At 36.6% G+C, this 288,358-nt stretch overlaps 5 protein-coding genes and 3 long non-coding RNA genes across 9 annotated transcripts in view; 3 read left to right on the top strand and 5 right to left on the bottom strand.

The window, feature by feature from the left end:
- Positions 1-51,334: 51,334 nt before the first annotated feature.
- LOC127976735 (uncharacterized) lies at positions 51,335-54,352 on the bottom strand. The gene is made up of 4 exons (XR_008157919.1): positions 54,130-54,352; positions 53,260-53,688; positions 52,964-53,049; positions 51,335-52,467 (listed from the first exon to the last, which is right to left on the bottom strand). It is a non-coding gene; the product is annotated as an uncharacterized LOC127976735 (long non-coding RNA).
- Positions 54,353-108,465: 54,113 nt separating this feature from the next.
- Positions 108,466-111,067, top strand: LOC127976802 (uncharacterized). Its single transcript, XR_008157931.1, has 3 exons — positions 108,466-108,943; positions 109,152-109,433; positions 109,794-111,067. It is a non-coding gene; the product is annotated as an uncharacterized LOC127976802 (long non-coding RNA).
- Positions 111,068-166,087: 55,020 nt separating this feature from the next.
- vrk1 (VRK serine/threonine kinase 1) lies at positions 166,088-179,086 on the bottom strand. The gene is made up of 13 exons (XM_052581181.1): positions 178,965-179,086; positions 177,688-177,857; positions 177,533-177,588; positions 175,927-175,996; positions 175,287-175,374; positions 175,013-175,121; positions 174,437-174,529; positions 171,809-171,941; positions 170,964-171,084; positions 170,551-170,609; positions 168,777-168,949; positions 166,464-166,557; positions 166,088-166,364 (listed from the first exon to the last, which is right to left on the bottom strand). The coding sequence occupies exons 2-13, from the start codon at positions 177,851-177,853 to the stop codon at positions 166,246-166,248; spliced, it is 1,281 nt and encodes a 426-aa protein (XP_052437141.1). The 5' UTR covers positions 177,854-177,857; positions 178,965-179,086; the 3' UTR covers positions 166,088-166,245.
- Positions 179,087-184,731: 5,645 nt separating this feature from the next.
- Positions 184,732-215,995, top strand: si:dkey-288a3.2 (protein phosphatase 1 regulatory subunit 37). Its single transcript, XM_052580119.1, has 10 exons — positions 184,732-184,833; positions 185,108-185,153; positions 187,580-187,680; positions 188,500-188,598; positions 189,525-189,671; positions 192,170-192,293; positions 192,416-192,528; positions 197,866-198,007; positions 198,134-198,300; positions 215,581-215,995. The coding sequence occupies exons 1-10, from the start codon at positions 184,732-184,734 to the stop codon at positions 215,836-215,838; spliced, it is 1,299 nt and encodes a 432-aa protein (XP_052436079.1). The 3' UTR covers positions 215,839-215,995.
- A 5,142-nt stretch (positions 215,996-221,137) lies between these two features.
- ak7b (adenylate kinase 7b) lies at positions 221,138-228,429 on the bottom strand. The gene is made up of 18 exons (XM_052580727.1): positions 228,305-228,429; positions 227,952-228,131; positions 227,741-227,849; positions 227,529-227,623; positions 227,322-227,432; positions 227,078-227,161; positions 226,906-226,994; positions 226,739-226,829; positions 226,493-226,570; positions 226,244-226,393; positions 225,998-226,126; positions 225,384-225,477; positions 225,177-225,305; positions 225,015-225,068; positions 224,331-224,528; positions 221,591-221,811; positions 221,294-221,452; positions 221,138-221,209 (listed from the first exon to the last, which is right to left on the bottom strand). The coding sequence occupies exons 1-18, from the start codon at positions 228,392-228,394 to the stop codon at positions 221,174-221,176; spliced, it is 2,097 nt and encodes a 698-aa protein (XP_052436687.1). The 5' UTR covers positions 228,395-228,429; the 3' UTR covers positions 221,138-221,173.
- A 2,412-nt stretch (positions 228,430-230,841) lies between these two features.
- On the bottom strand, positions 230,842-236,838 carry galcb (galactosylceramidase b). The gene is made up of 17 exons (XM_052580728.1): positions 236,657-236,838; positions 236,469-236,537; positions 236,309-236,372; positions 236,115-236,228; positions 235,839-235,978; positions 235,696-235,734; positions 234,848-234,978; positions 234,554-234,709; positions 234,295-234,419; positions 234,063-234,190; positions 233,692-233,781; positions 233,481-233,570; positions 233,045-233,189; positions 232,759-232,942; positions 232,130-232,293; positions 231,959-232,035; positions 230,842-231,801 (listed from the first exon to the last, which is right to left on the bottom strand). Exons 1-17 carry the CDS (start codon positions 236,786-236,788, stop codon positions 231,655-231,657), a joined length of 1,995 nt encoding a protein of 664 aa, XP_052436688.1. The 5' UTR covers positions 236,789-236,838; the 3' UTR covers positions 230,842-231,654.
- A 596-nt stretch (positions 236,839-237,434) lies between these two features.
- Positions 237,435-282,830, top strand: LOC127976806 (uncharacterized). 2 transcript variants are annotated; one of them, XR_008157932.1, is made up of 4 exons: positions 237,470-237,501; positions 281,303-281,386; positions 282,301-282,434; positions 282,540-282,830. It is a non-coding gene; the product is annotated as an uncharacterized LOC127976806 (long non-coding RNA). The 2 variants fall into 2 exon arrangements; XR_008157933.1 differs by lacking the exon at positions 281,303-281,386 and having other exon boundaries at positions 237,435-237,501.
- A 3,117-nt stretch (positions 282,831-285,947) lies between these two features.
- The window catches only part of si:dkey-87k14.1 (leucine-rich repeat transmembrane protein FLRT2), a 5,666-nt gene continuing 3,255 nt past the window's right edge, over positions 285,948-288,358 (bottom strand). The window contains exon 2 of the mRNA XM_052581478.1: positions 285,948-288,358. This exon is cut by the window's right edge and continues 160 nt beyond it. Coding sequence (XP_052437438.1) covers positions 286,094-288,085 — 1,992 coding nt within the window. The 5' untranslated portion in view covers positions 288,086-288,358 and the 3' untranslated portion in view covers positions 285,948-286,093.

Genomic DNA, 288,358 nt, shown 5'->3' with positions numbered 1-288,358 from the left:
AAGCTGCTACTATTGCTGCCTCTTCCGTCAGTCGTTTATGTGACTTTTAAAGCTATAAGCTACTCTTTCTTTAATATACAGTAAACTAAAGTGAAGCTATATAAAGTGATATATCTCTTTAACTAAGATATATGATATATAAGGTAGGTATATATTAATACATAAACACAACCAAAAATACTTAAAACACACTATGTTTGAAAACTGTTGTTTTATAGGTATAAGATTAAGGGCTCAAAATGTATCTTTGCAAATATATTTATAATAAAAATGCAGATTGATACATATATGTTTCTAAAACAGTTGTAATCAGCAGAATTCCAACTAAATATTTCACTATGAAAAAATAAGCTGTGTGAAAGCATTCACATAAATAACTTTTAATAGCTTAATTTATATCAGTGCATATGAATCAGTGAATTGCTTTTAATTGAACAAACTGATTCAAATGAGAACTGGCATTAGTTTGGTGGATATCCCGCCTACTTCTTCTTCTTCTTTTTTTTTTTTTTTTCTGTTTAATGAATGTGGAATTGTTTGGTAAAAAAAAAAAAAAAAAAAAAAAAAAAAAAAACCGGCTCATAATGATTTATTCAGGATTCAGGATTTTTGCAATTTTTTGAGCTTGACATAAATGAACAGAATCTTGTGTCATGAGTCAGTGAATCTTTTATTTGCATTGGAATTAACTGATTTGGGTTATAGTTTGCATATTAGAGAGCCATAAAAGTATAATAATTAGTAGTCCTTATATGATTTTTGTGCTGCATCTGAAAAAGTGTGTTTAGAAGCAAGTCTTCCAAAGTTATCGTAAATTATTTTGAAGAGCTTTGTGAAGAACAGACAATGAACAATTTGTTAACAAATCATTATTTCGAGTCAAATTCAAAATTGTTGAGTCTCTATCAAATTACCTGACTCTTTAAAATGTCTCTTCAGGACTTCATGTGAATCAGTGAATAATTTATTTTTTTACTGAACAAACTGTTTGAATGTACATTTGCACGATGAAAAGCACAATTACATTTTGCAGAATTTCAGTAGGGAATGGGAATAAAGAATGACGTAGGTTGGATTTTAACCGACATCCCAATGGGACACAGCTGCTGTGCCATGAATCTGACTTGATGATCTGTTTAGATGTACGACTGTAAACATTATTTTTTTTGTGACATTTCTATCAAAATACTATTTTTGGTGTAAAGTTTTTTTTTTTTTTTTTTTTTTTTTTTTGATACCATCTTTACTAATGCTGATTATCGAAAATGGGGATATATGAAAATGACAAGGATTTGTATTCGTTTGAGTTGAATCCTTATTATTCAGTGGGGCCATGTCAGGTTAGGCTGTTTTGTATGTGCTTAACTTCAGAAAGAAGTGGCTTACTTGATGAGAGTTTGATTTGGTGGTTATGAGGACCAGCCAAGTGTAACTGTACAATGTCAGGTGAGGGGCTCATCCCAACTAACTGACAGCTCGGAAAGTATCGGCTCCCAACCATGATCTGAATAACGGCCGCAAAAGGCTTGTTAACGTGCTTTTCAAGACAGAGTGTTCTACATATGTGCACCAATGATTTTCTTGCGCCCTTAGGGGAGTAAGTTTTAGAGACCTCAGGAGTGGCAATGCGCAGAAATTTCCTGCAATCATGTCAGAAATTATGTTTGCTGCTGCATGATAAACTGGGAAGAGAAAAAACAGTTTGTGTAATTTGTGAAGACTCTCTAAACCTTGCACCCCCCCCCCCAATCCCCCCTTTTCCCTCTGTCCATTATTCCCACAGGTATGTTAATCAGGAATTTTGTAGGTACAAATGTTTTTGTGGTCCGCTCGCCCCCCGTTGGGCCAGGTTGACTGGCAGACGGAACCTGTAATAGCAGGTGTTGCCGTAGTGATGCAGAACAGCTTGCCATCTAACCCAAGTTTGGATTTGTCCCTCAGGGACTGCCATTTGAATAAGCTTGAGCCGAGGGTTCGACTGTAGCGCGGCAAACAGAAGCTGCACGGCTTTAATTAAGCGCTGGTTGGTCAAAATAAAGCAGGAATCATTATCTTTGGCTCTCCGTGTCAGGCTAGTGTCAGCTGCTCATTTCCGGCCCTCGTGACAATGATGTAATTTTGTATTGTTTGTTTTTATTTTAATGCATTTTTAAAGGTTGTCACAACTGTAGTAATTAATGAGGTTGTAATTATGTGTTCCTAAAGTTTTTATTTTATTTTAATTTATTCAATACTTACAGTATTCTTATATTATTTTTTATGTTTTATACATGACTACCTATATTTAAACATTTTATTGCACGACATGATCTCATTCGTAATCATACATTTTCATGTATAAAATATTTTCACATATATTGTTGTACGTCAGTTTACATTAAAAAAGTGTCTAAAAAGTAGGAATTTTGTAAATTTGTTTTAGAGACATGCAAATTAATTTATTGAATACATAAAGTCATGGAATTCATTTTAGGTTACTTTTATTGCATTTAGTTAAGACATCAAACATTCACTTAATTGGTGAATTACAAATATTTACATAGGGAAAAAAAATATTTGTAATAATTTTCACTCAAATTGCTGGTAAATTTTACAAAGAATTGACAAGTAACACATTTCAATTCAAAATTCTGAGGTAGAAAGACATATGATACAGACATAATATTTTATTGTAAAACATACTCTAATAATTGCTGATTTATTATTAATAATATTATTATTTTTTACTGTGTTTATGATATAGTTAATTTTAAGTAACATTTTTGTCACTGTATATTTATCTTCCTTATTATATATATATAAAATAGGTATAGGATTAAGGGCTCAAAATGTATCTTTACAAATATATTTATAATAAAAATGTGGATTTATACATAAATGTTTCTAAAGCTGGGCATTCATAATACTTTTACATTTTAAATGCTCTCTCAATAGATTCATACTGAATGTTTCAGTGTACATACAAACATACAAAAATTATTTGTATGAATGCTAATAAGAGAAGGCTATACGAAGATATATGGTGTAAGAATTAAAACGCAATTTGAAAAGCCTGACAAACCCATTCTAAAAACAGTGAACCGAGCTTTAATAGTGTAGTGCATAACAGTGTTGCATGACCAATCATGTCCAATGCTGAAATGGAAAATGGATGATAATTGCGATGACAAAGGCGATACAGTGTTCAGATTGAATTCATGCAATAGGATGACATGTAAAACATCCCACAGTCCACCTCCAGAACACTTCCCTGAAACACTTAGAGTATACAAGTGTGATGACAGGATATTAAGCTCCTTTAGAAACAGGAAAAAGTAGTACATAAAAGCCCCAGCTTGTACCTTTTGATTTTAAATTGAACAAATCTGTCTTTCAGCATCTGTTGCAATGAAACGACCGACGATGAGACAGACAAAACAAATCCAGTCTCATTTTTCTCTGAATAAATGTGTTGCAATTAAGGCCGCTCCGAAGCATAAAAAGCAAGTCAAGGAGATTTAGAACATGGTTTTCTTTTCTTTTTTTTTCTTTTTCTTTTTTTGTCCTTTCTTTTCCACTTGGCAATGGACTTTTTTTCTCATTAAGAAGTTTTTTTCAAGCAAGAATGGTGGACATATGTGCGTCGATACATTCCTCCAAGGCCAAAAGCTAAACCAGCACTTTTTATAATAAAAGAGAATCATGGGTAATAGCAAGCCTGGTCACTAGAGCTATGATGACTAATGTGGGTGACATTAGGGAATGCTTAATCACACGGCACTGACCATCAGCCAGCGTGCAACGTCAGAACTGTGCTTCTAAAAATCCCCACGAGGGTCCCACTGTGAGCGGGGGCACCTTCATGCGTCACGTTGACCGGGGTGATGGAGCACCGTAGTCAGGGACTCTGCGGCCCGACGCATGAGGGATCAGCCTCACTGCAGGACAGCAGGAACAGGAGGATTTTTCAGGACCTTCTCCCCTGTGATCTATTCCTCTGTTCCTAAACCGTGCTTCCTAACAAATGTGACCCTCTTACTAAAGTTTCTTCTTTAAAAAAAAAATATATATATATAAAAAAAAAAATATATATATATATATGTTTGTCAGCACTTATATTGTGATAATGAATTATTGTCATCCTCAAACTATTGTGCAATCTACAAGGCTTATTTTACAAGGTTTCATGGGGTTCTAGTGTTTAGAAGATAACGAGTAAGCGTAAAAAAATGTGATAGCACTTAGGCTGTAATACCATTAGGTTTATATGCATTGTGGGAACATAAGGAGTAAAGATGGGCCACTAATCGGGAGAAATTTGGGGTACAGAGCCTGACCCTTGAGTTAATTAAAAGAGTTTTATTGCCCTTTCTTGAATTAATTAAATGGATATTTGATCTCGCTAACCCCCATCCTCAGTTCTCTTTCCATCCTTCAATAAACTTTCCCTCTCATGGTCTGTCTACCAGAAAGGAACGTCAGCTGCTGCCTGAAAGCTGAAGGGAGTTTGGCACATTTTCTTCAAAAAAAAAAAAAAAAAAAAAAAAACATGGTAGTGTTAACCATATGCATATCTGTTAAACGCTTCCTGTCCATGATAAGTTGTTTTTTACTGAAGACGAGCAATGAGAGCGGTACGGAGGAGGGACCTTTGAAGATGTTAATGAGTAAAGTTAATAACATTTACCTTTAACTGCTATGCTTCACATGGCCTTTAGGCAATTAGCAGGTGCTTTTGAGAAGCTATGATGAAAAATGTGTACATATACACACTTACTTCTGTATGAGTGCTTTTTGATTACTTTTTGGATTACTTAATTAACAATTATTATGGTAGCTGAATATATTAATTGAACGCTGTAATTTCTTACTATTTTTATACATTTTGTTTAGAAGCAATACAATAGTTCTAATTTATTAATAATGATCTTTTATTCTTCCTTGTCTCCGTCAATGAGCACAAAATTAGATTTTATGCTTAATCTGTAAGCTTTCATTTAGCAGAATTTATGTTTGGACTAATAGTCTGTGCTTTAACGGGAAGTTAGATGTTGCTTGTTTATTCTTTCTCCAGATTTCCTCTCTGGGATACTGAAAGTGTGGTAGAAATCCAGGACAGTTTTAGTGCAGTGTTGACATTTTGTCATCTGTTAAATGCAGAGGGCCACTCGGGGGGCTAATGAGGTGCATTTTTAGTGATCAATAAATCATGTGTTATTGATTTTTTTTTTTTTCTAAGCCCTCTTCTGTTCTCTGAAAGTCAGCCGCCTCCCAGGAAGATGCTATTAAGGAGGCCTGAAACACTTGAATAATCAACACCAGAGCTGACCACTGGCTCAGACAGCTGTGATGATGTCATCCTCACCAGTCGAGATCCATCAGCTTATTTTGTGTAGTCCTCTTTACGTCCATGAAGAAGCTGTTAATAAAAGACTGACATTTTTAAGCATATCCAAGCTGATGCTGTTCAAACACATTTATTGCTTTCAAACTTGCATCAATGTGGACTTTTCTGCACATTACTATATAAAAGTCTGTGCATCACATTGTGGCCTTAAAGGAAGACAGCAAGGGCTTTGCGTTTTTGTGACATGGCCTTGGTTTCAAATAACTGAAAACACAAATCTGATCACAATGGTATAGGTGATAGATGTGTCTACTAGGTAGAAAAGTCGGTTATAGTGAGAACAGATACTTCATGGCCTGCCAGAGGAAATACCGAGAAACATATTGTGTGGAAAACACTTGAGGGATTTACAGATGCTGTGACCGTCATTACACATCCATTCACATGAAAGAAGTTATAGTGATAAAACTGTCACGGAGGATCACTGTCCAAGTTAAAGTGATAATATAAAGTAACATTGTTGAAACAACACTGTCAAAGCTTTTCACAACTTCAGATATTTTGACAATGCCTCTCATTGTTTTGAGAATAGATAGGTACTTATGTGTGAGCAAATCAAAGGAGATGGAGATTAGATGACTGTCAGTGGTGTTACTGAGCTCTCTCTCTGGTTCCAGCTTACCGAACAATGGGGAACATTTAGGGCAACAACATTGATGATGGCTTTGTTAATTAAACTTTGTGGGAGCTTCAGGTAAAACTGCTGTTATTGACCTCTTTAACAAACACCAGTGGGCATTGTAAAAAGTTATAATAAAGCTGAAAAGCTGTTCAAGGATTTATTTTATTGCAGGTTTCTTTGGTTCACTTACTGTTGCATTCTACACTCAGAAATAAAGGTACAAAAGCTGTCACTGGGGCAGTACCTTTTCAAAAGGTACACTTTTATACCTATTGGGTTCTAATATGTACACTTTAAGTACTAATACGTACCTCAAAGGAACCAATATGTTCCAAAACATATACAAATATGTACCTTTTGAAAAGGTACCGCCCCAGTGACAGCTTTTGTACCTTAATTTCTGAGAGTGTAACAACTTACAGTTTTTAGGAACAACTTTTCAGTGAAGAATTAACCAACAAGTATAGCATGTCAATTGGATTACTGTATATTTAGTTTTTGCGTTAAAAGGGTTTTGTAGTTTATTTCCATTCACCCTCTTTCCACTTAATGAATATGATTGCCTTGTTTGACTGTTTTACTTGACAGTGGCCTTCAGCTAATCTGCATTTTTTTGGTCTCTTGTTTCACATTTTCCTCTTGACAATAGCACATAGATTCTCAATGGGGTTCAGGTATGGTGAGTTTGCTGGCCAGTCAAGCGCACAAACACCATGGACATTTAAATGACTTTTGGTGCTTTTGGCAGTGTGGGCAGGTGCAAAATCCTGCTGGAAAACGAAATCAGAATCTTTAAAAAGCTGGTCAGCAGAAAGAAGCATGAAGTGCTCCAAAAGTTCTTGGTAAACGGGTACAGTGACTTTGGTTTTCAAAAAACATAATGGGCCAACACCAGTAGATTACACCCCAAAAAATCACAGACTGTGAAAACGTTGGAAAAACACTGGTCTTCAAGCAACTTGGGCTATGAGCTTCTCCACCCTTCCTCCAGACTCTAGGACCTTGGTTTCCAAATTAAATACAAAACTTGCTCTCATCTGAAAAGAGGACTTTGGACCACTGGGCAACAGTCCAGTTCTTCTTCTCCTTAGCCCAAGGTAAGACGCCTCTGACGTTGTCTGTGGTTCAGCAAATTTCTTGAAAAGTCTGTGTGTGGTGGCTTTTGATGCCTTGACCCCAGCATCAGTCCATTCCTTCTGAAATTCACTCAAATTCTTGAATCAATTTTGCTTGACAATCCTCTTAAGGCTGGGATTCTCTCAGTTGGTTGTGCATCTTTTTCTTCCACACTTTTTCCACACTACATTCTAATTTGTTGAGATCACAATTAAAAGAACCAAAGACTTAAACTACTTCAGTCTGTGTGCATTGAATTTATTTAATACACGAGTTTCACAATTTGAGTTAAAATACTGAAATAAATTAACTTTTCCATGACATTCCAATTTATTAAGATGCACCTGTGTGTGTGTGTGTCTATATATATATATATATATATATATATATATATATATATATATCCTGATTATTATACACATTTTTTAAGCAGAACAGTTTTTTTCAACATTAAGGATGAGGAAAAATTCATATTTCAAATCCCAGGAATAAATTACATTTAAAATATATTATAATAGAAAACAGGCATTTTAAACTGTTAATATTTCAAAATATTTTTATATTTTCTATCAAATAAATCCAGACTTTGTGAACATAAGAGACTATCAGAAACATTTAAAAATCTTACTGACCTCAAACTTTTAAACATTTATGTGTGATGCTTTCACTAGTTTAAGACAAGAGGCATATGTTACAGGTATGGCACATAATGCCATGCATACTCCTGTTACCTTCCTTTTAAGACCTAAGTTCCATATTCTTTACAGCCTGTCATATTCAAATGCTTTGATAATACATATTTTATGAAAGTTCATCTCTCATGTGTGTTTACATAGGTCAGCGAAGGGAATCATGGGTTAAAAGCATTCATCCTCATGAGAGAAGGGGTGACTGTGACTCCCTCAGTTGTGTCCTTTGGCCTTCCTGTTAGCAACAAAAGAGGGGACTTGTCGAGTCAAACAGCAGGCTCTAATCATATACTCAATTAACAGAACTGGGGAGAGAGATAAGATGCCCTTTCCTTTGGATGAAAAAAAAGGTTAAACATTTATGAACAGATATAAATCAGTTAGCACCTGCGAGGCTCCAGGGGTGGCAGAGGCTTTGCCAGCACCAGCCGGGCACTTGTGGGAAAGGGAGATCTCCTCTCTGGCCGCTGCCTGCCGTCCTCTTTCCTGTCCTGTGGAGTGCCCCCTCGCATGGGTCTAATTATCCTCTTAAATTTATATCTGCAGCCACAGGAGGCCCCCCAGGATTAGACTGTGTGTGTTTAGCAAATTGATAAAGAGACTTGCTGTTTGGAGGAGACTGATATCCACTTCTATATGTGATCTCTCCACCTCGGCGAACACAGCAAACAGTCTTTGACCGGCAGAGGCGAAGGTTTGCTGAATACAAAGTGGATTCCTGCGAGAGGACCATCATTTTATGAAGAACGGGAGCACTGTATGACGATCTTTATGAAGATTGCTCATTTTCTCCTGGGCCCCTGTTTTAAGACACCGTAACGTTTAGTTATATATGTCTCTTGAAACAGGACCTTCATTTAGAAGAATGATCGCCTGATGCGGTTGGAGACTGTTGGTTAGGTATTAATCTCAAACACGAAACCGTAAACAGACCTGGCAATGGGTTTGGAAGGGGACCAAGAAACATTTGAGCTTAAAACACACGGTTTCACTTCCTATTGGGAAATAAGCAAGGCTGAATGGATATCAGTTAATAACTTAAATTGTGGTCGTTTTGGTTGGATACAGACAAGTGAAACTTCCGTAATGGAGTTCTTTAACTTTTAATTGGATATGAAAATAATGATGGCTCGTTCATGGACACAAGTTAAGGTTGACAGGGAAACGATGATAAACGCATGGCACGATCCAATTATATGATGTCATGAGAAAATAAAGAAAACATGAACAACATTGTCACAGCTGACAATTTAAGGTCTTTTGATAGGTTTGCTCTTTGTAAGTCATAAATCTTTTGCATGTCATGACTCATGATTCAGGTCATGATAAGGCCTGAACACAGTGAACACCGGTCTGGTTTCATTTTGTTGAGCTAATTGTGTGTCGACCGCAGCATGTTGACCACTATTGGGGCCAGAACCTCAAACCCCAAAACTATTTAATGAGTGTTCCTGTGGTCACTAAAAATACCAATGACACAGAATTAACAACATTAGGGGAGATAAGGAGACCAAGTGGCCTTGTGCGGTTGTGATTGCATGCCTCTGCTCCAAAACATCAAATTATGATTTAACTTTAAATTATAGCTGATTAAATTACTGATTAAATATTAATGCTAATTCTATTTTTTTTGTTTATATTTAGCCAAAAAAGTATATTTCTTTATTCATATTAATATATTGATTTAATTGAATTAATATCTAATCAGGTGCTTTTTTTTACCATTATAATTTACAAAAAAATAAATAATAATAATTATAACATAATGTAGAAATGATCCATCACCTTGATAATTTGAGGCAGTTTCAATGAGCACTTAGTAATGTAAACCTACATGCATTGATTTGTTTAGCATTTGCATTAACGCATTGGCCTCTTTGAAGCTTGCACAATTCTCCTCAAATGATGGGAATAAATGGCGAACGGAGGGAAAGAGCCGGGAGAGAGAGGGAGATAGAGAGAAAGAGGTCTGTAAATAAGCATCCTACATCCTGCTTTAACTGACTTTAGGTCCCTTTGTGGTGATTAGCTGTCTCCCATGGGGCAAGTGAGTTAGCAGAAGCAAAAGCTTTCTAATGAGCTGAGCTCTCGCGCCCCTCATCCCCGTCCCCTATCCACACACTCGCACACACACAAACGCAGTCCCTGAAGAAGGGCCAGTGGCTGTCAGAGGGTCCCAGGAGTGAGCTCGCCCGCACCTGTTCTCCTCATAATCAGAACATTTCTCTACTTTATGTCCAAACCCAGCCAAATGTCCTAAGATGGGGCATTTTGCAGTTTTCTTTTCTTTTCAGAAACTTTAATACTGTTTCTTAAAAAAATAAAACATGCAGAAAGCCTATTTTAACATTTCTACCACTATTAGCCAGGAAATGTTTAGTATGCCCAGGAGCGGGGCATAAAACAGTAAAACAGTCATTAAATGCAAAACTATTGACCAAACCAAAACGTCATGTCAGAACTAGCAACAACTCAGTATGATTGTGTGATATTGGTTTAATAGAGCGGTTAAATGGATGATTCAGCGACTCGCAAATAGACAGTTTTTATGTTTGATAATGAATTGTTTTTGAAATAATCTATTGAATGCGTGTATCAGTGACTCTCTTATTTAAAAAAAAGTTTTTTTTTCTTTTTTTTTTTTTTTTTACATGAAATTATTGAATTCAGAACTCACTTTTAACAAAGTATTTTTTTCCCCATGACATAATTATATGTAACCTGTATAGATAGTCACTGAAACAATAAGTCTAATAAAAAATAAAAAAGTATTATTTGGATATTTAAGAGGATTTTGAATAAAAATAAATGAATACATTTAAAATGAAAACATATAAAAATCACTGTTAGAGAAAATACATATTTGTTCAGTGATAAAATGTGGAGTGATAAAATTACATATGAACACTGTCTCTTGTTACAGTCAATTTCACCCGTATATCAAGCTTTTAACTTTTAAGCAAAACTTTTTATCTTATAATTTTTTGAATAGCACACATTGTTTACAGCTCTTCCTGGGCTGAAGGCAACAACGGCCAAATATTTTGTGAGGCGGCACAAAGGGACGCAGAGATGCAAAGCGTTGGCAGATGGAGAGAGGCATGATGAGGACCTCTGTGTCAGGCAAACAACCTCCATGCTGCACAATTCCCTCAGCAGTGCTTGACAAAGGCTGTACCTGCCTCCTGATTGTGCACATGTTCCGTCTCCCAGGGAGATCCTCCTCAGGGGCGGTGCGTGGACGGGAGAGCGTTCCGAGCACAAGTGGGAACTGAGCATTTATACAGATGATTATCCAGACTGCAGTCAGAGAACAAATAAACAAAATACAGGTCGGTCTCAGGAGCCCCGAGTCACAGGATTGCCCAACACCCTCGTCTTTTCTGGTCCCTTGCACTGCGTAAGAAAGACGCCCATTGTGAGACCGTCGGGGGTGAGAGCGAGTGTCGAGCATGTGCAAAGACGGGCAGTCGCATCCTAAAACTTTCCCATTATCGCTTTCGAAACTTTGCAAACATGTTGTCATCGCCACATTTTAATCCACATGTTTCGAAATGCTCAAAACACATCTGTTATAGCTGTTTGCTACAGCATATTGCAAGATGCTTGCTGCCATATGTACATATTTGCATCTTGGGTGTATGCTGATATATTATTTTATGTCTGAAATGGGTCAAATTTAATTCCTAAAATGATAATCCACCCTAACCTTTCAATTCAGTCATTTAAATTCAACCAAAGGTTTGGTTCCCATTGACAACCACTGACTTTTTTGTCCATGTAGTGGAAGTCAGTTGCTACCAATATTACCAAGATTTACCAACATTCATCTTTTTTTTGTGTTCCACAAAAGAAGATAAGAAATAAAGAAAGTAAGTCATAATGATTAGAAATGACTTGAAGGTGAATAAACGATAACTGGATTTTCTTTTTTGGGTGGACTATCCCTTTAAAAGGCAAAGAAGTTCATGCAAGTGACTTGGATTGATGGAAGATAGCAGCCGTGCTTTGTTGTGCAAGTTCAAAAAAGCTTGTTATTGAAGCGGCAGGTCCATTACAGCTCTCCGCCGCTGCATTCTAGGGTACACGTTAAGTGGCGCTGGTCTGTGAGAGGTAAGTCTGATAAAAGGGCAACTGCTGCCTGCTATCTGTCCATCACGGCTCAGAGTAAACAGGCCAGCATGGTGCAATAATCTGGGGAAGTGGCCCTGTTGCTCTCTGCATCCCTCTCATTGTTGTTTTCTCCTCTATTGCCCACAGGGGTTGTTTAGACCGGGCCGCGTGACCCAGCAGCCTGGGGAGGGCCCTGGGAGGGGTTCCTGTGCCACAGGTGAGGCCTTGCTGCAATCTGCCCCTTTGCCCAGCAGGCCAATCAAGCCCATAGTGCACGTAGCAACCTGCAGGCAGGGAGGGGCCCGAGAGGACCTTCTGTCCCTCTGAAAGCTCAGAGGAGCCTGTCACCACCTCGTTTAATTACCTCTGTGTTCTTCATTAATTCATGGGCATCATAATGCCCTGCAGGCCGGAGAGAGAGAGAACGAGATAGGATGTGGGGGGGGGGGGGGGGGTTAGTGCGCTTCCAAAACAAAAACAATCCCATCAGGAGCCACACCGGTCGCTTAGGACGCTCCACTGGGACTTCCTGGGCTACTTCAGTTAAGACCTTCATAATCATCTCAATATTGTAAACAGGACTCAAGGGTCAGCGTTCAGGACCGGGGATATTTTGTCCCTGAGAGAAAAAAACAAAACAAATCCCTCAAGTCCAGCCTTATGGCCAAATTACACCTGTGGTTGCTTCTATTAGACATGTGGTAAGTGATTTGAGATGCTGAGAAATGGCAGGAGTTAAAATGACCATAATGACACCAGAGATTTTGCCCTCAGCTTGAGACCACAGATAAGTGATGGCGGAAATCTCAAAACAATTGTATGTATTGAACAAATAAATAAGTTTAACTGCTGATGCAATTTAAGTAAAATCAAAGCGCCAACCTGCAGTGCCAAGTTCATTTCACTTTTGAATTTAGTTGAAAATGTATTGTGATGAGTGGAGCAGCCACTTTTGTGTTTTAGGTGATTTTTATTTAATTTAATTTAGTAACACATTTTTATTATATAAAAGTGCTACATTAGAGTTAGTATTTCATAATGTTTCTTTATTTATTTATTTATTATTATTTATTAAGTCACACAAAACATCCTTAGGAATTTTGAACAAGTGACCATGACATTAATTTATTTTTGTTACTTTTCAAATGTATTTTATGCACATATAGTATTGGTATAGGGCCAGGTTTTCTATTTGGCTCATGTAAATATGAATTATCACACATGACAATCTATGATAATAATCTAAACCTAAAACATTCTCGAAATTAGACTTAGCAAAACAAAGCAATTGAGCATTTAATTCCAAAAATAATATAAATATTGAGTATTTTACCAAAGAAAAAAAATATAATTTGAGATGTGCTTAAAATGGGAATGGATGAATATACTTTATTTTACATTGGTGGTTGGCTGCTGAAAATACAGAGAGTGTGAAAAGCATGTTTTGTTATTATTATTATTATTATTATTATTATTATTATTATTGTAAGAAAATGGACATGACCAAAAGGGGTCCTAGTTGAAGAAATATCTTACAACAAAATTATTATTTATTTTTGTCCCTCCCTCTACTATTACTATGAATAAAAAGATAAAAAAATGAATCAAATAAACAAGGGGCCAAAGAAACCAAACACAGACATATGTTGTTGTATCATTATCTATTTGCAGTAATGGCTGGACGTCTGACTCTGTAGGTTCCGTATGAATCAGTATGAAAGCTCTTGACAGGTGTTCATCAGCCAACAATAGGCAGCTTTTGTATTCTATCTGATGTCATCAGAGTGTGTGTGCAGCACACAGGGGCCGCTCCTGACACCCAGGTCCCAGGGAGTGGAAAGTTAATCCTGTGACAGATGTGTCTTCTCTCTCCTGGCTCCCGGTCATGCTGCAGCGGTAACATCGGCGCCCTCCAGCCCGCCTCCCTCTCTTTTGCTCTCTCTCTTTGCCTATAAATATATAGGAGAGGTAAATGTTCACTCAATGCTTGGTAGAGTCCCAAGAGTCAGGCGGCCATGAGCGGCATAACAGCGAAACCCCCCCCCCCCCCCCCCAATCTTCCTCTCCCTTGCCTTCCGTGTCACATGATTTCTCGAGATTGACAGCCTCCCCAAAGAGTGAGAGCTGGAACAGATGGAATATGAATGGTTCAGTCGTGTATGAAAAAGGTGTCTGGGCAAAGGAGCGTCGATGGGGGAACTGCAATTGCAATTTAAGTGTGGCTAAATCTCTTTGTCTTCCTGTTCTCTGATCTCTCAGAAAACACACAGGAAGGTCTAAAATCAGTTCTGAGCAAAACAAAACATTCCAAACAACTTATTAGATATGATATGGTGTGATATTGCACATTTTAAGCGACTAGATAGATCATTTTTACCCTCTATTTTCCAGTCTAGTCTGAGGCATTCACATTTTTAAGAGCCGATTTTAAAAGTTGCATTGCTTTCTGTCCTCATTGTTTTCTATACATGATTCATACACAAAATTAAAAAGTATGTTTTTATTCCATCATCCAAAAACAACTTCTCGTTTAAAGTGTAATGGAATGTTTCTGCATCATAAAAGTCGAACTGTGAAATTTCATTTCCATCCTTCTACTTTGTTGGTGTAAGTTTTGCGGATTTGGTTTCTTCCAATTAGAAAAACAGCCACATTCTCATTAGAATTACGGAGAAATGCGATTTTATCTCCAACTATTTCCTCAACACAGTCAGCATATACTTTGCTCATTAGTGACTGTCTCAATCATGTCTTTAATAGGCATATGGTTATTATGAGATGCCATTTCAAACCATGTTAAGCACAGCAAGGGAACCCATTAAAACATAAGTAGGGGGATTTTTCCCAATATGAGGTCATAAAGGAAAATGATAAGACCGAGGGTCTTGGTGAAAGTCATAACTTTTTCTGGGAATGTCTTCCCAGAAAGGACAAATTCAAAGCCTAGATGCTTTCGCTGTGCCAACAAGGGTCCTGTCACAGTTTGTCAGTACACGCATATATAAACATTAAATATGATTGATAAGCGTTTCTTCTGCTCTCCCAGGCTTCGATTCATCTTCTGGAGTCAGAGTAGGGTAAGAGCGTCTGTCTTGCCGGTCCCTCGACATCTATTTGCTTTTAAGCGCTAAGTCATTATCAACTAATACATGTAGATTGTGTTAGGAGCGAATGGTGTGCAGTGGATTGAGGGAAAAATTAGTGAAGTGTTATGGAGGACAGCAGATGTTAGGCTGGAGTTATTACAAGCTGAGATGATTAGCTGAAAAACATTGCTTGACAAAGTGGTGGCATGCAGATGACAGCTGAAGCATTTTATGCTGGAAATTTGCAACATTTCTAGAGGCAAGACAAGCAGAGACCATCAATGCAGCACTGCCTTAAATATGACAAGCTGCAGTCGCCCTTTATCCTCATAGGGGGAAAAAATAATCTCTGTTATTTGACCTCGTATTATGTGAATGTTTTCTAGGGTCGCTGTTGCTTACGTGAACTCTATAAAATCATTTCTGCGCGATACGGCTCTGACATGACATGCCCAATTAGCTATGCGGAAAAAAACTTCCTGTATTTACGCTGAACCCGAGCGAGCAGGTTTCTCTGCTTATCGTGTGACAGAGTTTACATATTAGGCGTGATTATGTTATGGTTGCCCGAGCAAAAAGATTCCCTTTACTGTCAATTACGAAATAGACAGAATGGAACAAAAAGGGGGAAATTTAAGCGTCTTCAACAACTTCCTGTAATTTCAATTTATTGAGAATGAAACAGAGGATAAAGATTTTGAAATTATAAGCTATTATGCGCCAGCGAGAGAGCAGGGCTGAGGGTGACTTCATAAAATACAGCTGACAAGCCTAAGCAAATTACCCAAGACCATTACAAAAATCACTTAATTGCTAACCATTCTGTCAGGTCAATTGACGCTAAATGAAAAAATAACAGAAAAGCGTTTATGCCGTGAAAGGCGGGCTCTGGGAATGAGGTGAACACTTAGGAAGGGGGAATGGGTGGAAGTGCGCTGCGTAAAGTGCTGTCGTAGCTCCAGTCTTTTTCAGAACAGCCAATTTACCTCATAGATTCTTCTGCTTTGAAATATTCACATGTATGACCCATTTTTTTTTAATGTATCTCTTTTTGTTTTAAAAAATAATTATCTTAGATTATTGCTTTTGCATATTATTTTAAATCAAATGATATATATTTTAATTAAATTTAATTAGTTTTGTTGGTTTTCTGTTGTTTTGCTTTTTTGCCCATGTAAGAATGTCAGATCATTTTTGGGTGACCTGAGGGTGTGCAAATGATGACAGAATTTTCCCTTCTGTGTGTGTTACGCCAATTCAGTTCAGTTGGTTTTCATTTTCCTTCTGTCCTGGCTCGCCGTTCAGCACCTGCAATTCATCATGGCCTGAGTTCTCAGACGGATCTGAGAGGTATTATCGTACAATCGCAACATGCTACCTACCACAGGATCTAAGGGAAAGTGGTGTGATTGAAAACACAGCCCGGTTTAGAGCTTCTCCCCTGATCTGCAGCGCATAATGAATAAGGAGCTGCTGATTAGTAGATAAAAAGTGATTAATAGCTGCACTGATTATCGAATCAGGCCCCTCATCGGAATAATCAGTTAATTGATCATTATTCTATGGGAGCTGTCAGTATCCGCGATGGTGGTGGTCTTCGGAGAGCGCTGGAATTGAAGTTTACTTATCCTGTCAGCTGGAGAGGGAACATAGAAGATGCTAAATGTTATCCTTTCACTCAACAGTATGTGAGCTTTTATCTTCTTTTTTTTTTTTTTTTTTTTTTTTTTTGTAGAATCTCATATAATAACTATAATAAGCCACTATTATTGATTCTGATGTTGGAATATATATTAGATATTGGCATATATTATTAATTTTTTTTTAAAATGATTTAATAAACAATATGCAGTATATACAATTATTTATATAATGCAATATATATTTGTGTAATCACATCTATAACACAATATATAACATTAATGTTTAACATTGTTATTAAGATACATATCTGTCTAATACTATTTAATGCCTGTTCTTCAGCTTTAACATCATCTCTATCTATCTGGTTACTTCAGTGGCATATATTTTGACCTGTGTGGTGAAAACTAAACAGGTATTTTGAAGTGATTAAGATAATGAGATCAGTCTGAAACTCTGTAGACAGATTTGCTAAGGAAGATGCACATCTTATCAGTCTATCCAGAATCCCTCCTGTATCGATGTCAGATTACACACCCTGCATGCGCTCCTGTTGTGCTGTGCTGTTCTGCTCTGCTCTGCTCTGTTCTACAAGAGAAATCACTAACTCCCAAGCGTGCTCGCATGGACCTTTGGGAATCAGCCACTGAGAGTGGAAAAGAGTCTTGCAAAAATGTGTTAGGGATGCAAAATACAGGGACTCAAGAGATATTTACATTGTGGTCTAAAAGTCTAAAGGCACATATATATTGAATAAAAAAAAAATATTTAAAATGTAAAAAAAAAAAAAAAAAAAAAAAGTAAAATAACGTAGAAATATGTCATGTTTCTGCACTATTTATAGGTCACTGATCAAATAAACCTTTTCGTAATTACAAATTACAAAAAAGTTTTTTTCTTTTTTTTTTTTTTTTTTTTTTTTGTGACTGTGCTGTAAATATGCATAGTGAGAAATCTGTCTTAGATCCCACTGGTCTGGATAGGGCCTCTGTTGTGGAGTATAGAACATTTATTGATATCCATTACTTTGGCCAATCTACTGGATATTACAGTGTTGTTTATGTGTGCGAACGAGAGAATGACAGTGAGAGAGATTGTGTGCATGTGTGTGCTCTAGGGATCTATGCCATGCATAAATAGTTACAATGTCACCAAATTGCTGTTCAACTGTGTGTTCCCTGATACATGCGAGTGCTCAAAGTAGGCTATTAAGATTTCAAGAGGAAAAATACACTAATTGGTAAAACGTTGTTACCGTAAACCAGATACACTGTGAGAATCCTGGATACCAAGGGCCATTAATTAACCTTAGCGCAACGATTACTGCTTACATTAGAGAAGAACATGCAAGAGATGTTTTTTTGGCTCTTCAGAGACCCTGGCGGAAGGCTCTGCCCCCTTGAGCCGCGATACATTAACTGAGAAGCAACTAATTAGATGTCAAAAATTCATAAGGCCCCTCTTTAATATTGCATATCTATCCCAGTATGTCATTTGAAAACAAGGGACTGCACAAACAGAGCGACCGCAACACAAAACCCCAGCAGGGACACTGACAGGAGAAGAAGGCCGAGAAACACGAGCGAGATGAGGAGGAACAGAGAAAGCACGAGAGGGAGGACGGCTGCGAGAGGGAGGATGGCTCAGAGAGGGATGGAGATAAAAGAAGAGGAAACGGGAGGTACAGGAAAAAAACCCAGGAAACAATCAAAGAAAGTTCCTTGATAAGCCCCAGAGAACAGCACCTGTGGAAAATGTAATCGTACAAATTCTAGCAGAGGAGTCGGTGGGGAAGCTCATGATAATGTGATTGTGGGCAGAGGAGGGGTGCTCGGAGCAAGCAAAAGCAAGCGGTCCCGGGTCCGGCGGAGGGGGAGGGAACACGAGGGGTGGGGGGGCACGAGGGCCAGCCGAGAGGGGACTGACTTATCAAAGGCACTGGCAGGTAAATAGTCATTTACTATGCATGCACAATGAACGGTACACGGTGGCTTGACACAGGCGGTGGGGCGATAATGAAAGGCACTGCTATTGTGGCATCCGTCAAGGGACTCTTTTTAATATTGCTTCCCTCTCTCAAGTGACGGAGCGCTGATGCTTCTTGGCGCCAGCCTCCTCTTGTAAGTCACTTTGCATAAGATGAGACGGAGTTGAAGTGTGATGCATTATCAGAGCAGAGGGGTTGTGCAGAATGAGCTTTTTCCCTTTTCCTTTTTTTCCTCCTTTTTTACCTTTACCTCCATATTAGTGGGTATGGTTATCATGTGCCGCCCTAAGCTGTGCCACTTCCTCGCAAAAAGACACTAAAACTAAAAAACTAAAAAATATTTATAATATAGTACAAATCATTTTTTCCCCAAGTCTATTATTATAAAACGTTTTGTGTTTTTTGCAGTATATATATATATATATATATATATATATATATATATATATATATATATATATATATATATATACCAACTAAAATGTTGTCTTTACCGTATTTTCTGTGAAAATACCCTGCAGTTAGTTCTGTAGAAATAAATTAAACTACATTTATACACCTATATCATGTGATTATGTATGTAATTACTTTTTATTAAGTATTAGATCGTTTTAATTTCTTTAGTAATTAAAAATAAATAAATAAGCAAGAAATTAAAATCAGTTGTTCAGTTGAAATATGTATAATTGTGTGTTTGTGTTGGAACTGTGGTTACCATAGTAAATGTTTGCAAGGATAGACTTAGCAGATTTTTTAAAGGTGAGATGATGCTATTTGCATAGATAAGAGCATATGAATTAGACGCGAGGATGACATTCTGATCAAAGATATTCCTAAATGAAAGGAAATCTGAGACTGAAACAAAGAGAAATAGAAGAGCAAAATAGTTCAGACAGTGACAGTTAGTAGGAGGGGGTGTTAATGAGGAACAGTCCTGCAGATTTTTACTCGATGTGTGTCAGAAGATTGAAATAGGTATTAAAGGGAAGAATTCGCTGAACTCATTGAGGTGTACTTATACATATTTTAATAACTTTTGCTTCTTTATTTGACAATGATTACATCTGCATGCCTCTAAAGTATATATTCAGATAACAATCTCGCAATTAAAATGCAGACATACAATGCATATGTAAGTATTAGGCCATAAGCTTTTGTATCTCTCTCCTTACACGTCCGTTAACACAAAAGCACACTGGTTGTGTCATGCATACCTGTATTCATTCCAATTTGAATTAAGTGACATGTTCTGATTCTTGGCCATCGAAGCAAAAAATTAGCTTGCTCTCCCTGTTAAAGGTCAAATTACTTAAGAAGGTCTGGAAATAAAGAGAGAGGAAGAGAATGAAAGGGAAATCATGTATGCAGCCATGCACAAATATTTGAAGCTGCTACAAAAAGGTTCCAGCACTGATAAGGAGAATATGAAGACTGAGGCGAACTACTGATGAATCAAAGACATCTCAGATTCCAGGGGGAAAATGTATCATGTTTACATTATTATTATTATTATCATTATTATTATTATTATTATTATTATTATTATTATTATTATTATTTTTTTTATTTATTTATTTATTTATTTATTTATTTATTTATTTATTTATTTATTTTATTTGGACATTTAAATGGACTACTAATAACAACACTATAAATAAATTTTAGTTCATGTGTATGTATTGATAATAAATATGATAATATAATACTTAATTATATTCATAAAAGGTCATTTAAATGATATGGTTATTACATTTTTGTATATAAAAATAAACCATAAATAAGAAAATGGTTTGTATTTGCTTCCAACCTTTCATTTCTTTTCTTTTCTTTTCTTTTCTTTTTCAAAGTTAGCAAATAAAAGTGACAAACTCAGTCATGGTTAAACAAACATGGCTTCCATATTTGTTTATTTAGCAGATAATCAATCCTTCTGAGCATAAACTCTTATCTCTCGTTCTCTCTCTCTCTCTCACCCCCCCTCTCTCTCTGGAAAAGCCACAAGATAAGGGAGATGTGAAACTTTGAATTTGTGCGCGATTAGCAGATTAAATCTCTCTGTCACTCTGTTTACCGCCCCCATCACATGCCCTGTTTATCTTCGCAGGTCACAAGACTAAAAGCGGATTGTATTCTGCAAATTTAGTTTGTTGCCAAACTGGCACAGGAGAGTGATTTGTTCAAACAATCTTCTTTTCTACCTTACAGAGAAGTGATAGCCAGCAATTTTATTTATTCATTTATTTTGAGGGAGCATAATTGTCCAGTTAAGTGCTTTAAGATTCTGATTTCTTAAAATTGATGAATGTCTTTCTTTATCTCTTATTACCAATATTATTTACATTTAGCAGACGCTTTTATCCAAAGCAACTTACAGTGCATTCAGATTAAAATTTTTTACCTAACATTTGTTCCCTGGGAATCGAACCCACAACCTTTTGCGCTGCTAATGCAATGCTCTACCACTTATTTATATTTAAATTAACTTATTGGAACTTAATAGTCAGTGATCACCATGCATTAGTATTATTATTATTATTATTATATATTTTTTTTATTAAACTCTTTTGTGTTCCACAGGGTGAAAAAAGTCATAGGGGTTTTATTGTACATAAGGGTGGGTAGATTATGACAGCAGCCAATGATTTGATGAAGGTGCAAATGGACTCACCAATTTTAGATACATAAATCTGTGATTCCTGTCACGGAAATCATCTTTTGTCCCGTCCCTCTCCCACACCTAGGCGCTTCGCTTACACCCATCTAATCGGACGCATTTCTGTTTCCTGTGCAGGAACTCAGCCCCATATAATTGACCTCATTAAAAGACAGCGAGAGCATAATGAACAGCAATGCAAACAGTGGATCGGGCCTAGCTAAATAATTCAACAAACTGTCAGTCCCATGCGCCAAAATGCTGTATGGCTTCACTTGAAGAGGTGTCGTAAGCGGCGCTGTGGAAACACGCTCTGTCTGCCGGTGATACCGACGCAAGATGCTTTGGATTCCAGAAGTCCGTTACCCCCCTGCTCCATTCGCCGCCGCCAGCCATCCCCCCCAATCAAACATCACGAGCCATCTTCCCACCTGTCACGGCTTAAGAGAGGGCCACTGCTTGCACTTCATTACCACTCTCTCACTTGGAGATTTCAAACAGATTTAAACTAATGAGGGAGCATTTAGAAACTCAGGGATGCCAATGTTGGAAGACGAAAGGGACCAGAGGGAGGGAGAGTTGCGTACACACACACACTCACACGGGGACTCTATACTCATGTATTTACTGACACACACACACACACACACAATCTCTCTGCGACTCTCTCTCTCTCACACACACAGCCCGGGATTGTCAGCGCAGGTGAACAAAGTGAATGGGAGATGTGGCTGACAATAAAGATTTCTTTTAACATCAGTGAGAGCAGGCTCTGGAGACAGGCAGCCAGGACAGATGCAGAAGACGGTGTTACTCTGAGGGCCACGGATGTTTCCCTGAGACCTGGAGATGCCAGCTCTAATGATGAGCCCAGGAAGTTGCAGGCAGGCAAGATGCCAGCCGCAAATCTATTATTTCATTCTGCCTTTTTTAAAGAGGATCTTTAATAGACACCCTAAATTTCAGCGAGTGTCAAGGGCTGCTTAAAGTTTAATTCCCCCCCACACACACTTCTTTCCCTATTAATAGGCCACACAGTAAGAAAACAACACATTATTTTTTAATATTGTGAAAAAAGAGAGCTGAAAAAAGTCTGCTTTTGAATAACAATCACAATGCGTTTCAATGCAAGCGCCATCTGCCACTTTCCGCTGATCTGCAAATAGTCCCCTGGAATTGTGACACTAATTTACCGCAGGTTTCCACCTCACTGTATATCCAGGCTTTTTTTTTTTTTTCTCACAGAAGGTGAGGAAGAGTTCTGAACCCAACTGAAGATGAGCTACAGCATCTAATGAGACCGAATGAGGTGATTAAATGTGTAAGTTCAGGGTCTTTCAAACGGCATCTTGGGATGGGGTCATGATTCCAGAGAATGTGCTTTTTCTCTCGTTCATGGGATGGATACTGTTTTTCATTGCAATTAGGACACACTTTCTTAACTGTTTGAATGATTGCGGCATTTGATTTCTGTTTTACATAAGTGGACCTAACGCTGCAGTTGGGAGCAGACATTTCCATTCGCCTTCCAGCACTCATTTGCTTGGTCTGTGCCTTTCTCTGTATAATTAGTAATTAACACATTCTTTTGTGTAGGCCTCTCTTTATTTATGGCCGAGAGCTTGCCAAATCCCACATTCCTCCACCAGGATCAGATTAATGCCGGAGTAGGAGGAACTCGGAGAACAGGCCAACCTCCAGTCAGTAGCACTTACACTCCAGAACCGCACAGGACACCTGATAAAAAGAAAAAAAGAAAACGTGTATGTGACTTTTATTGAAATTATACCTGTGAATGAATTAGTGCATGAACTTGATTAGACACGTCATTAGTGCATTTGTGTGCATTGAAAATGTTCTCACTGCTTTGATGACAATTTTTTTTGTCTGTAGGGCTGTTAATTTATGTACAATTATCAGACATCAAGATATCTGATAATTTTTCATTAATAACCAGAGTTGCTAATTTGAACTATTTTTAAAGTGTTGATTTTTTTTTCTTCAAAGTTTGGGAGTTTGAAAAAGTGGATATACGAGTATATGTATATGTATATAACTAGTTTTGGCAAATTTTATTCATACTTGCTGATGACCAACAGAAAATGTCACATAGCACTAATGCATAAAAATGCATTTTTATGCATTATGATTTGCAAGTCAAATATGTCAGCAGAATGCATTATTGTTGGGGAAAGTAAAATATGTATATTATGCTTTTGGAGTGGCGTATAAAATTTTTGGTAGTTTTGATTGGATTTTTCAAAAATCTAAAACCTGATTCGGAGCCGTGGCACAGTGGTTAATATACATGCTGAATAATGGTGCTTTTCCTCGGTTGAAGAGCGAGATCTGGCCCAAATCATTCTATTAATACTTTTACTATTTTTTTACTCTGCAAAAATCCATAAGTTAAGCTGTATATACAGTATATACATACACACATACATGTATATGCTTATAATTATTTATATACATATGTATGAATAGTATGCATATTTAAAGAAATAAGAATTTATACAAAAGAGGATTGTAGTTAGATTGTGAAAACATTCCTTCTTTTCTCACTGCAGCCACAAGAGGATGATGACACGTTCATAGAATTTACCATCATGTTATTGTAAGCGTTGCTGCACCGTGGCTGTCATTAAATCTCACTAACGTAGCTCATCTTCCAAACGTGCACCTTTTATGGCAGTTCGAGTCAGTCACAGACTCCAAATGCATCACAAAACCACGCAGAGCAGGTGCGGCAGTGGCAAGCGCTTCACAGACGGACTAATTCACTCATCACATAACATGAGCTAATCCTCTACCTTCCTTCTCTGCCTCATCTTTCCTTCCACAAAAAAAGTGGGAACTAGTGCCACAGTAAACAAACAAACAAAAACGCATATTTGTGTTGTACCGCAAATTACAGCCAAATCCAATCTGGGTACGCCCACACCTGGAAAGTAGCAGTTAAAGCATTTGTTTTTTCTTGCACTTTCAGACTTTTAGTTTGTCTAACAGATGTGATCTGGCCTTCAGATATTCAGGATATTTTCACCACCTCCTTGTTTAATACACTTAGTTGTCATTTTGTGCTGCACTTCCATTGTTCCCGCTGACCCTTTATTTCGTTTATTTAATTGACTGCTTTTAAAAAGTGTCCATGGAGAGACAGGATAAATCTGATAATTTTCTCACTCCCAAGAACCGTGTCATTGTGTGCGCAGTGCAGTGGGGGTGCGTTCACACGGCTCTAAACGCCAGGCGGCTGCAGAACAGCTGAAGTCGAGAACGTTGGCCTGGAAAACAGGATGCTAGCCTGCAGAGAGACGGGCGGATAGCGGCCGAGCCGTGATTATCGCAGTCGTTAATGCTGTCACATTTGAAAAACACCTCTCTTCGGCGGTGGGTAACATATACAGGTGTTTAATTTTGAAATTAAGCCAGTGTGAAAGTTCATAAGTGTGCTAATGGGGCCTGCTTAAAGGAGAAAATGAGACTTGGGCATTTTAGAGAGTTCTGAGAAACATAGTCTTGTTAAAACCTAGCGCTAAAAGGACACTAATAACATACATACACAATTTGCCTTTAGTTATGCAGCGTGGTCACACATTTTATGATATTCGTCATAAGATCTGGGCGCACTGTGTTGGCCTAAGACCATCTGTATCATAAAGGGCATCCTTAAATTAACTTATAGATGCATAGACAAACATGCATGTATGCACATGCACTCTTTCTGGCATGATTAGTATTTGTTGTATGGAAGATTGCACCTGAGTGGTGTGTTTTGTGTGAGAGTTGGGTCTGGAGGGGATGGTGCTCAAACTCTGGGAGGTCCGTGGACCCGGCGTGTTTGTAGGGTGTGGAAAACAGAGCTGTCATTGCTCCAGATTTATGTTGTTCAATAAGGATCCTGAAACTTTGAGCCAAGTTAAGTCACTACATAATTAAAACCTCGCTGTGGAATCTCTCTGAAGTCGAGCAGGAGCTGTTCGCCGCAGTGTCAGAAGGAGTTGTGTACAATTGTGTGCCGCACACACACTCACACACATTCTAAAAGAAAAAAAAAAAGGTAGTGAGAAGGCACTTTGCATTCATAGGTTACAAAATATGGCCTGAAAAGTGAAAGTTTTTTTTCCCAATATAATAATAATAATAATAATAATAATAATAATAATAATAATAATAACAATAATAGTAATAATAATAATAATATATTTTAAAGACAAAAAAGTTAATTTTTTAAGTATATAATTTATAATTCTTATTAATTAGGGTTTTTATTATTATTACTTATTATTATTATTTATTATTTTATTATCCACCATACTAATGAATCAATATAATATTTAATTATGAATTATATCATTCATATATATATATATATATATATATATATATATATATATATATATATATATATATATATATATATATATATTCATGCGTTGTACCAGATAATTGAAACATTTATTTGAAATAAAATGAATTAAAATGCCAGTGGGCCAAAACAAAAAGAGAAAAAAAAAAAGGAAAATTGCTATATTGATATATAGTGTTGTATGATGTTAAATGTTATCCAGTGATAAGATCATTTTAAGGGGAGGGGAAAAATATTGGATGTACTTTTGATGCTAGAACATTTTTAAAAAGTAGACATCTAGTTAAACTTTTCTAATACTTTTCACAATGGAAAACAAGGAATTTGTAATGCTTAAAAAGTCCATGTATTCTAAACTATAGACAACTGCTTTTGTGATACGAGTAAAAGAGAAAAAAAGAAAAGAAAGAGGAAACATCAAGTTCAAGGTCCACGTCTTTATCGGTTCATACTGGCATGAAAATGGACCCTTTTGATTCTTTTTATATCTCACACTTTTTCAGTATTCAATTAGCACACTTCTTTGAAAAATCCACATCTTTGACCTGTTATAAGTGGTCATAAAGACTCATTTTCCAAGTCCCAAGATGCAATATTTACCCTATGAAGCTCAGACTAATCTGCTGCTCATGGAGTGTCATAAGAAACATCTGGATGACAGCAGTGAAACTCCATACAGAGGTTCCACTCTCATTCTAGCGGCCCCACAAACACACAGCCACAAGAAGCCACTGGCAGGCTTTATCACAACAGCCATGCACTGGGCCTCAGCACGAGAACAATCCCGCTTCCTCTGTCTGAAAAAAAAAAAAAAAAAAAAAAAACGAGTCACTGATTCCCTCAAAGCGCTCAGCTTTGATGCTGCTTTTCAGACCACGGCGGTTTGAGGATTAATCATAATAAAGATTTGTTTTTTCTCTGGTGTTCTGGTCGATGATTTTCAAATTGCTGTCAAAGTTTGCAATGAGCAGTTTTTTTGGGGGCTGTGGACAAGTCAAATTTTTTTTTTGGTTTGCGACGTCACTGGCCTAGGTTCTGACTCGGTGAGAAGTGTCATGTCTATCAGCCTCTCTCTCTCTCTCTTTCCCATTTAACATCTCTGGATTGTGAGCTTAAGATCTGTTCTGAGGCCAAGTATTTTAGCCAACAGGCACATGCTAAAAGATTTATGGAATAGGACTCTGTGCCAAGGGTGAGTTTCTCAATTTTCCCCAAACAGCATCTTTTTCGCCTCTCAGACACTGTTTACATGCACCAGTCAGCAAGATAATAACTCGGTCTGCACTAAACATAACATTTATGTGGGAGCAACCACCTCTGAAATGCATTTTGACAGTGTTGATGGTCGTTCATTTAGTTACACCAATGATTTGTTTCGGTTTTGTTTTTTATTGCGCAAATGAATAGTCACATAATAATAATCATCTTTGACTACCCCTCATCAAAATTACTGATATTAAAACCTGCAACTTATAATAATGTTCTCAATATTATTGATATTGGAATGTGAAACAACATTTGAACTAAAACTCATTACTGAGCAGTGATAATGATATTATCTAAATTGCCATTCATAGTGGGAGATTATAATAATAAAAAAATACAAAAATCCTGCATTTGCAGTTAAAGTGTTTTGCCGTATGAGCACAGCAAGGGGAAATATTTCCTATAATCGTAAAGATGACTTGTGTGACTAGCATTTTTTTTTGTTACTCCTGGATTGTAACATGCGTATGTTGTTGCGAAGGTGATACGTGAAAGCAGAGGTCACAAAACAGACGTTTTTCAGGGACCGTCGCATGATTGCGAGAGTCAGCTCGAATGTTTACCTCCTCAGAGTGACACTTTGTTTGCTGAGATGTAGCATGCCTATTATATATTTAAAGGACCTTTTGAAATGATTATGAGCTTTTGGCCCACGAGCTTCACAGAAGACAACAACAACAGCAAAAAAAAAAAAAAAAAAAAGAATCTCTAGAGCAAAACAAAGAGAACACACACGCGGGTTTCTTCAAGAAACGCGAGATAAAAAGAGTGGGGGGATATTTTTGTTGCCGTTGTTTTGTGCCATTGGTTCCCCCTTTTTGTCTGCAAAATTGAGACTCAAAGAATATTTGAAGTCCGGATGTGATGTTGAATGCCGCTATGTATCGGCTCTTGGAAAGGGTAACAGAGCGGCGGGAGTGTTTGAAGTTGCCTGTGAAGAGTGAACGAGGCTATATACTTCACGATAATAATGAATTATAAACACAAGGAGGGGCTGAAGACATCAGGGGCCTGGCTGTACTCTAGAAGAGGCTCTTCACTTGCAGGAGCTCTTCTCTGATCACAGGACAGTAATGCACTGCAGTTAAACGGATCAGGGAAGGTTAGTGCAAACAACTGTGAGAGGTCACCAAGAGGCAGTGCTGTTTTGATTTGACTTTTGTGAATTGGATGACACTTTAACAGCTAAATGATGGCTCAAAACTTTCATTCAGTCTTTTTTATTTTGGCGATTAAAGTTTTCTTTGTGAACAGACCTGTCAAGTATGAATTTAGTCCTGGGTGTAGACTAGTTTACACTGGTCTGATGCTGAAGAACCAAAATAGCCATGGTTTTTACCCAACTAATTCTGATGTCTTATGTCATTTATTTATTTAATTATTTATTTTTATTTTTTATTTTATTACCTTCTACAAGTTTCGGGTCAAGGGTCGAGGTAAAGGATTAAACTTTATAGTTAGTTTTATGATTCGGGTAAAGAGTTTGACTTTATGATTAGGTTTATGTTTGGGTGTGTTTTTCTTTTAATAACACAACTTGTACAATTTGTCACAGACCTTCGGAACACAAACACAGATATTTGTGAAGAAATCCGAGAGCTGTCTGACCCTCCATAAACAGCAAGGGTGTTGACTAACATGTTTAAGGCACATAAATGTAGTAAGGACATAATTAAAATAGTCCATGTGACATCAGTGGTTTATCTGTAATTTTACGAAGCTACGAGAATACTTTTTGTGTGCAAAGAAAAGAAAAATAATGACCATTCTTCTCCTCTGTGTCGAGCCCAACTGAAGACAGTAACTCACAGGAGGAGAATTGTTGAATAAAGTCTTAATTTTGTTTAGTTTTTTTTTTTTTTTTTTTTTTTTTGTCTGTGTGTGTGTGTGTGTGTGCACAAAAAGTTTTCTCATAGCATCATAAAATTAACATTAAGAAATTTCTAGTGAAGAAACCTGGTCGGCATCCAACACTGGTGACCAACAATACTGCTGTTGAAAACCATTGTAAATACAGCTGTTTCTCACTGAGGGAAAGTTATGTTTAATTTCCTTTCATTTAAATATAATCAAGTTGTCTTTCTCTTGATCTTCTTATTTTCTTTGACTTGAAAGGACGTCAACACCCACACGCCATTAACATACATTTATGGATACTATGAAAGAACCGCGTGCAATAATGTATGAAATTACCATGTTTGTTAGCTTCCATAATCAGTCTATATTGCTCAAAAGCATTCGGAAATTATGAAGCAGCGTGCGTTCCATGATCTCCATGATTAGAAATCTCTCATAAAATGGAAGCACTTTCTTGTAACGTCCTGATTTAAGAACTTAAGCGTCGTATTGAGAAAAGATGACAAAAGCATTGGTCGGACCAGATGTCCCACAATGCACTGCGGGCTGGCAATAATTCAGGGCAGGACTAAACAGCTGGCTCTCTGACAGCAGAGCTGCCAAGAGCTGGCAACAAGAGACTTGGAGGAAAGCAGCAGGCTGCTAACCCTGCTCACATTTTTAATTAGACCCACACACCCATGTCTTTGAGTCATCGTAAATATACAGATGACATGTGGAGCGTCATTTGTTCAAAAATATTTGCTTACAAAATACTATCTGGATTCTCTTTACGTCTAGCTTGCAAAATTTCTGAGGAGCGAGACAAACATCAGAATTTATCAACGTTGGGAAAATGGGTGTAGTTCAAGAAGAGCGTAGCAGCGCAATAAATGTCCATTAAAAACCTATTTACAATTGGGGCTTGGTAATGCATCTTCAGCAAACTTTGTTTTGAGGTCAGTGTTTCAGAGGGTGATATCGCGTTTGCTATTTTGAATTGACGAACAGTGTGAATTGTAATTCCCCTTAAATCACTTCAGCCTATTCTTTGATGCGGTTTTGCAGAAAACTTTTAATACACCGCACACAATTTTTTCACATCTAAAGGCCTTATGTAACAGCGCTTATATTGAAAATGGATGGATGGATGGATAAACAGAGTGAAACGGAATGTAAGATGTGCTCATCACGAACATAAAACAGATAAAACGCAAGAAAAAAAGAAAAAAACTTTGAGAACGGCTCATGACACTTGAGATTTTGTATCTGATGACAGACTCCAAAAACTGATTAATTTTCTCTTGGCCTAAATTTCACACTGTTGCAAAATCTGATTTATTTGGAGTTTTATTTTCCTCAGGACAAATTAAAGTCAGCACTTCACATAATTCAGAAGACTGATCTTAGGGGGAGAGGAAAAAAGGAAAAAAACCTATGCTGTGCATGGCTGTGGTGGCAGTTGTCTCCCAATTGGCTGAGCAAAGTCCCCAGTCCCTTGCTCTCTGGAGAGGTCACATACGACTCCGCTTGGGAGAGAGACCTAACCTTAGAGAACGGAGGAAGGCTTGCAGTGAAATATGGGCCATCTGTGGCCATCGCTTACAGGGGGACGTGACCCTTAAGCAGGAGGCACTTGGCACATCTGCCCAGGTTTGTCAGATCAGTGCAGTTTTGCAGGATGGACAGTCTCTTCCTGCTGAGAGCATCTGGGCCTAGGGGATACATCAGACCACTGGACCAGAGAGGAGAAAGCGCATGCTGACCACACACACACACACACACACACACACACACACACACACTCAGACGTTGTGACTGTTCATAATTCATCATTCCTTCATGGTGCAATGTGACTCTAAATGGTCTCCCATGGGAAAACCTTTATGAAATCAAAATTAGAGTTTCATGGATTTTAGCCCATGTGCGTCAGCTTATAGACCATCTCTAGAGTACTACTTACTATGTCACACTTGCAAAATTCACGTTTAGCAAAAAAAGTAGCTATATGAAAATGCATTTGTAACAGTGTAATTTTTTAATTACTTTGCAGTCTGTATTGAATGTGATGGGATACAAAGTTTATGTACTGTAAATCAGGTCATATAAAAAAAAAAACAAATACCTCTTTTGAACCAGTTCTTTTGTGTTAAATTAAACAGAAACAGTGCAAACAATTTAGTCTGATTCGCAAACAAAAACACACACACACACACATAATATGTACACACAAAAAGAAACATGAAAAGGGTCTTTTAGTGAATCAAACACAGTGCTGCCAGTTCACAGCATTTACAAAAAACAAACAAACAAACAAACAAACAAACAAAATTTGTATGAACCATTTTTAGTGATTCAGATACATATAGCACAAACAGTGTAGTCCAATTTATAATCAAATTATTTGTGTGAACCACTTTATTTAGTGAATCAAATACATACATAACAAACCAGTATGGTCCAATTCATAAACAGATATTGCTTTTGAGCCAGTTCTTTTTAGTGAATCAGATAAAAAATGACCATGTAGTCCAAGTCATAAACAAATTATTACTATGTTCCATTTCTTTTAGAGAAAAATCATACAGTGCATCCCAACCAGTGAAGACCAATTTGTGAAAAAAACAACAACATTTTTTGTGAAACAAGTTCATAAATCATGACCGAAGAAGTCCGAATTCATGAACAAATGGCTCTTATGAATGAGTTATTTTAAAACATGTACAGAACAACTAATAGTCTGATTTATGAAATTATGACTCTTATGAACTAGATTTTGAAATGAAAAGTTGGGTGTGGTGAAATGCTCATTTTCACTCAATCTCCTGTTAATCTTGAGTACCTATAGAGTAGTACTGCATCCTTCATATCTCCAAAAAGTCTTTAGTTTTATTATATCATAAGAGAAAGATAGTCTGTACCGTTATTTCCGGAAAAAACACGAGCGGCTGGAGGCGTGACGTGTGGGCGGAGCTAAAGAATCATGAGTGCGCGTAGGCTTTTGCGTTGAGAGCGTTTGGAAGCTGTGACATTACTGTGAGGAAAAAAACATGACATTACCATGAGGAAATAAACATCATTCAAAACAAACCATGGCTAACAGTCAGATTCAGCCGTAAATTTATGATCCAGAATCAGATCCCGAGGCTGAAATTGAACAAGAGCAGCATCAGCAACTACTACAACAGGACGTCTCTATGTGGTATGTAAGTTATTAAAACTGTAACGTTATATATTTGCATAGCGGTTTTGGAAAATGACAAAGTTCCACTCTATGTCGTCTTTTCTTTTTTTTTTTCTTTTTTTTTTAAAGGTTTACATGTGGGAAGTGCAGTTTGATGCCAACTGAGGCGGAAAACGTTTGCTGCCAAGAAATAGAACCGGTTATACTTATGTCTTGAAATGCATTATGTGTCCAGCTAAACAAATGTATTTAAATACACACACACCATACAACGCATGTTGTTTACTTGATATGCTTACACGCCGATAGCTAAGTTAACAACAGTTTTACTCACCGTCTGCGGTTCCAACTCACGATCGTGACCCTTTTTCGTTGGGATTGCATCATCCTTAAGTAATAAACGATACGCAAATCCGTCGTCGAACTGGGCCTTGTTTGTAAAACAAGCATCTTCGAAATGCAGGGAACAAACAAAAACACTTGCACAACTCCGTTGATGCTCTGTAAAAATAAACTCCATCCACTGGTCCCTTAAAGGGACACTAAGCAGGAATTACTCCCATCTAGTGGTGAAATTGTATTTTGCATTCAAACTAATTTTGCTCGCCAGCGCCTCGCTTTTTCAAATGTGCGTTGCATCTACGGCAGGCGATATGTACCAAAAAGCTTTGACAGGATGTCTTCTAATAGCACTTCGTCGAGTTTTCCTTCAGGTGAACAGGTGTGTTATTTCAAACAAACTGCAACATGACAACTAACAAACGAATGTTACAGTATGAATTACTGACTGTGGAAAACATGAAATATTGTAATTAGTAGTTATGTCTAATTTATTCGTTATATTTTCTGAATTATATGCATTGTTAGATATAAAAAAATATTATAATATAGACTGTAACACTGACTTACCTGTCGAGAAGAAAACTGGCCACTTCAGCGTCTCTTTTGAAATCTTTATCCAGCATTAGCTCTTTCCACCTAGAAAAAGCTTCCCCGACATTAACTCTTGTTTTCTGTAATCTACGGTCACGTTTCCTTTTACGTTCTATTTTTGACTGTTTTGGCGACGATGTTTTCTTCTCCTGTGGCGCGGCATATGTATGGTCCATAATAAGAATGCAATCCAGACTTTTAAACTTGCTGGTGCAGTTTCAAGCGCCTCTCACTGCTCTGCACCTGCGTTTCTGGCTCTGACCGAAAACGCGCTGTGGAAACGCGTTGGCTTAGTACTTTTTGTCCCTCTCTGCTATTATAGTTTTGCAAGATGGCGGAACTACATGGAAGCCTCCGTCGACCTACCCGTCCCATGTATATAAAGATAATAAATTCTTCATTTACAAGGATTAGTTTAAACATTGGCATAGGTATTTGTACACCATTGAGGGCATATTTATGAATAAAAATATTGATTTTAGATAATAAAATACCTAAAAAGTTACTTATTGTCCCTTTAATGCTGTTTTTTTTTTTTGGTAATCTGTGCAGGGTGGTCTACGGGCACGCGCGCGCTCTTCCAGGACCCATATAAGGAAATTCTGCTCCATCTAACATCACACAGACCCATACTCGAAAAAAAACTTTCCAAAAACTTGTGACAAACCGGAAGAGGTATTTTTGGAACAAAAACTTTGTCCATGTTTAGCATGGGAATCCAACTCTTTAACAGTGTAAAAAACTCTGTATGCATGAAATAGCATTTCACCCCCCCTTTAAAAAAAACTGAAGTGAATCGGTATAAAATAGTCTGCATAATTTCTACCATTAGCATTCTAACATTTTGCTTCATATATACAAAAATGTAATTATTTTTGGAACAATTAGACAACACAAAACAAGCATGGCAAGTAACTTGAACTAACCAAGAACATACTGTACCTACAATCTACTTTCTCCACAATCACTATGAGTACTTAGACCCAAACCTAGTCATAATTCCTCAAAACATGCTGGGTTTCATCAGAAAACATAGGTAATTTTGAATAAAAAAAAATAAATAAATAAATAAAAAAAAAAAACATTCTTGGAATCTACTCCAGTAGGTTGACCTGAGTTTATGATAACTGTAGACTTTTTGATCTTATCAATAAGCCTATAAGCTTACTGGCTTCCTGTTAACAGAAAGTAAATCAACACAGGATTCTTTGTATTTGGTGTTGAAGTCGATCAATCATTAAAGATAACTTTCTCTATTGCTGCTTTCTCTGTTTAATAAGCGGAAGATTTATGCTGTTGTTGTGTGGCATTCATTTTGCTGAGGGATCAGATGATTGCGGCTCTCTGTGAGACTGAAGCTGGGTTTGCGTGGGCCTGTCATGGCAAGAACAGACCTCTGAGGTCTTTGGCATGGGGCCCAGGCTGAGAGAGGGCCACTCGAGGGGGGGCCGCTGGTGGACGGGGAGTGGGCTGAGCACAGACAGAGCTCCAGGGCAGGTGTTAAAATAAGCACCCTGGATCTTTTGGTGCTGATCCCTGTAAAAACAAGCCCCGTCTGCCAGGCTTCAGTCAACCCAACAAGGTGCTAACACATGGGCTGGTTGCTGTGAGACACCATAGGCTGTTTACAGGATCCCTGCTCCTCAGATTGCTCAAAACCAAAGATTTATTCTCTGCTTTTGCGGAGTCGCTGTCCACACTTGCAGGAGAATTCCACCTCCCATTCCAGCTCGATTGTCTTGTTCGGTTTTTGTCAGACATCAGGAAGTTGTCAGAAGATGCGTTGTGCTAAAGGTGAGAGCACGAGTTGTCAGAGGGGTCTTCAGGGTCAATGTCAGCTTTGCCGGAATTAATTATGCATGCAGAAATGAAACGCAACACAATCTCTGCGGGGGTTTTGACACAGGATGTGGGTTCATGCTTTACAGGTAGTATGTGGAGGAGAAAACATGTAGCAAAAGCATGTTCAGGCATAGTATTTTATAATGTTCACTTACTTTTAGTTGTCATTGTAATTTTTAGATTTTCAGTTTTCATTTTAATTTTATTAGTGGTATATATATATATATATATATATATATATATATATATATATATATATATATATATATATATATATATATATATATATATATATATATATATATATACACGGTGTATATGTATTATGTATATATAAATACAAACACAGGCATGTATATTTTTAAGATAAATATAAGTTTATATATTAAATTTATTTATATATAGTATAAAATATAAATATATAAATGTATATACGTCTCTAACAGTCTCTCTGTCCCTTACATAACCTAAAAAATGGTCTGAATTGTAAAATTTCGTTACTTCATATCATGATCAAAATATATGTGCTCCCATAAGAAACAATAAAACAGACAAATCCACTTGACAAATCTGCACGTGTCTGCAATGTTTTAATTCGTACTGTTAAAAGCCCTGACATCAAGCTCTTTTGATAAAGATTCTATACGCATATTTCGGCTCATGATCATGGGGTCACTTTTAAACCTTTTTAACATTGCTATGGCCCAGGCTAATCGGATTGCATAAAATATTCACGCTTAAAATCTCCTGGAGGTGTCTTATCTGTGCTTACTGATAAGATTACCTTCCTTACTTTGATTGTAACCTCTGAGGTGACTGGTTATTCTGGAGGCACGGCGCATGAGAAGGGTCAGAGGTCATGCTGATCAGGCCTTTGAATTGGAGATTTTTCTGAGAAAAAAAGGCTTATGGATACATAAAGGTGTAATTCACTTCACTGAGGCTTCTTTATTTGCAGTGATCTGCCAGCGGTATATGCCATTTTTCATGATTTATAAAATCATGAAAAATCTAAAACTAAAAATGTGTTTTGCTAGACAGTCATTTGTGTGGAGCATTTTAGTATTTATTTATGTATTTATTTGTTTGTTTGCTTATTCATGCATTAAACAGTTTTAATACTGTAATTACCCATCATGCTTTGCTGATGGGTTCAGATCAGCTGATTACTCAGTTTGTGAAATTGGTTTAGGAGGGTATTCACAGCTGGTTGTAGTTGCAGATTTTGCTGTATTTTTACATAATATGGATCTTTTTTTTTTTTTTTTTTTTTTTTTTTTTTTAGATTTTTAGTCCAGAAAATGCAGTGCTGGCTTGCCATCCATTTTAATTGCTGTTAAAATTGTTTATTTATTTATTTTATTGTTGCACTATCATGAATTATGAGTGTATAGGGTTAGGATTAGTTGTTGGCAAGGCTGATATATCAGCTGATGTCTGGGAGTTTACAATAACTGACATCAGCTGATAAGTTATTTTTGTTTGGATGATGAATGAAAGAAGTGGAACTTTTATTTTGACAATGCTGAGAAGCACCCACTATCATAAACTCCATCTTTATTAGTTTCCTGTCCTTAACAGTTCTGACTAATTATTTTAAATAATTTTAATTTTAATTTAATTTTAAATGTTAGATTCATTCTTTTTCAAATTATTTAATTCTAATTTAGTAAATGATATTAAAAAATATTCTGTGATGATAATAGAAGGCACCTGTATCACTAGATCAGAAATTACTCCTTATCATAATCATTCATTTTTGCCAACAGAGAAGTCCTCACTTGCCTGTACTTGTACATTTTTGGTTGAGAGGAAGTCCTCATCACAAAGCAACATGTGTTCATTTAGTAATTTTCCTCCTTATCTTTAAACAGGGGCCATATTTCCTTGCTGAGGTCTCTGCTGCTGTAAAGAGTTTGGAAAGGCATTTATGGCCGTTATCACTTTGAAATGGCAAGGAAGTGACAAAATGACTGGGCAAACAAGAAACCATAATTAACCACAGAGGAGAGTGGCTCTGCATCCCATAAAGTGTTCATGCATTTGCTTGCACACACATAAGAATATACGCAAATAACACACACAAGCATGCACAATCACTAAAGAGCAGGAAACCTTCACTGGCACAAGGTTTTAATACGAAGGAGCTATAATAACGTCTGGAAAAATTAACTTTAAAATCCACTGCTTTTTATGTTTGCCCACATGCTCAACAGGCCTCTTAATGTTTTTTTTTTTTTTTTTTAACTGCCAGCTTGTTAAATGTCTTCTGGCAGAAGGGTGGCTCTGGACCCTGGCCACACTTCAGCTGCTCTTGAGCAGGCCGGTCCCTAGAGAGGCAGGACTGGGCCTGTGGCCCTGCACTATGTTAGGCTGGAATGATGGTGGAAGTCACCACTACCTTCATCAGTCTCAATAGGAACAGATCATAAACCCGCTAACTCAAGTTGGCTGAAAACACTACGGCATGTCGTTGACTTGATTGTTGTTAAATGATTATAAAAAGAATATGAAACCCCATAAATGGCAGATAAAATGTACACTTATTTGAATGAAAAGGGCAGTTAGGGGAACAGTAAAAAAATAAAATAAAATCACTGAAATTTCACTAAAAAAATTCCTTCCATTGCACCCTAATTTTATAAATGTTTTGGGGTCACCTTTTTAAAGAAATTATTGGATCAAAAGTGACAAAGAAATGTGGGTTTATGTTTGTATTTTATGCATGTTTATGTTTGTCCTTTCGAAGTGTACTCTATATACACAATTACAAATTTTACCAATTCTAGACTTTTGAACATAGCCTATTGCTTTCTCAGTGGTGGGTTTGAATTAAATAAATGAATAAATAAATGCATAAATACAACCTATCTGTAATAAAAAATGTAAACTTTAAACTTTACATTTTGTATTTAATGCCATGTACTCATCAACAGATCACGTGCACCTGCAGCACGAGTGAAAGGAGAAAACAGAATAAAACTATAGGCTTACATAAAGAGAAATAGCCTATATTGGCCTTCACGAAATGTATTTCACTTAAATCACTGACATATTAACAAAACTAAAGAAAAAAAATGTGCTGAGTTTCGGTTTATTGTGAAATGACCCAAAGTTCACAGAAAGGAAAATGAGACAGCAGAAAATATTTTTCTTTATTTTGAAAAAGATTTACAGTTTTACTTATTTTCCAATTGCATATGTATATATATATATATATATATATATATATATATATATATATATATATAATATATTGGATGTTTGTAAACATTTTGCTTTACCGGCATCTTAAAACATTATTTATTTTCTTTTTTGAGTAAAAAAAGGCTGTACTTTATAATTATTATTATTATTATTATTATTATTATAGGCAAAGAAAAAGTTTTAAAATAAACTTTATTAATTGTTATTTCTTTCTAGGCAAACCGGTTTCAGAAAGATAATAATACAGAGGAACAAAGGAACAGAAATTTTATTTATTTATTTTTTTATTTTTTTATTCCATATCCCCTGTATGTGTACATACACACACAAACACTTTTACACACAGCTGTCACAATGAACTCATCCAAGCTACCACCTTCATTGTGATTATGGTGAGAACATTGGCATGGGGCACAGCTAATAGCCATTTAGCTGATTCAAATGAGGAAATATTGGAAGAAAGTTGGTGGTGGAGTGCTTTCATGCAGACTGCCAGCGCTAGCTGGAGAAGAGACTTGTTTCCATTTCCAGAATTAAACTAAAATTATTCTAAATCATTTGGGAGGAGCGGCAGAACAACCCTCTTTAGTTTTTTTGGATGCATTAACAATGTTTGCAATCACTTTGTTGGCTACATCAAAATGTTGGGACTGCCAAAGATTAGTCATATAAATTGCTTAATTGATCCATTCACTTTTTAACTGATTCTTGATTAAGTGAAAAAGCCTCAAGCTTGACAAAAAACATACAGGAAGTGTATCGCTGCCATATCTTTGTTTACCTGGCTTTCTAAATGGGGACTACCCATTGCCTTCTGTTGTACTTAAATTAAGATAATTACTCTTTATTAATAATATTCTGTACTGTTAGCAAGATGTTATGTTCCACATTCAGGAGGTCCCCAGGAGGTCTTGTTGGATTCCATGGCCTTTTACAGACAATTTTTTTTGTAGTTTTATGTTTGTAATTAGCGGTCTTAGTACTGAGCCTTGCTGTACTCCATACCAAAATTATGATCAATATGTTCTCCCAACTGAACATGCTTTCTCCAAGGATTAGTTTTTTCCCCCTCCATTTATATCACCTGATGACGTTTGGGTTCCTTGTCACTGTCACTTCTAACCACACCTCTTAAATGGAGTCCGTATGATCGCACTGACTGACACCATTGGATGAGAACTAAACTTAAGTTCATTAAGCTAGATGATGGCACTATCTTACGGCATCTTACAGCATCATCACTGGCAATGAACTGATTGAATAAACATTAAACTGACTCTGAAGCCAAATAACAATATTTCTTCCTTTTTCCTTCGAATTAATAATGAACTACACACTTATTCATTTAAACTGAACCAACACTGAATTAGCTTGAGCTGAATTAATGACACAAATGCTTTTGAGAATTGATTTAGAATCTGAATTGTCTCCATAGTTGAATTTCCATAATTGATTCTGCTATTTTTTCCTGTCGTTGAAGCTAATTTTAAACAATCTATATTGTATAAAATGCTACTGAAATAATAGTGACTTTTTTTTCAAACACCTAACTAGCGTGTCTTTTCAAAATATAACAGAGCGAGAGGCAGACATTGAGAGATATTTTGGTGGTAAAGATTACATAGGCGTATTTGACACTAATGAAGTAAAAACAGACAAAGTACTAGACTTTCTTCTTCAGATACTAACAGATACAAATACATGATTAGTTTATTTCCCAACATGCCACCTATGACACACAAACCAAACCACCAGCAGAATGCGTAATGACCAGATTTTTGCTTCCCGCTCGTAAGGCATTCCACACGGCACACTCAACAATAAACATCTCTCTGAATTCAGTCCAGGCAGAAATCCTTAATTGCGGTGCATGTTCAGAAGCGATCGTTAGCAATTTTCTCAAGATAATAAATAATCAAATCATGCAGTGCGGCATTTTCTTTCTTGCACTCAAGCAAATGTGAAAGTGTTCTCTTGGGATGTGACCGCCATACATGACAGCAGGGAAGATACTGGGCTTGTGTGGAGAAAGTTCCAGAAACTCTGAGCTGGTAGTGCGTGACATGACCAGGCCTCCCACAGCCGAGCTGGGTCAGACTGGGCTCAATCCCTCCCGCCCGACCCGACTACTAAATTCCAGGGTGATAATGCTGCACTCTCCCTGGTCTGGAGCTCATTATGTCTGTGGCCTGCCAAGCCCGTCACTACAGGATCCAGGGAGCAAAGTCTCAGAGCTGCCTTTGTTGGTCGACCCATGAGTGTGGAGTCAGCAGATCTGCCTCCTCCTCTCCAGAGATCAGCAGGAGAAGTGGAACACTCTGGAGGAAGCCAGATGCCATTTTCAAACTCCGTTTCAGAGGTGCTTCAAGGGAACACCGAATGCCTTGGTGGCGCAACGCCAGTCCACAACTGGTACTTGAGCCCTGTTTTTTTTTGTGTTTTTCAAATAGCTCCAGATAGTCCTGCTGTTTCATCCACAAGATGAACTATGGTCCTCAATTTAATGGGTTGTTCGTAAGTAATCTTGGGTTGGATGCACTCTCAGGAATTCTTGAAGAAAGTAATAAAGCAATTAATGCCAATTGCTGACAGGTCTCATTTGATATAATGACATATAGACATTAAACACACACACACATACACTAAAAACTACTTGTATATTATAGTTGTATTATTATTATTTTATTATTATTAGATTTTTGTAAATGTTGAAAAGTTACAAAAAATAAAAGTTTTATATAGCAGTGTTTTACAAACATTGCGAATTTTGCCTGATTTTTAAACTTTAATCATGGCTCAGGCTCAGTATAACAATATACATTTTGTGCATTTCCTTTTATTAGAAAATGACTAGTGCTAAGGCAGTTTTTCCATGCCACAGCATAAGATCAGATAATCTGTCAGACAAGGCCGTGACTACTGCAACACTTTGAGCATGTCTGCATTGCTGGTACAAGCCCCATGGCATCAGCATTGTCAGGACACACATTTGATTGAATCCCACTGGAAACAGCATTCTTTTTGTTGTTGGAAAGGGAAGGTCAGGGTCCAGTGTTCGGTGTTCGGTAAAGCTCTGTCCCTCCGAGCCCTTATCCGTGTCTATCAATGTCCACTGTCAATGTCTTCCTCCAGAGCTTCATCCTCCAGCGATGCTGAGCGTCCACCACCTGGTACACAAGCAGCCACAACCCCTCTAAAATATAACCTGAAACTAAATGGTGCTAAACAAATAGCCCTCTGCCTATGAGTTGACTTTGGTCTGGTCACTACTAACCATCAGCACAATCCACTCCAGTCTTTTTTTGGTTTGTCTATTTGACAGCGAGGGCATATCGGCATCAAAAGTCATTGAGTGTACTCTTGCAAGTTTAGATATTAACTCTGACAGTGACATAGTGAATGTAAAGAATTTATTGATGCATACCCATTCCTGACAGGTCTAATTTGATATATTGACATATAGGCATTCGCCACTTAATTATGAAAAAATTAAGTCATTTTTAAAAAGTAATTAAAGTTATATACACTACTGCTCAAAAGTTTGGGATCAGAAAGATTTTTTTTTTTAAAGTCTCTCAGAATATTTAAAATAAACATTTAAAACAAAATAAAAAATACAGTAAAAAAGTAACATTGAGGAAACAGTAAAAAAAAAAAAAAAAAAAAAAAAAAAAATATATATATATATATATATATATATATATATATATATATATATATATATATATATTTTTTTTTTTATATATATTTTGAAAAGGCAAAGCTGATTTTCAGTAGTCACTAATCGAATTTCTGGTGTCACATGATCTTTTGGAAATCACTCTACTGATTTATAGCTATCAATATTGAAAACAGTTGTGCTGCTTAATATTTTTATTGAAATTTATTTCAGCATTCTTTGAACAGCATTTATTTAAAATAGTTTTTTGTTTTTATAACATCTAAATGGTTTTATTGTCAGGTTTTATCAATTGAATGCATCTCTGCCAAAGAAGGTATTAATGTCTTAATAAAAATGAAAATAAAATGAAATAAAAATATATATAATGTGTGTGTGTGTGTGTGGGTGTAAAGTACATTCAATGTAGCTCAATGTATACTGAATGTAACATGTATTTATAAGATGTCTTACAACAAGATACAACATCTGTGCCATATTCAAAGATCAGATACACTGTACATAACATACATGACATGTGGATGTATTAAAAAACATGCCATCGCTTCACACACATTAGCCTGATTTGTCTCGCCAAACCATACGGCCCAATTTCAGATAAAAGAAAAACATCTCAGGTAACACCTGTGAGAGATGTATACCCTTAGCCGCTATGCCATGCACATGCCTAACAGAGCCGCACACTGCTGGCACACAAGCTGATTATCTCCTTTTGAATATTCAAAATAAATTTCACTCTCCGCTTTTCTGGCAACTGGCAGCGCGAGGAGAAAAGTGCTCGCTAATGAGAGGATAGTCAGTGAGAGGCTATAAATATTTTCACAGCTTATTTGGACATGCCTGCCCAGTGGATATGAAGGCAGTGCTTTGATGAGGTGAAGTAGTCTGTTTGAACAAGTCATTTGGCACCGTGAACACGCTGGTACAGGGAACTCTAATTCTGCAGATCACACCTGTGGTGTGAATGTTATGATGCACCTTCAAGTGGAATGACTAACAGACTCAAATTGACCCCAATTTAGGCTTAATTCTTGGATGGCAAGAGCAAAGATGCCATTTTAGACAAGACTAATGGGCCATTTTAAAGCCACAAATCATAATTAAACCTGTTTTTATTAATTGTGCGGCAATTATGTTTTAAAAAATAAATATATAAAAACATATGTTTGAGGCATTACATGTTTTGCATTTAATCTCAATTTGCCACAAACCCATGATTGGGGTTAGTGCATCAAAATATAGCTTGCCGCTGAACTAGATACAAGGGCACCTCTTTGTTTCTTCATCCCTGGCTAACTCTCTAATGAGCGTTTATATTACAGCTTGCAACAAATGTCATCTGAGAGGACAATACCGCATGCTGAGATTACAGTGAGAAGCAGAGAGAAGACATTTCCGGCGATGACTTTGGTACGTGAAAATATACATGTAATTAGTTGGACCGCGGTGACGTGGACGTTGTAACCTTTCTGCTGGACAAGCAAAAGCTACTTTGCATGCTGAGCTCTCACTGGCTGTCCAAACTAGCCGTTAGCCTAGTAATTAGTGACTGTGCTGTTGTCACAGAGATGTTTTGTAGCCTAAAGAACAGGGAATAGTAGATTTTTTAGGAATGAAATGTAGCCTATATATTGCTATTTTGGGTGCAGCTGTCAGATTTTAATGTGTCCAAGATCATTTATAGAAGCATTTCACTAGGAATCAAACTAATTTGGTCGCATAAAAAAGGATTTCACAAAAATTATAGCAGTAAAAAACTGCATTGTTTTGGCCAACTATGTAGTATAATTTATATTTTGACAGTGAAGATGTTTATAATGTTCCAGAAGATTTAAATTTTGTATTTGTATATAAACTAATCTGTATTTAAAATGGAATGATCATGAAACATTGAGGAATACATTTAAATATATATTCAAATGGAAAACAGATTTTATTTTCATTATCAATTGTATATCATGTTTTACAACATAACTTTTAGTTTATTTATTTATTTTTTATAAATGCAGCCTGGATTAAGAAAAATACCCCTAAATGTATACTAAATGTATTTACTTGTTTACTGAAAAATTACACAATATGTCACTGGAATTCCAGTTTGGAGGACAAAAATATCCTAATTGGACAATAACTTGGAGTATGAAACTAACATACAAAAGCACTGTGACATCTAGCCCCAGTCTGCCTATATAATTTACTGTTAATCTAATTTTCACATAAAACCACCAATTTACACAAATCACTCAGACTATTTACAAGCAAACCTTCAAGATTGATTCCACGTTGGCACCACATGACATTACTTGGACAACCGAGGCTTACCAAACATTTGTCAGCCTTCATTTGCCCAGGGTAAAGCGACCAAACCTGGAGTTAATGACCCAGCGATGTCATTTCATTTACTAAAATTAAAATATGGCCGGAAATCTTGGCCCACACACACTCGCACATTCACGCTTGCTCCCCCACATGGCAGAAAAGCACATGTGCCCATTAATACAAGCCTCATTGTAATGCCACGACAGTTTCTTGGCTGCTGCTTCAGCGTGCTTGACAGTCGTGGTCACCCCATACCAGACCTCACCTATACTCGGGGCGAAGATAAATCCTGTGTGATTGATTGGAGTAGCTTTATATTCATTCATTAGCCAAGGCCCTGTCAGACAAGCCCTGGCAGGTACCTTCATCCTAGTGTGGTCTCAGGCTCACAATCCTGAGCTTATTAATGACATTTTAGACATTAATATTGCAAGGATTAGGGATATCCTATCTCCTTTGTTCCTCTGACAAACCTTATACAGTTTTTTTTTTTTAAGACTCTGACTCTCTCTCGCTCTGCTTCTATCTCGCCCGTGCACGACCCCCCTTTGGGTTCTGTCCTTCCCACCGTTTCTCCTTTTGCCACTATTTTTGGTCCCTGTCATTTATTCTTTCTCCAACTGTCCTTTCCCTTCTCGCCTTTGAGGACAGGTCTAGTAATACGATTTGAGCGGTGTGAAAAGGACCTATCGTCATGCACATTATTACACTTTTATCCTCGTCTCCACAGCAGCATTTCGGAGTTTCTTTCCCCTGTGCTCTTAATGCGCCACAGATACCCAGGAGCATCCGCTGCACCCAATCCGGTGATGGAAAAGGGTAGGAGGTGGATCTCCAGTGCCGAGCAGCTGACATATCCCAGATCAACGTAGGTCTACCTCTGCCTCCCTGTTTCTCATTTTGCCCTGTACTGTCGGATAATGTCTCTACAAGATGGCATTTTGAGGCTCTCCGAGTCGAGACGTGTCGACGCGAGCTGTCTGATCCTGTGGCCATATGCAGGGGGAAAGACGGAAGGCCAGCGAATGTGAAGAGCGAAACAACCTGTGGGTCTGATGTTGACATTTCTCAAACACGCGGGACTGGCGGTGTGACCGGATCTAGTGCTCTGTTTTTCGAGACGGGAGCACAAACCTGCCTCTAAAACAGTCCGGGCCCATCAGAGACGGTGCCAAATGTCGGAGGCGAGACAATGCACGGCCCTTTACCTTTACGCACAATTACAGAATTGGATGGTTGACTGTTCTTTTCTCATTTTATTTTCAACCTGTAAAAGGAGCCATCGTGCCTTTGAAGCCTCACTTTCTTCAGCCTTCCCCAAGAGTTTGAGGGGTTTTTGTGTCTCAGAGGGTTTGGAAGTGTGTTTCTTACCCTAATAGTGAGTCTTTGAGTGCGTTCCAAGGAGCTAAGACCACATGTGATAACACTACGTCCCTCTTGAGGAAAGACATGCCTGATGTAGCCGGCCCTCCTTATGGCGAGCACTTTGCCAATGGCGCGTTTATTAGCGTTAAAAACTCCTCAACTTCACAGCCAAAGATTAGTGGCTTTTTTCCAGGTATTCCTCCTTCTTGTCCATATGGAAACGCTTCGCTTCATCCCAGAATCCTCCCTCCTCCCGGTCGTATTCTCGTATCCCTTTATAGATTATGGGCATGGCGACTTCAAAATGGCTTCAGATCCAAATGCTCGCATTGTAGCTGGAATGTCTGGCTGTCTGTGGGTGTATAGTGGGTAGGCAGTGTCATGTGAGCCTTCCCCTGAACTCAGCAGGCAGTCTTATATGTACGAGACTACTAGTAGAGGTGGAAATAAAGCGCTGTCCGTTAAGCTGAGGGCGTATACAGTGTTTTGGCAGAGTACATACCCTTATATGCTGCAAACAAGTGTTGCATGTCTGTTTTGTTCTTTCTTTGTTTCCTTTCTTCTACTTCCTCCTGCTGAAGAGATGAGTGGGCGTGTCCTTTTGATAAAGAAGTAACTGGGTGCTGCAAGGAGAAAGTCTGTAAAACCTGGAGAAAAATATTTACCTGTGATAAGGTACTGACAAAATAGTATTATTATTTATTATAGTAAAAATGCATTACTTAATTTATCATTTGTGTCCATAAAGTATAAAAATGACTACAACATTATCGTTATTATTTTTTTATGCAAAAGTATTTTTCCCATTAATTTTTTCTCTGTGCTGGATTGAAAGTATTTTCTATTAATCAAGGAAGAAAAATGTATCAGTTTCCACAAAAAAAAAAAAAAAAAAAAAAAAAAAAAAACATTACTAAACATCACAAACAGTTTTCAACTTTGGAAATAATACGAAATATTTCTTAAGCATCAAACAAGCATATTACAGTGATTTTTGAAGAATGGTACTGAAGACTGGAGTAATGATGCTGGAAATTCAGCTCTCTCTCTCTATATATATATTAATATGTTATTAATTATTAACAAATTTCTTGCAAATGCGAGTAGACCGTCGTTAAGCTTCAATATTCCGTCCAATCACAATGAACAATTCATTAGATTACACATGCAGAGTATTTATGTCAAGTTCTCAGAGATATATATATTTTTAAATTATTATATTTCACAATATTATGTGAAATATTTTACTAGATTTTTTATTTAAAAAATGAGCATAAGACACTTCTTAAAAATTTAAATAGTAATGTACATTTCTTTGCTAAATATATATATATAAACGGTCGTTAAGCTTCAATACTCTGTCCAATCACAATGAACAATTCATTAGATTACACATGCAGAGTATTTATGTCAAGTTCTCAGAGGATGTAATAATAACTCTGTGAGCAAAGGTCAGATAATAAGGGTTTAATTCCCAGGTATGTAGGAAGGATGCACTCTTCCTCACCCCCTCTACTGGCAGCTTGAATGTTGTACACCGTGCATTAGATATATTTGCTCTGAAACCTCACTACACTGAGGAACATTAACTGAAACCTCCTTCACCGAAGCTTTAAAATGTCTCAAGGCCAACCCCAATAAATAACACACTTACCCTCACCTCAGGCCTATTAATTACCTGGGATGCGCTTTACCACAACTACCTTCGTGCTGACTAGCTAATGCTTCCCCTTTGACCAGGACTGGAGCCTCAAATCTCTCTGTGGGGACAAGCTCTAATTAATCCTCTGTTATTGTTGTAATGGTGCCTTCCAGAGGGAGACCGCAGTAAAGCTCATAGAAATATTATTTCACTCATACATTGTAAACAACAATCCATCTCTGGGGAAGTGGAACGGCTGGTGTTTGAGGGCGAAGGGGTAAAGGGGGCAAGACTTTAGGGAAAAGCGATGTTCGCGCAGTTGTAGTTGCTTACTATGAGCACAGTTGTATTGTTTAAGCTCTTGTTTTTAATGTGAAAGCACTGTCAAAACATAATTCACAGAATGGCAACTGAAAACAAACCCTTTAATCTCTGTTTTGGTCTCTAAGAATGTTCAGATTTAAGGAGACTTTTCAAAAAATTATACTGATGTTACACTGAAATTATACTGATATATACACATACATACTGAAGCCATGACTGTATGGCCTTGTCAAGTTAAAAATGCTAATAATAAATAATGAAATAGTAATCGGAGTAGTAGTTATTTATTTATTTAAATTTATTTAAATATATATAAAAAAAAAATATATATATATATATATATATATATATATAAAGAAAACTGACAATAGAACAGAGCAGATGTATGAATAGGGTTGCTAATATGGTCAAGCCTTCTAGTGGCATGTTTAAGTGACTTATATTTCGAGATGAATTCTGATTTATCGTATCTTTGGTTTAAGACTTAAATTGTCTTCTCATCCCTTTGTGTGCAAGAAACAAAGGCAGAACATGGCAGCTCCTGTATGTAATTTTCTGTCCATTAAGCACAACAGTAGTGAATAAGGCGAATGCTCTCTTGTTCTGGATCTCTGCTTCTCAGAGACCTTGGTGCAGTCCAACATCCAATAACAATCAACAGCTGTGTCTATGAACAAATGCCCTCCAAGCCCCAGAGGGAAAGAATGCATCTACTCTGCCTCACCGACCTTCACGAAGAATGGCTTTGTGAAAGAATCATATGTCGTATGCATGGACAGCCATCCATGCATTTAAGAATATCAAGCCCTAAAATGGTCTCCAGTGGATCGACAAACGACAATCTTGTAAAAACTTTCCAAGTGCTCAAACAACACTTTTTTTTAAATCAATAAAAGCCTGTGATCAGCAACTATCACCAATATGCCCTAAAACTAACAATTGCCACACCTGCCATAGCTAGTGACTGCGAAAATTTACTGGTGATAAATATTTAAGAAAAAAATTACCAGCCAGTGAATTGCTATGAATTCCAGTGCAGTATTTCATTTAAAAAAAAAAAAAAAAAAAAAAAAAATATATATATATATATATATATATATATATATATATATATATATATATATATATATGAAATCACATGTTGGTGGGTGGAGTAAGTGTATTTGCACTTATTTTATTTGCACTTAGTGCAAATAGGCACTCTGTACTAATATTTATGCTCGTTTTCACAAGGAAAAAAGCAATTGGATCATCATACTAAACCACTTTGTGTTCCCAGGCACTATTCGAATTAATTAAAAAAAAGTTATGGGCCAACTGGCGAGCGACTATGTTTCATACACTCGCCAACAATGAGTTTTACCAATATTTGGCACTTAGTGAGTGTTAGTTTTAGGTCCTGCTAGAGAAGCCGTTTAGGTGATCTTGTTCAGATTCAGTTATACATTGATCAATAAGTCATTGTATAGCTTCAACACCAACTGCATTATTTACTGTGATTGGGAAATAAGGCACCACAAACACAAGGTCACTGGGAGGCTAAAGGAAGGAAAACATGCAAAGAGGCCCTATGGGAGCCCAGGAGGAGATTGTAGACCACAGCTCTGTGGCTGCTTGACAGGACTTGGGCATAAACAACCACAACAACACAAATTCAGACAGAGGAAAGGTGGCATGCAGACAGCAGCAGCTGTGGGTGGACAAAAAGCTGCGTTTAACCATTTGACTGAGCACAACATACAGCCGTACTGTGGTCACACACACTTTAAACCCCCTAGACTCTCTCCAGCAAAGCCACACGCGGCCCAGCATCCCTCATTTCCCCCGTGGGTGCAGGACAGCGGCACAGGATCACAGGAGGACCCTGCAGCTGGAAGGCAGAAAGGCCTGAGAGGAGCAAACGAGAGAGAGAGAGAGAGAGAGAGAGAGAGAGAGAGAGAGAGAGAGAGAGACTGGAGTAATCCCTAGAGTAGAGGCTTTGGGGTATTATTTTGCTCTGGTGTGTTCAGCTTGGCCAGACAGTCTCATGTATAGCCTGAAGCGGCTCGGGGCAGGGGGGTAGTCAAATGGGTCTCATGTTCTTTTGAGCATGAAAGATAAAAAAAACAACAACAACAAAAAAAAAAACATCTGTGATGGCCATTTATCGATGAGACGTAAACAAGAGGGAGGGAAGGGAGACGGAGAAAATAGTTAATTCACTGTCTGCAGAAAAGAGAAGTACATCAATGAAAATTTTGCTATATATATATATATATATATATATATATATATATATATATATATATATATATATATATATATATATATATATATATATATATATATATTTCTTAAATATATACATGTATATGTGTATTTGCACACACACATATATGTAAACATAACTCTTTTGGATGCGATGATTTGACTGCACTTATTAATATATAATATACCTTTCACAAATTTGGGGTCAGTAAGAGTTTTTAGCATCATTATTTCAGTCTTTAGTGCAAAATAATTATTCAGCAATTATTCTAATATAATGAATTGGTGGCTTTTTTTTCATTATCTTGTGCTGCTTTTGACATTTTTATTATGCACTTTCATTTTATTTATTTATTTATTGCCTTTGACACTTTTAATATATTATGCTAATTCGTATGTTATTTTATCATATGTTTTGTGTTTGTGTATGTTAACACAGTTATTCATCATTATTAGTTAATTTACTTATTTATTTATTTTTTTAGGGTAAAACAATCATGCCAATAGATGAAATTGAATTGAGAGAGAGGGAAAAGGGTATTTCCTTTAAAGATGCACTGAATTTAAGTTCTTCACAGTCTCTGTCTGCTTTTTTGTTTAATCTGGCACAGGTGTGGCTGAATCTGACAATAACACATTAAAAATTCACCTGTGGGTAGGAAGGATCGTCTCACATCTGCTATGGAAACAACTCTTAAGGTATGAGAGTCAAATGGTGAGTGACAAGTCAGCCGCCTTCGCAGCCAAAGGTGTTAGCAAATTATGAGAGGGGCTGTAACAGTGGGCCAGCTCAACGTGCTAAGTGCACTCAAATGGACTCACTCATGGACTAATGATGAGACCACAAGCCTGGCTGCGGTGTACACACAGGCCCCACTGTCTGTATGAGATCACACCTATATACCAAAGAAACCTTGTTACCAAAGAAGCCAAGAGAACACAATGGAGTACTATAAAAGAATATTAATGAAAGATCAATTCAAGCATTAAGTAGGCAAATACAGTAACAACAAACCCCAGTCAAAGTAGACATTTTTTATAGTGATTTAATTGAAAATGAGACTATGAGGGTTCTTAAAGGGAAAGTTCAGCCCCAAAAAAATCATGATATTCCTACCCCATTATGCTGTCCGTAAAACAAATTTAGAGTGATCATTGGGCAATCACAGAACATTCATATGTGTGTGCGTGTGTGTGTGTGTGTGTTTTAATGTTTTAATTTTTAATGTAAGATTTTTAAAGTTTTAATGTGTCATATGCTCATCAAAGCTGTATTTATTTGATCAAAAAAAGTATAATAAAAAATAATATTGTGAAATATTGCAATTTCTGATATTTGTTTCTTATTTTAATATATTTTAAAATATTTTTATTTCTGTGACACAGCGTTGAATTTTCATCAGGATCATTACTCTAGTCTTCAGTGTCACATGATCCTCCAGAAATCTTTCTAATATGACGATTTATTATCAGTGTTGAATGTGGCAAACTGGGATGCTGTTAACTAATTTCAATAATATTTCATAAACTTGCAGTTTTTTTTATTTATGTTTTTATTTTTGATAAAATAAAGCTTTGATGATCATAAGAAACTTCTTTAAAAACATAAAAAATACTGATCCCAATCTTTTGATCAAGACTTGAGTAATTTGTATAAAATATACCTTCTCAAACCCTCACTCTTGGATTCATAAATACTTTGTAAACATGAGTTTTGATAGTTAAACGTATGAATTGCAATCATTTGTTAACATAATCTTCACCCATGAATTTGAACCACCGTGTGTGAATTAAAGGTAAAGAAATGCTGTGGGGTTTTGTTCCAGTCCCCATCTAAAAAAATGCAAAATAAACTAATTGGCCATATGCCTAAGAAAAATAATTTAATTATGTTAAGCTTGCTGACAAAAACTACTGGTGCTGCAAAAATAGTAATCTATATAAAAAAAAAAGGAAAACCGACTCCATGGCTTTTTTGTCAAATATAAGTTATTGGTTAACTAGTTAACCATTAGTTAAGAGAACACACAATATTCAGATGTTACTCGTAGTTGAGAGCAGGTGTAATTTATTATCTTACCAAAATATGAACACTTTCACAGATATGAAATATTAGTATAACATTTAGCTGTTCATGAATAAGACCCACTGTCTGGAAAAAAAATAAATAAAATAATAATAATAATAATAATAATAATAATTAAATAAATAATAAAAAAACATATTTTCCAGAGTTTTTGCATACTGAACATTTGTGTAAAAAGATATATTTTCACTGCTTCATCAACTGAAAAATGGACACCCATATACACTGTCAGACTTGTTTTAATGAATCAATTGAACTAACTGTATGTCAGTCCTTCACATCAATTAAACTTAGCTATTCTGAATAAAGGTCTGGCAGCTGTGGTTCATACACAAGAAAGAGGAAGTCATGCTACGCTTGATAGCATGAGCTGGGGTGGAGGTGAAAATCGCCAGGGCCTCTGTGAATGTGTATGTGGAGGAAGAGGAGGGGTAGAGGAGGGGTAGAGGTGAGATGACTGGTGAGATGACAGTCAAAACAGCAGATTTCACCTATTAAGGTCGCAGGTAGGAGGGCTGAAGGGTGCAATTGATATCATTGTCACCAGCTAATCATAGAAGAGATCAAATGACTCCTCAAGCTCCTGTCTAATTTGGACTTTCTTTCGTGATCCCAAGACATAAATATTCCATTTAACTCACTGTTGGAAGCTTTATGTTCAGACAAAAACATTATGTGTGAGTGGCTGCTCAGTGTGGGGTGGATATTGTGAGACTCCAAGCATCTGTGCAGCACCCTCCACATTACGCACGTAGAAACTCATATCGTTAAATTAAGCTCTTGGCTCAAGTCCAGCACAAAGCAGCGAGAACAAAGAATTACGCTCGTCCGCTTAGAGAATGAGTGGCACAGCTCTGAAAGTGACCAGATTTCTGAAACGAAAATCAGGGATGTTAGTAGTAGTTCATATTCGCTCTAATTTTTTAATGTTAGTTTATTAAAATATAAAAGATTAAGTCTGTATTTGTGCATCTTGACCATGGTAAATTTGGTATTGTGATCTAAAGGCACCTATAAACTGTAAAGACTTTCATGGTTAGCAAAGCCTGTTATCCGCTGGTGGTGGATGTTGTAACTATCCTTTTCAAAAAGCATATTTTTCTGTTAATGACCTTTGACCTTTGAACAACCTGAATGAGAAATTAAAAAAAATTGTTTCTGATGTTGCGTAAAATCTACTGTAATCTACTGTAAAAATCTACTGTAAAATCGAGCAATCTTTGCAATGTGGTCTTTGAACGTCAGCTGGTCATCAAAGATTACACCAAGATTTCTGACCAAAGTTTATGGGGTAATTGTAGAAGAACCTATCTGGATGGTAAAATCATACTGTAGAGTAGGAGTAGATGGGAAGACAAGAAACTTTACCAGGTTGAACTGCAGGTGATGTTCTTTCATCCATGCTGAGATGTCCGCCAGGCAGCCTGAGATCCGTGCAGCTACCGTTGGATAATCTGGTTCAAATGAGAGATAGAGCAGAATTTTTAGTGAGCAGTTGCTGCTAAAACTCACAAATAATTACAAAGAAATGACAAGTGACACACTAATCTCAATAACTGAATACAAAATTTTAGTGGAAATTATTTACAACTTCACTGCAGCAATATAACAAACATATTGAAGTTATTTTGATCTAATTTCACATGTGGTGCATGGCATCATACAGTATTTGTGGTTTGATTGGGTGTCTCCATTTCTGAGAGGTCTGGAGAGCGAGGTTTGCTCTGGTCTGTGTTTTAGGCAGGCGTGAAGATGCCTCTATTGATGAGAACAGTAGCTCCAGGGGGTTCCTCTAATCTTTCCAGGCCATCCAATTAGTGTTTGTCCGATTAAAAGCTGCCCCCCATGTTTTTTGTCAAAGGGGGGGCTGTATGCAGTCACCTGGGCCTAGCGGACAGCTGCCGATGATGAATTGTTCATGTGTTCTCCTGTAGCTGGGGAGGGCCCCCAGGCCATTACACAGCCCAGCATATGCACCGCAATTTTGAGCAGGAGCCAGCGCAGACCCATCTCAGATTCAGATCAGAGCCAGAGGTCAGCGGGGTCACTTCTCAAGGCTTTTCAAGGAGGACGCTGGCTGCTGGGCTTTTAGCCTGGGAAACAGTCACAGAGGTGATAGCGGCTGAACTTATTGCAGATTAAGATCTTAAGGGAGAACATGAATTGTATTACACACTTAATTTACAGTGATATCGTTGAGGTACTATTTAAACTGAACTGAGCTGGATGATGACGTCACCGAATTCAATGATGAATTGCCTTTAACTGAAAATTGAGGGTTAACTATTGTCCTTTTGCATTGGCACACTATTTTCCTATTTGATATTTTAAAGCTGCGTTGACACAATCTTTTTGTTAAAAGCGCTATATCAATAAAGGTGACTTGACTTACCACACAGACACTTGCACACAGAGCACCTTGTTGTGATTTTACATCAGTAGAATGGAGAGGACATGGTGCTGTACTTCTGTCACATTTCTGCGTGTACATGTGATTTAATTTGGCAGAAAACAATATTATTTTCCATATTTACCTTCTGAAGCACTGTGATGTCAGTCAAATCAGCTGGAATCTTCTCTCTTATCCACTCAGTTGCTCATCCAGACAACTGATCTGACCTCCTCTCTTACTTGGGGCAGTCAAGTCCAAGTTAGCAAAAGCAGACATACAGCAAACTGCCAAGGTAAGCAATAATATGATTCTTTAAAGAAATATAATATTAGGGAATAAGTAAATTTTGAATGTGTTCAAATGAAACCTGGAATTGATAAAGAACAAAATAATTAATCAGTCATTAGTACAGATTAAATGTATTTCTATAGTTGTTACAAAAAAAAAAAAAAAAATATATATATATATATATATATATATATATATATATATATATATATATATATATATATATATATATATATATATATATACATATATATATATATATATATATATATATATATATATATATTTTTTTTTTTTTTTTAATTAAGCTAAAATATTGATATTCGGTGAAGATTTAAAAACATAAAATTTTTAAAAAGGTTTAAGATGCAGTATTAAAATAATAAAAAAGTTAAATAGCTAAAACAAACAAATAAATAAAATTGACAATCTAAGTATTGAAAAAAACATTTTACATACTTTCTTGAATTTTCTTTACTTAGGTTGGTGCATGTATCAGTATTCTTAAAATAAAAATAAATAAATAAATAAAAATGTATATACTCAATTAAAAACATGAAAAGGATTTTTAATTTCCCTTTCCTGCTTTCAACATCTGTAATGTCAAATTTTTCTGAATGAAACTGAATATTCAATGAGAAATAATGCCGAATGGGAAGTTCAAGCACAAGGATTCTAATGGTCTTTAGATTACAGATGGAAGGAAATGTTAGGCTATAATATTATTGGTTAATATCATTTCCTCTGCCCACGTAAATTGAGTCAGCCCAAAGGTGGAAAAGTTTATTACATTTTGATTAGACACTACGAAAACATCCTTTTTCCTTTTCGGTTATGCACTGATGAACTGTGCATCAGGAACATTTATTAAGAAAGTAAATGGGATCAATTTTGATTTCACATTGTCTCTAAAGGAATGCATGTGGCATGATGAAAATGACAACAAGGGAAAGCGAGAGAGAGGATAATGTGAGAACTGCTGAATTTCCATACCTGATCTGTTCGCGCAGTTGTCAAGAGGTAAGGGTGAAGGCCAATCTAGCTAGAGAGGAGCATGGATTAAAGTCTTTGAGATATGGATCTCTGGGCTCTTTGACTCTGAGTACTGGGCTTAAGTATCATATCCGTGGACAGACAGATCAATACTCAGCCTTTTTTTTCTCCTCCTTCAAGGAGATTTTGGTAGTTCTTTCATGGGGTTCTCTTCCCTGCCCTAATGACACAGAGAGAGCAGGATCGTTTAGACTTCCCTTCGATCTCAGCACTCTTGATGGACTACGACGAAGCTGCTTGCTCACATATGTCGTCAAACATCCAAGTATATACATCATTCTCTGTTTGCTGAAGTCAGGCTTGGTTAAACCTACAGATATCTTCAACAATAAAGACAAAACATTACAGAAAGCAATACATTATGACAATTTTTGTATCTCTAATAGCTTTGCCTATCATAAAAGTAAAGTCGGACAAAAAAAAAATGAATGGTGAAAATGATCAAAAGTCATCAAGGAATCCTTTCCTATTGTCCCTTTTTGTCCGAAAGAGACAAAATGTGAGAAAACATACAAGTAGAATGTTTTGCTATTTCTGATGGCTTTGTATATCATAAGCAAGAAGCACAACAAAGATGTGAAAACTAGCCTAAAGTCATCATTTTATGTCTGAAATCCATATCAGTCTTAGTTCCAGTGACCTTTAGTAATGTCAGAGGCCTTTTTGATCACAGAGTGTAAACAACATGAATCAAAACGATCGATTGACCCTCTGAGCCGAACAGAGGAGTGTGTCCTAGAAACAATGGGGTTCATGACACCATGGTGTTGTTCAATACTGCTGTAATACTGCATTCAGGGAGTAGGAGAAACTTACTTCAAAGCCACTGTGTTTGTTAGTGCTTGTGTACCATGTGTGATTTACTACAAATGTTCTGCTGGTCTGGTACATGTATCCACAGCTGCTGAATCCATTCAGATATTTCACATCTCAACAATAAACTCATAGTTATACCCTGATGCAGTTATTTAGCAGTGTCCCTTTAACAGTAGAGGTCGAGGTTTAGCTGGTTGGAATGGGTCAGTTAGCCCCTGCGGGTAAATGCTATAACTACACATTCTGTAAGAAAATATTTTCTTTCTCTTTTGACGGTAAAGTACAGTAAAGTAAAACGTCGTTGTTTTTTTTTTATTTTATTTTTTTTTACACACTCTATTAAAAGTATAAAATACAATATAATATATATACTATAATATAATACAATACAATATAATGCATATATATATATACTGTATATATATATATATATATATATATATATATATATATATATATATATATATATATATATATATACTGTATATATATTATAAACTAAACAAATTTTTTCATGTTTCTTGACATTTAACATTTAATTTTCAAAATGTTTTTGATTTATTAAACATAATTAATATAAAATATACATATATTTTTTTTACTTATAATTTTCCCTTCCTTACTGTGATGCATGTGTCAGTCTGCTTTAATGTTCCTGAACTGAACTGAACTGAACTAAGCTAAACTAAACTAAACTAAACTAAACTAAACTAAACTAAACTAAACTAAACTAAACTAAACACAACTCAACTCAACTCAACTCAACTCAAAACATATTTTACATAATCTCTTAAAAGTATAAAATGAATGCATATGTTAAGTCTGCTTTGAAAGACAAAATCAAATCAAATTTGACATAGTCTTAAAATTTAAGTTTCAAAATAAATGATCTAAATGAAAATTTCATAAAAATAAATTTAAATGAAATTTTATTGCATAAAATGGATTTTAAATATTCCTTTCTTTGTGTGTTGCATGCATCGGTCTGCTTCAATGGTCATAAAATATATCTATATAAAAATAATAAAATAAAATGTGAATGCATGATATGGATTTTAATTTTCCTTTTCTTGGGGTGGTGCATGTGTCAGTCTTGATATGAACAATTCACATTGAAAACACTGTTATGGGTTTCCAGTAGGTTTCACACACACTTTCATTTGTCTTGATATATTAATTTTTGACAGAGCACAAGAACAAGAGAGGAAAAATTCACACAAAGTCCCTTTCATTGTATGATGCTCTGGGCCACCATAGAAATTTAATTTCATGCTGTGAGTCAAAGATGCTCCTTGGCAGCCAGTTCATGAGACACAAGGATGAGAGAGAGAGAGAAAGAGAGCGAGAGAGAGATCAGTCTGATAATATTTCTTTCCCTTCTCTCACTGACCTAATTGGTGCCAAATGGTCTCTTTGGCTATAATGCAAAGATCATTAACCGTCTTTCTTGGCCAGTTTCATTTACTTAGAAGGCAATTTAAACTTTCTAATTAATCAACACCAACCGTATGATGTCACTTGAGATGCATTCTCTTCTTACCATATCAGAGCAGAGAACAGCTGCTTTAAATAGACACATTTAGGGATGGATCTCGCTGCCATACAGATCACAATGCTTTCATTAGTTTGTCATTTTGAATTTCCAGCCATGGCCGCCAAGAGGCTATTGCTGACACATTCTTGTAAATTGTAAAAAGATGCATTGGGCTCTTTTACTGGGTTGCCAGGCCTGTCTTGGCGAGTCAGACGTGCTTATAGTGCCAGGAATTAAGTACAACTGCCCCGACAGCTAAGCCTAGACTTAGTCTGCACTAAATCTATATTAAAAACAGAAAAAAGAGGCAAATGATTTTGGATATCAGCAATAAAATTAAAGATGTTGATCTTTTATACTTGCAAAGGTAAGAAATGACAAAACGTTACTTTGATCTGAAAAGTGACTGATTGTGTATTCAAACATCATTGAATTAAAAGGAAACTGTTATTTATCTGATTAAAGACAATAAAGACAATAAACCGTCCTGATCTAGACAAATGGACGGACGGACAGACGGACGGACGGACGGACGGACGGACAGACAGACAGACAGACAGACAGACAGAGAGACAGACAGACAGACAGACAGACAGACAGATAGATAGATAGATAGATAGATAGATAGATAGATAGATAGATAGATAGATAGATAGATAGATAGATAGATAGATAGATAGATAGATAGATAGATAGCAGGGTTGGGATGGTTATTTTTAAAATGTATTCTGTTACAGTTAAAAAATGCTTTATTAGATGATCGCTTGTAGATAGAAAGTCAGTCTTTTATTTGATCCTAGATGAATGACAGGCATAAATATTAAAGTACAGTAATTACGCTACTAAAACAACCCTACTAACATTAGATATCTTTACTTATGGACCGAGATTTATTTAGAGGATATGGTTCATATCCAGTTTTGGTGGCTTACAGAAATTGAGATGGTTCCAGTCTGTTTGTTTTCTGTGGTTTCTAAAACACTGATTCTGTGGCAGAACCACTTTGTTGCTTTGATTGCAAATGATGTGCTCTAAATTAGCGTGTCCAAAGCTGTGAATTTATTTATTTTTTGCTCAAAACTTATCACTGAGCAGGGGAAAGGATGTTTTATTTAGCAGTCTGAGAAACAAAAAGCCGAAATATCAAGGCCTCAAACTGCATCTGGTTCCCCTCTTGTTAACATCAAAAAAAAAAAAAAAATGTAAATACTGTTTCATTTCACGCTCATTTCCTTAAAGTTCGATTTTGGATGCTTCTCTAGCTCTAGCAAGGCAATATTATCTGGTAGATTGTTGCACAATGCCTTGCAATCATTTCACATCTAAACATGTGCAAATTGATACTATTAACTGAATCTTTAGCCTACTGGCACTTTAAGGTCAAACAAATCAAACTTCAAGCTCCGGAAACACTCATTATGAAAGGCATGCCCGATCCTGTTCTGTTACCTCTCATTTTCTTCATTATGACCTTTCTAAGTCTGGCTTTGACTACAATAGATCTCAGTTTACCAGCATGCCTGCACATCCTGATGGCTTGCATCTCAGTCTTCAGTAATTTATGCGTACAGATAGCAAATCAATTTAAATGTGCCCCTACCAACCTTGAAACTGACAGCAGTCGATTCATCTGTTCCAAACCTTTAGATCTTGGGGGTGGGGGGATTGTGTTGGGAAATTGTTGCAAGCCAGATTTAAACTTGTTTTGCCCATGTGAACTAACCACTAGGCCATGTATCCAACCTAAAAGTAAATCTTAGTTAAAAGGATTTTGACCCATTGCTGGCTATTACAAATATACCCATGCGACTTAAGAATGGTTTTGTGGTCAAGGGTCACATTTGTGTTTTACAGAAGAAATATAGCTACACAGGTGTGAAACAAGCTTATTATGGTATATAACTAAACCTAAACCTAAATCTATAAATCATCCAGGCAACCAACCAACCAATCATAAATAAATAAATTAAATGTTACTTCTATAAAACAAAATAAAAAATATAATATATATATATATATATATATATAGATAGATAGATAGATAGATAGATAGATAGATAGATAGATAGATTTTTTTCAGCTATAGTTCAAAATAAACATTTATAATTTTCCTTTAGTTTAACATGATATACTAACATGACTAAAATTGGAATAAAATATAATTTAGACATAAAAAAAACTGAAATAATGATAAGAATTGTAATATTATCTCATTGGATACCAAATTACACTGGTGTGGAGTTTTTATTTCTGTAATTTGAATAAACTATCCCTTTAAGAACGGTTGTATGCAACAGCTCCTCGTGAAAGGTCTTTGAAAACACAGAGGCTTGGAGCTCGGAGAGCAAATTGTGATAATCCTTTTATCTCGATGAAAGTATTCCTAATCACTTTTCTCCTTTTGTAAATGTATATGACTCTCTGCAGCAGTTTGTGAGATTTCATTAATGAAGTCAACATTTATAGGCATTGCTCGGAGACTTTCAGACATCCAGCATACGGCTGACTGCTCCTTTACCCCCCTCCCAGTAGCACTTACGCATTAAGTTCAGTCACATACCCTTCCGAACCCTATATGTGCTTCAAAGAGTCAAAGTCTAATTTAGTATCAGCAAATTAAGTGGAATATAATAACTTAATTAACAGCCGGAGAGCATAATCAATTTGGGAACACTCCGCTAACTGGTATTACATAATGGGTCGTCTTTATTGCACAGTTCAATTTCTATCCAGCCTTACAGTGCACACACACCCCTGGCGGTGCGAGTCATTGTAGACTTCGTATATATCAGGGGCCGCGCGGCTGCAGCAAATGTACAGATTAAATGTATTTTATTCCACTTAAAACAAACTTTGGCTGTAAGCATTACAGGGCCAGCCAATCAAAGGCTTGTTGGGGGATTAGTTCCATACGTATATATCCATTATAAAAAATGTGTTAAATATTACGAAAATGAGCAGCTGCTGCTTGGCCAACAAAGTTTTTGAGTGCCGTGTGAGAAAAAAGGGGTCGGTGGAATGAGATCGACAGGGGCGTATGGCAGCCATTATCTGTGTCTGATTAAAAGCACAACTCCCTCTTCAAGCCGGGACACCAATTGGACTATCCACACACACACACACGCTCCATCTCTAACCTCACACACCTCCTCCAAGCCACAAACCACAGATATTTCTCAAGTCTCTGTGTCCTATTTAGTCATATACTCGCTTATAACTTTTGTGGTCATAGCAGTTTGCATATGAAGGGAAAATAAAGTAAAGAACCAGCGACAGCAGAGGAGAGGAACGCGGATTGCAGCCGATCCCAAAAAGAAAAGTTATTGCGATGGAGTGTTACAATACTTCAATAACTGCCGTTGGAAGCTCGATTAAAAATAGTGTGAGCAGAAGGTTGTGGGTGTTCTGTGTGCCTGTGTGAAAATGTGGTAAAAACGGTCTCTCTCTCTTTCTCTCTCTCTCTCTCTCTCTCTCTCTCTCTCGAACTGTCTTTTTCCTTGGCTGTCTGAGTCTTATTTCGTTCATTTGAATTCTGGCTAATGTTCTGTGCCTGAGATGTGCATGGTGCTAATTCAGCAGTGTTGCAAACTTTGTACTAGGACAATGAATCTAGGGCGTTGATTGTTGACAGCTGTCACCGGGATGCCAAAAGAACAGTTGCACAAGATGTATTTTTGTTTTCCTTCCTGATTTTCCCTTTCACACCAGTAACCTCACGATAAGGGGGGTAGATTTGTGACGTGACATACAGCCAAGTAAGTATGGTGACCCATATTTAGAATTCATGCTCTGCATTTAACCCATTCAAAGTGCACACACACAGCAGTGAACACACACACACACACCGTGAACAGACACCCGGAGCAGTGGGCAGCCATTTATGCTGCGGCACCCGGAGAGCAGTTGGTGGTTCAGTGCCTTGCTCGAGGGCACCTAAGTCGTGGAATTGCCGGCCCGAGACTCAAACCCACAACCCTAGGGTTAGGAGGCAAACTCTCTAGCCACTAGGCCACAACTCCCCACACAAGAATAATCGAGAACCTACAGAGGTCTGTAATATCTGGAGAAAGCGATCTCAATAGCAGTGGTTCGGCTGGTGCATGACTCCATGTAAATAGGAACCTATAACGTTTTGAGCTAATCACAAGAGCAGTAAATGTCATGTGACACCACCCTGGAACTGATGACATGATAACCATAGATATTTATAGGTAGACACCATATCTGACCGCTCAAGACACTTTGTGTCTGCCATCTTGGTTAACAATTACAGTAAATATCAACAAGTTTCCCAAGATGCCACAATTTTGCTTAGAGAAATGCCAAATAATTTATTTCTTTTCTTGCCAAAGAAAACGGACAAACTTTCACAGGAGATAATGTGTTGGTTTGTGATTTTATATGCATTAACTCCATATTAAATGTAAACTGTGGTAACTTTTTGATGTTGTGTTAGCTAATGCCTTCGTCTTGTTGCATTGTGTTAGTTTAGCAAAATCATCTGCTGAAGTCTATTGCATATATAGATATTGATATATGCAAAAAAAAAAAAAAAAGCTCTTGAGTTTTCACTGACCTGATTTGACCGCTACAATACAATATCGCAGACAGTTTATGTACAGCAGCCACTAATAAGGCATCTACAGTATGTATGTATATCTATGATGACAATGCTGACTGGCATAAGTAGCAATCATAAGCTGTTAAATGAAAGGCAGAGACATGACAAAAAAAAAAAAAACATTCATTTTGTATTTATAAGTGCTCAAATGAAATGAAATTTAATTACATTTTCAGGATTCAAAATAATTTTAAAATGATATCAATGGGGGAAAACCTTTTTTCAGGCTGTGTAGTTACAACAACAACAACCAGAAAAGGAAAAACTTTTTGTATATTTATTTTTGGTTTGTTTGGCATTTAGTCCCTAATGGTAAATTGCTAAAGCCTTTGCGGGGTCGCCGGCTAACACACCCCCTAGCCTCCTTACCCAGCAAATAACATTAAATAACAATCACCACTAAAAGGGCTTCTTCCTGCTCTTTTTCTAATATGCTAAAAGTTAAAATGCAAAAGAGAATTATCTCGGAGGCCCCCTTGTGTTTGGGGTCTGGGCTGAAGCCCATGTTGCCCATTAGGATAAAGCACTACAGGTAAATGATGTAACTAAACAATCTTAACCCGACCCCCCCACCCCACCCCCATTTCCCCCCTACATTATCTATTGAAAACTCATCCACTAGCACAGGCTACTCATTCTCTTTTGGGAAGTGATTTTAAATAGCCACTACTTGTTAATCTAGGCCATCTATACTAGCACATATTTAGACAGCAACCTACCTATGTCTCATTTTGACAATACTGCAACTGGCTCTGTGACTCAGGAAATCCCACAATGTTCAGAGCATCAACAACATAAATGGTGAAAAACAAGTACTATTCATAACCGCTTCAAAAGGCGGCCTCTTACTCCTTCAGACGTCACCAGTGAGCCCATACACCAATGTAGTAACACCACCCACTGGGTTTCATTTCTGACTTTTTTCTTTTTTTCTTGTAAAATTTTTGCTATTTTGTCACAACATTCTAGCAACTTCCTGTGAGCAAGTATTAACAGGAAGAGTTTACAGAAACCTTTTAAATTACATCACATTTTCCCCTGCAGATCAAACGCTCCATGAAGTCCATGGGTGTTTGTGTCAAGATGACAATATAACCTCCAATAGGCTAAGTTTATCTTAAAAAACTCCAAATGCAAGCTGTAACTGGAGAGGTTGTCATTCATTTTGCTTCAACATCTGCTGTACCTAAATGACACAGAAGAAACATGATCACTGTACAAGTATTAAACATTTTGTAATTTAGTGATGTGTGATGTCCATGTTAGCCACATACAGAACATTTTATTTATCCCAATTGTCATCACTTGTAATGACCAGCAGCTTTCTAAAGTGTCAACTTCAGTGGTTTTTATATAAATCTATCCTTTCTGGTGTCAAAATGGCTTTGGGGAAAAATGTTGAATGTAAAACAACAGGAGAAAAAACATGGGAGAATAACAGAAAATAGCCACGTTTACATGAAATAGTACTCTCAGATTTGGAATGCCTCTGGGTTCACCATTCAAGCAGGCACAGAGATTGCATTCTTACACCCCGTATATAGATAAGGACTGTAGAGGTGAGTCAGAATTAGAGAGAATGTGAAAAGGAAACCAGCGCTGGAAGAAAAAAATGGTATTTTGAAGAAAGCAAAACAGGAAGTTAAATATCGCTGAATGGAATAATGATAATGGCTTTCGATATCACTGCAAAATAAAACTAAATGACTGAGCAGAGATACAGAATTCCATATTAATTTCAACCGACTTATTTTAACCAGTTCCGTGAGCTGCTCATTTTGTATTGTGGACAAGAGTTGGAGCTAAGAATGCCGTAATTCAGAGCCACAGGTCAAATTTCTCTTAGAGCCAGAGAAACCCATGCCTGTCGGCTGGTACTTAACTGTTTGACTGAAGTGCTGAAGTCAAGCTGGAATATTAGAATAACAAAGGCTGAGATGTCTGATTTGAGAGGGACGAGGTTTGCGGGTTCATATGAGTGAAATCCAGTGATACAGGCTGGAGATTAGAGAAGTCAAAAGTGATCATGTGTAATTGGTTATCTCACCTCTAGCACCTCGGAAGGAATTATCCCCTGTAAGCCTCCTTAGACTCTTTAGTGGACTTCCACTGGAGAGGAAGAAAGTTTGCAGGCTTTGAAAAGGCAATCTTAAAAATCTTAGCGTTACCTGCTCCCATCGTGATGAAAGGCGAGATACCCTGACAGCAGCCACAACTCAGGTGCACACGTTTTAATATTCACTCTCTCTTCCAGCGCAAGTTGACGCGCCCAAGGATAAAAAAATAAAAATAAAAAACGCAGACTGTACTGTGGGAAACTGCCGGTGTGCAATTATTTCCAACTTTTGGTGAACTCGCCGTGTAGGAAAACAGCAAGCGGGAAGGGTCCTTTTGAAGTGATCATCGGAGCTTAATTTGGATGTTTTTTTTTTTTTTTTTTTGGCCATTAGTTCCCAGTCTTGGGTCTTATTGAATTGTTAATCCTGAGGCGATGAGATACACAAAGAGAGTGTTCTGAATTATGGTATCAGAACGACTTAATGAAATGAGTGTTGTGTGCCTCATTTAATCAATATTGGAGTATCTGCCAATTAGCACTATTATTTCACTGGCAAGCGAAAATCAGGACCCTGCTAATTTATCAACGACTCCATCTTTCTTACTGGTAGCATTACATATGTGATAACAATGGTTAATTTTTGATTTTCCTGCTTTAAATTATAAGGGGGAGGCTAGATTCTAATTAAGCTCCATTGGAAGTGTTGATGAGGTTTAACTAGCAAAATTAATTAAAAGTTTTGTAAAGATTAGAATCATGACGTTTTGAGTATTTAATCAAAATGCATTTTGCAATTAATTAAATCCTCATTTGCATGTGTATGTTAATTTGTGGGAATGATTTGAATCACATCAGCACATTCCATGTCCTATATTGTTGCGGAAGAGACACCGACGCTTGCGAGTATCCGTATGTACAAAGACAGCACTCCAGGTATGTGATAGCTAAGATATGTGTTTTCATAATCTGTTTCGTAGTCTTCAACCTGCTCGCAAACTGCAGATTAGCCCCGAAAGATCCAATTTCCAGTCAATTCCCATTTCCACACTTATCTTTCAATCCTCTTAATTGAAGATATAGAGTGTTCATATATTTTGTGAATTAGTGAAAGAATACTCTTAACTTAAGTCGGATTATGATTTCTGAAATCCCCTTTACTATGAGACGGTTTTGAAAGAAAAAGTAAAATGGAGCGGAAATCATTTGGGCTTTGCATCAACACAAAATTCACATTCTATCTTCCGGGCCTCGGAAAAGCGGGACTACAGAATTCAATTAAGCTGATTCACTTTACAAAGCTTTTTAGGGTCGGGTTGAAAGTGAGTCCCTGTTCACGGACACCGAACATTGCTTAATTTGCCCCTCGCCCACTGTTTGATGGCTAGTTTAAGAGCAATGTGATGTATTACCTCAGGCCTCCTCCCAGGTCCCACCGAATGGTGCACTAAAAACCCTTTCAGACAAAAGAGATCTGGTGAAATTCATATTGCATAAATGTACTGCACTTGAAATTCATATCTATTTTAAAACCTGTTTTGTGTGTGTGATGATAATCATCATCAAAAAGTTCAATCAACTTAGCTTACAGCAGTCATGAATCATTGAATCAAATGTTTCAATGATATATGAGAATGTTTATAAAAAATATTATTTTAAAAGGAAGGACAGATACAGTTGAGTCAATTTCTTAGAATTCTACTCTTTATATTCATTTTGGATACTAAAGGATTCAAAAGACTTTTATGCCATTTTTCCAGATAGGTTTCAATTTAATGACTATGCAGCAAAGACATCAAGTTAAACCTTTTATTGAAAATGGTATACAATTTTCCTCACACCTTGAAAGCATGTGAGTGTATCATCATTAAAGTTTTTAAAAATATATTTTCAAGGTAAAAGCATTTTTAACAAACATCATAAATTAATAAAAAGCTCATAAAAATACCCTTACTAACATTTTAAAACTAACACCTTAATCATAGAATTGGGTAGTCAAGACATTTTCAGATGTATTTTTGAATAAACAGATGAACATCATTGACCTGAATGCACAAGATGTCACGGCCTTTGCAGTCATTCTGTTTTGCAAACTCTACTTCTCATTGCACAACCAAGTATCTGCAAACAATTTCCAAGAATCTTGAAGCATCAGCATGAAATAAACTGAGTAAGTGGATTTATTATAATATTCGCACCAGACATAAGTCAACAGAGGTGTGGATGTGAATCGCAGATGGCCTTTCATACGTCTTTCTGTCAGGTCAAACTACAGAGTGTCAGCACTCACAGGTACAGAAAGAGAATGACTGAGCAAAAGAGAAATCTATAGGTGTGTGTGTGTGTGTGTGAGAGAGAGAGAGAGAGAGAGAGAGAGAGAGAGAGAGAGAGACGCTTCCAGGACAAGGAGAACCCCGTGATGCCCTAAACATATTTATTTTTTATCGGAAAATGCTGCATCACTGAGATTTGGCATTCGATCGTGTGGATTCCTGATGGATCATAACTTAATCAGAGCAGGAATCACATCCTACGTGACATAATACGCCATTTGCGAATGTGCTTTCACCTAATGAAATCTGAAGAATGTTTGGCACTATGAGAGAGAGCTGGCGTTAAGCTCTGGCAACAACCTCCAATCACAATATCATTGCCATATAACACCAGTTACTTGCTCGTAAAGAGCGAGAGAGAGGAAGAGAGAGAGAGCAGGGAGAATATTCCTAAACATATCATATAAGCTGTTCCAAACCGTGTACAGTTGTCACACAGGGAAGATCTCAATAACTTGACAAATTCAAAAGTCAGCAGCTTAATTACACTCACGCTTGTTTTCTCTAGCAGTGGTTAACATCTAGTTTATAACAGCTGCAAATCAAGATACTTTTGTTTATTTTGTCCTCCAAGTTAAAATTCCAAAAAAATTTTTTTTTTTTTCAAATGCAGTTGACAAGTGTTAAAGAACATTTCCAACATTGAACATTGTGGCAAATTGTCAAGTGTCTTATGATTAAAAGCTTACAATTTTTTATGACAAAAATAAATGATGTCTACACATAAAAGTCTTTAAGAAACTACATTACATACACTACTGTTCCAAAGCTCTGTCATTTTTTTAAATAAATGAATCACTGTATTCATAGAAATGCATTACACTCATCAAAAGTATCAGCAAAGAAAATTAAAGTGTCACAAAGGATTTTTGTCAAATAAAAGTTGTTCTTTTAGAAATTATATTAATCAAAGAATACTGAAAAAAGTACCATAGTTAAATATATATATATATATATATATATATATATATATATATATATATATATATATATATATATATATATATATATGCTATATTATATATATTAACTGTTTTCAACAATTAAAAAAAAAAGCAATTTTTCTTTGGCAGCAAATCAGCATATGAGAATGTTCATGTGGCACTGGTGACAGTGCTTTGCCATTTCATTAATAAATTACAATTTAAAATAATTTTCAAAACAGAAAATGTTTTAAATTGTAATAAACATATTAAAAATGCTAAACATAAAAACAAAACATTATATAAAAAAATCTAACCAACCTGAATGATTGAATGCTGTTCTTATATCACTAAAATGCATTTAATTCACAAAAAATAAAATAAATAAAAATAATAATACAAATATAATTTAATAATAAGTCCTATTGATGTTGACCTTAGCTTAAAAAAAAAAAAAAAACACCTCTGTTACACTGTTAGATTTGGTTAATTCAAACATCATTTTTAAACCCACAAAGCTCTTTTGTTTAACTACAGATGTATATATTTTAATTCTGAGGTTTCGCATTTGTCTGCAAAACCCCCAGAATGAAAGGTGATGCTGACAGCGGCTAAATTTGGAAGGTGTGCTGTTATCTCCGTGTTCAATAAACATTTGATCTTGGCTGTACTCTATGAATAAAGACATAAAGTAAGTCCTTGATTTTGCCTCATCTTTTGAAGTGTCCACTTTTCATTTCAGTTCTTTTCATCAACATTCTATGTTTAAACAAAACACCCCGCTTATACAGACACACACACACACACACACAAACACACACACACAAACAAACAGAGAGAGCCATTACAGCGACTGGCAAGGAATCAAAGATTAAAAGTTTGTCCACTTTGTCAATGTCATCATACTGCCCTCTTTTGTCAGTTTGCGTCTCGGAGAGCAGAGAGGGCTGCATCTCTTCTGCCTGCTTTCTTCCTTCCAGCATTTAATGCTTGAATGGATGGATTCTCATGTTTAGACCAACATGGGATTGTCTCGGCTTACACTATACATTTATATATTTATTTAAGTGTGTAAACATGCATGCTGGGGAAATTCTTGAGTGAGCAGGAGAAGAGAAGGTGTGGCAGAAGAGAAGGGAAGTGATGAAAGAGAGAATCACATAGAAGGACTTAAAAAGCAGTTTTAAAACATAGTTGCATGTATGCAAAAGATATACATTAGGTTTGTATTTCTATTTGAATTAATTAGACTATACTTTTTCTTCCATAGTATATTGAGGAAATTTTCTTGAAATAATAATGTATATTTATTTATTTATTTATTTATTTATTTATTTATTAAGATTTATTAATATATACATTTATTTTTTTTTAAATGCATTTACAAAATACCTATATTTTGTTTTTACTTTTATTAGAACTGAAAAATTATGTACTTTAAGCTTTGCTTTAACTGTGATGTTGTGACAAAAGGACAATGACAACATAGATGATTCAATTAAATATGAATTTTGAGCACTGCAGATTGTGAACTAAAACTGACTTATGCTGTCCTCCGATTATTACTGACTATGATTTGAACTTATGAATGTCCTGTAAAGGGGTTTGTACAGTAAAGAACTGAAGAGTAGGGCTCCCCTAGTGGATAGGCCAGTAACAGCATTAAATACAGTTGCTGAGGAAATATGACTTATTACTGTTATCCAGTCCAAATATAATATAATATAATATAATATAATATAATATAATATAATATAATATAATATAATAGTGTGAAAATATATATTTTTCTACATTTCATTCATACATTTCTGATGCCATGTTATGCATCAACTACCTGTGACATACAGCAATCACCCTGTCTATATTAATATCTAGAGATGGTCACAGGTTTATGCAATGTCAAAATCCTCTTACTGGTCATTGGCGTCTGGTAATGTCCCATACAACCTTAATGCTATCAAATCACTTGTCTTATCCATTTATAAAAGCAATAGCTCATGTGGCTATTGGATTTAAAATGTTAGCGATTTCAATCATATTTTGACCTCTCGCTCTGGCCTGAAATCACTTTATCACCTGTTTATATTGGGACAAGTTCGCCAGGATCACAATCTGTGCGAATATGTGAAACAATTGTGAGAAAAAGATAAATAATACAAATGTTAAAATAGGACAGAGCTGCTTTAATAACATGTTTATACCTCATGGATGTGGAATTCAGCCAGAGATACGCCACAGACACATGTCATACAGAGTGTATGATATTAGAGAGATTGTTTCTAAAGGTATGGGGCAAATCATACTAAAGGACTCATATAGAGATGGCTATTTCACCTGATCCACGTGTCCTGCGCATGGTAGCAGGCATCTAATACAGCAGAGGAAGAAGCAGCTTTCCCGCAGAGCAGAGCGGGTACTTTGAGCCAGTGTGTGCATGACAACAGTACACTACTCAAACAAAAAGATTCTCCCTCCGCTGTCAAGATAACGTATTGGGCCCTTTGTAACACTATGGGCTATTATAAAAGTGATGTGGACTCCCCTTTGTTTATAGCACTTCAAACGCACAAAGAAAAAGGAGGGGGACATGGCAGAACTGGATGCTACGGTTGTTTTAACATTACCAACATTGACAGATGGAGACTAAGGAGTCTTAAGACTGTCATTCAGGGCTATTTCACCAGCCTCAATCAAGATCTTCAGCGTCAATGTATAAAACAATGTATTTTTAAGCAATCTATCAATCATTCAAAACAGGAGAGACATTTAAAAGCAAGCATTTGTTGTTTATGAAATTTACCATCACGTATATTCAAAAGTTTGAGGTCTGTAAAATGTTGAATGAATAATGTTAGATACACTAAAAAATTATATTAAATTGTGAATTAAGAAGCCTATTTTAAGTAAATGTTTTCTATTTGAATATCATTTAAAATGTAATTTATTATTGTAATGGCATAGCTGAATTTTCAGCAATTACTCCAGTCATTGACATTGATTTTTGTGTTGAAGAAAGTGCATTTCTTATTATCAAAGTTGACACACTATTTTTCCTCAGGATTCTTTTATGAGTCGAATGTTCAAAAGAACAAAATTTATTTGAAATAGGAATCTTCTATAATGTATATTATTATATGTATCTTACTCTCACATTTAATTACTATACTATAAAAGCCCATTCAGCCACAGAATAAGAAATAAAAAAGTTAATTGCTTTTTATCACAAGTCAGACTTATATTTTTGTTAATCTGACTTTTTGTCTCTCAAACCTGTTTACATCTCACAATTCAGTTTTTTTTTCTGCAACAAAAAAGGTAATTGCTTTTTTTCTCGCAAATGCAAGATTATATCTCACAATTCCAACTTTCTCAGAATTCCGCTTTTATACCTTCCAATTCTGACTTTACAATTTTGAATTGCATGGAAAAAATATATATTGTAAGATTTATACTCAAAATTGTGTGAGAGAGAGAGAGAGAGAGAGAGAGAGAGAGAGAGAGAGAGAAAGAGAAAGTGAAGAACTGTGAGACAAAAATCACATTTATTTATTTTTATTTTTTTTATCTTGTGGCAGAAACAAGCTTTCACAATTCAATGTGTTTTTGTTGTAATATGTCTGTGTCAATATTAATGTGCACCACAGATACTGAATAAGATGCTAAAATATCACACACAAAAGTCTTAACGGTTCTGCATGTTTTTTTTTTTTTTTTCTGTTAAAAAGAGCCCCCATCAGCACACAGTTGTACATTTGAGGGCAAACTCAAATGTAAGAGAGATCAAAGAGATGACATTTGTGGTTGGAAAAAATAGTGCTCTTTCTTTCCTCATACTGTTTGCACGTGATATCAGTGACGCTGACCTTTAACACACTGTTATTAACAGTGCAGACGTTTTTCATATGGCCTGTGTGTCATTTACATGATTAGAGACTATTTCACTGGTACATTGTTTCAGCTTTGAAATCTCTCTGCTTTGTATTACTCTACAGTTCATTACTTCATTTCTAATACCATACATTTTCCAGAGAGAGATTTTTATCCAAGGCCAGCACAAAGTTGGCCTAGTTGCCCAAAATCACTTTTTGTGCAAGCATATGCATTTACTTACAACAACAACATAAGAAAATATTTAGTACTCGTGTATGCTTTTAAATTCAAAATGAAAGCATGCTTTTTATGGCGTGATGAAAAATAGGCATCCTTTCTCTTTCATTTCAGTGGTTTCCTATTCATCTGAATGAAGACAAACAAATAATCTACCTTTCTTTTCCATGTAAAAACAAGTTATGATCAGATGAAGGTCTGGCAGAGTCTGCATAGTAATCCAAAACATGGTTATCCAAGATTGTCAGGAATGGGTTTTTAAATCATGGACTATTTCTAGCGTTGTTACATTATATGACTATTAGCCTACTGATTGCTACATTGATAAAATGGCAGCGTATAACATGGATAAAATCTTCCCTGCTGTGATTCATCAAGCAAGCACAGCTCATATACATTCTTATAGTCTCTCTCCCTTTTTTACTTGCGTTTTCACTCGCTCTCCTCCCCTGTGTCTTTTTCATGTTTAAATATCCATTAGTATGGAAGGTCAGAACGTGTTTCTTGACAACCGTAAATGAATTACATAGAAATTGATTTGCAATTTACAATATAGCTTGCAAAACTCGTGAACACCATATACAAATCTTCAAGGAAATATTTCATATCATATTTCAGGTATATATCAGGATGTGTGACATACATTTTTTTTTTTTGTGTGTGTGTGTGTGCTGGTGAAATTTTAGTTAATTTGCAGTTTTATGTTTTAAAATGAATTGTTGCACTGTATTTTATAGTATGTACTTACATGTACTTATAGTGTACTTACAGTGTATTAATCTAAGAAAGTTCTGGTAATACAAGGTACTACCACATGGGGTAGGTTCAGGGTTAGTACCTAGTTATTACATAGTTATTATAATTACTATAATAAGTACATAGTATGTACATGAGGAACAGGACTGTAAAATAAAGTGCTACCAAATACATTTTTTAATTTCTTCGTATTCGTTATTTCTCATTTGCTTTAATGACAGCAGAATATTCTTTTGTTCATATCCTAAAACTTCCAGGTAACATAAAAAAAAATCCCAGATTACCAGTGAGGAATTTTAAACCCCGCTATATACACAAACACATCGGCTTTCCGAATGAAAATTGCTGGCTAATTACTTTCAAAAAGTTCTCTTTCCTATTCAGAAAGTAAAATGAAAGTACAATTTCCATTCAAGCAGGTCTCATTCATTTCGATTTGTTCATGAAAGCTTGGAATCAGACAGAACACAGTATCCCTTTTGTAGTGAAAGAACTGCATTGATCGTACATTGTCATAAAATCACTTACTTGTCAAGGTAATTGCCTCAAAAGTTTCACTTACAGTGGTGATCTTTACTTCGACACACTGAAAAAAGGGGAAAAAAACATTGTTGTCACAATATAAAATATATTCATTTTCGTTCCGTGCTGCAACACTTAGGTTTCTGTGTTATGAAATTGTAACCATTAAGATGGCAACAAAAGGATTAAAATGCAGTATTACAATTTTACTGCAGTACAGTATTACAAAAAAATTTGACTGCCAAAATGATTGACAAGCGCTATACACAAACTGAATCCCATTTAGATGCAGAACAGTACTGAGGGGGAAGAAAAGAAAATGAAAGTATGCTGTTGATATGTGCTGAAAATAAAAGAAAAAAGTGTAGATCAGTCCAAGTGACCGATCAAAAACATTGATTCCGTAATAAAACAGTTACCCCAAAATGAAATCAACCACAGGCCTTCCGAGATTTCATCAACCACCCAGCTTCATCAAAACATATCTGGGAAAATTTAGCATTACATTACTTTGTCACCAGTGAACCCTCTGCAGTGAATGGGTGCCGTCAGAATGAAATAATAATTCGCAAGTTTGACTTCAAACACTTGTTTCTAGCCAAATTACCAGTCCATATGATATAAAGATGTTTATTCCAGTAAAAAAATAAAATAAAATAAAAAAACTGAAAAAAAAGCCCTCCATCCTATGTTGTCATTTCAAAATGCATCAACGTACTTGTTTATAACTCTTTTCGCTTGGAAACAGCACTTGATCTGTGCAGGTGTCTTTCTTGATTAGAGGTGGCTTTTTATTTTTACTGAAGAAAGCATTGTGACCCTCTCTGTGAAACCAATGCTAAAGGTTCAAAATCTAATTCTGAGATAAAAAGCATCAAATTTGATTCCAACCATTAATTTAACTATGCTTTCAATCTCTGACATGGTCTTACTCAGTCAGTAATAGAGATATCAGTGTTATGTTTTCTCAAAATATTATTTATCTTATGAAGGATGGTTTTATATAGAAAACAGTAAATCACCAAAAAATCACATGGGTCCAGTTAAAATTCTTATTGATGGATTTGTTTCTTATAAACACACAGTTTGTGGATTACTTGCATTACATGTGCATAATTGTGCTGCTTTTATCAGCTGTTTGAACTTTCATTGTGACGGCACCCATTCAATACAAAGGATCGGTTGGTTAGAAAGCGATAAAATACTAAAATTCTCCACATCTGTTCCAATTTAGATCTTGAATGGGCTAAGTGTGAAAACATTTTCATTTAAATTTTTGGTGAACTATTCCTTTAAAGAGCTGTCAACATTGGTGGACAACTGGAAATGTTGCTACAATATGGAATATGCTGATGCGGTTCTTTACGGTGCAAATGTGCAGCAATGGAACAGTGTGAGAGAAATGAAATCAGACATTTGATAACTACACGGCCATTGTTCCACTTAATGTACAGATCTACTTAAGTGAGAGCCAGTGAGGCACTGGTGAGAGTCGCTACGTTACTAAAGACTATAATTAGTAGTATTCTCACATATCTTGAGAACATATTAGAGACGAAAAGTCACTTGTAAAGACCCACTTGAATAGCATTCAAAATTTGTCTCTGTATGAGCAATTTAATAGCTCATTTGAAGCTGTTAACCCAGGTTAACATTACATGTGCATTTCATCATGCACTGCATTAAACTGAACTTGTAAGGGCAGGAATTCCTTCCAGGAAAACCTTTGACAAATACAATAAAACATCTCCATGGTGAGATGAGGTTGAGAGGAGGAATATAAACATAAAATCAATTGTGTCACACTTATGCATGTCTAGCCTGAAAACGCAGGAAAAGTGTGTGAGAGGCTAACATTTGCAAATTAACTTTTTCTTGGCACAGTAAAAATAAGTCGTCCATTATGAATTCAAAGTGCTTTTGCACCATCTGTAATGAAAAAAAATTAAAATGCTTTAGAAAGTTTGATTTAAATCAACAGCAACTTGCTGGCAAAAAAAAAAAAAAAAAAAAAAAAAAAATATATATATATATATATATATATATATATATATATATATATATATATATATATATATATATATATATCATTGCCAAATTAAAAAAAATTCTGTAAAATCACTTAGAATATTTGTATGGTACCTTAATATATAACAGCCAACTTACAGCACAACTTAGTATGCATAAAAACAATTTCTTACAGGTTAAAACTAGAATGAAATATTGAGGTCTTGTCTGTTTAAAAATCAACATAAATGGTATTAAATCATTTACAGTGTGATCACACAGAGAAAAAAAAAAAACTGATTTAAACGTGGTTTGTCCTTATTAAATAAATGCTCAAAGCTGGGTGGTTTTAAGTTTTCGTTTACCCTGTTTTAGACATCCATCTGTCTAGCCTTAAACAATATCACCTCCTCTGTTCACATGACAGGTGTGTGTGTACGTGTGTGTGCGTGTGTGTTTTCCAGCCCGCCACAGCAAGAGCGGCACCTCACAAACCCACGGCATCCAACTAAACCCCATGAATTATAAGCCCCTATTGTCTCTCCTTCCGCCCCTGCGTTCACAGTGCTAGTCAAACACATTTTCATTCTCATTAAAGAGATCACTTGTGACAACCCCACAAGTGCCTGCCTCACATTTAATACACAGAATATATGAGTTTCTTCAGCTACACACACATTATGTCCCAGGGGTTGACCCTTATTAAAACTAAGTTTTAACTTTTTTTTTTTTCATTACGAATGTCATATTAAGTCATTTAAAACTTTTTACCATGCCTTAATAGTTATACTTTTCAAGTGCATTATCCATAAAAACATTTTTTGAACCTTATTCCGGACCCTGACTTTCAATCTTTAAAATGAAAATAAATATAATAATAAAAAATAAAATTTTGTAAATAAAAAAGGGATGCATCAGAAATCATTTTAATATTTGTCTGCAGATTTTTTTTAATTTATTTAAATATTTACATTTATTTTGACAGTTGTGACATCATGTCTATTAGTCTAGCAATTTTAACTTAAAAAGGTTTCCTTTTTTAAGTTTTTTTTGTTTTTAATAATTAGAAATGACATGTGATGTAAGAAAAAAAAAATCAAGGTACATTTGTAAAGATACAATAAATAGTAACTTTGAAAATTCTCAAAAAAAAAAAAAAAAAAAAAAAAAAACGGGGCCAAAATTGCCCATGTATGTCTTTACAAAACAGTGAAAACATAATGATATTGATTACATCTATTTAAAAATCTTATTATACCCACTGTGAATTATTATTGCACATGTGCAAATTCAATCAGATTTGCACAACTGGTTTTATAGGAGTATGCATATCTGATATTGTTGTAATTGCATTTATTCCTGCGAATATTGAGTTTACAGTGATGCATACTTTTTTTTCTTTTTTTGCACAGCATTGCCCCAACCACACTGCAGCTGCATGCGTGTAGATCACAAGAACCGACCAAATGTGCATGCAAGCTCCTCACTTGCACCAAAACTAACATTATACCAGGAAAGGCGGTTTATTTTATAAAAGACGAGATAAGCCCTATTCTCTCTCTCTCTCTCTCCCTCACTCTCTTTCTCACTGACACAAATCAGCACGGTTAGAATAAACTGCATAAGTTATCAGCTCCTTGGAAAGCAAAAGGGAGCCAAAAAAAAAGAAAAAGACTTCTATCACTTAATGAAAAATAGCTTCCCTTTTGGACAGAACTTCATAGGCTGCAATCAAGCCATGGCCCCCTCTTCTTGACGTGCAATCGAGGCAAATCAAGTCAGCATCTATTAATAATATTTCCCTGGCTTCTTTCATTCCACTGCATGTCCTACGACTGTCAGGGCGCGTGATGGAGCACTGCCTTTATCTCTGCTCAGGCCTGCTCTGTCACTGTGATAAACAATTCTAACAAGAATCAGAATAAAGATCTTCCCAGTAGACTCCAGGAGATAGAGGCCCTTTTTTCTCATTTTCTAGACGGCAAAATTTAATCTAGTGGCTGGGCCCTTTTTCTCCCCTCCCTCTTTTCGCCGCTTTTTTTTTCAGCGTCACATTCAAAGAGATGCAAATTTATCAGAGCTGGGACCTGATCGACTGGAAGCACTGTGTGAATGTCAAAGCGGAGACTTTGGAAGCGAAGACACCTCCATCTTAGCAGGGCTGGCTAATGAGCGGAGGCTGGGCTGGAGCAGGTTGTGCTGCAATGTGAATCTGGACGACTGGCCCCTGTCCTCCTCCTGTAAGACATAAAGAGAACGCCAAGTCTGATTGACTGTAATGACTGACAGTGCTTATTTTTCTTCGTAATCTTGGATGTTTAGCAAACCTCTGTTTGTCTTCCTCTCACATTTTCATTTTAGTTTCCAAAGTTTGGAAGACAGTTGACGTCAATGCTGCAACCACATGGGAATGAGAAGACCAAATGTAATAGTTTAAAATTAGGAAATAGAATGAAATAAAAACCATTGGCCAACCACAAACCTAAATCACGAGGGATGTATCCTACTTAACAGGATATTTTATATATATATATATATATATATATATATATATATATATATATATATATATATATATATATATATATATATATAATAGCTTTTATTGCAACATCAAACATTAAATTTTTATTTCATAAAGTGCTTTCGATTGCCGTGTACACAGTTGCTGCAACAGGAAATCTCTTTCAATAGCAAATTCATAGCACACTATACTGTATAAAACCACATGACTTCCTTTGCTTCCCCTCTTTGCTGTTAGTCAAAAGCAATGTGTGATAAGCAAGCTCATCGACGCATTCTGTCATACGTACTCCCATCATACCTGCATCCTGACAGTAAAGACATTATAGTAGGCCTTTGGGTGACCAGAATAAGTGGCAGGTGCTCTGAGCACAGGATATCTGGCCCATCAGGGATAACATAACCTGACAGCTGGGAAACCCGGCACTCACGGGGGGTGAAAATGCATTGATCAGCTTAACACTGTGAAAATCTGTGAATGTGAGAGACTAGAGAGTGGAGAGTAACAGCTCAAAGACAATAAACAATATTGGTGTTTTTTTCTTAGAAGATTTGACCAATATATTGCAGTTGGAACCCACATGTGCTGTCTCTAACAAGTAAAATTATGTTTGCAGTCCATTTAAATTAAGAAGAACAGTATATATATATAAAAAAAAAAACAAAACAATGTTTGCCATTTTTGACCCAATTCTGCTGTTCATTTCAGAATCCATCAGCATGCCACATCTTAAAAAGCACAGTAACATGAAATATCACAATAATATATTATTTAAGACTGTATCAGAACTCAAAAGAGGGTCTTACTTTTAACACACTCCTTTTTGGTATGCGCACACTTACTGCATACAGACTTATACAGATACACATCATCAGTTCACTTCCTGTGTTTGATGGAGTACGGTTGTTTTTATCCTCCTCCCTCCTGTTCACAAAAAAAAGGGAAACCCACTCGGCAAGGTGGAGTCCTGATACATATTCAACCTAAAGTAACCCAACATGATAGAATGATACTTTATCTTGCGGGACACATCCACGTCTTTGGTGAGGGTGGGTCTAAAAAGAAAAAAAGTGGGTGAGATTGATTAGCTGTGAGCATCCTGTTGGCAGGGGTGGTACAGGCAGCAGTCTCTGGGAAGGGGGGGAGGGGTGGTGGATGAAAGGCTACTCACTGTATTGGACAGGTGAGGGATGACACCTGGGGGAGAATCAGTAAATAAAAGCAAAAGCGGGTAATCCGTTTGGAAGCAGGACGAGTAGGTTCTGTGGGTGGGAGGGGGTGCCAAGTGAGAAGGTCTGGAGCGCTGGGACTATAGAAGTTCTGTCGTCATGAGATTCCTGCCCACACCTTTCGCTCGAACCCCCTCTGTGACAGCTTCACACTCCAGATCAGCAGCCGTGGGAGACCAGCATCTAATCCATCCTCGCTGCAGCCTTATACATTTTTAATTGTGCCTGCGAGAGAACTGGGATGAGGGACAGAGATTGAGCGCGATGTCTGGAGCTGTATTAGAGAGGCAGGGCTTCCCAAACATCTACCCCGCCCATCCCAATAAAGTTAACAGAGGGCTATGCAAATGAGTTTGCACCCCACCCCTCGCTTCCTTCTGGCTTTGATTGACGCACTGAGCTTTTCTTATCATCTCTCATAATACTGAGAGTGGACCAAACCTTGAAGCTTGAAAACACAGCACGCTGAATGGAATTGTAACAGTTTTATTTATTTTTTATTTTTATTTCATGTTAGATGACCTTGGAGAAATTACATTCTGTGTTACAATGTTGTGAGATGTATTGGCAATAGCAAGATTATAAGGAAAATATTTGTATGAACTGTTTTTTTTATTAACCTAAAGGAATAGGTCTCCCGACATGTACTTGTCCATATCATTTCAAACCAACATGACTTTATTTCTTCTGAGAACACAAATGGAGAAAACTGTGCTGGATGCTTTTTTTTTCCCCACACAGCTATGAAAGAATAGAGACTGAAGTTTTCAAGCTTTAAAAAGGGACACAAAAGTAAAGGAGAAAACTGTCCAGGATGTTTTTTTTTTTTTTTTGTTTTTTTTTACACAGTTACAATGAATGGAGTCTGAAGTTTTCAAGCTTCAAAAAAGGACACAAAAGTATCATAAATGCAATACATGTTACTCATGCACTATATTCCAAGTCATATGACTGCAATTATGTCGGCAAATTTTACTTACTAATTCTCATGATTGCTTTTTGCAGAACTATGTTGGGATTTTCAGTCAATGGCAAGTTGAATTTCAGCCTTGCATGGCTTCAGAATAATAGGAATATATCGCACAAAGTATGAATAATTTGGATGGCGCTTTTGTGTCTTTTTTTAATCTTGGAAGTCTCTGTTCATTGAAATGGCAGGAAGAAGAGCAAACTTATTTCATAACCATAACAAACTTTATTTTCAACTTTCTTTTGACAAGTTGTGGGTTTGGAACCACATGAGGCAGAGACAAGAAAATTCTGGGTAAACCATTCCTTAAACTTTCTAACACTGACTTTTCCTTGTATTTTGCATTTCAACGATATAATATCATAGCAGAATCTTGCCAACAAATATTTCTCCCTCTAAGAAGTTTCTAAAGCTGCTTTTCTGGATATGTCTTTTTGTCTTTATGGTGAATCATATACTACACTACATACAATCAGGCATGCACTTTACATATTGATGCATTTGCATACAACAAAAAGAAGCTATTTCATGAATTACTCTGACAAACCGAATGGTAAATTAGATGGTTGTTTTTATCTAATGAAATGACTCTATATTTATTTACCCATTTCCACAATTATTAATTTATAATCCTATAACACTGAACACAATACTGAAGCTCATTTCTGTGTTTAGAATTTTTATATAGATTTTCCCGATTTATTTCAGCCACACTTCATTATAACCATGATTAGATAGAGTACAGGTTTCCAGAGCACTGACATTTTTATTAGGACCAAGAAATGGGAGGGGTGCTGGGGGGTGGGTGGTGGGGGGGTAATTCCTCTGGCATCTGCCACATCAAGATCTGAGGACAAAAGTCTCCCAAAATTGCCATTCTCGATGCATATTAAAGAAACTTGTCATCCAGACATCACGGAAAGCTACAAAAGATAAGAGGCACAATCCCTTTGGGGCAGCATTTCTTGCCATCAGAATGGTAAAATTATAACCATAAAAATGTCCAATTTAGTGGAAAATGCTTGATTTTAGTATGTTTTGCATAAAAGCCAGTGCATTTAAATTGCCCATGCCAAAAAAAGAAAAAAAGAAAAAAAAAGACAAATTGCCAATCCATGTTGAGTCAGAATTGACACTAACGCTATAACAAAGGGAATATGCATTACAGTGGACTGTAGAGAGGCACTCTGCCTTCTGAAAGGTAGAGTCCATTGAGACAGTAAATTAGGATGGAGGAACGGGGAGATGCACTCCTCGCGGAGAGTTAATGTGTGCCGCATATGCTGCTTGAGAGAAATTACGCTTGTTCCTTTTCATATGTGTGGTCTGTTGTAATGTTAGGATGTACACAGTCGTGACGTGATGTGAATTGAACACGACATTCTTGAAGCGCAACCTGCATTTTGCATGTCCTTTATAAACGAGAATCACGTACATCATGTGATGCCAATCCACTAGAGCACATTCTTAAGACACATTTAAAGTGCAGAACCACATTGAGATTCATTCCAGGTTACATCTCATATACCTTTCTGCATGCTAAACATAGTTTTTGCCAAATAGCACACTTCAGTGAAATTGTAATGAAATAATTAGTATTGTTAGTGTTAACTAAAACGATTAACTCTCATTTTCAGTGATTAAATATTAGATAAAAAGAAATTTTTGCTTCGACACCAAACTGAAATAAGTTAAAAATATCTAAAACAGAAATAGAAATCACAAAGTCACTTAAATTAAACTTAAAATAAAAACTGAAATTATAAAAATAAACATAAATATTAATAAATACTGTAATATTAGTACATAAAAAATACTAAAATAGTTAATAAATGAATTACATTTTTAAACTGCTTTCTGAATCTTTTTGTCAGTGCTTGTTTTGCAGATATTAACCAAGGAAAAAAAAATATCACTAAAAAGTTCTTGGTTCAGCTTTGAGGTTAAAAACTGCTGTTTTAGGAATTGGAAGTTAGTGCAAGCTTCGTTCTTTCAGCTCAGAGGTGCACTAAACAATTATTTCAGTTATATTCAGAGCAATCAAAGCATACGTCTTTGTATTCCCTCCTTTGCAGTTTTGCTAACCAAGCATTCACACATCTTAACAGTGATTTGGAAGCAAAATATCAGCTCGCTCTTAAAGACACAATCAGACTTGTTTCCACAGTCGACAGCCAATTTTACTGACGTGTGCTCAGCAACCTCTAGAAAACTTTCTTTAGTCGCCTCAGGTGAAGCACCTTCATTTCTCACTTTGTCTGTGTAATTTATGGAAATATCTGAATGTTCTCTCCGAGGCGAAAGCGGATTTCCTGAAAGATAAGCGCAAAATTCCACAATGCCGATCTACCAAGTGGGTAAACACGGGAGTGAGAAAATAACACCTCGGGAATGGTCTATGGATCAACATTCTCCAAAATATGATTTCCTAAATCCTTTATAAATTATAATAACACTGATAAGCTTTCGGTTTAAGTGATCCATGGAATCACTGGCTTGAGAGTTTAACACCAGTACCTGAAGAGGTAATTCTGATGCAAATGAGACGGAAGACTTCCTAATAAATGCCACTGGGTGGTGAATAAGGTCCAGGTGGGAGTGTTATTTATACAGTTTGGGTAAAGACTTGCATCAGAGATTGAGAAGAAATGGATTGTTGCTAAATTGAGCCATGGCTTAATGTATTGTGAGAGGTTTTGCTCGGTTTCTCACCGGTATCGTCGGTATTCTCACTAACTCTATGGCAAACGCACACACATGGACACACAACTTGGTCTAATCTGCACTGCTGATTGGCTTATTTTCCTCTGAAATTGATCAAATTAATAACAATAATTATAATAATAACATATATTTTTTGAACATAAGCTCACCAGGACTGCATTTAGTTGATCCAATACAAAAAAAAAAAAAAAAAAAAAAAAAAAAAGAGGAATAAAAAGTAAAAGTCGCTAGTAGCATTCCTTGCTGAATACTACTTGCAAACTTTTGAATGATATAGAGGTACATCTAAAAAAAAAAACAAAAAAAAAAAAAACAAAAAAACAATTAACATCATGGCAAAGTCATTTTTTTATGCTATTTAATTTTTAATAACTTTAAATATATTTAATAACTTTCTTATATTCTAAATTCATTGCACACAAACTAAAATATTTTAAGAGTTTTATTTTTATTTTATTCGGATGGTTATGATTTACAGAATAGGAGAATAAAAAATGCATTATTTAAATATATATATATATATATATATATATATATATATATATATATATATATATATATATATATATATTCTCAAAGATCAATAAAAAATAAATAAATAAATAAATAAATATTTACGAAACAGAAATGTTCAAGATTTCCAAAGCAGGTTTAATTATGCACTCAATACTTGGTTGGGGTGCCTGTGGCACTGCTGAGGTGTTATTGAAGCCCAGGTTTCTTTGATAGTGGCCTTCAGCTCCTCTGTATTGTTTGTCAGATGTTACTTATCTTCATCTTCACAATACTCCATAGATTCTCTGTGAGGTTCAGGTCAGGTGAGTTGGCCGCCCAATCAAGCACAGTAATATCATGGTCAGCAAACCACTTGGAAGTGGTTTTGGGACTGTGAGCAGGTGCTAAAGTCCTGCTGCAAAATGAAATCAGCATCTCCATAAAGCTTGTCAGCAGATAAGCATAAACTTCAGCTTCAGTCCACGCCTTGTGAAGCTGGTGATCTCTTTTGAACTCTATCAAGTTCTTGAATCGGCTTTTCCTGACAATCTTCCCAAGGCTGTGGTCACCCCTGTTGCTTGTGCACCTTTTCCTACCATACTTTTTCCTTCCAGTCAACTTTATATGAATATATTTTGATACAGCACTCTGAACAGCCAGCCCTTTCAGAAATTACATTCTGTGGCTTACCCTCCTTGTGGAGACTGTCAATGATTGTCTTCTGGACAACTGTCAAGTCAGTAGTCTTTCCCATAATTGCATTTTCTAAATTATACCAAGAGGTACCCAGTATTCATACTCAAAATTAATCAAACTAATCAAGCTCAAAATGATTTTTTTTAGATACTGAATTTAAAATTTTCCTAAGCTGTAAGTCGTAACCATCAGAATTACAACTAAAAAAAAAAAACTCTTGAAATATTTCATTTTGTGTGCAATGAATCTAGAATAAAAGAACGTTAGTTTTTTTTTTTTTTTTTTTTTTTTTTACATTCAATTACAAAAAATAATATATGGTTTATATATATATATATATATTCCATGATATTCAAATTTTTGAGATGCACCTGTAAATCAGAAAATAATAAATATTTCTGAAGGGTCATTTGTCACTGAAGCCTGGAGTAATGGCTGCTGAAAATTCAGCTTTGCCTCACAAAATAAATCACTTGTTCAAATATATTTAAAAAAGAAAGAGCTATTTTAATTTGTACAATGTTTTACAATCAAATACATTTAGCCTTAGTGAGAATAAGAAACTTCTTTCAAAAACATAAAAATAAAAATAAAAAAACGTTAACGATTTGTATCTTTTGACAGGTATATATAGTGTGTCTATTACTTCAACAATTCTTGTAACAGGCTGATGAGCATTTTTTTCTAATACAAATATGCATGCCTCAGATTCCAAGGGTCATTTTAAGCACTGGTCGACATTCATAAGTAATTGTAAACCCTTGAACATGAAGTTTTTCCCCGTTTCTAGAAGATAAAAAAAAAAAAAAAAATCATAATGATATCATATAATCTCTGCAGACGTGATACAGTGATAAATTTACCCCTTATTACTCATGTCACGGCTTTAAAAGATTAATACCCCTCCACAGTTTTAGCTCGCTCAAAGGCCATCTCCAGCCATTTCCAGCTATTTGTTATAATTGCCTTGACAAACCCTGGTTTCATCTCAATTAGCACCTGAATAGGCACCACTAGAGCTAATAGAAGCTGTTAGTCCAGGCGCACAATTTAGGCTGAACAGAAATGGTGATGGGTAAAATGCAATTGAATTCCAAAGTGCCTGTGCCTACTTTGTTTGCCAATCAACTGTAGACTCGGGCTTTGTTTCACTAGATACCTTTTGGGGATCCTAATGGAGCAAGTCCTGCCCCCAGGCAATTGGTGCCACTCAGGCAGTCTATTGTTTTTCCTCCTAGGGGGTACTCTTCATAAGCAAGGAGTATAGAGAATGGCTATGTGAATTAACCAGAGAAATTAAAGAAATCGCACACGCACCAGATCACGCATTTTATGGCTTTAACTTTTGTTAAATCTGCTAGATGAGAATGGGAAAGTTCAAACTATTATTAGCTGCATTTCTCTCTCTCTCTCTCGTCAAATTCATAATAAATCCATATCAGTTGGCATGAAATATCTTATAGTAAACAAAGGAATATGATAAAGAAACATAACTGATTCATTAATGATTCTATAACTGCAGGACTTTACATATAAATTCTATGCACTATATAATTAGCACATTTAGTTATGGATTTGAGTCTTCTTTGGTATCAGTATATTAAAAAATGTAAAATTATCTGACCAAATGTGTGATCCTTAGCATTGAAAAGCAGAGATGTATAGTAACGAAGTAGAACTACTTCGCTACTGTACTTAAGTACTAAAAGGCGGTATCTGTACTTTACTAGAGTATTATTTTTTTCTCCTACTTCCACTTTTACTTCAGTACATATTTTCGCTGAGTTTAATACTTTTACTCCGATATTTTTTTTTATGTGCTGCATCGTTACTCGTTACAATTATAATAATGTTACGAATCATTCCATTACAAACCACTGCCAGAACTGTAGATGGCATGGCAGGTTTGATGAAGCTGGCACATCATTGTGCGAATCAAGCGATTAAGAAGAGTGCGCGTGCTGACTGAACTGCTGTGAAGAGAGAAATGAACACCGAGCCGAGGCAGATATGACTCGTTCACGAGTCAAGAACCGGTTGCATCGGTTTTCGGATGACCAGTAACGTTAGTTCTTTCTGACAGTTCGATTCAATAAACCACTTGAAGAAAACAGTTCACCGATTCTTTTGCGCTCGATGCAATGGCGTCATTGGCGTTGACTGCACCTGGGCTCATAACATTAACACAGAATTAGTTCAGAATCAATCACCAAAAGAATCAGTTCGTTCTGTGTGTCGGTTTGTGTCACGCTAAATCACACATGCGCAGTATCATCAGCTCCTCGGTTCACGAATCGGACGCGTCTGACAGAAACGGTTCTTGACTCGTGAACGAGTCATTTGTCTGGCTCGGTGTTCATCTTCAGTTCTCTCTTCACATCAGTTCAGTCAGTGTACTGTTTGAGTCAATGAATTACTCCGGGATATTGGTTTGTTTTAACTCAGAGGGAGTGTCAGACACATTAAACAAGTTAACAGCTTAATTCATCTGTGGATTAATGCGTTTTGGAGACGCAAACTGTTTAAAACGATTCAGTTCGATTTGGTGGACTGTTTCAAAAAGATCCGGTTACATCGAATGATTCGTTCGTGAACCAGATATCACAAACTGCTTTGTTTTTAACTGTCTTACAACAGACACGGAAGATAAGACAATGCTGAATAAAGTCGTAGTTTTTGCTATTTTTGGACCAAAATGTATTTTCGATGCTTCAAAAAATTCTAAATGACCCTCTGATGTCTTAGGGGTTTGAAACAACATGAGGGTAAGTTATTAATGACATCATTTTGCAAATTGGGCTAACTTACCCTAGTAAAAGTTTTTTGTTTACAAGAAGTTACAGTCAAAGGAATTGTGATTGTCCTTTAGGTTAATCATTTGAAATAGTAAAAACAATTACTATTTTGAACAAAAATGTTCAAACTTTTGACTACTTTCTTTAATAACTACATAACACAATACTTCTACTTTTACTTTCAGTACTTGAGTAGTACATTTTAAAATAGACTACTTGCAATACTTAAGTACAAAAAATGTTGAATACTTTAGTACTTCTACTTAAGTGTGGTGCTTAAAGAGCACTTCTACTCAAGTCACTTTTTTGATAGAGCACTTGTACTTTTACTCAAGTATGGGTCTCTAGTACTTTATACATCTCTGTTGAAAAGATAATGCAGTACATTACTGTAACGATATGCAAATCTCCATATTCATCGGGAAGAAGGAGGCGGGAACCGGCGCACAATCAAAACATAATTTTAATACTCAAAAGTAAATACACAACGGCGCACCAGCCCCTCGCGGACGACTGGTGCGCGCAAATAAAAACCAAAACATAAAATAACGTCCCAGGCCTGGTCCTCTCTTGTCCTTCACGGTCGTCGCTCCAGTTTTATATCCTTCCATCTCCTACGTGGGACTCAAAACCGGCGGTGGGGCGCAGGTGTAGCTCATCTCCAATCACTACACCTGGCCTCACTCCTCGTTCCCACGCCTCTCGGCCCCGCCCCACTCGCCACATACCCCCATCGCCCCTCGCAGGCCGGGGGGTACCCTCGAGACTGCGCTCTACTCCCCCCTCCCCCCCCCTCCCTCCGGGGGGGACCGCTCACGGGGACCTGCAGGAACCTGGGGGTAGGACAGACGAGGCGAGAGAAAAGGAGATGGAAGGAGGAGCGACAAGGACGAGAGAGGGGAGAGAGGAAAAAAAAAAAAAAAAAAAAATCCGGTTCCCAGACGCACTGCTGCTCGGCCCTCCACCAGCTGGGTGATCTCCTCCGCGGTGCTTGGCGGTGGCACTGGACGGCCCTCGGCGGACGGCGCGACACTCCTCCGCCGCCCTATGGACGGCGACGGCTCCTCCGGTTTTGGGCAGCGGCAGGAGTCCCCCGTTCCCTGCCCCTCCGGATTCCGTCACGGAGGCGGCAGGCTCCGGCCCCCTGGCGAACGGCGCCGACTCCTCCGCTCCCTCACGGACGGCAGCCGCCCCTCATTGTCGTGGGCGGTCGGCAGCGAGCTCGCCCGTCCCCGGCAACTCGCTCCAGCCCACCGCCTCGAGCGTCAATGGCGGCACGTACCTCGCCAGCTCGAGGGCACCGCGGATTCACCACAGCGGCGAGGGATCTTCAGCAGCGCGTCCCTCCTTCTCCCGGGCTTCGGCACCACTGTAACGATATGCAAATCTCCATATTCATCGGGAAGAAGGAGGCGGGAACCGGCGCACAATCAAAACATAATTTTAATACTCAAAAGTAAATACACAACGGCGCACCAGCCCCTCGCGGACGACTGGTGCGCGCAAATAAAAACCAAAACATAAAATAACGTCCCAGGCCTGGTCCTCTCTCGTCCTTCACGGTCGTCGCTCCAGTTTTATATCCTTCCATCTCCTACGTGGGACTCAAAACCGGCGGTGGGGCGCAGGTGTAGCTCATCTCCAATCACTACACCTGGCCTCACTCCTCGTTCCCACGCCTCTCGGCCCCGCCCCACTCGCCACAATTACATTTACATTTACATTTACTGTCTAAAGGTGCAGACACACTAGTGAACTTTGAGCCAAATTTTGCTGGCAAACAAAGATAAATTGCCACTCATCAACAGCTCACACAGAACTCACTTTCTACACTCACCTAAAGTATTATTACGAACACCTGTTCAATTTCTCATTAATGCAATTATCTAATCAACCAATCACATGGAAGTTGCTAGGGTTTACAAAGAATGGTATGGGCCGACTGATTCAAGCTGATAGAAGAGCAACTTTGACTGAAATAACCACTCGTTACAACCGAGGTATGCAGAAAAGCATTTGTGAAGCCACAGCACATACAACCTTGAGGCGGATGGGCTACAACAGCAGAAGACCCCACCGGGTACCACTCATCTCCACTACAAATAGGAAAAAGAGGCTACAATTTGCACAAGCTCACCAAAATTGGACAGCTGAAGACTGGAAAAATGTTGCCTGGTCTGATAAGTTTCGATTTCTGTTGAGACATTCAGATGGTAGAGTCAGAATTTGGCATGAACAGAATGAGAACATGGATCCATCATGCCTTGTTACCACTGTGCAGGCTGGTGGTGGTGGTGTAATGGTGTGGGGGATGTTTTCTTGGCACACTTTAGGCCCCTTAGTGCCAACTGGGCATCGTTTAAATGCCACGGCCTACCTGAGAATTGTTTCTGACCATGTCTATTGCTTTATGACCACCATGTACCCATCCTCTGATGGCTACTTCCAGCAGGAATATGCACTATGTCGCAAAGCTCGAATCATTTCAAATTGGTTTCTTAAACATGACCATGGGTTCACTGTACTAAAATGGCTCCCACAGTCACCAGATCTCAACCCAATAGAGCATTTTTGGGATGTGGTGGATTGGGAGCTTTGTGCCCTGGATGTGCATCCCACAAATCTCCATTAACTGCAAGATTCCATCCTATCAATAAGGGCCAACATTTCTAAAGAATGCGTTCAGCACCTTGTTGATGCTGAAATCAATGCCATGTAGAATTAAGGCAGTTCTGAAGGCGAAACGGGGTCAAACACAGTATTAGTATGGTGTTCCTAATAATCCTTTAGGTGAGCGTATATCAAGAAGCTTTCTGTTGGCCACAATGGTGAATCTGCATGAGCAACAGTTAATGACCACATATAAAAACAAAAGATACTTCACATGTGTTTTACACATATTTTGAATTATGCATTTTTTTTTTTTTTTTTTTTTTTCAGGGTTGATGTTTGTCTGATGATGTTTTTTTTCTTGAAGTGCATAGCACCAAGTTAGAGTTAAAGAGCAAACTCCTGTAGAGCTTTTCCCTTAAAAAAATGAAAACTCAGGGAGAGTGCATGGTGTTTGGCTTGATGAGACGACCTTGAATTAGCTTCCAATATCCTGAACCAAGCCTTAATCAATACAAGCTAAAGAAATATCTCAAAGTCAATAAGAAAGTGATAGACTGGTACTCATCTACCTCTTACAGAGCCAGTTATTTTCTTTTCAGTTTGAGAAAGCGAGAAGAAGAGTGAGAGAGACCCTTTAAAAGAGATGTTTAAGAAGTCATCTTTTCACCAGCAATAAAAAATTATTTTGTAAAGGGTAGGCGATAACTGGAGTCATGAGGTATTCTAGGTATTTCAATACAGAGAAGAAGAGAGAACATTAAAGCACTTAGGTGAACTAACATCCCTTAAGTCCTAAAGAGCAAAGATACAAAGAATGTCTGTCCTTAGTCTTGTCCTTAAACACTCTCTGTGTTGCATAAGATATGAGCATTACAATGTTCCCACACCCACGTTGTCAATGAACGGTGACTTAATTAAATTTGTCTTTGACCAGTAAATTATTCAGGGCATACTGTAGGTAATTAACGGCTACCTAAATTATATCTTTCTGGCACACACAGAATTAATGGGGATTTGTTAAATGGCTTTATCCAGTAACAAAGGGAAGCCTGCGATGGAGAAAATAAATGGTGCTGTAGCCATTCAGTTGAGTATAGGTGTAACTAATGTACAGGTTGTGTTACAGTCATGGAATGTTTAATATGCACTTGGACATCAATGGAGCCACATAGCTGAAAAATTACCATTCGGACAGATCACCTTTTTCCTCATAAAAACGCAAAGACACAGCACTGAAAACAATGCAGTCTTTACAAAGGCGCATTATTAAACATTTAACTTCCTGACTTTAACTTGCCGTTCATGCTCAATGGCGCTGAAAACACAGTGAGACACTACAATATAACAGATGTACAATGTGTGAAATTGCATTTATATAGCAGTTCAATGCGGAGGAAATCAATATCAAGTAACTTTTTTTTTTTCCCAAACAAAGCCAAAACGGTCGTTCCTAAAAGAATCAGCGTTTTAGAACAAACAAAATGATTGCGTTAAATAATCAACAATGCCAGTACTCTCTTATTTCAACGAATTACCAATTGAATGATACGACGACTCATTCATAAACAAATAAAGTGACTTATAAATACTTGTCACTTGTTGCCACCTACTGGCATATCATTGTATCCCGCAGAAGGACTCACTGACATCAACAACCACACCAAAACACAAATTATATCCTGACATAACATTCAAGATATAAATTTTATTTATAATTTTGGAGTCCATATACTTGGTGGGATGCTGTGTATACAAAAGTCAACAGATATACAGTATGCGATAAATATATACTGTAACTAATTTAACTCATTTTCAAGTCTTTTTCATCATAAAACTGACAGGGCCAATTAGGTCTTATGCTAAAGAGGTTGAGTGGGGAAAAAAACTTGATGGAAAGTGGACTAACATCGTAGGGAATAAGTTGACTTACATTCCTGACCTTTGATAATGTTTATCCAGACCCTCAAAGCCTCCCAGAGCCTCCTGATGCATGTCAAGTTCGGAAGTGGGATAATTTAGAGCTGATGCCCATTATGTAAACATGAGGGAAGTTCAGTTGACATGTAACTCATGTATTTTTGAATCTGATTAAAGCAAACCATGGGTCAAAACTTCAGTGCCATCGGCGCAGGCATGGGTCAGTCTTAAATTATGCAGCAAGTCAGGGAGCGAAAAAAGACCTAAATTAGATGAAGGAACTTAAATGTTGCCACTGGCACGCCACCTAATTCTAGTCCCACTGAGCCAAAAGAAGACCCATAACTTGTTTCTGACACATAGGTTTAACTTACCATTTCAAAAATGGAATTTTATGGTAAAAACATTTAAATAATAGGAAATGCTGCATGCAATGAAAGGGTTTTAACATGAACCACAGTCTACAATTTTCACAACTGATAAAACAAGAGTTTGTATTTCACTTTAAAAACAGGGCTAAATCGCACCAGATCATTGACTCCTAAACTTTTTAATGTTTCATGGATAACTTTTCTTTTCTTTCTTTTTTTTTTTGAGTGCAATTATTACTGCATATAATTGTAACTGTACCTTTTTAGCTAGACGTTCTTCTAAATTTAACAATCAAAACAATTAACAAAGCTTTAAGGAATCTGAGTATAGCATTAAACTAGATCATGTATTTATTTTTTTTATTTTTCTCCATTTCACTATGCTAGCATCATTTCAATGTTCGTTCGTTCTCCTTTTTGCATGTCATTTAAGGGCTAGCCAGGGTTAACATGTTAAATCTGTTTTATGAGGTCTGTTGGAGCCCACTCTTCAACAATACATCTGTTCAACAATTATTAGACCGTTTTTGTCATAAAAAATTCAACACCCCTGAGTGTCGCATGAGTAAGACCTGAAAATTTATGCAGTGAATGGAATACTTAATTTCTCCTAGGAACAGAAATGGAGTAAAAAAAAAAAAAATGGATTCTCCATTTAGATATATTGAGACAATTTTGTTTTGGTGTATGTGATGGACAGCCAAACTGATTTCTCTGCTAAATAGAAGAGTTGAAGCCTACTGTGGATTTCACAGCAGTTTAGAACAACATAATGTACATACATGCATACCTCAACACATTCAGTCAACTTCTGCACACACACACACATATATGTGTGTGTGTGTGGGGGGGGGGGGGGGTAAAAATGTAATGATACATTCCAAGACAGATGTCTTTAATGAAGCTACACCACTATGACCTGAAAATATGGCAAAAATTTGGATTCAGTTCATTCTCAACACTTAATTTCTTTCATTTGTTATTTAATGATCTGCAGAGGCAAGTAGTGCATTTCTCTATAACAAACCGATGGACGTATATGCCTCATTAATGTTAGAATAGCATTATGCACAGTTTTTCCCTGTTTCTGAATGATCAGAATCAAGGCTAGTAAGAGCTTTGCTGAAAGAAGGGGGCTAGGAATATTGGAAATCGATCAGGATCCCGTATGGCTTCTGCTGGCTTGTCATGTTCAGAACTGATATCAGAATCTCTTCATGATGTTTCTACACATCATGCAAATTCAGCCATCTGTAGCTTTGTCTGAATGTAAACAAGCCCATCACATGGCAAGTTCTCCATCTGTAGTTTCACGTAACAAAGGCAAAACCACTGACAAACATTGCATCAGTTTCTCTAGCTTTTCTTAAAGGGACAGCTCACCCTAAAAAGAGAGAGAGAGAGAGAGAGAGTGAGAGAAAATACTACCTGTCCTCGTGTCATTTTATACCTGTATGGTGATTTTTTCTTTCACCATTACACTGTTCATATTAGGTCTGGGTAAAAAATATCAATATCCCGATTTTAATCAATTCTAATTTTTAAGGAAAAATATCCTTGGTTCAACAGACGCGGAAAAGAATCGATATTGAATCGAATCGAATCGCAAGCTTGAAAATAAGAATCAAATCGAACTGTGTGTCAAAACCCAGCCCTTGTTCCTATATTAACAACAAAACGACAGGTGTAAGATAGGCCGCTTTTTCCTAAGATTAGGTTTTGTATGTGGTATTTTTAATATACATGACATTAGCCTTTTTCTGTTAATGACAAGCGAGGGCAGGAAGGTAGCAGCGCCCGGCCACTTCCTGACTCTTCTCGGGAAAGAGCAATTCCCCCAGTCCCTCCACTCTCCCTGGCTGGAATGTGTTCTGACAGGCAGGAGGGATGACCCTGAGAATCACATTATGTATATTTCTAAGCGGCCTCCTGCATTTGCATGTAGGAGACAGTTAAAATAAGGCCATAAATCAGCTGCAAACATATAAATGGATTTGTGGGAGATTGAAACCCTCGGAGAGTCTCCCGAGCAAATATTTCAGGGCCTGTCTGAGAGATATCCACTGTCATTAAGCCGCGGGAGCTCTCTGACCACTCGCCGTGTATATTTCCTTCATTACATGACCAGGAAGACGGCCACGTATGGCTAGTTCGATAAATCTATCTGCATATTCCTGTGCCTGCTTTGTCATCAGGGACCAGCAGTTTAAGTGTTTTATCTTTTTTTTTTTTTTTTACAATATCAGAATGTATTTTTTATTTTACCATCAGAATGTTAAACTAAAGAATTCATAACTATTGCAGAATCACAATTTACATAAAAAATGGTCAAAATAATGTTCATTATATATAATATTCATTATAATACATTATAATATGAGACATGTCAAATCTTAAAACAGTATTAGACACAGACAGACAGACAGACAGACAGACAGACAGATAGATAGATAGATAGATAGATGGATAGATAGGTAAAGTAAGTAATATTTATATATATATATATATATATATATATATATATATATATATATATACACACACAATTAATGCCTCTAATACTTAAAAAAAATAATAAAAAATAAATAAAATAAAAAAAACGGAATAAAGCATTCAAGTAATGTCATGGAAACACATAATTAAGTAAATTACATTTTCTCTATATTTTTTCTCTGTAATGACTAAATTTGAACAATAAAGCAAAGGATAATCTCAGGATTTTGCTTTTCATTCACAAAATGCTGCACACGATGCAGAAAGCCTCAAATTTAGACCTGAAAAACATGACCTAAATGAGCAAAATGAAAGTGAATGGCTTGTGCGTTGAAAAACATCCCTAATTCAAGCACAAAGAAATTAATTACAGCTTAACGGTGTTGCTGGTCAGCAGCCATTAAAAGCGTTTCCAGTTTAAATGCTGACAATGCCATTTAATGACTGTCGCTCCCACACGGGAGAACAAAGCATCCCTGGAGGAAAAAATAGAAACAACTCACAGTCACAGATATGGAGTACCTTTATAAGACTTGCTGCTTTGCAATGAGGACACCTCTAGCGTGACATATCTTTGGAGAGGACTATCTGTATGCTAATGAATCAAATGAACGGCAGAGAGGAAAAAAATAAACTAAACAGTTGAAAGAGACCTTAAAGTGTCTGTTTGCGGTGGATGATGATTTTGTGATGAGAATAGAAGATAATGATCAACGTGCAGCATTGTTCTGATACACAATACAAACAGATACTGTACTCACTCATCCATTTATTTATTCAGAAACTATGAGCTAAGCGATTGCTCTGGAAAAGCCGAACTGGTTAAATGGAGGGAAAAGCGTGAGCAGAGCCACCCAAATGAGTGGAAACTAGTGAAATCGTGAAGCTCAACAGGGCTGACATGAGCACTTGCAGAATTGTGCAAAACATTTAGGACATTTCAACAGGGTTTTGGGCAATGTGTAGTTGCCTGGATTATACTCAATATCTTTATGCAACTCAACTCAACCCCATTTTTTACACGATTTGCGCATGATGAAATACAATAAACCATCTTCGATCTTTATTAAATCAAAAGTGCTAAATCTCAACTTGAACAGAATAAAAGACCGTTTAAACCTGGTGGCTGCACTGCAAATTACATTTGAATGCAAACAACAGCAAGTGAAAGCAGTAAAAATAGATGACGGATTCATGGCTTCTAAAAAAGACATGGAAATACATTACTTTTTAATTTCTATCAAAGCAAGAAGCAACACATTATCATCATGTAAATACATAAATGATGCTGCTAGCCCTCTTTATTATTTATGAGACTGGACTCATAATCACATTACATTACCGTGCTAAGAAACCCAAGAGGTCAGAAGCGGTTTACATTAATGGGCAGAGCAGTCGCAAAGGATGCTGAACATCCCATATATAAGTGTATAATAAGGCTCATAAGTGTCATCTTGATTGGCGTTAATGGCATTGTTTTAGCACAGGAAGTTTTCTGTGGCCAGCATGTCAGACCATCCTCAGCTCCAGCGCTTGACGAGCCAACATGCAAGGGTGCCGACTCATATGGCTTCATGGGTCCAATTAATATTTGAAGATATTAATGTAGATCGTAATGAGCGTATGAAAGTGGGGCATGGAGGCCTTCGGAGAGCCTATGCTGAGGGACAGGGCTTGTTTCAAAACAAGCAAATTACCAACATTCTTATCCGGACGTTATGCGGGATATAAACAGTCGAATGGCTTCTTTTGTGGGATTTGATTCTTTCCTGCAGCTTGGCTCGTCGCCAGCGCTTAATTCTTTCTGGTAGGGAGCCACATCCACATTGGAGCTTATTTCATCACTGAAACACGTGTGCGCGATCTCCAAGGATTCTGCTCACATAAAAAAGTGATTTATTTTAACTTTCTGAGCGAAAATATGATATTTAATTACTTCTGGTGGGAAAACAGATTCATCTTCTGGTGAGTTATGGACAATCTCGCTCATGAGCGGAATGAATGTAATATCAAGTGAAAACTGTTTCATAAATCTGTGAGAAAATGCAAATGTATTTTAAAAATCGGAGCCTTGCAAGGTTAAGTCAGTCATCTGGCAGCCAATAACGCTCATGTTAAACACTCAAGACCACTGTCAGATATGAAGGTCTCCAGTGTAAACCAACTGAACGTTACTGTAGACAGTCGTAATGCTGGCTATAAATTAATATTGCGTACATAGCCGATATTTCTCCTGCGTATATACAGTAAATCTGCCGAATGGTAATGTGTAGTATAAGTACCATCTAAGACATGCAAATTATGATGGTTGCAAATGCGATCTCTACAAAGCAAAGCCTTGTTAGCAAGGAAGTACCAAACATTGAGGACGATCACGATACCTCATCACTTTGTTCTTGAAAAAAGAATGGAAAAGAAAATCTTGACATCCTGGCACTTTGAATCTCCTACTCTTTTTTTGCATTTGCATAACAAAGCCCCAAAGACTAAGGTAGTGGAAGAAAGAAATATTGTAGCATCGGCCCACCCCATCCCTTGGTCTCTCTATCAACATGCCATCAGAACAAATATACACACGCACACACATGCATTCACGTAAAAAAAAAAAAAAAAAATACATGTTCACACCCACACATGTGGATGTGCACATGCATAAACAAAGCATGTTTATTCTCCCGTCTTTGCACGCATGCACAAAAATACACATGTCTCATGTTTTATACATATAAGTGCACACACAGGCACTCAACCCAAATGTACAACAATCCCCTTAACGATAAAAGTTCCTGACAAGAAAACCCCAAAAGATCTGTAATCTCTGTAACTCACTATGAATACACAGTCAGCAAAAAAGAAAACCTTTAAAAGGAAGTAAAAAAAAAAAAAAAAAATCACCTTTCTACTTGACTACAATCCCCTCAGCCACCTACATATACCCCCTCCTCTCCTTTAGCACCCCACTCAGAAAAGAAACAGGATGAAATGACATTATGCATATGAAAATGTCCAGAAAGATGTTTGATTTATGTATGCATTAGATGCAAATTCTATTACAGGACACAAGGCGCTTGTGAGATTTCTCTCTGAACACTCGGCTGCCCTGATCAAACCTGATCTCATTAATTCCGACAAGGGGAGAAAGATAGAAGAAGCGAAAGAGCCAGAATTGGAAGAAATTTACAACCCGGACACAGATTTGAAGAAAAAAGGAGGTAGTAAATTGCATTCTAGCCTCTAAGGCCACAGCAGACGGGGCTCGGACCAGGCACCAGACCACCAGGGGAACAGAGAGCTTGGTCCGAAATCATGTTTACGCAGCACAACAGCGGCCCCACACAGGGCATGCTATGAAATAAGTGTTTACATTTACAAACCATTTGGAGTCATATTAAGTGCAAGGATTATGCATTTGACAGTCTGAGATACAGGGGTCCATATGTCTGAGACCACATTGAATATCTGAGATTGTTATTTTGTTTTTGTTTTTTACCTGAACAAAAAAAAAAAAAAAAAAAAAAAAAACTAATTTTAGGATTTGTTTTAGGAAGAAAAAAAAAGTTTTACGATTTTATAAATTAGCGTACAAATAAAATGTAACTGATTTTTGTATTTAATTGAATTAAACAGCAAAATAGAAGCCTTTTTACCAGAGTTCCTAGGCATTTGGAATTAGGCCATTATAATTAGTGGTTTTTAAAATGGTAGACAGTGATGCAAAAAAAGGTTCTAGGTTTGAATTCCCAGGAACAGCATTAACTGACTAAACTCAACTAAACTAAACTAAATATTCAGTCATCTAAATGTTAATAAATTAACCAACTAAATTGTGAAAGTAAAGTTAAAAAAACACACTGTGAGCAATTGTTTAATTGAACTGGTAGATATGAAAAAAAAAAAAAAAAAAAGTTGTGAGTTCGAATCCCATAAATGTTATGAACTGAATAGAATAAAAAAAAAGTCTAAATGAAAGAATTAATTTTCTTATTAATAAAGTCATTCACTGAATAGGAAAGTTAGGCACCAAATAATTGACAGCAAATAGAAGCCATTGCACCATCACTTCAATGCTTCTGAACCCCACTGCGATTGGCAGTTTTTAAGTTGAACTGGTAGACAATGATGCAAACATTGCCAAGGTTGTGGGTTGGTTTCACGTGAATGGCATGAACTGAAAACTAAAGAGAAAATAAATTAAAATAATAATATAAAATCAATATTCATATTAATTAAGCATCAGTTATATGAATATTAATTCTTTCATTCACTGAATAGTGAAATTTAAAAAATGCATAATGCAAAATGCATAAATGCATGTCTCCTACAGTGAAGACCATGGTGGGTATGAGAACAGAAGAAGAATCAGGACACTGTGAACCCTCCTCTATTCTTTCTTCACCTTCTCCCGTGGCTGCAGTGATTGAGGTCAAGCTGAGGATTCTTTTCTGGCCTAACTAATGTGATTGCATCAGAGCAATACCCTTAAACCATATCAGGTCCTGATCTGCATACTAATTGGCTCCACTGTCCTTGGCAGTGACCTTGAAAAGGCCTACACCGCTTGCGTGGGGTTGGGGGAGGATATGCATACTGTCCATCCCGAGCATACATTTCCATGCAAAGACACCCTTGCTCCGAGTAACCCCTGTTAGCAGCCTATCTCCTTCTCTATGCATCAATGCAAATTATAACAATGGCCAGGGCTTTATTCCGAGGGTAAGCCTGCGTGACCCTCCGTGACAGAGAGCGGGGCAGACAAAAGGGCCCTTTCCTACTGACTGCACATGGTCACTGTCACAATGCCTCACTCTCGCCTGCATGCGCTCAAGAAATGAGATATGGGGGGTGCCGGCTCTGCGAATGCAATTTGAAACCATAAAATGCAAAATAAAAGCATATGTTTGTGATGCCATTTCATCCAGTCCTCTTGAAGAACGCCGTGTGTGTTCGCTGAAAGTGCTGAGCTATACGGTACCTTGCCTCTGACATTTCCATTGAAGCTTAGTCATCTAAATATCTGCTTAGATCCTCTTGATGTGTTTTTTCTTAGTAACATGAGCCTAAAGGGATTAAACAGTATTTTCGGCCCAGAACCATATAGCTTCTTACCTGAAGCCATCAGCTGGTCTCTCACTTCTGTGTTCTGCATCATTGTAAACATATGTATCACATAATTCGCACATGAAGTTAAGGCCTGCGTATGTCATTTCATTAAAATGACATGCATGGCAGATTATTAAAATGAATCTACTTTGGTACAGAATAATGTTTTGCAAATTACCTTTTTAATATTTAGAAGTTAGACCTTTTTTCAATATGCTGAACAATTCAAGCAGGTATCCAGACCTTTTTCTGAGGATGTCAAAATTTACTATAAATATTTTTAGAGAAGAAAATATATCTATGCTTATTTTAGGTCTTTTATTTTTATTAGGTCAACATGAAATGGCATTCACAACCCATTTTTTCTTTGATTTGAATTTAAAAAAAAAAGAAAATTGGGCAGAATTTTATACATTGTAAAAGTTTTCTAATCAGCCTTTATTGAAGCTACAGCAGCCAGGATAGTTGTTCTGTCTCTGGCTCGTACTGCCCCACAACAGAAGCCGGCCTGTGGATCACAAAGAACAAACTCTCAACATTTTTATCACAATTCTGTGATCTTGAGAGCCGGGCCTCAGTGAATCAGCTACATTTCAAGCTGGATGTGTTGGACAACCTCTGAGACATTTGCTCACGTTGAGAATGGTTATCATGAAGCAGATGTATTTTCTCTGGCACTGATTATTCCAAAAGAGAACAGCCAAGCAATCTGCTAGACTAACATATGCTGAATACAAAGAGTGCATTGGAGAGGCAGGTAGAAGTGCAACGGATCCCGTCCCATGTTATGAGTCTGACTGCTCCATCACAACGTTATAGCTTTTTTTCTCAGGTGTGTATAGAAATTCAAGAGGAGGAAATAAAAGTTATGTTCAGTGTATTAAAGCTATTTAAATTACAGAGTTTACAGAAATACTGCCAATCTATTCCAAGGGTCTGTTTTAAGGAAATGAATGCCCTCAGAGTAAGTGAGATACTGTGATAAAGTGCAACCATATATTTTTCCAATGTTGTGACAGTTTTAAACACAGCCATTAGATTTTATTCCACACAATTTGATTTTCACACGGTTCCATTTCCATTTCAGACTTGCTTCCCGCCCGCAAGTTGAGAGTTTTGCTGTAGACATGGACAACCTCCTAAGCCTTATTTTATCTGTGGATTTGACTGCTACTGCCCCTGAATCCCAAAAGATGACCCTTAATTATCAAACAGACCTCTCGCATAGTAAGCCATGATGGCAAGTGCTGATTTAACCACTGGGATCATCAGAAAGGAAATAAAAATTCAGGGCGAAGACTATGGGGGCTTCCACACCCAATGCTGGACCACTGCGCTCCTGACCAAAATGAAATTTTCAAAAATTATATAAAACAGATAGAATATGTTTCCTAATATTATATCTATATGTAAAATACATACAACTTTCACAGTATATTAACTACCAGTCAAGTTTTTAGTTTTTGAACATCAATAATTTTTATGTTTTTTTTTTTTTTAAGAATTCTCTTCTGCTCACCAAGCCAGCATTTATTTGATCCAAAATAGAGCAAACACAGTACTATTATGAAATATATATTCTATTAGCATCATTACTCCATTCTAATCATCATTCTAATATGCTGATTTGCCTTTCAAGAAACATTTATTATTATTATTATTATTATTATTATTATTATTATTATTATTATTATTATTATTATTAATAATATTTAAGTTAGTACATGTTCATGATTCTTTGATGAATAGAAATATTAAAAAATCAGAATGTATCTGTTTTTTGTTAAGTTCTTTAAAAATTTATATTCATCAAAGAAACCTGAAAGAAATTAAACTCTGTTTTATTAATAATAATAATAATAATAATAATAATAATAATAATAACAACAGAAATAATTATAAGATATGTTTTTGAGCAGAAAATGTGAATATTATACTTATTTCTGAAGGATTGTTACATTTTAAAATATATTCAAATACAGTTAGTTTAACAGTTATTTTAAATAGTAAAAAATATTTCAAATTTGTACAGGTTTTGCTGTATTAAACTCAATATTAATGTACAGACTTTTAAAAATGATGTATGTGCAGATATGTGATATATATATATATACATAATAACAAAATACATACATATATTAAATTAAAAGGCCAGTTTCATGCTGTTAAACTGTGATTTATCAAGTAACAATTTCGCTATTTCACCGCCAGCTCCTACTTCAGCTGCTATTAATCTATCTATATTTATAATAATGGTATGCTTTTAGAGTTTTACACATGTGGTGCCACTGAAATAAAAAAGTGCCAATAGAACACTCAGCAGTGTTACATTTAATTATAAAGTGAATCACAGAAATACTTAATGACCCCTTGAAATAATCGACTCATTTTATATCTAAGGCCCGATCACTGCTTTACAATTTATAAAGCTCACACACAAATATATATAAATAAACCATGAAAAGGGAATCATACCGCAAAGCGATTATTAGCCATTTCTATCATGGCCTCTTTTATTGTTTGATCCTGTGAGGCAGTGCCAGATACTTGGAAGTATTTAGATGCATTTATATGCAAATGGCCAGAAGATTCATGCCAATTATTTAAATCTTATTTGTGTAGTAACCATTTAAGTATTAAATAGCATATAATTGTACATGCCAGTGTAAGAAGAACATGACTGTCATAACTAAGAGGACATTCTTTCTTAAACCCCCTTCCCCTGTTTCTCGCTCTCCCTCTCATTTATTACGTGACTTCATTCTTATGTACCATTAAAAGCTCACCACATCAGACAAGTCACTCTTACCAGGCCTCACGGGACACAACAACACCATCAGTGGATCATTAGACAGCGCCAAACTCACAATACCTTAGTATCAGCTCACCACTAAAAAAGGAAAACAGCCCTCTGCTCTTGTTTTGCTTCATGCTTTTCCCCTCCAAAAATTTTAATACAAAAGAAAAGTGCAAAAGCTCGGAGGGGTGAGGTGGATCTATGAAGATATTTAAAACAGAGAAATGCTTTGTTAAAAATACAAGTCCTTCGGGTTGTCTGTGTGCTCTCTGGTTTGAGAAGCTCCTTTTTTTAAGTGGAAGAAGAATGCTGTACCGCAGGGTTTTTAGGTCCTGACATATCTGTCACCTGCAAAATATGAGGTAAAAGTGCATAAAACTTCTTGCCTCTCACTTTTTCCTCCCCAGAACTGTCGCACCTTTTCCTTTTCTTACTTACAACTTATTTTGGGCTGAAAACTCTGTTTATTCCTATGCTACAAAGAAGGTTCGCACTGCATCTGCCAAAAATGACCTAAAAGAAAGACAAATTAGAAAATGAGAGACATAATGAAGTCATCATCTCACAATATTCGGATTATTTTGTCATTCTATGAAAAAGAGTAGTTCACCCAAAATGAAAATTCTGTCATCATTTACTCATGCTCATGTTGTTCCAAACTCAGATTACTTTTTTTTTTCTTCCATAAAATGCATAAGGATGCATTTTAAGGAAGAACTTTTTTTTTCTTTCATTCAATTACAATAAAGGAGGATTTTTTTTTAATTTAACAATATTAATAATAAAAATCGAAATGGAAACACAAGCATCATTAAAGTGCAACTAAAGTAGTCCATATGATTTGTGCATTATATTTCAAAACTTTGAAGGCATGTTCATGAGAGGAATAGTGATGTCTGATTAATGAGTTGAATCTTTTCATATATTCATAGCACAATACCCATCTAAATGATTAATTTACAAATTTAACGTATTATCCCAATGATCTGGTCACATCAGATAAATGAATAACAATCACATTTTTAGTTTATTTCTCACAAAGTCATATGGACAGTATTTATGATACTTTATGCTGCTTTTGAAGCTTGAAAGCATCTGTCTCCATTCATTGTAATTGCAATAGAAAATGGCAACCAACAAAATTAATTTTAACTTTTGTATTTTATACAGGTGTGGACAAACAAAAGATTTTTGGGTGATTAATTCCAGTTTATGTTTATAACTTAATTATTAAGTTAAGATTAAACTGGCAAAACAAGGAGATCCAAAAGTCTTACGATATTTAAAAAATATTAATTAAATAAAACACTGTGTGTTCTTTCTGACTACAACACACATTCACATATTACAAGACCAGAGACAGATGTTAAGGCTGCTGCCAACACATAACACGTCCAAGGAACATTCTTCTAGAGCTCCTGGATATTATTGAATATGGCCATTTGCCACTCTGACACCAACCGCTTTGTACAGGTGAGAGTGAAGTGGGGTCCCTCAGTTACCCCTTTGAACAGAGCAGCAGGAGAAAACTGTTAAATTGTACCAGCCCTCTTCATATGTATATATAAAAATGCCCTGAACAAGATGCTTATCTTAATAGATGAAGTAGGAGCAAAAGAGCTATAATTTTAATCAAATCTCTGGCTTATTCGTACGAGGCTGTCGAGCGCTATTGAGGTTTTAAATGCATGTTGTTGGGACTTTGCTGAATGGACTCAGTAGGGGGTGTCTCTCTCAGTAATTATACCTCACTTACAGGTATTTCTGTTGCTGTGCTCTTTATCTTCTCTTGTAAAGAGGAAATCAATTTGTACAGATGTATATGAGAGAGGTGATTGCCTTCACTAGAAGGGAAAAAAAAAGAGAGACTGGCTTGGCACAAAAACGGGGGAAAAAATGTATTGTCATAAAATGGACAAGTCGTTTGGAAAATTGAGGAGAGTTGCTTTTGAATGTGTTTGTTTGGGTCTTTTGTTAGCTCGTATTTAGCGTCTGCCATAGGTGCACTGAGCTGCCTGCAAATTTGCTCTGCGGCACTAGTGGTGGAGATCCAGATGAGAAAAAAAAAGAAGTGTAAGATTGAAACAACTTAAGGAGGCAACTTCAAAAATTCCTGTAACCTGTAAAAAATGGTCCGAAACGATCCACCCATGCCTTTTTATCACATTTAGGGGTTGTTATTGTAGAAACAGATAGTTTTCTTTCTACATTTTTACCCTGGTCCTGCCACTTCACTAACTAATCACAGGACGGTCAAACAATGAACATTTCATTATCATCACAAGGTTTGTTGAATACACAGTATGTGCAATTAGCTGTAATTGTGTATTTGTAATTATGTAAATGTAAAAAAAACTAAATTGCAACTTATTTTAACCCATGTCATATAATGAAAAAAATAAGTTTATATTACTCCAGTCTTTCTATTTTAACATTTCGCATTAATTCCGTGTTACTTGCTTTAAATAATTGTGAAAATAACCAGCATTTTTTAGTGACAATTGTTTTTCAGTGTACTTTGTAATGCTTTTTAATGAGCAAAGATAACAGATTGTATTATATGAATGATCAGCTACATTCAGGACCGATTTATTTAAGCAGCCAGGCTAAATTATCACAATTAAGGTCATCACCATCCTACTTGAGAGTGGTCAAGTGGAATAATGTCAAGACATTAGGTCCCACGGTTTCCAGCGTGGTCACACAACCGCTGAATGGAGCCATTAGCGTCCAGCGTGAGCACTCCAAAGCACTCGTGGCACTTATTAATCAGGACTGAGATTACATAGCTTAGCATATTTTGCATGTATCGCTAGCCAAGCTCGTGGGTGTCAGAACGACAAAAAAAGTTCTGTCACAGGCATTAGCAAAGCACAAAGCAATTGTCGGGCACAATTATTTCTATTTAGAGGATTCTGGGATCCAGGCCTGCCAAAGAGGCTTAGATAGCCCCTGGGGTCGGCCGTGGCTGTGGTGGACAGGACGGAATTATGGTCCAGCCACAGAGCATGGATGCTCAGCGGTCTGTGGGAGTTAAAAGACACATGGTCCATAAACTGAAGAGGCGATCGAAGTCACCAGAATGGACAGCAGCCTGATGCTACATGTATACACAAGAGACCCAATAGAGGACCAATGCACTGCACTGATGAACATATTGTGCAATTAGATTTATTGCATTGTGGAAATGAGCTTAAAAATTAAAAAAACTGCTGAAGATTGGCATGTTTTTACTTACCCGTTCTCCTGCAAAGTTAACAAGCTCAAGGTTTCATATTTCTAATCTTATCTGTTTTTTTTATTTTTTATCTCATCTTATTATTTTCATTCTTTGCACATGAAGTACTCTTGACCCAATTACTAGTTCTTTGGGCTGTGCACTTCTTTGTAATCCAAGTTATTATCTAGTCTGAAATTTTTGATTTTCTTTGTTTTGATACCTTTCCTCGGCTCCCACGAGATTGCGTTGAAGGAAGGGGAGGTTCTAACACCATATTTTTCTTTTGGATTCTCAGTAAATGCTTTTTCTCTAGAGGGAGGGAAAGAGAAACTGCTCAAAGTCTTGAAGCGGCGGTGCCTTGATCAAATCAGCTGAGCTGAAAAGGATTCAACCGCAGAAATAACAAAGACAGAGGTGATTAGCAACACATTCTTACCAGCATGGTGCTCTTAGTTCAAGGAACACAGCATTCTTTCAATCTTATATTGAATCTGGGGCAAAGAAAATGATTGCAGTGGGGGTCCAAAAGTCTGAGACCACTAGAGAAAATGACTTTTTTTTTTATATTTAATAATAAAGTAAAATAAAATAAAATAACAATATCATATTTAAATAAAAGGTAAGCCATTTTCATTTTTCACATTTTAATTTAGCTTAAAGGGATAGCCAACCAAAAATGAAAATTCTGTCATGTTGTTCCAAACCTGTGAGAACTTCATTGATCTTTGGAACACAAATTAAAACATTTTTGATGAAATTTAGAGCTTTCTGACTACAAGGATGCATTGTGGTACTCGTATTCTGAACACGCTTTGAAAACCGACATAGTAAAGAAGGAACTGTTGAATAAAGTCAATATTTATGCACACAAAAAGTATTCCCATCAGTGGAGTGCACAGCGGGGCCTGGGGGGCTCGAGCCCCTGCCCCTTTAATTGTTGATGCTAAAGTGTCCTTTCAGTGACCGCGATTGTTTGGAATTACTGTTCTGCTGCTGCGTTAACATTGTCCGCTTTGCTTTAATAACAAACTTGTTTAAAATCTTACGATCATATTCTTCAGATGATCCAAAGAGCTTCTTGGGCCACTGGAATTATTTCACTGGAAGCAAGAACATCTGATTGTGTGAGTAACATGATGAATGTCAAAAAAGTTTTTGGATGCTGACCAATACATTTCTTAAGCTATATCATAAGATTGTTGCTTAAGGTTTAGAATTTTCATGTGTTCTCAGACTTCGCGGACCACACTCGTATTTAGAAATACAGTAGTTGAGATACAGTTGAGACACTTGTATTTCACCTTAAGATCCGAGGCCATCATAATTGTTTCGGTGTCCTTGGTTAATGACACCAAACAATAGGACATATGTGTATGGATCCAGAGCTGGAATAACTAATATTTTCTCATCAAAGTGCAAAGCAATCGCTCTCCACAGCAGAGCCCAGGGCGGCCATGTCGAGGTCCTAATGAGATGTTTAGAGACACGGCTGGCTAATGGAACATTCTGGAGTTTGCCTCCTTAACTCCAGAGCCCTCTACCTGAGGAGACAAAGGACGTTCTGTCTACCAAGGGAGGAGCCGAATTTCAGATAATCTGCGTCATTCATATTATGCTTCCTGACACAAATGATCAGATAATTCACATCTGAAGTGAATTAACATCTGTTGTTTGAATGGGGCTAATGTCTAGCAATTCATCAATTTCACAGGCTAATATTGCTGACCAGAGATTCACGTAACGTGCCCAGACTTAGGCACAGAGATGGCAGTGCTTGGCTCTTTGCAGTGTTCTTGAACTAACAGTGCGGTCAAAATTAGAGATGGAAATAAGTGTTTATGGAGCATTAAAGTCATAGTTTACGCAAAACTGAACATTTAGTCATTTGCTCCAAACATGCATGATTTACTTTCCTCTGTGGAACACAAAAGAAGATATATTTAATAATGTCATTTGGACTATTGCCTTTCAAAATATTTTGTGTTCCACTAAAAAAAGAACGTCGTACGGGTTCGGAATAACAGGAGAGTAAGTAAATTAATAATGGATGGACAAGCAAAGATGCTTCTTTGAAATGAAAGAAACTGTTTAGAAATGCTTTAAACACTATCTAAACTAAAACATGCTCCAAAGAAAAGAAGGGGGAAATCCTTCTATGCATATATCGACTTGTGGTTGCAACAGAATGTATAAACCAAGATTGCACAAAGAAAATAAAAAATATATCAGTAGCTGAATATCAAAGCGGTAATGATCAAGGCTGTAAATCACACACTCCTTAACACAATAGTGTAATCATATCCAAACACACCAATTCTATGAATTTTTCATGGATGTCTAAACCTATACATCCTCTTCAGACTTGCATGAGTGACCCAGGGGGAGCCTGATCAACCATTGCCTAGTCTATAAGTAAATAAATAAATACATTTCTGGACATTTTAGTCACACTGTATGAATGGTACAGCATTCGGTAAGACAATACGGTATTTCTCAAAGCTATCTTTGCCTTTATTCACATTTCAGGTCACAAAATGACTTTATAGCAGATTTATGAAGACAGTTCCCCTCAAATTCACACAGGTGTCCTTATGGAATAAACACAGGTGATTTGTATCATATGATCATGCTCAGTTATGAACATGTTCCTGTATATATATATATATATATATATATATATATATATATATATATATATATATATATATATATATTTTTTTTTTTTTTTTTTTTTTTTTTTTTTTCTGTGATGATACATTTCTACAATTATTAGCATCATAAATCGTCATAAATCTTAGATAAACATTGTAAGATTTATGACATTCATAATTTGTAGGTCTCTGTGTTTGTGAGTGTATATATTCATTTGATACATTTTTAAACAGTAAATGTACACTTATGACACTGTACTTTCTGTTATTACCTTGGCATTAAGAAAGAAAACTATTTAACGCTGCTGGGTGAGTGTTTCTAATGTAATAACTGAGGAGATGAAAGCAAATGTGACAGCTTTCTCTCTTCTGATTTTATTTATTTATTTTTTGCCACTGGAGCAAACTGGAACACAAAAATGTAATTGTTTTGTAGTTTCCATTCACTACTATAGATGTTTACCCATCTATGGCAACTTCCACTTCTAAGAATCCTGGAAATTTAAGTGTCAATTTTGAGCAATATTTCACCATTTGGTATAATCTATGCATTGAAATGTGTCTTAAAGGCACTGTACATGCTAAAATTTAAATACTGTCGTATTGTCATCTTCTCTTCATGTATGTATGTATGTATGTAAAAAAATGTTTTGCTGTGAAACAAAAGAAATATATATATTTTGAAGAATGATTCTGCTTTTATCAGACAATGAAAGGCAATGGCGCCCAAAGCAACATTTGTTTGACTTAAGTGTATAGAAAAAAACACAGACACTCAAAAAAATAAAATAAAAAAAAATAATTATAATTGTGTTCCACAGAAGAAAGACAATGACAAATGTCTTTTTTGTATGAACTCTCCCATCAAGTCTGCAAATACATCTTAGGGCCACTTTACATAAACACAGAAGGTCAGAGGTAAAGGAAGTCTGAACTATCAGTTTGTGAACGTGATTTCCTCAGTGGCACGTTTAATGCATATTAATCTGTTTTTCAATCCAAGAATCCATGACAATCTAAGCGACGAGCTCTGCACCTCTTCGTTCTCACTTCGCTGAAACGCTTCACCAAAAATCTCAGTGCCGCCGCTACGTCCTCCTACTCCAGAAGAGAGAAGTGAAAGATTACTGCGTGGGGCTCATTAAGAATGTTTTATTTTGTCTGCAATTTTTTCCCCCCAGTCTATTGTCTCTCCACCCTCTCAGCGAAAGTCTCGACGGAGTCACAGCCTTGGGTGCATCGGAGCGATGAGACAAATGCAGAAAATGAACTGGAAGAAAACTGGGAGGTGAAAAAAACGAGCGGCTGGCCGACGATGGCCGAAAACTCAAAGGAGAAATGGGTATGATTAAATCAAGCCTAATTCTATTTTGATAATTGTCTGCGTATGCGGACGCGTTTTGCCGTGGGGATGTTGTGACTTGTGTACGAGACTGACAATGAAGTCGGCAACAACAGCTGCTCGGTGCCGGCTAGCTCGTGTACCTTGCCGCTCAAGTCTTGTCAGTCACATTTTCTCTAATTAACTAACATCTGCTTTCCATTTTCAGTTACACTGCATCGCCAGCTTGCCTCATCTGAATCCCTGACTCCTGACCTCCCCTGAGGAAGGTGCTCACTGTCAGAAGAACCCCCGGCATCCTACCGCCACAGAAAGGTGATTCCTTTAAAGCACCAGAAACGGATGAAGGAGCGAGAGGGGGCTGCGCGAGGCAGGCAGACGGGGAGGGGAGCTGTCGTTTGTGTCAGGTTAACCTCAGAGACACATCCGGAGCTCAGCATCTGGGAGACGGAGGGGAGAGAGAGAGGCACCGCCGCTCCATTTGGCGCAAGTGAGTTCTGCATTAAGCATCCTGCATTGGCTTTCATCAGCTTCTTTCTTTCTCTCTCTTTCTTCCTTTCTCACCTCCACTCCCTCCCCCAAAATAAAAAAAGGCTAAAACGCCAAACTTTGTGCACTGTCAGTCCCACGGGCTGTGCTTATTCCCAGATTTATGCTAGAAGCGTTGCAGCGTTAAGTGTTAAAGAGAGAGGAAGAGAGAGAGAGAGAGAGAGAGAGAGAGCTTTGCATGCAGAAAGGAAGAAGATGATACTGATGTTTGTGCAGCATATGTGTTAAGTCACTCACACACCACAATAACACCTGAAATTGTGGCAGCTGGTGCTGTTAAACATGCGTTCTCTTGTTCCAGTTTCACCACGGCAGCAACAGATAGCAACAAAAGTCCCGTTGAGGTCTTTAAGGTAACCAATTATAATGTTTTGAAATTATATTTCTTAATATATATTTTTTAAATGTATTATATGCACGTTTCTTTTATTAAAAAAAGGTCCTGTACTATTTAAATAGCCTTCTGTGTAAGAGAAAAATAAAAGCCACTCTTTTGCATTACTTGTTGACTGTGTGGACATACGCATATCTCTTTCTCTTTTTATAACAAGTCTTAAATGCATTAGATTTATTTTACGGTGTTTTTACCCTTGATCACAAACCTCGTGATTTGTGTGGAAATGCAACGATTCTCCCAGGTTTAGAAAAAAGGGTAAATGATTACATAAAAAAAAGAGGGAAAAAAAATAACAGATGGGCCTGCCTAAAAAAATATGATTTTCTACAAATGATTGCATTCTCTCCCCTTTGGTGTGAAAAGTAGACTCAAGAACACTTTTAAATAATTTGTTCAATTTGTTCCACAGCCAAAGAAAAGCGGCTTGGTGGAAATTCAGATTCATTAAAACTTAATTAATATGCATCATTATGTAAATGAGGTTGCAGTTAATGAGTTCTTAAAAGAAGCCTTCCTTAATTAGTTCACTTTTTAATGGCATCATCATTTATCTTTTTTCTTTGAAGCAGAATGACGAGAGGACCTCGCCGTTCCCGAAAGTGCTAAAATTTTCCATTTTTTAATTATTCTTATTTTCTTAATTTTTATATGATTAAGAATGCATTTAGGGAAGTAAATAAATGAGAAAAACTTAGACCTTTTTTTCCAGACTCACTTATTTCCATTAAAACAGAGTCTCTGTAGATACCGGAGTGTTTAAAAAGTTAAAGGGAAAGCATCTTCTTACAAAACAATCAAGGCTGTCTCACAATTACCTCCGTGGCTTCTGCGAGTAGCTTCATTTCTACTAAATCTGAGCAGCCTCTTAATTGCTCTCTCCAGTTGGGCTGCAGTATATATTACCACACTCCATTACTATTTATGGAGCCAGAGATTCATATTGCAAATATGAAGATGACTGTGGTCATTTCCTTCTGTATTCATTCTCTCATTTATTCATTTACATATTCAATCACTCAATTTTTTTTTCCCTTTTATAAATTAATTAATTAAATTTACATACTTGGTCAACAATTTACCTTAAATATAATGGATAAAATTAATAAGCTAAATCAAATTTTTAGTTCACCACATCTGATGGATTTAGGAAACTAACTGAGAATTTAGGAAATCATATCTTGCACAAGCTATATATATATATATATATATATATATATATATATATATATATATATATATATATATATATATATATATATATATATATATGAATGAGTCTCTTTTAATTTTCATATGAAAAGCATGCAGTTAAAACATTGTGTTTAATTTCATTTCCATGCAACTTTGTGTCCTGGTTGAAGTGGAAATCAGTGTCACACACGCAAAGGTAGTGCAAAAAAAAAACCTTGCAGATTGCAGGTGGGATAATTTTACGTTTACTCTCACAAGCAAGATAGCATTATAAACTAAGATTTGGTGGCAGTGTTTGTGAACGTGTGTGTGTGTACTGTATGTGCGTGTGTTTGTAAAGCTAGAGAGGGTGTTTGTGGAGGGGGAGACGCAGTGTTTTATGTTCCCGCTCACTAACCATCACTCTGCTCCTAATTGATAACCACTGGCATTTGATCAGGCAGTCTTCAAACAAGGAATATAACTTTGTATTTTGTATAAGAAGACCATCTGTTGTTGCAGAGCTCTACATTCATTAAATTTAATTTCTCAGCCCAGGAATAAGATTTTAATTGTCCATTGTTACTAGAGGGTTTTCCCCATCATCCCACCATGGATGATTTGTTTTTTGGGGGGGGTGGGGGACAGGCAGTTTACTGGTACTTGTTGATGTGACCTTGACATTTGCAAAAAGTAAAACTAACAAGTAAAATGTGATATATGTATATATAGTGCATATTATGCATAAGTGCATAACATTAAAAGTAGAGTGTATTTTTGTAATGGTCTTGCAGAGAGTTAAGTGAAGCAAATAAAATGAGAAACAAAATTAGTGTGTAATTAGGAAATAAAAGAAATGAGCGTATTTGGACACATTTCTTGCAGGTTGTTATTGGACACTTTGAGCAGTGAATCGTTTGGCATTTGGTGTTCTGTGAGGAGCGACGGTGGGCATGTGTTAACTACACACAGGACACTCGAGCGAAAACCAGACGCCTACCGAATCCTTCAATCTGTCATTTCCTCTCGCAGCTCCCGAGCAAGATAAAAATAAAGCGAGCACAAAACACTTCTCTCTTATTACTCTGTCAAAATAATGCTCTTCACACTTTAGTTCACTTCTCGGTAGCCTTTACTTGGAAACATGTTGCAGTGAGCATATTGTTTAGAAAATAAGTAGGCCTAATTTTTTTATATTTGCCATGGGTGATCAGCGAATGATCTAGGATCAGTATCAAAATACAAGAAACAGTTAAAAAAATGTTTAAGTTGTATTAGGAATCTAGCTTGCCTATAAATAATTTATATATTCCTTGAAAATGTTTTCTAATTCTTTGTTTTATAATTATATATATATAATTAAAATAGTGATGAAACACTTTCCATTATGTAAACATTTCAGTTTAGTTTTACAGTATGAAAATTATAGATTTCTATTTCTTTCTTTCTTTCTTTCTTTCTTTCTTTCTTTCTTTCTTTCTTTCTTCCTTTCCCTTTGAGATGTTCATTAAAATTCTGCTTGAATAAACCAAATCAATGTTTATGATGTATATTAATTAATTCTTTTCACTATGGCAGGTGTAACAGCTGTTGGTCATTATATGAACCGAGGAGAGGGGAAAAAGCATTCCTGGTGCTTTTCTTTTTGAGATTTCATTTTACTCCGTCAGACCTGTGAGCGAGAAATAAACTGCTGGTTTATTTGGGTTCAGGTGCTTAAATAGAGGCTTTCTGACATGCAGTAGCCCGGGGTTTGATCGCATGATTCTTTGGGGTTTTCGTGAGACAATGATCAGTGCTGCTTGATACAAGCATTTTGCATTAACGTTTAACTATGCATGAGTGTGAAACCCTTTGAGACCATTATGAATAAAGGATACACGCCTTGCAAAATTCAGCTTAATAGAGTCACCAAAATGAAGTGGAGAGTTTTTGTAGTGAACTATGACTCCAGAGACTGGAGGTGTACAACTTAAGACGAGTTTTGACATGATGTGTACAGTACGGAGAGACGGCGGATAGACATACGAACACAGTTCTCAGAATTAGACAGCACTTCCTCTTAAGTACTTTAGGTACACAAGAGTTTTACTTAAGCTGACCTGACCCAGCAAGATTTCAGCCAGTCACCAGGATCTCATAGCATTAGAACAGAAACAATAATGGAAAAAAAAATACTTTTATACTAAAAAAATACTTTTTCAAAACCAGTTTTTGAAGAAAGCACAATCCATTAGTTTTCTTTTTAAAATGTTCCTTAAATGTTGTAGATATTAGTTGCATAAGTGGAAAATACATGAGCTATAAATATATGATGTAGATATTACTACTGATTATGGCCATCCAATCAGATGTGTTTTAAGTGTGCTGTTTTAATAAACTGAAGAAATGTCTTTAACCTAAATACAGCAAGTGAGTGATTAAAATGCTAATTTTAAGTCAAACCGCTTTTTTTATTTATTATGAAATTGCTAAAACAATGTTTGTCAGTTTCATAAAATGTGTGAAATAAACTGAGATTAACTGACATAAACTGAATGTATTATTTCTGTTCTTCCGTGTACATCAGCAAAGTGATTATAATGTTTAAAAATTACTGGTGAATTACTACTGCTATTTACTACATTTACTACAAAAAAAAAGAAAAGAAAACTTTCAAAGTCAAAATTATCATAGAGCTTTATTTAGATGAGAAGTATTTTAGAGTCGGTTCTCAAAGAAAACAATCTAATTTATTTTAAAGCAAATCCACACGTGATGAATTATTTAAAGCGACTGGGATTGCAATGCCATCAAATAGCAGAAAACAAAGCTTTACCCCGTGCTCAAAGATTTCTGTTTGAGGAGCAGAGAGTGGAGAAAGAGATGTTTAATGCTAAACACAGAGGGGGTGAGGGAGGGAGAGAGAGATATCTCAAACTGCTTATGCAAAAATAATTGGTAACCTCCATGTACTGTTCTGCACTATTATTCAAATCTCGCCTTTGTTGGCCCTGTTTACAGGATGTTAACTGGTGCATTTTCACCCCCAGAGTGGACCCCTATTTTTCTCTCACACGCAGTCTATTCTCTCAGCTGTTTGATTTCCAACTGCCAAACGTGGTTTATTTCTGCCTTTGTTTTTGTTTTTGTTTCGTCTTTCCGATTTGAGCCTAGTTCTCAAAGTTATCTTCAAAACTAAACATGTTCTCTTACAACTAAGGCTGTCAGTCGATTAAAACTTTTAATGGAATTAATTACATGATATGACAATTAATTAATCTAATTAATCACCCCCCCCCCCCCACACACACACACACAAAAAATATATATATTTTAAGGATCAATTAATGTGGCATACAAATATATAATTGATTGCCCGTTAAAAAAAAGTGGCTTTTGATGCTAATATTGGTTATGTTTCTACAGACTAACTGACTTGACTTTTTTTAAGCGTTTGTAGCTTTGGGCGTTTTGTTGCTGTTTTGACTTTTTTTTTTTTTTTTTTTAGTTTCTTACGCCATTAGCACAATGTTTTTAAGACATCTTAGTTTTTCACTTAAAATTTTTACAGACCTCTGCATTCTGTTCCATTCTGTTGAGTGCCACCTAGCTGTTACTGAATGTAAAAACACATCCTCTTTGAACGACTTTACTCATTCTGTGTCTGTTCTTGGTAAATGTGGTTTGGTGAGACGTGTTGGCTGTAGCTGCCAGAACTTGCAAAAAAATATGAGGGTGGCACATTAAACTTGTTTCGATGCTAAGGAATGTATGTACAGGTCAGGGGGCATGAATAAATGTGAATGTATCACTTAAAAAAAAATAAAAAAATCATCACACTTATTTAAGTATTAAATGGGCTTTTATTTATTTTTTTACCTTTGAGCTGCATTTTGTATATGAAATGTGTTACAGAAATGTTTTATTGTTAATAACACATTCAGTTAACAGCCCTACTTTCAACTAAAAACAAATGTATATATATATATATATATATATATATATATATATATATATATATATATATATATATATATATATATATATATATATATATATATATATATATATATATATATATATATATATATATATATATATATATATATATATATAAGCATACACTACTCATAGAAAATAAAAATACCTTTTGTATTAGAACTTTGAATAGGGTTTCAAATGACTATTGCGAAATAAATATTAACTATTAACTTCATGATATTCAAAATATCCTACTTTACTCCAGACTTTATTAAACCACACACACATGGATGACCTATTTATGAATGTTTATATACTTTTGCCTCTGCATGTTGCCGGGATGTTGTGTGTACAGTGTCTGTGTCACTTCCAGGCACGGGAACAAGATAAAAATCTCTGTCAGTCGGTAAGCAGGTAGTGCAAAAAAACAAAACAAGCTATAAATACGAATGTGGTGTAGCAGGTAAAGTTTGGCGGCGTTCTCACCCACTCTTCCTCAGCTGGAAGCAGCGGAGTGAGAAGAGGGGGGTGGCAGCGGGAAGTTCCTGCCATCCAGCGCTCCGAACCTGCGGGTTTGTGCCGGGCTGAGCACAGGTGGGCGCACCTCCACGTTCGTGCGGTGTCGGAGATGTGTTCATGGGGGAGGAGGAGGGCCAGGCAGTCTGGGCCGCTCAGGCAGGAAACAGCAGAGGAAGCCACAGGGCAGGCAGCAGAGTCTGAACACCATGTGTGCACATAAGCAAACACACAAACGCACACTTCTCAGGGAAACGGAGCCTTAGAAGTCACATCAGACTGTCTGACAACAGTGTCCCAATTAGGATGCCCCATAAACAAGGGGTAGTGGTGCCTCCCTTGGGACCAGCCTCACCCCCACTTCCATCCCTTTTCCCATCTCCACTAAAACACGCCATAGACTGCAGATTGCCACTGTATATCAAGCGCTCTAAAGTGCCAAAGCCATTTATGATAGTGCAAGGTGTCGCTTAGGAAAGTGCACTTCCCCCAAGAATACGCACCGCTTGGAGTGGAGTGGAAAACTTTGCTTTGTGCATCTGAGAGTTTCCCGCTCCAGCTATAACCCCACCAATTATCACTGGCTTCTGTGTGAAGTTTAAAGCCTGGAAAAAAGGTAAAAGTCATTGCTGAAACTTTGATTATGGAAAGAGTGCAGATCTGAATGGCTTAGCTTAACCCTATAAAGCCTAACATATGAAGTAATAGTCAGAACAATCTACTTTTTAAAAGGGAATATTTTATTGAACCTAGATAAAAAATGTAAAACAAATAAATGGAATGGAAGGTTTCAATCGCCCATATAGTATGATGATTGTGAATATGCAACTCGTACTCAAGAGGCAAAAAACACCTCAGTTCAATCCAATGGCCCAAACTGAGCAAAAATCTGCTATTTGTTGCAGTTGCTGATATTTATAGAAGTAAGATGAAATTTTGATAGCTTGTGATGTAAACCAATTAGAACTTTATAGCAGTAGACTGCTTACGAATATCAGATGTCACACTGTTCTCCTTATAATACATCTCAAGATTATATTTACATGCTAGATTTATGATTTAAACTCTGTAGCTTTTAGTGTGTGGGCAAAATATATAATGCAATGTAATACAGTCATGATAGAGACGTTCCTCAAAAGATTAATTTATTTGATACTCACATTTAAACATGTTTTTTCTTAAGAAGGAATGGACAAGATTGTGTGTGTTCAGAAGTTTTGATCATGTAGATATTTAAGAGATTTGCATATCAAATATGATACAGTAGTTTAAGAAATGGATCATTATGTCATTTACTCATGTTCTACCAAACCCATATGACTTTTTTATTCTGGGGAAAACAAAATAAGTTGTTTAGAAGAGCATTCAAGCTGCTTTTGACAATAAAAACTAAAGTAAAAAAATAATAAAAGATAATAATAAAAAAAATAAAAAATAGTAAATGGAAGTTCAAAATTGTGAATAATGTCTTACATTTAGGTTTTAGTTAGGGAACAAAGAACTTGACATGGCATACACACTACTTTTATGCAGCTTTTTATTTTTTGTTGTGCAATTTGCTAAACTTCTTTAGCTTTTCCCACACACACAGAAAAAGTGTATAAATGACATTGGGAATATGACAACTGAATTTTTATTTTAGGGATAAAATGGCACTGCACGTGGTAAATCATACTCTTGGCCAGATCCCTTACACTCATCTATGCATTATTTTATTATTATTATTATTATTTCGGCTTTCCCGCTCTGCTCAGGCCCTCCCTGTCTCCTTTGGCAAAAGGCTACATCTGTGTGCTTAACGCATTTCTAACGAGCTGCCGTTGTTTTTCTGGAATGCACTGGAGATCAGTCATCGTGCCACTGCGAGTAAGATCACATTTACATGAGTAAACCATGCATCACTCTGACGCGCCAGACACCTTCTTTTGCAGAATGAAGAAACGACTTGTTATAATTCACAAAGAAAGATTAACATACTTCTGCTGATGTCATAAAAGTGTGCCATGTTTGGTTGCTTCTGTGAAGGAGCAATACAAAGATCAAATTTACCAACAGCATCAATGCAGCTCCATACAGAAATGTGTGGCAAAGTAAGACTGATTGCTCTGTCTTCAAAATGTTTTTGTGTAAGCAAAAGAGCAGCGATCATGTATGAACAAGGAAAAAACGAAGGTGAGAAAAAAGATAGGAGATACAAAATGTCCATACCAAATAATAATACGAAATACTAAAACTCATATGGCCGAAGAAAAATCGAGTCTATCAAATGCATCACCCTAGCGTGAACTGTAAACTTTTGTGCAGTCTGAAATGATGATATGATGGAGGTCTGTGACGACTGAACAGATTTTTTTCTTCTGTTTTAAGGGCTTGGAAATGCTGTTCAGTCAGTCGGCATGAGTCTATTTAGAATGCTGAAAAATATGAGCTCCTCTGTTAAGTCTCCAGTGAAGTAACCAAGAGTTAGAAAATTAAAACAAGACTCTGATCTGTGATCACACTGTAAGTGTGAATTTTAAATTAATCTCAATTTAACAAGCCTCAGCGCAATCGTATGCGAGAATATATAATACAGAAGGGCTAATTGAATATTTTCTCAAGCGTCAATATGCTACTATTTCACTTTTTATTCATTTAAGATTTATAATAGCAGAGATTTAACATATTAAATAAATGCTATAATGGCTCACTCTTTGATAATGACATTCAGGTGTTTTCTTTTTTTTTTTTAGTTAAAACTTGTAGAGGAAACTACTAAACACATACAGTGATAGCACTTCAAACAAATAGGGTACAAAATAGGGCCAGAATCTGAAAAATGAAGTTATTTATTTAAACACTAAAAAACTAAATAAACATGACTGCATATTTCACATTAGTAATGCAAAGCATAATTTATAACTGACTGTTTAGACAACAAATGATCTGTAAAAAAAAAAAAAAAAGTGTTTAACATTTATAAAATGTTGATAATTAAAAAGCTAAAACTAAATATTATATGGGCTCTTTTTTAATTTTTGCAACCATTACCATCATGATAGTTTAAAAAAAAAAAATAATAATAATAATAATTAGACGTATTTTTCTAAATTAAGAGAGAAAAGAAAAAAGTTAGAATATAATACTGAAAAATATGTAAGTTTTGTCTAATTGTGTTTTTTGGACTGATTAAATCTTCATTCTGGCTACCAGGGCTGTAACCTTAACCTGCCTAAATTTGCATAAACATCCAGTATGTTTTCCCAGTGTTCATATCAATATCGAACAATCTCCTGAAAAAAAAAAAAAAAACTGCTGTTCTCATTAAAATTCAAAACTCATACAGTACCAAATATACACAAATGAGGCCAGCGACCTTTAAAATGAGCTATTGATACGCTCAGTTTGCACCACTGGAACCTGGCTCTCCACACAGTCCAAACTGACACACAACCCTAATTTGATTGGCATATTCTATTTATTATCATGCAACCCGATCTCCGCTGCGATTTGTTTTCAAGGTGCCTAATAAACACCCAGCCTGGCCAGTGTTACAGTGATGTCACCGGAACAAGTTGAATATACACAAAGTGGTGTGCCTTGTTTAAATGAATGAAGCTTCAATCTGGAATTTCAATTTTGAACCTTCCCTCTTTCCTGTCAGATAATTTGGTTGATCCAAGTGGCAAATGCAGGGCGGCATAATGCAAAACGCTTCTTAAGTGCCAGTAGGTTAGGTGCTAAGGGAGGCCCAGACTCTGCCTGTCTGCTGCGCTGCTTGGAGATCATTAAAGACATTTACGGCCCTGTAGAAGTCTCCAATTCGCTTTGATTCAAACTGATCTGGGTCTGGAGTTTATCTGTCAGTATATGATAAATGCTGAAATAAAGACAAATCATCCAGCGAAAAAAAAAAGAGATGCTCTGGGGTCAGAGATGTCGGCGCCAAGATCTCCCCTCTGAAGTTATCACATATAAGTAAGACACAAAGTTGCATTAAGCAAGTTATCATTGACTTATACAGTTAAATGTGTACTTAAAGAGATAAATATCCCTTTTTAAAGCTGTACGTACGACACAGTGATCATTTAGAGTCTTCAGTCTCATCAGCATGCCCTTAGTGTGTATTTTAATCTGAGCGAATGGAATTATTGCCTGTTACGGCTGTGTATCCTTTAGGAAAAGTGGAGGAACTATACTTGATATCAACAACATTAGCAGGAGAGCTGTTCTCATTGCATTTTAATCAACTTTGCCGGATTGAATTTCAGAAATGTAATTCTGCCCTCCACTGGCACAAAAAAAGGTGCACACGGAAAGCACGGCATTTCCTGTTTGACTGATACCAGGTAGATATAGTATGTGTGTGTGTGTGTGTGTGAGGCACATAAACACATTCAGTTTGCCAATTAAAGCATCACTTACATAAATGAAATAAATGAGATTTTCTTTGCATATTAATATTGTGAAGTGAAGAAATATGATTGTAATAGAATAAAACAGGCTTAATTTTTGGGGAAAAAAATACACATGATTTCCTACAGTTTGAATTTGAACACATTTCATAATGAACTTTAACCTCTTCATTTTTTTGAAGTGAACAACTATCTCACCACATTTTGTTTTAATTCTCTTCTTTGCGTTTTCAACATGAATGCGTTGTTATCCAACCCTGCTTCAACATGAAACAAAAGCCTGATGCTTCACTGAGAGGTGACACAGCGTGTCCCAGGAGGCATCGGCAGTGCCCATGTCACCCGGGGTGTTGCCAGGAGCGACGGGACCGGTGCTCTGAGAGCGGGGTGGTGGTGGTGGGGGGGGGTCTAGCACAAACAATCATACCGACTTCCACCCCCTCTCCTGATGCTCTTTGAGCACCTTCAAATGCCTGCTCCTCCTTGAAGAGCATCTCTGCTCCAGGTGCTAAAAAGCCACATGTTAATCCAGGCCTGTCTGATAGGCAAATGTCTCTATGAGCCAAAGCATGAATAATAATGACTGTCTATAGAGACATATCAACTACAGTAAAGCCTGCAGTGCTGCTGGGGAAAAGGAAAAAGCTAGAGATTAACCAACAGACTAGCAACAAACTTAACAGAATAGAACTATGCAAAGTGACATCACTTAGATAAAACTTGGGAGTGTTATGAAAACAAAACAATCTCAGATTCATTCTACCAAATGTATAATTTTACTTCTCCTACTGTGAAGGAAGGGGAAAGTGTTTACTGGGACTCCTGGGGAAAGCGAAGGGGGAAAGAAATCATTCAATGTGTATGCCAAAAATCTTTTGGTAATTACATGTGGGAGTAGCTTTTCTGACCATCGTGCATTTCTAACAAAAGACACCTGCATTTCCAGCTGAAAGGGCAAATTATAAAGCATTTGTTATTCTGATTTGGATGCTCCTACCGAGGGGGTATCTCTGTTACAGCCAAGTCCGCAAAACACATGTGACGGAGTCTCAGGTCTCACATATGTAATGGAATTGTGGCTAAAATCTGAACACGACTCATTTCAAGAGTGTTTTAATGTGTTTCTGAAGCTCTGCTAGGAAGTGCTCATTAATTTGGCCAATACACTCGGTGTCACAGTTCTTGTCATGCTGAGAAAGAAAGGGAGACAAAAAATAGGCCGTTATGAGAGGCCTAATTTACTTTCTGACTGAAAAAGGCCCTCCTTTTTGCCATAAAGGGCAGAACACTCAACACAGGCGAAGGTTTTTAACAGCTCTCATCACAGAAACTGTGCATATCTTGAGCTCATCTAACATGACTCTACACCGCAGTTTAGCTCTCAAAATAATGCACTTCTGACATGTGTGGCCATTTTGTGCTTTTATAAACATGGGCTACTAAACAGGGTGAAAATAAATTGTTTGTAGAAAGCCACAGTGAAAATGATGATACTTATTTAATTTATGCTTTTCAAACTGTCCAATATATTTTTAATAATAAGAGGCAGTGTTAGTGAGGACATTTTTTCAGTAGCGAGACAGCTTGTCCCTTGTTTTTTGACCATGCTTAAAACTGTGGTTAATTTTGGGCACCGTAAGGGGTGGGTTGATGGGTTAGGAGAATGGGCTGGACGATGGAGGGAAATGCGATTTCTACCGAGGGAGACACCCCAGAACACTATTTACTAAAGGACGTGGAATGTGGGGGCCCGAGTGAGTATGCTGTCCAGGGGAGCAAGAAACCATAGTGGCCCCCCTGCAGCTATTTTCTAATTAGTGTTGAACCGACTCGTTTAAACAAGTCTCGATATAGCACAACCCAAAGGTTGCATCACTGCTTTTCATATCTGAGCTGAAAGAATAATAGAAAACACACTACTATGTCCATCCAGAATGGTTCCTTCACCTACAGTTATGTAGAGCTGGAAGGGCCGATTCATTTTAGTGAATCAGTTCATCCAAAATGGTTCCGACTGCTACAATGTGCTGAAAAGTCTGATTCAGTCTAGCGAAACGTGTCCAAAGTGGTTTTTCCACCTATGTAGTGCTGAAAGGTCTGATTCATACTAGTGAATTGAATTTATCTTACTAAAATGCAGCAGCTAGAGTCCTTACCAGGTCAAGAAAATATGATCATATTACCCCAATTTTACAGTCTTTGCACTGACTACCTATTAAGTTCATTATCAGTTACAAAATATTACAACTTAACTACAGTATAAGGCCCTTAATGGTTAAACTCCTAACTAGTCTTCTACAACGCTACAATCCATCCAACCCGAATCTCACTGCAATTCGTGAATTATTCGCAAGGTGGCTTATTCGTACGAATTCATACGACCACACTCATACAAATTCATATGATTGCTGCCAAATCGTACGTATTTTACGAGTTGCACAATTCGTATGAATTTGGACGAATGACCTAAACCTAACCCCGCCCCTAAACCTAACCGTCACTGGGGTTTAGACAAATAGTGTAAAATTGTACGAGTGAGGTCGTACAAATTCGTACGAATAAGCCACCTTGTAAAATACGTTCGAACTGGCCGTGAGATAGCGTTGATCCATCACATCTCTTTGGCCAAGCATTCAAATAATGCATCTCATAATTTTGGACTGCAGTTATATCTGATCAAATGCACATTATTATCTATAGCTTGGGTTAAACAAATTAATTTTACTTGGTAGGAACAGCAGCTACACTAGTTATCTCTAGTTGTTTCTCTGATTTTCCACGGGATGTAATAAGGATTTACACATGCTGCAGTCTGGATCCAGAACACCTGAGAAGAGACGATGTCACCTCCTCAGAGGACCTCAGATGATGCTAACCCTGAAATAGCATACAGAACTAACAGATTTTGCTATTAGTTTGGTTGCATCATATAACAATTGCTGTTAATAGTGTTCATTGTCTGTTTGATTACATCTTTAATAGATTTGTCAGTAAATTTCTGCCATATGCACATAAACTGACAGTCACCACTGATAAGCTACTACTAAATATTGTAGAAACTTAATTCTCTGTAAAGTTGCTTTTGCAATGATTTGTATAGTAAAAATCACTATACAAATAAACTTGAATCGAACTGGTTCGTCCTGAATAGTTCAATATAATTGGATTGTTAGCTTTAGTAATTTTCAGTTAGCTACTATAACTTTTTAAACTTTTTACTTTTTCTTTCTAATAAAAATATCATCTATGTCACAGCCTACAAAGGCCACAATTCTGCCAGCAAGAGCTTTAAATTTAGCACTATGCTTTTCTTGCAGGGTCAAGATGAATAGACAAACATCTACCACAGAAGCAGAAAAAGACGTACTGCAAATCCATGCAAATCAAGAAAGCGGCAGGGGGGAGGGGGGTTCTGCCAGGCAAGCACTCTTAGCTTCCTTCTTTAGACCATCATCTTTTGTTTGTTCTGAAGTTACATAGGAAGAGTTGCTATCAGAAGCCAGAAAGGAGTGAAAAAGGTTGGAAACGAGAGGAAAAAAGAGCTATAAGCGTTTCAAGCTATTGCTGAAACAATCCAATTACAATGCCTATCAAACTTAGCTTCACAGGTTATAGCTTCTAATTGCCTGACAAAAATTGACACTTCAGTCGCAACACTGTAATATAATAGAGGGCCAAATTAAATTTGATCGAGGGGCAGAAAACGACGCTATCATTCAGCCGCGCGGAAAAGAGATCAACTGGCATGATATAATGGATCAAAAATGAAAATTATTCATTAATCGCGTTGGGTTTTCCAATAATGGAAATGACACAGTTCAGACGCTGCCGTAAAAACACTATTAATTAAAGGGATGATAGATCTAACAAGGCATGGAACCGAGAAGTCTTCCTCCACTCCTCTCTGAGGTGAAGGATTGTGGGAATGGGCTGACTGACAGGTCACTTCTCGGCATGACGACTGTAATGAGTGTGTTTCAGTGTAGTGGACTTCTGAATGGTGAGGCAAAAACAATGAGAGCTCCAGCTATTTCCTGTTCTGTTTAACATTATATATATATATATATATATATATATATATATATATATATATATATATATATATATATATATATATATATACTGTGTATACACACACACAGGTATGTATTGTATGTTTGTATACATATGTGTGTGTATACATAAAAATAAAATATAAAAAAATTACAAATAATTATATATCTTATATATACTAGTTATTGCAACCAATAACATTTAAAAACAATATAATAATATTATTATATACTGTATAATATAAAATAAAATTAACATCCATATTTTTTTGAAGTCACTGCCTCTTTTTCCTCTTCACAGAAAACATCCCTGGTGTGTGTGTGTGTGTGTGTAAAGGCGAGAGGCCCAATATTCATCAGCAGATGAGACGTGTGCATGTGTCTGTGAGAAAAAGGCAGATGAAGGGAGGAAGATAAGAGAAAAAGACGACAGCACTCAAAGGCAAAAGGCAGCGCTTTCTCTCATCTCCTGACCAGCGGCTGACCCCGAGACTGAGAGCCGAGAGCCGACGGAGTGACCCGGCTCCCTGTGACCCTGCCAAGCTGAGCACGAGTCTCCCCAGCAGAGCCCACCGGAGCTCCAGTCTCACTGATCTCCAGCCCTGTAATTGGGTCAAAGCTCTGCATTGCCTTATTGATGTGCAAATGCTAACTGTCTAGGCATGTCACTCTCAGCCATATTAGAGAACACCTCGAGGATGACTGCAGGAGATCAAGGACGCCAATGCACCATTTCATATCAAACCCCAAACATGAGAGGGGTGGCGTTCATTAAAATTTAGGCCATCAAGAAATATTCAATTCAAAAGAAATGTCTAATTTGAAGCACTCCTTGACAGGACACGATCATATCTTAACGTATTTAACAACCAGTTTTGACATGAGTAATGACACCCTAAAAAGGAAAGTGCTCACAAATGATGGTAAGAATTAAAATGATGGAAAGTCTGAACATGTCAGTTAACCATGAAGTAGTCAGTCAGTCAGAAAGTCAAAAGATTTGTCATAAGTATTTGTTTTAGAGTTTCAAAATACATCAATATGCATCATGAAGTCATGGAGGACATGCAATATATGAACAGTAGTTATTTCTCTGAAATAGTACAAAGTAATAAATAAGAAAATAATCAATAGTACAAAAATAAAGCTAAACAAAAAATTAAATCATGAAATATGAGATCAAATCATGTTGAAATTGCTGATTTGCTACTTTCAGGTGTCCACAGCTCATCTGAAAAGTAGCCTGAATGGGTCGAATTAGTATAAAAACTATTATAACTGTTTAATATGTTACAAATATATATATAAAGTAAACAAATGTAAAAAAAAAAAAAAAAAAAAAAAAAAAAAAAAGACTCCGAAAAAATTCTGAAGTCTATCGCACGCTACTCAAATCTATATATGACTGAAAAAAATTAAAATAAAAAAATACGCAGCAGATATTCATAAGAACTATATTCAAAATTTTGCAGTTGATTTGATGTGGCTTTACGGGAGGAATTAAGTTCATTACATTTCTTCTATTGCCTTGACGTATCTAGTAGACTGTTAATGTGTTTCTCTCGGTTGATTGTACATGTGCGAGCAGCATCCCGAGGATCAAAACATCAGATCTCTGGAATTGTCGTGCTGTGAAAGAATTTAAAAGTACTGGTGTCCCAGTCTTATAATTGGGTATCGATGGCCAACGATTCTCTCAATTTCATCGTTTTTCCACTTGGACAATCCGGTGGAACTCTAAGACAACCTAATTATAACCCCCGCTGAGGAGGCCGGCCCTGAGCAAGGTTTCATAACTGTCTCAACTTTCTCATCCTCTGCAAACTTTCACGAGGACATGACACTGATACTAATCACGCCAGGCCAGTCAGACAATGCTAAAGTGAAGAGTTAATCATGGTATGAACATTACTACAAATTATTTAATGCATTAGGGGGTAGAGTATAGGCTTTCAGGTTTTCTGTGCACAGATAGACCACATATTGTAGCTTTTCTTTCTATAAGATATTCTTTTGAAAAAGTACCAAGCCATTTTTTTTTCTTTAAAAAAATTTGATTCAATTGAATGAATTAGTATTTCCAATGCTACTGCAATGCTAATGCATAAACAATGTGTTGTGAAATGTGTACTTGTTGGAAAAAAAATATCTTGCTATTGGAAAATCTACTATTTTAAAATCAAATGGCCAGCAGTTACAGTAGTATAAAGCATTTCTATACTTACTCCTAAACACTGATTATCTCAACTATCCTATTAACCAATTAGATCTTAGGGTTTGGCTGGTTAGCGCCTGCTAGCAGTGTTGTTATTGTTAACTAAAACTAAAATGATTTTAAAATAAAATATAAATATTGGATGGAAAAACATGAAACAAAAATTAGAAATGTTGGCTAATCAACACACTGAACTAAGCTTAACTATTATACAAGCTGAATAAATAAAAATGACAGACATAAAATAACAAACTAAAATTAGAACTGAGAACAAAAAAATAAAAGCTAATTTAAAACATGAATACAATATTAGTATATAAACAAATATATACTGTAGTATAATATTAATAACTAGTATTAATAACTGAGCACCAATAATAACTGAAAACCAAATCAGCATATACAATTATTTCTGGGGGATCATGTGACACTGAAGACTGAAATAAAGATAGATGCTGAAAATTTAGCTTTGATCAGAGGACTATATTACAATATATTCACATAGAAAACAGCTATGTTGAATTGTAATTAATAATATTACAGCAATTACTGTGTGCAGCTTTAGAGAGCAGAAGAGAGTTCATAAAAGATAATAAAAAATCATGTTTTTAAACTTTTGTCAGGTATACAGTATTGTTCAAAATAATAGCAGTACAATGTGACTAACCAGAATAATCAAGGTTTTTAGTATATTTTTTATTGCTACGTGGCAAACAAGTTACCAGTAGGTTCAGTAGATTGTCAGAAAACAAACAAGACCCAGCATTCATGATATGCACGCTCTTAAGGCTGTGCAATTGGGCAATTAGTTGAAAGGGGTGTGTTCAAAAAAATAGCAGTGTCTACCTTTGACTGTACAAACTCAAAACTATTTTGTACAAACATTTTTTTTTTTCTGGGATTTAGCAATCCTGTGAATCACTAAACTAATATTTATTGTATGACCACAGTTTTTTAAAACTGCTTGACATCTGTGTGGCATGGAGTCAACCAACTTGTGGCACCTCTCAGCTGTTATTCCACTCCATGATTCTTTAACAACATTCCACAATTCATTCACATTTCTTGGTTTTGCTTCAGAAACAGCATTTTTGATATCACCCCACAAGTTCTCAATTGGATTAAGGTCTGGAGTTTGGGCTGGCCACTCCATAACATTAATTTTGTTGGTTTGGAACCAAGACTTTGCCCGTTTACTAGTGTGTTTTGGGTCATTGTCTTGTTGAAACAACCATTTCAAGGGCATGTCCTCTTCAGCATAGGGCAACATGACCTCTTCAAGTATTTTAACATATGCAAACTGATCCATGATCCCTGGTATGCGATAAATAGGCCCAACACCATAGTAGGAGAAACATGCCCATATCATGATGCTTGCACCTCCATGCTTCACTGTCTTCACTGTGTACTGTGGCTTGAATTCAGAGTTTGGGGGTCGTCTCACAAACTGCCTGTGGCCCTTGGACCCAAAAAGAACAATTTTACTCTCATCAGTCCACAAAATGTTCCTCCATTTCTCTTTAGGCCAGTTGATGTGTTCTTTGGCAAATTGTAACCTCTTCTGCACATGCCTTTTTTTTAACAGAGGGACTTTGCGGGGGATTCTTGAAAATAGATTAGCTTCACACAGACGTCTTCTAACTGTCACAGTACTTACAGGTAACTCCAGACTGTCTTTGATCATCCTGGAGGTGATCATTGGCTGAGCCTTTGCCATTCTGGTTATTCTTCTATCCATTTTGATGGTTGTCATCCGTTTTCTTCCACGTCTCTCTGGTTTTGCTCTCCATTTTAAGGCATTGGAGATCATTTTAGCTGAACAGCCTATCATTTTTTGCACCTCTTTATAGGTTTTCCCCTCTCTAATCAACTTTTTAATCAAAGTACGCTGTTCTTTTGAACAATGTCTTGAACGACCCATTTTCCTCAGCTTTCAAATGCATGTTCAACAAGTGTTGGCTTCATCCTTAAATAGGGGCCACCTGATTCACACCTGTTTCTTCACAAAATTGATGACCTCAGTGATTGAATGCCACACTGCTATTTTTTTGAACACACCCCTTTCAACTAATTCAACTAATTGCCCAATTGCACAGCCTTAAGAGCGTGCATATCATGAATGCTGGGTCTCATTTGTTTTCTGAGAATCTACTGAACCTACTGGTAACTTGTTTGCCACGTAGCAATAAAAAAATATACGAAAAACCTTGATTATTCTGGTTAGTCACATTGTACTGCTATTATTTTGAACAATACTGTACATACACTGAAATAACACTACACACTGTGAGAGAAATGGATCAACATTCAGACAAAATGAAGTTAAAGCAACATATATTGGTACACTGTAAAAAATTAACGTGAAATTTACAGAAAAACTATGTAAAATCCCTACAGAAAAGTATTGTAAACCCAAAAACATATTGTTTTTGTTTAATTCACAGTTACATTTTGTAAACTATTAAAGGGGGGGTGAAATGCTATTTCATTCATACTGATTTTTTTACACTGTTAAAGAGTTGGATTCCCATGCTAAACATGGACAAAGTTTCAAAAATTAAGTTGTACGTTTGAAGGAGTATTTTTGTTCCCAAAATACTACTTCCGGTTTGTCACAAGTTTCGGAAAGTTTTTTTCGAGTATGGCTCTGTGTGACGTTAGATGGAGCGGAATTTCCTTATATGGGTCCTGACGCACTTCTGCCGGAAGAGCGCGCGCTCCCGTATAGAGAGGCTAAGCAGCACAGACATTTCACTGATCAGAGCGATTCACTGATCAGAGCGAGAGCGTCGCGAAAAGTCACAAAAGAAGTGTGTTTTTGGTTGCCAGGGCAAGACAACCCTGCACAGATTACCAAAAAAAAAAAAAAAACAGCATTAAGGGACCAGTGGATGGAGTTTATTTTTACAGAGCATCAGCGGAGTTGTGCAAGTGTTTTTGTTTGTTCCCTGCATTTCGAAGATGCTTGTTTTACAAACAAGGCCCAGTTTGATGACGGACGTATCGTTTAGTTCTTAAGGATGATGCAATCCCAACGAAAAAGGGTCACGATCGTGTGTTGGAACCGCAGGCGGTGAGTAAAACTGCTTAAAATATCTCTGCCTCCCATCGGAGACCCTGGTTCGAGCCCCGCTCGGAATGAGTCGTTGCTGCTGCTGCTCTCGTTCAGTTTCAGCCCCGGGATCTGATTCTGGATCATAAATAAATGGCTGAATCTGACTGTTAGCCATGGTTTGTTTTGGATGATGGTTTTTCCCTCATGGTAATGTCACAGTTTCCACATGCTCTCAACACAAAAGCCTACTGGCGCTCGTGATTCTTTAGCTCCGCCCACACGTCACGCCTCCAGCGGCTCGTGTTTTTCCGGGAAAAATCGGTACAGACTATCTTTCTCTTATGAATATAATAAAACTAAAGACTTTTTGCAGTTATGAAGGATGCAGTACTACTCTATAGGTACTCAAGATTAACAGGAGATTGAGTGAAAACGAGCATTTCACCCCCCCTTTAAACATAATATTTTGTTATATTTACAATAACAATATGTGATATTAATCAAAATTATTTGTTACAATTACAAATTTTTGGTATCAAAAACAAAGAAATACTGTAATACTCATAACAAAACAATTTTGTTAATTTGACATGCAAATATTGTAAAAACTACAAACTAAAACAAAAAAAGTGTTAGTCTGTTTAAAAAAAAAAAAAAAAGTATGTATGTCACTAAAGTTTATACTGGAGGCAAGTTTTAGTAAGTTTAAGCATGATTAATGAAATGATACATGCAATTTGTGGTCACATCTGAACAGCTTCTCTCTCCATATTATATATAAAAATATGGCTACAATTATAATAATATTGTTTTTATAATTTAGGCTATTTGTAGCATATTGTAGCCTACTGTGTGTGTGTGTGTAATAAACTAGCTTTATTTTGGAGAGATCCTTTGACGCACCTGAGTTTAGCTTATAGTGAAGGGCTATAAAAGCTCTTTGCTGTGGTAATTCTTCTTTGTTAATGTCCTCCTGATGGAATCAAGAAAAAAATACTTCATGCACATTTTCTAACCTGAACTTACACTCCTAATCTGAATAGTGATCAGTGACCCTGGAGCTGCTGGCATCGCCCCTGCCCAGCGCGAAGAGGGATATTTCAGGCCAGAGAACAGGTGGACACCAGCCATGGGAGACGGTTCAGCCGGCTTGCCCACAAACAGGGGTCAGGGTGGGCCACACGTCACATAAATCAATCTGACGTGTTCGCCCAGGCCTGCACTGGCACAGGCCAACCCGCGGCCCGAGCCCCATGCCCACTGAGCTACTGGCTGCGGTGCTATTTTGATGCATGGTTCAGGGGTGCATTTGGAACGGGTCAGCTGACTTTGATCCAGGGCCTGGCTGGAGAGACTTCAGGTGCCTTCTGGTTCCACAGATATCACGCCAGTGGAATGGGATCCACTGCAGGGGAATCGGGCGCTCTGAAGGAGAACCTGGTGGGCAGCAGAATGAATGTGCAATGGCATGTGCAGTTCAGGACGTCAGTAACTGCAGATTCTCATCTCATGGAAGTACTTCAGCTATGACATTTATGCATTACTATTTCACAAATTAAACATAATGATTTAGATTCTATAAATTAAAGGAGTTGAAATGTTGTATTATAGATTACTATTTAAACAGAAAAGTCTATAACATTATTATTTTATTATCATTACAGATACTATTGTTATTTTTATGAATATTTTGAATCAGTTTATACTTTTATATTTTCTTGTATTTTGTATTTGTATTAATGCTTGTATTTTACTTTTGTTTCTTGTTTTTTTTTTTGTAATTTTCAAATTGGTCTATATAGTCTTCTTTATTAATATTTATTTCAGTTAACTTTTAGCATGTGTTTAATGGTTTTATTTTCATTTCAGTTTTGGTTTTAGTTCATTATAATAACACTGCTGCATAATATGCTATTTATTGGACATTTCCATTGTGAAAACTTGTGTGTATATATACACAAAAGTTCAATCTTGAGAATCTTGAAAAAAAAAAACCTTTTATGACTAGCTCTGGTCTTCCATATTGTATTTTCCCCGCTCTTCTATTTTCAAATGATTTATCATTAGCCTTGACATCTAAAATGGGGCTTAAATGTTTTAAATATTTGTTCCAGCATGTGTTTTTAAATAATTTTGTTTTTGTGAGTTATAAGTATGAATGTGATTCTAACCATCTCAGACAGTCACACAATCTATTCAATGCCATTACAAGACAATAACAGAATAATAATAATAATAAAATAATAATAAATAAAAAAACTATCTCCAAAGGAAAAAGGAAACAAATGAGAGAAATTTGAAGTCTGCATGTCAAGATAATGTCAAATTTGGTCAAAATCCGTACATGCTTTTAACTTTTCTATTTGGTTATGTTATTCGTGTTTGCATTGAAGTTTTTCATATTTTCTTTCAAATAATTCATTAATGGCTTTCTAATCTCGAGAGTGGATGAAAGGACTTAATTCCAACTAAATGATTTATACAAGTGCTTCTGAAACTAACCCTTATTAAATGAATAACTCCTGCCAGAAAACCCTGGATATCTGTCTTTTAAAAAGTTGAGGGGACACCTGAGAATACGGCAAGAATAGGAATAATTCCTCAAAAAGAAAATTGCCTGGCTGTACTTGAAGGATTAAAAGTCATTGTAATTTCCCAAACATTCAGATTGCAAGTGCTGTTGTCTGTAAAAAGATGATAAAACACTCAATGCCCCTGTCTCTTAACTTCAACAATAGTCAATCAGACCAGCCGTTTCCTCAACCACTGAAAAAGCTCCATATTAGAAATTAACTTACAGTTCTCTGAGGCCTCAGCGAGCATATGCACAAGGGCACTTTGAGGATGCTCTCTACCTACTGTTGCCCATTTGACTTTCTTCAGCGTGTTTGATGGCAAATATCATAATATTTATTTATGTTTTGGACAGCACAAAAACAAACAAAAAAAAAAAACTACAACAACATTTACACTTTTTTTTTTTTTTTTTTTTTTTACAAATTGTTGATTATGCATAACGTGATCAGAAAAGTTTTTGGCACGAAAAAAAAAAAAAACAGCTTGTATGCATGACACCTTGGCATATACTTAATTATTGGGGCACACAGTAGCTTCACATAATATGCAAAAAGGTAGGGAAATGTATCTTTATATTATATTTGTATATTTTTTTCTTTAAAAGGGCAATGCAAAAAGTCATCAACTACAGCAACTCTTTAACAAACTTCTCCAAATATTAATGCCAAAAGCATTCCCAGATGCTAAACAAAGCCAATGCATTTCCCAAAGTCTTTATATATATATATATATATATATATATATATATATATATATATATATATATATATATATATATATATATATATACACTGTAAAAAATTTCTTGTTGTTTTTACAAAAACTTTTTGGCAGCTGTGGTTGCCAGAATAATTTTGTAAAAATACAGAAAACTGTAAACACATTTACGTCAAAAACTGTTAATTTTACAATATAAAGCTGTAATTTACAAACAAGAAAATGTGAATATAAACCAGTAAATTCAACAACACACAAAATTAAATCTGTTTTGTACCTTGAAAATACTGACAACCACCATAATAATAAAGATGGTACTGTATAAGAGAAAGCCACATGAAGTATCAAAGCTCATCACAAGTAGCTTCACCACAAGCAGAAGTATATATTAACATATAGAAGGTGCACATTTATGGAAACACAAAACACCATCATGGTAACACACGTGATACTTAAATAATGCAAAAAACTTTCATTAAGCAACAGAAGATGTAACATAAAGCTCAAATGTACATAACTGATAACAAGAAACTATTTAAAAACATGATTATTTAAACAAAATACTTTCAAACGTGGAGTGTCACGCAGGGAATTCTGGGAATATCAGTTTACAGTTTTAGACTGTAAATTATACATTGATTTGTTCTTTTTTTACTTCTAAAAGCTGTATAATTAACAGAATTTTACTGTAAATTTACATTAAATGCTTTGTTAGATCTTTTACAGTTTTTCCCTGTATATAGTACGGGAACTTACTGTTAACCTATTATCAGTTTTTTCCGTAGCGTTTTTACAAAATTTTACAGTTAAAATTACACTTATTTTTTACAGTGTATATATATATATATATATATATATATATATATATATATATATATATATATATATATATATATATAAAATACGCATGTTTAACCTGCCATTGCTGAGATCTCAATATGTATGCACACTTCTGCCAATTTAAATCCTGTGTCGCTTTCCCAGCTTTGGGATGTGAGAAGCAAGATTATCCTGGGGGCATTCAATTCCATGCCACTGACCTTACTCTGGCCTCTGAGCGAGAGGCCTCATGCCATTAGCGCGAGGGAAAGGCTTTTAAAGGAAATCTAATCTCGTCTGCATCTGATCTGTCCACTTCACAGTGGAGGAACCTGGCCTGGGTATTACAGCAAACATCCTCTGCCGCTGTATCCCTTTCTTCAGCGTTCAATATTCCCCCTCCAATGTAGGGCCCATTTCTGTAACAAACTCCCTGCAACAGGTCTGACCAGCGGCTGTAATTTCACTCAGAGCGCTTGCCCTCCGAACCCGATGTACAGCAGCAATTGACTGTATCCACACACTCACCCGAGCTCAACACAGGCGCCAGTGTTTAGGAACGTGTGTCTGCTTTGTTCACGGTTTTCTCTTTTTATTTTGATTAATTGTGGGTAAAGTGTCTCGCTGACAGGTTGCGGTGAGGGGTATCACCTGAGATCATCCCACATTCAGCTGGCTTTATATCTGCAGTGAATCAAAACATAAACCACAAATCCATTTGGATGTGGTTACCGGTGATTATAGATTGTTTACCCTAAGATCTAAACCTGTTTGGTGGGCTTTTCGGAATTTAACAGATCTTATCAGGTCACGTGTGCTCTGGTTTGACTAGGCATACTGTAATAACTGAAGCAGAAGTTTCCCAAAGCAATCAATAAATTAATATACAAGATCATCATATCCACTGATAATACTTACTGATGTTTATGGTTTTCCCTTCCAAAATAATATCACTTAAGTAAATTAAGAATAGTTAAATGCACCCCTATTTTCACGTAATTGTGATGAAAACGAATTAGTATAATTTCCATCCATTTAAATCAAATATATAACCAACCACTATAAGGGACATTAAAATATTACACAATATGATAAATAATAAATGCATCTAGTGATGTTTGCTTAAGCTAATATAGTAATGTAACAGTTGGATGGCATAAATCCAAATGCTAAGATTGTTATTACATATTATTTTACTCTTACAGACTTCAATCAATGAAATGACTCTTTTGAACGGCACTTTTCATTTAGTGAGATAAATGCAGAAAATAGAAACTAGTTCACGTCTATTGCTGAGATCATAATCAGTTCCTCGTCGCTCTGTTTTTCTCATCCCTTTCCCTCTCACTCAGGTTATTTTGGGAGTCATTTTTGGAAGCTCCTTGACCTGCACAGAGCAGCACCTCCATATTCAAAGAACCGTCCCTTGCCAACACCCCTCATTTACAACCCATTACTCAGTTCTGCTCAGCTGAACCACATCCTTCTTCTTCTTTCAAGGCCTGGTTAAACTTAATCATTAGGTTAACAAGCTCCCTTCCCTCCAAATGATGATCCTCTGAATTCTAGGGATTTGTTCAGGAGGGTGAACCAATAACTGGCTAGGCACAAAAGACAGAGGCCTTCGAATTAGCACAAAATAATCACCAAAAATTGCTTTGCATATTCAATCACTTAGAAGACTGCCAAAGTAAACAAACCTCGGCCACGAAAAAAAAGCCTTTAAATGAACTAACATTTCCTCAAGTAAACAATCAAACAGTCGAACACTCCGACACTGTTATGAATCGCAGTCAACCCTGACAGACACATCAAAACAAAACACGCACATGAAGTCCAGAATCAAAGAGACAATTGTTTCTTTACTGCTCCACATTAAAGAAGTAAGATATGTGAGCACAATACAAATCAGTTGTAATGAAGGTTTACTTTTTTTACTCCGTTTACTATAAAGAGATAGACATGTTTTTTTTAAAGACCATCTGCGATGCATATATGGCTGGCATCGTACAACTCGTGTAAGCTAATTAATTACAACTGCTCAAGAGGCAGTCACATGTCACTGTTTTAGCACATCAATGGCACTTAAACATACTTCATTAGCTTGACGTTGACGTGTGAGTTTGTGCATGGATTCCACTGAGCTGTCAGTTTACATCTGCTCTTATGGCTGTTGATACTGATTTTCATCAAAGACAACTGTGTTTATCTTTCTAGCTTCTCTATACATGTAGGTCACCAAGAAAACTGTCATCTATAATGTAAATAGAACATAAAACTTAAAACCTAATATCAAGCTATCCACATGGTATAGATGTAACACACAGCGACACAATTAATATCTAAATGAATATTATTTGTTATATTAATATTTGTACAGTTTGTGCACAGGTATATAGTCCATAAAAAATAATATGTATACACACACACACACACACACACACAGAGAATATATAAATTCACCTTGTTTTCGATTTACAGTATATAAATACAATATTATATAATTTAAATTTAGTGTAATATATTAATTAAAAACATAAAAATATGAAATATTGTGTGTATATATATATATATATATATATATATATATATATATATATATATATATATATATATATATATATATATATATATAATGCATTTAAAGTTGTCCAAATGATCTTCATAGAAATGCACATTACTAATAATTTTTTTTTCGATATAATTATTTTTCATGGACTATATACCTATATATATACGTGTGTATATTTAAAGAACAACTGATAATAATTGTAAATTAAATTATTAAAAAAAAAAATACTAATTTATGATAGCTTTTTATTAATGCGATAGAAAGATCTACATATTAATCATACATGTTAGAATTTTAATTTGCTCATGATAGATACACAGGAATTAATAGGAAATAAAACTTTCACGAGATGCTTGAAACAAGTTCTGACATTAGCCGATCCTTATGTACCTTCTACAATCTACATACACTATTTGAATATGCTAATTATTCAGAACTACTGAATATATCAACGTGCCATGTACCAGCACAATGGGTCAAAGCAAAGCAGAGCACGTGAACCTCCTGTGTTTGTCTATCTAAGTTTGTGAGTGCATACTTATGTGATTTTCTGATGGATTTTAGCAAACTTATCTTGTACACATCTGTTGGTTATTTCTTGCGGTGGCCGTGCAGCTGAACAAACAATAGCACATTTTAATGTGGTACCTTGCCTTCCTGCAATGCATATTCATGACGAGCCCACGCCTGGCAGTGACACGGGGGTGCGGCAGGGATGAGGCGTGCTTGTCGGTGTGTGTCACGTTTCCAGACCAGCGAATTTTTTTGATTAAAGTCCCTTATCCGTTTTATCATGCATATCCCTTGCCTGATTAAAGTGATCTGATGCTGACACTCACAATGTCAGGGTGAACTGAGGAGGAGCTCTCTCTCCACCTCCCCGAACATGCCTGGAATCCCTAATCCCCTCAAAATACATCCGTCAGTTTGTCCCTGCATACAGTATAAACACAGGCATCTCGAATATACAGCAAAACACAAGCACCAACCCAGCAGGTTACCAATGTTGAGATGCCATATGAAGTATCTCCTCACCATTTCTACTGTTAAGACTAAGTAACATGCACTATGAATAAGTGCATATTATGGCAAGACATCATATGCAACCTACCGAAGACACATTTCCCATACTTAACACGCATTAATCCCAAGACCACAACTTCCCAAAGTTGAGCAGTTGATGCGAATGGGGCGCATTTGTTAGGAGGAGTGAATTGGTGAGGGATGCACCGCTAGTCAGAGAGCGAACGAGAGGGAATCTTTCCCAGAAAATGTTGGCCTAATGAAACAGCTGGGGATGACACAGTTGAAACTATCCAATTGGAAATGATAATTAATGGCATTAGGGCACAGAACGCTTTGGTGCCGCTAAGGATTAGAACACTTTAGGCTGTAACTTTCGAGATGCAGCATAACTTTTTGCTATTTCTTAAAAGAATTAGCAAATTGCTCTGAGGCAACTGCAGGTTTCGTGATTTCTCATCTGTCATTGTCATAGTTTTTTTAACAGGTAAAAATAATCACAAATTATAAAAATATATATCAAAAATATTTCATTTGTGATTAAATGAATGTTACAATGTATTTTACAAGAAACACTATTTAAGTTTTCCTTTAATTAAGTGTTCTTTAACTAAATAGGTTACTTGTGGTTTCTTCTGAAATAATTCTGAAATGTATTCATTTTTTACTTATTACTTTACTTTTTACTAATTTTTTAGGTACTACATCAATCTTTTTAGGCTACACTTAGTTTATCACTTCATGATACACGTCTAATACAAAAAAACAACAACTACAAAAAAACAACAACAGAAGTTTAACAGGAACACTGCAAAAATATATATTTTTTAAAGTTGTACGTAAAATAGATTACCGGAATATGTTTTAGATACAAATAGAGCCTTTTTACTTTAAAATGTCAAGTCAGTGTTATTAGCTGTTTCTTTGCAATTAATTATTAAATTTACAAGCAATTTCTACTTTTTCACATGCACTTTTTTCAGTAAGCAATAATGAAGTAATTTGACTTCATAATGAGTTTATAATACAAACAAGAACATCAATAAAGACATGAAAATATGCTTTAAGTACTTTAAACTTGTTTTGCAGTTAAAAAAAAAAAAACGATATATGCATGTGTATATGTATAGGTTTATGTAATAATATTGTATTATATTATATACTAAAAAATGAGATAAGAATATCTGTTAAAAATAGGATTTTGTAGGTTCCTACAGGATGAATATCTTCAAAACATCACCAAAAGTTGTTCCACATTCACTAAGAAAAAACAACAACATAATTCAGATGTTCTTGATTAAACATAGCAAAAAAGCAAACCTCCCTCCCCTCAAAAAAAGTCAAAAGAAGGGACAAGACGGCCTGGGTTAGTATTAGTTGTCAACCAATGATCAAATTGCATCGACGGGAGGCAACTACAGAGTGCCTTGCTGGCAAAGAAATATAACGTCCAGATTTAATTCTGATACCAAGAAATAGAATTTCAAAGCTGGATGTCTTATCGTTGGCATGTCCCTTTGCTGGACTGATTTCCCTAGCAAAACCCTGTCACTGCTATTATGTTGAACATGGAACCAATTTACTGCACCAGCTAAACAGGGTTACTGGTGCTCCTGTAACCCCCTAAATGTTTGAAGTTATCACAGACGTGAGGGAGAAAAAGCATTTTGAATGTTGGCTGCAAGGGGGAAGGTTGAGGAGACTGTAATTGAAAAGTATCAATCAAAAACAAGGCAAGGGGCAGAATGGAAGCCATAATGTTAACCCAGTCTGAGGAGCACAGGGACCAAAATGCATTTCCTTTGTATAGGTAATTCACTTGCTCTCTCCAGACCATAAGCCCCCAGACTGGGCCCTGGAAAATATAAAATAAATAAATCCTATCTCCGGACAAGGCTTTTGGATTATCAAATGGAGCATGTGCCCATTACAGCCCTGTTTTGTGATGTTATCTGGCCGCACAGATAAGAGCCAACTGGTCAGACGTTTGCAATTTTGATACATGCGGAATAAAGAGCTTGTGGATGCATCCTTTTTCATCCAGTCTTTCCTGTTCAGTTTGAATATAGTCTATCATGTACATAGTAATCATTGAGGGAAAAGAGCTTGCTGTGTGGATGCACCTTTTCCCATCCATCTTTTCATGTTCAGTTTGAATATAGTCAATATTGTACTCGAAATTCATAGACTGCATACAGGTTGTCAACCTACTTGCATAAAATCTTTCTTTGAACATTTCCACAGACCATTCATTTTTTAGCACCTTCACAGTCCACAAGCCTGAACTAGACCAAAAAAAATAAAAAAAATAAACCTAAGATATTTGATACATGATAACAAACCCCTGGCCACAATTAAACTGAGGCATCCATTCAAAGGTCAGGCTGTTTTTTTTTTCTTAATTTACAGATTAAATACGTTCTTGCGGTTTGAAATTGATCAATGTTTCATGTCTACCATTTCTGCTTTTTGAATAAATTCTGAATGATTTAGCATTAAACAGATACACACTATTTCTAGCAATCAGTTTAGAGGTGGAGTTGTGTGAAGGTCATATTGTTTTGACCTCCAGATTATGCATTTCCAGTGTCTTTGAAACAATCGAAGCATGTGTTGCCATACATTACAATAAGTGTATGACACATAAACCCCTTCAAACTAGAATAGTTAAGCAGCTTCTTTTTATTTACTCATTATACACCATATGGAAATGCAAAAGGGTCTTTCAAATATCCCATTTAGCAGACCAACATCCAAAAAAAGAGTTTTCTTAACACTACTACTGTCAGCAGTATAAAAAAACCTGTATAATAATAGGAACTATAATTATTATTATAATTATAATAATAATAAATATAGTTCATTCAAAAACACACTGTTTGAGATTTTTGAAATTCATGTTACATTTCACAAACATTGTATTTGTATACAAATACATGTATATATTTATATATTTATATATATATATATATATATATATATATATATATATATATATGTATATATTTATATATTTATATATATATATATATATATATATATATATATATATATATATATATTTTTTTTTTTTTTTTTTTTTTTTTTTTATTTTTTTTTTTACTTGACAAACTATTTTGCATAAATGGTTCAGTGCTTAAAAATCATTTGTCTCTTAAAAACACGGAGAAAGGTTTAGTCTTGTAGTGTGTACTTGAGTTTACGTGAACAAATACATTGAAAAAAATTCTAACATCACTTATCATAAAATAATGCCTCCGAAGATAACCTTAAATTACATTACAAAACATCCGCTCGCTATGACTTCATAAAGTCACTGATGGGGGATGTATGACCGACAAGCAAGCTTATGGCAAACACATAAGTCAAAATCACACCACGTTAAGATTCACCGTGCCTTTCTGAGCGGCCCATCCAGCTTCCTCTGTCCAGTCATCCATCTACCCCCACCCATCCCGGCCCATCTATCTGTCTCCGAGCTCAATGCCTACGTGCCTCTTCGCCGGCCCCATTTCCCCCCTTTGCACAAGAAAAAAAAAAAAAAACAGCACGGCCAAGGTTTTTAATTCAAATTTCATCTCCAGTGCCGCGGCCCGTAAGCTCACTCAGCAGCCACTGGAGTCTAAAGTGACTCTAGGGAGCCCTCTCACAGTTCTATATGCAAATAGGCCTGCACCTGGGCAGTGGAGCAGGCCTGCTGAGAGCTTACTTATGCAAATCTGATTGAGTGAGAGCATATTGCTGGAGCGCGTGCGCAGACCGCCGACACCACAAGTTATATTTCACAGGATCGGCTGCCTCCGTGTTCCGGAAGACGGGGAGCGGAGGAGAGGGGGAAAGAAAGTAGGAGAAAAAGACAGGATGCCGGCCATTCCAAAAATGGAGGGCTGTTGGTTTGATGAACACCTCTTTCTCCCTCCTAGATTCCACCCTTCTTGGTTTTATAGCATCAGGGGGCAGATGGAGTGTAAATGACACAGGACCTCTGTAATTTCCTATGCACACTTTGTAAATGGGTTGACATCTCAATATGTCCAACACACCACCATCACTGAGTGTGGTATTAACCCCCTGATTAAGTGGTAAAGGTTGGCTGCAGTTCAATCTCCAAACTGAAAGAAGGCCTTGATGTAGATAAATGAGACACAGCGAAGAAAAATCAAACAAACCCAATGCAAGGCAAATCAGTAATTAAAAACAGGCAGAAAGAAAGACCAACAGATACATCAATGGATAGAAAAATACACCTACTGATAGATACACATAGCTACTGACAGAGAAAGATAGACAGACAGACAGACAGACAGATATTCAATAATTTAGATAGTTATTAAATATCTATCTAAATTATTTAATATCTATCTGTCTACTGAAACATACAAATGTGCTGTACAAGTAAAACATTACTGATAATTAGATTACCATAAACAGAAACCTTGAATGACATATTTATTGAGAGTGAAATATTATGATGTCAAATGATCAGTCGGTCACGCCAGTGGATGGTTCCAGCAGCAGCACATCATTTATGGAATCATATTATAATTGAACCAGGTGTAGGAGCATGTACCATTGGTGAAATACATACGCATGATTGCATGCACTTTTGGTCTCCAAGGCAGTATATCAAATCAATCATTAATTTTTGAACAAATGATTCCACTTCACCATTACATAATTATTGTAGATTACAGTCAAGGCTGTTAACATATCAGTCATGAACATATACTGACTCGTGGATAATGACACATATTATTACTGCTAGACTCAGGGGAATGAACCGTAGCTTAGCGCACTGGGATAAAAATATATACATGTGCGACTGGGCAGAGTCTTTTGTTCTGGAGCCATTGTGTTGTGGTCTGTTGTTTTTCTCCAAACAATCCCCCACAAAAAAAAAGAAAGAAAAAGAACAAAAAATGTTTTCTTCTATTGAAGTAGAAAAAGCAAAAGGAACTGGAGGGAAACAAACACATTCCTCCCAAAAGTCGGCGATGAAAAAAAATGCTTTTCTCGTTTGTCTATGCCTCATGCACTTATAATAGCCCAATTAAGGAAAGAAAATGCTTGTTTTCTTTAGGTGTGTCAGAAATTGATTATCTCACCATGCGCAGACACCCCAATGTTCAAAGATTACTGCTGTTAAGCCAAATCAGGCCGTTTATTCACACTGTCAAGGACTCTCGAGCCCAAATTGCTCTAATAAGTGATCGTTTTCACACTTGTTTAGTTTTTAAAGTGCTCATGCAAAATACAATAAAAGGCAAAAAGGAATGAGGGCTGGTTATGGAGAGCATGCTGCTGTTCCTTTTAATAAGGGTGAACATGTCATCCATGGCAGTCATTTTTCTGATGGTGTTCATTCTCAAACGTGCCTATGCAGCTCTGCATGAGCTCTAATGTCATTTAAAAAGATTAGCAGATTTGTCCCTCACTGCTGTTTGATGATGCATCAGCCAATCGCAGCCCTGAACAGATAAGCCTGACAGGGTGCGGAGCACTCCCATTCCACATAAAAAGAAGTAAAGAAAAAGAAAGGAACTGACCAGAAAAGCGGAAAGTGGTTCACATACATGTGGATGCCAGAAAAGGTCATCTCCGATGCCGGCCCATCATGCCCTGTCTGCATCCGAGCCTCTGACAGATGAGCAACAAAAGGGTCCCTGCGTTTCTGATTGACAGCTTCTCTAATTGCATCCAGTCATTCATGACAATTTGATTAAAATATTACGCCAAAGTCTCGCCCCCTGTTTGTTCCGTTGCTCCAAATCTAATTTTGATTTTAAAAAAAGAGAGATTAGCACCACAAGCGTGACTGAGGATGCTGTTCACTTCTACATGATCTTTGTCAATGATGTGATTTTAACATATGTATAACTTTCGTTTCGCCCCCTTGTTTTTTTTTTTTCACCGAACAGAGAGAAGAAAAAGAATTCCAATTTCAGAGAAAATGCTAATTTGAAGCATCACTATAAGTTCAAATCACTTATATAGAGTAGCCATCCCAAGATTCTATCAAGGTCCTGCCCGTACCATCAAAACTTTGTCTAGTTAGGGACCTAAAATGGAGGCACAACCAGCTGAGGTGTGACCGTTAACACCGCAGTGACCTTTTCTCCAGGAAACACGGATCACCGTGGTGAAAACCACATTAAGGTCATATCCATTTTTGACCGATCTAGCCTTTATTGCAATTAGGAGCACTGAATATTAAGGCATCAAAAAGAGAAGGGATCTTTGGATCAGTAACGCAATGTTTTACCTCAACCCTAGTGCTGACCTATGTTACAATGAATGAATTATGGCTCTCAATCTCTCTGATAAAGTGATCTCAGCAAAATAGAAATTGTTCGTCCTTGTTTTAGGTCATCAATTCAATTAGTTCATCCACCGCTAAGACTACAATAAATCTGAGCAATTCGACCTCTTCCTCCTGTTAGAACACCTCCTATTACCCTCCTTCAGCCCTCGTGGCTCTTGCCCTTCCCCTGAAAGAAAAATAAATCCATTGTAATATGATAGCTGTGAGTGGGGGCTGATTGGGAGGGGGCGGCTAACAGCTAGGAGGATTTCGGAGAGGAAAAAATACATGTATCATTCACCTGATTTGAATTGTAGCTCCCTTTTTTGAACCTCTGCCAATTCATTTTGTACATTAAAAATTGGTCAGGGTTGATAAGATTCCATTTTCACGGTTGGCAATGCAGAACTGGAGAAAGAATACAATTACAGACCCCAGAGTAAACTCTCCGAATGTCAACTTGATGTAAATGATCAAGAGCTGATGCACAAAAGAACAGGCTTCAACTTCAACGTCTAACCCCCCTCCAACTCTCTAACTCTCTTTTCTCTCACAGGGACCTTTTCACCCCAGTGATCTTGCCCCCGCAGCCAGTTATGTAAACTGAAGCTCTAGTTCAGTCTGTTCTGAAAACGTTGGCAGAAAAAAACGGCATTTTGAAACAGACTAATTGACTCATAAAATGTTTAAATCGCGCTTCCCAAAAGTTTTTTTTTTTTTTTTTCGTCAGCCGAACCCCTAAGATATACAGGTGCATCTCAATAAAGTAGAATGTCATGGAAAAGTTCATTTATTTCAGTAATTCAACTCAAATTGTGGACCTTGTGTATTAAATAAATTAAATGCACATAGACTGGAGTAGTTTAAGTCATTGGTTCTTTTAATTGTGATTCTCTATGGGGTTCAGGTCTGGTGAGTTTGCTGGCCAGTCAAGCACACCAACACCATTGTCATTTAACCAGCTTCTGGTGCTTTTGGCAGTGTGGATAGGTGCCAAATCCGGCATTTCTCTCAGTTGGTTGTGCATCTTTTTCTTCCTCATTTTTTTCCTTCCAATCAACCTTCTGTTAACATGCTTGGATACAGCACTCTGTGAACAGCCAGCTTCTTTGACAGTGAATGTTTGTGGCTTACCATCCTTGTTGAAGGCTCAGGAAACCTTTGCAGGTGTTTTGAGTTGATTGGCTTGTCACCATATTCTAATTTGTTGAGATAGTGAATTGGTGGGTTTTTGTTAAATGTGAGCCAAAATCATCACAGTTAAAAGAGCCAAAGACTTAAACTGCTTCAGTCTATGTGCATTGAACTTATGTAATGCACAAGTTTCACAATTTGAGTTGAATTACTGAAATAAAACTTTCCACAACATTCTAATTTATTAAATGCACCTGTAAAACTTGAATAGACCCTAATATTTTTATGATATGTGCTTATTCATTTTATGTTTGTGTATATATACGTCTAGTTAAATCCAAATATTTTATTATATTAAATTCCTAACTTTCAAACATTTAAACTGTTAAGCTTTCAACATGTCAATTTTTTAAGCTTTTATTCCGACAGAATATTGGTAAAAAAGTTGAAATATTTGTTGAAAAGAGACGCATTGAAAACACACTATTATAAGATGAATGTGTGTTAATAAACTGCCGTTTTTCACTTGATATTATACTTTAAATTGCACTCTTTGATTTGCAAATCATGATTTGTTTATTTTTATGGTATATAATAATTATTATATTATTTAAACCATGAATACTGTAATTATAAATGGTTTAAATAAGTTTTAGCTTTTCATCTATTCACAAACCCCTGTGTGGAAAATCCTGCATTAAATAAATACCTTAGTATTAAATCCCATTCAGCATAGCCCTGGTGCTCTTGCGAGAAACGGGTTTGATTTTGACTTGTGACATGTCCTGGTCCCCTTCCTCTTTTGATAAAAAGGAAAAAAGAAACACATTAATCACATTTACTTTGGATTTCAACAGTAAAAGTCAACGCAAACTCTTTGCATGCTTTCAATAAATACAGCCACAGATAAATGTCTGGTAATGAGAGCAGTATGTAAATGTCTCTGGGCACATCAAAATTCAAATGTCAACCCCTTTGACACTAGGGCTGTTTGGAAGGACCTCCGTGCTATATTTCGCTCTGGTGTCATCACCCAGTGCCAGCCAGGGCGGAAGCAGATGCATGGAGCAACACCTCATAATTACAGAGCCGTGCTACCGCCATATTATCAGACAATATTGGCCTTTCTCTACAGTCATCTCCATCTAACCTTTACAGACAGCTGCCCTCTTTCTTTATCACCATTTATGCATATGTCCCCTCAACCAAACGGATTAGATTTCGATAATGACCAGCATGGCCCCATTAACAGGAGCTAGACGTACGGTCATCGGAAAATAGGATGGAAATCAAGCGCAGGTCAGTTGTGCGCAACCTGTGTACAAAGCTAGCATTATCATAGGTGAGAGGTCCTGATGAATAAAAGCACAGACTACATGATAATGCCTAAACAGCACACAGTGCCGCCTCGTGGGTCATTGTCATAGTTTAACAAATAGTTCTGTCAACAAAAAGGTATACACATGAGGGGTTGTTGTGTTTATAAGAGTATCATTTGTGCATATTTAGTTTGGAGATCACTAATTACTGTTCAGTTTTTGAAATCAAAATGTATTCACTCTCAAATCATTTAAAATCTGTATGACTGACTTAATTCTCTGGAACACAAAAAGAGGACCTGTGTAATGGTTGCTATTTTCCATGCAACTTCATTGAATGGGATTTTCAAACTTTAAAAAAAAGGACACAAAAATATCATACAATCATCAACAACAACAACAAAAAGTGGCCGATAAATAAATAGCATATAAAGTATAATAGCATATTTATAGCAGATAAATAAAGTTATTCACTACCAGTTCTTTTTCTCCATTAAGCTGTTACATGTATCTGCTGTAACGGGATCATTCAGTCTGGAGAGGAACTGGATCAGTATTTCTGAATGAATCATCATAATTGGTTTTATGAATTGGATCAATGATTCACTGGAATGAATTGTTTATCGCAGTATTGAATATTTCTACTTTGTGAAGATCCAGAACTTATGCAGATATTATTATTGTAGTGAATGATTTAAATATTTGTTGTGAGCATCACAAAGTTATTGCATGAATTCAGAAGCACTGAATCATAGTGCTAAAGTCATATGGACCACTTTTGCTGTATGCCACTTTTACTGCTTCTGTATCATTTATTTATTATTACTTTTAAATTTGATAGACCTCATTTTCATTGCATGACAAACAGTTGTATGTAGGATTCTTTAAAAATTCCATCCAATGAAAGAAGTCAAAAAGGTTTGAAACAGTAATAAATAACCATTTTTTTGTGTGTGTGTGAACTATCCCTTTAAGCATCAAAACCTATTGAACATGAGGAGAATGCATATTTTGTAATCTTCACATGGTTCAGCAATACGGACATGAACACAGCTGAAAATACCCCTGCGGACCCAATATCAAAGTCACAAGGAGACTAGATTAGAGCAAATAGACCCCATATCTGTTTGACTGCAGTAAACGCACTGTAAAGTGAGATTCACAGGCGGCAGAATGGGAATATGGGGGATACCAGGGTAGAGTCCAAACACACGGTACACTCAGAGGACTCGTTTTCTAGGTACGCCAGTATCATCGAATCATAGCAGTTTGGTAACTCTCACATCTGTTGCACTGCCTACAGAAAACGTAAATGTCACTATAGTATACAATATAAAAAAGTCTTAAAGTTATTCCTAAAAATAAAATAGAGATTTACAAGTTCACAGTTAATTGCTTTAAGGCTGTTTTTTCTAAATCTACTGTAAAGTTTTAATAACGTATGCTCTATATTCTAAGTCTTCTGAAGCCATACAATAGTTTTGTCTGAGAAGCAACCCAAAATGGCATATTATTCATTTATTTCATGAGCGATCATTCATACCATTTTGTGAACTAAACCAACTAATAACTAAAATGAAACAACTCAAAATAATGATTGATTCATGTATTCAACTTTGCTGATTTCTAGTGAATAACAGCTTTCTTCGGGGGGGGGGGGGGGGGGGCTTAGAAAAACATGAACTATACAGTAAATGATGTCAGTGTTTCATTTTTGGACAACCTATTTCTTTACATGTTGGCTTAACATGTTTACTCATTCCTGACTGTATTCAAATGATTATCTTTCAAACACGTAACAGAACCCCAAAACTTTAGCATAAAAGTTCCAAAGTGCCTCAGTGTGCGATGTGGCTTTGATGTGCTTTAAATGGGCTGATGAATTTCAAGCATAACATCCTGCTTTCATGATGCTTAAGATCATCAATATTCATTCTGTTCTGACAGCCCTAGTCGACTTTGTGTAACAGTAAATGCTTTAAAGAACGCACTGAAAAATTGGAGGACGTCAGTGTGTCTTTGAGATGCGCTCATCAACCAAATGATCATGCGCAGCGTACACAATTCGCACTGGACACAGGTCCTCTGACTCTTCTGGAGTGGCTCGATGAAAATGGGAGTTGACACCATTTGCGCAGTGAAAATGAGGATAGGCATTGCGCATATAGCTGAAGCGGATGCCAGGGAACTGACGATCTCTCACCCCGACTGGAGAAACAGCCTTTGACACGCGCGTGGCACCGCCATCTCTAATGACCACATGGCCATTTCAAAGAGATAAAGAAACACGCTCCGACAACCATCTGATGGGCCTGAAGCCGCAGCACAGGAAGAGGAAATGGATCGGAAGGGGTTACTTCATTATGCAGCAAATTAGAAAAATTCATAATTTATCATTACACCCAGCCGAAATGCCACCCGACTGAGCCTCACCCTGTGAAAAACATCACGCAGAAAGGGGGAAAAAATTACTGTCAGAGGCCTGCAGCAGCCAACGGGCAAAATTAATATGCAAATGTATGCAAGAAATTAAAAAGCAGAATTACACAGGCAAATGAGGTAGCTACACTTGAATTGTTAGGATTATGAATAATTACTGCGAATTTCCTGCTCCTAATATAACTTGTTTTTTGATAAACAAAGACTTAATTATCGAGATGCGCTGGAGAATTTCCGCGGCACTCATTAATCTTGCAGAAAAAACAAGTCCCCGGTGGCCGGCGGTAATGAAGAGAGCGTGCCCTGAATCGGCAGAAAGATCAGAGGCACCAGGGTGCCAGGGTAGCAGGAATGAGATGACAGTGCCACTGTCCCTCACGCGTACCCAAGAGTGTCATAACTTCTTCCCCTAACTATCAAAGGGACTTATTTATGCTGGCAACCGAGCCATAAGTCCAATTTTACGAGGTCTGCAGAGCTTGAGGGATAGTATGTTGATGCGCTCTGGAAATGCCACTTTTGTCGGCTTCCCCAGCTTGGTCCCTGCTGATAGCGAACGGTAATGGACCTGAAGGTTGCTGGCAGAGGAAGGGAGCTGGCACACCGTATCGCCAACCTATGGGGGTGTCCATTGGGGCCAGGCACTTTGGGGACACGTGCCATAGGTCTTCAGTAAGGAGCCGGAGTCCGGTGGTGCGGCGGGGGGAGGGGAAAATGTCTTCCCGGAGGATGGGGGAGCAGATAAACATGGACGCACGCTACAGATGGCTTTAATGGGGCCTGCAGGTACCGTTTGTTCTTCGGGGAAATCAGCAATCTTCCAACCTTTCCAACCAGTCTGAGACAGACAGGACGTATACACAAAGCCGAACCTGCACATGATAAACAGAGGATGAGAGGGATGGAGAGAAACACACACACAGAAAGGCACGAACACAAGTCAAGGGCACACTCCTTCTTGGCTCGCTTGGTGTCATCTGATCTGCTGCACTGGTCCCAAAAGTGAAATCTGAACCCAGAATGAAGATGAATCCAGGGCCCAAGTCTGGCAACAATATTTTATTTATTTATTTATTTATTTGACTTGCACTGAAATATATACTTCTTTGTTTCTAAAGGTATATATAAGGCACTTCAGAGACTTGGAAAAAGTGACAGCGTTATTGGTATTAGGTGAGGTGGTCGTCCATCTCCAAGACATCAAATAAAACCCAGAAAAGACTGAAGAGTTAATAGAGGACTTAAGATGACACAGGAAGATTCCACCATGAAATAAGTTATATTATAAAATGGATATTTCAATGCTCATTCAGTTGGACATTTATTGGTCAATACAGGGGTCCACAAGTCATGTTTAATTAAACAATACAGTAACTGTGATGATGTGAAACACTTGTTTATGATCTGTCATTAATATCTGTATGTTGATAAATTTGCAAGCTATAAGTTATCATCTCATGATGCCCCTATAATCGAAGATATACCAAAAAAAGGGCAAGTATATATATGTTTTTTTTTTTTTTTTCTTATATTTATTTCATGTAATATAGATTAGCAATAGAATATGAGCAATGCTGTTTTCCCCATGCATATTGATTGCATATACAACAGTTCAGTAAGGGACAAATTCATAAAGGTAGTCACTTGTTTTGATTGTGAAGGAATCGTTTATATATATATATATATATATATATATATATATATATATATGACTCAAATGAAAATTCTGTCATTAAATATTCACCATCATGTTGTTCCAAACCCATAAGATCTTTGTTCATCCTTGAAACACAAATTAAGATATTTTTTTATTAAATCAGAGAGCTTTCTGACCCTGCATAGACAGTAACAACAATAACACGTTCAAGGCCCAGAAAAAAATTCCTTTATAAAATTATGGTTGAACCACTGAAAATTGCAGATGAGTGTGTGTATATATATATATATATATATATATATATATATATATATATATATATATATATATATATATATATAAAAAGAGAAAAAAAAAAAAAAAACAGTTTGTAGGTCAACATTAGAAACTTTTGTATCAATTAGCCAACACTGCTGTCATACTGGCAGCTCCTGTCTGTTGTTTCAAAACAAAACCATCTATCCCAGTGATGTCTAGCTTTAAGCTGACAGGGGGCTTTGATGCTGCGATGCTGCTCTCCAATGGAACACTTCCACCCAACACTCACTTCTCACCACACAGCCAGTGCTGTCTAGAGCCGGCCTGATAGACATGAAAAGCAAAATATATCTTTAAGGAAGCCCTGCCATGCCCCATAAATTACCTCTGAAAATCTGAAAACAAGCCTTTCGACACTTGTCAAAAGTATCATTTCGGGAAAAGGGGGGTATGGAAATTAATAGGCAACAGTTCCTAACAGGTGATGGAGAAGAAAGAAATAAAAAAGTAGAGGTGGTTTTAATTTTCAAAGGCAGTTCTACCAACAAGCAAGACATAGATGATGTTAAATAAATCTGAAATAAGCACACTGGACAATTTGACTACACAATCGAGTTTAACTTCCTTAATTTAATATAAATAAAAGAGATACTTCAACTGAGGTGCAGATGTTAGCTGTGAGATCCCTCTTGTTTTGTAGAGCCTCATGAACAATCCTAGTATATTAACTACAAAGTGGCCACAGGAGGTCATGGAACCTCCAACATTAAGAGACCACTAAGACCCAATTAGAAGCATGGTGACCCAGAGGACCATGACCCTTTCCCTTCAACTGCTCTCTGTAGAGCTTCATTACAGGAAAGATGCATGGATCTGATCTCTAAGGACGTTTTGGACAAACCAACAGGGCACATCTTCCTCTAAACACACGCACACAAACACAGCATTAGCACAACATCCAAAAAAACAACAGCAAGCAGGGTTTATGTCCACGGTGAGATGAGCATGCGTGCAATTAGGCGCACTGAAAAAAGAAGAGACAACAGATGGTGAAGTGTTGAATCCATGTTGAATGCCATGATCTGGTCAAGCAAGGACATGGCAAGCTGGTGATTACACCAGCACCCAAAAACAGCAACTGCATTATAGCTAGAAATTAGGTGATAACTGTTGTGGCATAAGAAAGGCTACAAGTACTAGTAGGGAATAGATTACTGAAGAACATGTTTTAAGCTGGTCTATATTTGAAAATGTGCAATGTTGTAAAGGGAAGTAATGGACTAATATTTACACTTAAAGAGACATTTCACCCAAATCACCCCAAAATGGCAATTCTGTTTTCTCACCCCATGTTGTTCGAAATCTGTCTGGCTTTCTTTCTTTCTTTCTTTCTTTCTTTCTACAACAAAACACAAAACAAGCACACACACTCGAAACAAAACAAAAAAAAAAAAGTAAAAAGAAAAAAAAGTGACCAAAAAAAAAAAAAAAACAGCAAAAAAATAAATAAAAATTAAATAAAAATAAAAATTAAATTTTAACTAAATAAAAAGCAAAAACTAAAAACAAACAAAACAAAACAAAAAAATAAAATAAATGAAGACAATTTAAAAAAAATTACATTAACACATTAACAACAGTTGAATACACACAAAAAAATTTTGTACTGATCATTTTTTACAATGAAGTTTAAACTACACAAGAAAGGTAATCCTGTGGCTCAGTGGAAGATAATTGCGTTAGCAGCGCAAAAGGTCATGGGTTCAATTCCCAGGGAACACACATACTGATAAAAATGTATAACCTAAATGCACTGCAAGTTGCTTTGGATAAAAGTAATGTAATAAAATATATATATATGGAACATTCCCTCATATTAATACGGTGCACTGTGCCATGTTTTTACAATTTAAAGTGAAGTGTAGTATGTGTAAAACAATATATACCCATTGCATAACAATTTAATAGTCTTTCTAAGAGTATCTCAGGGTGTATGAATAAACAGAGGTAAAATGTAGCACTCTTGCCCAGGGCTTTCCAATAATGTCCATTTCTCCCTCAGTGTCTTATAGAAAGAACTGCTTTCTAACTTTTAAAGCAGCCCTAAAGACATGCCTCTGGATATCCTGGCAGAGAAATGGCAGTTAATGTGTTTGACCAAAGATCTGAGTACCACAAGCCAGAAGGATCTTGTTTTAACTGAAGCCCGGTCCAAACCAAAGCACCAGGATTTTTAACACATGGCTGGGAGTTATAAATGCAATATACAGCCCTCATTTTGCCAGAAATGTGCCCCTGTAGATACTTAAAAAGCAAAAATTTATATCCACGGTGCAGTGGGCACTGTCTGATGCGATGCCAGTTATTGCAGGGCACAGGGGCATGTTTTCACCCTTACACAGAGGCAGGGTGGGTCCTGCTAGGTTGGAGTCGTGCTCCATTTGCACAGAGAGCATGAGGGTGGCTGTTAACGGATGTGATTGCACTGTGAAGCGAGCGGTTTGTGTGAAGAGGTGATTAACATAGGTGGGAGATCGCACGTATACGTGTCATCAAGAGAAGCTGTTGATTCTAGCCTGGGGACCAAAGGCAGTGGTTTCCTAACTCATGTACAATATGTGTGTGTGTGTATGTGTGAGAGAGAAAGACAGAGACACAGAGGGTGTGTTTGATTGTTCTCAGCAGGATAAGCGCAGAGCAAGAGTGCAAAATGATTAGCCAGTCTTTCAGTTAACATTTGAAGTTGGCAACGATAAATTATGGTTTGTGTCCCATTTAATCTATAAATGAAGTTAGCTTTTTCATACAAAGCCTGCATATGTCAATTAACACTGAAAATAATTTTACCATAATCTGTAAAAACAAACACAAACTACGTACTTTAACATCTAGATTACCTTTTTCCGGCCATAAAACACTTATAGTTAATTAAATAGTTTATTAACACAAATGTTGGATTTAGCAAATCTCAAAATTAATATAAATTTTTCCAAACTGTAAATGATGTAAATTGAAATATATATATATATATATATATATATATATATATATATATATATATATATATATATATATATATATATATATATATATATATATATATTCAGTTTAAGAACTGAAGATATCATCTTCAGTTATCTCTTCACAGCAGTTCAGTCAGTGTACTGTTTGAGTAAATGAATTACTCCAGGATATTGGTTTGTTTGAACTTAGAGGGAGTGTCAGCCACATTAAAAAAGTTAACAGCTTAAGTCAATGGTGGATTAATGCGTATTAGAGATGCGAACCGTTTAAAACGATTCAGTTCGATTTGCTTTTATTTGAACTATCTCACAACAGACACGGAAGAGAAGACAATGCTGAAAAGTCGTTGTTTTTGCTATTTTTGGACCAAAATTTATTTTCGATGCTTCAAAAAATTCCAATGGACCCTCTGATGTCACATGGCCTACTTTGATGATGTTTTTCTTACCTTTCTGGACATGGACAGTTTACGGTACACACAGCTTCAATGGAGGGACTGAGAGCTCTCGGACTAAATCTAAAATATCTTATACTGTGTTCCGAAGATAAAAGGAGGTTTTACATGTTTGGAACAGCATAAGGGTGAGTTATTAATGACATAATTTTCATTTTTGGGTGAACTAACACTTTAAGATCAGAGTTAGGTGCTTCTACACCCTTGTTAATCAGCTATCATTTCCCACTGTTTTTAGGAATAAATTATGGGTAGGGTTAGGTTTTAGGGGTAGGGATTGGGTTAAGTTTATATTTTTGGACAATAATGTTGATCTAGGGTCATCAAAAGATCCAGGTCCAGGAACATGTCTTACAAAATCATGGTGATCGTACATACATGGGTATCCACACACCCAAAATGTTATATTTTACTTTAAGTTTATATTTTTAGTAAATTTAGTATTTCAACATTTAAAAAAAGTGAAAATGATTTTGAATAGCTTTAATTAACAAACACTATTTTAACTATATATATATATTTTTTTTTTGGAGACTCAGAGACAAGTCAAAATGATTGTCTGTTGTAATTGATAGCATGCCACAGATGTTGTCGACAGAGCTTAACTGGTTTAACTTGGAACAATCCTTTAAAATCTAAAAGGATAATACGGTTAACTATTCCCATTCCGTGTGCAAATGTGCATTGCTGCATTTTCACTTGATTAAAATTAAAACAAGCAAATACACCCACTCGTATTTCTACCAACATTTCAGGAAACTATCTTCCAAAGCGGTTAGCCATGCAGGCTCGCACAGTTGCTGGCAGCCGATTGGCTGAAATGGGGTGAAGGGAAAGAAGTTCAGTAGGCTCATGGACTCCTCTGAGGAGTTCCCCTCAAGGCAGTCTTCAGGCAAGCTTCAGGACAACACCAACATGCTATCACCACCCTGTGAAAAAACAGTCTGAAGAAGACGGCACTATCCACCACTAAGAACCCATCTAATTGTAAATTTATAGATGCATTAAAAGTTAACAATACCCTGATAACTATTTCCATGCCAACCACAGGGAACAACAGCCATTGTGTTAATAGACATTGCAGTACCCGTAAAAACAGACAAAGTAAAAGGAGGTTACGATGAACTACCTATCTGAACAAAGCACACATGGCGTTTCTTCATTCAGTGAGGAATTTAACATTGCTGTACACACACAAACACAAAATCAACATCTAGCGAGCTCTGATTCAACTGAAACGCTTCATGCTCACTGCCATCACTTTTAGCTGGAGCTTCCAGTCAAAATAAATAGCAACTGATTGGGGGGTGGGCTGGTCTTTGTGATTAGCCTGCCTTTTATCCTGTGTGGCAGAAACATTAAAAAATCAACTTCATTACAGTATACAGCATGCTGTTTTGCGGCGGTGTCCGTGTCCTACTAGCCTTAAAATGAAAAGACATGCGAGTCACAAATTGTTACGTGCAAACCTTGCGCCTGATGAATTTATGAGTAAACTACAATCTCGTTCTTACAAATAGATGGAGGGAGGGGATGCGAGAGCAAAAGAGAGGGGCGGTAAACACAAGCGGACTAGTTAGAGGCCACATTTCCATCCACAGAGGGCAAATTCAACATGCATTTAAAAGGACAGTTCACCAAAGAACGTGCTGTAATTTACTCACCCTTATGTTGATTCAAACCTGTAGGACTGACTTTCATCTGCGGAACACAAAAAATACACTTTGATTAATGTACTTGTCATACTTATCCATGCAATTATAATAAGAAGTTTTCAAGAATGTAGTTAAAGTATATTAAAGTGCAATGGTTACACTTTACTCTGATGGTGCCCTTTAGACATTCTGTTGACTAGAAGCAACTTTGCAAGTATGTGTAACTTATTATACTAACCCTAAAAGTTTATTGATTGCTTACACGCTAATGTCTAATAATTAACATACTGTATACAGTAGTTGCAAAGTTACTTACAGTCAACAATTTCTAAAGGGGGCCATCAAAATAAAGTGTAACCAGTCTGATAAAAGTAGTCCATGTGACAACTACGTTTGAAGTTTTATAAAGCCACATGGTAGCTTTGTACTAGAAATATAACATTTTCAGTATTCATTTTTTTTCCCTTCAGTAAGCCATTGCAATCAAATCACTGAATCTGTGAAAACCAAATCTGGTGAACAAATCATTCAAACCAGGTTTGTTTTTCTTTTTTTTTAAACAGGATCAAAAGAATTACTAAAAAGATCTGATTCAAAAGAATAATTAGATCATTAATCTGCATAACCTGCCAGTCTTAAAGGGACAGTTCACCTAAAAACGGATTTTAACCAATGATTTACTCACGTCATCTTAGACTTTCTTTTTTCGATTCAATACAATCTTCCATATACACACACACACACACACACACACACGCACACACATACCTGGGCTGTTCCAAGCTTTAGGTCGAGATTTTGAAGCCTAAAAAAGTGCATCCATTCATCCATCATAAAAAGTACTACACTTGGCTCCAAGGGGTTGATAAAGGTCTTCTGAAGCAAAGTGATGTGTTTGTGAAAGAAATATCTATAGTTTTAACAATCCAGATTTAAAACTTCTGTTAGTTTCTGCTAACTGTTTTTTGCACCTTCATGAGAAAGTGACGTTCCAGTGGATGTAGGTGTACTGTTGTTTTTGTTTTTTTTTTACACTTCAGAATGTCTTTATTAACCTCCTGGAGCCATATGAAACTCCAGGTGGATGGATGCACTGTTTTGGGCTTTAAAATCCAAACCCCCATTCCCTGCTATCATAAAGCTTGGAAGAGCCAGGACATGTTTTAACTGATGTATTCATCTGAAAAAAGAAAGTCATATACAACTAGTATGGCTTAAGGGTGAGTAAATCACGGGTTAATTTTCATTTTTGGGTGAACTAACCCTTTCACATAGTGTCTATGTTTATGCAACTGGCCCCAGAAGACTTGGAATTTGCAAAGCGTCCTTGTTCCCAATGTGTCAAAATGTTAAGGTGAAGTGCCTTGTGCATCACTATTATCTGCTTGTTATGCAGTTTATATTTTTGCGATGTGGTTCAGTTTAGGGTAGGGCTGGGTTTAGGTGCCTAAAATACCTAATACATAATAAGAATATATGCATATGCATAAGAATTAAGCATGTGATAAATTTTACTTTACAAATAAACAAGTGTGGAGACATTTTTAAAAGCAATGGCATTCGTATTTAGCACTTATGTGGCTTCTTGTCACTTGGTGCCTGAAAATGTTCTCCAGTCCTTATTCACTTGCATTAAATGGAACAAGTTTAGCATGTCATGAGGGTGAGTAAACGTTGACAGAAGTCCTATATTCAAACGAACGATTCCTTTAACACTACAGCACACACTCTATGTTTCCACATGTATATCGAAGGCATATTGATTTTGCTAATGAATTCCAAGTATTTCACAGGAGTGAGAAACACACAGTGTGTAATTAACTTCTCTCCAGCCTCACTCTCCCAAAGCTGCAGCCCCTTCGCTCGAACCATGTCACTGGCCTATTGTGTTTACCATGCGTGTGAGTGTGTGTGTGTGCACACGACACCGTCCTCTCTCTCCCCAAGGATGTTGCAGCAGTAGCCATCTAATGAAGTCCCACAGAAGGGAGCTAAGCCTGTCTTGTTTTTTCATGCTCTCCTTTTGGGCCAAGAACTTAATTGGGGACTGAGTATCCAATTAACGCTGAACGATTGAGGGGACTCATGTGGAGAGCATAAGGTGGCTCGGCTAATATTGTTTGGTGCCGCCTTGTACGGGAGCAGGAGGCTTTAAGTGGGTAGGAGGATCTAAATGGAACCATAGTTTAGCCCAGTGGCCAGAGGGACGTTTAATATCGAGGGACACTGATCGTTTACTGTAAGTGCTCGCTCCTTCTCCACCCCTGTCCAGCTGCCGCGGTGAAAAACCCATTAGTGTGTTTATGAGCACAGAGGACACTGGATGTTCAAGCAAACAAAGCCGGATGTCCTTTCTGGAGACCAGCGCAACTAGGTCACAAACAAATGCGAGGACAGGCAGGCGCTTCTTTGGAGAGGGAAAAATCACATTAATGCCACCGGGACAGGGAGTCCCTCAATCCCTTCTTCATTAAAACTAAATAAAAAAAGCCAGGTCATTTATCTCCTTCCCTCTAAAGCCATAAACACAAATAGGTTCACTCTCCTATTTTTCTCTCACTCAGTACTACAGCATATATCATTGACAATAAAAGTCCGCTTTTTGTGATTTACTGTACTAAATTGGAATGTAAAGAAAGAGAGAGATTACAGGGGTAATTGGAAGAAATATGGTAAGGATAATGACACCAGGGTTGCCATTAAATTGTCCGCTTTGAAGAAGAGAGACGCACCGGAGAGGGCCACTGGCATTGCAGCCTACTGTTGGCTGCTAGTCAATGGATTTAATAAAAACTAGCCTTGCATGCTGAGTATGCCGACAATGGTGGGTGAACCCTGGGGGGCGTGAACCCTCAAAAGCGTTTCAGCTGGGTCCTCAAATAACAAACGGACGCTAGATCATTGTGTCTGTTATTAATTGGATTACAATTAGCCAGATTTAACCCTTATTAATGGGGCTCCCGTATAGATGATGTGGCAGTCCCTGGGACACCCCTGCAAGAGTGGGGCCCAACCGTGATCTCAGGGTACAGCGAGAACCTGGAGGATGACAGTGACAAATCATCACTAAATTACAATAACTTCACGCCATCTCATGCAAGATTCACACAGAGGAAGGGAGGGAGTGGAGGAAAGAGAGAGCATGACTATATAAATCAAGACATTTATTCACAAAAGAGCATATAAAGTGTAAGTGCTTATGTAAAGGAAACATATTAAAGAAAGGCAAAGTACGACATTTAAAGAGAAAGGAGGGGGTAAGGCATTATATAGAAATCAGACCAGTAATTGTGCATGTTTGTGAATTACAATTAGGCCCTGATCACACGGAGACACGTTTCGCTGTATAAGCATACCTTTTGTATATTATAGGTGTTTTGGGAGAGTGAAACTGATTTTTTTTTTTTTTACTGGGTCCCAGTTCGTGTTTTTCCCAGAGTGGATAAATCTGAAAACGCCGCCCTTGCGTTTTCGTCTGAACAGCGAATCCATATATTTTCGGAAACGATGACGTCGTCAGCCCATGTCTCGACCCAAGTCAGATACCGTTACATCAGGTAACAGAAACAAAAACATGATCAAACACTGAACGATTGTCTTTTTATAAACTAATATTAACACAGATTAATCAAATGTATTGTTCCATGTTCATCTGTATACTGTGTGCAAGGTTTATGCGCATAGTCCAAGTCTTCTTCTCCATTTTTAGTGCATCTCTATGGAAGAATTACAGTATCACATACTGGTCTGGCATGTATTCTGCATCGTTCTGTGTCAGTTTAGTGGTTTTGTGTAAATGCAGATATTTTCTTGAGACAAGGAAAAAAAAAAAAATTGGATAGGGAAAGTTCTGGATTCGTGTGAACATAGCCTTAGAAAGGTCAGTATTTGAAACTAAAATTGGAGGGTTGGGTAAATAAAAAATACAAATAAAAATAAAAACCTTCCTGGTAAAATTACAAGGAAGTCTGTTTATGTCTATTACATAAAAAAATAAAAAATAATAATTGCAAAATAATGTTTAAAATAAGGAATAAAGTGATCTTATGAAAGATGAAAGTCAATACATGTAAACTATTTGTACGTTTTTATAGCATTTTTAGAATTGTGACATTATTCTCAAAAATATAATGCATATTATATTTCTCCCATTACTGTAATGCATCTAAATGTTTTACAGTTTGGCTAATTTTTCTCAATAGTTATTTAACTAAATGTATCTCAGATGCAATATATATGGGTGTGTGTGTTTCTTTTTTTTCAATGTAACATTTTATTTTGATGAGAACTGGTTGGCAAAAATTTATTTAAAAAACAATCTCTAATCTAGTCTATAAGATTAATATTCTTTGCACTACATATAATTTATTTTTCTTTCTTTTTTTGTTGATACGGTTGTGAAATAAGGCCTGGACATTTTCTTACAGATTCTGTAAGAATCACTTATTTATTTGTACACCCTAACACAATATTCTGTATATATTCACTTTGTAAACAAAAATTTGGATATAATTGTTTTGGTTGCTTCTTATCAACATGATCATAGAAGGTGTATATGTAAGGCTTTCTAAATGTGTGCATGTTACCAAGGGGACAGTAACCAGGGCATGCTCAGGAGCACCATGGGAGAAGGGGAACATTATTACTGTGTATTCGGCTCAAAGCCACCACAGGAGGCCACCGTACCACATGCAGGCAGACTTATCATCAAAAGTGTTCCAAATGGCTCATTCATTACATTTGGTGAGGGGGTTAGTCGATCACACAAAGCAATTTCTGCTTCTCATTCGGACAGTATTCCTTTATGGTTTTTTTTTTGTCCTTACAAACTCCAGGAAGCAAATGGACAGCAATAAGACACTAAACATTTGAATGACTTTGTAGTTAATCTTGCTCGCTCTCGACCCGTATGCAACAGGAAACACCTTTGATACTAAATCTACTCGCTGACACTGCTCAGGTCCCCAAAGCAAGCCCTCTTCCGAACTCTGGCCTCTCCCACCATGACCTCGGTATGTATAAATGGTTTACGTCCTTACCCTCAGCAGTGCAGCATATGTATAACTGCTCTTTTGCTTCTACTTTTTGTCCTCCCAACAAAGAACCAGTAATGTTAAGGACATCCTATTTGAGGCAGGGACAGTGGTCCTTTGGACTTGAACTTCAACTTGACCTCTTCGCCTGGATCGGATATCAAAACACAGTGCCATCTGGCCCAAGTTCTGCCCCCAGTGTGGGCTCAGGAGTGCAAGGTTAATATCATACGGTTAGGGAGCGGAATAGAGACTGCAATTATCTTCAATTCCAGGACAGAAAATCCTATTATTTGATCCTGGGTCTGACAGATGGAGCGGCAGACACATCCTCTCCCATTCCTGAGCAAACCAATCTGGTGGCTGGAGCCACAGCAACAGAGCAAGAACACAATGGTGGGAGAGGGCAGAGGGTCAGCAAGGTTGGACCCTTTTTGTGTCAAGGAGGAGTGGTGCTTCATGAAACCTGAGCTGGTCGCTTCTTCTCCTCCCCGCAAGCCGGACAGCACAATAGAACCCGCAGGGCTGTTTGAAGCCCTCAAGCATTAGCTGCTGCTGGGAGCTGGAGAAGCTGATGACGTTATACTATGGGAACCACTCTCTCAGAGGGCTCTCGTAGCCTGATAGTTCATCATCATCATCATCACAATTCTGAGAAAAGATAATAAATCTTCACATTTTTATCTTTAGAGAGCATACAATACACAAATATACTCAATATTATAAAAAAAAATTATATGTTGCACTCAATCTGACAACAAATTACAATACATTACAAAAAAGTCTATAAGTATTAAAAATAGTATATATATATATATATATATATATATATATATATATATATATATATATATACTGTAAAAACATTTGATAAAAAAAAATTATATACACACAATTAAAATATATATTAAATATATCACATTTACATACTGTACAGACACATACACACACAGTTATATTAAATATACAATAATAATATTATTTTAATATTACTTTATAAAATAATATGCGCTAAATGCTCTGTTTACATGCTATTCTTTAAAAAAAAAAAAAAAAAAAAAAAAAAAATATATATATATATATATATATATATATATATATATATATATATATATATATATTATTATATATTGCTGTTTCTTACCTTTGCCATGATTCCCAGAAGGTCGTTCTTATACCTTAAAAGGCTGCAAAAGCCATCCAAACTTAAAGATAGTTCATAAAGTACCGTGAAAAATCCAGCCACAACCTGACCACAACAGTGGTGTTCAATTGCCTCAGAATAGGAACACCATGTTCCAAAGGCCCTGTGCTGAAGAACAAATCTCAGCTCGCTACTGAACCATCATCTATAGTTACTGTAACAAAACTGATGGTCCAGGACAAAGCTACTAAGATGAACGTATAAATTTCACTTGGGCAAACCAATCTCTAAATCACTGATCTCTACTAAAGCACTGATAGTATCATAGCAAACATTTCCATCAGCACAGCCATCTATCAAGAAAGATAATTGACTCACTGTTAATAAAATTATGTTCACTGTCCCATAAATTGCTTGAATAAATACGTTTTGTTTCCTTAAACGACACACCCAGCATGAAGTCCATTAGACAGTGGGACCTAATCGAAGACCCGTAGCTCGCGAGAAAGCATCCAGGCGTCTTTTTTAAGCAGTGCGATTTTGATATCACTGAGAGACAACGATCACGGGCTAACGGAGCAGAACGCAAGTTTGAACATCCTCTTTAGGACCCCTTCAGAGTTCATTAGAACATCAACCGGCACTTCATTAGATATTTTTCAGTGGGCATGAGATACGTGTCCATGTCAAATTAATTAAGACTCGTGCCTCTTCTATTTTCTCGCCAGTGTCACCAGCAGTTATTGGGTCTGAGCTAGGCACTCATCACTTGTCTGAAACATGGAGAGGTTAAGGGAGTCGTCTGAGAGAGTCCTGATGAACAGCACGGACAGTTCGGAGTAAGAGAGCTCGCCTCACGCTGATGAACATGTCTTTTTGATGACCACTAAACCCACTCAACTCCGCTGCCAAGGGTAAATCGAATTAAAGATTGCAATTTGGCCTGCAGACTAGGACTTGGCACTTTCGTTTTGGACAAGTCTTTTGCCTGGAGGATTGACAGCTTATGAGACACAGCTTTTTCAACGTACAAACAGTAAAAGCACACACCATGATTGCAGAATCCAGCCCATAATGTGGAAAAGAAACAGAAAAATCAGTTCTTTTTTTTTTCTCCCATGTTTCCCACAAAACAGAAATTAAGTGTGTATCTACATTTTATCATGTGTAGTATCACCTTTGAAAATTGCAGGTAGTGGAGTGTTTAACATTCTCTTGTCAAGCATACCCCTGCTGGGACAATAAATGCCTGTCCAGTTTTGCTCACAGCGGCGGCGGCAGATTAGAAACAGCAGGAGGACGGTGTAGTGTGAATACAATACCGATAAGAACGCGCGTCTTAGCCCCATTGCTATGCCTTTCCTCAGTGAATGTGAGAACCTGCTGTTTTCTAATATTTACACACAACTAGAATCGCAAATGTACCATAACTGCATTGAAAGAGCTCTTTCTCTCTCTGCCATGTAAAATCAGTATATTTCTTTTTCCATGTGAGGGTATTTCGGAATGGGGGCACATGGGGACGGGAATAAATACAAACACAATAACAGTGAAATTTATTTCATCTAAAGGAGGGGAGAACAAGAAAAATAGAGCTTGTGTTGATAAAAAAATATTTTTCACCCCTAAAACACACAAATGAATATACGAGCTGGACAAATTTATCAGATGGCCTAACAGAAAAGAAAGAACCACAACAAAGTAAAAAGTATGAAGTCTGTGATTATAACTAGCTTGGAACTATTATTGACGACCTTTAAATTCTCTATTGTATCACTTCTGCCTGCCAACCACCTCCTCCCCTTATTTAGATACCAACATGCAGCTCTGAAAGTGGAATTTCTATCAGACAAATGAAGGCAACTGTATGCTGAAATATAAAAAAAAAGCATAACTGTAGTTTCCAATATGCAGCCATAAGTTCCCCAAATCACTTGGCACTGAGAACAGATCGAACATGCTTCTGTAAAACAGTAAGTTACATTCAGAAAAAAAGTAAAATCATGAATTAGTTAAAACTAAAACCCACTTAGCTGTTATTCATGGGGCTTTTTGCTTTTATAAAACAGTTATTCCATATACGCAATAAGGTTTCATAAAACAAAACCATAAATGCTGCAAACCCAGCTTAAGTATTTTTTTTTTTTTTTTTTTTTTTTTTTGTGATTACGGTTTTCTACCTAAAAGCATCCTTCATAAAGATGTAGAACATTCTGTGAAAATAGAACCTTTATAATCTTTAATAGTGACTAAGTAAGGCCATGACAAAGACTAAAATCATAGTGAAATTAATGGCTGAAATCAAACTTTGATGCTTGTTATCTCATAATGAGATTTTGAGACTTTAGCCTGGATTTCACATAAAGGGTCACATATTAATACAAACTTTATCCTCCCGCCAAACATAGTTCCTCAGAACGGTTTGTGGTTGCCAAGCAACACACAGACGTAAACAAAGATGTATGTTTGTGGAGTAATTTACAACAGCTTCGAACACAGCTCAATCAATCAGAAACAATCCGTTTTATAATATATATATATATATATATATATATATATATAAATATATATATTTTTTTTTTTTTTTTTTTTTCTGTACTAGCAGCCTTTAGTGTCATGATCCTTCAAAAAATATTCTAATATGCTGATTCAGTGCTCAAGAACAATTTCTTATTATTATGCATGTTGAAAACTCTGGTGTTGCTTAATGTTTTTGTCAGAACGGAGATCCATTTTTTTCATGATCCTTTGATGAAAAAAAAAAGTTATAAAGAATATTTGAAAAAGAACTTTAGTAACAATACAATAATAATAATAATAATAAAAACATATATAATAAGTAGTATAATAAATTGAGAACTTTCTTGCCAGTCCCTGATCAGCAAATCTTCAAGAGTATAGCTAGTCAATAAAAGCCAAAAGTTTCAACCCAAGAGCACAAGTAACCATTAATAACAACCGAACCCCTTCCAAAACATTGAGGAAAGCAATGGAAACCATTGAGGAGAAATTATTTTCCAGCATGCAGCCCAAGACAAACTCTGAGAAACTAAAGACAGTGGATATAAACACAGGTCAATCAATGGCCACAGTCGGGCCCATCAAAGCAGCATGTCCTCCGGTGAGGTACAGGTGGTAATGTTGTGTTTAGGGTTTGCCTCCCCCACCCCCCAGCTGTGCAATCATTATGTACTACTGCCCCCTACTGTGGAGCAATGGCTGTGCGCCCTGAAGGTCAGTGGTGAGGAAGGGGAAGAAAGCACACAGGGGTGCACTTTAGTCCTCACTGTTGGAACAATCAATGCCGGCATCAGCTCAGGGTTCACGCAGCTCCGCTCTGAAAACAAACATTAGGAGAAACATCTTCCTCTTTTACTGTAGCTGGGCCAGCAGAGTCTTAACTAGAGTTAACAAGGCAACCCAGGCTCTCTGGTCTCCCTCAGCAAGGAAACCAGAGATGGTGAAAGGTGGGAGATTGGCCTCAGAAGAGTTCTCAAATGGGCAAATTGGGTATAAAGGCACCAACAAAGGTTTTCTTTTCTTTTATTTTATTTTTTTATCTGACCTAGAGCAGAAGAAGATGGACAACTGCAATAAGCTTAATGTTAAAATAAAGTTCAAACTTGTTTTTTTGGGAAAATCTCGCTTTTACCGTATGCCTATTACTTGGCTGCATGCACAAAAAAAAAAAAAAAAAACCTTACAACATGACTGGTGTAGTCCAATTCAAAACAAATGAGTGAGCATAAAAGTTCAAAATATGTTACCAGTTTGAATCAGTCTGAAATGCTATATATCTACAGCTCTCTTCTGATGTTGTATAATTTATGACATTGAACAGATTGATTATTTCTTCATTTGTAAGCAAAACAAACATAACCTATATAACAACTAAACCAGAATGTGAAGAATCAAATCAAGAGTGAATCAGATGTGTTAACAATTTTTATTATTTTTTTTTTAATACACAACCGAGTTTGTTTCTTTTACAAGTGCATTTCCCCAAACTCTTGGAAAACATAACGCTGCTCTTCCAGTCACGACCCTGTATACATGCCATATCTATTATTCATGTATTCTAACCTGTCCTCATCAAATTATTCCTGTCCCCTCAATGTCATATCAATTTTACCGCGATTACAAAGCAAACAATTCAAGATGACATTTGGACCTAAAAATACACTTGCGAATGCTGTCGGTGCGTTATCAAAACCAGCGATAGAGTTACAATGCATAACAAGTGGTGCAGCCACAACTAACTTTTAATGATAGCTCTTTGAAGCCATTTCCTAGCGGAGAACAGGAAGTTAAGAAAGACTCAAGCGAGAGTGACACAGAAAGTAGGACCCAAGTACTAGTCTTTTGTCTCCATCTGATCAAATGGCAGACGAGCGGAAAGGCGCAGAGCCCCCTCACCAAACGCACGTACCCGGCTCAGTGGCGTCTGCCACACGTTCACCTGCCTCGATGCAAGTATCAAAGACCAGCTCGCCTCTCCCACAGACGTCGGAGTGCCAGCCGCATGGCGGCTTTCATAGCACAACAACAAGGGGAAAATGTGGCGGGGGAAGAGTCGGGACTCTGAGCTCCTTCAGGGATTTCCTTATCGGGGGCAAAGCAATCCCCCCTGGACCTCATCCGCATAGGCTTGATTATTCAAGGCATTACAAAGGAATGAAAATAACTCACAACTCAAAGCCACTGTCGTTTTTTTTTTCCTTCCTTATTTATTATCATTTCACTGCAAGAGTGTGTGCCCAACACCCTGCTAAAGTTTAAGAAAATGCAACCAAAGAGAACAAATACAGACCAGGCAATTTAAAAGATACAAAATGGAAACAACTTGAACTCGAGTGCGAAGAGGATTAAGAGTTCTTCTTAGGCCTTCCTCTGCTTTTCTTCACCGCTGGCTCAGATGAGGCCTGAGCTTTTTCCTTCGCTGGACGCTTTGCAGGACTTGCCATCTTTTTAGCCTTATTCACATCTAAACAGGTTACAAATTCAGTTTAAAACACCCAAATCTACTGATATTGAGGATAATAAATGAACAGGTCAACCCCTAAAGTCCATAAACATGACTTACCCTTCTTTTGAGGAGCTCGCCTCTTCTTTGCAGGGACGCCTTCGGTTTCATCAGCAGACTGGCCTTTTTCCTCTGCCTTCTTTCGCTTGGGAGTCTTCCAATCAAATATAAAGATGCATACAAGGGGATGGAAAAGATGGAAGAGCAGTGGTCAATACACTTGCCTAGAGCAACCTTGGAGGAAGTTCAAATCAAATATTAAGAAGGAACCTTTTGCTCAGTATACACATGGAAACTATTACGTGCACCATGAGCGTTGTGAATGCTTGAGAAAACGCAATTACAATTTAGCTTTCCAGTAAATCTGTTAAGAACAAATAAAATAATTAGAATGTCAAACGCAATACATGTACACTGCCGTTTAAAAGTTTGGGGTCAGGATGCATATTTTTTTTTTTTTTTATTGCAAAGAAAGAATAGTTCTATTTAGTAAGGATGCATATAAATTCACCCAAAAAAACTTTCTATTCATCAAAGATTCCTTGTTTTAAATCCTGATCATAATAAGAAATGTTTCTTGAACACCAAATCTGCATATTAGAATGATTTCTGAAGGATCACGAGACACTAAAGACTGCAGTAAAGGCTGCTGAAAATTCAGTTTAGTCATCACAGGAAAAAATGACATTTGAAAATTATAAATTGGTATTATAAATTGGATTGCAATAACATTTCACAATATTACTGTACTGTATATAGAAAACAACAATACAATGTACTGTACTATATATGTAATATAATCTCATATCACTGTCTTTCACAATATTACTATATTTTTATCAAATAACTGCACCTTGAATATGAGAGACATATTCACTTATTCAAAAACATTAAAAAATCCTACCCACCTCACTTTTTGGAACGGCAGTGTATTCTGACAGTAAATGACTAGTTCAGGGCAAGAAATGGATTTTAATGTTGGGAATTTTTCTTAGAATTCCAAACAATAAAGTTTAGAATAAGTCAATTTATTTGAACAATTTCAATAAAAAAATAAAAAAAAACGTTTTTTTTTTTTTTCTCTCTTCAAATGAAAATTCTAGCATAGAAGCTCAAGTCCTCAATTCAAGGAAATCTTACTAACCGAACCAGGGGTTATGAAGAAGATGCACTTAACGACAGCAATCAAATTCTCCCTTTTCTTCACTCAGACTGCATAATGAATGCTCGCCCCTCTCTCGGACTTGAACTATCATCCTTACTAGCCCCCCCCCCTCCACAACACTCCCTCACATTTCCCTTCCATTTTGCCAATTGCTGCCTCATGATTACCATCCAGACCCTGCTGAGCTGAACAGATTGGCTCGATAATTACATACAATAACGGCAGTGGGCAGGTAACCCTCAGCTGGCATGGGCCAGCTCCCTGGTGGCACCTTCCATATGCAAACTGCATTGTGGGAAGCGAGGAGAGTCCGTCCCCTCCCCTGTCATAAGTGCGGCTCGCTGATTGCCGGCCCGCGCCGACTCCAAGGTTACCGTGTCAGCAAATTTGTGATACATTAGCAGGGAATAAACACAGGCACTCAGGACCTGTCTGTGGGAGGAAGAGGAGGGGCCACTGGGATAAACACCCGGGCGCTGGAGAGAACCTGAGATGCAGACGGCTTTGTTGCCAAGAGCTTTTTGTGCCGGACCCCATGAATGAAGCCACAGTCTTATCGCTTTCCCAAAGTATATGCCATCAAGGGCATCTCTGCGGGCTCGGATGGTTTGTTTTACACGAAATACACAAAAAAGAAACACCACGGCTGCAGAATTCACTTCTAAAGATCATCTAACTTGAAATCCAGACAAAACAAATCAGTGATTAACAAAACCCTTTATTTCAGAGGAGTGAGATCTCATACCACCTTGAGGGTGTTGACTGCAATATAGGATAATAAGCTAAAGACAAATGACATTCCAGTATTACTAAAGCAGAGAGAAAAACTGAAAATAAATATCTAATTCATAACAATATTAACATCAAGACACGGAGGTAAAATGAGGACATGTCTGTGTGGACTGCAAGAAGGAATCCAAATAAGCTCAAGAAACGTTTGTTAAAAGCATCACACGTTAATCATATTTGAAAATCAATGCACTCGACAGCATTTCCTACTTACCCGAGCAATTAGTCTTGGATCGTGTGTGAGCATTTTTACATTTGAATCTGCTTTCAACAGGTAAACAAATTATAGGATGTTGAAATGGGCTCGTTTTTAAACGGCGGACTTCAAAAAGGGACTGTCGCAGCATTTTTAATGTGGCGTGAATTAGGGAGTGCGACAGAGGTCGGCTTTTTGATGTTCTATTGAAGGTGACTCTCACCTTGACGGAGGGCAGACCTGCACCATTGGTCGACGCGCCGAAGTCGAGCTTTTTGTCGTCTGTCGCCCCTATGGTCTTCAGGCCTTGCTGCAAAATTCCTCGCAATTTTGCGTAATCTGGCTTGTCTGTGTATCCGAGAGCCTTGACCTCTTGCATGAACTTCTTCATTTCCTCTAGAAATTGAAAATGACATTAAGCACCACAATTTAATCTTAATGCAAATGGATTTATTTTTCAGACTTGGCAATACAGCTGCACACCGTTAAAGACACTTCTGGGTCAATAAACAAACGAAGAGCATTTATGTGTGTGATTAAGCGAAAGTTACTTGGATCCTCTGTCTCAAAAGTTCATCTCAAATGAACACGCAGAAGTCCGACGTTAATAAGGTGCACGTATGTTTGTGCGTTTACCATTGTGCAGGAAAGACAGAACAGTCCCTGTAGGGCAGAGTCTTCACAGCAAGCGCTCACACTTTAACCTTCAGGCTAAGTTTAGAGGAGAGGGGCTGACATTTGTCACTTTGTTCCTTATACTTCTCCACTCACAAACTGTTGTTTACTGTCGGCTGCTAAAATAGTCACACCAAACAGAATTAGTCGTGATGGCCGTGCTAACAGTGCCGCCTCCCATCATCTCGGTGTTGTGATGCGGCATGTACGCACAAGACAACAGCCTGAGGAGGGATCTCGCCGTCTGCCGCGCGGCTGTCACAGGGCTTAAGAACTGCCATCACATCAGCGACTGAGCAAAGGGAGCCAATGACATCTTTGATTTTTAAACGACACAAAGAAAGAACGCCCTAAAGTTCTGCAAAAGTACAGACTGCCACACACTGACTGCAAAACTAGGCAATGCAGAGGTCGACAACGGAGAAGGGTGAAAAACATGTTTGTTTAAAAACTTCATCTTTTATTTCATTGTTTTGTGGTCGAAACGTCTATCTGATACAATGTGTTGATTATTATATGCACGTATACACACGTGCTTGCAAAAAGTCATAAATTACATTAAAAATATGAGGTAAATAATTTGATTCAGAATCAAAATTGTATTATATTATAATAATATTTCATCACTTAAGATAATATTTAAACTATTACTATTTCTATGTAGCTTTGTGACATTGGTAATATTTATTGATAATTGCATTATAACATTTCTTCCAATTTATAAAGCAGCAGCAAAACTAGCATCTGTGGTCAGAGCCACTTTTTTTTTGTTGCACCACACTAGACAGATACAGCTTATGTACACTTTTTTTTATATATATATTTGCTTTACATTTCACAAAACAATCTGTCAACAGAAAACGTATGCTACATAAAAAGCATAAAGCAGTCATGTTTTAGTTTTAAAAAAGTGCGATAAGTTGCTGGGAATTAACACGGAGCTGATAGATTAGCTCTAATTAAGACTAAATCACCAGGTCCACACTCGTTATCAAGAGAAGTGGCCCTCGCGCTCTTGTTTGCGCTTCAGAGCTCGAAAGTGCGTCACTCCAATTACTTCTTGGCAGACAAACAAGTAGTAATACTGCAGAATTCACAGGTGCTTCTGCGGTCATGACACGGTTAAGTGTATATATATATATATATATATACATATATATACACACACTTAAATCCTATTTAGTAGTAAGAAATTTCCTAAGATTCAATACCATTGACCTACTGTATTACAAACTACTGTATATAACTAATATTTTACAAAGTGCATTCACCTTTTCAAATATATGAACACAGAATTAAAAAATTGTTCAGTTTTGCCTCACCTGGTATATTTTCTGAAGGAAAACAGCTTTTCAAGAACTCATCGATATTGTCTCTACACCTGAGGAGAAGGATATTTAAAAATGGATAAAAAAAAAAAAAAATCAAAATCTTAAATGCTTAATTATAATTAAGTATCATTAAATCTAATCCACTATTATCTGTATAAAGACATTTGCTGTAAGGAAATTAGTTAATTAGTTATACCGCAAAGAGGTATATTAGTTATTCATTATCCCAATAACCATTATCCCACAGCAAAAAAAAAAAGTATATATATATATATATATATATATATATATATATATATATATATATATATATATATATATATATATGTAAAATAAATAGATTACATCTTAGTTCAGAAAGAAGTGAAACCTGAAATGTCTTAAGTGAGGCTGAAAACAGTCACCTGAGTTTGGAGTCTCTGACATACAGTGGGTCCTGAAGTTTGTCCTCCCAGGGTAGACGGCCACAAAGCCACTGGATCATGCAGTAGCCCATAATTTCCAGGTCTCCTCTTCTTGAAGGGGCTGAAATGTAATGTACATTTATCAGAGGCTATTTTAAAGGGTAGCCCACCTTTGTGATATTCAATGCAAAGTACCATTACAGCAACATTTAAAAATAGGACTGTTCTTCATAATTTTCTGTTACAATGTGACATTCTACATAACACTTAAACATGTACTACCTGATCCTCTAGGGCAGCGGTTCTCAATTACAGTCCTCGCGCCCCACTGCTCTGCACATTTTGTACATTTCTCTTAGCGCTTCAGACGTTTGTTCTATTCGAACGTAAGTGCCCTGCGAAGTGGACAGGATATTCCGCCATGATTCCAGTTCGAAGCGAACGTATATGTTCCAATCAAAGTGCATTGAAGTGTGCGAGACGTGAATTTAAATTGCATTTATTTACAGAGGTATATGATGTCACAGCTGTCCTTGTGTAAAGACGCTGCACAGCACAAATCAGTGAATGAATGTTCCGAAGTGAGGTAACTTCAACAGATTTCCCCTGCTTAGGGAGTAGGGAGCAATGAACATTGGGAACACCGTTCATGTACGGAGTTCACTTCTAACGAGCTGATTATCTGAATCAGGTGTGTTAAAGATATGCAAAATATGCAGAGCAGTGGGGCGCGAGGACTGGAATTGAGAACCGCTGCTCTAGGGGTTCAGGACAAATGGATTCACTAAGGCCTAAACTATGAACTTTAAGAGTGACCAATAGAACTGACTATAACAATTTCCTACCGACTCCTTTGTGCGCATCAATACTAGTGAACTCGATGGTCCCGTCATGACACCTCTTTGGGTCTTCTTTGTACTCCTTTGGCACTCCTTCTGGAGAATATCTGTATGCCAATCCATAATCCACTAAATATACCTGGGTTAAAAAAACAAAAAAAAGTAAAAAAGTCAAATGCTTATACAACAAAAATTTTACGCACTTGTAAAACAATTATAGGAAGAAAAAAATTGACTGGGAAATAAAAAAATATTTCGAGATTTAACACCCAAGATAATAAAGTCAACCATAACTTGAAGATTACTACAAATAAATCACATCTGAAACTGCAAACAGTTTGATTGCCAATTAGCAGTATGTGTCACTTATAAAAGAGATCTGACAATTAGCACTTTGTTTTCAAAGCAACAGGAACCAGTTAACGGAGTTCCAAAGATACCAAAACAGACTGCACAAATTGCAGGTGCACCTATTAACTCCACAAAAAGTGCAAAATAATTTGATGTGTCCAGGTAGAGTGTCTCAGGAATAACTGCATAGGCCAATTTGCAACATTGAAGATTAACAGCTCGCCTACAGTGACAAACATCACAAACTAAAAAAAAGAAAAAAGAAAAAACCTTTTTAACTAAATTTGTCACTAGGTGTGCAAAGCTGGGGCTGATTCGAAACTGCCATCATCAATACCCAACATGCAAAAATATTATCAAGAACACAAAACTGTCCTCCCTACAGTCCTAAATTAAAAATCAGGTATTCAGGCCTTGAAACAAATTCATCCAAGTGCTTACAGAATGAACCATCTGACGGGCTAAACATCATTTTATAATTACTTTTAGTTGTTCATTTAGTAACCACTTGGATGGACTTGTGAGTTTACTCTCTCAAAGATTTTCCAGACTGATTCAAACTGCTAACTTATGAGTTCTAATCTTTTGGAATAATATGTTAAAATAACCATTCATAGGAGTCATTCACATTCAGTCCAGAATTCAGTGTTCTAAAGTTAATGGATGAGTCTAGCCTACTTTTTTTTTTTTTTGTAATAAACAACCAAATCCCCATCACACTATACTGATTTTAGTTAAAATAATACAATTTTAAATAGGTCATATGATGCAAATTCATGCTTTCCTTTGGAGGGTTACAAGCTGTAAAGTTGCAAAAATTAATGTCTCAAACCCAAAGAGATATTATTTCTGAAAGTTAAGACTCCTATATCACATCACTGAATACTGTAATTTGTTCATCCAATATTATCAGTTCAACCTAGTACCTTTAATTCTGTTTTGGAAACCGGTCTACAGAATTAAGGTACAAAAATATATGAAAATTTAATAACGTGTAAATGAAAAAAAAACAGATTAAAGTTAATTGGTCAAGAGCAGCAAGTGATTTTCTGTCTTTTGTTGTTTGTTTAACATTAATGACCCAATGACATAAGGGGCTCTATTTTAACGATCTAAACACAAAGTGTGAAGCGCACACGCAGATGCACTCAGGGCGTGTCCAAATCCACTTTTGCTATTTGAACAATGGAAAAACGGTTGGCGCACCTGGGCGCATGGTATAAACTGGTTGTTCCTATTCTCTTAATGAGTAATTGGTGTTTTTGGGCGTAACGTGCAATAAACCAATCAGAGTCTCATCTTCCATTCCCTTTAAGAGCCAGTTGCACTCGTGCCATGACGGATTTTCTATTTACACAGCGGAATTTGGCAAGCGTAAAGACACTGCCACACTGTAGAATACACTGCCAAATGTATTCTCAAAGAAAGAAGCCGTAACTTTTAATCTACCATAGTATTGTTGTCATTGCTGCCATGTCGTGCAGAGGCATAACATTTCACACGTTTGAGGTATTCGGCCAATCACAATGCACTGGATAGCTGGCCAATCAGAGCACACCACGGTTTCAGAACAATGAGCTATATTAAATTCAACATGTTTCAGAAAGGCAGGGCAGAGGGGAACAACAATAATGTATGGTTTGTGGAAATTAATGTGTTTTTTAACCTTCAACTGCATTACACCAAATAATGTTATTTTTAGCAACATCAAATGACCCCTAAGCATTTCTGTAATTTAATCAACACTCAGTGCATGTTATACACACATTAATAAAACACAAACATGCATGTATTCAGAGGCAAAAAGAACAACCGTGCAATTGAAAGAAAAAAAAAAAAAAAAAAGATGCTCAGAGTCACCAAGAAAGCAGCGACTAATCCCAAGAGGCCGAGTTTTAAATTGTGACTTTAAAAATAGCAGCTTAATAATACATCACTGATACATTATTAATCTTCAAATTAAATATTTGCCCCTTCCCAGCACCCAAACCTTATTTGCTAGAGACAGCTTCAATACTGTCTCTAATCTCTCCAGTTTATGAGCCGCATTAAAGGCTTAAATTGTTTTGCTTTTTTTTCTCCACCCAAATCTCATTAACAGATGGAAAGAAAAATAAGACAAGTAGTTTCTTATATTACAAATCACTGGTACCCCAATTAAAAGAGGCAGGAGCTCTGTATAGTCCTGCAGTCTACACACACTGCCTTCTACTTCTCTAAAGTTATAGCCATACAGCCATGGCAACAGAGATCTGTTAAACATTTGGAAGGCTTGAAACAAACCTGATTGGGATTGGTGTAAGACAGGAGGAGGTTGGAGGCTTTGATGTCTGCATGCACATATTCATGGTCATGGATGTACTCCAGAATGTCAAGCTAGAGAGATGAAAGATATGTTAGAATATGAGATTTCATAATAATACAGGAATATATGATTTTCTCCCACTGCATGAAAAGCCACAACAACAAGCCAAAAAAAATCTATGCATATGTAAATGGCCTTCATTTAAATTGTATAGCTATAAAATGTATTTGTATTTATATGTTGAATAATTATTAGTATTTTATTCTAAATAGGAGTGGCCTCCCACATTACTCACATATTATAACACATTTGGGTTGTGAAATAAATTAATTTTGGATGACACATACATATGTGAAGTGGCCATTTCTACAGTGACATTTGTAACATTAATGATTTGCTTTGTCAAAGGAAAGTACATGACTACTGTCTTAGTTGTCAGCTAAAAAAAAAAAAACTGATAATGATAATAATAATAATAATAATAATAATAATAATAACAACTTGGAGCACTATTCAAATTTTGCCACAGATTGCTACTTTAAGACGAAACCTACAAGTCTGAGTCCCAGCTGAAGAACCAGTTTCCTTGGAAATTTCTTTTCATTTCCCTCAAACTTCTTCTGTAGGTCCATTCCAAATCGATCCATGACCATAAATCTGTACCTGTCATAAACATTTAGGTAAAATCATCATACTTTAAATGGCCTTTAAATTGGCCATACTCAAAAGATAATAAAAACTTCCTAAAAAAATAATTAAGGGTGTCATGTTATTTATCATGTAATCCTTTAGAAAACAGTGTTTTTTTTTTTGTTTTTTTTCTCCTACCTCTTACCGCCTTTCTCATGAAAACCAGAACCCCAATATTTTGGAACTCCCAAATAGTCAATTTTCCTTGACTTCATCCAAGCCCCAACTGAATAAACATGTAAAACATTCTATCACAACAGGATTCACAACATATTAACTATTCCACTTCAAATCAAAAGACACTATAGTGTTTTAAATCAGTTCTAAAACAACTAAGTGAGATTATCACAATAACCGTTTAATGCAATCAAATTCATAAATTAAGTTGATAAAAATCATTCAAAACTTTTATTCTTTAAACTTGTTGATGCTCAAAGTAATATAAGAGTATTCCTCAGGAACCAAACTGCAAGTGTGCCGCAAGGTAATCTGCTGGTGGGACAAATATTTACCAACATTACAATATTTCAATGAATAAAACATGAGCATCCCTTAGTAATATTGCAGTTAATTGTCAAGGGAGACTGACATTTGGATTGTTATTAAATAAAGCGCAATGCTGTGGCCTTGGGGCAGCCATAAGAGCCACCAAAGGCAGAGAGTTGTGGGTTGTCTGTCTCCATAAGGCCTCTTCTTTAATTAAAAGAGTTGCTCTTAGACTTTTTTCATACTGGCTCTTCATGCATATGAGGGTGTATTTGCAGTCACAAGGGCATACTTAGATCGGGTTTGGCAGCACGCATGTAGAACTTCAGTTCAGAGAAGAGAGGGCCATTTTCACTAGGCTCCTGCAAGACACAGTAAAAATTATCACCCAAAATAACTGACATTTACAATGAAATATAAAAACGTGAACGCACATGCATTTAAAAAAGCAGAGGGAAAGTATACATCCATTATTATACTTCCACGCAATGTTATTTCACCAAAGAACTACATTTTATTTAGTTTGCTTGTAAAATGTAAACATTTGTGACCAATCACGGAAAGAAACAAGTCGGTTCTGGGGCATTTTGAGTCATTCACAGATTCTGAAAGTGTAGTCTCCAAGCTTTCCAACGATGTGTAACACATGGAAATCTGATAATATTTGGAGAAGTTGTGGCCATTTGAAGGTAGGCACTCAAAAAAGCTAAAAAAGCAGAAAATAGCCTCTAAAGATTTTGCAGTTCTCATCTGTTCTCACTGCTGCGAGTGACAATGGGGCTCATTTACATCTCATTTAAATAAGCCATGCTCCTTTAAAGCTCCCCCCGTTCTGGAACACTTTCTCTTTGTCTGGGTCTTCTTTGTGGATGTAACCATCTCCGAAGTTTGCACTGTGCCTCTGTTTGCCTCTAAATGTTACGGATTTTCCCCATTTCTCTGTCTTTATCCCAATCAAATGTTACTATCGATATAGCCTCTGATATCTTACGGTCCAACTCGTCTGACGCCAGTCCAATATATTCTTCCTCGTCGTCATCTTCGCTCAGTTGTAGATTAGGTATATTACAGTCTTATTATGTCGCTTTCATCGTCGCTCAGATCGTCTTCAGAATCAGTGAGCGCTTGTTCATAAGCCTCCGGATTGTCGAAGAGGTACTTCAAAATATTTCGGTGTAACGGCCATGGTTCACCTCGTCTGCGATCATCTTTGCGGCGTACACCTTCATTGAATTTTGATATCAGCTAGAGCCGGCCAGAGCGCTGCATATTAAGTAGCCACGCTTCCCTCGGAGGGCGGGGGCAATAACAAAAGAAACAAAAGCCGGCTTATCCAGTATGGAAATACACAGACAATGAAACGCCCCTACTGCGTGCTAGAATCTCCGACAAACAAGCTGATTTCAACCTCAAAATGTACACTTTTAAATATACCAATACTGCTATCTCAAACACGGAGAGGCTTCTTTGTGATCTCAACTAACAGATTCTGCAAAAAAAACGAGAATCACTAATTTTGAAAAAAAAAACTTCTTTCTCATTTTGCTCGAAAGTTGTGCTGCCGACTTGTGTCACTGGTTTCCGTGACGGGTCACATTTGTTTACATTCCCATGCAAAGGTTGCTACACATACTCTTTTACCAAAGCTATTAGGTAATAATGATATGCATTATTGCTTTGTTTACTTAAGATAATAATAAGTGTTGGTTGTCGGTCATTTCAAATAATTCTTCTAAGTTTATTATTTTATTTAAAAAAATGTGTTTACTGTTCTAGTTAAGGTCACAGAAATGCCTTTCATTGATTGACGTTACATTGCTGACCACCCAAACATTGCAGACATTCAAAAAATGCAAGATCTAAACATATATCTGGCAAAAGCAACAAAAGTCCCTTACCACTTTAATGACATAAGGTGCATCAGCACCAACAGATCCTGAAGAGTCTGAATTTGCTAAAAGATGTATGAAAAATGTACATTTGAGCAACTGATAAATAAAACAAAATAAAGCATTAGAACTTCAAAATTTACGACAGCTTTTTTTAATCTTACCGAGATACAGCAGGCCAAAACCTCCCTGCCCCACAGCCGATCCAAGCTTCCATTTTTTCTTTGCATTATCCGTCAGAACTTCTCCAGGTGGGAATTCTTCAGCCAGTTTCCTTTTGGCTGGAGCTCTCGCTTTCTTCGCCCCATCTGCCTTGGACTTTGGTGGCATTTTACTGAATAATTTTCAAACAAGAGAAATACAAATTCTATTATTGAATTAAAATGGGGAACTTTAGATATATTGGACAATATGGGAAAAAAATATTTTTATACAACACTATTCATAACAAATATATTAGCAATATTACTCTATAGTTAATAAGGATGACTAAAAACATTATTTAAATTGTCTAATGCAACCATTTCTGTGCATTTGCATGACCTTTTAAGATTTTACATTTTTTTATGACTTAAGTAGACCTGGAAATCACATTTTTTAAATTCTCTGCCATGTATATATGTTCTACGATCACAGCAACCCTGTCAGTTCCACACATTTGCTTAGGATAGTGCAAATCCTTAAATTCCTTCTTTTTTGGTTTAATAAATAAATAAATAAATAAATAAATAAATAAATAAATAAATAAATAAGATGGAATTAAAACAATTCAAAAAGTTTAATGTAGTTTTACACTTCACCATAAAATCTGGACCTGATTATCAGATGTAGTCTCTTCATATTTTATTACAGATATATAAACATTAGCTAACACTGAACATTCGTGTTTTCTTAAATAGAGGCCTACACTACAAGTACAAACAAGAAACATTTATACTAGGGTGTGACTTATTAAAACTGTCGTGCAGGTCAGTGTTTGAGATTTATTGTTGACATAAAAAAGTTGATATTTTTGAGACTTTCAGCATCACCGACGTATTAGCACAAGAACTACAACTGATGACAAACTCAGTGATGACATTGTGATATGGATACAGTTTGAATTTGCAGTCATGCCAATGATGCTTTTTGTTTCACTTTTACAACACAGGCACTAAAAGCTGTGGTTTCAGTTTATTTACGTGATAAAAGTTTATTAAGAGTGATAAAACGTGGTTAATGTCCCACGTAATCAATGAAAGGAACATTGGGTTGTTGATAATGTAATTGAGGGGGAAACTGTAAAATGCCGATCAACTATTTCACTTGCTATGCTAGCACGGTTAGCTGCCTTATTATGGCTGTTTATTACAACAGAGCCGAGTATTTGTCCTCATAATCGGATATTAAATGCACAGGAGCATTATATTTAATTAAAGCAGATCAAGAATATTCTACTAACCTTTCCGTGGGTAAGTGGCAGGTTGCAAACAGCTCTTCCTCTCCAAAGTTCCCGCAAAACTGCTCATCAGTGTGAGGCTCATTGAACGTGATTGGTTAGAAACAAGGCTGCGTGATTCCTGGTCTTGCAATGCTTCATGGGATATGTAGTTTTATACCTTTATTCACAAACAGTTACAATGGTTTTATTATCATAATAAAAATACAAATGGGGGGGGGATGCAACAAAAGATCATTTATAAACATTACACTATAGCAAACATGTCTCTTTTTTCTTTCTTAACAGGTGACTATTACATTAAACTATGTTTTCAGAGGTGGTGGAAATCAGGAAGTAAAAATTATTTCTCATAAAGCTTTTTATAATATTACTAGTGGATAGAGAAAAAAACTACAAAAAAAGTCTAATTTTAGATACAGATTTTATACATTATCATTTATATTTTAAGGTGCATATATATAGCCTATATATTGTCATTGTCTCTCATAAACAGTAGCCTATTAAACACTTTTTTTTTTTTTCTTTTTTTTTTTAATGAATGGACATTATACATTCATTTTAATCATTAAACACAATAGAGTGTAAAATTTATAATATAGATTCAACAATCAATCTGGGCAAATCCTTCATACTACGTAGCCTACACAATAAATTGTGCCCTATTTTTACAGAATTTTTAGAGTACTTTTTTACATTTAATGTGAGTTAACATTAAGTAGCTCTCAAAAATATTTTAGGCTCCATTTCCCCATGTGCATATTTGATGTTGACTTATATGGAGCTGTACTAGTGTTGACAGGCATATAGTTTATGAATAATTGATAATGAGATATCCTATAACAGTTTTGTAGAAGTGCTATGCTGTGAGTTTAAGTTTCCTTTTGCCTATAGTGACTATTAGGCTACAGAATAACAACACAATTCACAGAAGCAAATTTTAGAGGACATTTCATGGTTTGTTTTCTGTCACAATGAGGGGCAGATAATGTTTCCAGAGATGTTATTATACATGAAGGATTTTATAGTTCAGAGGACTGACGTCTGAGCTAATGGGACGTCTGACATAGAAGAACATGACATCAGAGATGCATATTGATGGAAATTTTGGTTAATCAACTTTGTAGGACATCGCTCATAGCAGAAGAATGACAGGGCACTCAGAGGAAGAGGCAACATCTCAGTCCGTGAAGGAGGGCAGAGAAAAATGTGTATCATTTCCCCCAGATGAGCAGATGGTGTCTGACTTTGTGGAGAGAAGGGCTGAACTTCAAGAGGGTGAGATGGTGTTGATGTTATGCAGACGGCCTCTTCAGATGTGCTCGTGTTTATTCATGTAACATCATTTGTCACAAAAGCAAAAACAACATTGATTGTTGTGTGAGATATGGTCAGTTTAATGTCGGTTTTTTATGTTTCTGAAAGAAATCCCGATCCCAATCCTAGACTTATTTGCTACATTAAAATGCATAAAAAAATAACTGTTTTCCATTTAAATATCTTTTTTATTTAAGTTATTTTAAATGTAATTTATGTGATGGCAAAGCTGAATTTTCGGCAACTATTAGTCATGACCGTCACGTGATCCTTAAAAAATAATTCTAATAGGCTGATTTGAGCATAAAATTTCATAAATTTCTTATTATTATCCATGTTGAAAACAGTTGTTCTGTGTAAAATCTTTGTAATGGCTGTTTTTGTGTTTAAGAATGTTAATATTTTCACAGCTGATTGGTTCTCTCTTGTATCGGTAGCCAATAAGCTCGATGCTCAACATTCATATATTTGGCAGTATTTGCTGTAGCAGTAGTAGCTCACTTCAGAAACTCTCCACCTTCCCCAGCTCCACCTTCATAGATCTGTTACGGGGTAATCATGTATGCTATGGGGGTTATTCATGTTATATGTACAGCAGCAATATTCCTTACACACACATACATGAAGAAAAGTATTAATTAATTTTTATAATGAATCTGATTTTTTTTTTTTTATTGAACCTTATATGCTGACATTTTTTATCATAATGAATATAAAGAACGTACAACAACTATAATATTTTAATGTAAATTAAATAAAATGAAATATTTATTTTCTTCATATATGTCAGGGAGCCAATTTATTTCTATCTTTATTTCTATCATTTTTTTTGAGATAATGGAATATAAATTTCATATTTTTGACGTGGCTCTAATATGTTTAACATTTGTTCTGTTTTAGCTGACTGTCTCACTCTTACAGATATAATTCTGGCCTACAAGCAGAGCTGTGAAAAGCACGTGAAACCAAACCCAAAGGCTCTTGATCAATTAAAGGTACAGTGGAGTAGCATGCATTAATACACACAGCACATCTCATGCTTTGATTTCTTGCTAATATTAGGTTATTTGTGCAGAAGATTTGGTTTGCAATAGCTATGTGTAATGAACATTATTTGGTGAAAATAACTTTGAAATTAAAGAAAGAAAGAGGATGAAAAGAAAAAATAAACACATTTTAATCCCTCTTAGGGAGAAGGTTAATTAGCCCACCACGTTTTATTGAACTAAAAAAGCAAGACAATAACAAACAGGTAAATGAAAGGAAATGAAAAGCGCACACACACACACACACACTCATACGTGAGCATGCATGCATAATTCAAGCTCTGCACTTACTTATTTTACTTTGACCAGCAACGTTAAGAGCATCGGTTTCTCTTCTGCATAAATTTACGATTAGATCAAGGAGAATTATTTGTGGAAAATTAGGACTTAGCATTGCTTACATTAAACACACTCTCGGCATTATCTCCATGCCGCTAATGAACCCCACTGCATTTAAAAGGAATGTAGGTGGTCCCTCTAAAAGGGTGAAATATGTATGGTTAAGCAGAAGCTAAAAGGAAGGATATTTAGTTGAGGACTGCCTATGAATGTCTAATAAGAGAATGCTAAATGAAATTTGCTGCTTAAAGAGCATATTTATCAAATTAGGTGGGTTTTTTTCCCAGGCAGGATCATCCCTAGAGGATGTCTGCTGAAAACTATTTAAAGCTTTTATTGCACCCGTGGGCTTTCTCTTTTCTTAGATTTTTTTTTAAGTGGGTAAAATAGTATTGCTTTTGGTTACATCTTCACAGAAGAGGTAAACAAACGAAAGGCTTGTATGAAGGACCTCAGACCCCCTTGTTTCAACACTGGCCAACTGCTTAAAGGAATTGCTCACCATAAAAAAAAAGAAATAAAAAAAAGAAATGCAAAAAAAAAAAAATACTACCAAAATGTAGATGAGTTTGTTTCTTCATCACAACAGATTTGGAGAAATTTAGCATAACATCACTTACTCACCAATGAATCATCTGCAGTGAATGGGTGCCGTCAGAATGAACGTTCAAATAGCTGGTGAAAACATAATAATTCACGTCTCCAGTCCATCAATTAACATCTTGTGAAAAGCAGCCACAAATCCATCATTAAAGTGTTTTCAACTTCAAACTGTTGCTTCCGGCTAAAATGCGTCCTTGATTCATAGTACTGTTTTCTCCAGTGAAAAAGTTGACTTGTCTGAACCAGGAGAGAGATATGCAAAAGCACTGTTTACAAGTGAAAACAGTTCTTAACAATGGAGGATTTTGACAACAGGGGTGAACCTTTCACTGAAAGAAGCAACACTGCATATTATGGGTTGCGTATTTTAGCCACAAACAATGGTTTATTAAAATGCATTAATAATGGAATTCTTTCTTCCAAACATGCAGCACTGTAACTTTATAAGACATTAACTGATGACTGGAGTCATATGGATTACTTGTGGATTATTGTGATTTTTTTTTTTTTTTTTTTTTTTTATCAGCTATCTGGACTCTCTTTTTGACGGCACCCATTCACTGCAGAGGATCCATTGGAGAGCAAGCGATGTCTTGCAGAATTTCTATAAATGTGTTTCGACAGAGAAACAAGCACATCTTGGATGGCCTGAAGGAGAGTACATTTTCAGCAAATTTGTATTTTTGGGTGAACTATTCCTTTGAAGAATTATTATTATTTCCATTCTCCTTATTCTTTGTTTAGCGTTGTACGCTTGGTCTAGAAGTTTCTTGTTCAAAGTTTTCCATGTCCACTCCGTCTCAGAACACACAGAAACTTCTTGATATGAGTTACTATCCCAGGGGCTTGTAAATGAGTAACGTTTGTTGAAGTGTCACCGCCACTGAAGTGCAAATCCTGTCGGAGGTGGTGGCAATTGCAGAATCAGAAAATAACAAAGAGAAAAGACTTACAGAAGCGCCCCATACAGTATGAGTGCTCGCCTCAGAAGCTAAGGAAGCGTCATCAAACGATTCAGCATTTCATCTCCCTGCAGGATAAGGCGTAGATTTTGTGAGAAGTTTGTATTTCAGACTGAACCGTCCTCCCATTAGAGCGAATGCAGAGCTGCAGAGCTCCCCAAAAAACATCCTTGCTCCCAGCCTGACTCTGTCAAGCTGCTTAGCTGTGAGCGCTGAACATTCATCAGAAAGCCACAGAGTGTCTGAAGTGGAATAACTGTCCTCCCCCCATTACGGAGTGGAATTTCACAATCTCTCACATCTAAACACCGTAGAGTATAAATAACTTTACCACTTTTAATCTTTAATGTCCACCGCATCCTCTCGACTGTGAGGGTTTGCAGTGATTTCTTTCTTTACTGCATGAAATAGGCATGTTTATTTCCTTGCCAACCGTCTGGAGATGCAACGCTGCAGTCACCATCCATGTAGCAAATCATGTTGTTTTTGAGGCTAGTTATTTATCATTTTCTATGACAAGCACCAAATTGTTCTATTAAATGTCTTCTTCTTTTTCTGACTCTGGTGCTGATGAAGAGGCAGGGAGACAGCGTAACAATTTTAAAACAAAAAAAAAATTGTGTACATTTTCATTTTGCTAATGATAAATTAAGTTATTAATTTTGTCTATGCTCTTTCTAGACACTGCAGGTTTAATTGCTAATTGTTAACTGGGAATGAATATATTTGCATATTAATTAGATCCCAATTTACATTTTTAATTTGCTGCCTTCAAAAGGGTGTGAGATAAAAGGTCGTGTTATTTTAAATAATTTATCCTTTATTGCAGAAAAGATGCTGAAAGGAAAATGTGCGGCTGATTTTAATCCCTGAGAGCTTTTACTGTATAAAATGTTTCGAAATAATTTTTTTTTTTCAACTAATTAAATGAGGGAAAAAGGAGAAATATATGCTCTCAAACAGTTGCTAATACAAAGCCACCCAGACTGCCGAACGCTGGAGTGGGTCTCCAGGAGTCTTTGAGTGAAGAATTGGAAATGCACTTGAGATGCCGTCTGTGGAAGTCAAGTTTATAAGCTGTGTCCCATTCTGCCTGGAGGAAGCAAAGCTCTTTTTATCACTTCATTTTGTCCTCTCCCTCCTGACACATCAATGCATTTTGTACTTTGTCATTTCATTTTCCTCAATACACAGCACAGAACATAGCTTAGCAGCGAAGGGCTTCAGAAGTTTCCACATTTATTAAGATGGAAAACATCAAACAAAGAAAGAGAGGTACAAAAGCATGGCCTTAAGTCAGCCTTGTCGAGACTTTTCTTTCGGAATAATATTAAACTGTGCTAGTGTTCGTTCGCACATTGCGATGCTTAATTTGTTTTGCTCTAAACGCAAAATCCCATATGACGTCCTGTTCGTGTTTACAGCAGGTTGACTGAGGGACTTCATCAGTCCGTTGCCTGATAGATGCTAACTGCCATCTGCTAGCTACAGTCTAGCGGCAAGATGGCCAGATTGAGCTCAAATGATCTGCGCTGTGACGTACTTGAAATCAACATAAACTGTTTGGTGTCACTTTCAAATGTTGATGATTACGTTTCGTTTGAGGTATTTTAGTGACGGTACAATTACAGGATTCACAAAATACATTTTGATACCTTTCGCATCTCACATGCTTTCTTATTAGTGGATTAAGTGTATAGAATTGGGACCTAATGGTAATGTTTATTTGTAGACCATTGCGATGAGCATTTTAAAACTTTTATTTACTTTTTAACAACTTGAAAAATTACTTATTTTTCTTATGTATTTTGAATTCAATATTAAGTACAGAAGTGCAGGCATCTATTGATTTTGATATGTCTTTCTCTTTTTCATACAGCAAATTACTTGTGTTACTGACAGAGCCAGGTGTTTTGACCTGTCAGGTAAGTTCAGTAATTCACTATATATTATTTTGCTATCCCCCTGAACAACGTTATTGGTTTTTTAAAGCTAAACACCACCAGAAAAATCCCCCAGTGCTATTATTTCACCTGAGACGCTCATCCCTTCATCCGTCCAGGTATTCCAGCTTTATTCATCTTTCCATCAGCACGTATTTGGCATCACTAGTATGACCTGCTGTAAACGCTCTACTGTGCGATCCTAAAACAAACAGAACATCTTTCAAATTCATAGACACAACTCTGGGAGGGAGATGCACACCAACCGTGACAGCATAATGGAAGGTTCAAACATCCATTTTAGCAATCAGATGTTTTGTTTATCTTTCCTTCCGTTGTAAAACTAGGGTAATTTGCCCTTTTGTGCTGTGTTAAAATGTGGAATCACGTATAAGTGTATTTGTTTTAAGAATCTATGGGAATTATGGGGCCATAAGAACATGTAGCCATAACTGGTGCAACACTGCAACCCCCACCCCACCCCACCCCAAACATTTCAATTTTTATGGAACACGATATAGAAGAAATTAACATTCACACACAGAGACTTTGTCTCAAACAATAGTTTAAAGTCCAGGGCTGCGTTCAGCCCCAACAAAACGTTGCACAACGTTTTTTAAACAGAAACGGTGATGCATTGAACACATTGTTCTGATGACGCAAGAGTTGCAAAAATGGCAACTGAGAAGGCCATTCTTTGTGAAGAATTTTCGGAGCCATCTATTTAGCCTCACATACTGACTTTATTTGTAGTTCATACGGTTTTAATACCCTGTATTTTCTTCCTCATTTTTAGGAAAAGCACATGATTACCATTGTTTATTTCTATACCAAATGTCATACACTTGCATTGAAGCTAAAAATATAAACAGCTACATCATTATGTTGATATCCTATATTTTTACAATAAAACTTACGACAAACATGTCTTCTAATATCCTCAGTTGTAGCGTATACCGAGCTGCAACGAACACATTTATACATTATTTTCCTTGAAGCCATTGTGCGAGTTCACTTTAATACCGCTTTATATACATGTTGCTGCTGATTGGACTGCAGTTCTGACACACCCACCAAACAAGAGAAAACGCATCTCAAACCCCGTTGCACACCGGTGCACACCGTTTCCAGGAAAAATGACGTTCAACCTGGAAACCGTAGCAAAACGTTGCGCACCGTTTTGAACTTGAACATGCCCCAAGAAAAATAGTGTTCAAGTCGCGTCATTGGTTAATAACATTGGATAATGTTATTAAAGGTTTCAGAGAATGTTTAACTATAAATACATTGAAATGAAATAAATTCAGCTTCCCCTGCGAAAAAAAAAGGAAAAAAAGTTAATTAAAATTAGGGTTGCAAAACGATTAATCGCGATTAATCACATTCAAAATGGAAATTTTTGTTTACAGCCTACTATATGAGTGTGTACTGTGTACATGTATGAGTGTGTATTTATATATGCATAATCAATATACATAGTACACACACATTATGTAAACATAAACTTTTATTTTGAATGCAATTAATCACGATTAATCAGTTTGCAGCCTTAAGTCAAATATTCAAAGTAACTGGCTTAGCTGCTTAACATTAGCAGTAGCAGTCCCATTATCCTTGAAGTGTGGTTTTAGCAAACCGCATGTACTTTTTAGAGCTACCACACTTTGATAAGATCAGAACTTTGACGAGCCTGTTAATTGAAATGTGCATGCAGATGCTGAAGGGCATTAGTTTGGGATTAAACTGCTGTCCCTTTGAAGACTGAAACAGCGGTTATTGATACCAGCAGAAGTGAGCTTCAAGTGCGGGTCAGCATGTTCTGGCTTCCTGCGCCCTGTCACACACTGATGCCATCTAACTCCAAGTCTCAGTGTCATTATCTGAACATGGCAGAGGGGATTAGAAAAATGGGATTTCTGATTCCCCCTTTCCTGTGGTATAGTTAAGTGATTATTGTAAAAAAAAAAAAAAAAAAAAAAATTACAAATGATTATGCTAATGATGAATAAATTATTATCTCCCCAACATGCAGCTCAGAGCAATCTGGCTTTTCCCCGACCAGGAAGATAAGAGTTTATGAGGGGAAGGGGGCCTTTGCAACGCGTGTCTAATATAGACGGACTGCTGTGGCCATCAAAGTATTTCTCAGGGCTTTGTTTAAAAGTCATCTGTTCCTGCATAATCAGAAGCCCTTTGATTGTCTCCTCCGCTGAAGGGAGGGGATCAGACGTGATCGTGTTATGTGTGTTAGTGTCTAATACGCTTCACTATGAGGGGCAGAGATTTTGTAGTGTAGTTCTTGGTTTGGTGTTAGTTTATTCAGAAATTTGTCACAGCAAATGTGCTTGGTAGAGAGAGGGTCATCCAAAGTGTAAATAATGGTATCTCCATTTTGATTGCTTTTCCAGGTGAGCAGTTAGATTATTGCTCCTGTGAATCTCTTGAAGAGATCCTGAAATCAGTCCAATTTGATTTTATCAGTGTGCAGGGGGCTGAGCTTGAGGAAAATGTAAGTATATGAACATTTGCATTTAAGGCTGTTTTCAAACTTTGGTTCAATTGCTGGGTCACGTGAATTTTCAAGTTTTATGAACTGCAGTACAAATGTATAGCTACTACCACCTTGACTAAAAGTGAATATATACATAAAAAGGCTAATAACAACAAATATAGTATTGATTCAAATTTTATTTTAATATACTATATATTTACAATAGCAATGTATTGACTTGTTTACAATAAAAATGTAGCACATTTTGAGCTTGAGGGGAGGGATGTTTGTTCAGATGCCCTTGAGGCGGTTTAACGAATCACAACAACACACTGAGCCAGCGGACCAATCTCAGCCCATCTCGTATTTCTGAGAGAAGGGCTTGGTTAGAAAAGAGACAGATCGATGTGGAATAAAGGTAAATAGTGCGTTTTTTTTTTTCTTTTTTTTTTTTTTAAAGAAGCGTGGACACGTTAGACTATGCCCCATAATCACAACCAAGCCTAGTAGAAGAAGAAGAAAAAAATTTCAAGTACCCCTTAAACACACTTAATTATTATTTTTATTTTTTTCCACACTAAACTTGTATACAGGCTGAATTTGAACTTTTCCAGCCCGTGGTCGCATTGATTCCATAGCAAAAATTAGATCTTACGCGCAACTGCTGCATTCGCAAATAAACAGTAAATAGAAAAAAGCCCTCATGCACGTGTCTGCTACCAAAACTCTGCACAATTTTTATTCATTTATTTATTTATTTATTATTTATTTTATGTCAGGGTTCTGTTGACTTTTACTGATTTATTACCTCTCAAAAGTGAGCATCATCTTTGCTAGATATGTTTTTACCTCGAGTCAGCTACACACCTCGATGTGTCCTCGAACTCAGGCATGGGATTCTCAGGTTGGCTGTCACTGTCACACCTCCTCCGACAGGTAAGATTTGAATATTTTTTTACACTGCACATGAAATCATACTGCCCAATGAGTTGTGAAATAAATATTTCAGCTAGGCCTATAATATTGTAGAGATGATTATTTTAATCAAGTAAAGAATGCTGTACATGTAAATGGATTTGGAGGGTCACTTTGTGTTCATTAACAAAACAAACAAAACATTTTAAGCCATGTAAATATGGTATCAAACAACTGATATCTTTAATGCATTTTAAGATGGTTCACCTTCAAAAAACAATTGTATATTCTTTAAATTACTGCACAATGTCTTGGCAATGGCATTTTATCTTAAAAGTAAATTAATTCGACTAAAAATGTAAACAGCTTCCTTCATTTTTTAAGTTCTATAACATGCCTCATGCATCCTCAAGTGTGAACCGATACCTCACAGTGGTATTCAGATTGAATTGGAAGCAATGAATTACCATGCATCAAAGATGAAAATGTCCGCACTGCTGAATAAAGCCACATTCACACTTTGATTTTAATGGACATCATTAAAGTCCTCATAAAACTCCTGACAATATGTGTTCATTTAGCAACAGCTCTAGATGAAAGACGGCATCACCTCATGGTGATGAGGACTTCAATGGTAAAAACCAAAGGCACGCTCTCAGGCGGTATTATACAAGATCAATCAAAATCTCCCAAGAAAGGGAGAGAAGAAAAAAATCTGGACACTTTTGAAGTGGTGGACTAAAGGATGAAACTCCGGAATGGCCTGCAGATCTTTGGGAACCTCCCGTCAGAATTGTTTTCCAGTTTTGACGTTTCTGCTTCTGTAGACAGGGTGGGTTTTTGATGAGAGAGTGTGAGACAGAGAGGCCAGTCCGCAGTGAGGGCAAAACCAGGCCTCTGAGTCTGTGTCTCTCTCTCTCTGATGGTTTGCTGTCTGGTCTCTTCAGAGTGGATGCCTGTGGAGGCTGGATGCTTGCAACATGCCTATGGTGGACTACGCCGCGCAGGCCTTGTCAAAAGCCCTTCTCACCAGCAGGCTGACAGTGCTACACCTTGAAAACACTTGCCTGAGCGCAAACCTCTCTTCACACTTGGTATGCCCAGCACACGCCATCCACTTGAAGTGCATTCGATCTAAGAATGGAAGAAAGTTTGGGTGCTAGCGGCCTGAGAATATGACCCTGTGCTGTGAAATGCAAATGATGCTAACAGGTGCATTGTGGGAAATGGGGTCAACTGTATTAAAGAAACATTCAGTGAAAAATTCAGTGAATGGGTGCTGTCAGAATAAGAATTGTGACATTCAGACAAACGACGGATAAAAAAAAGTAACAATAATCCACAGGTAATCCACACGACTCCAGTCCTTCAATTAACCAAATGTCTTGTGAAGTGAAAAGCTGTATTCGTCATTAAGCTGTTTTTACTTTAAACCATTGCAAATTCCACCCACTGTTGTCCTCTTATGTATAATATATTTTCATAGTGGAACTGTCTTTCACTTGTAAAAGTTGATTGATCTGTGCATATTTCTCTCCTGATTCAGACCAGAAGACTGGAGGAAGCGATGTTATGGATTTTTGACTTGCAAAGTCTTGATGGACTGGTTTCTTACAAACACATATAGCTGTTCACAAGATGTTAATTGATTGACTGGAGTGGTGTTTATTACTTGTGGATTTTTGTGCTGTTTTTGATCAGCTGTTTGGACTCTCATTCTGATGGCACCCATTCGCTGCAGAGTATTCATTGGTGAGCAGGTGATGTAATACTAAATTTATCCAGATCTGTTCTGAAGAAAAAAACTATATAATGAAAAAACGCAGCAAAGTTCATCTGTGCTAATATAGACTCATCATAAGGATGGTGAAAGTTTTTTTTTAGTTTTTTTTTTATTGTGACATTTGGCATGGTGTTGGTCTAGCAAGTGCACTTTCCCGCTGCATAAGTATGTTTACTCCAGGCGGAGTTTTGAATCCTTTAATGATATCATGACAGCACAACATACCGTCCCAGAGGATGCGTTATCTTGAAAAATCACACCTAATGTTCACAAAGATTTTTTTTTTTAACAATGCAGAAAGTGCTAATATTGGTCTACAAGTTTCTCTCGTGTGAATACTGCAATATGTCAGTTCCAAAGTACAGATAGCATGTGTTTAAAATGAGCGTTCTCCATGAGTGGCCCTGGCCAGCAGGAACAGATGAAGCAGGACAAGGGGAGGAGTGGCAGATTTTGGCCCAGTGACCCTAACAGCTAGACTGGGCTTGGATTAGATGTCGTAATCTTCTTCCTGTCACTTTACACATTGCTGCACCGATCCATTCAGGACTCTTCGGCCAGCTCACTGTGAGATGGAGTCTCTCCCATGGCATTGTACTGCTAGCCTACTAAAAAGGACACATTACTACAGCCAGTGCTTTTATAAAGATGTGCCGGCCCTTCAAACATGTGCATAACATTGTCATTAGGACATGTATTATTAAAGCATGTAAAACCTATAGAATCCTGTATCTGGCTTAGTGAACCCAATGTGACAATGTGTAGTTAAAGATAATACAATATTAAAATGCATTAAAATGTGTATACTTCTTGTATATTTCATTAATAGTTTTATTACATGTTACAGTTTTTAATTGAATGCATTCTATTTTATTTTTAGATAAGCACAGATAATTTCATAGTCATAGTAATCTAAATTTGTGAAATTTAAAAAGATGTGGCTCATATAACTTTCAATTCATTCATCACACTGGTCAAGTGCATTGCACTGCAGGATACAGTGTTCTATACACTAAGCTTATCATACTGCACTTTTTGTTCATCAGGGTATTCTATGCATAGCCCGGGAAATGAATGGTAAAAGAAAGAGAGCGAATGAAATGTTGTAGACATAGGCCATTAACAGAGCCCAAGTAAAATGACCTTAAATGAGACTGAGGAGTGGAGTGGCACATCCTATGTCTTAATGGCTCTGTCTCTTTAAGCAGCATGTGGATCCATTTGATATTTTGGGGCCACTCGGCTGCCCCCCTCATTCTTCCCAGCGGGACGCCCAGCTTCTGATCATTGCTATCGATCGGTGGGGCCCTGATTGCGGGACTCGCTGACTCGCACAGTGGAGTCCCTCCGATCAATTCAACGATCCCCCTATTTGGTTCCTACTGTGTATGATGACAATGTTGGCATTCCGCATGCAACCGAAAGGGTCTGATCAAATCTGCCGCATTGATTTGGAGAGACAGCTCTGTGAGGCCACAGACAAAAAGCATATGAAAGCTTCTCTGGCCCTAAAAGGGACATGTAATGATGTTGATGATTAAAATGATGACCGTGATAATCACAGCGATGTAAATAAAAATGATAATGAAGATAGTCCTACACAACCTTAAAGCTTTCAGTGAGCCTTTGTTGTCATTTGGAAGAACTGCTGTGGGCATATTTATTATTATTTTTTCGTTTTGCAGATTGTCTTACATGACATATTTTGTTGTTGCACACATTCGGACAAGGACAAAGCGCCAAGCTTATTGAAGATTTTTCTCAAATCTTGCACTAGTCGGTGCTCTGAAAAGGAATGTCACTTTGCAGGAGCTTTACCTCTCTGAAAACAGCCTCAACACCTCCCAGGACTCCCTGCAACTTGGCGACTTCCTCAAATACAACAGCACTCTTAACACCTTGGACCTGGGCAACAATACCATGTCTGACTCAGGTATGCCTGTTTTGTTTGAGGACGTATTGTGGCGCTTCCAATAGCACGGTTGAAAAGGTTTGTGTGGTTAAAATGCACAATTTGTTTCAGCTCTTGTGTAGTCATCTCTCTTTGTTTCACAGGTTTTGAGGAGATTTGTGATGCTTTGAGCTTTCAGAAGACTGGTTTGAAAACGCTGATACTGAGTAACAATCACATCACTCATCTTGGCATGAGCCATTTACAGAATGTTCTGGTGAGATTTTCTCTCGGGCGAGATAATAGAGATATGTGCAGTCTTAATCATTACAACAGCACTTCTAGACTTACGAAGTGTGATTAAAAAAACAGAGAAAGTTAAAAAAGTAACACATCTGGAAGATGAAACATGTTCACAGCAGCTTTTCACACTGTGTTTTAGTTCATGGAAAAAGTTCCCCCAAACCTGTATGACTTTTCTGGCTTCTGTGAAACAGAAAAGGAGAAATTTGGAAGGAATTCAAAATCTATGCAATTACAGTGAATGGAAGCTAGCTATTTGTGACTTAGGATGTGCGTCTATGCGTAGGCTGTGCTGTACGTTCGACGCAGAAGTATAAATTATCCTTTAAATGTAGCCTACGCCGTAGCCTGACGTGCACCTCTCAAAAAAATCTAACAGCGTGTCAATTCTACGCGGACAGCAAGCGCTGTGATTGGTCTGCAAGAACCCTTTATGTGAATTTTAATACAGTATTGCCAACTTAGTGACTTTTTTTTTTTTTTTTTTTTTTTAAATCGACTATTGACAAATCTAGCGACATAGACAAACCTTAGCGGGTCTCTATGACTCACTGCTACTGCTGCACGAGATCTTGATTTCCCAGCACACACATACCTCTTTCTCTGTGTCTACTTTGTTCACAGAGAGGCTGAGAGAAGCAGTGCTTTCAGTTAAAACAGATGTTATTTTGCTTCTCTAATTTTGCATCCAAATATAGCCAAAATTGTCTTTGTTTTGGTTTTATTTTATATGTTTTTTTTTTTTTTCTTAAGACGACGGCTCAATTATAAATTAGTATTTTTGTGCAGATTGACATCTTGGAAGGGAGAGCTGGTTAAATGGTTAGTTCACCCAAAAATTTAAATTATGTCATTAAAGACTCACCCTCATGTCGTTCCAAACCTGTTAGACCTCCGTTCATCTTCGGAACACAGTATAAGATATTTTAGATTTAGTCCGAGAGCTCTCAGTCCCTCCATTGAAGCTGTGTGTACGGTATACTGTCCATGTTCAGAAAGGTAAGAAAAACATCATCAAAGTAGTCCATGTGACATCAGAGGGTCAGTTAGAATTAGTTGAAGCATCGGAAATAGATTTTGTTCCAAAAATAACAAAAATTAAAATTTTATTGAGCGTTGTTTCTCTTCCGGGTCTGTTGTGAGAGTGTTTGCAACACTACACTGATGTTGTTGACGTGTTATCTTTGTTATTGGGTGCACCAGAAAACACGTCAGCAGCGTCGTGAATCACAACATCACTACTCTTCCGCGACAAACAGTGTTGATCTGCCGTGATACAAGTCCTTGTGGAGACGGAAATCCTGTCTTCTCCTGTTCTGTTATTGTCTCCTTTTGTAGTTTTAAATAAGAATTTAATGATTTGATATTTATCTGCCTCCGTCGCGGCTATAATGCTTCTCCAACGAGCCGGTTCTTCTTCGGCTTTTGACGTGGTACTGCAGATTACATTTACATTTACATTTATTCATTTAGCTGACGCTTTTATCCAAAGCGACTTACAATTGCTATATATATGTCAGAGGTCGCACGCCTCTGGAGCAACTAGAGGTTAAGTGTCTTGCTCAGGGACACATTGGTGTCAACCAGTGGATTCGAACCCAGGTTCCTCTGACCAATGGCACGCGTTTTATCCACTGCGCCATCACCACCCCAGATTACACCAACCATAGACATATAATAATACATAGATTACAAAAAATGATTGTATTTGACATTTCTGTCACTTCTGAAATGATGGCAAAATGTTAGCTTATGCATAATACTTTTAAAGCTCTTTTTTCCTTGGCTTACATCCATTTTTACATATGCCATGTCATGCCATAGCTTCATTAAACTAGCATCTAACAATGGACAAAATGTTTTGTGTGTTTGTGTGTGTGTGTGTGTTTTCTTTTCTTTTTTCTTTTTTTCTAGCCTATGATTCTCTAACCATAAATTCTGCTGTGTAATTTGTCCCCTGACTAAGCATTTAAAGAATTTAAGGAAGCATTAAAATAATCCTGTGGATGCACGTAAACAAAGCAGAATCACATTTATTTCATTCTATTGAATCAAATCGAATTGAACCGTTCTAAATTCTAAAACCGTTCTTGAATCGAATCGAAAACCTATTAATTGCGAATCGAATCGAATCGCTGTCTACCCAAAGATTCAGAGCCCTATGATCAACCAATTCCCTTGAAAAAAATCAGATTTTAAATAAATATTCATTCATGAATGGATGTCGGGATTTTCACTGAAAAGCTATTACATTTCTCTCAGATTCTAAAAATATGCTATCGCATATCTTCAGAAAACTAGACGGCTCCGTTCCTGATTTACTAACGTTACATGGAAAAGAGTGGGATGCTCACTTGAAAGTTCACCTTTTGTGTTCCTGAGAAGTTTCAATTTTGAGTGGCTCTGTTCCTGTAGAATAAACTGCAGGTTGCACGTAGTAGTAAATACAGTGATTTTCAGTTATTTATTCATTTCTATTTTATCTGAGTGTGGCTTTGATTAAAGACGAACAGTGACACTGCATGTGGCCCCTGCTTGGCTTTGGAGAGGAAGTACCCAAACCGTCAACACGACAGCTACTGGATATATCTCTTTTTTTGTGGTCTACGGCAGAGTTTGACACACAAAGAGAAAAGAGAAGAGAACAAAAGGAAATGGCTTGTCTCATCCTCACTGGAAAGCTCATCTCTAATCCTTAATAATATCTATTCCTCCTCAGCAGCTCTGATTGTCAGAATAAACTGTACCTTTCTGTCATCTGAATGGCGATTCAAATCAAAAGCTACAAATTAAAGGCCTGCTTTCTCTTCTCTCGGCCTTTGGCGTGTTCACAGAGGATTCATTCAGGCCAAAAATAATGCCTGCTCAATCCATTTTGCCTGTACCAAATGGGAACAGTTTGATTAAATAATAGATATGTGTTTAGAGGGCTTTTTCATGTGGTCTGTCATTAAGAAGGATAAGTAGACATCCATGCGGCCATAATGAATATAATTAGTCCAATGGCTGGTCGTGTCGAATATGACACAGGAAGGGTTGTTATTAACCTTTCTTTCTTTTTTTTTTCCTGGGGATTCTTTAAAGGCAGAAGAAGAGAGAGAGAGAGTGAATAAATGGGTTATTTGGGCAGACACATAACTCTCTGATGTCAGCAGAACATAATTAAATCACAATGTTATCCCCATTTTTCAGCGGATCCTTGTCTGACCAACTGGAAATAGGATGACTGAAGTTGTCAACCATAGGCTGTTGGAATGATGCTATACTTCAGTTAAATTGTTACATTTATTACTGTATATTAACAATACTTTGCAATGTTTGTAGTACATTTAGCAGACTTTATTTATTTATTTCAGCCTCACTTAGAAACAAACAAAAATGTATTATTATTATTAATAATAGCAGCAGCAGCAATAATAATGCCTTTGTTCCTTTGATTTGAATAAAAGTACATTTTATATATCTATTTAAAGATACAGTGTTATCATTTACTCACCCTCATGTCAAAACCTGTATGACTCTCTTCTGAAAAACACAAAAGAAGATATTCTGAAGAATGTTGGTAACCAAACAGACTTTCATTGTATAGGAATACACACCAAGACATTTCTCAGAATATCTTCTGGTAAAATATAAATAAAATATAAAATAAAATATAATAATGATAGAGATTTGAAAATGAAGGTGGGTAAATGGTAGAATTGTATATAAATAAGTTTATATCAGCGCATTAGTATATTTAGAGGTAAAGATATAACCGATAGCTTAAAACCAATATATGACAAATAAAAATTCTGCTGCATTATGAAGTGTTTTGCATTTGAAATGACATTTCAGTGACATTTTCTCTAGTTTCTTTCTTTCTCTGAATCATTAATGGGGCTTGATGGTTTTGTATATGTATAATGATAATGTATGCCTAGCGGAGCGCGGGGCGCAAAGTAACGTGGGGTTAGTTGTGACCGTAGACTGTATAAAAAGCAGAACCTGATTTTACCAAGTGAGACATTATCACAACATTGTGATTAACCAATCAGATTTTTAGAACCAGTTTATAGATTTTGTGAAGTTTACGCTTAAAATCAGTGTTTGGTGCTTGTACATCAGTGTCATTCATCTATCATTTCCTCTGATTTTAGGGATTACTCATGGTTAAGGTTAGGTTTAGGTGTAGGGATATGGTTAAGAATATATTTTTGGAGTAAAATGTTGTTCCAGGGTCAACAAAATATGTTGACCTAGGAACACATCGAACTTGGCAAAATCAGGACGTGCGTATAAAAACAATTGTAACACACGTGGTTCCACACATGGTAGCATAACCAAATTTACAGTATTTACTGCTACAATATCAACATTATATAGAGAAAAAGTGTGCAAGAATTACGTTTTTTTTTTTTTTTTCAGTTTTCATTATTTATTCAAAACGAGATAACTCTGCTATTACTTTAATCTCCAATCTATTATTTATCAGTTTAGTTTTTTAATGCTTCAAGCAGAAGACACTAACCAGTTTTAAATTCCAGTTACGCAAATAGGGCACATTGTAACACTGCATTACATGTTACAACATGCCCCTCAGATGTTACAATGTATGTAACCAATGGGGCATGTTGTCACATTTCACTTCCACTTTTGAGGGTAAATGAAGAAAAACCTATACACTGTAATTATGAAACAAAGACACATATTTGTACTAAACAAGTGTGAAATTATTGTGGATATATATATATATATATATATATATATATATATATATATATATATATATATATATATATTCTAAACCCTATGTGGAGTTACACAAACTGAGAAAGTCAAAAAGTGTTACACTGTGCCCTGCTTTCCCCTATATGTGTGGGTGTTTACATGCTTGAGTGTTGTAACAGTGACGCAAATGAACTCTGAGTTGATCTCTGAGCTTGTTTTTTTTTTAGCTGTCTGTGTTTTTTTTTTTTATTTAAAGCAGGAGACTAAGTGAGAATAATGAGTGTAGCGAGTTGGCATGGTGTATGTTCTGTTATGCAACATGGCTTTTCCCTCATGTGCTCTGCTATCTCCTGCTTTATATGACTGCTAATCGTGCTTCATAAATGACGTGGCTAATATGCTCTTGAGAGCCAATCTATTGCCACGGCGCGGCGTGTGATACTTAAAGCTCTCAAAGTGACACAAATTCACCATCCATAATTGGATTGAAATACACAGAAAAAGGACAGTTTTGAATTACAAAAAAGTGATTTAAGAACAAGCTCATCAGTGCACGTTTTCTTAAACATCCTGTTTTCCGTCTTTCTTTTTTTCCCCCCAGCCCCACTTAAAAACGCTCGAAACGTTGAACCTTGGGAAAAACAACCTCGAGAACAGAGGCATTCACATGTTAAAGGAGTCCCTCATGATCAATCGCTCTTTATTGCAACTTGGCCTAGCTTCCACAGGAATATTATGTAAGGGTAGGGTTCGTAATATTGCTTTTCTGCTTCTTTGACACATCCTCTCCTTCTAAATTTCCTTTTTTACTGAGATGCATTTTTGTTTTATCTTATAACTAAACCTGTCTTTTCTTTTCATCGTGCCAGGTGGTGTGACTTTGGCAGAGATCCTTGCAGAGAGTCCACAGATCCAGCGATTGGATGTACGGCAGAACCAGGTGCTTGCTGGGGGCCTCATGGCTCTGGCGTTGACCCTAAAGATCAACCGTTCACTCATCAGACTGGATCTGGACCAACATCTGAAAGAGGAAAAGGTCAGTTGTCAGCTTGACCTTCTTTACACACAAAATTTGGGGACCTCAGCTTGTCAGTCCAGGTCTGGTGATGGATTTTGCTATCACAATTAATAAAGTTGTTCAGGTAAACTCATTATCGCTGTATGTTCCAATATTAACCAAGTTTGACTCAAAGACAGAAGTTCCTGTCAAAGATGCAAGATGTTGCTGATCTCCTAGAGCTGCTGCTTCACACTTTGCTGCAAAAACCTTGAAAAAAAAGATACTGCAACTTAAGAACATGCCAGAACAGAGAAAGTTCACTTGCCATCTGTTTGCCAGGATTTTATCTCCTCTATCTTATCTGCATATTAAAGCATTAATTAAATTTGTGAAAGGACAGAATGCTCTCTTTGAAAAAGATTCTAATGCTAGAAACGGATTGTTTTATTTTTTTATTTTTTTTATATCAGTCATTTGCTTGGATTCTGATGTTTTTACCCCGTCAATCAGCTGCACCTCGAAATATATTTTCATCGATAAACGCCCTGAAAACACACCATCTGTCTTAAATGTGTCATATTTAAGCTCAGCTGAAACAGAGGACGATGTTATTAACATTTCCACTGTGATAGATTACAGCAGGGTGGTATTTAACCGATGGAGAATGAGACATTTCACTGTGGCAGTACAAGAAGACACACTGCTGGGATTTGTCTGGGCCAGGCACAACGTGGCAGAACGACTGACGATTGTATTAAAAAGCAAATCTTTCCATCAGAAATCAGCGGGTGGTCAGATCAAGTGTTCTGATTCAGTGTCGTAAAATTCCCTGGGACTGAGAAAAGCGAAAATTTCATTCTTCAAAAGAAAAGCGTATGCGGATGTGTGCGTGGCGCGATTTTACATGCGCATATTTAAACGAGAGGAAGGTGGTTGGGAGGGAATGTAGGTCCTTGGGTCTTTGTTTACAGCATCTGATTTGCCGTGTCTGTTGAAGCCCAAATCTATTTGATCAGTGGCCTGTTTGGTGTTAATTATTAATTATTTACTGATCTAAAATATTCATTGTGGGAGTCTTAGGAAGTTCGGAAATTTGGGACCATGTTATCCATCTCTTTAGCAAGGTGCATGTGCTCTCAGTTAAGGTCAAACTTTACACATTCAACAATTCACATCAGATTCTTCCAAGACCATGTATTTAAAAAAAATTGACTTGTCTTTTTGTGGTGTGAGCTATATACATTCAAGACAATGATGTAAAACAATGGCATCATATTCTTTCCTTTGCTGTTTGCTCTATGTCACTGTTGTTGTTGTGCATGGCACAGTCAGGTTGCTGTGATGTCTCTCATTAAGGATCATTAGAGATGCAGGTAGGGCTGCAGAGGGGCAGGTGGTCTTGTGGGACAGACTCCAAGTGGAACTAAGAGTTGGTTAGTGTTTGTGGTCGGTCATGGTGTCTGACTCTATGATGGCTGGAGTTGAGTGAGTGAGCAGACAGAGAGCAGGTCCTGCTCATGGGACCTCTGATGAGCTGCTTATGATGAGCTACACACACACACACACACACACACACACACACACACACACACACACACACATATACAAGTGCACTCTTAAAGAGTAATATAAAAAAGAGCAAATATTTACATGGTCATTGCTGTTTTCAAATTCAGAATTAAAAATAGTAATTTATATGCCATTGGTTTTGAGCAAAGGTGTATTAATGTATTTATGGAATAAAAAGAAAAAAATACAAAAGTGAATATTTTTGTAAAAAATAAAAGAATCTATATACACTACCAGTCAAAAGTTTTGAGTCAGTAAGAATTTTCACTTCAAAATCAAAAACTAAATTTATTTTATAAATGCTGGTTGGATTAAAAAATGCTTTGTGTTTTATTTTTTTCTAATTTCTTACAATTTATATAAAAGCATGTATTCGTTCAATAATGCTATGCTTTTAATGGGGGGGGGGGTCATGTCATAATAGGTTTGTACATAGAGTATGTAAGATCTGTGACATGCATTTCTTGGCAACTAAGATTAATAGTAACAAAAACATTAATAATTAAAATAGTTACTGCAATTAATTGAATGTCAGTTTCACAGTTTGTCAAAATTATGATGTTCTGTGATTTCAATTGTTGAATAGAATTGGGACAAAATTGTGTGTGTGTGATGGGGTTAAATAGTTGTTTATCTAATATAGATAGGAGCTTCTAGGAGCTTGTCTCTTTAATGTTTTCTTCTGCACCTATGTCTGATTTCACTTTTATTTGTATTCATGTGCTTTTTATGCTATTATTTTGAATGTATATAAAACTCAATTTCCTATACATTGCAAGTGCTACCTGTGCACCACAGCTTTATATTTTATATTTTATATTATTTTTCTTCTGCTTTTATCTGTACAGTGTGTGCAAAACATATCTTTAAAGTTCCATATGGCCGTATACTTTAATTAGAGAAGTGGAATTTGTGAGTAACAAGTTCCATATTTTAGTGATACTTTCACAGAATCTTCTCCCATCAACTTCACATGGTTGTAGGGCATGAAAACGACAGCCGTGGATAGCAAAGCAGACAAGTGTCATATGTTTATCAAAGCTAAACCAAATCACACTCTCACATCTCTCTGTTTCTTTGCATCTGCTCTCACTGTCATGGGAAAAAAAAATAGCACTTGTCACCAATATCTTGTTGTAGAAGCCAGTCTGCTTAAACACTAGACTTTAAAATTACTAGACACTGTATTTAACAACATGTGAACAGACATGAGGTCGTGAAGATTTAGGGAGATTTATATTTTTCAACTGTACAACAAACTAAACAGAATATATCTGCTTCCCTCGCAGCCTTTTTACATTGTGTAAAATTAAATTTAGTCTCTAATTGATGTGCCATTCAAAGCAACTTTGTGCTGTCTAAATTCAAAACCCTGTCCGCTGTATAAACCTGTTCAGATCTTGCAGATAGACTCTTCCTAAACTTTTACCCTTGCGCCATTAAAACTTTGAGGTGAAATTGTCTTTGCAGTTTCGAAATAAACCTTCTGTTTCTTTGCATTCACAATCCACACGCAGTCTCGCTCATTTCCTGATGTAGTTTTGGGGGCAAAACAGGCATATTTGCCAGCTGTGTAATTTACTGTGGCACTCATTTGCATATTAAAGCATTAATTAGCCCCTCTGAGCGCGAGAGCGGGAATAGTGTAATCATTGGACGTGTAGTCGCGGGGGACGAGTCTGTGTTTGGGTCTGGGGGGAGGCCGAGAGGAGAGCGCGGGAGTCTCTGGGTGCTTGTGTTGACCATGCGGCGCGTGCTTGTCGGCTTTGTGTTTTTTTCTCCTCTCTTTCCCGCCGGAGGGTGGATGAGGAGGTTGCACTGCTCAGTTTTCCAGCTTTTTCCAGACCCTTTGAAGTGTCACACACGATCTGTCTCCGTGTCATTTTAATGGCTTTACTCTCCCCCATCAGTGCAGTCAGAGGTGCGACCAACAGTTTCACAGGAAGTAGAGGTTGTTGTTGTTGTTTTTTCATCCTTTTTTCTATTTGAGGGTGAAAAGGGGGATGAGGGTTGAGGACTGTGGAAGATCATATGAAAAACAAACTGATGTAAAGGCTTTTGAGAAGTTGTGGCGCCAGCATTTGTGGCATTTGTTTTTCATATAGATCATTTTTTACAGTTTTTTTTTTTTTTTTTTTTTTCATTTTCTTTGATAAATAGTGTTTATTTAAAATTGTAATTGTCTTCACTGTCAATGTAAGGCTTTCCTTGCTAAATAAAATATTAATGTCTTGTCTAATGGTAGTGTACATATAAATAAAGGTATTTCTAAAATATATATATATCAATAATTTGTGGTGTGGCCAGTGAAAATTTTGTCCAAGCAAGAACTACTAACCTGACTGCCAAAAAAATCCTTATTATTAAGCCCAAACTTAACCACTTAAAGGTGCTGTAGGGAACTTTTGTAAAAAAAATATTTTTTTTACATATTTATTAAACCTGTCATTATGTCCTGACAGTAGAATATGAGACAGATAATCTGTGAAAAAATCAAGCTCCTCTGGCTCCTCCCAGTTGTCCTATTGCCATTTGCAGAAACTCCATCGCTCCCGGTAAAAAATAACCAATCAGAGCTGCGGTCCGTAACTTTGTTTGGGTTCAAAATGTAGAAAAATGTATATAATAAGCAAGTACACCATGAATCCATTTTCCAAACCGTGTTTTTGGATTGTCCTGAATCACTAGGGTGCACCTATAATAAGTGTTTATATTCGGACTATTTTAGATTGTTTCGGGGATACAGCGGCAGAGTAACCCAGTACCTTTGTGATTCTTCATAGACAGAAACAGAGAGAAGTAGTTCCGGCTACGATGTTCTTCCGCAAGACGCAAGCAGTTCTGTTTATTAACCGTTAGAGCGTCAAAAGTTCCCTACCGCAGCTTTAAGGGGACATTTCACAAATAAAATTCAAACCCATATGAATTTTTCCCCTTGTGAGATAACATCATTTCTGAAAGTGGGGAAATTAACACAAGGGTCAGTAAATAACAACAGAATGTTTATTTTAGGGCGAACTATCCTTTACATTTCCTCACTAATGCATATGGTCACCAATGTATGTGTCTATATAGACAGGTGCAGTAAATGTCCAGTAAAGTGTGAGAAGCCTTTGCTTCAGTGGTTCTTTGTTGAGCTGTCTCAGAAGCCTTTGCCTGAAACATGTTGGCTCATATTTTGATGGGACTGGATGCTATCTTTTCCCTCTACTCCACTAGAAATGGCCCATTGGATGAGTTGGTCCATCAGAATTTTAGAATCTCCCTCTGGGCATGTCCTCCAACTCCATGCTCAAGCGCCCTGAGTCACCAGTCACCCACAGTGAAGGCTCATCTGAATATCATCAAACCCGTGAGTCACTGCCTTTATCAGAGGGCTTCAGCCAGAAGAATATTCCTTTCCCTTTTCAAATTAACAGGACTGCAGTGGCATGGTCTGCATATGAATATGGACGGTCTATTAGGTCATCTTTGGAAGCAGCGAAAGTTTGCAGCACTTAGCCCTCTATTTTTTATGTAGCCTATGTATTTATTTATTGCTTGAACGTGTGAGAATTGTAACCAATCACATGTGCACATGAATGAAGAATTTCAATTATCATCAGACTTGTGACAACCAGTTCTAATGAGCAACATTAAGGTTTACATGTTTAACCATTTTGATTTTCATGCTACTGTGAGGGCCAATATGAAGTGTCTGTACTTTATAAAGTGTTGTGCTTTGTAAAGTCACGTCATCTAGTTAATACTAATATATTAACTACTACTACTATATATATATATATATATATAACCGTTCAGTACATTATATAACATAATATTGAGGACCTTACTTTAATTATTGTTAGTTGCTCTGTCAATTTTTGCTCTGTAAATTAGAATTATTTCAAACAAAGCAACAGTGAAAGCTTTGAGAGTCTCAGAGCAACACACAGCAGTGGCATTTAACGAATCAGTGTTTTTAAACCAATCATTTGAACGAACAATTCTGTGACTCACAGAAGCATGACCAGCTGTTGCATCTCTACAGGCAAGACATTTTAGTGCTCTTTAGTTCCTGAATGAGTCAGTGTTTCTGAATGAATCATTTGAATGTACTCACTAAACCTGTAATAGCCTCACAACTGCAAGTAACACATTTAGTTTCTGATTGAATAGATGTTGCTGAACAAATCAGTTGATTAACTGATTCAATGACTTGTCAGTGTAGCCAGTTACAGACTTGATTTTATTCATCCATCTATCTATGCATCCATCCATCCATCCCTCCCTCCCTCCCTCGAGCACCCTTGGTGATTTAATTCTAAAAGCGGGCCTGGCCAAACCTTCACAGACAGCACGCGTTCAGAGTGAGATCCAGTTCATGGACCAAAAACATGTGTAAACTTTATTGAGATTGAGTCATATAAACCAGTGATTTTATTTCCAGCAATTTATGACTGGGTTGAATATAGTCCCACAACTGATCGATCTTCATGTCTTGCATTTGGTGGCCAAGAGTCCAAAATGGACACATTTCAAATGACTGGATTAGGCAACTGGAAAAAAGACAGAAAAAATTGTATAAACATCAGAGAGCATTATGCACATTTCTGGTTGAAATGGTAAGGCCATGAACAAATACTTAAAATGGAAAGTGTCGCCATTAAAATTAGCAGCAAGAGTCCAAATTAGTCCACAGTTTATTAAATGTTGGAAAATTCTTAGTCAAGTTATTCTCGACTTTGCTGTATTGACGCCTTTAATGTGGTGCAATAAGGTAGGACTTTGTTTTGATACCTATACCTATATCTATAAAGACTCTTTTGAGAAATAGAATTAGAACCTTGAATTAAATGTCGCTTATGACAACTGGTATAGTGATGCAGAATCATGAACAATGCACACCAATACACAGCCTGACAAAAATATTTTAATATAAAATCTGTTAATCAAAATTAATAATGATGATTACAATATCAAGAAAAGTAACCCATTAATGCAGCCCTAGCTTTGCACACTAGTCTTCTAGTGCCCTCTTTCTCACTTCATCTTGCTCTCTTTCTCGGGCTTTTCATCAAAGTTGAAGATGACCTATAAACACTGATAAACAATCAATACATATTTCTTTAATATCCATTTAACCCACCTCTAATGCTCCCAGTGTAAGCTCATTTTAAATATGGATATTTAATTGGTTTATACAGGTTGACTCAGGATGTGTCACCTAAAAACATTTATCGCAAATCAGATTTGTGCACAGCATGCATTAGTCAGTTCAGACTTATATTTCCATATGGTAGGACATTTGTGTCAATGACACACAACCATGACTGATGGCAGGATTACAACTGATCTATCTATCCATCGGACCATCTCTATCTGTCATTCCATTCTATTCACTCATTCAAGCATTCTGTAGTTCAATCTACTGTATGTATCGTTCTGTCTGTCTGTCTGTATATCAATATGCATGTGTCTGTGTATTTGAATACCATTTCTGTTTGTCTGTCTGTCTGTCTTGATCTATTTCTCTGTATCTTTGTGTTTTTCTTGTGCAGACCACAGGAGCCCCCTGTTTGTCCTCTTGTCCCTGTGACTGGAGTGATGGGGCAGTAGTCAATATGTTTGCCCACTATCTTCAGGGGGAGGGTGGGATGGAGTGGGCAGGGCATTGCCTGTCCCCGTCCTCGTCTCTGTCACACCGGCATGGGCTGCCTGGGCTCCATGGAGGGGAGATAATTGGATTTGTTGTCACCTCCAGTTGCTGCCAGGAGCGGGCGTCTGCTCCGGTTAGCGATGAAGACATCATCGTGACAGGGACCCTGGGAGAGGATCAGCTGGTGTGGTGGGCACCACTATCGATGCTCTAGAACTGCCATGTCCAAGCGGGCAGGCGTAGGCCAGCTGTTTCCTTGTGTCCTCCGGCCAGGCCGAAGAGAGAGCTCCAGATCCAACGGAGAAGGGGGGAGAAAGGAGAAGTTGACCTCTAGCCTGGAAAGTGCTAGATGTTGAGGTTTGAGCTTTGCCATGTGCCCCTGCGGTTCCTGTGAAAGGGGTTTAGGCCCAGGCCAGGGAATCATGCCACAGTAGACAAGCGTGGCGGACAACCAGGGATGGCACCTGCTTGGCGTGAGTGTGAGGTAATGATGGGCTCACAGGTGAACGGCCCCAGAGGTAATCAGTAATTAACTCACAGCCACTCCATCACCACAGCTTTGGGCCTGAAACAGAGTACCGCTGCCATGTCCTACAGAGAATAATGCCCTCCAAACACTCCTTGCACATGCCCCAACAACATCAGGTTATTTATTTTCTCTTTATATGTTATCAGTTGTTTGAATATGTTTTACTTTTTTAATTTATCGGAAGTCTATTTGCAAGACTCTTTCCTGTCAGCAAGGGCTTCTGGTTTTTATTTTTAAAGCTTCGGTCTTGGAGGGAAAAAAAATCCCTTTCCTCCTGTATAAGAACTTTTGAAGGGACTTTTGAAAGATGGTCTCTGTTCTGACTTCAGTGAAGAGCAGTTCAGTGGCTGCAGTGGAACGGGAAGGTGAATTATATTTATACCTGGAAATCCTGCGTCTGACTGACTGACCTGCAGTAAGAAATCCACACATGCTGTTTTCTGTTTTCACAACAGTGTCCAGTGCTAGCATACATTTCCCATTCACTAAGTGCACAGTTAGCTGTCATTTAAACAGTGGTTGATGGGGGGGGAAAGATACAGAGAGACATTTGTGGTGTGTTTGGTGGTACTTCAGTGTAACTGTTAGTACGCAGTGACTACATGTCAATGTAGTGTACTGTAGTGTGCACTGTAGTGCCCTTAGAAGTCTTCACTGTGTATTTGGCCATGTTAAGTCAATTCAAATAATGTGAGTGTATATGTCCTTTCATAGTCCATTCCAGTCACCACTGCATATTAATATACTTATATTACTGCATAAAGTTTTTCTCCTTAATTCACCTCATTTTATCTTACTTGTAAATTTAAGTTATAACTTAAAGTTTAGCTTTATATATTTATTTATATTTGTTTATTGAATATTTACTATACTTACAATTAACAATCCATGATTATACTCTTATGTTATATTTATAATACTAACAACATAGAATAATGTACATTAAATATAATACTTTTATTCAAAAATAATGCATTAAATTGGTCATTGGGCAGTAAGACTTTTAAAATGTAAAAAAAAAAAAAAGAAATAAAGAAATAATGTTCTTTATGAGCTTTATGTTCAGAAACAAAAAGTCGAACAAACAATAAATTAATATATAAAATAAATTAATTAATTACAAAAATTAAGTAGCACAGTAATTTTTAATTGCGATAAAAAGTACACAATTCTTGAGCACCAGATCAGCATATTTTCAGTCACTTTTTCTTTGACACATCCTCATTAGGAAACAGCTGGTCTAAAAGCAAACTTACTAGCAAAAACTTGAACACTTTCTAATAAGGAATTTGTTCCTGTGATTCACTCCGTCGCTCTTAAGGTTTTGGACATTTGTACAGTGTGAAGAGCTAGCGGTGTTTAAGTCCTGCAGACCTTGTGAAAGTAATTAATGCCAGAATGTTTCTAATCACTGAATCATTCATGCTGTATAATTTGCTGTAAATAGCCAAGGTGCACCTCTGATTTACAGCTTGCTCAAAGATCCTTGACACCACTTAGCGACTGAAAAACACTCCATATATACATCGAGGCTTAGTTTAGCGCTTTGAAAGGAACTCAAGCTGTAACTTTTCATAACATTTTATCTTAGCCGGTCACCCAGACCCTAAATTGATGCACAGTGATTGTAAAAGAAAGAAAAACACTTTTGCATTTGATCTCAAGCGCAGTCACCAAGCGGAAAATAAACACAAATCTCCTGGAGGTTTTGAGAAGGGCTTCTCAGAAAAGGTTTCAGGTCTGTGTTCTGACACTGCGTTAACGGTTCCACCTGTGGTGACCTTGTCCCGCCGTCTCTCCATCCACAACAGAGAGCGTGAGATAGATTACTGTGAATGCTCGGCTACCTTACAGATGGCGCAGTGCCGTCACCGGCACCTAATCTTCATAGCGTGCATCGAAATGACTCATTAAAATCAGCACAGACAAGACCGGCGGAGATGATGCCCAGCACTACACGGGCTACACAGTGTCTGTTCTCCTCTCTGCTTCCCTCTTTTCTATGTCTTGTTCCTTTTATTAAAATTCTCTCTCTTTCTTCTAATATAGAATTTCAGTGCTTCTCCCTTTGAATGATTGGATGTTATTGTCATAGTTGAGCAGAGGGAAATGCACTTTGAATTAGAGGCAGTGTTTCATTTCTGTTTTTAAATTTAAATGCAGTAGCACGCATCTTGGGCCCTTTTTATTTTGGGGTTTGGCTCTTTTCTTTTTGGGAAAGTTCGCTTTACGCTATATCCTCCTTTTAGAGTGACAATTTTATTTTGTACTTGTAGCAGCAAGAGTTCAAAACTACTATCACCCAACTGCATCTTTCCAAACGGGTGAATCAATGTCGCTCTTAGGCTGAATAAAAATAACATTTTAGTCAAGGGGAAAGCAATTTTGTGTGTGTGTGTGTATTTAAAAGTTCCTAAATTTTACAGACACACACATTTACATTATATATGCAAATGTGTGCGTTAAATAGGTTATATATATATGTATATGTATTATTTGACTAAATACAATATTTTATTAAACTATGTAATCTCACTTTATATCATTTAATGCAGTTTGAACTAGTTGCATTGTGTCAAGCTGCAGGACGACCCATGTTTTTAGAGACCATCGCTGTGACATTCATATTGGCATGTGTAGCAACAACAGTTCAAAGCCACTATCACCCAACTGCATCTTTTCAAACGGGCGGATCGATGTCTCGCGTGCTCTTAGGCTGAACAAACAGAAGAGTTTAGTGGGGAGGGAAGCCATCAGGTCAGATCTGCACGGCAAATAATCTCTCCTCAGCCACACGCGAGAACAAAGCCTATCGGGGGCTCATCGCCACTGTGATGATATTTAAATGTAAAGCTGAGGAGATCTATTAAATTAGCCGTGGCTTCAGCCAGCAGCTCTCCAGACTGCCCCTGAGGTCACAGCGGTGTACTTTTGAGCTCTCGCCTCTGGTAATCGCTTCAAATCAAGCCTCTCTTAAGCACCGCAGCCCACCTTAATTACACGTATGAGGCTGAGATTTCACACCTCTGGTAAAGAGAAGATAAAGTCAAATTGATAATAGACGCCTGAAAGATACATTTTTGAATCAGCCGAGAGAGCTGCGGATCGCCGAGCTGGCTGCCGTCCTCCACGGCACTGACACAGGAGATATATATTCATAGTATGTGTGTGTGTGTGTGTGTGTGTGTGTGTTTGAATATGTTTATGATGATGTTCAGAACTCAGTCACTCATCTTTAGTGCTGTAACTTTATTTTGACACAGTGTCACATTCGCCTGATGCACTTCCAATATGAGTGTGCTTATTATAATTATCAGATCTTGCATTCATTGTACTCCTCGTGAGTAATACGTGGTAATTATGAAAATGTGCTGTTAAGCTAAATCGAATAATTGTTTTTTTGCAGTTTCACACAAATGTAAAACAAGAACTTGATTATTTCAATCTATCAGTCTTGCACAGAATTAACTTATGGCTCAAAATATTTATGATTTTTGATTTTTAAGTGTTACATAACTAGGTTCGGGACGGCACATCAGGATTTATGAATGCATATGTGTTGGTTTAGTAGAAAAGTATTTTTATGATTGAGAGAATGATTATTGATAAACTAGTGGAATAAATTAATAGTCAAAATTATAGCATTGGCTTTTATCCCAGCTGTGTATATATATATATATATATATATATATATATATATATATATATATATATATATATGCAAATATTTTAAAAACGTTGATTTAATTAATGATGCTTTGCTGATAATTAACTAGCAAATAGAACACAGGTTTAAATAATAATGGATTTTAAACCTTCATTTGCAAGGACAAGTTTAGATAAAATAGCTCATTAATGCAGCTAAAATATTTCTTTCAAAGTCTGGTGTCTATTTTTATGAATTTGAAATGTATAAAATGACTTGTATTGACTGGTCAAGTCCATCTTTCCGATATATTTCTAAGATGATAATTTTTTTTTTTTATTTTTTTTTTTTTACTTATTTTAAATATCTCATACTAATAATATACCCAACATTAAACATCCGTCATCTCTCAGGCTAAAGTTTACAGATCCATTTAGTGTGCAACAGTGACATCTACCTTCAGAGATGAGAAGCAGATGAACTTAGCACAGGACAATAGAGGGAGCACACTTCTGATGCAGGGTCATAGAGTGTGTGTGTGTGTGTGTGTGTGTGTGTGAGAGAGAGAGAGAGAGAGAGAGAGAGAGAGAGGAAGAAAGAGAGAGATAGTGTGAGCTAGAGAGAATATGTTGGTAATTATAGCTATTTATGTTAAGAGAAAAGACCTAGTCAGATGGCGAAGTGCATTCATTAACATTTACTTAGCGGTGAAGTCATTATCCTCTTTCCCACTAACAGAGAAGGGGTGGGGGGGCAGAGAAAAGAAATAGAAAAAAATATGAATGTGCCGACACAATGACAAACACAAAATCCAGGATGCACTTAAATAGGATGTATGGTGAGTGTAAAAATGCAGTTTGACTGTTCGAGTGAGAAATAAATGTGTTTGGCACTGCGTTCATACGTGGAGTGACTAATTCTCATTGTCACAGTGGTAAACAAAGAAATGATGCAAACAAGTCCGATTGTTTCAAAGATGCTTTCTGTTGCAGAGCATTAGCTGACTGCGTTGTCTGAAATGATTTGAAAATTATTAAACTATATTTAAGAGCTTAGCTGCTATATTAGTATTACTTATGCATTTAATTGTTACTTTCCATGCTAAAATATATTTAAAAAGCTCATTATTTATTTAAGATTTAAAATAGCGTTTTTGAAAATAGACTTCAATTGCATTGCATGAATTAAAAAATAATATACAATACAAGCATAGTTTTTACTGGCACCTCAAATGCTGAGTAATTTACATATATTAGCATATAAAGTAATTGGCACAGATGCCAAGAAAACACTGGAAAACAGATTAATTGTCATCCACCAGCCACAGTGACATTGTTAAAAATGAGATGCTTTTAAGAAGCCAATTATCAGAGAGTTTCTAAAGTAACCCCTTTTCATCATTGAATATCAACTTAATGCTGCAGCTCCATACAAAAATGCAATGATTCCATATCCAATCGCAGAAGTCCCTTCACATGCATGCAAACAATCGCACTAAGGTAACTTGTGACGGCATACTGTATATATCTTGAAAGATGTCAAATATCATATCAAGCCAGCTGTGCATCAATTTTCTTGCTGTTTCATGCTTTCTCTTTAGAATAATTTTGGGATAAAAAAAAAAAAACAAACACAAAGTTTAAGGTAAATTTAAGATTAAGCAAAATAATGATTTATTGCAATACAATGTAAGTGAACATGTTGCCGTCAAGGTTGAAGAATATTCACATGTTTAGGTCTCGGTGATGTGTCACCTGCCCTGTGTGAAGTAGTTTGTGAGGCATATGGGCAAAGCCTTTCTCTTTCACACACATACACGCACACACACATACACCGGTAATAGATTCTGCTTTGGTTTTCTGGAGCTCTAGTTTTATCCCCTGTAATAATTGGATAGTGCTTCCATTTATAAGGCTGTCCAAGGGAATGCAGAGTGAACAAATGAGCTAGTTTAGTTGCCAAGACCACTGCTTGGGGAGAAGGGCTTAAATGACTCCCATTTTCACAGCCATTGTGCAATGGCTACCTTAAATAATATTGAGATTACACGAGGGAAGAGAAGACATGCTGAGGATCTATTGTGCAGATAAAAGGAGAGAGGAAATTAAAAGATTTGAGGGGGAAAAATATAGAAATGAATGCTTGTTTGACCAGACAATGAAACTAAATTCTTCATGGACTGATATATACTAATTTGATATGAAAGAAGAATTGCTATGATTGCTAAATTATTATTTTGTTTATGTTTTGCTTTATTAGTATATGAGAATCTGACACATCCATAATAATTGTTTTCATTAGATTTTTAAACCAATTTCCTCAAACCAATTTTACTCACTTTATATTTGTATTAGGTATATTTAAATAGATAGATAGATAGATAGATAGATAGATAGATAGATAGATAGATAGATAGATAGATAGATAGATAGATGTTTATTACAAAAAAATAAAAAATAAATATTCTATATAATATCTTAATTCATATGATTTATAAAAATGTGTTAATTGAAAATAAGTTAATTGCTAAATAGATTTTGTTTACACTTTTGCTTAAGTGCATACCATAATCACATGTCCATGAGATTTTATCTTTTTTTATTATTAATTTTAATTAAAAAAAAAGTTAATCCACATTTAATTTTTTAAGATTTTTTTTTAAATAGCTCTGTAAAGTTAGAAAATATAAACATTCCCTATAATCTCTCAATTCGTGTGATTTCATTAGAAAGAAATATGCATGTACAATGATTAGTCAAAATGCTGTTGTGTCATGTCACACTGCAGGACGGTCCATGTTTTTGGACACTATCAAATAGTAAAAGAGGAAATCGGGGTTGTTTACACACTAAGAGACGTCTAACCTCGGCCAGATTCCCCAAACCTCGACCCTCCTCTCAGACTCAGCTGGCCTGAGAAAGCCTCCTCTCCTTGCCCCTTCATTCTCAGCCTTATTTGTATTCGTTAATGACTTTATAATTCCTGGCCAGCGGGAACCTGCTTTTATCTCTATTAGTTTAGTAGCCTGGCAAACAAAGGGAGTCTGGGGCTGGTGGCACCATGCCAGCAGGAGCCGCCACCATAAAGGCTCTTGTCCATCTGTGTCGCCTTCTAACACAGCTTCACTCCTCCTCTTTTTCGTCTCGTTCTCCCCGATGCCGTTTCTACAGATACTTCTGCACCATCCCCGGCTGATATTCCTCTAACCGGCGCCCGTATTGATCTCTGCGATGGCCAATGAAGTGTGAAAGAGACTTCTGTTTTTCCCGCAATGATAAAATGTCAGCTCGCTCTACCGACGTTTGAAAAAAAGCACTCGAATCGCATATATCCCGGGATGATGTTTCAAAAAACGGGCCTTGGAATGCTACCAAAATTCATTCGTATTGTCAGGCTGGGGTGTGATGTCTTTATTAGGGCTGAAATGAACCGAGTCAAGTGCGTTTACCTCCCATTTCGGATGTTTTTTATCTCTCTGAGGGTCATTTCATATGCTCGGAATATCATTTCGGCTCAAGCGGGCGTTAATTTGACATTTGTAATGCATGTACAATGCTCCATGAATGCATTCATAAGGCCTGAATATCTCAAACTTTTGTGAGGCCTCTTTATTTTGCTTTCTGTCTCTCTCTCTCTCCCTCTGTAACATGTCAGGAAGACTGCATCGTCCTCTCATCTGAGATGCTGGTCAGATCAGGGGGCCCTTCATTGTATATTTTACCTTGGAGTTGTTTTGATCTTGCTGAAGACAGGGAGCAGTTTTTTTTTCCATTTCCCTTTCTCTCCTTCTCTTTTTTTTTTATTCCTTCGGCAGCCGTGTGTCTTTTGCATGCATTGTCTTTGAACAATGCTCTGTTTGAACAGTGCGCTCGCAACTCAGGATACAGGCGCGCTCGACGGATCGACTTTTATCACCTGCTTTTCCCAGTGATTCTATTAACGCTTCTGTTTCATTAAAAAAGGGGGACGCGGCCAATAGACAGGCGCACCGGCGAAGAGACAGACAAGAGTGACTTCAAACAAAGTCAGTCGCGAGATTGCCACAGCGCGCAGACAGCCCTTCATTCGGGGGGACTGACAAAGCAGGGCCGGATGAGGCGTAGAACTGTGTATGTGTGTGTGTGTGTGTACCTGTGAGGTGCTAAATCATTAATTAGAAGGAAGCCACTTCTGCCTCTCTAATGCACTGTTGCTAATCCATGAGCATTGAAACATATGGTCTCTCAATCAAGCTAGTCCAACAGACAGAGCGGGTCAACAGTTACGTTTACTCGTTGAGGTCACCATACATTGAAGCGTACAATTAATCAGCTAAATCAGAACAAACAGAGCTATAAAGATAATTAATTGAGAATATATTAAAAGTGTCACAATAAAAAATTTCAATTCGTGAATTGTGCTATGTGACAATGTTCTTGGACTCTATACTGACACCTACTGGCATGGATACATTTATTTAGCCATAAATTATTTAGAATACAGGCAAAAGTGTTTCTTCCACGTCTTTTATTAAAAATCCATCCTTGGCATAAAAGTATTCAAATTGCAGGAACTAGATATTTGCTTGAATTCTTTAGTCTGGTGTGAATGTTGCATCTCATGAAAAAAAAATGCTCACGTATGTTGTTGGGAACCCGGCAGTCAGTCTGCTGCAGGCAGCGGCGTTGAACTCTGACTCTGGCACAGGAAGTGAAGTCAGCAGCCGTGTAGCTGCTGCTCCAGAAGGCGATGGCTGTGCTCGCGGCGGGGCTCTTCCTCCCCGCAGCAAGGTTGGCACGGTGCGGAGGTGCTGGTGGCGCGGTGCTGGTTCTGCCGCTCTTGGCTGCTGCGAGCGGTGCATGCCCTCTGTCATTCATGGGGAGTGGCTCTGTCCAACTGTCACTTCCTGACAGGCTGATAATCAATCTCTTTATTAACTGCTCTGCTGCAGACGGCCCGCCCGGTAGGGAGGGTGGGCAACCAGCACGGTACACCGCAGCACCGCGCTCTGCTGGGGTCGGAAAGGTTGGCACCGCAAGACGGCGCCTCTTCCAGGCAGGACCTATTCTTGCCGCTGTTAGGAATCACACCGGTGAGGTCCAATCATCCCGGTGATGATTTATCAAGGGGAAAGGTGCGGTCACATTAGCAAAATTTTGTGTATAATAAAGCTCCACTGTCAATAGCATAAAGACGTGTGAAGCACTGCTCACACAGAAGCCACACAGCTTTCTGTTGGTCAGTGTGAAGAATTTGCATGACCAACTTCAAAATCTGAATTTTGAAAACTTTTTGCCCTCACACTTCCAACTTCCAACCTCACATTGCCCTTGAAACTTCCAACTTCAAGGTCTTTTTTAACCTTACGTGAAAGTCCAGATTGCGCAGTTTCCTATTGGATTGATGGGATTTCATCAATCAGTGAAACGCATGATCAACTTGAACATGAGCGAAATCTGATTGGTGAACTTTCTCACCGTCACATGAAACTCCCAACTCTTCAAGGTCCTATTGAGAATGTTAATGGAAATTCAAATCGCATTAAATTTGCATAGTGATCTGACAGCAGGAGATCTTGTAAATTCCTATTGGATTGACTCACCCTCGAAATTTTCCAAGCAAGAATTCGTGACAAACTTTTTTGTCCTCACTTGAAACTCCAGATTCGACTTCCTATTGAATTGTCTGGCTTTTAAAGCTAAAATTTTGCCGAGCAGTAACTGAAGCCGTTCCTCACAAGACGACCATGATGCTTTCCATTTTTTCGTAACTCATCACTACCAGATTGAACATGCCAACCAGAGTTACGATTGTTGTTTTTCTACTCTCACTCATCGCATGTCAATTCCGTACAAGCTAATGCCAAAGTCATGTTAGATGGAGCACTGATGAAGAAACAGGGCCGTATCTCATTAAATATAAATAAGCTACTACTCTATCACTCTCTGTTCATAGGAGGACTTCCTGGTCGAAACGCAGAAGACACTGCTGAGCAGGATCTGTGCACGGCAAACGCGACGGCCACCAAGGGTACGGTTCTGCTGCCTTTTTCTCCAGACCTGGCCAAATGCACCGAGACCACCTATCTGCTCCCCACCCAAACAGCTGACTAGAAGACATATAAGCATAATAATTCTATGGCAAATAACGATAACCATAAAACTCCAAATCCTGGTAATAAAGCCGAAGCCTCTTTCCCTAATGAAACAGTAGCCCTCCTGCTGTTTCCTGCCTAATGTTCCCGCCGAGGCTTCCTCCACTTTCCATAAAGCAATTTTGCAAGCCCACTCCCAACGTGAATCATCTCGAAACGAAGAGAAGCCTCTCCCTCCATTTCTCCTTGTGTCCCCGGAGGGTGACGCTGACTAAATCTGTGTTGATACAGAGGTGTGCTCTAAATCCTGTTTGCTCGGGTTCCATCTCCCCTAATATTCACACTCGTGTATGAGGCCCCTTCCCTGCCTGCGTCTGCTAATGTAGCGTATCGTCGTCTGGATGACAAGACGACATCGGTGAGTGCCTCAAACTCCCTCACATGTATCGCTTACTGCTGGTGCAGAGAATCACAATGTGTGGGAAGAAGAACATATGTTAAATTTAAGAAGCCGGGATTTACCTCTGTGCGGGTCTTAGTTTACACGCGCTACTCAACGCTAGCCAACAACAAAGGACGAATCACTTTTTCTTTTAGTTTACGCCGCGGATGCACATGAAAAGGTGTTGTATCTGAAAATATAGGCTTCTTTTGTGTAAGGCGCACTAAATACCATCTGCCATGTGTCTTTAAATTCAAGGTAATTAAGAATATGTTTGGTAAATGAAAAACAACCTTTGTGAAATGCAATAAATGAGTTTGAACGGCGAGATTGAGTTTGTAAATTTGATTTGAATTTCCGTTAACATTTCCACAGACTATGTAATTATGGTCTCTAAAAATAGGCTTGTGCATTTTTGAATCAATTCGATTTAATTTCTCCAACACATGCCATTAATTTATTACCAATTAATGGTGTTTACCTATAGATTTTTCAAAAAAGAAACTTTTAAGTGTAAAAAAAAAACCAACAACAACACACACACACACAAAATTTTGAAAATATTTTTATTTAAAAATGAATAAGGCCTTTCCAAAATAAGAAGTGTCAGAAAAATGAATTGTTCCACACACATTGCATATCAAAAACTACTGTATTCGCACTGAGAGATTTGAATGCTTTTCTTGGCAAATCCCAAATTACTCAATGATTTCTTGATTGACAGATGAGGGGGGATAACTGTATTTAGCCAGGGACCATCTTTTCTCGTCTGGCGTGATTTGGGTCTCATGGAGGATTGGCCCCCCTGGTGTCTGCCTCCCTCCTCCTCTCGGCACGGGGCAGGGGCAGATTGACAGAACAGCATGGGGGCAAGCGCCGCTGTGCCAACAGCCCCCCCACGCTCTACCTGATGTTTTTAACAAAGGCTTCCATCTCACCAACTCCGCTGCCGCACATCGCCCAGCCAGCTTCAACCCACCCCGGCTCTGGAACAAACAGACTTTGAAACCTGATCGTAAGGATGTTGGGAACAGATGCACAGACGCTGGGAATGATGCGGCGTGTACGTCTGTACTCAAAGATAAAATGTCAAACATTTTTTCAGGCGGAGCCCAAGAAATTGGACAGTTGTTAGTGAGCACCTGCTTGTAATTGACAGGAGGCTATTGGGGGCTTGTTTTCTATGATTTATAAATAGAGTTTTATTTAGAGGGAGACTGGGGCTAGTTGTCACACTTGTTTTTGTTTTGGTTTTTTTGTTTTACTAAAGTGGATATTTCTTATTTTATTTATTTTTTCAATTTCAAGTCAATTTCTGTGGTGACACAAATACTGAAATATTCACTAAAATACAAACAAAAATAAAATAAAATAAAATATTAAATAAAGTAAAATGTGGCCTAAAGAAAAAAAGTTGATTTATCCAAAAATATGGCATGTTGTTATACTGTGTGAGGTAAGTTGTCAAAATCGAGGCTGCGCTATTACACATGATAATAATTCAATAATAAATATTTGATCAAATATATTATAGCTTTTTGAAATACAAAACAATTCATAACAAGGCAAACACGTGAAAAGTAAAATAAAAATAAATAAATAATACAATTGAACCTAAATGAAAACATAAATAAATTTGATCTATTTTAGCTGTGTAAAATAAACCAATTCATGGAAAAGGCAAACATGTGAAAAGTATTAACCTAAATAAATACATTATGATATTAATATATTTTATGAATAAATGTATTATAATATTTTTTTTTATTATAATATATTATAATAATATATTTATTTATAGATAATATATATATTTAAAGATAATATATATATTATCTTTATGAAACACAAACCAATTCATAAAAAGGCAAAAATGTGAAAGGTAAAAAAAAAAAAAGTTTGCATTTTATATTTCAGATTTTAATGTATTTAACATTTTAATGTTATAAATTCTATTTCAACACACAAACACACACACACACACATATATATATATATATACACGCACACACACACACATATACACACACACTTAAAAGTAATAAGTAATACCCTCTGATAACACATTCAGAAGCTGAAAAGTCTTTCTGAAAAGTAAATTTCATATTTTGACTTCAAGGTAAGCAATTATAGAAGACAGTCATCTCTATTACTAATACACATTGTTCTTACTGACCCCCTTCCTAATCATCATCGATCATTGAAACATTTCACAGACTTTCCAAAGGGATGATGCTAGAGGAGCACACCCCCCCGCTGACTCACATTTCTTGGAGGTGTTCCCCCATTTTGATGAATTTCTGGCCTAGGTACCCAGCATCCCTGCTGTACGTGTGGCTGCATCTCCTCCTTCCTCCTGTCAACATGATCCTGCGCACAATCAGTCGCAGGGTGCAGACTCGCCGGGTACCTTTCCGCTCCTCGCCACGTCCTCTGGCCTCACCCGCTCCGTCTGTTTTATTTCGTGAGCAACAGAACATGTACAATTACATCTCGCGACTTCAAAATGATCTTTAATTCTTTTCACCGCTCTATTGTTGCAGGAGAAAATGGATCAATCGCACTTTCTTTCACTCTTTCAGTCGGTGAGAGTTAGTTAAAGTAGTAGTAAAAAAAAAAAATACTTTGTTGACCTGCCAGGCTTGTTATGAACAAAAACAAGGTATATTGAACAAAACAACCACATGCATTTTACTTTTGCTAATGTTCTCGTAGTTTGTCAAGATGAAAAGACCTTTCATTGTAGACATCTAGAATAGTATGTGGATACAAAGTTAGTTATGATCCCAGATTCTGTCCTGTAATCAATAAAAATACATTTTCAGGCCTTGCAAGTGAGTGCAGCCAATGATAAATATTGGCAGACTAGAAAAATGTGTAATTTCTGTCGATTGAAGGGAACATAATGATATTCACAAGGAGACCCCTACTGAGACACAGACACAACTGTTCCTAAGCAACAAAACACTTCCCCCCTCCAATTCAGACAGGGTTTTGGATTGACTGTTTTACAGCCAGAGATACTCAGACCTCTAATGTAGTGACATAAGTAAACACACCTGTACAGACTTCTGGACTTACATGTGACACATTTAGCCCCGATACTAATAATAGGTCTGCTTTATAAGGTGCAAACATAGTTGAAAACATAAATACGAAAAAATAAATTGAATAAATTATGTGTGTGTGTGGCATAGGTAAGTAATTGCATTGTTCTCTTTGATTTGCATTGTATTTATTCCTTGTAGCATTGCCATACAGTTATCATTTAAAGTCATTAAAGACTGAAATAAACATCTCTCAAAAACTGAGCAATGAAAAGATACTGGATACTGTATTAGTTTTGTGTTATTATATTAAAAGGCATGCTTTATTGATCCAAAAGGTGCAAATATAGTTCAGTGCCGTGGGAAAAAAAGTTCTTATCGATACTTATAAAAGTTTGCAGTAGTAGTATAAACTCAGGCTTAACTGTTTAACGTACATAAATGTTTCCACAGTATGTGGTCAAATGGGTTGTTTGTTTCAATCTTAGTGGTCTTGGTGGGAAATCAGAAGGAAAAGAAATATGTTGTATTGCATGGGTAGGAGTGCCATCTAGTGGTATATACCTGTATAGTAACCTGCTAAAGTCTTGAAAGACAGAGTTGTAGCTTTAAACAGTATAACTTAGCAAAAGTTTGTGTAGTGAGATTTTAATTAATAAATAAAATAGTACTTTTATTCTTTGCAATTAATACTTTAGGTAGGGACACTTTTAGCAAGGATGCAGAAAGTTCATCAAAGGTGATTTTTTCGTTCTTTCGTTCATCAAGAAAGATTTTTAGTAAAAAAAAAAATAATAATAATAATAATAAATGCTGATCTTTTCTCTTTTTTTGTCAAAAAATCTTGACTCGGAACTTTTATAACAGTAAATATTAATGTATATATTTTATATAGATTTTTAAGTAGACATTTTAGGTAACAAAGTCAATTTACAATAATATTCCTCGAAAAATACTGTGCAATAAATTTTGGCTTTTTGGAAATTTTGGAAAACATTTTTCCTAATGCAACATTTTCAATACATTTAAAAGTCAGAGGAGCTTGTTAAATGATCATATCTCCGATCACTGATGCTTGCCTATTTGAGTAGCTGAATTTCAGATTGAAACTCTTAGGACTGATATTTTAAAAAGTTTGTTCTGCATCAAAAGTGCTGATAAACAAAATCATAAACCGTTTCCACTCGGGGCCCATCCATATTACAGACAGCCAATATTTCTGCCTAACCTCATGCACCTGTGCTTTGTCATACACAATCCCGTCCTTAGCAGCTGTACATCTATTATGGTTGCACTTGACTTGTAAATTCCAACCCGGTTTATTGTTTATTGCCACCTTCTGCTGCCATTTACCCCGTGATTCCTCATGTCTTTGAGTTCTGTTATTGCCTGCTGTAAACTGGACTCTTGCACCCTTTGTGGCCCTTCTGCATTGGATCATTGTTTTAGTTAGTATAATATTCTTCGATTTGAGAACAGATGAAGTGGCACTGAGGACTATGTTAATGTTTTATCATATTAAAAGCTGAACTGAAAGAGCTACAGCACTTCCTAAATTGCAGTATTTGTTTATTTTACTAATGAAATCAATTATGGGCTAGCTAAAAGGGTCTGTTAATTATCTGCCATTTGTAACATTTATCCTTTGAAAACAGAGGACAAATACATCTAATCATGACATGATGGACATAATTTCCCACAAACGAACTTCCAATTACCAGCTTCATCCCATCAACCTTTTAAGGTTTTTTGTTTTTGCATTTTGAAATCATGGAAAGATAAACACAGTGAAAGAAATGTGTTTTCTATTTGATTTGCATTGTATTCGTTCATTACATGCATCATTGAAATATTATTATTCATTCATAATCACAGACTGTATTAAAGATTTACATTTTCAATGAACATAAAGACAGAAGTTACACTTGCTGCTGAAACCCCAAGGCAAATAATGTCCATGTTTTATTACCCTTCAGGATTATTTTTTAGAAGGTATTCGGCCTGAAAGATACAAAGAGTGACAATTTTACAATTCATCCAGAAAAACAAATGACTCTATAAGTATTATTAAGATGACCAACCCACCAGGAAGTCTATGGGGTCGTCAGGACGTATTCTACAGCATTCGATGAGCCCTTGGGTGAGAGTGGGCATCACATCCTTCATAAGATAGCTCCTTAAAAGTTCTGACTGAGATTCCAACAGGTCATATTCTTGTCTCCTCACCTCCTCAAGTCGATGATTCTTAAAACAATCAAACACACACTAACATCTCATAGACAAGAAGAGATTAGAATCTTTTTATATACTGATAAAGTTTATAACAACTTAAAATGCACTGAATCCACTGTAGTTATCAGAAGACTGAATGCAGGTGCTTACCCATTCCCCCCAGCGCTGATCTCTCTGTTGGGCCTCCTCTTCCTCCCGCCGCTCTGCCTCGGCTCTTTGTGCTGCCCTTTCCTTTAGCTGTTGTTCTGCTTGCCGCTGCTCTTCTTCCTCAACCTCTTCTAAAACTATCCCATAGTTCTTCGGTTTGCCCACCTTTTTGCAAACCTTCTCTATGACCAGCAGGTATTCACTGTCATCATTGCTTGTAATCTCTGAAATAAAAGAGAAATAAGGAAAATAGATATGCAGGTATTTGAACACTTAGGCCACACTGCAGTGCTTTACAACCATAGGACAGGAGGAGCTAAATAAACTTATCACTGTATCTAAACCAACAACATGTTTATTAGATCCTGTACCCACTAAATTACTGAAAGAGCTGTTACCTGTAGCCGAAGAACCGCTTCTCAATATCATTAACTCGTCGTTATCTTTAGGACACGTCCCAAAACCATTCAAGCTGGCGGTTATCAAGCCTCTTATTAAGAAACCAAAACTAGATCCTAGTGTACTGGCAAATTATAGGCCTATTTCAAATCTTCCATTTATGTCTAAAATTTTAGAAAAAGTTGTGTCTGCTCAATTGAGCACCTTCCTGCATAAAAATGATCTGTATGAAGAATTTCAGTCAGGTTTTAGGCCCCACCATAGCACAGAAACTGCACTTGTTAAAATTACAAATGACCTGCTCCTTGCGTCAGACCAAGGCTGCATCTCATTTCTAGTCTTACTTGATCTTAGTGCTGCATTCGACACCATAGATCATGACATACTCATAGATCGATTACAAAACTATACAGGTATTCAAGGGCAGGCTCTAAGATGGTTTAGATCCTACCTGTCCGATCGCTACCATTTTGTTTACTTAAATGGGGAGTCATCTCATTTATCATCAGTAAAATATGGAGTGCCACAAGGATCCGTCCTAGGTCCCCTTCTATTTTCAATATACATGTTGCCCCTTGGTAATATTATTAGAAAATACGGAATTAGCTTCCACTGTTATGCTGATGATACTCAGCTGTATATATCAACGAGACCAGATGAAACTTCCCAATTATCTAAGCTAACAGAGTGTGTTAAAAATGTAAAAGATTGGATGACAAAGAATTTTCTCCAATTAAATTCGGATAAGACGGAGATATTAATTATTGGACCAAAAAACACTACACAGAATCTTGTAGATTACAATCTGCAACTAGACGGATGTACTGTTACTTCCTCTACAGTCAGAAATCTGGGTGTTATATTAGACAGCAATTTGTCTTTTGAAAATCATATTTCCAATGTTACAAAAATTGCATTCTTCCATCTTAGAAACATTGCCAAGCTACGAAACATGTTATCTGTTTCTGATGCAGAAAAGCTAGTTCATGCATTCATGACCTCTAGACTGGACTATTGTAATGCACTTCTAGGTGGTTGTCCTGCTTCTTCAATAAACAAGCTACAGGTCGTCCAAAATGCAGCAGCTAGAGTCCTTACGAGGTCAAGAAAATATGATCATATTACCCCAATTTTACAGTCTCTGCACTGGCTTCCTATTAAGTTCCGCATCAGTTACAAATTATCATTACTTACCTATAAGGCCCTAAATGGTTTAGCTCCAGCGTACCTAACTAGCCTTCTACCACGTTACAACCCATCACGCACCCTAAGGTCACAAAACGCTGGATTTTTGGTAGTTCCTAGGATAGCAAAGTCCACTAAAGGAGGTAGAGCCTTCTCACATTTGGCTCCCAAACTCTGGAATAGCCTTCCTGATAATGTTCGGGGTTCAGACACACTCTCTTTGTTTAAATCTAGATTAAAAACACATCTCTTTCGCCAAGCATTCGAATAATGTATCTTTTTAATTGTGAGTGTAGTTGCATCTGATCAAAGGTGCATTTTTATTCATTAGCTTGGGTTAAATAAATTTTACTTTGTTGGATCAGCAGCTATGCTTATGATGTCTGTATTTTGTTTCTATGTTTTGCCACGGGATTCACATCCCGTGGTAACTAGGATTTACACAAGCTCCAGTCTGGATCCAGAACACCTGAGAAGAGATGATGCTGACCCTCAGAGGACCCCAGATGATGCTAACCCTGAATGAACAAACAGAACTAACAATTATTCCTAAATGTGTGACTTAATCATATAATAACTTAATTAATAATATTGATAGTTCATCGTCTAGCTGACTACGTCTTGTATTATTATTATTTTTTAGTTTTTCTAAAATCCTGTCAAATGTACACAAACTACTAGCTACTACTAAATATTGTAGAAACATAATTTTCTGTAAAGTTGCTTTGTAACGTTTTGTTTTGTAAAAAGCGCTATACAAATAAACTTGAATTGAAACTTGAATTGAATTGTGAATGGGTGCCGTCAGAATGAGAGTCCAAACTGCTGATAAAAACACCATAATAATCCAAAAAAAAGTGATCCACGACTTCAGTTCAACAGTTAACGTCTTGTGAAATGAAAAGCTGCATGTTTGTACGAAACAAATCCCTCATTAAAACATTTTAGCTGTCACTTCTAAACCAGAACAATGCCCAAGTCCGTCTCCTTTCATTCTCTCACATCAAAACCCACCAACATATTGAAATGTCTGGATTTTGTCCAGGAAAATTCGTAAATGTGATTGTACCTTAATGCTTAGCCTGTATTAGTTAGATCAACAGATGTAGTACTACTGCACTTCATTAAAATGTGATTTGTTTCTCTCCTTTAGCATTACCCATGTGCTCAGGATGAATCTCCAGATCCTCAAAGTAGTTCAGCAACGTCTCATCCTCTACGTTTCTTTCTCTGAAACTGGCTAAGCGGCGAAGGAACTGTTCAGGAGTGTATGAGGTTCCTTCTACAACAGTCTCGGGTAGATTCAGGACGCGGGTTTTCAGGAAAACATCAGTGGCGTCGACAAAGAACACAAACTCTGAAAAAGAGACAGATGAATGTTTTAATAGTGTCATAGCGATGTTTAAAGCCACATGTTAAAGTATATCTTTTAAATGAGTTGTGGGTGTCATATTCTCAGTTCATGTCTACAAATATAACATCTCACTGAAAATGTTCGCATTATATAAAGCTCAGCTGAACAAGACTGCACAGCCTTCTCATTCAAAAACTGCATGGTACAGTTTTTCTTGAAAGGGCTTAATATTTTGATTTATGCATTAAATTAGCCAAATGGTATTATAAAATTTTAATAACATTTCTGTTTTGCTGTATTTTTGATGAAATAAATTCAACTTTTGGTGAGTATGAGAGATTCCTTTTACAGCTATTAAACTTTTGAACACTTTGTGTAGCTAAATGAATTTTATAAGATTTGAATCAGTCATGCAAGACTCAAATCTTAAGGCTAATAATTAAAGGCATTTCTAATCTGCATTATACTTTACATTAATTAATTACAGACCTGGGATGATCTTTTTCTCGTGTTTAGATTGCAAGTCCTCAGGCTCTTCATCACCTGTTGAATATGTAAAAAATCATGCAGCAAATCAAAACTCATGTATTATTAATCAGAATAATGATTTAATTTGTTAATATAGCACCTAAAAAGGGGCATATTTCTCACCAGTAAATAACTCCTTCGCCTGCTCGTAAGTCTTTGGAAAACCGTCCAAAACAAAGCCCTGGTTCATACAGGGTTTAGTCCTGAGTTTGTCTCTCATTATACGAATGACATATTGGTCATCTAGCCGTCCTAAACAACAACAACAAAAATCTTAATATATATAATCTCAATATATATATATCACATAAAACATTACAAATATACAACCTCCATTCTGATTCATGTTTTCCTTCAGAGTGTCCAGAAACTCCTGAGCTTCACTCTGATCATTTTCCTCGTCCTCCATTCCAACACACGACTCCTGATTGTTTAGATGAATCATCAGTATTAAATATTTACAATTTAAAGATCTTTTTTCAATGCTTAAAAACAGAAATGATTTATTTACTTCAGAATTTTTTTTATTTTGCTTTTTTGAAAGGGATAGTTCACCCAAAAATGAAAACGTGGTCATCGTTTATCTCACACCCTCATGGTGTTCCATCTGTCTGAATTTCTTTTTTCTGTTAAACACAAAAGAAGATATCTTGAAGAATGTTGATAACCAAACAGTTGATGGTAGCTAATGATTCTAAGTTTGTCTTAATTATTTTTTTTTCCCTACTGGAAGTCAGGTTTGGCTACTAACTTTTGTCAAATTATCTTCACCAGATATATTGAACATAAGTAAAAAAAACTCATACAGGTTTGGAACAACTTGAGGGTGAGTGAATGGTGACAGTTTTCTTTTTTTGGGAGAACTATCTTTTTAAATAATATCTTAATTATATGAACATGCTTTTATGATTGTGAATAAATTCTAGGTGTTGTACAACACTGACCAGGTTTTCTAATGTTTCAGTGATTGTCTCCTTAAGCTTAACATGGTGAAGTTTGTAAAGCTTGCATATCCTCTCCGCTATAGTGCTCTTCCCAACAGCAGGTGGTCCCAGGATGCAGATCCGAAGGGGCTGGGACACATATAAACAGGTGTTTATACTGTAAAACCTTTGATGAAACGCAAAGATCCCAACTCTGATCTTCGAACAGAGAGGAAGTATCACAAACGCAAGAGTATTTCAGCGTACCAACAATCCCCTTGTCTGCTTGTATTCTTCAGTGATCTGCTCAATGTTTTCAACCATGCCAGTTTCTGACACCCACTGAATGTTAAAATTCTCTTTTGGATATGTTGCTTCAATACGAAGGTTGACAAGCAAAGAATCAATATCTGTTTGCTAAAAAAAATAATAAAAAAAAGGAAGAAAAAAAAAATGTCAATACATAACCAAAACTGTACAATATTGATAATCTTCACTGTAGTATGTCAGAACAACCGTCAGATCCCGTGTTAGATAAATCTCCTCTTTTGAAACATTCTGAGTTTTTCCTGGTCCGAGCACAAGTGATACTGCCTGGAAGAAGATTTCTTTGAATGAGAACCATTAATTTTCAAATATACATACATACATACATACATACATACATACATACATACATACATACATACATACATACATACATATATATATATATATATATATATATATATATATATATATACTGAAAGTGTAAATTCTCACCTTTATGATATCCTCCATTGTGTTTTTGGAATCATCAACCGCAACAAAGTATTGTGACTTTGGCTTGTGGTCAATGATATTTTGGATGATCCTTCATGAATCCAAATCAAAGGGGTGTAAATGGCCAGTAATTTAGTTTTCATAAAAAGCTCCACAATATTACTTACCCTGCCAGATCACTGATGTGAATAGTGGGGATAATATTGGAGCCGTCTCCAAAGATGGGCACCTGGGAGACTTCGCCCAACCATGACATCTACACGAAACAACTATTTGGCTTCAACACTTTAATTAGCACAAAGTAATTAAAACTTTTTAAAATATGTGCATATGATTTACCTTAAAAAATAAATGGAAGATGTGTTCTCCCATTCCATACTGTAGCCCTGATGCAACAACATATGTAGAGAACTGGGAGCTTTTCTGAAAATCATTCAAAAATAAATATAAACTTCAGACTTTTAAGTACTTCTCACTTGAAGTGTTGCAAATGTTATTAGCAAATACAAATAGTGTATACAGCTGTTTAATATTGTGTTGCTTTTCTAAAATGGAAAACTAAATGTAAGCGATTCTTGCTTACAGTTTTGCCTAATTTGACCACAAGTTTCTCCAAACCGATATGATCATGGAAGTTGGGGTGAGCTTTTCTTCTCCTGTAGTGTTCTTCTGTAAAAGGAATCTCTGGATAATCCTATAGTGGAGTTAAAAATATAAATTGATTCAACCTTTTACTCTTGTTTCGTGGTGATCAATAGAGTACTTATTTGATAACTTTAATTATTCCTACTTTATCAGCTGCTTTAGTCATAGTCCACGTCATAATTGTTGACACCAGGATAAACATCTTGGGCCCAGAAAACTGGTCCATTTCTTCATAAAGAGCTGTGATTTGATAAAAAAAAAAAAAAAAAAAAAAAAATTAACTTGCATCTGCTCAAAAAAAATAATAATAAAAATAAATAGAAAGAAGTGCACATTGATTTAATAAAAATGTGATACCTGAGACAGCCCACTGGGCTTCATCTATCTGATCAGCATTCTGAGTAATATCATAAATGACCACATCACATTTCATTAGATGATGCAGAAGGTCTTCTCGCTTCAAGTTCTGTTAGGGAGTAAAAGGTATTTGGTGAATAAAAATACAACTGGCAACAACTTATAAAATTAATGTCTTCTGCATTCTGTAGGCTAGTTGTGATTTATTTACGCTGTACTCTTCAGCAATGAAACTGCACGCCTCCTCTGTTTGGCTGGAAACAGTTCCCACAATCTGGAAGGTTGCTCCTTTGAGTTTTGGTTGCTCATCATGCAGCCTGTCGTCATCTTCTTCCACATCAGCCTCTCCAGGGTCCACAAGAGATGCACCAACCACACATGAGTCTAAAAACTAAAAACAGGAGAATAAGGGTAAACAATATATAACGTTAACGATACTGTTGTAACGTATGGACATAATTGCCCTGCAAGTCGACACTTCATTTCAAGCAGTGTCTATAATTATTAAGCTAAAACATGTGACACAGTTTTTCTATATATAATATTGCAATTGATAAATCTTACCCTTGCAATATTTTTCGATGTATATTTATCAATATCGTTAATAAAAACACGTCTGGCGTTTTGCGACATCTCAACAGTCTTGGCTGCCATTCCGTGTTGTTGTTGTTTTGTTGCTAGGAAACAGGTGTATTCACGTGGTTCAACGTGCGTATGACACACTGATCTATAAAATAGATCAGTGGTATGACACTAAATAGTTTTTACAACATACGCTTCTATAAATAATACAAATCATTTAAAATAAATAAATAAGTAAATAATAATAATAATAATAATAAAATACAATTTAAAATAAAAATAAATAATATTAGTGTTGTCTAGAATCTAGATGACAAAATGCAGACAAACGAATATATTCACTAACAGTGATTCATTATTTTGACCGTCTGTTTCAGTTAGAGTCTAGCTTTAGCCTTATATATAAGGTTATATTTATCATACTACTATGAGCTAACATAAATCATGTAAAACAACGCATAAAACATGGATATTTCTCAGTAGTCTAAATGTTGCTGTGCTGCTTCACAGACATGGCATTACATGTTTCTGATTGCAGGTGGTTGTGTGTGATTGATCATGCTGGTCAGTTGTGGTCATTATCTGGTCTAAGCTGAGCTAGATAATTGATCATCTGGAATGACCACTGATGGGGCAGAGACTTGGATCAAGCTGGTTAAAGCAGGTAGACTAACATTATTCAACAAAATTATAACTTTTTCATATTTTTTTTTCACAGGAGAAAGGTGTGATGTTTTGTAATAAGCCTATTTAAACATACTGTCACAATGTCTTAAAGGGTACATAACATAACATAACACAGTTTTCACCTAATCTCATGTTAATCTTGAGTACCTAGAGTAGTACTGCATCCTTCATATCTCCAAAAATTTTAGTTTAGTTTTATCATATTTATAACAGAAAAATACAGCTTTCTGATTCTCTCCGGAAAAAGCCGAGCTCCTGGAGGCTGAAACGACGAGCACACAATGCTACACTCCGTTGCTGCCCCGGGAAAAAAAAAAACTGCATCCTCTATTCATGTAACGCTGGGTTCTGATCACTGTAAACTTTCCCTCACATCCAAAAACACACTTATTTGGAGACATTCTCAAACAAATCCTAAGGAGCGCTGGCGACGATTTCCCAATGAAGTCTGTTGATGTGCACATTCTCGCTCTCCTATGGTCTACGTGTGCATGCTTTTCCGAGAAACTTGTACCAACCGGAAGTAAGATTTTCAGCACAGAAATTCGGTCATTTGTCCAAATTATAACAAATAAAAAATAAAAAATAAAGTTTGGCCATGTTTAGCATGTAGAATCGATCTCTTTAACACTGTGAACAACTCTGAATACACAAAACACCATTGTAGCCCCCCCCCCCCCCCCCCCCACACACACCTTTTAAGCTAAGTATTTCCTTTATTCAAATCACCATTACATAAAAATTACAAATATTGTTTCACTATTCATTTACATTTAGGAGTGTGGCATGACATTCATAATGAATTGAAAAAATATAAAGCATTTATTAGTGCTTTAGCATGAATATACTGTCACAAATTTGTACAGCTCTCCCTGCTTTAAATGACACAATGCAAGATCTTTTTTTTTTCAGCTTAACAGTCATTTATTAGAAAAAAAAATATATACATTCAAATTAAATTAACAAAAAAGAAAACAAAAGTCACACTGTCATTTTTCTAGATGTTTTAAATCAACCAAAATGATAATTATGATAATAATAATAGTTAATTATTATTAATACACACTGGCTGTAGATGCAACTGAAGCCTTAAAGGGATCATATGATGCGATTTCAAGTTTTCTTTCTCTTTGGAGTGTTACAAGCCGTTCGTGAATAGATAAGATACATAAAGTTGCTAAGACTAAAGTCTCAAAACCTAAGAGATATTCTTTATAAAAGTTAAGACTCATCCATGGCCTCCTAAAACAGCTTGTTATAACATGCCCCACGTCTATGTCATGATATGGGATGATTTGCATAATGCCGCCCAAAACTTCACGAAAAGAAAGAAGGCGTAACTTTATTGTTGCTGTCACCACGCGTAGTATGAAGCTGCAGACTCGGATCCTGCTGCATCTACAGTCCCGCACCCAGAGTACCGCATTCTCAGACCCCTTGCAACCTCATCTCACGGCAAATCGTACATATTTTAGGAGGTGGCTAATTCGTACGACCACACTCATACAAATTCATACGATTTTTGCCAAATCGTATGTATTTTACGAGTTGCACAATTCCTATGAATTTGTACGAATGACCTACACCTAACCCCGCCCCTAAACCTAACTGACACAGAGGTTTAGACAAATCGACCAACTGTACGTATTTTGCGAGGCGGCTAAGAATGTGGGACTCTGGGTGCAGGACTGTAGATGCAGCAGGCTCAGGCTCCGAGTCTGCAGCTTCATAATATTGGTCACCACTGCCGCCATGTTGTGAAGATGTAGTGTGTTTTGTTGCGAAAGCGAAAATACTTTGTTTAGCCTTTCAAAAGAGGACACAACAAGAAATCAGTGGTTAAGTTGTATTTACAACATTGTTCCAGAACAGTTCAACCCAGATATTCAGATGTGTGCAGCACATTTTATGGAGGACTGTTTCCTGATCCTGGGAGAGAAGACAACAATGCCAGCTGTTCTGACGCACAGTCTGTAAGTAAGTTTACATATTTAAAGGATTTGTCACTGAGGATTTAAAAGCGGATTTTGAGCAGTGTAGAGTAGTACTTGTTGTTTGTCATTTCTCCGATCACAAATCCAGCAATGGTTTTATGTTTACATGGCATGATGCAATGCAACACATAAAAAGTCATTATAATCCATAATTATGTCCTCACTGGATGCAACAAATGTCTCGTTTATAATGGGTTTTAATGTATAATCTCTTGTTCCGCCATTGTTCTGACCAGGACACATGGCATCACAGTGTTAAGGCGTGTTACATTTCCATCACACGCTTGAGGCATTCAGCCAATCACAATACACTGGATAGCTGGCCAATCAGAGCACGCTTCACTTTTTATAATGATGATCTTTGTAAAAATCGTTGCGTTTCAGAAAGGCAGGGCATAGAGGAGCCACCATAATGTATAGTATGGGGAAAATTATGTAAAATAATAAAAATAATGTGTCTTTTGAACCTTAAACCGCAGAAACACATTTCATTTCACCAAATACACAAAATAATGTTATTTTTAGCAACATCATATGATTCCCTTAAAAATTAACAACTCGTAAAATTTCACAGTAATCACAGTAGTCACACACCTGTTTGATTCCAGTCTGCTAGTTTACAGTGTCACAACAGTGGCAAATCAAAAACCATCAAGTTAAGGCCTCTATGGCAAAATTATCAAACTGTGCGAGTTCAAATGAACTAGTGCCTATGGCCGCCCATCCATGTCGTGGCTCCCAGAGCACTGTATTCTTCCAGAGGGGATAGCCATTGAGATCTGCTGATGCATAGTTTCCCTAAAACACAGAATAAATGACAGATCAACTGAAGCACAAATCTGACAGTGTGGCGAAATGAGATTCAAGAAACAATGGAGAGAACTAAAATAAAAAATAAATAAAAAACTCAGCAATAAATATATTTAGAAACATTTACAAATATATTTCAACAGACCTTGACTGTAAGGGTCAGTGTGTACCACACACGTGCTCTAGTTCCAGACAGGCCCTCAGCAAGAACCGTCATTCCATCTGTTGAATCAAATGGCAAATATGACCTGGCTTAGTCAAACTTACAGCAGTAGGGAAAAATGGGAAACAAGGCTTTTATTATCCAGATGCTTACTGAGGTCATTTGTGACTTTGTAGGTGCCATCTGCATAGACCCAGAGAAAGACTCCCCTTGTGCTTCGGACAACACCTCCACCTTTGTTCACTCTGACAGCAATGAAGACTCCACCAGTGTGCACAGACTCCATGTATATGTCACATGACACCATCAGGTCTTTCCTGATAATCATAAGTATATACAGCTGTGAACTGCATAGAATCTATTTTTCTCAAGCAAGTACATGACCAAAGTGTAAAAGTTTTGTTGCTTAATTTTATGTTTTTCAAATACGTCTATGCTTACTAGGGCTACATTTGCTTGATTAAAAATACAGAACAATTTGTGATATTAAGAAATATTATTGCAATTTCAAACAACTGTTTCCATTGTAATATATTTTAAAATGTAACTTATTACTTTGATTTCAGCAGCTAATACTACAGCCTTCAGTGTCACATGATTCTTCAGAAATCATACTATTATGCTGATTGGGTGCTCAAGAAATATTTCTTCTTATCATAAGTGTTAAAAAGAAAAGAACAGCATTATAAATGTTTTTACTGAATCCTTACTGATTTCAATTTTTTAATTTCTGACACCAATTTTTTTAATTGCAGCGTACTTAATAGTTATAAAGTCCTCACCATTGATAATCACCAATAACACTTATTGTCTGATCAGCATCTGCAGCCCAGGTCACTGGACGCTGAGTGACCACCTGTCGCAGAGTGGAAGCATGCGGTCCAGGATCTGTCAGGTTGGTGAAGTATTCAAAGACCCCCGTCTGATCTGCAAAGTTTGGAGCCTCTGAGAAATACGGATTTCCAGCTGGGATAAAGGAAGCCAAAGTTGTTAGATTTGTGCACACTGTGTGAAAAGTATTAGAATAACTATTAAATGAGGGAAGAGATTGAAAATAGAGCTACTTACAGACATCAAAATCATCTTTGTATGATTTAGGAAAGGGAGCAGAGGGTGGAGGATCTGGGTAACTCCCTCTCTGACCATTTCGTACAGTAGTAAATGTATATACCTCATCAACATCGAGCTCTATGCTGAAAGACCCTTCAGTTACCTACAGCATTCACAGTTTACATAGAGATATTACATTAGATTTCAAATAACAAGTAAATAATTTTTAGAAAAAATCATTTATTAAACCTATTCATATTTTTTAAGAACCCAGACAACTTCAAAATATTTTATAATAACATACTATATCATAATTATGTTATAATAACAACTAATTGTGTATAATTACACAATTAATTACACTGTAACAAGTAGCCTATGCCTTAAAATAAAGTGTAACTGTTTTTAAAAAGAGATTATATCATGAATATCTTGATTTTATGTATAAACTTACTTTAATAGGCTTGATATTTTGGAAGAGGACCGTCTTGTTTGTCTTGAAATCAAACTTTGAATGCCACACCTGCAGCTCACCGATTGAAGCCTGTAAAAAAAAAAAAAAAAAAAAAAGAAGTTATTCCAAATAATTATGAAAATTTAAATCATTTTATCTATTATTAACCCTTTAAACCACAAAAAAATAGAGGGAGAAAACAAAAACATACAAAGGTCCCTTTCAGGTGGAAGGTGACATTCTGGGCAGTGACATCATATAGAGGCAGAGGAGGTCTTATACACACGGAGTGATCATGAGTCTAAAAAAATTAAATAAAATGGAGCAATGGGTTTTCGTACAAATATAAAGACCGTTAACTGGATATATGTACACTACTGTTCAAAAGAAATGCTTTAATGCTTTTATTCATCAAGGATACATTATATTGATCAAAAGAGACAAGATTCTACTTCAAATAAATGCTGTTCTCACCAGCCTTGCCAAGCATAAGTGACTTCTTTCAAAAATATGTATTTAAAAAATGTAAACCTTTGTGACCCTTAACTTTAGAATTGTAGTGAACTTTATACTAATTCTCACCATAGTTTCAGTGATTATTGTTAGATTTCCTCTTTCATCAGTTAATGCAACATAACTTCCACCATGTGTGAAGTGTCCCACTGTCTGCAGGTACTTCCAGCCAGGCTCCGTAAACTGGGTAGTGTGGGCTTATAGAATTTTATGAATCAAATACTTGGATTGTTACATCACACATTATTTATATTATGCATATAATACTTATGCATATATAGAGTGTATATAAATGCATTACCTGTGATCCAAATAGGGGACTCGACAACATAATTTCCACTCCATGGCTCTTTTGCAGTCATTAGTCCATCCCTTCCAAAGGGAAGGTCCCCATAATAACTAGAAACAAGGTTCCAAGATATGGTCCTAAAAGCAAACACAAACCGCTTTTCTCATCATTGAATATACACGTTTATATGTCTGAATGTTTATATGTGTGATATTTCTCCTTATATACTGGGAAATGCTACATGATTTAGATCAAATCTGAGTTGTCATACGCTGTCATTTTCCCATTAACGTAGTTCTGGTTGAGAATTCGGGCCCAGCAGCCTCCGCCGACATCGTCATTAAAGGTACTGTAGTCTTCAGAAGACCATAGTTTCTTGCCAGTCTTTAGGGCCTTAGGCACAGTGTTGGTGCCAGGATAATGAACCCTGTCAGTCAAACCATTCTAACATTCAGGATCTCACATCACCACACTTTAAACATATTTACATGTCATTCTGTGTATTTTTCCCCATGAATGCATATTTAAAAAAGGAATGTGTACAGTACATTTGAAAAAATTTTACCCTAAAATTTCAACGGCCTCCTGTAGCTCTTTGTCAGCAATTACAACAGAGGTAATCGGCTCCCATAGGTTATCACTTGCAATGATTTTAACTCTCTCCAGACCACTTTTATCCAGTGTATATCGCAAAAGCTAGCAAACATTGCAGAGAAAGAAAATATACATGGCCATTTTAGACCTAAACTTAAGTTTCACATGCTGTCTATGTATCAAAAATGCAAATGTAAATGCAAAATAAAAAATAAAAAAACAATGTAACAATAAAACTAAAATAATACACATAAAAAAACATATACACATAGATAATGTGAAATATTATTTCAATTTTAAATTAATGTTATCTGTTTTGAAATAAATTGAAATAAATTATAAATATAATTTATTCCTGTTTAAAGCTACATTTTATCAGCAGTTCAGTCTTCACTGTCACATGGTCCTTTAAAAATCATTATAATATTGTGATTTGGTGCTCAAGGAACATGTCTTATTATTATCAGTGTTAAAAATGGATTTGCTGCAAAATAGTTTTGCGGAAATTGTTTTTTTTTTTCTTTGATGAATAAAAAGTTTAAAAGAACAGTCAAAAAGAACAGTATTTACTTGAAATAAAAGTCTTTACTACACCGTTTGAGCATTTAATGTGTTCTTGCCAAACAGAAGTATATATATGTATATATATATATAAAACTTTCCAACCTCAAACTTTTATACACTAGAGTATTATTAATTTAACAGATGTTAAGAAGTGCAACAGAATTTGTGGAGGCAGGATACAAATACGGTAGATGAAGAGTATTTAATAAAAATTAAAAAAAATATTATGAAAGATGAAACTCTGACAGTACTCACCTTTATGTACTTACAGTTAAAACTCCTTTCATTCCATATCTGTGCAATAAAAAAATTAAAAAAATTAATCAGATGTTTATTTTAATGAGGAATATGGCCACAGAAAAACTGAAAGTTTATTGGAATTGATGAGATGCATTCACCCCAACATAATCAATGTCCAAGTCATGGTACTGCTTGGCCCCAAGAATCCAGGACACCACATAAGAAGCAGTAATATCAGGGAAACTATATGGCCAGTTTTCACCATTTCCAACCCATCCCGGAAAAGCCCATGGTAGACCTTTTGAAAATCAATGATTAAAGTTGAAAACTACTAATAACAGTCTGGAACTGAATGCATTAGTACAAGAACACTTTAAGTACTTTGGATGTTTGCCCTGTTTGATCCATTTGGTTGAGATTTTTTATTTATTTACCTATGAGGGTGATGTTTGGATTTCTCTTCTTGGCTTCCTTCATTAGCCACCATTCATATCCTCTAAAATAATTCGCATCATCTCCATAATGCATGTGTGATGGCTCAGTTCCATCTGTAAATCATTACATTAAATAGGTCATATGGATAACACATTCACTCCACATAAGTTTTAAAAGTGAAAGTGCTCTATACCTGTAGTCTGAGCATCACCTCCAATTTCAACCTTCAGGATTTGTAATGAGGCTCCAAATTTAGGCTGTTAAATACATATTGACATGTATACAGTCTATAATGTAAATACACAAAATTACATAAACATAGTCTGATCAGATTGTTTTCTAAGCAAACATACCTTGAACAGATAGTCTAGAATCTGACTCCTATATGGTTCAGCATAATTGACGAGCAAACGCGAGGTCGCCTGTAAAAAAAACATTTATAAGACATTGAGTGTTATTGTTATGAAGACGTTAGCGTTTTCTGTAAACTGAGCCCTACAGAAACTCTGAAAAAGGAAGCGGACTAAAGTAAAACACTCACCCCGCCACCGCTTAAACCACCAATGCCATCAAACGATCGTCCTAATCCAGTTTTATCATCCAAATCGTAGTCCTCACCTAAACAAATGCTGAAAAAGAGAAAAATACTCAAAAACTGATTACCTATGTTCATTCTTACTAGTGCGTTCTTCCAACATTATCAGCTGACTTGCAGTTTCCGCAATGGGCGGTGCCATGATGAACCTAACCACGCCCACCACAAGCGTCTCCAGTCAGAGGGGACACGCGTCATCTACGGGGGCGTGGTTTATATTGGGTGATAAAAAATACTGGTTACCACAGTAAACCATTTAGGTGAAAACGAATTGATTTTATTATATTATCTGGGTTTAGAAAAGAGTCATTCCTAATATATATATATATATATATATATATATATATATATATATATATATATATATATATATATATATATATATATATATATATATATATATATATATATATATATATATATATATATATATATATATATATTAGGAATATATTATGTGAACATTGATTTCCGGGTAATCTTCAGTTTAGTTAATAAAGTTAATGTTCTTTTATTTTAATGTTTACCTATCTTTGCCTTGTTCCTGGTGTTATGTAAAAATAAAAGTGGTGTGGTGTTAATAAAAATAAAAGCTCTGATCACTAGGAAATATTCAAAATTTCGTAATTATTCTTTCTCTTGTCATACGTTTCAAATAAATATTGTTTTAGTCTTTGTTGTAGTTAACAGCTAGTCTAGTGTGCAAAATCCCTTTAATGAATAAAAGACATCGTCCTCCAGGAAGTGACATCATTTTGGTGGGAAAGCAACAATCAACAATTTCAGCGTCTGTAAGTATTTTCTAGAGATTCCTGCAATGTTTTGTTGTATTTGTTAATTTTAAACTGTAAAGCATATATTTATTATAAATATACAGTATTATGTATATAGGCTTAAATATAATATATTTGTACGTGTATGGTAACATTAAAATGCTAAATAATGATTAAAAGCATGTTGACTCAAAGACAGAATTGCCATGAAGTTTTATGATGAACGCTTCTTTTGAGCTCACACTTTTTTTTTCTTTCTCTCGAACAGAAGAGAAAATGTATATAAACAAATCCTTGTTGTCTGATGTTGGCTTACATCCAGATATATGAATCAGTAAAACTGTAGTTGGTTCCGCTGAAAAAAAAAAAAACAAACAAAAAAAAAAAAAATATATATATATATATATATATATATATATATATATATATATATATATATATATATATATATATAGCTACTTGCTTTTTGAAATTGAATAGCAGTTTTAAGGCCCTTTCCACCATATAAACGTCCTTCTTGTGACTTGAGGGGTATCTGTGAAAACATGTTTTTACTGTAGGCCATTGTTAAAGGCATCATTTTCTCCGGCATTGTGATGGAGCCATGTGCAATTTTTTGGAAACAATTTCAGAGGAGAAAAGCATTGGCTAAATTTGATATTCAGTTTCTTTCTTTGATAGTATCCACACAGAACATGTCATCTTTCATAACCTATTTCATTTTTCAGTCTACGTTTCCATTGCGATTTAGATGTGAAGGGATTTCTCATAGTTGGTATGAATTTTTTTTTCTTTTCTTTTTTTTTTTTTTTTTTAGATTTGTGGAGCTGTCAAGTCAGCTTTACAGACTACTTTATTTACACCGCTCTCCTGTGGAGGCTTATAATACAATTGGATGCATACATTGATTACTTCTATTTGATTTTTTAACTTCTACAATCTGTACCTCATTTATCAGTCTGCTCTGGGGGAAGGAACAGCAAGGTCATCAGAGATAGGATTTTGGTTTATTGATTGATGGTTTGATATCTTAGAAATATAAGCTCCTATCTGATAACATTGTAGGAAGGAAAATAGCTGCACAATATCAGAGTTGTATTTTTTAGAGAATAGCTATTTTATTTATTTTTAGGTAGGAAAATGACTAGCAATTTAAATGTTTTTTCGTTGTTGTTATAAAACATAGTTTAGTATATATATTTTATTATTTTATTGATAAACAGTAGGCTTTATTATTGAGTGCAGTACTAAAATACTGTTTATGCTACCTTTTAAATATTGCATCTGTTTTATAGATAATATAGATATAGGTAATCTGGAGGGTATATGTATTCTTAAACACATTTTTTATGACTTTTTATATATATAAAAAAAGACTTCTTTCAGATCAAGTTAATAAAGCCAACGCAGCGTCTGACCACAGGAGGGCAGAAGAGACTCAAAATTAATATTTTCCTTTTTTTTTTTGTTCTTTTACAAGCACTGTAACTGAGGGTATACAGACTCATTTTTATGATCAGAGATTGGGATCAAGCTCTATAATTTTATCAGGGTTTCCTTTAATTGCTCAGACAAGTTATCCTGCTGGGAATATCTGGAAGAAGAGGACAAAAACGTATGTTGCATAAGCAAAGGGAAAGCATAATTATACTGTGATGATTTGTTAAGTGCATACAATGAACCTCAGTGGTCAGAGAACAAATGCTTTGAATTATGACACAAGACCACAATAAAACACTTCTAGATCAGAAATAATCACAAGAGATATTTTCAAAGGTAGCATTAGTTCTATAAATAGCTTATTATTTTACTATTTATTGCATTACTTGTTATCTTATATGCTTTTTTGACCCCAGCATTTTTAAATTGCATAAATGCCATTCAGTTAGATCAAATCATATCATATATCACATCATGATGTGTTCATATATTCATATCAGCACACTTTTCAAGCAAGTAATAAATAAACAGAATTATTAATAAATAATTGGAAAATCCTCTAGCATCAAATGTTTGCAGATTCCACTTGGTTTGATGTTTTATCTAATGCAGTGAAATTCGTACTCTACATTTTGTCCATTCACATGCATTCAGAATTTCCCAGGACAACACTGAACCTCAGATTTGTTGGGTGTTAATAACTATATTATTTCAGCAGGTTACCTTGGCGAGGTGAGGGGGTTTTAGAGGGCGTCTGTTTATGTCTCATCTATTTGACATCATAGTGCAAAAATAAAAAGCCTCTGCCATGTAATTTTAGCAGCATGAAAGTGTATGTGGCTCTTAAATCACCGCTGTGACCTCGCTTGCATCCATTCTTCTTTTTTGTGTGTGTGTGTGTTTTATTCTTTCTGTGTGCCCTTTTCAAATGTTAATGGCAACACGGTTGCAGAAGAAAGCAGGTTATTCTTTCTTCCAGAGAGAGCCGACTTGATCTCTTTGACCATTTCAAGTCAGACATTGATGCATTATACAGTTGGTCAACAGTTTATTGCCTGACCCTGTATGCAAGAAATGTGAGGTGTGTGTATGAGAGAGAGAGAGGCCACTCGAAATATGAATAAATGTTTTAATGTCAGTCTGACATCTTTTCTGTGCTCACATTGCCGCTTATTTGTCTTTTTTATTCTCTGTTTATGTGGGTTATGTATTCCTAGCACATTTTGTCCTTTGGGTTGTCACCTTTCTGTACTCCTACATGGATACAGCTCTGAAAGGCCAACCCTTATCTTTTTCCTTGACTCTGAGCACAATTGAATGTGGACAATAGCAAAATGATATGGATACAGATGTCATACAGACTCTCTCCTATATTTTTATTACAGTATATGCATATGAGTAATCTGTTTGACTTGTTGTTAAATGACATTGTATTGGGAGACTATAGGAAGTGCATAGGAGTCCATACAAGAGCCTTTGACTTGGTTCAGGGATCTGGTCATGTACCTCTTGTTTTCCCTACAGAGCATACAATGTGACTGGAATATCTTTAGAATGGATGGTTGGATGCAGAGAGGATTGCAAGAGGTGTGCGGTATGCTTTTCTTGGATGGTTTAATAACTGGTATTCTTGATTCTGATTGGCCAATGGCAGCGTTCAGCAGTATTTCCTAATATTTACAGTCATCCATGGTAACATTGTACGTACTGTATATCATGGTGTGTTCAGGTTGTCCTGGGAAGTTCATATTTATGGGTTGAGAATTATGACATCAGGTGAATACAAGTCATTAATGTTATTTTATTATAATTTAAATTTTTGGCTAGTATTTTGAATTATAATTTTTGAAATATATATTTATAAAATACTTGTTTGTTGTGTTGCTAGAATGGTTGTTTTGTGCATTTTGGCTGTGTAATAATGCTGGATAATATACTGGAAGCTGGTCATTATCGCAAAATGAACCCTGACAGTGTCATCAGAACCCTGACGTGAAGTGGAGGAGTCCTTACATAATGTTCAAGCAAACAAGTTATATCATACATAGACGCCAAGCTATATTCTGATGTTGTTCTGTGTCATTTAGTTTCTTTAAGACTGGGGGAGGTTTGAAATATGGCAGACAGAAGATTCCTCAGACATGTCCCAACCTTCTTTACATCATGGTTCAAATGGTTACTGCGATAATCTTCTTACCACGACATTGTATCCGTGTTTGTGAAAACATTTCAGTGTCCTGAAATGAATGAATCCGCTCCCTTGCCTTCCAGAAGCAATCACTTAAAGCGTAGGCCATGCATTTCATTGGTCGGGCTGCGGAAAACACAAAGACTGCAAAAAAGGTCATTCATCTTGATTAAATATACATTGGCAGCGGGTCAGGGCTGCAGAAGAGATTCCGATTTAAACTGCACTGCTTCGGAAATTAATTTGATAGCTTCTGGTGTTTATGTGAGTTTTTGTGTGGGGTGTGTACATGTGTGCGGCTGCTGTGTGTGTGTTTATGTATTTCACTGAAGAATAGTCATGACTTCTTTCATTAGTGAAGTGGACCTGACTGCATTCATTTCTATGTAAGGCCAACAACCTTGAGTGTTTATGGCTCTGGAGGCACAATTCAACCACAAACCTCACTTCCTCTTTTCACTCATTGCCACTCAATTTATTTTATTATTATTATTTTTTTTACTCTGTGTGCTTGAAAACCTTAGTTAATTCTTTTTGGGAGACATCTTGTTTATTGTTTTGAAAACTAACCTTTATAAAAGCCATTCATTAAGGTGCTAAGATTAAGTTAGCGCCAACATTGACTCTGATTTAGTCATTTATTTGTTTATCGAACTATTTTGTTGAACCAAGTAAATTTCTCTGTAGATTTTTACTTCAAAGGCTATTGCAGTTGTGTGGACAATGGAAACAACCATTAAACAGACAATTATAGAATATAACTCGGTTGAGACACTTTCTATAAAATTACATTTGTATAAAATGAAATGACATCTGTGACAATTTGCCCCAATAAAATAGTAACAAAAAGCCCTAACATTTATGAAACGTAGCCTTAACTATTTTCAGGAAGTTTCTTTAACTAAGGTTCGGTACGTTTTTTGTTTGGTTTGGTTTTTCCAGCTCACCAAGGCTGAATTTATTTGCTCAAAAACAGTAAAATTTTGAAATATTATTTTTAGTTTTGTATTTTAATATATTTACATTTTTTATTTATTTATGTGATCGCAAAGCTAAATTTTCACATGAAAAATCTGTGATCTGTCCCAATATGTGGGAAAATTTTTAATCTTTGTTAAATTAACATAATCATAATTGGCACATATTTTCAAAATAATTGATTTTCAGACTTTTGGATGGCATTGCCTAGTTTTGCTTTTGCGAAGACATGATATGTGATGGATCATTTTCCTCTGAAAATTGCTTAAACTCAAATTTCCACCTCCAGCCTTCTGCCAAAAGGGATATTCCATCAGAATATCCCTCAATGATCATGATTACATAAATCATTTTGTAACCCAATGCGAGTATATAAGCATGCCATGAATATCGAAGAATTTAAATTTTGGAGGGAAATATGAAATTATGTATATTTTAAAGCACTTTTGGCCTTTAAACAGGTAGCAGCTTTTACCTGTCTCATCTTTCAAAGTATTCTAGAACGTATGCATTTTGTAATGTACCATTAAAATTCCATACGGTATAAATAATAATCATTACATCAGTATTTCAGATTAAACTCAGAGAGTAAAACTCCCATATGTAACGCTTGAATGCACAGCACAGAATGCAATACATATTTTTATCAACAGATCGTTTTATGAGAGACAGACTTCCAATTTACAGATGGATTATGGAAAACGAATGCAAGTTTTTCTACCAATAAATTATGAAACCTGGATAAAGAGAGATGAGCATAAGACCTGGCCACGCTGGAGTGTTTACTATAGACAGGATTAACCAGCCATCACCAGTCATTTATCGGCCCTTTAGGATCTCAAAGAGGATCATTAAAAGAAAACAGCATGGCTTGGCATGGCCTTGTATTGGCATTTCCTATTTAACAATAATCTATATGCTTATCTGTGCTCCCTTGTGACCTTAGCATGTCGTGAATCCAAAGGAGATGTATTGACCTGCATGTAAGGAGAAATGCAAGCTGTAAATCCTCTCTTTCACTCTCTCTTTTTTTTTTTTTTTTTTTGAGCAGTGAGGTTTGGTTTTAAAATAAAATAATAGACCAAGTTAAGAAGAGATAAGCAAATATATTGTAAAACACAGCAAAGAATGCTAGCATCCAGTGTTGAGTACTCGAGACTCGGACTCGGTCTCGGACTCGGTCTCGAGACCGTATTTTAATGGTCTCGGTCTTGTCATGGACTCGTGTGCATTTTGACTCGGTATTGACTCGGACTCGAACATATTAGGAATCTGACTTATGCCCGAGTCCACTCGAGTCCCAATCAAAATATTTCATGATTATTACTGTATGTTAATGTTTAATTAAATTGATGTATGATTGATACATCCAATGACTGGTGATTTTCTTGTGACATGAGACGTTAGGCCAGCGACACACTGGATGCATGGCGCAAGCTTCTCAGCTGCGTGGCGTGTCTGTTTTTAATTCGGCTCCCATGTTAACAGGTTAGAGCTTGCAGACTGCCTGCGTGAGACGCGCGGAAAACCCGTGCATGCTAGAAATAGAACTGACGCCTATTTTCACGCGACACGCGTGCATGTTGGAAGCGTTTCCAGGCAAAATAAACTAGGAAAATATGTTTATATGTCACTTGTGTCATTATGTACACAAATATACATATTAATTAATGACATTTTGATATTTGAAAGTCTATAGGTTGGCATAAATTCAGATATAAATGTAATAAAAAAATAAAATAAATAATTATCGATTTTCAAATATTGCACCTGTCAAACATACTCTATTTTGCAAGAGCCTGGTTTTTCGGCGGCCTCTCTCTATGTCACCTATAGCAGAAGCAGCGCGCTAGCGCTGCGTCAGACACGCTTCTGGTGTGTAAAGACACAGAAAACGCGAAGCAGCCACCACGCTTCTGGCACGCAGCAGAGACGCCACGCAGCCAGTGTGTCACCGGCCTTATTTACCCTCCTGCCATCCGCCTGTAGTGATCCCGCTTTCCAGAAGGCCACATTGCTACATTATTTCTCTCAACTGTGTTATTTTTACAAAGTAGGACAAAATGGTCACAGAAAAAAACAAATATTGTTTAATTAAATTATATAATGAATACAGACACAGACTGACTGTCTCAACACTAAACATCTCCCCCCGAAAAAATGTCTGATAGAAGGCATTGAACTTATATGGCATTTCAACCAGCTTTCTTCCCCTTGCACATACACACTTTTGCATGAAATTTTCCTGGACAGTCAGTCGGCTCTTGTGTGTATGCCCTCCGTAACTAAAAAAAACTTCGACTAGTGTGTATTTTACCCTGCATTAAAACCCACCATCCAGTGAAATTAGCATTAGATTATCCGTTGCTGTTACAGAAAGTGATGAAATGGTAACTTTTGTCAGTCCCCGCTTCCTCTGCACCAATAGAGAGAGTTTTTAGTCTGGGTGGATTGATCATGAGACCACATCGTGCTTGGTCGGGTAACAGGATGGTCTCCTCACTTATTTTTTTGAAAAGTAATTATGCCCATCTTTAATCTTCACAACATCTAAAGTGCACATAATCCAAGACATTTTCAGGATATTAGCAGTCATTAGTTAAGCTTCAGGGTTAAAAGTTATGTAAAAGCTGTTACAGTTGAACATTTACAGGTATAGTGGTACAGTAATGTTACTTGTACTAGAAGTGTTATGTGGAATTACAATATAGAGTCGTACAGTAATCTTATGTGTACTAGAAAGGTTATATGGATGTGTATAGTGGTACAATGATGTTATGTGAAAATGAGCACTTAATATTGACAAGTAACAATTCATAATTCTAATAAAATTACCTTTACACCACATACTATGTGGCCCTTTTACCCTTTATTGTTTCCATCATACATTTTACATACTCTTGAAGATTTCTTTAGGTCTTGTCTCAGACCCAATCTCTCTGGTCTCGGTCTTGACTCGGACTCGAGCCTTTCTGAACTCGGTCTTGACTCGGACTCGACCCTTTCTGGACTCGGTCTTGACTCGGACTCGACCCTTTCTGGACTCGGTCTTGACTCGGACTCGACCATCTCTGGACTCGATCTGGACTCGGACTCGAATGAGCCGGTCTCAACTACAACACTGCTAGCATCCTTACTGAAGTCTGTACATTTTACCTTTTTAAACAGTTGTAGCTTACAAAAAAAAAAATGCTGGACCAAGTTTCACATAAATAAACAAATACATTACTTAAAACAAATCTTCTGTTTAAACAGAATAAAATTGGCCGCTGTGGTTTCCTTTACATGTAAATAAAAATACAGCAAAAATGCAAGCAACTGTAAAGAACAACGTGTACATTTACTGTCACGTAATGCACACAAACGAGAAGATCCAAAAGCAGTATATTATTTGGGTAATCCAGAAATACAAATCAGTTCAAAATCCAGAAAAGCAGTCCAAAACAAGAAACACGACAAACACCAGGGAACACGAAAAAGCAGGGTGACATAAATCATGGACTCCATGACAATGACAGAAACAAACAGGGTATATATAGACAGGTGCAAACAATGTGAGTGGGAACAGCTGTGTGCAATGAAGTGATTAGTTCAGATAAAGCTTAGTGTGAAATGCAGTACTGAAGTGGTGTGACGATATGGGGAAGTGAGACACCCAGGGATACATAGACCAGACACTGTGACATTTACGTGTACGTGTCTTTTACATTAAAGGTTAAGCGTACAATAAACCAGACTTGTACGGATATTTACATTTTATATGGTGTATGGTTATAAAAAGTACCTATTCCACATATACAAACAGTATATAGATGTTATTCCAAAGTAAATTCTACTACATAGAAAGTGTAGTGTCATGCAGACAAATACAAAACACCCTCATGGTAACTCATATGACACATGATCATATGATAATTTGTGTTCCGATAATGAACAAAGGTCTCTTGGGTTTGGAACGGCATGAGGCTGATTACTAAATTACAGATTTTTCATTTTTGGGTGAACTATACCTTTAATGAATAAATAATATGAAGCTGTTATTTCAATGAAAAACCAAAAGTGAAGTGTCACATTTGACTTTATTGTCAATTCTAAGATGACTTGTTATATTGACAATCAAAAGGTGTTATGTAAATTTACATTTAATCTCTACCGTACATATAGCTTACTGTAAACTACCTACAGGTTTTTACCACAGCATTTTTGTTCATAACATTTTTTGCAGTGTGTATCAGCGCAAACTATTGACGGGCACGCTGGGCATTTCCTAACCTTTACATCATAGGGTTGTTGAGATTGCTGCTTGACGAGGCTGTTTTGCTAAGACATTGAGAAATAAACAGTGGCACGGCACCACAGGAGGCAGCCAAAAACACCAAACTTCCATTCGATTTCCTCTTATTTTTGTTGTAAAGTGCTTCAGGAAACGAGGCAGATGATGCCTCCGGGACATCAGCGTCTAAAAGTGTACATATGGCCAGTGTCAGAGCAGCACAGACACTATTCAACCTCAACCTGTGGGTGTAAACATACAATGTGCCCCTGGACATAAAGTCTCACCGTACTCCGTATCTAGAAAAATGATGATATATTATCTGTCAGGCGTTGAAGGGGACAGAAGAGTCTGTGGATATCAGGTCAGAAGTGGTTTCTTCATTGTAGGGCTGGAGTCTGCCGAGAATCAGACCTCTCAGTCATACACACAATTTGTCACGGTAACACCAGGAAATGAGAATTTGATTGACATCGCTGAACCGTGCTTATGACAAGGACGATTACAACTGATGTATGATTGGCAGTTTACACGGATGTGTCATTCATCCGCAATAATTGAAAATAACAAAAACAAATAAACAGGAAACAATGTGACGCCGCATGCTGTGCAGCAAGAATAAGATTTGAGAAAGACATTTAATGTGTATGCAAATGCACAAGAAAAACACACGCAATGGTTTCCGTGACATTATGCGTGTATTCATATTGACAGTGTTTCTAATTTTGTTTCATTTAATATTTAATCAAGAATTTTTCCATAGTAAATTATAAGGTGACTTGTTTTTATTTCCAAAACTGTACATTTAATAGTATTTTACTGTAAGTTACATTAAATGTCCTGAGAGATTTAAGTATTTTTGTTTGTTTATTTTTTTTTTTTTTTAAAGGTATAGGGAGACTGTTCTTTATCTATTATGAAATTATGAAGAACTTTTTTTACCTTTATGATTTTTGTCACAATGTAAAACTGTTCCAATCCTCCTTTCCAGCTTGAACATTGGATCTGTTTAAGAGTTTAAACGCAGGTTCTTGCAGAGCTGTATTACTGATTCAGTATGACGCTGTGAGATCATAACAGTATTGAGCTAAATGCATCCCCTACAATGAGCAGAGCTGTTGATGAGGTCAAATCATCCGAGCTGCTTGCTTTCAATTGCATTACAGATCAGTGTGAGACAGGCTGATGAATCAATGCCGCTACAGAAACAATATTATCACATTGGCTTGTTGGGCAATTTTAAAACTACTGTCATTTATCTTGCTAAAAGTATTGACTGTCGACATAACTCATCTACACGTGATCAGAGAAAAATAAAATGAACAAACATGCAAACAATAGCATACAACAGTGTTTTTAACAGTGTTTTTAGTTACTGTATACAGTAACTGAAGATGGAGTATAGTTCAGAGCGAATGAAATGGCTTGACAAACCATTTCATTTTAAATTGCATATAGTTTCATCAGACACAAAACAGGATTTGCTACTTGCTAGTCATTTGATGTTGGTATTAGAGGATGGAATATTCTAGAGTGCATTTGATTGGACAAAAATTTGTGCTGTGCAGGAACAGAATGTAAATATCGTATTCTTAATTGTATATCCATTAAAAGTTAATGTAGTTAATGTATAAGAGTAGACTAGAATATAGATATGAAGTCAATTTTTTATTTTTGTTTTTGTTTCCTGTTGCAGGTTAAGAAGCAGCCTTACATGGCAACTGTAAAAAAAATAAAAAAATAAAAAAAATTTTTGGAACATTTTCATGTTGAATAAACATAAGCAGGCTTCATGCACTACAAATGACTTTAGGAATACAGCAGCATTTTTTTTTTTTTTCATCTACAGCAAATTTGCCTACAGCATTTGTTTATTTTATTCCTGTACTTCATTCTGACTTGATAGTCAAAAAAAAAAAAAAGAGTGCTAGATGATAAAACGCTTTTCCTTCCAATGTATTACGTTTTGCAGCTAGCAAATGCAAATTAAATGTTTTTCCTTCCTTTTGAAAACCGCTAACGCAATCAAATAGTTCAGAAGGAATATATGTAGGCATCAGAATAGCATATACACCTAAACATGTATGATTTAACATCTGTAGATTGTGTTAGTCTGCTTTACTAGCATAAAAGAGACAATCTAGGTTTAATGTACTGAAATAGTTTCCCTTTCATTACATTTACCATTTTATTTGAAGTCCTGGGAACCGACGTTCTGATACACATACTGAGCAATCTCCTGCAGCTCTTTCTGTCTGAGCAAAGGCCGTTTTTGCTGATAGAGAAACACTCTTGTGGAAAATTGGAATGCTGGGTATTTGTGGGGGTGATATCTGTTACTAATTAAAACTGAGCATTTTGTCTGCCAGAAGAGACATCTCCGTATGACTTGCTGCACTTGAGAGGAGTTATGTAAGGGTAAAAGTGAGCCCTTTTTTTGACTTGTAAATCAGCATTTATTATCAGAGGTCATTGAGAGATTAAAACATTGCTTCACTCATGGGATTGTGTTCTTTTTTGACTAGCTTGCGAAGTTAACACTTTTGGTATATGCATACAGAGTGATCAGGCTTGTTTGACCGCACCTCAACCTCATAATTTGATGTATAACTAACAGGCTTATTCAAACTAAATCCACGTTTTTGGCTTAAGATGCATTCATCTGGACTTTAGATAATATATTTTTTATAAGCTACTTTATACCAAATTATTGTATTGTGGTCTGATCCATCACTTTTTTTAATTATCCTGATCTCAAATAATTAATTAAAGGAATAGTTCACCCCAAATTGAGAATATTTGCTTTAAATTCACTTACCTTCAGGCCATTCAAGATGTAGTTTAGTATTATTTCTTCGTCAGGACAGAAATGTATCGTTACATCACTCACCAGTGGATCCTCAGCAGTGAATGGGTACCGTCAGTATGAGAGTCCAAACATCTGATAATAACATCACAATAATCCACAAGTAATCTACACACTTTGCTTGTAAGCAGTGCTTGAGCTGAGATCTTGACTTTTTTTTAATGGAGAAAGCAACATTTTTTAATAGGGAACTCATATTTTTGCTGTTTGGAAGTTAAAACCATATCTTAGTAATCGATTTGTTTATTGCTTTGATTTGTGGATTATTGTAATGTTTTTTTATCAGATGTTTGAACTGTCATTCTGACGGTACCCATTCACTGCAGAGGTAAGTAAGTGATATAATTCTAAATTCCTCCAAGTCTGTTCTGATGAAGAAGCAAACCGCTCTACATCTTGGATGGCAGTTTTCAGCAATTTTTCATTTTGGGAACACTATACCTTTAAGGTATCTGAGCAGATCTTATGTTTTGCAAGCCAGCTATCATTGGTCATTGCTTCGTTCATTTGGACTGAACTGGATAATCTCATCGATCGCATTCAGAAAGCAACAGCCAGCGTGTTTTCAGGTCCATAGTTGTTGTGCAAAGCTGTAGGCCGAGTGCATTTAGCAGTGGATGTTTTAATGAAAGATGAGTATCTGTTTCTCCCCAGGCAGTCTCTGTGGTAATAAGCATTTTCACTTAAAATAAAGTGGGGTATTAATCTTCCCGGCATCCTCTCTGTTATGTGTGCAAATGACTTGTCTGCCATAAACATATTACAGTAATTTGTAGTGAAAAATAAAATATGCTGAGGATGAAAGCCATTTCTTACACCATGCAAAACCTCAGATTATGCACTGCAAAGGATTTTATTAAATGATATACATATATACTCCTTGCTTCTCGACTGGTTTTCGCTTCAGGACCCGGATTTTACATCTGACGCTGATAAAATGTGATCCAACACGGTATAAGAGCTGTTCGTTGTACAAAAGTTACAAATATGTGATGGAAATCTTGATTTGATAAACAAACACTGTGCCAAATACGTTGAAATATTATATTAGGCAGCTCAATATTCATAAATGCAAAACTAGATGTTGGCATTTTTCCAATTTGGCTGGCATTTGCCAAATTATAGATGAATTTCGACTAAAAGCAATGTAGATTTGATTAAACGCACAACTTTCGAATTTAGAACAAACTTGGTTTGCAAAGCAGTATTTGTATTAGATAATAGCAGTAGCATAGCAGCATTCAAATAAATAAATAAATGCATACATATTTCATTACATGAATATTTCACAGGTAAGTGAAGCAGGAATGCACACAACATATATATGCTGTAAGGATGATGTGAGATCATGACATAAATGGATCATAAATTGCTCTGGTCCTCACTCTGTTTTATAAATGTACACATTTTATTGCCATTATAAAGCAGCCATGGTTCACGGCTGATTGTTAATGTGTTAGTATAGCCGTAGACACTTAACGCTCTGACTTCTCTGAGTAATGAAGCTAGATTTTACGAGAAAGAATAGAGATGTTCAACATGCCGAACAAATTAAGATCTTAATAAGGATGAGAGGATCAGTGTTTTAATCATGTGTAATGAATGAATTTTGATAAGGGTACGTGTCATTAAGAAAGAGAACTTCAGTTGTATTATACAGTAGCTCTTACATCTGATATAGCTGAGAGAAACACCAGAGAATGGCTCTTATGTGGTTTCAGCCTTTTTTCATTGGGGATAATTCAATTCCTCCTTCCTTTGTTAAGTCTGAAGTATTATGCAAACCCATGTCACCATGGCATAAACCAATGCCTGATTAACCATCAAAACAGGCACAATAATCCTGGATTAAGCTAATGAATCCTACAGTGCATTAGATGTGCTGTTTTTATTCCTCCAAAGATCATGTCTTTTTGATGTAAGGTATTCGTAGCATTTAAGTCATCTGATTTTAATGGTTTATGATTTCAAATTTTTTAGGCATAAACTGTATGCATTTTAAAGTGTGTGTGTTCATAAAATGCAAAAATTAGTTCCTGCTCAATTTGAGGAATATTTGGATGACAAAACTCAGACAGCTTGGTCATGGTAGAATTAAATCAGAAATGTTTGAGTTTATTTTAACATGTGGCTACTGATTGCAGACTTTGGCATCTTGGCAAATCCAAGCACAGTTTGTGACATTTCTGAAATTTTGAAGGAAATGTGTGAGACTACAGGGATATTTTTTCTCTGTGAAAAGCAGGAGACTTCCAACAAAATTCTCTGTTTTCTTGATTCCGTTGCAATGGTGTCTAGGAGAAATAATTAAGATGTTAAAGAGATGGACAGCTTACCGTTTTTTTTTTTTTTTTTTTTTTTTTTTTTTTGGATGAGTTCTGCGTGGTGACATCCAGCTGACTTCTGTTTGAGTGTTGTTTATGTGGGTTGCAGAGTTTTTGTACAAAAATCTTTACAGTCTCACTTTTAATTTTGTACTTCCTGTTTTTTTGCATATACAGCAGAATTTCAATGCATGCAAATCCAGTCGGTCTCCCTTTCTAAAAGAAACTTGGATAAACTAGTTTTCTCCACCTGAGCTATTTTCTTGTTTTAAATTCTCTCAAGGTGCCCCAGGGCATCTTGGACAATCAATATGTGAGCAACAACACCACAGCTTTGTGAATACTTAAAAAAAAAGTTCCTTAAATAAATTCTAGGATGCATGAAAGCATAAATCAAAATAGGAGCTTCAGAAGTGTGATCGAGTGAGGCAGAATGAAACTCTTATCGCTGACTACGTCCTGCACCCAGCTTCACTACAGAAGTAACAGATATGGATGAGGTCAACATACTGGAGCATTGCCTGAGGGTTTAAAAACCGCAATATTCCATCGGGACATAAAGAATGGCAAAAAGAAAAGGCTGCTTCTGTTCAACAGTGTCCGCTTTATCTGTAGATAAATAAAATACTTTTTTATTCTTCCTTCTACAGTTTGTTGACTAGAAATTCCAGCACAAACCAGAATAATAAAAATAGTCATTTTATTCTTACAGAATGTCTGACTAATTCCAGAAATATAACAACAACTCCAACCTTTATTTTAAAAAAGAACAGCGTATCTCACATAAGCTGTAGTGACAAAGGTATCTGCTGCATTAACCTTAGGAGCGTAGGCGGCTTGGCTAGATGTCGGATTGACGTTCCAGAACGAAGGTGGGAAGGTGACATCTTGACTCATTTCTACACCTGCTCGATATGTTCTCTCTGATCTGATAACCTGGACATGTGCAATAATGGCATAGGTTTTCCATTTTAATTTACTGATAAAAGCCAAGTGTCAGTAAGGAGCTTGAATTTTTCCAAATCCGTTTTAATGCTTTGTATGCAATTATGCCAATTACAGACAGTAAAAGGTCATTATGAAGATAAAAAGGCATTTGATGTCTAAAATGGATGTCAAGATTCTCTCTCAACTGTTTTTAATAAACTCTTTTGGTACTGATTGGGCTGTCTGTGAATAATAGAACAAAAAACTCAAACCACAGACTCTGCAGGCAAGAAAATTGCTTGTGACTTGAAAATATTTTGTGCTTTTTTTCAGTTTCATTTTCTTTTACCTTTTTTAACCTCCTGAACACATCGTTCTCATCTCTGTCCACTCTTGCCATTTTGACAGCTAGCTGAAAATGTTCTCACTCTCAGGTTATCCAAGGTGTAGATGAGTTTGTTTCTTCATCAGGACAGATTTGGAGCAAAATAGCATTACATCACTTGCTCACCAGTGGATCCTCTGCAGTGAATGGGTGCCGTCAGAATGAGAGTTCAAACTGCTTTTTTCACAAGACATTAATTGATGGACTGGATTGGATGGTTTATTGATATTATAGTTATTTAAACTCTCTAAAATGGTGTATGCTTTGAATGTTGCCAAAATTTTCAGTGTATATCCAAACGTATGTATGTGTAAATGTATGTGTAAATGTTACGTATAAATACCTAGGAATAATGAGATCACGCTGTAATGTGACTCTGCCAACAAAAATAGATTTAATAATAAGAACATGCATGTCATGTTAGAAATTGTAGACGTTCTAAACAAGTTTGACTCATGCATTCATCTTCTTCATGATATGATGCATTATGCACTGCTGCAATTTATATTCAGACATTTTCCTTTACACAATGTACATTATTAGCAAAATGTCATTTATACCAGCAACGCATCAAATGTGAAGGCTTCTATTAACATTAGAGCATCCAGCAGTAGGAATGCCCACACGACTGATCCAAACAGCCAGACGTGAAATCCCTGTATAAATCAACAATGCATTAGCCAGTTAAAAGTCTTGTGCAATTGACCGTAGGTGATAAGGTCACATCTTAGGTGTTGTATGCTCAATAGCATTTGCTAAAATGAATTCTCCACAGTCACCCTGTGTTTTTCTTTATGCAGCGATATGAGTTTTGAAGTGAATGACTGGAGCATTATTTTAGGGAAAAAATGAGTTGGAATGTCACATTTTTGCTTGGGTGCAGTGGTTGCATAAAGGAAACAACAACAACAAAAAAGATATTTGGGACGTTGTTGTATTAGTAAGATATCTTAAACCATCCTCCTGGGCAAAACTGAAGCTTCAGAGGCTTTTCTATATTACAAACTAACTTCATGCTTTCTCAGCATGCTGAAGAATGATGCAAGTAAAATGAAGAGTCAAAAGTGCAACATATACAGTATATATTTTTTTAGGAGAACACAATGGTCCAAGACGTCCCGTTCAGAGTCTACCCAGAGGTCTTAACATGGAGCGGAGGGGAAAAGGGGCTCTTGGGAATGAGGTGGCAAAATAGGGGGAAAAAACAAAAGCTGTGTGTCAACCGCATACAACTCAGAGCTTAATTGCTGAGCAATGGCACATTTCTGTAGTTCTCAGGAGACAGAGGCTGTGTTATTAGATGGTAATGTGTGGTGATTGAGAGCTCCAACGAGCATAATTCTGCCTTGGGGCATCTTCTGTCTCCCGCTTAATTCCCCAGACGAACCTCAGCGGGGTAATTTGGAGGAGCCCAATAGATGGCTCAGCTCATTACAGTGGCCTTTGCTGGGTGGATGTTACACTGAAATCTCGATGGCTAGGGTCTAGCCAGGGATGCATTGATCCGCTGCCAAGATTCGTAATATCACCTCATGTGGGCAGATTTCACCAGCTCTTCATCTTGCAGACATTTCTTAGAGTCTTGTCCTGTTTTATAACAACCTGACAAGAGGCATATTCCCTTAACTTTCTCAATTAATACGTTAATGAGAACTTTTAGCCACACATTGCTTATGTGTGTGTGTGTGTGTTTCTTTCTTGTCAGATTTCTTTCTTTTTTTTTTTTTTTTTTTTTGGAGCATCCAGTCTTCTTGAGATGTCTTTAAGCAACCGCATCTCAACACGTCTAATAACCGAAGCTGGGCATGACCCCTTTATGGCCCAAGGGTGGAAAGAATTAACGTGGCAGACTTTCGCATGCCAGAAAAATTCCATCAAGAGGCACTCTCAATGTTTAGTCGTCCTGGTTTTTGACTCCAGGATGTGTTCGACTAATTAAACGAAAATTACAGTGAGGTTGTTACTCAAAGGTCCTTCTGTGCCAGAGCATTTCACGCCTTGCATTTTAATTGTAATGCATTATCCATTGACTTACCTCAGTTTGAAGGCCATGTATAATGAACTAGACACTACAAGCACAGTCATTGACCAATAGTATGATTACATTGGACACAATGCACTCCTAATAATGGGATATTAAAGTAAGCAATTAATTGCTATTTAAAATTACGATTTACTAGAATATCCTAAAAATTCATATACTACTACTAATATGTCGATCATAACATACTTCTACAGAGACTGTAAAACTGGGTCGGGCTTTCTGGGATAGTACTCAAATGGTTCAGGTCATACTTAGAAGGGAAAGGTCTATTATTTGAGTCTAGGAGACCATAAGTCTAAGTGGATGTCCATGACATGTGGAGTCCCACAAGGCTCAATTCTAGCACTGCTCTTGCTTAGCCTGTATATGCTTCCACTAAGTCAAATAATGAGAAAGAACCAAATTGCCTATCACAGCTATGCTAATGATACCCGCATTTAACTAGCCTTATCTCCAAATGACTACAGCCCCATTGTATCTCTCTGCCAATGCATTGATGAAATTAATAGTTGGATGTGCCAGAACTTTCTTCGGTTAAACAAGGAAAAAACTGAAGTCATTGCATTTGGAAACAAAGATGAAGTTTTCAAGGTGATTGCATACCTTGACTCTAGGGGTCAAACAACTAAAGATCAAGTCAGGAATCTTGGTGTGATTCTGAAGACAGGCCTTAGTTTCAGTTGTCATGTCAAAGCAGTAACTAAATCAGCATACTATCATCTAAAAAACATTGGAAGAATTAGATGTTTTGTTTCCAGCCAAGACTTGGAGAAACTTGTTCGTGCCTTTATCACCAGCAGGGTGGACTATTGTAATGGGCTCCTCACCGGCCTTCCCAAAAAGACCATTAGTCAGCAGCAGATCATCCAGAACACTGCTGCCAGGATTCTGACTAGAACCAGGAAATCTGAGCATATCACACCAGTCCTCAGGTCCATACACTGGCTTCCAGTTACATTTAGGATTGATTTTAAAGTACTTTTACTCATTTATAAATCACTCACCTAACAGACCACTCAGATCACCAGGATCGAGTCGGTTAGAAATACCAAGGACTCTGCTTTTAGTTACTATGCTGTCCGCAGTTGGAATCAGCTTCCAGAAGAGATCAGATGTGCTAATACAGTAATCACATTTAAATCTAGACTTAAAACTCATCTGTTAAGCTGTGCATTGACTGAATGAGCACTGTGCAATGTCCGAACTGATTGCACTGTATTTTCAAAGTTTTTTTAAATGTAAAATCATTTTCTAACTGTTTTTAAATTCGTTTTAAGTAAAACATTTTTTTTTATCATTTTCATAGTTTTAAAATTGCTTGTTTTATTTTTGTTATTATTTTTCTTCATGATTATTTTACTTTCTTTTATGTAAAGCACTTTGAATTGCCATTGTGTACGAAATGTGCTATATAAATTAAACTTGCCTTGCCTACTACTACTAATAATATTGTAATAATAATTATGTTTTACACATTTATGGTATTTTTAAAACATATTAATAATTGCAGTGTTAATGCAAGTTACATTTTAATTGGTACGTTGAAATAATTTACAATGGAAAATCCTGAACTTCAACTTAAGATAATCATTAATAATTGTGATATTTATATATTAATTGCTAATTTAAATGATGACCTAAAAAAGTTGATTTATGTAATTTGATCATTATTATCAGTAGTAATAGTAATATATGCATTTTTTATTTATTTATTGATTCATGTGACAAAAGTGAACCGGTTCTCATTTGTCTGATGAAGAGTGAATGGTAAATAGGCCACATAGGTTTACGAAGGACAAAAGGGTTGAAACGTGCTTTAAAGCTAGAAGCGAGCATTCAGTGAATATAAGTGCTTTTTGTCGATCTCCCCTGGGAAGATCACTATCTAGTGTTCTGGCCTTTTTTGGCAGAGTGGCAGGATGCACTATAAGTTGACCTTGGTCTGTACAGTATGTTGAAAAGATGTTCCCTTCTACTGTGTTGGCTTTTCACATCACAAACCAAACAAGTTTAAAGCTATTGGGCTTTTCTTTGATGAATATCTTGCAGGCTGTAGCTGAAAAGGTTGGCTGTATTAATGGAAATTCCATATGTTTTGCATGATTTGGCATATGGCCCCATTTTTAAGAAGGCAGAAAAAGGGCACCTCGTTATTCCATGATGAATCATCAATGAGGAGCCCCTCCCACCCCAATGAAAGGTTATTTTTACTTGCGTAAGAGTGATGTGTCTGCATTTGCATTGAACCTCTAATGTGCAACCCTGCAATTCAGAGATAGTATTTCAAACAACAGTGCAGTTCTTACTGAGGATAAATTTGTGAATAATCTGTATTGTTTTGGTTATGACAACAGTATCCATTTACAGCAGACAAAGCTATATAAATACACAGAAGACTCTTGAGTCTTTCACAGGTCATCACAAATTTCCCATAGACAGCCATCTTTTAGGCACACAAAGCAGAAAAAACAAGACTCTGTTTTCCCTTAATCTGTATTTAAATGCGCTATCATTGTTTTTTTTTTGTTTTTTTTGGTGGGGAGTCTCACTTTTGCACAAAATATAAAGCAGTTCTAGTATTGGTTGATGCATAGTAATCAAATACAATTAGACATGCTCTTCAAGTCTGATTATACTTTCTCTGTAGTTTTCGGGCACAGCCTCTTTTCCATAGCAAGCAGACACATCCTGAAACAGATTTTTATGTCATTAGTTTCACCCAGGAATTACTGCTGAGTCACCGCTAAGAACTTCTAGACAGCTTATACAGAGCTAAGATTGTTAAAATTAATAATAATGTTAATATGTTAAAATGATAATAATATAGTTAAGTATTACTTATTGTTTATTATTTTTATTTGTGTTGATGTACTAATAATACTAATTATTATTAGTATTTATATTTGTTCTGTTCTTCTTATTATTATTTTTTTATGTTATGGTACAAACAAATTTTTAAATAATTATTAAAAGACAAAATGATTATTGTGACCAAATGATAATTAATTATTAATTTAAATGATGATTGACTAGAGGAATTCCTGAAAGTTGAATTATTATTATTATTATTATTATTATTATTGATAATGTAGTAGTGGTAGTGGTAATAATAATAATTAGAATTAGAATGCGGATGTTGTCGAAAAATGTTGTTTGTGTTTGCTGTTGTTTGATTATGCTGATTATTATTATTATTATTTAGTTTTTATTCAATTTTTAAAAAAAAAATATGATGCAAAATATATATATATTAAAAGTATACATTATTATTATTAATTGCCGTATTGATGTAAATTAATTATTGATGTAAATGCTGATTGACTATAGAAAGTTGAATACTTTTCATTATTATAATTATGAATAATATTATAAAATGGTAATCATATATTTTTAATAATAGTCAGAAATGACTTTCATAATTTCAATATAGTAACAATAAATAATATTCACATTTCCGTAGTATTATAAATATTAAGTATTATTATATTGACTTGTCTTATACTGTAATAGCTCTTTATCAGGACCTCAGAAGTTTTAACTATAATGTTTGAGAGCTGTTGACTTTTGCAAGGAGGGTTAGTAGTACAAGCTGCAGTTGTGCCTACACACCTCCAGCTCTCTCTCCTGATATCTCTCTCAAACACATGTTTAAAATCTTCCTTCTGAGCCTTAACATAGACCATGTGAAATTCGGTGGGGAAAAAGTGTTCAAATACACCGACGGGAAGGCAGCATTGGAAAGGTGAAGCTGAGTTGCTGTGTCTCCGCAGTAGAGTCAAGCCCTAAAGTGCTTGGATGACTGTGTCAGGACTCTTGCAGGATTTAAATGTGAAATACATGAGGAAGCTAAGGATGAATAATGTAATTTTGGCTCTCTGGATCGCTGCAGTGCAGACATAAATTCTGTCCTGAGAAAATGTTGCGGTTCAGGCCAGAAATTACTGTCTAAGTGCATTTCCACAACCTTATTGAGTCGTGAGTGATTCCTCAATCATGGCTTACTGTCCATCATTCGTCAGAGACAGAGTCATCTAGGTTTGAAATGTAATATGAGCAAAGTCAGATTTAGGATAAAGTAATTTTTGTGATAGGAAGCCGTGATTGTGATTATCCGTGTATTGTGGATGGGAATTGAAAATCATGATGCCTGCAGCTCAGATTCACTGGAAAATCATTTTATTTAAAATTATTTTACATTGCTACTTGTATGTTTTGTGAATTATACACTTTATTTATTTATTTATTAGAATATCTCACAATTCGTACTTTTATTCAGTTGCTATTATCTTGTAATTATTTTTTCATTGCAATATGTTAATTCGCAATTGCAAGATATATAGCGCTAAAAGTTTGAATTGTGAAATATAAACATTTTGCTATTCTGACTTGACATCTCAGAGTTGCATTACATTAACTCGCAGTTGCTAGAAGAACTCTTAATTGCGAGAAGAAAAGTCTGAATTTTGAGATGTGAACTATATGAAAGTCACAATTACCTTACCTTGTTTTTGTATTGTAAACAGGCTTCCATGTCTGCCCCGTAATCATAATTTGTGTGAAAAGGAATAAAAATGGTTGTTTGTACTGCAATAGTGTGCACATTTTGGAGTGAATTGTATAAATATATACTGTATATGCTTTTAGAGCTTGGCAAATGTTGTTAGAGGCACATTATTCCAATGGAATAGGTTGCATGCATGGCATTTCTTTGCAGTAGTGTTAAGAGTAAGTCCAGATGATTGTTGGCTAGATGATGCAAGTGTTTCAGCACTTCCTCATAATCATCTATGACCATACCTGGTTTTGACAAGGCCTGCCTCGTGGTTCAAAAAACTGAAGTTGCTCCAATGGCTGAGAGCTGCCAACTAGAAGCTAAACACAACAGCCTTCCTCCAGCCGGTCTCTCTGTGCCTGAAAGCCTCACGTCAGTCAAACCTTTGTTGTTTTATTATGTGGAAGAAGAAACCCTAGGGTGTATCTCACAGTACGCAGGGTGATTTCAAACCATGCTTTGCTCCTGGAGTCTCCTGATTGATCTCCGGCTGAACAAACCTGCTCTATCAAGAAGTATAACTGATCCACAATATGCACCATTAGTAATCATTATGTAGCCCCATTGCACTGCACTCTTAGCAACTTTAGTATTTACGGTTTCGCCTAAAGTTTAAGTGCAGGGTGGTTTATATGCAGCTGGTTTCCGTTGCGTGAAATTCTTCAAGATAAAATACTACGAATTTGGGTGAGCTGTAACCCGTTTATTTATTTCCACCCAAAACTTTAATTAAAAGATATCATCTCTCCCCGAAGCCCTTATAAACTTTACAGCCCTGTGTCTATGGGGTTATCTTTCATGGTAGCCACTGGAAGGCCATGCTGATGAGCGTAACTGAACAGGGGAGGACTTTTGCATTACACAAGTTAAGGGCCATCCCCCCCGCTGGTTTTAATCACCTTTGACCTTTTCTTGTTCAAACGCAAGTGGAGTCGTTTCTTCGTGGTGTGTGACTGAAAAGTTTTGCCTGCAGTGTTTAAGGATATTGTGCCTGTTTTTGCCAAGTAATGAGAATACTAACTTGTTACTTTTTGTAAATTTACACTGTGTTTAGTGTCACATGTTCCGATGTGATGCTCAAGAAAAATTTACTATCATTGTCAATATTAAAAACATTTCTGCTACTCAGTAATTTTTGTTGAAACCATGATACTTCTAGAAGGATTCTCTAATAAATAAAGTTCAAAAGAACAACATTTACTTATGTCACATTACATTTTCATGTCACATTAAGTCTGATATTTTTGATTAGTTCAATGTATTGTGCAGAACCTGAAACCCTTTTCAATAATATTAACCTTCTGAACATTTTTGTAGGTCTTAAGCAACATTTGTTGATTTGCTTAGCCTATGATTTTCGTCTGTTGTTCAACTCAATGCACATATTACCTTTTAAATCAATCTTAACTAAATTGCCTCAATACGCAAATGCAATATGCCATGGCCACTGTCTCATTTCTGCAAAGTCATAATGGCGTCTGAGAGAGGAAGTCCAAACAAGAGTATCATCATCATGTCTATTTGCATGAGATTCAGTTCAATATCTGGCCAAGAGCCACAGTCCATCAGACAAGACAAGGTTATGGCAAGGATTTATGTTAAGAAACCTTGTAATTACCTTTGCAAACAATGATTTGTGATCAAGGTAAACCATATTGATCTGTTGTTGATTTATAGCTTTCTTAAAATTCACTGCTTCTGATATATATCAATCACTGTGGTCCCACCCACTCACGCTTGAGCATCTCACTGTTTCTGTAGAGAGCAACAGCAGCTTTCTGCAAGTCATTTAATGTGTGAATCAGGACTGTAGTATGCACTTCTGGAAAACTCAAACTCAAACAACTCAAACAAGCCACTGTTCCTAAGGAAATGTTTTGCAACATTTTTTTTTAATGATATTATTTTTAAAACGTACAGTGATGTAGTCAATATAGTTTTATATTATAATTAGTGCTGTCAAACATTTAATAGTTTATACATTTATATATTTATATTCTTGTATTTTATATTGTACATAAGTATATTTAATATATTACAATAGAATGTATTTTTCTTAAATATATACACGCATGTGTTTGTATTAATATATAAATAATGAATATACACTGCACACACAGATATACAATGTACTCAAACACTTTTATTTTCGATGTGATTAAACACGATTAATCATGTGACAGCACTATTTAAATATATATATATATATATATATATATATATATATATTGTTATATTACACTATATCAGTATAGTTTTTTTATAATTATTATTAAAGCTTTATGGGTAACAGTTAATTGATTTGAATTATTTAAATTGAATTTTTAAATAATAACATTAATATAAATAATTACATAAATTAATATATAATCTCAGAGCTGATTAGTTTCGGTTTATGGTTTAGGACTCTTTATTGAATTATTATTATTTTTTAATCCCTCTGGAGAAAATGAGAGGGAAATACATATTTTCATTTAGCCATTTATGCTGTGACTCCCGGGGAGCAGTTGGGGGTTCGGTGCCTTGCTCAAGGGCACCTCAGTCATTGAAGGTAGATAGAGCACAGTTCATACACTCCCCCACCTACAATTCCTGCCGGCCCGAGACTCGAACTCACATCCTTCTGTATTATAAATCCAACTCTCTAACCATTAGGCCACGACTTTCCCAGACCCCTCAAACTCCCCAAGTCAGATTCCCAGTGAAATACTCTCAGATAGCAAATGCAATGAGTTTGCTTCCTTTTCTGAGAAGATCATTAATATCAGGAAGGAAATTAGCACATCCTTAAGTTATACAGAGGACAGACAGATTATTTTCAATTTTCAATCTGGTTTCCAACCGCATCACAGCACAGAGACAGCGCTCATTAAGATAATAAATGATATTCGCTTAAATTCTGATTCTGGCAAAACATCAGTGCTGGTATTACTAGATCTCAGTGCTGTGTTTGACACAGTCGATCATAACATACTTCTAAAGAGACTGGAAAACTGGGTCAGGCTTTCTGGGATGGTACTCAAATGCAGGTCATACTTAGAGGGGAAAGGTTATTATATGAGTATAGGAGATCACAAGTCTAAGTGGACGTCCATGACATGCAGAGTGCAACAAGGCTCAATTCTAGCACCGGTCGTTTAGCCTGTATATGCTTCCACTAAGTGAAATAATGAGAAAGAACCAAATTGCCTATCACAGCTATGCTGATGATACCCAGATTTACCTAGCCTTATTGCCAAATTACTACAGCATCATTAACTCCCTTTGCCAATGCATTGATGAAATTAACAGTTGGATGTGCCAGTACTTTCTTCAGTAAAATAAGGAAAAAAGTAATTGCATTTGAAACAAAGATGTAGTTTTCAAGGTGATTGCATACCTTGACTCTAGGGGTCATACAACTAAAAATCAAATCAGGAATATTGGTGTGATACTGGAGACAGGTCTTAGTTTCAGTAGTCATGTCAAAGCAGTAACTAAATCAGCATACTATCATCTAAAAAACATTGCAAGAATAAGTTTTTTTTTTTTTTTTTTTTCTCCAGTCAAGACTTTATCACCAACAGGGTGGACTATTGTAATTGTCTCCTCACCGGCTTTCCCAAGATGACCATTAGAAAGCTGCAGCTCATCCAGAACGCTGCTGCCAGGATTCTGACTACAACCAGAACATCTGAGCAAATCACACCAGTCTTCAGGTCCTTACACTGGCTTCCAGTTACATTTAGGATTGATTTTAAAGTACTTTTGCTCATTTATAAATCACCCAGTGACCTAGGACTGAAATGCATTGCAGATATGCTCACTGAATTTAAACTTAACAGACCACTCAGATCATTAGGATCGAGTCAGTGAGAAATACCAAGGGTTCACACAAAACAAGGGGAGTCTGCTTTTAGTAACTATGCCGCCCGCAGTTGGAATCAGTTTCCAGAAGAGATCAGATGTGCTAAAACATTAGCCACTTTTAAATCTAGGCTCAACACCCATCTGTTTAGCTGTGCATTTATTGAATGAGCACGGTGCGATGTCCAAACTGGTTGCAGTGTATTTTATGTATTGCACTGTATTTTATGCAACCCAAAAAGATTGCACTGTATTTTATGTAAAATCATTTTCTATTTTCAACAGTCTTAAATTATTTTTAAGTACATTTTTAAATCATTTTTTTTAAATCCTTGTTTTATTTTTTCATGATTATTTTACTTTCTTTTATATAAAGCACTTTGAATTACCGTCGTGTACGAAATAAACTTGCCTTGCCTCAAGGGACAACATGACTAGTTATTTTGGCTAAATCGGCAATTGTCAGTAATATAATCAATAGCCAATTCTAGCATTATTTTTTTCAGCTTATGGAATATTACGTTCATTATAAGTCTGTTACAATATGGACACTGCTAGTTGGCCATAAACAGAGCAACTAGAATAACTATCAAGATATATGATTTGACTAAGTTCAGGCAGAATGAGAAAGCTCACCGATGCATTGACGACTCTTATTGGGCTATGTTTGCCGTTTCTAAATGAACAGTGTCCATTTTATGAATGTTTAACGGGATGCAATATTGTGCTGGCTGGATTTCATATTGCCTCATATGCACATTAATTATTTATTCTTTTTCTGACATTTCAGCTGCCCTTTACTGAGCCACTATTTTCCCGGCCACAGTGTATCTCCCTCAATACACATCAAAGAAATGTATCTTGCATCACGATACTAAACTTATTTATAGATATTAATTTTAATATCATGTTTGGGTTTGTGGGAGTTTTAAATTTTGAGACTGAGGGCTTCAGGCGAATCCCTGGTTGAAGGTTTAATGCGATGTAGAGCGAAGCAGTGGAATCAGATTTAATCAACAGACATACAAACCTCTCCATAGCCATGGTTTGATATTTCGGATCGTCACCATGTGGAATCGACATAAGTGAATTAGGGCTTTATTGACAAGCTGAGAACATGAGGCATCAGAGACTTTGCAAAGATGATAAACTAAACTTTAGATGTTGCTGTAAAAAGATGTCACTCTCTACAGTAGAGAGCTTTAGTAGTGCTGCTTTGCATGGGTTGATGCTCAAATACTGAAACATATTGCTTCTATTCGCTGGCTGTTTTCCATACACTCAGAATGACTGTTAAGTTAATGTCCCATGTGCTGCGTTTATGTCATTTAGATGTATTTGAATCACAATAATGCAAAAGCAGAATGGCTGAATTGGATACAACTTTGAGTGCATGTAAACTTGTAACCTTAATATTGCAATATACATCTCACAGGTGATAAGGAAAGTGAGGATCTGGGGAAGTCAGAACTTTGTAAGTTACTGCCTGTAGATTTTGTTTTACATATTGCTTGTTTTCCCAGCCAGTCAGTAGAATTTAGCATTTTAATTCCATCTGTCAGATATCATTCACGCTTAAAAAATAAAGCTTATTTATTGGCATTGATGGTTCTTTGAAAAACCTTTTCCCTTTCCATTGCACAGAACGTTCTTTATAACAGAAAATGGTTATTTAAATTTTGTTAAAATTTTGTTTACGTAAAAAAAAAGGTTCTTTTAGGAACTAAAACGCTTTTTGCAGAACCAAAAGTTGTTTATGAGTGTACAACACGATTCTTGAATATTTGGGTTTGTTTTCATTCACTAAATCTATTTGTCTATATTTTTTTTTTTTTTTTTTTTTTTTACATTTAATTGAAAGCAAATGAGGTAAATAGAGAAATTTAAAATGTATTATGTGATACTGAGAATCACAGATAACAGTTAATGGAATCACAGAAATAATAATAATAATAATAATAATAATGATATTAAAATAGAAAAGTTATTTTGATTTGTAACAATATTTTTCAATATAACTATATTTTCTACTGTATATTTGTTCAGATAAATGTAGTCCTGGTGATCAAAAGAGACTCAAACCTTTAAATGTTACTATAAATATATTGTAAACTATTATATTTAGAATGTAATTATGTGCTGTTCTAGTAAATGGAGTCCAGATTGGGTAAATAGGATAAGGTGATCTTCATAAAATAAAACCATTGAAATTGATATGGTCTCATTGCATTAAGATGAATTTTACTCATCTGCACTTGTCAGTAGAGTGGTAATTTAGCTAGTACTTAAATCATATCAGTAGCAAAGCTATATATTATATATTAAGAAATTAATATCACTGACAAACAGTACAACATTACCGATTCTCATTCTGACGGCACCCATTCACTGATGAGGATCCATTGTTAAGCAAGTGACATAATGCTAGACTTTTCCAAATATGTAATCTGAATTCTTTCAAAACCTTTACAGTTTAGTTTGTAAACTAGATCAAGATCATTTGTGCGTATTTATTTTGTGCAGATAAAAGTTGTGATTTTCTGTATATTCTGTGTGTATTTCTAACTAATCTCACACAGGATGTGTTTGGGAAAGAATGGTCTAATATAACCTTCTACTGAAGCAAGAAGCATCAGAGGTACTGCCTAGAGGAAGGGCTGTTTGGCTCTGCGTTGTGACAGAGGTTAAGATGTCGAATTTGCAGCAGATATCAGCAGAACCTTGCTGCAATAAAACAGCTCTGATCTGCCTGCACAGGCAGAGCCGTGTCTCACCTTCTCAAACCATAAAACACTTCTCTCACTGTGGAAAGCTGAGAGAGCGAAGGCCTCGTGAATGATGCCAGAGGAAAGACGAAGCTGGAGCCCTTCATAGATTGGTCACTTATGAAGAGAGAGAGATAAAAATAGTTAGCAGCAAACCCTTGTGGAAGAGAGATGCCAGTTCCTGTTGTTCACAAATCACCTTGAGAAATGAGAGGTTGGAAATTGCTTTTCACATATTTGACGAACTGTGAAGGAAACTTTGTGGGTGAATGTTTTGGCTGTAATGATTGTATAATTCAGAAAAACGGCAGCCAATGTTTTCTTTTCTTTTCTTGACTTTACCCAATTAAATGTCTTAATAGCCATCCTCTAAGTCCATTTGGAGAGGATATTACTTTAACCATTTACATCGTCAATTGCATGTGTGGAGTGTGGAATGGACAGATTTTTAAGCTAAGTGGAATATAAATGTGAATGTAAAAAAAGTTCCAAAAAGTGTGTATATTTTAATAACTATTATTATTATTAATAATAATAATTTTATTATTAGGCATGATGTTCCCGCTCAATTTCATTTTAGTTAATTTTACTAAATCCCATTTTTTATGTATTTTATTTTTTAAATTTTTTTGGGGGGCCTTACTATTGAGTTCTTTTTTCCAGAGTCCACCGTAGGATATATGCTTTTTATTTATTTATTTACTTTTTTATTAAGTATTGCAGCAACGAGTGGCACTGAATCACACCAGGCTTAACATGCAGCCATCTTTCCATTCAGATTTCTTATTCCTAAAAAAGCGAGACCTGAGGCATGGGCCCTGGATATAATCTGCCTAATCCTCCCACTCAGCTTCCTTTCTGCAGTGCGTTTGTCTATGCATACAAACCAGTGTGTAGGCAAGGTGAAAGAGTAGTTTCTTCTTGCTTTGTATAAGAAAGCCTTCTCATCCTCCGAGACCTCAAAAAAAAAAAAAAAAAAAAAACATTAAGAGGGTTCAAAATTATTTCATGGAGCATGCCTTGAATTGAGCTCTTGTATATGTCATCAGATGTGCCGCTTTGTAGCGTATTTTATAGACACTGCTTGTGGTTTTCGATCTTTTTGGCAATTACAAGAGCAAATCACATTTTTAATAGAGCATGGGCATATAATTGAACTTGCATGCTTGAATAGGCATAGATGTCATTTGTTCCTTAAAAAAAAAATGAAAATGAAAACAACTTGAATATTTGTCAGAGCTCATTTCACTAGGGCAGAGAGGAGAGATTTCGTATTGCATCTGAAAGGATGTCTATGTCTCTTGGGTTTCTCCAGAGCATGAACTCATTCAGTTATTGATCATCTTATATTCATCACCAGATAGTCATTGTTTTCTCAAGTGAAAGCAGTGCATATATTTAACTTCTAGACATTGAGCAATATCTTATGCCCTTTCATATGGAAGCTTGTTTCCACTATTGGATGGACGGATGGATGGATAGATCGATAGATAGAGATTGTGACTTCTTATCTTACAATTCAGACTTTTTTCTTGCAATTCTGGGAAAATTTCAGAATTGAGAGATGTAAAATCAAGACAAAAAAAGACAAAAACTCACAATTATGAGAAACGAAAAGAATTGAAAGATTAAAAGTCTTAATGGTAATGTTTTTATTCATTGGCATAAAAAAGATACTTGAAATAAACTCAGAATTGTGATGAAAAAAAAAATTGTGAGATTAAAAAGTCCCGGTTACCCAGAAAGTTTGAGGAATACTTTCTAAGCACTAAAAATAACTCAAAGTGAACCCAGATATTTTTCAGTCAAAATGTAATTAAGTCCCATGGTCGCCAACATTGAGATTAGACTCGAATAAGAGCGACACCTGCGCCGTTAGCAGAATGCTTATGAACACAGCACTGTCAGCATCTTATAAAAGCAAGAAACAATAAAACAAACATGGCACAGATGCCTCTGATGGGGAGATGGGCCGCTCGGTATCAACCGTCTCCCCAAGGACAAAGTGTGTCAGTAACATCTCCAGGAAAGATGATTGATGATAGTGTATAATTCCACACGTTAACTCTCACCTCAGAAGCAGACTTTTCCTTCAACTTACATAAAGTTGGCCCCACTCATTGTAAGCTTTTGAATTTCCTCTGTTTGGCAAGGGGTTATCATGAAGGATGAGCGTGAAAGACATTTCAAGGGCACAGTGATGCTGTAACTCAGGCAGGGATTCAGTCTTTGGTGTTAAAGCAGTGTGGGATTGTGTCCCACCATGTAATGAATGAGAAATTGCAGTGTGTCTGGTTAATACACTGTGAAAACACTGTCTGGCAGTATATAAATAATAATAATTTTTTTTTTTTTTACATGAAGGACAAAAACAAAGTCCAATGGAGCGACTCCAGCTTACTCGTCCAGATTGTTGATCGTTCATTATTAGGTAGAACTTAAATGCATTGTTAAGGGAGCTTTGAGGCCCAAAGGTGCTGAATTAAAGCTGAAACTTTCATCAATATCTCATCAGTGTCTTTTCCAACATGAAAAAAGTGTGAATGGTAAATGTGCATCTTGGCAGATTGTCAACTTTAAAAGTTATTTAGCCTTTATTGAATATAGTAGGATGATAGTAATAATGTTTGGCTGGCAATTGGTCAGTTATTCTTATCAAAGCAGACCTACATAAACTTATTAAATTATGCAGCATGCACAGACTGCTATTCTGTAAGTATTATTTTAAAGGCTTTTTATTTATTTATTTACCTACTCATTTAATTAATTCTCATATACATGGTACAATGAATTTTTCTTCTATTGTTTTCTGATGAATTGATGGCAAGTTCCATTAAAGCTGAGCATTCTGGACTTGCAAGTGATCAGAGGTTTCTCTTTTCTTTTCTTTTTGTTTTTAGATAATCTCTAAAGTATGTTTCACACAAACCATTAAAGAAATAGTTCAGCCACAAATGAAAATTTCCTGAAAATTAACACTACATGCAAGATGTAGATTTGTTTGTTTCTTTATTGTCTTTTATGTAGGAATCGCATTCTAGCCAGAAGAAATGGTTTGAAGTACAAACATCCTAATCATGGATTGGTTTATTGCAAACAAGCAGCTTATTGCTTCACAAAATGTTAACTGCTGGACTGGAATTGTGTCAACTACTTTTTCATAATTGTGCTGTTTTTATAAGCTCTTTGGACTTTCATTCTGACAGCACCCATTGGTAACAAAGTGATGTAATTTCTCTGTTAAATCGGTTCCAATCATGAAGTAAATTTGTCTATATCTGTGCATGAGTATTTTTTTCTTTTCATTTTTGGATGAACTATTACTTTATGTACTACCTGCGTGATGACATTAGAGCTCTGGGAACATTTCTTCCTTTTTTTCCTTTGACTTGACTTTTTTCATGTGCAAATTATACAAAGTGAATTGTTTCCGTATGTACAGCATATTTAGACAGTGATACAAAAAAAAAAAAAAATGATGTTGAGGTGTCAGGAGAACACAGATATTGATCGTATGTGATGGTGTTATGTATGGGTTTCCTTTCAGTCTGTTTTTACAGGTGTTGCTGTAGGTGACACAAAGTGTTTCCCTTTACACACATTTGTCATCTTGACTGCATGAACAATTTATTTTCAAAGTCAAAGAATAAGGCTGTGATGATAGAGATGTGGATTCTTTATCAATATTTATTTCCAAAAATATGTACATAAAGAAAAAATGGATTCTGGCAGGATTAGGTCCTCTGTAATTTTTTTGCCATTTGGATCCAGCATCAAAATAGCATGGTGTTTCTAAATGCATGAAATTCATAACTCAAAACTACTGTAAGTCTCCACAATACCAGGACGCAACCTAATGAGGCAAATCATGTAATGTAATTACCCTGCTCACTCCAAACAGTCTGCCTCGTCAAATATAATTTGCTATTAGTAAAAATAATCAAATGGCATAATAAGTCAAATAAATCATTCATAGTTGGTCAGGTTTTTTTTTCTTCTTCTTGGCACTTGCTTCATTCTTCAGAATCACAAACAACACATTATTAAAATGGATAATGGTCAGCAATACAAGTTTCTGGATGCATATTAATTTTGCAGCTATATCTTATTTAGTGTTTCTTGTTTTTGAAATGACAATTCAGATATAAGCTTGTGTCGGTTAGCTCATTATCTCCACAAATTCTCCACAAAAGAAAAGATCCTTGATTGAGCCTAATAAAATTGAATAGTTGTAATTATAAAGTTTAATGGCAGTTAATGGCTGTGTGTGTGTGTGTGTGTGTGTGTGTGTGCTCTTGTTTTTGTGATATATCAGGACACAACCCTGTATAATGACATGGGTATAACACAGGTATTACTAGGATCAAATATGAATATAATCAAAAATTAAAACATTGTCATCGATAATGTGACTCCTTTATAAAGAAGTCGTTATTTTAACTTTTTTTAATCCAAATTGTAAGGCCGATCATTAAATATGTAACTAAAAGAAGTTTGTATTAAATTATTAGTAAAAACTAATTTGGCAGAGGTCTCGGGCTTTTGCACCCAAAGGTGAATCTCAACAGCTCCTCTCCTCTGTCCTTTCTCTCACCCAATACTTACTCTTAATTGTACTGTGCGGAAATGGTAAGGCCCCTCAGGCTTAAATAATGATTTTGAGAACATGACAGAGTGCTGACTGGGGCTTTCAGCAGACGCTGTAACCTCAGCTGGTGTTGGAAAAGAGGGACTGTCAGGGACAAGCAGCGGCAGACGGCCTGTCTGGAGCCTTTGGCAATTGCCCTCATTGATTGAGACAGATGCAAGGGTGTGCTGAGGGACGTTTTACAAATTGAAGCTGATACTCGGCTCATAGAAGAACAGAGAGTGTGCCAGATTCACACCACTGATATCAGCTGGGGGTACTGCGGATGGACTGTGCCGCGGTGCTTCTGACAGATTGTCTTTTTACAGGGTTTGCTTGGATGGATGGATGGCTAGTTTGCTGCTTAGGAAATTGGACTTTCTTGCTTAGGTTTTTCTGTTAAAAAACAACAAAAACAAAACAAAACTGAAAGCACAAGTGCACAGAAAGAGCCTCCAGAGAGAGGCATTCTGGAAAAGGTCCTTGTACGAGTGACTTACTCTTCTCCGCTCTGCATCAGCGCTGAGCAATTACATCTATATAAATATCATGCGACCTTGCACAACCGTCCGTATCTCAGTATTACTGTAACAGAGCGCTCAGGCCGCGGCCCAGCAAACTGACTGCAAACTCCATCAGGAATTCGGCTGCTCCGCTTCAGTAGCTGCACTCGATCCCCAGGAGTGACCCTGGCATCACCCTCCATTTTTCACCCCCACTCAGGCACATACAGAGACATAAAAGCACTGACAGGCTCTAAAAGCAGAAGCCGTCACCCTCACAGGGCCGGTATGTATCTTTTATGGGTCCCGGGCTTTAACGGAGACATTTGTCTTTTAAGCGTGCTTTTTCTTTGGTGTGAATACTGTATGTTAAAATGTGTTGGAGGATCAAACTGTTTAAAGTTTTACCTTACAATGGCAAATCAATCATTTGTAGAGTCTTGGCTTTGGCTTTGAAACGTTAGCAGCTTTCAGTGCCCACGCAGCTGTCAAATTATTGACTGTACTTTTGTCGCCAGATGGTTGCATTACTGGAGAAAATAATTAGAGACTGTACTAGGGATTGCAACAAAAGAGGTTAAAAAAAAAAACAATTAATTTTGTACACTTTGTATAATGACATGTCCACAAAAATCTCTTATTTATCTAATAATAATTAAAATAAAACAATATATTTTTAAAATGTACTGTATATCACACACACATTCACATTCCAAGACCAAAAAATCCCCACAAAGACCAAATTTACAAGTATTACTAACCTTGTGGGAAAATTTGGAACAGTACACGCATACACACACGCATACACACACACCCATGGGCATGTTTTATATTTACCAGAAAATGTTTATATTTACCAGAGAATTTTTATCACATTAATATAGAACATCATGTGTTGTTTTTTTATTTTATTTATTTCTTTCTATTTCATATGTCTTATGAAGGCTTGTTCTTACCAAAAAAATAAAAATAAAAATAATAATATTGTGAAATAGTGTAATTTGGAATAACTGTTTTATATTTTAATATTTTTTTAAAGGGATAGTTCACGCAAAACAGTTGACGGTGAACATAGACTTTAATAGTATTTTTTTCCATACTATGGGTCTGGTTACCAACATTCTTCATAATATCTTATTTTGTAAACAGAAGAAAGAAACTCTGGAACAACTTGAGAGTGAGTAAATGATGACAGAATTTAAAAAGTGAACTGTCCCTTTAAGAGTTATGTATTTCTGTGATGGCAAAACTCATTATTATCAACAATGAAAACAGTTGCTGCTTTATTACTGTTTTTTTTTTTTTTTTTTTTTTTTGCACATGACATAATAATATGGTTTATGATGCTTTTGTTTGAAAAAATAAATCTTTCGTTACATTGCAAGCAAGTATTTACTGTCACTTTTTATCAATTTAATGCATCCTTTATAGATAAAATGCTTATATTCTTTCAGAAAAAAGTAGTGTACATATAACTTAGGTATTCTGTCTTGTTTGCATAATTTATAAAAAATCAACCAATAAGATCTTATGCTTTAAAATGGTGGAGTCAAATGGCTGCACTTTATTTTTCAGTGTAAAAGTGTTTTATGGAAAGGCAAACATCAGAGAAATTCATCATTCTCTTTCCCAGTACAAACCGTTCTCCTGCAGTGAAATCTGGACATAAGCCATCGTCTTTGAGAGCTGCATATGGAAACTGAAGATAAGTTACCGTTTATTTGAGAAACAGTAAAAACTTCTTGTTGCAAAATTCCCATCAACCTTTCCTTTTAGTGTCCCAGTCGTACCAGCCCCACTTTGAGGCAAACGCATGATATAACAACAGCACTCAGCTGATTAGAAATCATCAAGCTGCTCCATTTTGCATAAGATTAGCTGCTTTTATAAGGAATAGTCAGACTAGATTCCAGGATTACTGAACGGTACTCAATAGAGTTCCAGTGGTCTTATGACAATACTTTTAATCAAGTTTCAAGATGGCATGACCTGTGTGTCACCTGCTCTCACAATGGAATTATATTATTTATTGTATCCTCTCTTAATATGTTTGTGTCTTTAAACAGAGGCTTCCCTTTTGCCTTTTCAAAAGTGAGTTTAAAGTTTGTTTTTAGCTATGTGCCCTTTCCATCTCTCAGCAGAAAAGGGCATCGTGCCTCCGGGAGCAGAATTAGGCCATGCCATAACAAAGCTTTAATTTACAAGATTTGTGTACTTGCCATGCCTAGAGAGACAACCTATGAATCTTCACCTCGCCGTTTAGTATAGACACAGCTGGTGGCAGGAGACTCGCATTCTCATTCAGCTCCGAAGTGAACGAAGATCCCTCTAGCGCTAATCGATACGGTACAGGAATCTGATAAACGCACGTCTCGCTGAAAACCAAGGTCTGGCAAGTTACATTAAATAATGAGACGACTCATTATTTCCAGAGGGAAATTAGGGGGCTTTTTGATGGATGGCATATTTCAATATCTGAGTGAATTATTGTGCAGCTGGAACATAAAGCAGTCATTTGACTCCTTAGAGTGGTTGGAGGCACAGAATCAATCACCTGTTCTTTCACACAAAATTAAGAACCTCAGGTGCTCTTGCATTCTTTTAGAGGTGTCGGGGCAAATGAGAGTCGTAATGGCATTTACCTGGCTGAAATTTGCTATTGATAATGGAGTAAATGAGGTATTTGTCTGCTGAAATGTTTCTGACGTGACTGTGGAGAAAAGATGTGACACGTGTGTGCGGAATGTCATTGGAATGGCCTTTGCAAATGTTAAAAGTTGAAATGCTTTGTGGCTTTTTACATCTCCCGTTATATAAGCCGGCCGGCTCTATCAAAAATGTATGAATAATATATTACAACATATGGGTTCTCCATGCCAGTCTAATTGCGTGGGATTTAATATAGTTCCATGCATTACCAAGAAGTAAGAATAGCCATTTCATATGATCCCACTGATGAGTTAAAAATATGGAGAAAAACATACAGAGAATGTCACACAGATTTGTAGAAGCTTGGTCTCTTTTCATAATTTATTTTATGTAAAACATAGCAAGATATCAAATTAATGTAATGTATAAATTGAATGAAAGCATATAAAGTTGCTTACATCTCAGTTATTCAAACAGCAGCTACAGAAACAAGCAAAGAACATTTACATCATCAAAGAACATTATTATCACTGACTCCATTTATAATCAGTGAAGCCGTCTGCGCTCTATGATGAATAAATCTCTTATACCTACATCGCAGGTACATCTGCACTTTGTCGTTTATGATGAGAGAAGAATTTGCGAGTGAGTAGCGTTCAGTCAGAGAGCAAAGTCAAGAACAAAACTCCAAGGTTTCAGCGATGACTAATCTGAACGCCTCTGATTGGCAATTGCATTCCTAAACTCAACTGAATCATGTGTGGTTGGTTATAACCCACAACACTTTTAAAGCACACAAAAATAAATTTGAATGAACAAATGAGCCCTAATATTAATTAGATAATAATAATAATAGCCTGATAATAATATTGATCGCCTTGACCTAAAACATAAAACTGTATATTTGATAAAAAAAAAAAAAAGGTCTTAAATGCAATTATTTCTTTAGGTAGGTCGTGTTTTTTTTTTTTTTTTTTTTTTTTTTTTTTCTAGCTTTGTTACATGGAATAAATTGGTTTATATAAAGCGATTTATTCCTGTGATGCGAAGCTGAATTTTGAGCGGCCTCCAATGTCACAGTCCCACAAAAATCATTCTAATATGCTGATTTGTTTCTCAAGAAACTTTCCTTATTATTAGGATTGCTAAATGTAAAGTTCAGAAAGCTCAATTTAATGCATCCTTGCTGAATAAAATTTAATGAATCAATTAAAAACAAAAAATCTTTGATCTCAGTCTTTTGAATACATTTATAATATTAACGGGAGCACATCTTGTTTTACGTTTCTGGGCTTAATGTTTTATTACATTAATTTTGCATCTCATAGAATGTGCTTAAAGCCATCTTTGCTCTATATTTCAAGCTGTCAGTCCACCATGACAAATGCAGTACACTTGTCACCTCAGTCCTCTTTTTTCAGTATTACTACACTATCCAGTAGAAATTCAGGCTTGATTATTAATCATATGCGACCACCTCCACTTCTCCTGCAGGGTAACAATAAAGAAATAGCACTTTTGCCTTTGCCATTCTAAAATGAGCCCTCAAAGACAGCAGACTATGTAGCCATTGTTCGATCGCCTGTTGAAGGTACCTCTAAGCATCATTACATTTCAATTCTGCAAAGAGTGACATACAATTTGTAAGGGGGAGACTCCAGGGAAATTAACTCAGAGATGACCATTCACAAGACCAAGAGTTCTGAAAGCAAAAGTCAATTTTGCAGCCTGCTAGTATAATTATATGCCACCATCTTTGATGGAGGAAGATATTTGCACTTCATTTCCTGAGAACAAATGTCCTGGGTGGAATATTCATATGTTCTAGATGTATCAGATTTAGGAAATAATGATAAAATACTAATAACACCAAATGCGAAAGCAAGAAAAATTACGTTTCAATCATCCGACCGTAATTACAAATGCAAGTTTGTGAAAGACCATGTTTTGCACAACCCATGTTTTGCATTTTAAGGGACTGAATACATTTCATTTTGCCTTTATGCGATTATGATATGCTTGAGGCTGGGATTTACCATGCAAATTTAATATGCTGCACTTGTCGGATATCTAGATGTTGGTTGTACTAAGCATTCAGATAAATATATAGGAGAGAGAGGCCATGTCTTGAAAGAAGCTGTGTCCCTTGTATTGAATCTTTGCAGTGAATAGACTTTAATCTCTCATGGCCAAGTGCTCAAGTATGTGGTTTAATTCAGTGCCGCTGGCACACATTTGATTCTGTGAATCATATCTCGAAGCAATCGCATAAGAACTGCAAATACGTTCACGATATATAATCAACGCCCTTGGCTACTCAGATGCTGTTCTGAGATGCTAAGAAATTAGGTAGAAGAAAAAGTGTGACCCAATGTGTCACTCAAACGTACAAACTTTGACCTTTATTGCTATTATAGATGGTGTTTTCATTTCCTGTGCGACCTTCAGGGTACATCTCTCTTTCTTTTCATTTTATGGTTTATCCCCCCTGCCACTTATTCATGTGGGGAGCACTGCTCCAGTTTTACCTGCAGATCTCACCAAATGTGTTGCTTCTTTTCCCACCGATGGGTTGGAGAGCTAATGTTTAGATTTGATCACAAGCTTTGATTGTATATTCAGTTTTATTCAGACCTTCGGAAACAAACAAAACTGTTGTTTGAGCTTTTTATATGGAAAACATATGCCTGTGTGGGTCCAGAGAAGTTCTTTGTTTTTTTCCTCCACCCTCTTGTTTTAAACAGGCTCATCGCTGACATCTGTAGATGACTCATCCTATCTGTTCTGTTCAGATACTTGCCTGTTCTGTACACGGCAATCATTTCTCGCAAAATCAAACACAGCTGTACAAAGCCCAGATAAGACGAGTGGTCAAAAAGTGTCAAACAGGCAAATGTTCCATATGAAACAAAGCCTTAACTGCCCCTTATTCTGTGCTGATATACTAGACAAAGATTATTCTGAATGTAGTGTCTGGCAGCAGTGTACTTGGATTAGAAATGGACATTTTTGAGTAATATTGTATCAGTTTGTAATCTTGACAATTTGTTTTAGATTAAACCGTGTTAAGGGATAGTAAACCCACAAATGATTTCTTGAAATTCTTGTCATCATCTACTCAACCTTGTGTCATTTCAAACATTCGTGACTTATTTTCTTCTGTGGAACTAATGCATATTTTGAAAAACATCTTTTGTGTACATAAGTCTGTTGTTGCTTTAGAACCCCATTGATTTTCAATGTATGGTCTAAAACATTCTTAAAAAATATGATCTTAATTTTGTGATCCAAAGAAAGGCATACAGATATGAAATGACATAATGATGCTTTTATTATCATTATTATGGGGTAAACGACCTATTTAAATTAATATTGTTCTGATTATTTTAACATGACCACTACCATTTAAGAGTTTGGGTGAGATTGATTGATTGATTGATTGATTGATTGATTGATTGATTGATTGATGGATGTAAATACATTTAAGACTTTTATTCAGCAAAAATGCATTAAATTGCTGTTTGCTGTACAGTAATTATGTGTAGATGTTATGTTTTTTTTTTTTTTTTTTTTTCTAAATAATGTTCTTTTGAAGCTTCTATTCATCAAGGAATCTTAAAAATGTATCCCTAAAAATATTAAACAAAAATAAATAAATTTAACATTGACAACATTGATAGTAAAAAATGCATCTTCAGCATAATATAATGATTTAGAAAATATCATGTGAAACTGAAATAATGGCTTAATTATAATACTTTTGAATGGTGGTGTACTTTTTCTGGTCGACTTGTTTTCTTTATGTTTGTTTTTTTGACTGTGCAGCCATTATTCAGGGCACATAGGTGACAGTTAAGCGGATGGTGATTGTAGTGCATTCGTTTATTTCCTAGTTTTCTATAACCCTAGAGAGAGACAACAAACCTAACCTCCCAGCCAAACAAACCCCAGAGGGGCCGGTCAGCTACAGTACCACACACAATACCAGCAATTTACTGCCTAACGTCTCCTGACACAGGCGGGGAGTTCCTGAGGAAAGAAAACTGCATTACACAAACAAGGTGTTTTGGAGCAATCCACTGCAAATTTAGTTGCGGACTAACCACAGTGGAATTCATAATAGTGCATCTGTAGCTGTCAAGCCCAAGATACATGATGAACTAACTTCTAGCTAGAAAACATCAACTATAATGTTAGATTTTTTGCACAAACACAAAATATGCACCCTTACATAAAAACGTCTTTTTTTTTCTTTTTTTTTTATCAGATAAAGTATTGCTTAATTCTTTTTTGTCATTTTGAATTAAAGCTACAATCTACAAAAAAAAACAAAAAAAAAAAGCTAAGGATTTATAGTCTACACAAAAAAATATATTTTATTTTGCGTAATGAATCCATCTGAATTAGTCTGTGAAATAGCATTCTGAGTTTGCCGAGATGAAGAACTGGCACTACTGTAAAACATGATATTTTTTTAGCAGTGTGACTGCACATGCATTTTAAGGTCACACAGCTGAGCTCAGATGTAGCTGCTCTTCTGTTCCTGAAGGCCCTGTAAGCGGTAATCCGATTGGGAAGATTACACGAACATATTTCTCAACCTTTCATTTAAAGCAAACGCACACAGCTGAGCACCGCATCCCTGTCGACAAAATACTGTGATATTTCTTTTGCTCGTAACATCTAATATTTTCTCTGAAAACTTCACAGAAGGTCAGCTTAGTATTACAATTGCCTTTTTGTTGCCCAGAGCCACATCCACAAACATGAGCTGTGTCTACCGTGTTTTGTAGTGAATCCTGTTTGAAGTCGACACATGTGGCCTTAAGATGTATTCAGACACTTTGTGTGCCTTATCCATGCTTAGTTACTGAACTCATTGATTTTATTACCAAATCCTAGAAGATTTATGCAACCTAACTATTAATGGAAATAATTGTATTATCTGTAGTATTTCTCCCTGCTGTTCACAACAAGAACAGAGCTTCTGAAAAGTAACTAAGGCTGGAAGGGGAAAGCTTCCCATGTTTCTTGTTGTAGATGTTCATTTTTAGACTTTTTTTCTTTGCTTTTGTATAAATAAACACTTTTTTTCTTTAGTTTTTGCTCTGTAAGCACCACTGATTACTGACTGTTGTAACTGATTGTTACCATTTGCTTCAAGACTGGCCGCAGTGCAACAGTTGTGGACTTGTCTGTGATCAACTAATCATGAGCTTTGATTGCACAGCAGAGACTATTATTTGCGCTCTCTCTTCCTCTCTCTCTGTATCAGGTTTTTACTCTAACCTTCCTTTCTCCCTCACTTTACATTTCAGTCACACTTTTCTCCGTTTAATTATTCCCAAGCAGTTTGGGTGCTGAGTTTCAATCAATTCCCATTATTTAGATTAATCCCCAGCTTTCTTAATTCAGTATAGTTGTGGTTTAAAATTGTGGGTTTAAAGCTATCCTCGAATCCACTTGAAGTGGTGTATATTTCAGCTCAGTGTACTCAACAGCTCATGTTATTGGTGACTCTCCTAAGGAAATGGGTTGTTGAGTCACAACAAACTGAGTCACACTGAGAGCAGGTAAAAATATTACAGAGAATATTAAATGTGCAGTGTGTAATTTCTGCATTATCAAACAACTAAGGAAATGCAACTAATGGAAAATAATCCGTTTATTTATATTCACAGAAGATATTTTGACAAACGTTGGGATCTGGACAGTTGATGAGCACCATTGACTTCCATAGTATTTTTATTTTTTTCTAAATATGGAGGTCGGTAGTGCTCATCAACTGTTCAGATCCCAACATTTTTCAAAATATCTTCTTTTGTGTTCAACAGAAGAAAGAAACTCATGTAGGTTTGGAACAAGAGGGGAGTGAGTAAATGATCACAGAATTTTCATTCTGAAAGTGAACTACTCCTTTAATAATATATAATATCGAAACATGGCAACCATTCACTTTAGTGGGGAAATTTTGTGTTGAAACTCTCTGTATATTTGAGTTCTCATAAAAAGAGTGTCTTCCCTCCAAGGAGTAACTGTAATAAGATGGATATAGGGGCCAGTGGGCAGAGGAAGGAGATCTCAGGGTCAGGGGTGTGTTGGTTTGTGGGAATGTTGGCTTGGAGCTTCATTTGATGCTGATTTGATTCAAATGACTTCTTGGATGTTGCCTTATGGGTTTCTCATTAAGCATTAGCATTGACAGAATTGGGCGTGGGCAGTCATTCCAGATCAGTAGAGGCAGGAAATCTTAGTAATAAAAAAGCAATCTGCCTTTGCAATATCAGGTCATAGAAAGGGAAATAGAAGGAAATTATTAGTTTAGAGATACCATAGCATTTCTTTTGGTCCTGGTGATATAGAAATGATTATATGACATTATTAGAATCATTTTGTGCAGCTTGTTTTTTTTTTTTCTCTCTTCTTCCAGCATTAGATTCATATTTAGCTTAGATAATTATTTAGATGTATTATTTAGTTTTGTATAAATTAGTTATTATTAGTATTATATATTTGTATATTTAATTATTTACTCTGTAATGTATAATAATAATGCAATGTTCGAATGTGTATGTGTGTATAGTTCTTCAGAAAAGTATTGTGTGTGTTTTTGAGTTTGTGTGCGTGCGTGTGTGTGTGTGTGTGTGTGTGTATATATATACACACATTCAATGTCTGTGTGTGTATGTGTAACTAAATTGATATAATAATATGTGAATTATTTTTTTAACAATAATATTAGTAATAAAAGCTGTAGAAATGGATTTAAATCTCACTTTCAGTTGATTTATTCCAGGAAAATATGCGCACACATAGTTGTTTTCTGCTTAATTCCTGTATTCCTCTGCTTGTTTAAATGTTGCATTTGCACTGACATTTCAGGAGGTCTTGACATTACAGACTGTGCACTTCTAAACTATATCCAAAAGTTTATGCAGTGAGAAGCAGAGAAGACACCACAGTCACATTTTTCTACTACAGGAAACAATCGAACATCTTTCAATAAATGCCCTGTAGAAGATGAATAAGACAATTATACGTGAGCTTTGGGCAAATGGATGAACACATCCTACTGCTGCTAGACTGCCTGCAGTTTTATTGTAGACACAATGCACCACATCAGCTTTCATTGCTTGATAATTGTGTTCAGGCAATAATTTGTAACATAAATTGTTGGAAAGATTTGTGTGTCTAATATTAGCATCGCAAGCCAGTTAGAGGGAAATGTAATTATTGATAATTGCACAAGGACATAGTGCCTTTTTTCTCCACCACAGCCTATAAAAAGTGAAATATGAGAATGATAGTGCACACGAGTTCATGCATGAGCTGTATAGTCATGCATGTTTGAGTTCATACAACAGGTCGTACAGGCAAAAGAGGCCCATCATCAGTTCCCCCGCAATAACAGATAAGTATCAGATCAATCCAAAATATGTAATTTTCTTGCAGATCTATCAAACAAGGCTGTCTAATGAAGAGAACAAGTGCTGTGCGGTGCACATTAGGAGAAGATCAGTCCAGCAATTCATCCAGGTGATGCTCTGCCTGCAGGCAACTGCACACCCCTGTTGCATAATTTAGTTGGCGCTCTTAGACATCATTATTTGTTACTCAGATTCTGAAAGAATCGAGAACATCCAACAAATTCTCCTTTGATTTGGTCATTATGTCATAGGTGGTGGCATTTCCATAGCAAACCTAAAAGTTGTAAAACAGCTGTGCTTTTTCACATTTTATGATGCATTAACCTTTTAATTTGTAGCCACATTTCAAATGAGTCTATGGAGCTCACAGCTGACTTGTAATTAGTCAGCATTATGCAGTCAATACCAGTGCATTCCATTTATATTGGCTCTTAAACAAAAGCTTAATCCTTAAAATAATTGGACATGCAATTGTATCGTTTTTTGAAAACGCCCACTATGCAAAACAATAAATTGCTTTATTATGGAAGACAACTGAAGGAAAAACTGTATTGAAACCATCTCACTGTTGCTAATTTATTTGTAATTTAAATGCTGAAATGCCTTGCATTTTGAGTTTTACTGTTTTAACATTATGCTTATATTATTCTTAATAAATATTAATGCATATCCGTTAATACATATTTTTGTATGTATGCTTGTTCATTGCTAATGATACCTAAACCTTTGAATCTAATTGTCTTGTTTTTTTTAAAAATCCACTTCCATTTTTGATGATTTATACCACCGTTCTGTGTAGAATATGTGTGTTTGAATATGGCTTATTATGTTATTAAAGGCAAACAATGGATTTGCTGACCCCTGAATCAAATTGCAATGATCAGAGGTCTAACTCCGGAAACCAGCAATCATGGCAATAAGTGTGAAACCTGTCAATATTAGCACATCTTGCTGTTGAAGTCTGTCCTGTTGTTATGATCACTTATTTTTAACTTTGCTTGTTTTTCACATGCTTTGATGCAGAAAAAGAATACCCTTACTGCAAAAGTATGACACTACTCAAAGTCGTGGCAGCTTGGGAAGCAGATAGGAAACATTTATGGATTGCATTTTGGTTCCTCGAGCTCTTTTGATGCTGCACAGCTTTGCACAATAGGGTAGGTGGGTAATTTGTTCAGCTGACTTGGTTTCCACTATCGGCTCACGTTACGCTGTGTTTATTCAATTCATTCCTACACACCCAACTGTTTCTTTCACCTTAGGGTGCAGCTCAGACCCATTGTGACAGATCAGGTCCCAAGAACCCTCTGGCATGCAGAAATTAATATCCCAGGCTGCCACCCACGTCCATCTGCCATCACAGCATCCCTCAATCCATCTCCATGTCCTTCTTGGAGAAATCACGTTGGTAAATGACCTCCTTTAACACCAGAGGTCATACACTTATTATGGAATATTCTATTTGCAATACAAATTAAGCTCAATTGACAGCATTTGTGGCAATTTTTTTTTTTCTTTTTTACAAAGATATAAATTAAAAATATCCAGTCCAATTTTTGGAAGAATTTTTGTGAGGCACTTGCATAAATGATACACAAGTTTTAATGAATTAAAAATTAAAGTTGTTAAAATGTTTTCATAATTTTTACAGACATTTTAGGGGTTTTGTCATTATATTTTTTTTGTTTAAATCTTGTGTGGGTAACTTTGGAAACCATGAGAATTTACAGATTCATATGTGTTTACATAGATATAAGTTTTTCCACCTCAGAAAATATTTTGTTGTTCTTGTGGGCATATTTATAAAAGTGTTTTCACATTTGCAAATAGATTTTTGTTGATGTTGTTGTAATCCACACTATGCCACTGTCAAATCATCTTAACCAGGAATCACTATGGAAGGCGTGTTTTTCCATTATAGAAAAAAAAAAAATAAATAAAAAAAAAAAAATTATAATAAAAAAATAATTGACCAGCCTGCAGTGAAGAGAATAGCTTTCCGAGACGGGCGTATGGACACTGGCAATAATAATGGAATTGCTGAATGAATTGATTGTAATGAAGCGTGCAGTCAGATGGTTCTCTCCAATATTTGTTTATGATTACAAATGGGTGCTGCTCTGAACTCATAAAGCAGTTCAGCACTCCTGGCCTTTCTCTGGGTCTCTGCAGTGGGACAGCGAGAGGTAAAGAATGATGGTTTATTCTCTAGCTCATTTAGAGTTGACCACACAGCTGGAGGGCCCAGATGTACCGATTTAATGGCTAATTACTGTCTCTCACACACACTGCCTGATGGGAGTGAAAGGTCATGCTGAGGAGCTCCGGGTGTGAGTTTATTGTGTTATTTATGCATGTAAATTATTAGCCACAAAATTGCACTACTCAGATACTGTGAAGCCAAACTAATGATGCAATCCATCAAAAAATAACCTAGTTCTATCCATACAGTATATGGTGTAACTGAGGACCCTTTTAGTGAGAAAGAAAGATAGAATGATATTTGATTATCCATGAATATCTAGCAAAAATAGTTTCAGTATGCATGCTTGGTATAACTGTTAGGTAACACTGTATGATTACCTTCATTTTGTTAACAGTTTTAATAAATGCAATCTGATTGGTCAATTGCAGAATTCTTGGGTCTGATATTTCAAATATTTACTGTTGTCTGTGGCAACTCTGTAACCAATAACGGTGCTTTGACGTCTTTCACATCACACCGCACATCGACTCACTTTCACTTGCTTTGTACAAACACAACTACAACAGCTTCAAGTGTCTCAGTTATCGATTGTAGTAAAACTTTCCTCAGAGGACTTAAGCATGAATAGTACTGTAATATTGTTGTTCGGTTTGTTGCTAACATTATATGTTGTAACAGACTTTTTTTTTTCTTTAGTCAAAATTTTAGGAAAATATAGAGTGCAAATGATATAATTAAAAAAATTAACTCTAGTTATGACAAACGAACAATAAACAATACTTTTGACATTTCAAGTTGTATGAATTTAAAAATGAACTCTGAGCATATTTACAAATTACCATTTATCCTTGATTTAATGAATGTTATAAATTCCTGTTTATTGTTAGTTCATGATAATTAATTCATAAACTGATGTTAATGAATTTAACCTGACTGTAAGTGCTACCAATGTTGCAAACAAAGGTAGACATGTTTTAGACCATTGGTGATCAGTCACACACATCACCTTTTGATCAATGAGCCAAGCATTATGAGAGCTATGAGTACTTCATAAATCGCTTCACATATACATATCATAAATGCTATAGCCATGATATAAAGAGACAAAATGGCATGAATCACACATTCGAATGGTTTGGATGTGGGAAAACGGGCCAGATCAGGCGAAGAATTGTCGTAAAACTGGTCAGTGATAGTATTAACTCTAGAGCCTTGTTTATTGCTGTGCTATGGCTCATTGACACCTGCTCAGAGCTCTGAGAAGATCTCATTTCAAAGCTATAATAATGCTGCAATCTTCACTTGCTGCTGGGGAGTGTACTGGGTGTGCAGCTAAGACATGGAAACAAATAACAAAGTTACAAATTCTACCTAACTGCATTATGTTAATTTGAGCAAAATGTCAAAATCGTTGTAGGGCACATGTGAATTTCAAAGGATGTATTTAAATTTATTTTTTAGTTCTGATTAGTAAAACCATAATTCCAGCTTTTAACAATTAAGCTGAATAGTGTTGAGGTTTTTAGAAAGCAGGCACATGTATTTCCTAGCAAGCACAGAATGTTCCCTTAAGGTTAGTGCATGCTTCACATTTGGTTATTTACTTGTTTTTTGTTTTTTTTTAAACCAATTCCTAATGTTCCAAGAGCATTTGTTTTAGGTGTACTGTAAACTAACAAGGAAACCAGCCTTTAAAAACCTTAAGCTAGGTTCAGTTATTTTCCATATGATTTAAATGTGTAAAACAATAGAGAAGATCCCTTAAACCGGTCAATTAAAGTGGACCTGTAACACATTGACTTAACTGTATTCATGAGGATTTTCTAACTAAAATTAATGCAGCACACAAGAAAATGTCAAAAGTGTAACCTCCTCCAGCATGCATGAATGCAATTATTATGCAAATGTTGAATAACAGCACTAACTAAAGTTCAGATATTCTGTGTTGAAGCTATTTTGCTCATCGAAGTAGATCTGCTGCAGTGTGAGAAAGAAATTCAAAAATGTTATGTCTCTGTACAGGAGGACAGTGAAGGAAATCAGCCCTGATGCTGAATTTCACAATATAATTCTAGACCTGCTTCAACTAAGGTTTGTTTTCAGCTGTTTGCCAGGAACTGTCTGCATTCAGTCCTTGTGAACTTAGCTGTTAAGTTAAGATGTGAGATGCTGGATCAAAGAGTATAGCTTGAGGTCTCAAATTAATATTGGAGATGAGAACAGATGCCACCTTGTGGTGCTGGTGAGAACCGCTCACTCTTCCTCAATTCTTTCTTTTTAAACAGACAACACACCGTCCTTCAATTTCAATACTTCATTTCCTCCTTTTACAAATATATAGTGTAAAATAACGGAGCACTTGACCTTGATTTGTGCTTAAAGATGGCTGATTGCTAATACTGATTGCTCACTTACTATATCTTCATGAGCTTGGATTGTAGCAATACAACATAGAAACTAAATATTCATAAATCATTTTAGTTTTACTAAGCAATAAAAAAGGAAGGCGATATTGTTCAGAATATAAATTACATATTATACAGTCTGTCTTTTCAAATACAGTGCGTTTAAGAGTCAGATCTAAATACAAAGGACGTTATCTGTTTAAAATCATAATTTATGGCATGTATCAGACTCTGGAACACTGTTTTTGCAGTACTCTGTGCTATTGTTTCTCCTTTGAGAGTCTCTGAAGCCAACACCCCCATTAGGGGTGTAAATCGGCTGAATGCGAAAGTCCCCCTTGAGCAGCTGTTCGTTATTCAAAGAAACTATCTGAAAGCTAGTTTCAGTCATTTCTAGAATAGAGTTATCCTTTTTGGTCCCTGCTTCGCCGTAGTCATCTTTTCTTCTGCCCCGACTGTATTTCCATTTTGACGACTCTGACCTTCCCTTCTTGTGCATGTGCCAGCAGAATACGCTCAACAGAACCACCAGGACCACAAGCACCGCCCCGCCAATCAGGCCAGCCAGCAGGAAAGGCGAGCTGGGGTCCTGCTGGGTGGCCTGCTCCGGCCCAGTGGCGTTATCACCAGAGTGAAATGTAGCAGACTTTGTCGTCACCTCTGAGCAAAGTGTATCGTCTCCGGGGTGGTAATTATTGAACGCGTCCAGCGGATCCACGCAAATACGATAGGTTGACTTGGGCTCCAGGGTTGTCAGTGTGATTCCCTCACGTTCGCCCTGCACGAGCGACTCCTGCATGGGGCTGGTTATCAAACTGTAACCCAGCTTGACCCAGGTCACCTTATAGGCCGTGACGGTGAATGTCGACACCCAGCTTACCTGAATGCACGAACTGTTTAGCACTGCAAAGGAAACTCTAAGCGATTCCTGCATTGAGCCGACCGGGTCATTCGTTCTCTGCTCTCCATCTTTGCCTGCAGTTGGTGGTGGAAGCGTCAGACGTGGAGGGTTGGGTGTAGGCCGGGAGCGTGCGGGTGTAAAAGCCATTTGAGTGGCTGACTCAGCGGTAGAGGAAGAGAGAAGTGTGGGCTGTGGGACTGTGGCGGTGCTGTTAGGACACTGGATGAGCTCCAGGGTTAGCTCTCTGATTACCATGCCACGTACCCTCTCTGGTTTCTGGCACATGAAGCCACGGACATTGAGGGTAGCTGGCAGGGACTTTAACCACAGTATGACCCATTTAATGTTGCAGTCACAGAGCCAAAGGTTGTTTCGAACAGTGAGCTGTCTCAGACTGTGGAGGCCGTCAAAGACCCCCTGTGTGAGAGACTGCAGCTGGTTGTTTGAAATATCCAGTCTCTCCAAGTGATGGAGGCCACGAAAGGCCGTCAAAGGAATCTCATTCATCTGATTATCCTGCAAGTTGAGCTTGACTAGAAACTCGGCTGGCAGATTAGGAGGAGGAACCGTGAGGGAGTTACGCGCCAACGACAAGGTTTTGAGATTAACGAGGGTCTGGAGAGCCCCGGGGGCGATGCCCTCGTCTGTGAGCAAGTTCCCATCCAGGAGGAGGAGCTCAAGGCCCGTCACATTCTCAAACGCATTCTCGGCTATAAATGCAATGCGGTTCTCATCGAGCCGCAGCTCTCTCAGTTCCTCGGGCAGCCCGATGGGAACGCTGCTCAGGTGGTTCTTGGTAAGGAATAGGGTCTTGAGACTGATGGCCTCCCTGAAGGCCCCCTCCTCCACACCCACGGTGGAGATGGAGTTGTCATCCATATAGAGCTCCTCCAGGCGTAGCAGCTGTGCCAGGGCAGCCCGGGACACCGTCTGAATGTTATTCTCCTGCAGGTGGAGCACCCGCACGTTTTTGGGAAGATTGAGAGGGAATTCATCAAGCTGGTTGCCATAGAGATACACCGTCTCCACAGAGGCAACATTGTGCATTTCCAGAGGAAATCCAGCATTGTTGATTTGATTGTTGTGGAGGTAGAGGGTCTTATAACCCTCTCCTAGCCCCAGAGGCACTGACGTTAGACTCCTCTCATTGCAGTAAACAAAAGTCCTGTCACACCGGCACTCCTCTGGACAGGTTGTGGCCCAGGAGAAATGCATGTGAAGGCCCAGAAGTATCGGTATCCACGGGCTGATCAGAGTAGGTAGGTCTTTATTCCACATTCGGATCTGTACCTCCATTTTGTAAAACTTTGCAAACTTTCAGACAGCAACAACAGTGCACGTAATTAAAAAGGGTGAAAAAAATAATAAAATAAAATCCACCACACTGGAGTTCTTAACGGATCTCGAAGCTCTTCTCGGTGGAGAGTTGGCGATGTTAAAGACGCTGGGTAATCCTCCTGTAATTGCCTGTCCTAAGCTCCCCAACACAAGAGCAATAGTCTCATTAACTCATGCGACTCCCTCTCATCCCTCCGTCCAAGCTTGGGCTGGAAATGATAGCAGAGCTCA

This window comes from Carassius gibelio, chromosome B17, assembly GCF_023724105.1.
Source record: "Carassius gibelio isolate Cgi1373 ecotype wild population from Czech Republic chromosome B17, carGib1.2-hapl.c, whole genome shotgun sequence".
In the NCBI taxonomy this organism is placed as follows: Eukaryota; Metazoa; Chordata; class Actinopteri; order Cypriniformes; family Cyprinidae; genus Carassius; species Carassius gibelio.
Note: the sequence above shows the minus strand (reverse complement) of the source record. Positions and strands in the feature narration are given on the sequence as shown.

What these genes read in the sequence shown, in the direction of transcription:
- vrk1 (XM_052581181.1), bottom strand. Translation starts at nt 177,853, where the DNA reads ATGCCACCAAAGTCCAAGGCAGATGGGGCGAAGAAAGCGAGAGCTCCA. An exon ending in CACCTTATGTCATTAAAGTG is followed by an intron (nt 175,997 to 177,532) that starts GTAAGGGACTTT and finishes TGTGTCTTGCAG; the next exon opens with GAGCCTAGTGAAAATGGCCC. An exon ending in GTCAGAGACTCCAAACTCAG is followed by an intron (nt 170,610 to 170,963) that starts GTGACTGTTTTC and finishes CCTTCTCCTCAG; the next exon opens with GTGTAGAGACAATATCGATG.
- si:dkey-288a3.2 (XM_052580119.1), top strand. Translation starts at nt 184,732, where the DNA reads ATGGCCAGATTGAGCTCAAATGATCTGCGCTGTGACGTACTTGAAATC. An exon ending in CAAACCTCTCTTCACACTTG is followed by an intron (nt 189,672 to 192,169) that starts GTATGCCCAGCA and finishes GTCACTTTGCAG; the next exon opens with GAGCTTTACCTCTCTGAAAA. An exon ending in CACAGGAATATTATGTAAGG is followed by an intron (nt 198,008 to 198,133) that starts GTAGGGTTCGTA and finishes TCATCGTGCCAG; the next exon opens with GTGGTGTGACTTTGGCAGAG.
- ak7b (XM_052580727.1), bottom strand. Translation starts at nt 228,394, where the DNA reads ATGGCAGCCAAGACTGTTGAGATGTCGCAAAACGCCAGACGTGTTTTT. An exon ending in AGCCCAGTGGGCTGTCTCAG is followed by an intron (nt 227,624 to 227,740) that starts GTATCACATTTT and finishes ATCAAATCACAG; the next exon opens with CTCTTTATGAAGAAATGGAC. An exon ending in GATTCATCCTGAGCACATGG is followed by an intron (nt 221,812 to 224,330) that starts GTAATGCTAAAG and finishes CTTTTATTTCAG; the next exon opens with AGATTACAAGCAATGATGAC.
- galcb (XM_052580728.1), bottom strand. Translation starts at nt 236,788, where the DNA reads ATGAACATAGGTAATCAGTTTTTGAGTATTTTTCTCTTTTTCAGCATT. An exon ending in TGGACATTGATTATGTTGGG is followed by an intron (nt 235,735 to 235,838) that starts GTGAATGCATCT and finishes TTTATTGCACAG; the next exon opens with ATATGGAATGAAAGGAGTTT. An exon ending in CAATAATCACTGAAACTATG is followed by an intron (nt 233,782 to 234,062) that starts GTGAGAATTAGT and finishes TAATTTTTTTAG; the next exon opens with ACTCATGATCACTCCGTGTG.